General features: G+C 42.1%; 1 protein-coding gene and 1 pseudogene across 2 annotated transcripts; one reads left to right on the forward strand and one right to left on the reverse strand.

Moving 5' to 3' along the window:
* The window catches only part of LOC148018643 (UBP1-associated protein 2C pseudogene), a 5,665-nt pseudogene extending 5,266 nt beyond the window's left edge, over window positions 1-399 (forward strand).
* Window positions 400-35,105: 34,706 nt separating this feature from the next.
* CNX5 (co-factor for nitrate, reductase and xanthine dehydrogenase 5) lies at window positions 35,106-167,951 on the reverse strand. 2 transcript variants are annotated; one of them, XM_087661203.1, is made up of 11 exons: window positions 167,609-167,951; window positions 167,435-167,527; window positions 129,822-129,877; window positions 81,258-81,322; window positions 81,084-81,158; window positions 40,094-40,172; window positions 39,850-39,888; window positions 39,655-39,763; window positions 39,404-39,522; window positions 36,762-36,881; window positions 35,106-36,616 (listed from the first exon to the last, which is right to left on the reverse strand). In XM_087661203.1, the coding sequence occupies exons 1-11, from the start codon at window positions 167,820-167,822 to the stop codon at window positions 36,260-36,262; spliced, it is 1,326 nt and encodes a 441-aa protein (XP_087517329.1). In that variant the 5' UTR covers window positions 167,823-167,951; the 3' UTR covers window positions 35,106-36,259. The 2 variants fall into 2 exon arrangements, with proteins under 2 accessions (XP_087517329.1, XP_087517330.1); XM_087661204.1 differs by having other exon boundaries at window positions 167,435-167,522; window positions 167,609-167,738.
* Window positions 167,952-211,017: the final 43,066 nt, after the last annotated feature.

Here is a 211,017-nt window from a genome sequence, read left to right on the forward strand (position 1 = left end):
CAGTTTGCATCCGCGGGGCCTTCGTCCACTCAATCACAACTTGCACAGGCAGCATCTACCATTGCGCGTAAGATTTATGTGGCGAATGTCCCCCGTGACATGCCAGCTGAGAAGCTCCTGGCCGCGTTCTCCAAGTACGGAGAAATTGAAGAAGGTCCTTTAAGGTTTGATAAGCAGACAGGTAAGTCAAAAGGATATGCTTTGTTTATTTACAAGTCAGCAGAGTCTGTTAAGCATGCTCTAGAAGAGCCTACGAAGACTGTGGAAGGACACCAGATGACTTGTAAGCTTGCAGAAGGGCAAAAGCAAAAAGCTGCTGCTGTAGATAATCAGATGCAGGGTGAGCCCTGCGGGCGTTGGGATTACATCTTCAGCTATGTAAAAACCTTCCAGGGATAGGGACATCCAGATAGCCTAAAGTCAAAGATCTACGATCCAAGTGAGTTGTCATATCAAGGGCTTTGGCCTTATCAGGGTTAGTTAGTGACAACAGAAGCAGTTGGATGCAAGAGTAAATGCAAATACATTATTGAGTTTGGCAGCTGAATTTTTAAAGATTATGTCGGCTATGTCATTTGTATTCAATCCAGGGTATAAGGTGAGCCTGCCATGATGGGAGATGCCATGAGTTCCATCCTATTATTAAATCTCTTAGATTATTTATTCTGGCACCTGAAGTGGTAGTCACATTGGACACTTCAGTTTTTAAGCCGGTTTAGGCATTTTGGGCTGCAACAGGGCCAGTCCCAATAGAGGCAGGAGCCACAACAGTAGATTTTAGTAAGCTACATGATTGAGAGGATTCAGTTAGATGCAGTTAGATTGTTGTAGGTTTAAGTTGATTGGGCATCGGTATTGTATATCATTCTTTAATGATTCTTGTAGATTATTCAGTAAGGTAGCTGAAATGATGGTTTTTTGCACGCAGTTTGTTTTGTATTTTTCACTCTGGACTCATATTGGACCTATGTTCTTGCAAAAACTGTTCTGCTTATTGAGCTATGTTAATATAAGTGAGCTTTTGGTGTGAACTCGATGGAGAAGGTAGGCATCTAGTGGGCAGCATCATATCATGACGTGGGATACATTTTACTTCCATTTTTAATCTCCTTTGGTCATAGGAGAATTTGCATACTATGGACTTGGGTGTACTCTTGTTTGGCATAATGGAGTACCTAGATGGGTTGATTGTTTAGGATTTTTGGATTGCTTTAGTTTTTATGGGTGCTGAGTTGGTGGGTTGGCACAGCATAGTCTAGAAGTGCAAGGACAATAGTTGAGCGCCCAAGCACAAGGGCCACCTAGAAGAACATCCCCAGGCGCAACAAGAGGCCAGGACACTCTAATGTCTGGCAAGCCCTTGGTCAACTCACATTTGGGGATATCCTGAAATACTTGTAAGCTTCTTCAATGCACTACTGTTGCATTTTATGATCCTTGTAGTGCATTATGACAATTTTGAAGAGCCCCTCTCATGCATTTTTCTAGGACACTCTGATGTCTGGCAAGCCCTTGGTCAACTCACATTTGGGGATATCCTGAAATACTTGTAAGCTTCTTCGATGCACTCTAGAACTAGCAACTGGTGATTGGAATAGCAATCTTCATGTATATGATCTATAGTCCGTTTAGATTGTAAACTTCAAGGTAAACAATGGTTGATCAAATGTGTTTATTTTTTCAGTAAGCATCATAGTTGGACTTAAAGGTGCTACGAAGACACTACTTAAAAACATTATTTGACAGGTGGTTGGTGATATTGTACTGGAACTTGTGGTAATACTTGGCATGAAGCCCATGATGCAGGGATTCTTACTCTGAGCTTTGGAGTTGTGGCCCTCATGGGTGCTAACATTAATGCCATTCAAATTCCCCTTTTGGAATTTGGTGGTAGAGATTGTTTTGTACATATATATGATGTTTGCAGCTATTGTGACTTGTACATTCATAGTCTATCACTCCTTTGTTAACATGGTGGTCATTTAATTCACTTTCAAAGTTCATGTTTTGGAGGTAGATATATTTTCTGTCTTATGCTATTGAAGAGTTTGTCTTATAGAGTACTTCTTTGAGCACGCTTGATTTTTGAATTTAGGAACTTTGATGTCATCGAGACATGAGATGATCATTCAGCTTCAATCAGCGCAGCCAAATTTGCTTGTGGTGGTTTCAATTTGCTGAGCCCTAGTGCGGACAAGTATGGCTTCCTCCTAAAGTCATTGTTTTTACTTTGAATTTTTAGATTCTCAAGTCTATTTTGTTTTGGCTCAACTGTAAAACCACTTACCTGTAGATCAGTGGTGTTTTGCAACATAGAGGCAACAACAATGGGCATCAAGAGTACACATTATTATCAAGAAATGGCTTCTCGTGGCATAGTTTATGATATGGATATTGATCCATACAACAAGATAGCAGTAACTGTTGGACAGGTTGGAAGTTCTTTTCATGGAAGGTTACCATAAGTTTTATATTGAAAAATGATTGGCTAATATGTTAAGTTATTTGTCTTGTATGGTTTCAGGATAAGAAGCTGAATATGCTCAATCTTGCTAGTGGGAAGTCTGTAAGATGCTTCAAACCAGAAGGAGAAGTTGGTGAGCCCATAAAAGTATGAACAATGAATTCCTTGTTTTCACCTGCTCAATTTACTGTCAGACGGTGTAAAGAACAGGGCAAAAAAGGTATGTGTGTTTTGATGTTTTACAAATGGTGCATAAGATCAAATTGATGTTGTTTTTACAAGGATTTCTACTCTCTTCAAATAAGAAAGCTCAATATAATAAGGATTGAACCTTGTTCTTCTTAAGGTTGACCACTTGAAGATAATTGGCAAAGCCACATCTCTTTATATCCCACTTTTTCTGTCTGTAGATTTGCTACTTTTGATCTTTAAGACATTGGGTTTGTGTACAATATTTGTCATCATAGTTTCCGATGTCTTTTGCCCCTTTCTGTGGTAGGTTCGCATTGATCCTAGTGGGTCATAAGTAGTTTGATCACATTCTTATAAGAGCATGCACATGTATGACATATCAGATGGAAGCATTTTATCTCTGGGGCAAGGTCATGCTGAAGTAATAACAGGGATAGCTTTCACGCCTGATTGCAAGCGGCTAATATTGATAAGTTTAAGGTGGCCTTTAGAGTTGTATATATGCTGACCTTGGCTTCTTTACTATAACTTTTTCACTTGGTGATGCTAATTTATGGTTTTCAAAGAGTTCAATGGAGAGAGTTGCATATTTGTTTGGAGGCTTCCTAATCTTCTGACTAAGATGATGTGAAAGTGCTGTAGTTCTGACTCAAAAGGGCAACTAAACAGGCCAAGGTTGCAGAGACCATTCTAGAAAATGATGAGGGTGAATTAGAAGATTTAAGTTTTTGTTCTTTTGAATCAATATGGGAGGCCAAAGTTTGTAGTGCAACATGTTTTTGAAATACTGACATCAACATATACGTTAATAGGAATAAATATGGAAACTCCATCTAAATTTTTATGATGCCTTTGGTGCCCAAGAAAACATCTTGCTTCAGTTGGATTTCCATATGATGGTTTAGTTTGCCTCTGGGATTTCAAGTCTGCAGCATTGATAGCCAAAGTGAGAGCAACAACTATATCCATGCCAAAAAGTGGGATTCATGTTGCTTCAGATGGAAGTTTTTTTGTTACAGCAGGTGCTAATCACTTGAAACATTGGACTATCAGGTCAAACGCAGGACATCAATGATCTGGAATAGGCTCAGGTCTTGTCCTAGATGGGGGAAATGTTCATCTTGGTAGTCTGTGTGAAAATTCTTTTGCGGTAGTAACATCTTGAGAAGATTCACGAGATGGAGATGTCCAACCGGTTTATGCCTTGACCTGCACAGGCATGCCCAAGTAGGCTTTAACCAACTTTTTCTATTTGGCACTTTTCTCAATTTTGCTACTAATTTAGTATAATTAGTGAATTGAGGATTGTGATTGACACATATGATGTTCAACAGAATAGTATGCCTTCTACATTGTGAACTTGCATTGAAAAATTGGGTTAATCTTAAGGTATCCTCTGATATGCAAGCAAGGATCTCTCCGTGGTTGCCTATCTGCAAACATAAACAACAGTTTTAGCTACTTGTTGCAGGTTCGACAAGGCCATGGTTTAGCCATTTCAAATTTGCACATTGCTTTTGCATGCAGTGATGGTATTGTGCAGATTTTCATGCTTGAGTCTCTTGCATTTACTGCAACTTTTCCTTGACCAGTGCCATTTGGATTCCATGACTTGACAGATACACACACATGCTCCTGAGTCCTACCTTGCCACACATAATGTAAATGGGATCTCATATCCTGATGCTGTTGCTTGTCAATTTGCAACATCGCACAAGCTTGGTAAGTTTTATTTTGAGATAGCATTAGTGAGTCCTTACATTGAGAAGAAATTTAAAGCTGTTAGGTGTATAGTGCTTCATTTTTTATAATACATTAGTCAGGTTTCTCTTCAATCACTATTTTTACATCAAATATTTTGGTTATTCCAGTTGTTGTATATGTTGATCATAGTTTCTTTGTTTGGGATATTGAGAAATTTTCAAAGGTCAGGACCTCTATTCCAGTATTGTTCAGGCCTATGCTTCTTAGAAGTTGTTAAGTTCTCTATTGAGTGGAAGATTAATGGTATCTGTAGCCTCTTTAACACTGTCTCTTTTGTGACCTTGGGAGGGTTTGTAGTGCTATTAAAGAACTTGTAAGTAACAACTTAAAAATGCTTGGGACATCAGAGGACATATTTGAATGCATTGCATGTATCCTCTTTGTCATAGGTTAGATCTGCATGATACATAGCATGTATCACTTCTCTATTGCTGAAGTATTTTTGAAAAAGGCCATGGTAGTTATGCATCATAGTTCAAAAGAATCATACTCTATCCTCTGATATGGTCATGTGGGGAATCTCCCCTAGCACACTCTACCCCCCTCCCTTGTTGCTTATAAGCACATATCCCACTCATGTGCTGATGAGTCACCTCCTTCCTTGAAGGAAACAGGGAGTGGAAAGGAATCACCTCATATTTAGACCTAGTCCCACCCGCCCGATTGATCAATGCCAAGTTTGGATTAGTTTTGGGTTGCATGAAAGTGTATCTTCCATGTTGGGTTGTTTTTCACCCATTTTGGGTTGTTTGGGGGAAAATCTGAAGGATAACTTAGTTGTGAGTAAGGGATAGGTGCTGAAGCTCTAGGATAGCAGGGCAACTTGATGTTGAGCAGATTCTAGGGCTACAAATGACAGGATGCCCTAAAAACGAGGTTATTGACAAGTGTTGGTGCAGAAATTAGGGTTTTAGATAATAGAACCCTAATAACCAGCAAGTGACCTTATTTTTTATCTTTGAAACAATAGAGGTTGCTGTTACAACACTTTCTTGGTAGCATATTGAATTTCTCTCTCTCCTCTACTATGTTCTGCCTCATCTTAGCAAATCTGAAGATATTCAACATTGTTTTGCTGAAATCAGGCCTTATTACTGCTGTAAGTAGGGTTTTTCTGTTGTCTCAAGAAGTGCACCATTGAATATTGGCCATTCTCAGTTTTGCTCACCTGTTTGAAGGTGGACAACTCTTATATGCTCTTGGAGGTTTGGCAACAATGATGGGTCAGGGGCTTCTTTTGCTTGGCTGGCAAGCATTGGAGAAATATAATCTTCAAGTTGCACTTAGTTTACAGTGGCTCATGGTGCAAAAACAAGTTATAATAAAAGATATAGTCATTGGAAGATTAAGCCTAGATAATGTTAATGTAGTAGAATAGGGACAATTTGGATTTCACATTATAGTTTGCTACTTAATTGGCAAAAATTCTATTATTCACTTTTACTTTATTAAAATCACTTTTTAAATAAAGTATTTTTCTATTATTATTTATATAAAAAATATTAAAATGACATTCTATGAGATTTGATTATGTCATTATATGCCTCCTATATGCTAAGTTTATATGATAAAGTTACTACATAAATGTGATATGTTATAATTTCTTATATGGTAACTTTTTCGATGAAGTTACTATATAGATAATGTCTATTTCTGAAGTTACTATATAGTAATTTTTTTAATAAAGTTACTATATAGATAGTTATGATAATAAACTTCCTATATAGTAAGTTAACCTAAAAAAGCTTTCTATATGGTAAGTTAACTAGAAAAATGTTTCTATATTGGAAACTATGTTTCTAGATTGGCAATCTAGTAAAGTTTGATTTTTCCTATATTAGACTCTTTCTAGTTATGTGGAAATCTAACTAGCAAATTCTCTTTTTTTTCCTATATAGTAAGTGGTTTAGAGTTTCTTGTGAAAGGCCCTACATGCCTTCTCGTGACTTCATTCCAAGCATTTTGGTTGAAGGGAAGTACTAATCCCACGTAGACTGTCGTCGAAGTAAGCATGTTCTTGGCTGATAGGGAATCTGTTGCCAACTTACGACAAATTACAATCGTGTAGTTACTAGGATTCATTTTGTGTATGTGAGAGAGAGAGAGAGAGAGAAAGGGAGGGGGCACGAGCCTTCCCGTTTTAAAGCCCCCCTCCATTTGCCACACACACACGCGTGCGGGCGCGTACACACACACACACACACTCGCTCTCTCTCTCTCTCTCTCTCTCTCTCTCTCTCAAAAGGCAAGGTTGAATTCATCACATAAAAGACTAAAGCCAATTCCAAAAGATGGCTTAGAAGCCAATAGCTAATTACAAGATTTCGAAGTTAGAAAGTATGATAGTTGAGGGGAAAAAGCCCGAAAAAGGAAAATGTTGAAGGTTAACATGCACAAAATGGAGCAAGGGAGAGTTCGATGACCATAGGACAAGATGTGCACAGGAATAGGCCAAGATTCCTTTTGTCCCCAACCAACATGTCAAAGAGCCCCAATCTAAACTCACCAACTTGTTCAGTAGCACAATCACCTTGAAGCCCAACAAAAACTATATTGAAACTTGTGTGATTTGCACTGCTCAAGAGAGGTACTTGTGAAGGACCAAAGTAACCAAATTGGGAGATGGTCAAAGACAACACACTACAGACCGTCCCTTGCAATAATCAATAGGGCTATGGATAATAGGACAAAGTCCGCAATCTTTTAGGTAGAAAAACATGAGGCAAAGCCACAAAAAATAGGATGGGATTTGAAGAACAAGAAGATATTGTCAACAAGGTGCACCAAAAAAGGGTGGCACGCCCCACCCAAACCCCTAGCTTCTCTCCCTCCTCCCCCTTCAACAACAACACACACACACACACATTCTCTCTCTCTCTCTCTCTCTCTCTCTCTCTCTCTCTCTCTCTCTCTCTCTCTCTCTCTCTCTCTCTCTCTCTCTCTCTCTCTCTCTCTCTCTCTCTCTCTCTCTCTCTCTCTCTCTCTCTCTCTCTCTCTCTCTCTCTCTCTGTGTCTGAGAGGAACAGAGTCATCAGACAGGAGATATGGCATATTTATATACAAAGGACATGGGTCAGCCCTGCACAGCCACTGCCATCGAAGATGGCACATTATTATACACAGTTCTTGAGCATATCAGAGCAGGGATTCATAGAGATTCCGAGATATATGCAGATCTATATGCCACATCGATTGAGAGTTCTTATTGGACAGCTCAGGGTATCATCACATCAGCTTATGATTGAGAGTGGCAGAGCCAGTGGCATCCCACGGGAGGAGAGGATATGCCCCCTTTGCAGATCAGAGGTGGAGAGTGAGGAGCATTTTGTTCTCAGATGCCCGGCATACTCAGAGTTGAGATCTAGATACACATTGAGCAGCTCACTTTAGGGATGTATGACTAATATGGATCAGAGATCATTTTGGTCGTTTTCTGGGAGAGGCAGGGCACATCAGAGAGCAGAGCACACAGCGGGTCCCAGTCAGGGAGGGGCCCACCCAGACGACTATTACACAGTTCTTTCAAACAGATAGAGTGAGAGCTACTGTACCAGCCTCTAGCCAGACCTCCGGGCTCACATTACAGCAGGCTGAGGACCAGCGTACCCGACGCCGCACGAGGATCCGTGGGTTTCGGACCCCACAGCCACACCAACAGGAGATCCGGAGGATTCTTGATCTACTTCAACAGCAGACTGAGATCCGACGACACTCGACACACTGGATCTCAGATCTCCAGTTTGCTCTTTCTCCACCGCCGATGTACCACATCCTACATCCAGGAGGGATCACCTGCTATTAGCGACTTCGATGACTGCTACTACATCCCAGGATAGTATATCTTCCTGCATCTGTTACATATACACATCGCACCACTTTATCACAGCCGACAGTTGTTCCCCTATCACAGCCGACATTTGTTCCCCTCTTGTAGCCATTATCTAGAGTACCAGAGCTACATACGCACATACACATACACGACACTTATCACACTCACAGTACCGTATTTTCAGTTTCCAGTTTTTAGCTTTTCATTCAGCACTTTTATTTTGGATAGCTGGACCTCATCAGTTGTATCACAGTTTGTCTCATAGGCCAGTTTTGGTCTTTAGAAGACGTTAATATAACTTTCTTTCTTTCTTTCTCTCTCTCTCTCTCTCTCTCTCTCTCTCTCTCTCTCTCTCTCTCTCTCTCTCTCTCTCTCTCTCTCTCTCTCTCTCTCTCTCTCTCTCTCTCTCTCTCTCTCTCACACACACACACACACACACAATAACGTGTACCAAGTATGTGCGGTTAGCATTATTGTGAAGCTCATGAGGTCATGTCTCATTGACTTCACAGTTTTGTGAGCAAAGGGAAGTAACCATGCTATTGCTTCGTGGTTGCTTCCCTTCACTCACACAAATCGAACTATGTATTTTGTGCACAACAAATGGCCTGCTTCACCCATAACGATGTATGTTTGGCTAATATATGATTTAGCAATTGCCTTGCAAAAAAAGTCTACTTTATTCCTTTCTCATTATGAAGCTCATGCAATGTGCACAATACAATAGAACACAAAAATTGTGGTATACTTGAAAAAACAAAGCACTACATAGTATGCAATACACCTTGCATGATCTATATATTACTATGATATTATACAAGCACTATCTTTTATGAGTTTGGAGTTTCCATGCACTGATGGGTTGATGATAAAATTTAATATACATATAAGCTATGCAATCTAGAGTCTCTCTTCTAGGCTTGGCAAAGTCAGAAAAGCTCACATAATAAGATTGTGATCAAGGGGGCATGAAGAAAGATTTGATATCCAATGACAAATGGCTTAATTCTAGAGGTCATTGCATGGTATTGTGTAGACACAAAGGAGCCTATATCCATAAGCCTCAATCCCTCCCACTTGGGTGTCATTATAAGGTTGCATCCGAGAGTTTTTTCTTGAAGGAAAATACTTAGTCACAGAGAGAGAGAGACAGAGAGACAGAGAGAGAGAGAGAGAGAGAGAGAGAGAGAGAGAGAGAGAGAGAGAGAGAGAGAGAGAGAGAGAGAGGATTTGCCTTACAGCCTTTCTCTAGGAGTCTTGTAGCAAATGTCACCTTATAGGTTCCAAATTAGTAGTAGCTAGGTGCACCTTATAGATTGGCTGCTAACGATTGTTGTGTTGGTCATTTTTAACACTAAGTTATCCATGGTAAGATAACATGTTGTAAATTTAAAACTGGATATATATCATATACATTGTAAACATTGACAAAGATGGTTTATTGATATGGCTTTGTCAATCAAATGTACAAATGGACATGCCACAACCACGCTACGCACAACCATAGATAGGCAATGCTTAAAATGTGGTTAATGTTGTCACTTTAATGGTAGATAAATATGTTACTGATACACTTGCTTTAACAAATAGCCTCTTCTCTCTTGTAGGTTCAATGCAGTAATGACACATAGCCATACAACACTTTTTGCTTGGCCTCCTCTTCCCCTAATTTAATATCCTACCACATCTAACTTCCTTCTCTTAATAAGATGGTGCATCCAAAATCCCCTTTTTTGAGAGAAAATCCCTTGAACATTCCATGAATATCCTTCATTAACATCATCCCACTTTCATTTTCTTCCATAACAAGAACCTCAATGTTTTGGCTTTAACAATGCATGCATATATAGAAAAAGAATCTACAGGATCCTTCTAGCTAGTCATTTTTTCGTTTTTTAAGAAGTTTATATTGCATAAGACCAAATCTCATTCTTGTTAACAACCATGCCCTCTCTTTTTGCATCTCTTTTTATGTCATTTTCAAACTGCAAACCATGAGTGGAAACTTCAACTACAACAAAAGCATACTTGATAGACATATTGTCCATGGGCTTCCTCATACCACCTTTTTTAAAGTTGGTACCCGAGCAATAATCCTATCTCATGCAAGTGAATCTTACCAACTTTGAAGAAAATAAGATCTTTTATTAACATATCCTTATAGGCATCATACTCTTCACGTGCGTGCTTTTACTAGCACATCAAATTCATCTATACATGAACCCTTTAGGGGTCAGAGTTTTAGACCTAGAAGGTCTTGAAAAATCTCTTCTAATTACTTAGTAAATCTCATACGTAAATCCCTCTTTCCTTTCACTGAAATTTCCATCATATCATCTTTATTTGAAGTTGGAGCTATAGTTACAAACGGCTATTTATTTGTTTGCTCTATTTTTTGCAAATTAGAGTAATTCTACAATAGCCACTTTGTATCTATGTCTTTGTGTTTTTACAAGCTTTCAAACTACATCGTATATATCTTTCTAGTCCTTTTTAAGCCCTTATTTTGTATTATCATCCTCTAAAAGCATTTCAAGGCTCTATTATAGTGAAGAAGATCATGCAACCTAACAAAATAATTCTATTTTCTCCATCTCTAAAGTTGATTTTTCTATTCTATCCAAATGTATATATCTATGCTCAAATTCTGAAAACAGGTCTATCTTGCTAATCCTTTGTTGGACTTAGAAAACTAGTCCAAGAAAGTTATTTTAGTCACCTGCTTAGAATCTTCCATGAATCTGACAATGGATAAGAACTCAGATAAGGAGCGCACTAGCTATTTTCACAGTTTAGTGGATATTATAGTAGAATCTCAACCAATCATCTAATACCTTCTCTTTTGACCTAGTTACCCTTCCTCCTGAAGGTGATGTTCCAGTGAGACTAAGGCCTTGCCTCCATTGAGACCAATTCACGTTGGGCAACTATGGAAGCAAAAATGAGATCCCTACATGTTAATCATACTTGGGCACTCTAATATCTTCCTCCAAGGCACAAGACCATCACTTTTAACGGGTTCTTTGGCATAAGTATATTGTTGATGGCTCCATGGCTTGTTAGAAATCTCACTTAGTGGCCCATGGATTCTTTCAAGAGTATGGGATTGACTATATAGAGACCTTCTTCCCTCTTTATCTAGCTATGCTTCACATGTTGCTATTAGCTATTGGCACATAGGTTGATTTAGTGATGCATAAGATGGATGTACAAATTGAATCTCTTAATATATTCCTTGATGAACAAATTTTCATGGAGTAACCATCTTATTTTGCTCATCCCCAGCACCCCACAAAGATATGTTTGCTTACGCTCTTCATCTATGGGCTAAAGCAGTCACCTCACTTTTGGAACTCTTGCTTCAACAAGTTCATTCAATGTTGTGGATTCACTCACTTAATTTTTTATGTGTGTGTTTATGTTGGGGGTAAAGGCGCCTCTACCTACCCGCCCGTGTATTACTACACTGATAGTACCCGCCACTGCACACTATAGGTGGAGGGTTCCCGTCACCGTTGCTTTATTCTTTATTCTTTTAGTGACAATTTGAATAAAGGAAGGCTCGGTCACACATTGACTGTTGGAGTTCCCATTTGTGTCTCTCTCACTTCTTGCTCTTGCTCTCCACCATAGCTCACTTCTAAGAAAGCTTCGATCATTCTCACCTTTCAACTGGTATCAGAGCTTTGGATTAGAGCTTGATCATGGAGCTTGGCCCGGTATTACTTCAGCCCAGATTGAAGACCTAGAGCTTGGAGCTTCAATGCCAGTCATGGCTTCTTCCCCCCAAGGTAAAATTTCATCTCCCGCCTCTCCTTGGCCCTCATAGGCTCTTTGTAGTTCCTTGGCTTCATTGGATACCTTGAATGCCCCCATTTTTTCCCTTATCCTCACCATAACCAGCAGGTCCCACACTCAGCTTACGTTTTTTTTTTTGCATGTTTCAAAATCTGGCTTTAAAATCCCGTTTTTTCTCATATCTCAAGCATCCGGAACTCGATATAGGCAAGATAAGAGTCTAACTTGGGGTTTTGGCATGCTTCAGACATGATAGCGATGTTAGATCTGCCAAATTCTGATCATACCATTTTCTGCAACAGATCTGAGTTGATTTACATCAAGAAAATGTCATGCTCTTAGCTTATGTGATGCTCCCAAGGCTTGGTATTTGATGCCCAGATACATTGGGGATGTTTGCCCAATGTTTTGAGATGCTTTGGGACTTGGTTTGAGCTTCCATAGCTCGATTTATGCAGGGATCTACTGCTATACATTGTTTGGGTAGCAAGGTTTTATCAGGGACGGCTTATGCATAATGCTCTTTCTTGACATTCGTGTATCCTGTTGGATGTATTGATGCTTGGTCATCATGGTTTATGCCCGGATATGCTATTTGAGAGCTATTGAGCCTTGATTTGGATGCGAAAACTTCGTTGTTGGTTGGGATTTATGCTACCTTGGTCAACAGGTTATTTCACCTCCAATTTGGTTATGCCTATTGGTTTCGAGCTATGTCTTTGGGATATGCAATGAAGTATTAACCTTCGAGGTATGACATCGAGCTTACCTTTGGTTCCAGATCTTCATTTGAGCTTGAGCTCGGCTTTGAAATGCATTTTATGCTTTATCTTGGATGTACATATGGCATATATGTTACTTATGTCTGATCGGTCTTGACATGCTTGGCCTATGCCACTACTACATGCTACTTACATTGTTTGGAGCCGATTGCTACTAGTGCCTTGTCTTGGCTTGCATCTGGCTTCCGGAAACTTACTTGGGATATTTCTTAGCTTGCCAGAGTTGTATTTGGGATACAGTTGATGTCTATCAATGCTCTGATTGGAGGCTATAGAGCCTATATGCTCATGATGTCTTATTGGTGTTTGGTCTTGGATCTTTCGTCATTGGTGCTCTCATATGAGCTTCTTGGCTTGATCCATATGGCTTTTGTGCTAGTGGGAGCATCATTGGATGTTTGACAGACATTGACCAGGTGGTTTATGCTATTGAGCTTTGAGTCTTCTGAGACTGGGATCTTCTTCACTTGGATATTGCATGGTTGATATGTTGTGGTCTGCATACATGTACTTAGGCTGATTTGGGCTTCTCACTCCTTGAGCATACACCTCTTTGTGTTAGGTCTTTCCAGTGTTGTATACACTTTTTCTTATTACACAGGGGGTGTGCCAGCTTATTGACGGATTTGTTTGACATGTTTGGGTGTTTGCTCGATGTCCATATGATTGTCATATGCTAATTTATGCCCGCTTGATGCTGGTTATGCTTTGACAGTCCATGATTGACTTGGTGCATTGATTTTTCCTCCAGGTTTTGCTCTCATTATACCTGGCTGTAATTTATTACAACAAGCAATTATGTATGGACTGATGTGGAATTTTTATGTTGAATCATCCTGATTTTATGTTTTTTTAATGGTACTTGGTGGGCAGCATCATTAGTTATCAGTTCTTCGCGGTCATTTTGCCTTGGTTTTGGTATTATTTTTTTATGTTTACAGTAGAAAACAGCAAGCAATTTTGAATTGTTTGCACTGTTTTGGACTGCATTATGGGTTCTTCTTCCACTGACAGTGCTATCTTTAACATCACTAAGCTTGATGGTACGAATTATGCCTATTGGAAGAGCCAAGTTTGGCAGGTATTGGTGAAGAAATCGTAGATAAAGTCACTAAGGATGCATGGTGAGTAGCTTGAAACTATGACTGATGATGAATGGGATGAGCTTGATGAGTTATGCAAGTCCACCCTCATCTTGTCTCTCACTAAACAAGTGTATTACAATGTGGTTGAGGAAGCACAGAGTGCTTGGCAGCTTTGGGATAAAATTAAGAACCTCTATAACAAGAAAAATCCAGCAAGTCATATGTATTGACTGAAGCAGCTTATGGGCCTGCGCATGAAAGAGAATATGACAATGTCTGCTCATTTGAGCCAATTCCATGCTATTCTCAAGGACTTGACTTCACAGAATATTACCTTTAATGATGAGGTTACTCCATTTTTTTGCTTGGGACTCTAAGTGAGTCATGGGATGTGCTCCTGCTACTATTTTGAACTTGCCTGATGTAGAGAGTGCTCTTCTACAGGAAGAGATCAACCGTAAGAACTTGGATTCCTCTCATGTGTCGCATGCTTTGACTGTTAGAGGCAGAGATGGTAATGGCAAGAATGATCATGGGAATGGCTGTGGCAGAGACTCACAAAAGTCTAGGTCTAAGTTGCATGGTAAGTCGCGCAACAAGTCTCGTGGGAGAAATGCTAATGCGACATGTCATCATTGTGACAAAAAGGATCATATACGCCCACAGTGTCATGAGTTGTGCAATGAGAAGTACACAGAGAAGGGGAAAGACAAAGTACAGGAAAAGTCATCTGATCGTAGCATTATACCTACGAAATCTAGTGTGAAAATCGAGGAGATAAATGTCATACAGACTAATGACTCCGATGAGGAGTACGTACTTGCAGCTAGTTCTTGTGATGCTACGTCGTTGACCGATGTTCACTCTATGTATGCGTAGTGCTGCTTTTGGATTCTGGTTCTTCATTTCATGTTACACCATGGCGTGAGCCGTTCCACTCCTACCGCACTATCTCTGGTTCAATTCACTTGGGTGATGACAGGTCACTTGCTATTATTGGCATTGGGGATGTATGGTTGTAGTTCTCTACTGGCAGTATTTTTCTGTTACAGGATGTACGTCCTGTACCTGTGCTTATACGCAGTCTTATGTCTGCAGGGCAGTTTAATGATGTTGGGTTTCATGTTTCATTTGGGGATTCTACCTGGAAGATCACCCGTGGCAAACTTGTGCTTGCTAGAGGTGCCAAAGCTGGCAACCTGTATCCTCTTATAGTTGATGCGTCCTCTGTTGACCATGTTTTGTCACTGGGTTCCATCCCACATGTATATCTTTGGCATGCCTGTTTGGGCCATATGTCCTTATAGGGAATGAAAATGCTTTTTGGTTTGCAATACTTACCGCCCCTTGACTATGCATGTTTTGATTCATGTGAGCATTGTCTTTATGGCAAACAGACTAGGAATACACATAAGAAGTCTTGTAGGACACACATGAATGAGCCCCTGGCATTTGTACATTCGGATGTTTGTGAGCCCATGCCCTATCAGTCTATGGGTGGTGCAAAGTATTTTGTGATGTTCATTGATGATTTTTCACGTAAAGTCTAGGCTTATCCCATTAAGCTTAGGCCTGATGTCTTTGTTGTATTTCAAAGATGGCTTAAATTTGTTGAAAACCAGACTGGGCATAGACTGAAATGCCTTAGGACTGACAATGGGGGATAATATGTGTCACGTGCTTTTGAGCGAGTATGTGATGAGAGGAGTATTAAGCATCAATTGAACCCCCCCCCATACCCCACCCTAGAATTGTTTGGTTGAACAGATGAATAGAACCATCCAGGAGCATGTACACAATATACTTAGCCATGCAGGCTTACCACAGAGCTTTTTAGGTTGAGATAGTCAGTACAGCTGTGCATGTCATAAATAGATCACCTTCTAGTGGTTTGGATTTCCAGGTTGTAGAGGAGATATGGACTGGGAAACCTCCATCTTATGCGTATCTATGTGTCTTTGGATGTGAGGCATTTTGCCATGTGCCCAAAGACAAGTGTACTAAGTTGGATCCTAAGAGTATTAAATGCATTTTCCTTGGCTATGGGGATGCAGGCGAGATGGGTTACTGCCTCTAGGATCCACAAGCAGAGAAAGTCATCCACAACCATGATATAGTCTTCCATGAAGACAATATGCATAGGCAGCCTGAGAAGGTAGTAGAGATACGCAGGATTATATTCCAGGAGGAGCCATGTGCTCCTGCACAGCCAGTTGGACAGCCTGCAGTAGTAGTTGGTACACATGGCCAGGGTGTTGGACTGGACACAGAGCCTACCGTGAGATAGTCTACTAGAGATAGACGTCCACCCGATATATTTGAGTCTTCGATTCATTATGTCTTGGTTACAGATGCAGGAGAGCCTCTCATCTATGATGAGGCTATGCGCATGGGTGACAATCACTGCTGGGAGAGGGCTATGCAATCTGAGATAGACTCCCTGCACAAGAATATGACTTGGGATTTGGTTGCACTGCCTCAGGGCAAGAAGGCTTTGCTATGCAAATGGGTGTACAAGTTGAAAAGTACCCCTAGAAACCCCAAACTGGCTTATAAGTCAAGACTTGTCGCTAGGGGTTTTAAACATGAGCGTGGAGTTGACTTTGATGAAGTCTTTTCTCTTGTGGTGAAGATGACCACCCTACGCTTGGTTTTGTCCTTAGACGCGTAGCTTGACTTGGACTTGTACCAGATGGATGTCAAGACTACATTCTTGCATGGGGATTTGCATGATGAGATATACATGGAGCAGTCCAAGGGCTTTGCAGAACCTGGCAGGGAGCACCTAGTGTGCATGTTGAAGAAAAGTCTTTATGGCTTGAAGCAGGCTCCTAGGGAGTGGTATCATAAGTTTGATGCATTTATGCAGTCACAGGGTTACAGTAGAAGTGCTATGGATCCGTGTCTTTACACGAAGAAAGCCCGTGATGGCTCATTGCTTATTTTGGTACTTTATGTGGATGATATACTAATAGTAGGAAAAGCTCATAATGAGATGGATGCTCTTAAATCTTAGTTGAAGAAGAGCTTTGAGATGAAGGATTTGGGACATGCCTCTCACATTCTTGGTATGCGCATTAAGCGCAACAGGCATCAGGGACTACTCTACCTCTCACAAAAGGAGTACATTCATAAAGTCCTTGAGCGTTTCCACATGCAGGACGTAAAGCCTATTGGCTGTCCATTACCTTCTTATGTGAAGGTTTCACAGGCCGATTGTCCACAGACGGATGAGTAGAGGGCTGAGATGGTCAAGATTCCTTATGCATCAGTCGTGGGCAGTTTGATATATACCATGATAGCCACTCGTTCAAATATTGCCTTTGCAGTTGGTGTTGTGGCATGCTATATGTCGACACCTGGAAAAAAGCATTGGGATGCCATAAAATGTATCATGAGATACTTGAAGGGCATAACAGATATGTGTATTTGTTATGGCAGCCAGGATATAGAAGTCATTGGCTACATAGACTCCGATTATACAGGACATGTAGATAGTAGGAAGTCCACTTTCGGCTATGTCTTTACCTATGCTAGAGGTGTTGTTTCTTGGATGTGCTGGGTTCAGAAGTGTACAGCTCTCTCTATCACTGAGGCCAAGTATGTTGCGGCCACTGAGACTTTCAAGGAGGCCATATGGTTGGGCCGTTTGGTTCATGACCTTGGGATTGATACTATACCTACGCTGCATTCGGATTCTGTGAGTGCTATTTAGCTAGCCAAGAATCTTCCATGTGAAGATGAAACACGTTGAGGTGAGGTATCACTTCATACGTGGGGTTATGGAGGACAAGTCATTGACCTTGTCTAGATCTCCACTGACGAAAATCCTAGAGATTTGCTCATGAAAAGCCTCACTATTGAGGGCTTTGCCTTCCTCAGGAGATTGATGGGCATTGGATGAGATGAGTTTTTTCCTCATCCTGTTGTACATGTGTACATTGTACTGTCTTTTCTTTTTCTTTTCACTCCTCACTGGGGCAGATTTACCTTTAAGTGGGAGGTTTTTGGGGGGTAAAGGTGCCTCTGCCTAGCCACCCGTGTATTACTACACTGACAATACCCACCACTGCACTCTGCAGGTGGTGGATGCCCATCACCATTACTTTATTCTTTATTCTTTTAGTGACAAATTGAATAAAGGAAGGCCTGGTCACACATTGTGACTGTTGGAGTTCCCATTTGTGTCTCGCTCTCTTCTTGCTCTTGCTCTCACCTTTCAGTTTATTACCAGAATGTCAATGAAAATATATTGTTGCTTGCTCTCTATGTTGGTGATATACTCTTATTGGCTTCAATCCCTTAATTAGTTTCAATAAAAAATGGTCTAGGTGTACTGCATTCTACATGACCAATGGGGGGAGTGAGCTATTTGCTCAACATGCAAATATAGCAATGTCATCCATCAAGGACTCTCCATCTTTCTCAACAAAAATATGCCGAAGATGTTTTAGAATGGTACAAGCTCCACACCATTTCTCCTAATTATAAATATATTCAATAGAGAAATTTAAATTTGGCTAAATGGGTTAGATAAGAAGCTTCAATGATGTCATATGTTTGAGAATGCAAGTCATAAAAATACTAATAGATCTCAATTGAAGTGACTCTATAAAAGGTATATGACATTGACCATCAGACAAGATAGGACTCATGAGTGTCTACATACATGCTATAAGATATTACATGTAGAAGATTTGGAGTGTTCAAAGCCTAGGCATAAAATTGAATGCATGAGGGTTAGGAAAGCTGGATCTACACAATTTGTGGCCATTTCATGTGGCTCCAATCTTCCATTTGGGGAGGCATATATGCAATGCAAAGGCTACACATGATTGGATGCTTTCTAGGACATACATGTACTATTTTGAAGGCTAAATCAAGAGATATAGTTTGGAACTAGAAAGGGGAGTTTTGTCGATTGTTATATGCTAAATTTTATTATTTTAAATTGAGAAAAATTGGCTTGAGATAGTCTTATTGCTATCACTAATCTACTTCTATATGTTCATTGTTATTATCTGAAAGGTGGAGCAGGATTGGAAGTATGATTGAAAGCAGAGCTATGTAGGTTCAAGTAAAAGAGAGCAAGATAGTATGTGAGAACTCCAACACTCACAATGTGTGATATGCCTTCTCTTATTCTATTGTCATGTAAAGAATAAAGAATAAATCAATCATAAGGGGGAGATTTGAGGTCTCAAAAATTCCCTGTAAGTGATCATAGAAAGAGAAAATATTTCAAAAAATAAAATAATTTTTATATTTTTAAAAACTTTTACATTTTGATAAGTAAATATATAAAAATTTGTTAATAAGTCATTATCGTGATATTCGCATGGTCACATCAAACCTAGAAATCAAGGCCGCCATAAAGGTGACAAAATCATAATGAAGATCTCACTCATCCTCATTAAAGTGAAAACTAATATTCAATTTGAATTTTTTTCAATGGTTGCTTACTTTCCTCCATTCTCACTCTCTTCTTTCTTTCCCCTCCTTACTAGTTTCTTCTTCGTTTTTCTTATGTTTCTAATTCGCATAGTTTTTCAATCCAATCTTCTAATCACATCCTTAGCTATGGATCACTCATCCAATGATCTCTGTAGCTCTAGTAAAAAACCTCTCTATCATCTTCATATTGAGTTGGATAGTGACTATGAACCAATAAGGAAGAGAAAAAAATCCATTACTATTATAGAGTCTATGAAACATATACTCGGGTTTGAAGGAAAGAAGAATCTTGATCTTTGGTTAGATGACAGGCTATATCCCAAAGATCCTAGCAAAAATAGCACTCTATCTTTCTATAATAGCTCTTCATTGTTGAGGTTCATTGGTGATGGATATAATGGGTTTCTAGGTTGTACAGTTAACTTGGTTGCAGAAAAAAGGATATCCTCAAATTGGAGAACCATCTTTTATCAAAACATAACAATGAGTTACTACAAAAACTAGAGGGCTATCAACAAAAGATTCATTCGTTGAAGAAACACATAAAATCTTATCAACGAAAGCAAACTATTTTAGGCCTTCAAAATCAGCAAAAGGCTCTTAGAAATATTGAGTGTCTCAGATGAGGAGGAGGTGATTGTAGTAAAAGAATCCAAGCAGCAATGTATATTTTTTTCACTTTAAAAATATGAAATAAGACTTATTTTATAATTGAATTGATTTGTGATGTTGATTTTGTTTAGGTCTCTTCTTCAACTGAATGCAAGTGAAAGAGATTCTTTAAAATCATCTTAGTTTTATTATCATCTTCTTCCTTCAGTAGTTTCAAAAGATATTTTGGAGAATAAGAAATTTAAAAAGGCAAAGAAACAATGATTAGAGTCATTTATAATGGATCATTATTTGGATACCGAGTTAGTGCATAAGACACTAGATAATATTTGTATTAGTTAAGATACTTATACACAACTTTTTCAGCTTTTACAATCAAATATGAAGCAAGGACAAGTACGTAATTGCATACTTCCAAGGCCATTTGTGGTTAGAACTATTAGATAGAAAATGAATAACAAAGTGATGGAGATTCTGGGTGAGCCTTTCCATATCAATGCTAGCTTTGAAGAGCAATAAAAAGGAAGTTGTATCCAATGAATTTAACAATATTTTCCTTGACTTTTCCTCCCTACAATGTTTAATGATTAGATTCTATGACTTGTCACTAGAAAAGGCACAAGGAGTGGCTAAATTTGTGGTTAAAATTGATGAAAGTGAGATTCTAAAATGTAAAAAACTGGAGAGGGTATCTATTAACTTGATGAAGAGAACACTTTCATCATATCATTACAATCACTCAATATCATTTAGTGTTCAATCGAAACACAACATATCTGGTGGCTAGGAGCATTCAAAGTAGATACAGAGGATTTTGATATATTGTATTGTGTTTTTCATCAAACACCAATACCTGATGTTATTAAGAGACAACAAGTAGGAGAAGAGCTATTTGTTGAAGGATTTGGAAACTATAAGATTGAGTGGCACATAGCCGGTGACTTAAAGACACTTAAATGTATGTACAATGTATCAAAGGGAGCCAACTCTAGATCTCCTTGCCTATATTGCATGTTCTTAGCCATAGAGTTGAACTCAAGCAATTGGAATAGAGCTCCCTCTAGGCACAACAAGAATCCACAGTTTAAGCTTATCCTAGATATTCCTTTGGTGAATGCCTATATATGTGCACATCATGTGCTTTGTATAATAATTGAAAGACTTGTTCATCTTTATATAGGATTTGCATGGAAGCTGAAGCCATTATCAGGTAGAACAAATGCTATAGTAAAGATTGAAAAAGTCTTATCTACAATTGGTTTGCATGGTGGTAATGTTGTTATTGAACCAGATTTTCAAAAGTCTTAAGGATGGCAATTCTGTCCCCAAAAAGCCATCTATTGGTGGAGTGAAAGCTAGAAGGTTTCTAAACTTTCATGGGAGACTTGATAAGATAAACTCTAGGAATGGTGGCTCAACTATTAGATACAATTAGTGGAAGTACATACATAATGCAATTAAGGATCATATTGATAATGGAAAAGCTTGGAATAGAAAAGAAAATGTTTGGGAAACACTAGACAAAGTATTCTTTTATTGTGATGAAACTGAGTGGAATGATGATGATCTCAAAGACTTAAAAAACCAATTTAACCTTTTTAAAAAGGCAATGACATAAGCTTGGGGTAATCAACACTTCACTCACTAAGCACACTAGTGCACAGAGACATCTTTGTATCACTTCATTTGAAATTAAAGCAATCTCTATTTTTCTCATATTTTCTGTGTGTTCTCTACTCCTTGCTTAAATTCTATATGTTGTGCTATGTAATTTCCACACTTTCTTACATCAAGTCCACAATTGTTGGCAAAGATTACTGGATGGCATACATGGTGGTAAAGCCAACTCTTATGGAACATCTTACCCTCTATTACTCAGAAGACCATGGATGTTTAAAGAACGAGCAATGGATTGGTTTAAAGGAACCCTAACCCTAGGTAGAGGACCCAACAAAGTGAAGTTAAAGCTCTATGGTTCATAGAAAGGAAATAGATCCACCTCCATAGAAGTCTCCTTTGACTCTTCCATTGAGATAGAGGATGGAACATTAGTCGAAAAAGATGTTGCCGAGCAAAGTTTCCAAAAGAAACATGAAACATAGTCTCTAACTGTGGGCACTGAAAGCCAACTCTCGAAAGATGGAAAGTCATTGTGTATAGGTGAATATGTCCTATCGAAACTAGGAATGATTTCAAAAATTATCTGAGACTATGAGATAGAGGCACAAATGTACTACTCTCCCTGTTACATGGCCACAACAGAGTCAGAGATAGAAGCAAAAGTAGAAACAAAGAGCCTATTCTTCTCTTACAGAGCCCCTACAGAGGTAGAGATAGAGTCCAAAGAGGACAATGATGAAAGTGAAGATGTTGATTATGAAAGTGGCGGATACTAACGAGGGGGATGTCCCAAAGGTCACAGAAGTAGAAGATCCCATGCTGTTTGACAAAAAGACTATGGTATCCTTAGGACTTGTAAATGAATCTCATCATATACAAAATATTTTTAAGAAGCGGATTAATAAAAATAAGCCTTCCTTTAGCAGTGGCTCTTGTCACTCTAGAACACCCTTCTCAAGAAAGAATGATGATGATGCACCTTGCCAACAAGCACCAGTCCCATTGCTCAAACAGAACTTAGATGGTTCGTATTATGTGACATTCTTGGATGCATCCTCAGAAGATGAGTTCTTGAGTCACAAAGTTATTAACTCTCAACGAAATCTGAAATGGCCTTGATACCATTTTAGCATTCCAAACAGCCAGATGAGTCCCCACACTGAGGGTGGAAGTTGGCTCTAGTGGAGCATCAAAGGAAGAAGCTACTCCCTTGAAGGAGTTGGACCTATATCCAAAAGTATTCCATGGGATCTTCATTCAAGAAGTGGAAGGCAAAAAAAAAGTGACTTTCATTTATGCAAATGATACGAAAAGAAATCTCAAAGTGAGCAACAGCTTTCCAGAAGGGGATCGATCCCACTTTATGTCAACATCACATCAATCTGGAGCTTGATGCTAAGCCAGTATGACACCATCAAAGGAACATGAATCCCATCTATTCAGTGCTAGTCAAGACAGAGTTGTTGAAGTAGCTCCTAGAAGTTGAATTTATCTACCCACTGGCTAACAGTGGATGGGTTTTGCCCATCGTGGTCGTATCTAGGAAGAACAAAAAGTTGCAGATATGTGTGGACTTCTGAAAGCTAAATTCCAAAACAAAGAACAATAATTTTCCTATCCCCTTCACCGAGCAATCAGTAGACATAGTGGCAAGTCATGAATTCTAGGAAATATAGTTCTACCCCATACTTCACTCGCCTTCTCAAATTTGGTTCGGAACAAGTAACTCGATGTGTCCTCATACTTACCTTGCAAGTATGGTTTCAGGGCTTGATAGTCATGTTTTTTGCCCCATTTACTCCATACATGTTCCCGCACATGTCAAAATAGTTGGAGGCCATTTCTATGCCACCATGGCACGAAAGGATTTGCAATCACTACTTTTTGGTGGCCAATCTTATTCAAGGATGTAGCACAATTTGTGAAAAAATGCAAGAGTGCCAACACATGAAAGTGCCCATAAAAAAGGATAAAATGGAGCTAGTGCCAATTCTAACTTGTCAACCCTTTCAAAAAAGGGGAGATTGACTTTATGGGACCCATTAACCCTACAACATAGTATTCCCAAGTACGATACATCATAGTTGTTACTACCAAATTACATGACCAAATGGGCTGAGGCACGAGCTATGCTAAAGAATGACAAAAGTATGACTATCGAATTCTTGTGGGAATAAGTAAGATCTAGGTAGAGATCTTGAGAAATCAAGAAACATATTGTATAATTGAAGTAGTAGAGCACCTGCTTTCTATGTTCCTAATCATTCATAGAAGCTAGCAGCTTATTCAATGCAAGGGAACAATAGTGTCAACATCCTGACAAAGATAGTCATTTGATTGTGATCACACTATGTGGGATAACAACATAATGACAAGTTTGTGGGCATACTAAAGCGTACAGAGAACAATTGCATGTCAAACCCCTTTCAGATTGACCTAAGACATTGACGCTATTGCGATCATAGAATCTTCAATCCCTAGCCTACACATCATGGCACAAGAAGACTAGGAAGGGAACAAGGCCTAGACCAAGCAACTCATTGAATTAGAATGACCGAGTAAAACTCAACTTTTAGCCACGGTGACCCATGCACTCATTTGTAGAGAAAGCCTACAGAAAAGCTTGGCTTGATAAGCATTTCTAATATATATCATTTGACCACAGAGACATGATTCTCCTCTACATACTCAAGGGACATGAGTAGAAGTTAAAATTCAACTATGATCCTATCATGTTCATTTTATTAGTCGAGCTAGAAATGTAAAGCTAGAAACCCTCAATGGGGAAGGGATTGGCCACCTTAATAGTAGTCACATCAAGAAATATTATCTCTCGGGACATTCAAAAGGCCAACATGAAGCAATAATGCACTCTCAAGTCCTTGCAACACAATCCAACTCATTCTAGGGGCATCTTGCTTCGTGTGTTTCTCATTGCTTACAACTTATCATACCCATCTTAAAGAAGAAATATATGTTGTAGGCTGACTTGAAGGACTATCTTTGTTAATGGACATTGTTACCTATCTTTGTAAGGTTCCTTATTGGCCTTTTAACTTGGACACACTTGTTGAGCTCCCATACAACTTATTTTTTTTTTGGTGCTATCCACTTCTGAATAAAACACGCACCTTATACATATGAAATAAAGCCCACACCTTGTACATATGTAATAAACTCTTATTTTAAAAAAACATACATACTTGAAAACCTAATAATGTAATTCTAAATATGTAATAAACTCTTGTTTAAAACAAACACACACTTGAAAACTTAATACCATAGTTCTATAAGTAGGAAGTTGTCTATTCCATTGAGAGATGGGAACAGGAAAAAACCCAAAAAACCAAAAACAAAAATGTGATACCAAAAAAATCAAATTTGACACCAAAAGAATCAAAATGATAATAATTCATATTGGCATCAAGTGAGTATAATCGAATAAGGAATATATTAAAGTTACATGAGTGTTTTGTATAATTCTCATATGAAGTAATTTTTGTTTTAGCTCCATCCATGAAGATCATTGGCCTTTATTGGAGTAGTCATATCAATTTCATGAGTAGACTCACCAATGTGATTGACATAGCATTGGGACTCTCCATGGAAGCATCACCTATCTTAGGGATCTTTACACTACTAGGAGAAGACACCACTCCACAAGAAATCAAACAAGAATAATCATGCACAAAGAAGACAAGAGAACAAATTAAGGAAAGGGAAAATGAATGAAGGGAAGAGGAAAAGAGAAGCCAATCATCCAACAAAGAGCAATGCAATCTAGGAGAAAAAAAGAGATAGGAAAGAAAGTGAGGAAAGCCCTGACATGATAAAAGCCCAACCCTCTTGTGGTCATATGATGAAGTAAGATGACAAATAGATCAAACTATTCCACAACGAGTAGAGGCCATAATAACAGAGAGAGAGGTGAAGGTAACTCTAGTAAAAGGAAGGAAAATATAATCAAGAGTACATTGACTACGAACCAAGGAATCCTCTAGCAACTAGTGACACAAATACCAAACATCCAAACTTAAATCACTAACTTGGAAAATTTAAAGACTACTAAGAAAGTCACTACTACTTCCCAATGAGACAAATAGTACCCTATTGAGTCACCTCGAGTGCATCAGAGTGCAATTTGATACCAAGTATCTCAAGCAACCTAAATAACCCTAAAAGTGTTGTTTCGAGAACTTTGTTAATATAGGACAAAAGCACTCCAAGAAAATAAAGAGCTCCACGTGTGGTTAGATTATGCCTATGAGACTTATTGGGAAATTCATACTTCTAATAACTGAAAGAAGCTATTGGGACAAGTTTGGTTGAAGTTGTTAGCTTGACAAAAAATGAAGTTAAAAGGCCTTTGGAGAGGTATTAACAAAGCTAACCTTTTGAATTAGCGACCTCACTATATAGAGAGAGTTAGCTTAAGGTAGGTGTTGATATCTACAATTATGTAATCACACAACAACATGAGCTCTATCTAAATGCCATCCAAATAGTTTCCACCTCCACTATTAAGGATATATTTGAATTAAAGATGCAATTGGGCTTGGATTGTAGCATTAAGTAATAAAAAATAAGGCCAAGCATTGACAAGAGAACCTCTCATTTACCATCTGAGGAGCATAGCCTACAGAGATCAATAGTTGAAAGTTGTAGGACTTAGCTAGAATAGTCCACATCTATAGAGCCACCTAAAATCATATGGCACACTATATAGAACCAGTGGAACTTGATGAGCCAAGGGGGAACATAGGTGACGTGCCTCAAGGGTCATAACAAGTAGCAAAAATGGCACCTGAAGTAAGGTAGCATTACAACAAAAGGATGATCCATGCATTGAGAGACCCCAATCAATCTGAGCATCTTCTTGACTTTCGAGGACATGTAGAGTAGTGGGAGGATCTAGAAGAGGCAGTGAGAAGATATCAAGAAAGAAGAGTAGATTTGGCTATAGCTTGTGATTGTAAGATCTCACATTAAGTAAGATTTTGGAAGACTCTACCCTTGAGCATAATACATACGTCAATCAAATTAAGGAGAGTATTAGCAAGAGATATAAGAGCAACATATAGATGCATTGTGGGAAGATTGCTAGCTTCAAGAAGGCAAGCTCATAAATGAACATTAGGCATTGGAGCCCCATGAATTCTAGAAACTTTAGATAGAATGGTGGTATGATGTCCTCAAGTTAGATGAGATTGTGCGATTATCATTCTACTACTCAAAGTCTAGTGGAAGGATTAATGTGCTTTATTGTCCTTATCCTAGGCGACACAAACTCTATGATCCACAGTGCCATGATTGGTATCATTTTTATATGATTCCCAAGGTCAATGCTCCAATAGATGATAAATTGTACATGTTCCAACCATGGGACCTTAGATCCTCTTTTAATACATTCCTTAGGAACTTCATCGACTATCCTTACCACACCTTTATAACTACATGCAACTATCTTTGGATATTGATGATCAAGTTATTGTAGTAAGCATGACTACCATATGAGGAGAGGCTACCACCTTTTTTTTTACATCAATGCTCGAATAGATAGGGTCACTATGGTTCAACTACACCTACGCATTGTCCTATTTTCTTCATATTGTGTGGCATTATTTGAAGATGTGATGGATAGCAAATTCACCTATTGTACCCCCTTTTTAAACCTAGAGCCTCCATTCAGCTACATGAATTAGTAAAAGATTATTTGCTCAACTAAGGCTCCCTCACTCACTTCCTATGTTCATTTCTTGAGGAGTGAGATTTTTTTTTAAAGAAAAGGAGAGGAAAAAAAGAAAATTCAAAGAAATAAAACAAAGGAAATGTCACACTTAGATAGGTACACTAACAATCATGGCACCTAGGGTTCCTCAAGCTAGGTGCATTCTATAACCTTCTTGGCCAGCTCTACTTCTAATCTTATAAACCCTTTCCCCCATGGCACAAGTTAGGGTACATTGAGAGCAGTGATACCTCAAGCTTTCTTGCATGATCCGTCACCTTGAGATTCATACTACACAATAAAACATTATACTAATTGGGACAATATCCCAAACTTGCCTGAATTTCAATCCATCTCCTAACTACTCTTGCATGAGCACCTTGCAGTGTATAGCAAGGTAGACATATTCCCTAAGCAGAATATGTTGATTTGTAGGTTAATTGAAGATTAAAGGAGTATTCAACAACATTAGTAGTCACTCATCTTCTCCAATAAGCTTGCATCCATAAAATCATAATCCACCTCCTCAAGTTACCAGCTCTAGAGCTACAATGACAACCTTCCTACTGTTGACTAGCATTCATTTAGGAGGGGGTAATATTAACCTCATTTTTGGAGAAAAGCTAAACATGAAAAGAAGCGGAAGAATTTTGAGGATAAATTTTGTTGACACACATGAAAGCTCTTCATTGAGTTGAAATAATTGTAAATTTTCCAAGGGATATTATATTTCAATTGTAAAATGTGTGAGATATGCAATGGAAGAAGGATCTTGAACACAAAGGAAGAGAGAGAGACAATCTGCAAGAGAAGAAAATGAACTTGCACTGAGCAAGGAACAAATGTTGAATACAAAAGGTCTAATAAGTGCCTGCACGTAGCCCAAAGTGTCAGAGAGGGCACTAGATCTGGATGATAATGATGGCAACACTGAAGACAGAGGAAGATGACACATACTAACTTTCCTCATGTATCTCTATGGCATCACCACCTTGGACATATGTCAAAGGAATGAAGTTTTGACCTCTTTTGTGGGGCTGTTAATAGCCAAATATCCCAAAAACTAGCCGAGAGAAAATCTAGAGCCACAATATGGCTAACTAACATTTAATGCTAGTGAAATGCCAAAAAATGTTCAAAATTTTCCCGTAAAGGGTGGGGGCAATGCCCTGTAGGTGAGACAAGCTGAAGAATGTAGAAACTACCTAGGAAATGCACATAAAATGGTGACTAGAGAAGAAAATGCACTGAAATGCAATAAATTGAGTGCTTTAGAATGAGCTACCTCCTAAAGTCCTCATTTGACTCAAACTTCATAGGTAGGAGATGACAAGGCATGACAAACATGATTACTAACACCCCCTCTCAGAATCCAGGATGTAGTGGAAGGCCAAGGAAGAAACAGATCCTGGGGTGGCAAGAAAAATGCCAATGTTGATGAAGTTTGTCTCAATGAAGACTACCAATGAAGAAGCTCCTCACAATCCTAGGAAGCCCCCTCTAAAACACTAGGGGCTAAGAAATCCAAAGCCACATCATTCAGATCATCACCCTCTGAAAGGGATGGGGTCTACGAGGGAACCACCGAAGGAGAGAGTGGGGAATGGGAAGAAACCTATGGAAAAGATAGTGCACATGTGAGAACGGGTGTAGCAATAGACAATTGCCTCAGAGGATCTTGTATAAGAGAAGGGGAATGGAGCATGTAAAGCCCGGCTCTCCTGCCAACCTATCACGATAACAGCCCTTGTAGAAAAATCCTCAATCCAAACAGCCTGCTCGTCGGTGAAGATAGCCTGGGTACCAAGCCCTATAAGGCCATAAATTGAGAGTGGAAACCCCAAATTTGGAACATAAAGGGCATATGAAAGGGAGCTCAATGTGCGGTCAAAAAATAAATTGAAAGTGCTAACACCACAAATAGGCACCAAAATAATATCACCAACATTGATGGAACCCTTAGAAGGACATAGATCCTACAATAAATCACCTCGTGGATTCATATGACTAGAAGCTCCACTATCAACCAACCAAGGCCACTCAGAAGATGAGGCAACCACTGAAGAAGGCTCCTCCAAGTCAACAATATGAAAAGGAATACTAACTCATGGGTAAACTGGAGTAGAGATAGAACGCTCGTACATTTTAGCTCCATCCTTCATTCTCAGATGAAGGTGAGGGTACTTCTTCCAACATTTTTCCTCTAGATATGTCCCCTTCCCATAGTATGGGCATTTAGGCTTCTCCAAGTCAAAGTTAGAGCCTAAAGAACTCTCATTCCATTTAGCCTTTGACATCCCTTTCTTCTTGTTTCCCCCTCTCGAACCTACAACAAAAGCTTTGGTGGAGGTGGATCCACTGGCTACCTCTTTGTGATACACTTGTCATGCTCCAAAACAAGCAGGGAAAGCTCCTCCCATAGAAGCTTCTCACAAGTCCTCAATGTAAGAAGGTTGGTATAGAAGACATCATAACAAGGAGATGGCAATTGAGTCAAAAGAATCAAAGCCATATCCTCTGAAGAGATCATCCTACCAAGGGATGCAAGCTCATCCCTCATGTCCTCCAACCTATTGATATGATCCCTCATGAAAGGAGAGTCATCGACAACAAGCATCGGTAACTTCTTCTTGAGACTGATCCGGTGGGCAAATGTCTTCTAATGGTAGAAAGAGACAAGCTTTGTCTAGAGCTTTGTCTACACTTTTCTTGCTTTGTGCAATGTGCACACATGTATTAGGACAAAATCCTATAAGCTCGTAAAGAGGAAACATCGAGCTCTAGAGTTGAGACGATCCCATAAGGCCGCACGATCCATCGATGAATCAACAGTGGGATCCTCCACTGGATGGGGAATGCGATGGGTAATAGACTCCCAAAGATCGAAGATATTAAGGATACACTCCAGTTTACATGACAAAAGCGAGTAGTTGGAACCATCAAACCGGTCTTATTTGGGCAAAGAAGGGAGTACTAGCACCTGTACTGGGGGTGCCATTAATGGCATATGAAGGCTAGCAAAATGGGCATTCTATGAAACATGGAGAGAATGGGGAGGAGAGGGATCTCGTACAAATGGGCTAGGTGACCTCCGTTTGCCACATAAAATCTCTCCACCTCTTAGAGGAAGGAACAAAGGCGTCATTCTCTAAGTCAGCAAACAACTAGTGATAAGGCATCTTTGATATCCTACAAGACATCCACAAGAAATCTACGTTTTGGTGATAGACCGCAATGAAACAAGAGGAAATGGCTACATGATCACAAGAAAGTTGATGTAGAAGTTCTGCATGGTGGAAATAGGGTATCACTTGCACAAGGGCTATGTGCGTTTGCTGAGAAGAGCTATCACCTGACCAAGGAACACTGCATTTGCAATAGAAGACTATCGCTTGACTGAGGAAGCCTGTTGCCTCCAATAAAATGGGTACCTTTCACAACAAAAGAGAACCCCTCCAAGCAGCAAAAAGCTGTGTTTTTAGCAAAACCTTGATGTGGCAAGGTTACTTGGTAGTATGGGGTGGTCTCCTCTGCAAGATGTCAGCTCTATGTCCCTCTTAGGCAATGATACCATGCACTGATACCATGTGAGAGTGCCCAACAAAAGAAGGAACTCAAACATAGAGGAAGAGAGAGAGACAATCTACAAGAGAAGAAGAAAATGAACCTTCATTGAACAAGGAACACATGTTGAATACAAAAGAGGACTAATTAGTCCATGCACGTAGCCCATACCATCAATGAGGCCACCAGATCAGGCTAATGATGATGGTAGCATTGAAGATGGAGGAAGATGATGGAATCGAAGTGTGCACCTATCGGAGACGAAGAAAACTGAATGAGATCATTGAATGCTAGTAAAAATGCCATAAATGCTCAGAAAAATCCCAAAAAGGGTGGACAATGTCCGATAGGTAGGCAAGCTAAAGAATGTAGAAATTGATTGGGAAATGTACATAAAATCACAATTGGAGGAGAAAATGCACTAAAATGTAATAAATTGAGTGCTCCAAAATAAGCTACCTCCTTTGTTAAAACAAGTGATAGATAGGTCAAAGCTCCTAAAGTCCTCGTCTAACTGAGATTGAAGCTCACAGATAGGAGATGACAAGGCACGACAAACATGATTGCAAAAAATATCGAGAGCTCACTTTTGTGCAATTGTATCACTCTTAGTTAGGAGGGGTTCCAAGACTAAGCCTCTTAATGTATATATATACACACTACAAGGACTAATCAAGAGTCCATGAAAGGGGTAGGACACCTACCTTTTTGGAGGAAACCCTAAAATTTGAGTTTGTAAAAAGTTGAAAATTAAATAGAGTAGATTATTCTCGTGTGTATAAACTCTGAGAGCTCTTCTTCTTGCCTCTCTCTTATCCATTGGAGCATCTTTATATATATATATATATATATATATATATGGTGCAACTATAAGTGATACTACTAAGAAGGAAAAGAAAGATATAAATGTTCTTTCCTTAGAAAAGTATCTCTCTCAAGTAAAAATATAGTTATTGGTGGTTGAGGTGCCTCGGGATTTGTGATTTGTGGCACTCAATGATAGTTGTAATGTATCTATGATAAGGGAGTCTGAGTTTCCTTCTCCAGGTGGGCATGACCTCCTCTGTGTGTGTGTGTGTGTGTGTGTGTGTGTGTGTGTGTGTGTGTGTGTGTGTGTGTGTGTGTGTGTGTGTGTGTGTGTGTGTGTGTGTGTGTGTGTGTGTGTGTGTGTGTGTGTGTGTGTGTGTGTGTGTGTGTGTGTGTGTGTGTGTGTGTGTGTGTGTGTGTGTGTGTGTGTGTGTGTGTGTGTGTGTGTGTGTGTGTGTGTGTGTGTGTGTGTGTGTGTGTGTGTGTGTGTGTGTGTGTGAAGGAGAATGAGTGACCATTGGAGAAGCTCTTCCCCATCACTAGTGCTATTTTCTTTTTCTCTTCATTTTCAGTTGCTTTGAACACACATGGAGATCGAGTTGGAGTTATAGAGTAGTTAATCGGGAGGTGCAACACTTGAATCATGGAGCCACTTGTGAGCCCATTGAGAAACAAGGACTACAACATGAAAGGCAAGTAGGTAAGATCTTTTCAGCTCGAATCTAGTCTTGCGTTTATCTTCTTCATGAATCAATGTGAGTGCTTGGAGAATGAGTGTTTGCCACTAAGTAAGAGATAGTGTAACCAACACAATTGAGGCTCTTGAGTCAATAATAGTTCCACCAAATCCTTGCCATTGAGTGAAAGTCCCAACACATTCCAATGTGGGAGATGGTAGGAAATTTTGAAGCCACCAATTATCTCTAATAATAGGACCCCTAAGTGTGGTGGAAGTGCATGTAGATAAACTAAGCTAGAGCATTTACCTTTTTCTTTCCCCCTTTTTTGTTAATTTTAGCTTTTTTTTCATGCCACAAGGAGTAGGCATAAAATCTAAGAGAAACCCATCAGGTGAGAGTAATGGGCGGTGAACTAGCTCTCAACCATGTCTTCCAACAATTAATATATGTTGATAAAAATGTAACATAAATAATGAACCAAGCAATGACATTTTGATCTAGTTTGACATTGATATCAAAGAATAAAGTTGGTTGTCAATCCTCATAATGTTATGGGCTTTTGTTTGAGTAACAAGATGAGCAATCTCTATTTTATAAAGATTGCTGGTTGCCAAAAGTTTAATTTTCTCATCAAGAATTGATATATTCATTGGCTTTAATTTAATGTAGGGGGATTCTTCAACTTGACACAAAAACAATGTTGCATGTAAACTTACATCTTATCTTGACATTCTTCGTACAACAAATCTAGGGTGTTTAGGTTGGGAAGCAGTTTCATCATTCTCTTCCCCATCTCTCTTTTAGGTCATTTGCTCACTCTCTTTCCCATATCTCATTTCTCCCCCTTGTCTACTCTGGTCTTAGCTAGATGATTCACTTCTCTTTCCCTCTTCTCTCAATTATTTTCTCCTTTCCCTAGATTTTTCTCGTCTCCTTTGTGAATGATTATTTTTGTCTTGTTTATCATGAGATGATGACTTTTCCTGGCAATGTAACAATCCCTTGGGCCAGTGGTGCTTCTATGGTCCTAGTGCTATATTGATCACCTAGTAAATGCATTTATAAAACAATTTACATTTGCCTTCAACATAGTGGAGCTTATGGCAAGATCATGACCGAGTCTTTTTGGTGCTAACTATAGACTTGCAAACTCTCTCTATCCATAAGTCATTTAAATTCGTAGTCATTATCTCCTCAATAAGTGTGTTTTTCATGTAACTCTTAATAAATTCCAATCATGGAAGGGATCACCCTGTTGTAAGTGACCATGTGGTAGAAGGCTTGGATTGTTGCACAATTTTTGCTCCACAATGGCAATAACGAAGAGTGCATTTTAGCTTGCATTAAGCTTTTTCTATTTTTGAGAGATAGTAAGTATTCATACACCTCTCTCATAATTTTTCTCTTTTTGTTTGATTGCTAGAGTAAGGTCTATTGATTGTGGTGTAAGTATCATTCTTGAGACCTTTTGTTTCCCCTTGAATAGTCTAATACACTAGGTTTTTAATTAGATTTATAGTCTTGAACGACGTTTAAATATGTGATCAAACAAGTCAATCCATTGCATGTTAAGATCACCTTGTTCTATTAACTTTTTGGCCATGTCAAATATGTTAACTAGCTCCTCAAAAATTTTCAACAATTGAAACTTGCTTCACATATGCCCTAAATGGTAGGTTGTAAGCCATACTCCTTACATTGTTCCATAATAAAGACGATCTTATCTTTATTTCTAAGGTCATCAATTAGAAGACTAACTCTATATTAATGATCATCATTTGTAAAGTTGCAAGTCTTGCCATATGTATATTTACAACAATAAGTTATTACGCAAATTATATAAAAACAAAAAATTAATACACTAACTTGGATAGTAACTTTATTGTGGTTCTTGATCTATACCGCTTACATTACGCCCATATGAATTACTATAGTTCTAATTTTTTAATTCTCTATTGTCAATTTTTATGTTTTGGTTATTCTATCCTCCTCTCTCAATGGCAATGGATAGCTTTCTAGTTCAAGATTAATCTATATTTGTTTAAGAAAAAGTCTAACTATGCATATATAAAATGGGCATTAAAATTTAGGAGCAAATGGTGCGGTGTCTTTGTTGAGTCATCATTTATGAAAATTAGGATCGCATTAGGGCTTGACAAGTGTGTTTAGGTGAAAGGGCGAACTACAAGGAAGCTTGCAAAGGTATTGCTTTAGTTTTGATAGGCATGGTAAGTTTAGTCAAAATTGGACAAAGCAAGATGTCATTATAGTGAGTTGGCTTGTATTGTAGGATCTTGACAATGTACTATCGCTTCATGTTGGTCATAGTTAACTATTTAACACGCAAGGTCAAGGTGGCAATCATGCCAAACTTTGAAGAATGGATATTTGGAACCACATTTTTGCTAAATCCCAATCACTTTAGCAAGATCATTAGCTTTCATGATTGGGATCCAATTGCTAATAAGTGACGCTGCTTTAGTGATCATCTTCAAAAGAATTTTCAAGATGTCCCATTGAATAGCCTTGCTTTTGTAAAAAAATGTAAAAAAGTAATTATAGCCATGAATGTAAAAGTAATGAAGATAAAATCGAGAGTTGAAGATGGGCAACAAACCAAACCTCATTATGCTTAATGAAGAGTGAAGAATGTGTATAGATTAGAGCATAAATTATCTTAAACATGAAATATAATATCCACCCACATACTACATATTTTTTCGTGTTTTATAGTGACAAATAAGCATTTTATGTGTTTTTATTTTTATATGTTTTACTTTTTATTTATGAACAGTATACAGTTTTATTTTATTTATCATCCACCATCAAAGATCCAACATGACAAACAATCAAAGGCATCCAGGAGGGAACAACAAATAACCACGAATATCATGAAGATAGAACGTATGAAATAGGAGAAGGCATTGGTGGTGCTCCAAGAGCCGCTAATATGTCCTCAAACCCACCATCGTCGCTCCACGTACGCTCCTTTTGCATTGCTGCCTCCTCTCTACGCACTCTGGTACATTATGAAAATGGTGCGCAAAATTGCGCACTATGGGACAGGAAGATAGGTAAGAGACAGAAACATGAGAAATTGCAAAGAAATCGTAATGTGTTTGCTCTTCGTAAGGAAAAGATTGATCTGCAGAGGATCATCAACAAAAGCAAGTAGTTGATTCACGAGGGCGCCATCAAGATGCACACCATATTCACGTCTCTGCTGCTTATACACTTGTTCATGTCATGCTCTTCACTCCACATTTCATGCCATTTGTTGATTCTTCATCTCATTTCACTACATTTCATGCCATTTATTGATTCTTCTTCTCATTTCGTGTCATGCTCTTCGTTCCACATTTCATGCCATTTGTTAATTTTCATCTCATTTCATTATATTTGTTAAGTGACCTCCACGCTCCCCACTTTCTAAGGTGTTTTGGACTACAATCTTTTTGGCATCAAATGATGTGATGATTTTCGCCCACTTCGTCTTCTTATGGGCTTCTTCTCCACTGCCCGAGCTTCCGCACTAGAACAATCACTGATGAGACGCTTCCTTTGCACGGGAAAGTGTCGTATCACTAAGCTGGTCTTTGAGTCGTTTGCCTTGAAGAAATGTCGTGGATGCTTCCAAACATGTAAGGGTGTCTTCAAAAGTCTTTAAATTGCCTCCATTCATTTTGATACTCCCCATATTTCATGTTCAACTCCCCTAATCTCTGTGTATGATCCTTTGCATACCATGATGGTGCAGAAGGTGAAAATCATAGCTGATACATGTGAACAAGTAATATCCCAGGCAAATCATCTATATCACCTTTTCCCAGAAGTTCCATGGCGGAAAAGCTCGAAGTAAGCACATGCCATTGAATGGAAGTCAGTAGATGGGGAAATCTCGGTCAACATCTGCAGCCCAAGACTCCAACCCTCCAATAATGTCCACGGCCCCATGGAAACCATTTTTTCGAAGAAGTTCGACAGCCAATTGTGAATCATTGCCCCTTCTGCAAACCACAATAAGTGGCCGTTTTTGAGATGCGACCTCAAGGTGATTCAACTTTTCTTTCAGAACTGCAAGCGGGATGTTCAGAGAGTTTGGAAGGGCACTGATAGAATATTGATGGTGTTCCCTCACATCCAGCAGAAAATGTGGCTTTCCTTCTTTCACACAGTGAGAATAGTCCTTGGCAGTAATCCTCTCCGAGAGAGAAATTACTTTCAGAGGATTAGGAGACTGCATGCCACAACATTCAACAACCAGAGATAAGCTTACAGCGAAACAATTGTCATATGAGAGAGAGAGAGAGAGAGAGAGAGAGAGAGAGTCCTTGCAATGGCCATAGTGTTTGTTCTCCTTGCATTTCTGTAACACGTCATACCTTGTCAGAAAAGGGAGAGCCTGTGAAGCTTTTGTAGTCAAAATGATGTATATCATCCACTTTAACATGCGAAACATCCCCACATACAGTACATTGTGGATTTCTTCCTCGAAGCTTTACCTGTGAACCATCAGAACCGTTTAATTCAACACATGCCAACATAGAAATCTTTGAATTTAAATGCCACAATTTTCATGTGGATAGCCAAGGTAAAACTCCTATAACATAGCACTAACAGTAACAACACACATCAAGGTTAAGAGGACCCTTTTGTAAAACTCAAACTCAAATCCTTTGGTACACATCCCCACCTATACAACATGAATGTGCACCTATTTCTGAAATTCATACTATATTAAGGTCATTCTTACACATGGAATGGTTTGACACTATGGAGTGTGGGTGAGATCCATACAACAAATTGCGAGGATCAACAAGATGGCATGATCATACAAGTTGATCTAATATCCATGGAAGGGCCGATTAGGCTGCTTTGCATGTCAGTTTAGGCATTCACAAATTCCATAGCTGTCAGTTCAGCGTTGTAACCTTTTAAAAAACGAAGTGAACTATAGGCATGAGCTTCAATCTTGCTAGAAGATTCATACTGCTTTTTTTATGTAGGCTTGCTGGAGCTTTATGATGAATTATGACCACAAAACCCATTTCTGAAGGCCCACGGGCAGCAGAACCTAAATAACTGTTTCAGACAAGATAGATATCAATCCACAGATAGGGTCACCAAAAGCACCATTTTGGCTCCGGAATTCTACAAAATTTGAAGATTTACACAGGAGATGCAACATGGGTCATTCAAGAGCCCGTGAAATCTTGAAATGTGGATAGAGATCATCTCTTGTGGATATATGCTGCCACAAACAAGACTCAAAGGGTTCCATTGCTCTGGACTTCTATGCTCTCACAAACAGCAACTGTCTACCTTCCAGATGAGCTTTAATAGCGAGGGGAGAGTCTCTGCTCTGATACCAAAATGGAAACTGAAGCAAAATGAAGTGGGTAGAAAAGGTTGTATGAAAGATGAGATAGACTCAGAAATGCAAAGAAGCAAGACAAAAACCTCTGTCCAGTGGCCCTGCATACATAGGGGAAAGTAGGCCAGGCCAACCATACGGACCATACTTTGCCAGTTGGTCTGACCTAGTCATCCACCAGGTCGTCCCAATCAGCCAGCCCAGAAAAAATGGGCTCCAAATCCTTTGGAGCTGGGCAAAAAAGTTTCTCAACAAGGAACTCTCAAAAAGTTATCTGCAATTACATAAAATACAATCTTTGGTCAGCTTGTAAACAGAAATCAACGTCCCAACAAATAGTACGTCCAAATCTGCCTTTAGGGTATTTAAAGCATGTATGACAATCATTAATCCTTTCTAAGATAGCATTGCTTTAATCTAGAGATAACTGCTTTCAGAAGCTATATATGCCTTCCACATTAACTCTGCACTGATGCAAACCTCACAAGCATCTGCTTAATCACAGACACTGTGAATAGATCTCAAATGACGAGGAAAGGTGTGACTCCTTTGAGCTTCTGAAATACTAAGTTCTCAGCGTTCATCAACCAAAAAGAAGTTTTCTTCTTTGTAACTTCATGCAAAGGTGAGGCCATTTGTAAGCACAATTCAAGAAAACTGTTATATTATGCATCCATCAAAATCCATTTTGATCCCATGACAGGAACATGAAAAGAGCTTTTATTAAATAATTAGAAGCTCTCCCATTACCATTAAAAAGAAGCTTCCAGGCAGTGTCCGGGTGTTAGCAATATTTCATTCATTCACAATGACTAGCAAGATGTCAAGACAGATGTCATGATCAACAGATACACTCCATTGTCCAATTAAAGGTGGCTGACACCTTGTCATTTCAAAGAAACCACCAATACTTAAAAATCAAATTTGTAAATATCTTGTAGTGCTGGCAATTTTATGATACCTGCATTTTGAGCTCCTGCTCAAAATTAGTCTTGTTAAAGACTCAATAGCATTATAAATGTATCTTTAAGGCCTCAGGCTGACAGGAACAAAATTTAAAAACAATCTCTGAAATTTTTATCAAGCTTAACTCACTCTCATCATGTACACTCTAGAATACTCCCTCTACCTCTACCCCGCTTCTAACCCGTCTGTAATCTCAACCACCAATACTGCCATCTGGCTACCTCCTGCTTCTCTCACTTGGCTCCTTACACATTTCTTCTGCGGATTAAAAGCATGCTGTTGCTTTACTGGTCATTCCTCTATTCATTTATATGTGACTTTTCTTTGTGCGAACACCTTCGCGGAAACAAGGCTGCTTTAAGTGACAGCAAGATCCAACAATTACAGAGAAAGCTTAATAAACAACAAAGGTCTTATGATTAGAGCAAGATGTAAGAGACCTTAAACCACCTAGCTTTAGTAAACCAATTTCAATGTGCTCAAACAAGAGAGCTGCAGAAAAAGTAAAGGTTTCATCATTACACATTCGCTTCTCTCTCTAATAGCTGTAGTATTAGGAAATAACAGAGACTAGGACCCTCACCACTAAACAAAATTATGCTTCAATGCTACTTTCAAGCATACAAAACAAATCCAACGCACTGCAGGAACATCATGAGAAAAGAGGGAGATTGCAATACTTACCACACGAATATTTGTTAACAAGCCATCTAAAATAAGCATTCTTCCACTAAGAGGCTCACCAACACCACTTGCTATCTTGACCACTTCCAACGCTTGGAGGGACCCAATTATCCCTGGAACTGGCATAGCAAACACCTTGGACTTCAAACACAATGTTGATGGTCACCTTGGACTTCTAAAAGCGCATGCTACTCACAGTCAAAATTTGCAGCAACTCCGTGGTGCATTAAACAGCTCAATAGAAACATTACCTACTCCCAACACACCACTGTCAGAACACCGCTGGCATGCTCCTTGTGGGGGAGGATCAGGAAAAAGACAGCGATAGCATGGACCTCCCTTGTAATGATAAACAGTCAGCTGTAAAAAGAGAGCATTTTCATGAAGACTTTAACTAAACTCTCCCCTGTTACCTTACAAACTCTACTTATTTTTCACTTAGTCACCTGTCCATCCATGCCTAAGGCTGCTCCAGATACTAATGGCTGAAACAAAACAGAAAGCCACCAAATAAAACTTTTTGGCATTTCATGATACCTAAAGGCTTGTCCAAAAAGTAACAATTTGCAAATATCCTTCATACAAAAGACAGTTAGTAGAGGAGAAAATGTGTTTGTCCACCACATTCATTTGTGTAAAGTGGACCATCGACCTAACGTCTAACAAACAAAAAATGTGTTTATGTGATACCTTAGATAGAGCAACACAAGTGTCATTAATCAAATAACGCGTGGGGACATTGTCAGTGGCATCTACCACTACATCATATCTTTTTTTCCATGTCAAGTTGCTCAAAATAACAAAGTAAAAGTAACGTAACTCCAAGCATTTAGAAGGAATATAAATAAAACATCTAGAAAATATAAACTGTACATGTAAATGATCAGCCAGGCATCAACTGTTAAAATTAGTGTGCTTCAATAGTAGTTATTGTTAACAATGAAGCTTTCTTATGCACTCAAAACACCCTAGGAGCTTGCTAATATCAAAAAGCAGTAGACTACTGTTATTGCCCTGGAGGTGGGAGAGGTAGCCACAGAGTACTACACATCCCTCCTATGGACCAACGGCAAGACATTGTAGGAGAATACCAAAAGGCTTGTTACATCCTTGGACACCCAGATGGACACTCATAGTGTTGGTCACAGTGGTCATGAAGTGACTGAGTGTGAATGTGCTAAGGGCACTTAAGGCTTAGGGCAGTTATGTCCTATTCATAGGACTCAATGCCCTATTGTGCACATCATTGTGTGATCACCACTCTTGGATTCTTGACCTGTAGACCAACACATTTGTACATTGGGATAGTGTGGGCTAGCGGTAATTACATACTTAGACATCTCGATGAGTGCTATTAGCATTGGTCATAGTGTTCTCGAAGTGGCTTAGTGCAAATGCACTAAGAGCACTTCAAGGTTAGGCTACAAAGCAACAATAGATCCTCTTGTCTTGGGCTCAACCCATGGGAGTAGAGTAGAGTAGAGTAGTTTATTGTCGTCCACGGAAGGCCAAATTATGACCCATGGGACCTTTCCAAATATACAACGATTCTCCTTACCCATGGTAGGAAAGGGGTAGCCACCGTGAAAGAACGATCTATGCAACGTGGTTCTTCCGAAAGCGTAACATGCTGGTGATAAGAGCCCCTAACTTCGATATAGGAGTAGTGGTCAAAAATTGGTGAAGTGGCCCCTGTAAAGGGATATCAAAGTCAGCCCGTATGTGTGCATATGTTGGGCATGTCATAATCATGTGCTTCTCTGATTCTATACTCTGTAGTCCACACAGCATACATAACCTCGTCTCTCTTGCCTGTCCACTCCATGCACTTGTCTCGATCAATAAAGAGTGTGCTCGAGTTTGAAGTCATGCAATACTCCGTCTAAATACCATTGAGAGCGGGTTGGCTATGTATGGCTGCGTGTGAGAGAGCTCCATTGCGTGGATTTGCTTCGATCTTGCCGCCGACGAGTTTGTTGCCCGCTACAGGTATATTAAACCCTTCTTCTTAATCCATAATTATGATCTAGAAATGCTCGACAATTATCTTGTCTTGCATCTCTCCGTTCATCCGATTTTTCGTCATTTTGGCAAGAAACGCACCGCATTCGGCCTGTCCGAGTGGCTCGATTTTGGGCCGAGTCCTAGAATCGGCCCTCGACCACTTGTCTTTGGCCTACTCAGCCCCGGCCGACTCGGCCTTACTTAAACACACAGCCACTTGGCCCACCTGGATTCGGCTGAGCTACACATTTGGACACACTAGATACTCGGTCCGCCCAATTCATCCTCGGCCTTCTTGACTCGGCCAATCGTCCACTCGGCCACGTCCATTCGGTCCATCCGAACTCCATATTCGGCCTTGGCCCACTTGTGCCACGGGTCATTCGGACGTCCCAATTCGGCCCAGTTCCACTTGGCCCTCGCCTATTCGGTCCATCCAAATTATACACTCGATCCCTGTGATTTGAACTTCTTGGAACGAATTAGATTTTTCTCAAAATTTTTAAATTCTAGACCCCACCTAGACACTAGTCATGCGAACCTCTGAAGGCCATACAGACACTTACAACACCTTTCTGGCGCAAGGAATAGAAGAATCAGCAAGATGCAAACGTAGGGGTGACACTAGTCCACTATCTAACGATCCAGCCCGTTAGCGGTATCAAACGGAGTCGTAAACCCCCAGACGAATCTTGACAGAGCAGAAGACGCAACGAAAACCCTATAAACCAGTGAGGACAACCAAACATACAAGCCTAGCAAGCCAAACCCATAAACGAGAGTGCAAGAGCCGCTTTGCTACTTTGTTTTCTCACTCACTCTGATTTCCAGCACTCAAAACACACTTAAGAAAAGCTAAAAGCTTGATTGCGCACTATGTACGGAAAAGAGTACACACACACACACACACTGAAGGTAAGTTGAGAACTGTTTAACAAGGAACTCACTCAAACATAAAAACTTGAAAGAACCCACCAATAAGAGAAAATCCCAAGACATAGACACGTGATCGAATCCTTAAGTGTAGGACCAAGCGAAGAACACAACTGAAAAGCCAGACGTAGCAAGGACCGACACTATCATGGAAGTGGATCTACCCGACCTCATCAACTTGATCGACAACTTAGCAGAGGGCAGCTTAGATCGTAAAAGCAATGAAAACCTTGACCTAGGAGACTTTCCTGATACGATCCAGCAATTAGTGAGCAAATATGACGCTCAAACCCAGTTAGAACATCACGGCAGACCTGCAGAGGACATCATAGCGAACCTTGAGGAGAAGAGAAAACTAGCACGCAAAGCTTTGCAAGGCATACTCACTTACAACCAGGATCAGCAAACTAGAACCTTACGCCAAAGCATGAAAATGTGAGAGATCCAGAGAGTGCTAGCTCTAGCAGCGGACAGAGAACGAGAGAGCGCTAGAAAAAGACCTCACGCTGAGCGAGCTTCTGACGAAGCGGCTGTTAGATAACACGGCAGCAAAGCAGAGTGCTGCAGCATTAGCAACATAGCTACTGGCAAGGAGAGAAGCTCTAGGAGTTATGTTGCTCAAGGAGAGAAGCTCTAGGAGCTCGAATCAAGAAGAGTCCAATGCTAGAAATTCCGAGAGAGCTTCAATGCCGAGTGAGAGATCGGGCTCAAGTGCTCAAGATAAAGGGAATGACATTGATTCAAGACAAAAGCTAGCAGAGATGAAGATGGAAATAGCCAAATTACAGGAGATGATGAGAGGACCAACGCACCCACATGTCCGATGCGTGTATTGTGGCAGAAACCACCTACCAGCTAAGTGTTAGGACCCTAGGTTACGACCTTGCCCTAATTGCAGTAGGTTCGAGTGGCCATGATGCCATGCATTGTTGATTACCTCGGAGAATCCCATACTCGCAGCCTTACGGTCAATCCTACCATGTGAATAGGCCGTCGAACTTCTTTGGAAGGGGAGCTCCATTGGCCCTCCCAACACCTAATGACACTAAGCTGGCCATCCCTAGGATAGAGATAAACCCTACGGGTATCTCTAGACCAACGAGACCCTGCGTAACCTATCCACCGAGTAACACTCCAGTTCACTATGTGGAGAAGCCGAACGGCGAACAGCCTTATGTATACCCTTACGTATCGAACGACGAAGAAGGCAATGTAGTCCTTATGGACTACATACCAGTACTCGTGATGGCGTTAGGTAGAGGAAGAGGCAGAGGCAGAGGCCGGGCAGACCCAAGAGCCAATCGTGTGTTGGACTTGCGGCCACCCAAGAAACATTTTCTCGCGCTGCCCCGAAAGAGAGCAAGAAAATAGAAACAAGACTGACCTAAGATGCGCTGAGTGTGGAATCACTCATCTCTTTGTCGATTGCCCTAGACCGAAGCCATCCTCTAGTTCGGCAAACGAGCCATTCGTCATATTGGGATTATTCGGTGTCGAGACACTCAATGGGGAGGCCACACCTATCCCATTGCATGTCATGTCCCGCACACAGACAAAGCAGGCCGGCATATCATTGCCAAGGCCTAGCAATCTCGATGCAACCTCAATCGGAAAGAAGAGTCAGAGACGGAGGAAGAAGAGACTAGATGCTAAGGTTTTTACGCTGAAAACCGAAAGTACCACGACACTGCCTGCTGAAAAGAAAGTCATTGGCGCAGAGGCAAAAACGTTAGCTCCAAAAACGGCTGAAAAGGAAAGTGCTAAGATCGGGGAGTACCCCAACCCAAAGCGCCAACTCGAAGCCATCGAGAAAGTGAAGGAGTGGGTAAAAGAAGCCCAAGAGCACCTAAAAGATGTTGAGTCTATACTAGAAGACGAGATCGATGGTCTCTCAAGCATAAGCATTCTAGTCTCACCCCCACGACCAAAATCCAGGGATGCGACTACACCACAAGCAATGTTGCTTAGACAAAGTCTGAATCCTATGAGCCAGCAAGTTAGTTAAGGCCATTGCCCAAGAACCGTGGAGTTAGAAGAGAGGCAAGCAGCTACCAACCTCCTTAATACATTGGTGACCACCTTTGTGCCTCTAAGCTTAGGAGACCTGCTTAGGCAGCATCCAACGCTATGGCAAAATTGAAACAGTGGGTCGAAGAATCAAATGAGCAAGCTGTCGCCGCAGACTTCCACAAGCATGACACAAAAACGCAGATACCGAGTCTGATGCTATACTCTGTGCCTAAGTCTTTGCACATCAATGCTTTCTGAGAAGGCACAAAGATGCATGCAGTCGTGCCGGTCTTAGCTCTTGGAGATGTCACAATAAAGGGAATCATAGATACGAGAGCGAGAGCTAGTGTGCTAAGCCATGTAGTACTCCAAACATGGGATAACCCACCGATCGAGACTGCTAGGTTTAACGTCACACTGGCTAATGGAATGAAGGTGAAACCATTCTATGCGTTTAAGAATTGGCCAGTGAAGATCGCACGAGTCCTGACTTTATAGTCATTAAGAGAGTAGACTAAGACATCCTGCTAGGCCGACCCTGGATGTGCAACGCAAGAGTCATAGAAGACTGGGACAACAATCTCATCTTCCTAGGCAATCGAACGGAGGATATAAGAGTCGACATGGACCTAGAAGACTACACCGATTGACCTAGATGCCATCTCCACCATACTGAAGGGTGATGGCCAAATTAGGAAATCCTACAAGCCCTTAACCATGTATATCCCGTGTCCTGAGGACGAGCGAGACTAGATATATACTCTTGCTACCATCGACCTGCCATTCTTGAACAATGAGGACTACGAACAAGCCATCAAGATAGTTGGCAAGCCCAAGGACATACCCTCAATACCGGTCTGCATGATGGCTGGAAGCCTACGTGGGAGACCCAACCCTATCACATTCCAAGTTCTGAACATAGACGAGAGCTCCTTAAGATCCTACGATATCTAACTAACAAGTTGGCTAGCAATCCAGCAACGAATCTCAAGTCACTCCAAGATCTCTTGGACGAGCCTAAGTAGCGATGGTTCAAGGTGCATGATTTAAACTTGATGTACAATTGGACCATAGTCCCCGACCAACGAGAAGAGACATATCAAGACTTGGGAGATGATGGGCAGTCGGACAAAGATAGCTCTAACGACAAATATAAAGACTGTTGTTTCTTCAGTGATGAGAGAGAAGGGAAAATAGACACTATTGAATACAACACTGAGGGACGTGTAATCGAACAAATACGAGCTAACTACAAACCACGCAAGCAGAACGCCTTTAGGATAGAGAGAGGAGTCATGCGTATGGATTGCAATCAAACCTGGCTAGACCACATAGGCGCAATTGACTACGAGCATGCAAGCCTAGCCCAACCAAGTGTCACACCATTGCTCTCTTAGGAGAGTATATAGACGTCTTTTCTTGGTCCCTGGAAGAGCTCAAAGAGGTAGACCTAAGTGTAGTGACTCACAATATACCCATGACACTTGATGCAATGCTGATCAAGCAACAGTTGTATTCCATGAATCCAAAACACGCCCACACCGTCAAGGAAGAAATTGACAAGCTAATGAGAGCAGGATTCATCTACGAAATTAAGCACACGGACTGAGTTTCGCTCATAGTCATCGTATTGAAGAAGAATTAAAAGATTAGAGTGTGCGTCAATTACAAGAAGGTAAACGTTACTATGAAAAGAGATAACTATCTATTGTCGTACACCAAGCACATGCTCGAGAGAGTAGCTAGCAAAGAGGCCTACAGTTTTCTAGACGGCTTCTCTGGATACAATTAGGAGCAAGTGCATCCTAATGATAGGCATAAGACCGCATTCGCCACTGAGTGGGGGGGTCTTTGCCTACATAGTCATGACTTTCGGGTTGACTAACGCGCCAACTATCTTTCGACGACTTATATGCACTATATTCAAAGATATGCTTAGGAAGGAGTTAGAGATCTTCGTAGATGACTTGTGTGCTCATTCTACTTGAAGGAAATAGTCTTTGAACGGTGTCAACTATATCGACTCTCATTGAACCCCTTCAAGTGCCAGTTTTGGATAAAGCACGGATGGCATCCTAGGGCACGTAGTGTCAAATAACAGCATTGCCACGGCCTTCTCGAAGATCAGGCTCATTGTCAATCTTCCACCCCCAACTGATTACAAGGGCGTTTAGTGCTTCTTAGGCTATACAAGGTATTATCGACGGTTTGTGTTAAACTATGCATCGATTGCTAGACCTCTATATAAGTTGTTGATCATATTCGAATGGACCAAAAAATAGCAACACGCATATGAGAAACTAAAAAAGGCTTTGACCACTGCATCAATTCTACGAGCCCTAGATTGGACACTCACGTTCCATGTACACATTGACACTTCGAAATTCGCCATAGGAGCTATGTTGTGCCAACCTAGTAAACACAACCTAGATTACCTAGTGAGCTTTGCTAGCAAACAACTCACTGAGACCGAAATGAATTACTCAACAACGGAGAGAGAGGGTTTGCCCATGGTATTTGATGTAAAGAAATTCCAGCATTATCTTTTGGCTATGCCTTTTACCTTATTTGTTGACCATCAAGCCTTGTTATATCTTGTTAATAAACCTTGTGCTACAGGACACATCGCCCAATGGCTACTTTTGCTTTTAAAATTTGACTTCTCCGTGGTCGTACATAAAAGGAAGTAGCACTACATGGCTGACCATATGTCTCGCATCCCTATAGGAGAAGCTGCTTGACAAGACATTGTAGACAAACTAACACTATCCAACGAAAGAGATTTGTTTAGAGCCGATATGACACCGTATTGGGCAGATGACATAGTCCAAAGTGCTTAAGCACGGACTACTTGAATGACCAATAGAAAAGGCCCCCGACTTAGGCAACTCATCCTCAAGATCCAACCCTATCAGTTAATAGCAAGCCAACTCTATAGGTTGGAGCAAGATGGGTTGCTGCACAGATGCATGTGTGAGCATGAAATACATGATGTACTCACAGAGGCACACGGCGAAATTGCAGGACCCTTCAGTGGAGACATAACAACCCGCAAGGTGTTGCAGTCCCAACTGTGGTGGCCCACTCTTTTCGAGATGAGCACGATTCGTAAAGCACTGTGATGAGTACCAATGGACTAAGGTCCCTATTCATAAGGATCACATGGAGTTAACCCCAATCATTACGAAACAACCCTTTGAGAAATGGGGGATTGACTTCATGGAACCCATCAATCCTGCGACACAGTATTCACAAGCTAAGGATATCATTGTCGCCACCAATTATCTTAAAAAATGGGCAAAAGCACGAGCTACGAGAAAAAATGACGCTAGGACCGCTGCCAAGTTCTTATGGGAGCAAGTGATCTCACGATTCGGTTGCCCCATCGACCTTGTTAGTGACCAAGGCACACACTTCATCAACGAAGTCATAGCTCATCTCCTATCCACCTTTCTAATCATTCATCGAAAATCTTCGCCTTATTACCCTCGGGAAAACGGTCAAGCTGAATCCATATCATTGTCGCCACCAATTATCTTAAAAAATGGGCAAAAGCACGAGCTACGAGAAAAAATGACGCTAGGACCGCTGCCAAGTTCTTATGGGAGCAAGTGATCTCACGATTCGGTTGCCCCATCGACCTTGTTAGTGACCAAGGCACACACTTCATCAACGAAGTCATAGCTCATCTCCTATCCACCTTTCTAATCATTCATCGAAAATCTTCGCCTTATTACCCTCGGGAAAACGGTCAAGCTGAATCCACAAATAAAATCTTGGTAAACGTCCTGACCAAGGTAGTCTTTGTTTCGCGCAATGACTGGGATAACAAGTTGATGGTGGCCTTGTGGGCCTACTGCACAGCTGTGGGTCGATCTTCCTTTAGGTTGACCTATGGAATTGGGGCAATTCTACCCTTAGAGTTATTCGTTCCTAGCCTAAGGATAAACCTTCAAGAGGGATTAGATGGGAAGGAGGCATGGATGGAATGCTTAGTTGAGCTTGAACGCTTATCCGAAACTCGGCATCTAGCCACCCATGTGCTAATATGCGAGAAGACACATGCAAAAGCTGGTTTGACAAGCAAAGGGAAAGTCTATTCCTGTACTAAAAACGTTTCAATTCAGCAAGCATGAAGTTTAGCAAGTAACTATTTTGGAAAGCACTAATGGTGAACCATGGTTCATGACAGGAGTTGAAGATGTCACAGCAAGATCGAGCCCATCGCCTTTCCTTCACGGAAGAGAAAAGAGCCAAGTATGGCCTTTTCCTTGGAAACCGGGCCTACAACTAGCTCAAATTCACGAGCATTCACAGCATTAAAGAGGTGGTGGCCAAGGAGGAGGCTGCCAAGAGGATTGTAGAATAGTGCAACCTCGCCAAGTACATCAAAAAGTTCCCGCCGACAACACTAAGTGTGTGGAATTCTTAAGGACATACGACCTTGACAGGGAGTATGGGACGGTAATTGTGGAAAGGGAGCCAACCAAGTGCGAATTCCACTCAATAAGGCCTTGGTAGAGAAGGCGCTAGGATTGGAACCAAAGGTGAATAAGAGGCGGAAGAGAGATGTTTATGCCATACTGAAGTTGTAAAAGGAAAACGTCTTGGCAAGCGATGGTATAAGCATTCAAGACATCCCCGACTCAGAAGTCAAAATGTAGGCTAAGATGATTCACTCCTCCTCTCCAGTCAAAGATACAACTCATTTTTTCACAAGATCAGCATGCCCGTGCTCGAGAGCGTGGCGGCTCACTCACTAAATGAGGTGGGTTGGAATGGCTACGTACGGAAGACCATTGATTAATCCGTTAAAGCACTAGCCCTTGGAAGCAAACTGGCTGGTGGAGAGTCCCCAACATTAAGAGAAACCGAGGGAAAGAAGCCTTCAACCAAAGTCTCGTTCATTGGGTGTGGAGGAACCTTACCGCTCTTATCTACGAAGCGATAAAGAAGGCACAGGATGGAGAGGAAGGAGCAGATAAAACACCTGACAAGTCATCTCCCCATCATGACAGAGAACAATCGAGTGAGGACAGTTAGTGAAGAGGAGGGAGGACGAGAAGCTCAGTCCAACAGAAGGAAATCAAAGAAGTCTAAGAAGAGAACGACACAGGAAAAGCAGGAAGAAAGGAAGAAGAAGAAGAAAGCAGATTTGCAAAAAGCCAAGAAAGAGTCGAAGAAAGAGGCGAAGGAAAGGAAAAAGAAAGAGAGAGGAATCTGAGAGGCTGGAAGCAGAGTCAAAAAGAGCTGAAGAAGAGAGGATAAGAAAGACTGCTGAAAAGGAGTTGAGGAAGAAGGAAGAAAAAGACATCAAGCTAGCCAAATGCAGGTCAATGGAGCAACAAGGTGATAAGATGAGATGGACACTTTGAGCCCGAGGAGAGATGAGGGCCCGAGTTCAAGCACACAAGCTTGAAGGCACACCAACCGCAGTGCAGGAGGGCAAGGGCAAATCCCCCATCAACCCCATTCCACCCCTCATGGTACCTACCCCCACAATAGCAATGCCTACTTAGGGCACCCCGGCCATGGTAGATGCCAATAATCTTATGGCCTAGGTGTAATACTTTGTTAACAAGGAACTGGCTCAAGCAAAGAGTGTGAAAACCCCAACCATAGGGCAAAAGAGACCGGCAAGAGCAGACACCGAGTCAAGGCAGGACCCTAAGTGGCAAAAGGTGGAAACTTGCACAACTCCCATCCCCATAACTGTGACGCCACCTGCTAACTACAACGAGTATGTCGCGGAGCTATTCTCTCACCTAGAGAAAGCCAAGGAGAAAAAGAGAATAGCGGTGGCTGAGTTAGAAGCCAAGAAAGAGCAGTGGTGGCCTTCCAACTGGAAAAAACCTGATAGGTGGCCAGGTACTAAAAGAAAATTAGCAAGCTAAAAGCAAGCTCAGGTACAAGGAAGAAAGGAGGAAACCTGGAGAAAACAGCTCAAAGATGAGAACCAAGAGCTGATTGGACTACAATGTGAATATAAACTCTTAATGATGTAGCATGAGGACCTAGAAGCTCAACTGAAGAGAGTCCAACCGGGCATGGATGAGCTCCCTAGAAGAGAAACAAAAAGAGAGTAGGAAGAGAAAGAGCATCACCGAGAGATCGAAGACACAACAATAAGGGTGATGTTAGAGATAGATGAGCAGGAGAGGTTGAAGAGAGAGATCGAGTACCCGGAAAAGGAGGGGATAACTCAGAAGTGGAAAGAATAGGAATCGGCAATAACAGCCTTAACACAGAGACAGGGGGAGAGCTTCGAGGAGATGACGAAGAAAGCAAAAGAGTGGGCAACCCGCAATAAAAGGAGGGTGAAAACCTTGGCGCGCCGTCTGGCTCAACTGGAGAAGGACAAAGTACTCGCTGAAAGCAGAGAAGAGGCCGCCTAAGTGGGCTTTGAAACTCTGCAACGCGCCTTCCTGAATACCTTACTGGATATCGCACAAGCAGAGGAAGGAGAATCCATAGAAGCTATAAAGAAGAAGCTAGGGATAGCACGCAGGGCCCTGAGAGCAAGCCTGCAGATGCCACCACAACCCGTGGGAGTTGGCCTTAGCCTTGAAGAGCACCACCACTATCTCCTGTTGGCAGGCCTAACCCCGCAAGAAGTTGATGCACTTGGATTCACAGAAGGGGCACAGCAAGAGCCAAGGTAGAAGAAAGAGACTAAAATGAGCTTTGAAATGGGACCGCAGGAGGTAGAGCTTGTTCCACCGCCTCCTTCCCCACGGCCAAATGAGCAGCAACAAGCAGATACCTCCGCAGAAAGAAAGGCGGCACTGAGAGAAAGGGGAAAACAAATGGTGGAGGAAACAAGAAGAATATGGAATACCAGACCACTAATAGCATCACCCGTATCTATCCCACCATGCAAGGACGAACTCCCAGCAAGCTTCCACGCCGACCTTGTGATCTAGGAACGGTAAGAAATGGCCAGAAACCCCTTTGATCTTAATTTCAAATTACCCACCAACCTGCATAGAGTTTTGCCCATCAAGGTGGTGGAGGAGGTGATTAATATCGGAGGCATGCTAGGGGAGAAGGAGAAATGGCTGAAGGAGAGAGAACAAAACCCCACTCTACGGGACACTGAAGATGCTGAATTTTGGCAAAACAAAGTTTTGAAGTACCAAGGTCTATGCCTGGTTATGAATGCCAACCTACATGGAGAAGACAGATCTACAACATCAACATGGACACTTGGATGGCCTTTTGCAACACTCAACCCTTCGAGCGGAACAACCCAATGTTCATGCCATACCCACGAAGGGTAGGAGTGGATTTTTACCCCAATGTCCGTGGCCGGTATGACTTCTCGATAATCTATAATCCGCATTGTACTATATATCAAGATGTCCTTATTTTCACATCAGAAAATTTGTATGATACCATGGTCCACTTCATCAACGAATTCTCTTCGAGCCTTGACCTCGCCTTTATTACCACCTGTAATTACCTTAGATTGCTTAGGATACTCCCTAGGCAAGACCCCACTCCGTAGGAGTGCAGCCTCCCAGCACTCCATTTTGATCCTAATGCTATAGATAGTTGTGCAATGGCTTAACTAATGATGCGAGTTGCACTACTACCTTCATTTTGCTTAGCTCTTCTAGAGGATATGAATGATAGCCGCTTCACCCACTGCAATCATCCATTCCTCTCCACCACCACTCTTCAAGTCCACCTAGACCTCAAGGAGTATCTCCAAAGCCACCAATTCCTTAACAAATCTATTAAGCCTCCTCCTCCGCCTCACTCCAATGATGAACACTAGCTTATGTCATGACTATGTAACTCCAAAAGAAAAAAAGTACAAAAGTACAAAAAAAAAAAAAACAAAGAGAATGGAAATGAAAAGAGAGAATCACACGAAGACACAGCGAGCTGCACATAGACCATAGCCATTGCACCTAGGGGTTCTCAAGTTAGACGCGTCCGGTGGCCTCAGTTGGCCGGCTCTGTGTCTAACCCCTAGCCCTTTTTGATCCCCCGCTACACACGCTTAGGGCACCTCAAGGGCAGGACATACCTAGGGAGGTAACACTCCCCTACGGTTAGACCTGTCTCCCTGAGCTGCAACCACTGCACCTCACTTCAACACGTACGGGGTTCTCAAGTGTGGGACATCACCCAGGCTGCAAACCCAGCTCCACGTTCCACCAACACAAGTACGATGCAGGACATGGTGAGGTAGATAGTCCCCCATGGTAGAGCACACCTCTTTTCAGGTACTCCCGAACGCTACAACTACCAACATTGGAGGCCCCGCCATCCACTCAGCATATCCTCGGTCTCCAACAACGCAATCATTGCAAAGCTTCTCAACCACTACCAATCAACACAAGGCCCCATCATCCACTTAGGCAACCACCCTTCGAAGCACCAAACTCTCAACAATAAAGCCCCATAAGTGCCATGGAACTAGCACTCGTCTAGGAGAGGGGTAATGTTAACCCCGCTTGAGACGAAAGCAAAAGAAGTGAAATGCGGATGTAATGGAAAAAGCACGACGGAGAACAAGCAAAGGCGCAAGGGTGACCTCTAAAATCAAGTTGAAAGCAAAATCATATTTTGAAGTGAAAGGCCCCCTAAAACTTTTGTAAAAGAGTGCCACGCTCCCTCCTGTGCAAATTATAAAAGGGTAGACAGGCATAGGCTAAAGAAATAGGCCAAGTGGAAGGGAATGGAAAAGAGGACCGTGCCACAATGGCTGGTCATGTGAAAAAGTGGATGGGTGCCCAAGGGATTTTAGGACATGTATATAAAGTTCAAAAAGTGAATGAGAGCTCATTCTTTGGTGTGTGGCAACAAGAGACTCGTCTTCTTCTTTTCTCCCCTTCTCTTTGCTTGATTGTGTGTGCTTGAGAGAGAAAGTGTGAGAGTGTGAGGGAGTGAGTGTGTGAGGATGAGGGATCAAGGAGGTGAAGCTCTCCACCATCTCCTCTCTTCTTCTTCTCTTCTCTTCTCTTCTCTTGTGCGCGGCTATGGAAGATGGAGCTTAGAGGTGGAGGCTTAAGGATACTTAAGCTTGCATCAAGAATCGTGAAGCTACCAATGTGCTTGAGGGAGGAGGCAACTCATTCGGGCACCGAGATAAGCTCACTACACCCCGGTAGGATCGAAGGCACATCGGCTAGGTGAGAGAGAGCCATTTCGGGCTGCCTGCCTGCATCACGAAGGACAGGTCCTGGCCACCCGAAGTGCACATGAAATGAGAATGGAGCTCCTGACGAGCTCCTGACTTGCTCTGCACCTGGTCCCATCGGCCGTGGAGGGAGTGGATGATGGAGGTCCAGAGCTTTGCTAAAGTCGTCTGTATTGAAAGTCTCTCCCCACCAAAAACCTCCCGACACCGCACCTTGCAGATGCGCCATCTAGTAAGACACCCTCCGATCTCCCATACCTCGAGTGGTCTGTTGTGGGCTCCAATACCTGACAGATGGGTAGACCCTCCAAACCGACCACTGTGCATGACCCAATCTCAATAATGAATAGCATGTCCTGCATCCCAGCCTCATACAGAAGGTAATGGCCCTGACTGACTATTTGCCAGCAAAAAGCTCTGTATGAGATACATCCAAGGCTGGGTGCTATACAGTGGAGGATGCGGCATCCTCCTCTCCACACAAGCTGCACCACACTCACACAACCAAAGGCAGTACTTTGGAGTTTCCAAAGGCTGCTGAGTGCAATGTTTATAGCCTCTATCCTTTTGCATCTCAACCAACTCCCCACCGCCAGGCCTCCATGTGCCACCAACCATAAGAAATACGATACCCTCCTCGGCCTCCAGCTATCCCATAGGCGACACCAAAAGGTCTGTCGGAAAGCATCCTGTAAACCTCCCCCCATGTCTTGATGGCTCGAGCCGAGCCAACTTCCCACCCAGCCCATTGGATGTTCCGGTTCGAGATCATCGACTGGCAGTCTATCTCCTCTTGGCAGCTTGGGGGACTCTGAATCAGGGCCTTATGGAGGCCCTGCCCCACACGAAGCAAGCTGCGTAGAAAGGGAAATGTAGGGGGGGTGATCTAGGCCGTTATGAAGATCCATCTCAAGGAGGATCTCCGATCACTACCAAGCCTCGGCCTACACTCCTAGAGACCCTCCTGCAATAGGACCTTTCAGGTTTGCCCTCTTGGTGTGAGACCACGAACTACTAGCTTGCCCAAGAGGGCCATACTTTGATACTCTAGGTCTATGATCCCAAGCCCTCCCTCTGACCGATGCCGGATGACGGTCGCCCACGCCATCTTGGCTCGGGAATCCCTGGAACCATCTAACCCGGCCCAGAGGAAGTTCTACACTAGGCAGTGAAGCTGAACTACTCAACGTGAGGAGAAGCACCAACACGAAGCAATATACTAAGCCATCCCTAGGAGGATTTGGTTAACCACTAGAGCTCCACCTACTAGGGAGAGGCAAGCCGTACTCCAATATGTCAACTTCCTTCGAATAGAGTCAAGGAGGACTGGGAGAAATTGTTGGGTGGGAGTGATGTCAAGTCCACCTGGAACCCTAGGTACCGGACGGTCTACCCTCTGCACACCCATCTAAATCCCAAGTGGACACCCAATTCGTGCTAGATTCCGGGTCTGTAAGGAAACCAATCAACTTTCGCCAGTTCATTTTCACTCCTAGTGCAGTACAGAACATCTCTTGAGCCAGTCTTTCTCTCCAGTATCAACTCATCGTCCTCTATGTAAAGTGTTATATCATCTGCATACTCCAAGTCTAACTGCTCCGTATCCTCTCTCACTGGAAGCTGGAGGCCGCGAAACCCGCTCACATGTGACCTAAGGAAGTGAGACATCACCTCTGCAAAGAGTAAGAACAGGTACGATGCTAGGGGACAGCCCTGTCGGACCGATCTCTCCAGTCCAAACTCCTCCCCTTGCTTGCCACCTATGAGAACCCTACTGGTAGCCGATCTGTAAAGTGTGGAAGCCTCGAGGATCCATGCCTGGGGAAAGCCCAACGTCACCAAGGTGCCCTCTGGCAAGTCCCAACCCACCCTATCATAGGCTTTCTCAAAATCCAGGAGTAGCATAACCAATCCATGACCACTATGTTGAGCCCACTCTGTCGCCTCAAAGAAGGTGAAGACATTGTCTAGGATGCTCCTATCCTAGACAAAGTCTGTCTGTGTGTCATAAATGATGTCTCGAAGCACAAGGCGGAGTAGCCTACCGATCATCTTTGCCAATGCCTTATAGGCCACTGACAACAAGGCGATCGGTCTCCACTGGGATAGCTTCAACTGGTCTTCCCCTTTAGGGAGGAGACTGATAAGACCTGCCGATAGACTCCCTGGCATCCGTCCTGAAGTGAAGATCTCCTAGAAGGCCAACAGTAAGGGGTTCTTCACCACCTCCCAGTAGGTAGTGAAGAAGGCCTTAGAGAGCCTGTATTCTCTCGGGCATTTCTGCTCGTCCTGTGTATGCAAAGCCTCCTCTAGTTCCTTCTCTGTGAAGGGGTCTAGGAGAGAGCATCCCATCTCCTCTCTGATGAGGAACGAGATGTGATCCCAGACTTGCTGTCTATATCGATGTCCCCTAGCTAAGGCTGTCTCCTATTGGAAAATGCGTTTGTAGTACTTAGTGGCAATCTCCATCACCTCGTTTGGGCTAGAATGAATCCTCCCATACTAATCTCGAAGGCTACGTATCTACTCTCCTGAAGTGTAGGCTGATGCACCCGGAAAAACTCCCTACACATTGGGATCCCCTAGTGCCTCCTGTACTAATCTCTACGTGGCTACTAGGTCCCGCCGGAGTGCCCTCTCCTCCACCCAACTCTGCTACTTGGCCTGTAGAGCTACCTCCAGGAAGATATTGCTCGACTAGGCTAGGGCCTCTGCCACCACCTGTGCGATCCGGTCCCTCTTGCCCCACTCCCTAATCCGAATCTGCTCGATTTGTCTCTTCACCTCCTCCCTCCTATAGATTGAGTCACGTATACAACAGGATCGTGTGCCTAGGGCAGATGCTGGGGGGTCAAGTGTCAGGACAACTGGGCAGTGATCAAACAAAGTGATGCCAGCCAACTATCCTACCTGGTCCCCGCACCAAAGCATCCCCTATAGTGGAAGCTATTTACATTCTAAGATGCAAGATGTAAACTCGTAGGGAGACCTATGACTGACCGAACAAGCATCTGTTAAGTGTAGAAACTGCTGATGAAGAAGAGGAGCTATGAGGCATGTGGATACGCTTCACTCCCAGCCTAGACGGTGAACTCCATTCCCCCATGGTAGCCCTCGAGCGCGGACCATGGGGGTGATGGATGCGCCTGGTGGTACCACCAAGGCATCTATCAACCAAGTAGAGAGGCGAGACTCTGTACACTGGTAGAAACGGGCCACCTATGCGAGGGACCACTCAATCACATCCATCAGAGCTCTCCACTGCAGAGAGGCTTGAAAAATAATGCTCAGATGTGGAACCTCGACCCCAGCCCACCAGTTAATGTCCATCACACAACTTGGCCACTACTAGGAGAAAAGTATCAGTCCACGTTCTCCCATCCACCCTTTCTCTTCATCTTCTCCTCTATCTATGTCGTCGTTCAGTCTTGTGTGTGTGAGGTATGAAGAAAGAAGGCGTAGTTTGGTTCATCCGGTGGTGCTAGTAAATGGACCTTGTTGCTTCCTGACTTGCGTACCATGAAGATTCCCACCTCCAAGGGTAGTGGGAACTCTCCGCGCTCCGCAACTCTCACGGTAGACCACGGCCCACTGCAAAAAAACTCTTGTGGTAGCAACTACGCCTATCTCAAGAAAGTGCAACGGGCGGCATGGACGGATGAGCTGGTGGCTGTGTGTGTGTGTGTGTGGATTGGGGGGAGAAGTGGTCGACTGTCGGTGAGTGAGGGATCGACTATCGGTGAGTGGAGCATGTCCGCGTATGGGCCTCCTCCCTCCTGTCGGAGGGGTCATCTGTGTTGGGTGGGGACCAAGGGGGATGGTCGGCGGAGGTGACGGGGAGAATCGAGGGCTGGTAATGTGATCGGAGGCACATGGTGGGGGAGGGGGGGGGGGGGGGGGGGGGGGGGGGGGAGGACGGGGCAATAGCTCTAGAGGGGTGAGTTATGGACTAGCATCGAGGGGAAAACTGTGGGGAGGGGGGCGAGGAGGGGGTGGGGGTGGGGGATGTGGGCCCTCGGGTGAGGTGGCCTATGACGCCTCCTTGGGGGGTGGATGCATAGGCCTGTGCTCCTGCCAGGTGAGGCGAGGAGGGGGGGGGCCGCGTGGTGCTCTACCGAGCACGCGACGCTTGCCCTCCTGCTCCCTGTTGCCATGGCTATGTCTGAGGGGCTGACTACGGCTCCCCCTGCCATCTCCCTCTCTGTCGTCTCTAGACCAATGTAAAGCCATCCGCGTCCACATGTGGGCCTGTCAACGAAGCCACCTTGGCTCCAAAGCGCATACAGTCTGCTCCGTGATGCCCAAACTCATGGCAACGTAGGCACTACCCTAGCTGCCCCATCACAATAACCTCGTGCCTGAAGGAGTGTCTGGCTGCCTCAATCTCCAGAAACTGTGATATATTCTTTGTCTCTTTCACTGCCACCCGTACCTTCAAGACTCCTACTGATGTCACTGCGTCCGCAGAGGCAGGAAGGGCAATGTCAAAGAGCTGTCCGAAGTCCTCCACTAACTGGTAATACTCTACCGCTAGTCCAGGGAAGAGTAGCGTGACCAAATGTTTGAGAAACTTGTTGTGGAGAGCAAAAGTCTCCACTATGAAGCCACTGTACCAAGGGACCATCTAGATGATCCCCTTTGTGGAGGCATAGGGTGAACTGGCCACTAGCTCATGGGTTGTGTCTGCCGAGGTGAGTCGTACCATGAAGATCCCTTGCCCCATCAGAACCACCTCCATGATCTGCGTTGGGCCAATGCGCAGCGTGGAGTGAAGCCAATCCCGAAGCTGGGCCTTGGATGGGAAATGTCCTACAACCTGACCAAAGATCGTTGTTTCTTTTAGCTCTAGCTTTGTGGCACGAATGGCTAAGAGCTGTTCCTCAGAGAGGACGATGCGCAAGGTGTTTGACTAAGGGGCACTCACAGAATGCACCCACATCTGACATGAGGTTTCCATTGTGCGTCCCTACTCAAAACCTACCAATCACACTGTTGTATTGCCAGAGGAGGGAGTGTTATTGCAAATGGAGGGAGCGATTGGGGAGGGGGGGATTCTGTTTTCTGACACCGATAGAGATGTCGAGTGCCACGGATGATGGCGTGGGGGGCTTGCAAGTAGATGGCCGTAGGGTGAAGGAGACGGGGGACAATGCGGGTGAGATACCAAGGCAAGGGAGCGGTTGAACGGGACGGGGCAAGTTGGGGGCAAGGGCGGGGGAGGCAACGCGATGGGCCGAGAATCGGCAGGAGGGAGAGGCGCAACGCGCCGCGTGGAGGGGTAGGCGAGAGGAACGGGGGGTCAGCCCGACGGGCGCGATGGCAGGTTGGCGGTGCAACCGGCGAGAGTTGCATACCATTGAAGCATCCTCTACAACTGATTGTGCAGTAGAGAAACTTCCAAAGCCTCGCCTCACATACTATTGGGAATAAAGGGCCACTATGTCTTTTATACATGCTCGAGTGTGTAACACACCCTTCGCATTTGTACTTTACATATAACCATCACAAAAAACTAAAAGAGGTACAACTCTTTTTGTATCCACACATTCTGCATCTCACTCTCTCACTCTCTACTAGTGCTCTCTCTCTCTCTCTCTCTCTCTCTCTCTCTCTCTCTCTCTCTCTCTCTCTCTCTGTGTGTGTGTGTGTGTGTGTGTGTGTGTGTGTGTGTGTGCGCGCGCGCGCCATTGCCATTGCTGAATATTGCACCTCCACTCACCCATCACCATAAAGTGGTATGAGAGCTGAAGTCCATCTCGACCGCGCTTTCGAAGCTTGTCCGAGCTGTGACACAACAGGTCACGGGACTGTCCAACAGGCAGGTGCAGTTGTACTCTGCGCAGGTAGTCAAGAGGCAACAAGTAGGCCACGATAGGAAGGCGATAGGCAGGCCACGTAAATGACGGCAGGTGACAGCACATGTGAAAGGCGACAAGCAAGCAAGCGGCGGAGGTTTAGGCGACAATGTGGGCAGCTCAGATGACAAATCAGCATAGGTCATGTGTAGCTGTCAACCTACACATAATCGTTTTTTTAACTTGGTAATATTCTGTGGGATGTCATGCATATGCAAGCATAGTTAGACAAATCTAAGAGATTGGGCACGCATCTACTCCCACATATTAGGTCTTTCGGCATATACTTCAAATTTTTAGTCAGTTGAGTAAAATTTGTGGAATTTTGCACTCTCTCGAGTCTCAAAAAGTAGGGCTTTTCATGTAATTGCAAAGATTGCAATGGGACAGGTAGAATTTCTTGAAATTTTGACACATTGAACCCCACACAATTTGCAAAATTTGGATCAATTTTGGTCTAGGCATGTACTTGTAGTGAAATTTCAATGCAAATTGAGCATGTTGAGCCCCGGAAAAATTTGGAGCTTTTGCAAAATTTTGGCAAAATTGGCTTGTGCAATCCACTCAAGAGTTACGTTTGATGTAATTTGAGCAGTTTGGGCAGATAAATTTTGGGGCTTTTGATCATGTGAGTCAAATGTGTGCCTGTGGATGCATTTGGAGCAGAAATTGCAGCTAAAATTTGGGGCATTCTCATGAATTTGATGTATTAGCCCATGACCTCGCCGCAATCGCTTGTGGTGTGCTATAGCACACATTTATACCTTTGAAATTGACTTGCAGATCTGAAATTTCTGCAATTACTTGGTTTTTCCATTGCTCATTGATACTTGCTTTGTACCTTGGTCATTTGTGTGAAAGTTGGGCTCACATTTGTTGACTTTTTAGTCACCTTTGAGCTGTAAATCATGGCTGGCAGCAGTGATAACAGCAAACTTTTGCACATTAAAAACCAACAACCATGCATCTAAATGAGTGGGATGATGAGTTAGATGAGCTTGCATGCTCCACCATAGAACTTTTAGTGTCAGACACTTTGCTCTTCAACATAGAGAAATTGAAATCTATCTATGATATGTGCCAATGACTTGAGAAGTTATATGCTCAGAAAAGTGCAGCCAGCAAGGTTTATTGGTGAAAATGTTTGATGGACCTTCATATGAAGATACAGCCATGTCTATACATTTGAATGAGTTGAACTCTATTTTCAGCCAGCTGATTGCTTTGGAATTTCATATTGAGAAGGAATTCAAGGCAAAAATCTTGCTATACACTTTGCTTGAAAGTTGGAACACTTTTAGGACAACAACAAGTAACTCCAATGTCATGCTGTTATATTCAGATGTGGAGAGCTCTTTACTCATGGAAGAGCTCAATAGGCAAAATATTTCAGCAAACAAGTCTCCTAATGTACTGCATACTAAAGGCACATGCTAGCAGAAGGGAAACTCTGACACTAAAGCACACAGCAAGTCTCGTGGAAAAAATGTGGAGTGCCATCATTGTGGCAAGAAAGGGCACTTCAAGCGGGATTGCTTTAAGTGCAAGAAAGAAAAGAGCAAAGGCAAAAGCATTGATGATAACAAAGATGAGAAAAAGGGCAACCAACATGCAAAGAAGAGTAGTGTGAAGATAGAGGAAGTCAATGTAGTCAATCACGAGAGTGACAATGACAATGACATACTCTTTGCTTCTTCTTTTAGTGCACAGACTTTGATTGCAGATTTTGATGACATCCACACCTAGATTCTTGATTCAAGTGCTTCATTTCATGTAACACCACACCGTGAGTGGCTTTCTAACTACAGTGATGGTAGATATGGTGTTATCCACTTGGGGGATAACTATACATGTGACATTGCACGGATTGACAATATGCAATTCGCATTTCAGCATGATTCATTGTTCACTTTGCAAAATGTGAGGCATATACCTCAACTCAAGAAGAGCTTGATAAACACAGGGCAGCTAGATGATGAAGGCTATCACATCACTTTGGGAGATAGCGATAGGAAGATACGTACGAACTCCAGATTGTTGTTAAAGGATCTAAAAGTGTCAATATCCGTTACATATATCGAGTGTGTGTGATCATGTTGTCGCCATAACCAAGCAGTCAAGTGTGTCTTTGAGGCATGGCTGGTTGGGACACATGAGTCAAACTAGAATGAAAGTGCTTTCTCATTTGGGTTATTTGCCGTGTTTGAGGTATGCTGATTTTGACCATTGTGATCATTGTATATTTGGTAAGCATGCTCAAACATCACATAAAAAGTCTCTTTCATTAAAATCTTTAGCCTTAGAGTTAGTACATTTAGATGTATGTGAGATGCTAGGGTTGTCTCTAGGGAAAAATAAAGATTGTATCACATTTGTTGATGTTGCCAGACCCAAAGTATGGGTTTATCCAATCCGTCATAAAGACGAGGCATTGGATAAGCTTTAAAAATTCATGGCACTTTTGCTAAAAATATTACCACCAAGACATTAAAGTGTCTTCGCTCTAACAATGGTGGGAAATATGTGTCCAAAGCCTTTCAGGCCTTTTGTGACAACCAAGGAAAAGGGAGCTCACTACCCCTTATAATCCACCCCAAAATGATATTGAAAAGCATATCAATAGGATATTCAAGAGAAGGTCCGTATAATGCTATCTCATGTTACATTACCTCATGGATTTTGGGTAGAGGCTATTACGATAGCTGTACAGTTGATAAATCGGTCACCGAACAAGTCTTTGAGAGAAAGAGTCCCTCAAGAAGTGTGGTTGGGTAAGCCACCTTTGTATAAACGCTTAAGAGTATTTGGCTACCAGGCATTTATGCACATATGCGAGGAACAACGTAGCAAATTGAAGCCAAAGTCCTGTAAATGCATTTCCTTAGGATATGGTGAGGAGAGAGAAATGGGGTATAAACTAATGCATTTCCCTAGGATATGGTGACGAGAGATAAATGGGATATAAACTATGGGATCCCGAGAAAAGAAAATTTGTCCAATGATTTTATCTTCTGAGAAGATCACATACATAAACAGCTTGAAAAGATAGAGGAGGCTAAAAGGGTTGTGTTCCGAGAAGAAATACATGTAGAATAGCAAAGAATGCCCGTTGTATAGCAACAGATACCTACTATAAATGACCCTATAAATGTAGGGAATGATGCTGAAATAAATAGCAAGAAGTTGCCAATGATATACCACAGTTTCAGTAAGAAAGTGTGTCATTAGAATAGCCAAAACAGGTAGGATATCATGTTGAACCATTTGAAAAGTAAGTTGTTAATGCAAATTTGCAAGTTGAACAGCCAGCAAATACTGATCACTAGGTCCATAAGTCGATCAAAAATACCAAATAGCCAAATAGGTTTGTTTCTCGTGCAAATTATCTTACAAATCATATTATACTGACAGATTGTGGTGAATCTTCATGCTTCAAGTAAGCAATGGACAGAGAGGATAGCAAGAAATGGCATAAAGCTATGCTATCAAAGATGGAATCTCTAAAGAAGAATGGTACTTAAGATTTGGTGCATTTGCCCAAGGGACAGAAACTCCTACCATGCAAATGGTTTACAAGATAAAGGTCACTTCTACTTCCTCACTAAAGTACAAAGCATGACTTGTTACAAAACGGTACAAGCAAAAACATGGGATTGACTTTGGCAAGATCTTTTCTCTTGTAATCAAGATGACTACTTTGCAAGCCATATTGGGCTTGGTTGCATGTAAGGATATGAAACTTATATAGATGGATGTAAAGTCTACTTTCTAACATGGTGATCTGCATGATGACATATATATGCACCAACTCGGAGGTTTTGTGGCCAAGGGGTAGGAAAAGATGATATGTAAACTCAACAAAAGCTTGTATGGGCTGAAATAGGCACCACATGAATGATATCATAAGTTTGATACATTCATGCCATCTCAAGGGTTTAAAAGAAGTCATGTGAATTGCTGCTTATATACCAAGAAGGCAACAAATGACAGCCTCATTATGCTGATTTTGTAAGTGAAAGACATGCTGATTGGTGGTAGGCATGTTCATGCTTTGGACACATTGAAGCAGAACCTACATAGCAGTTTTGACATGAAGGAACTTGGTGAAGCAAATCTCATCCTTGGCATGCATATACTCAGGGACAGATCAAAAGGTCTTCTTTATCTATCATAGCAGCAGTATATATCCAAGGTTTTGTAGTGTTTCAATATGGAGAGGAAAAAAGTAATTGGTATACTATTGCCTCCATATGTAAAACTATTGCCTCCATATGTAAAACTTAGTGCAAAGGACAACCCTACATCTGATGATGAAAAGGCTGAAATGACCAAGATTATGTATGCTTCAGCTCTGGGTAGCTTGATGTATGCTATGGTTGCTATAAGTCATGTCATAGCATTTGCAGTGGGAGTGGTTAGCAGGTATATGGCACATCCTCGTAGAAATAATTGGAAAGTAGTGAAAGATATCATGAGATATCTAAAAGCCACAAAGGATTTGTGCATCTGCTTTGGAAAGCAGAAGGCATCTGTTGTTGGCTTTACGAATGCAAACTATACTGGTCATATTGATTGCAGGAAGTCTACTTCAAAGTATGTATTCACCTTCACAAGGGGAGCAATTTTCTCGATCTTCAGGCTACAAGAGTGTATGTGCCCCTCACACACGCAAGGAGGCTTTATGTCTTTCACGTCTAGTGAGAGAACATGGCATTATTAAGACCCTTGTCCTCCATTACAATAGTGAGAGTGATATCATGCTAGCATGGAATCCCATCTTTCATGCCAAGATGAAGCACATATAGGTGAAGTATCACTTTATTAGGGATATACTTGACAACAAAAGTATTTAGGTTGTCAAGGTACATACAAACGATAATCCTGCAAATCTTCTTACGAAGGGTTTTCCAATAGAGCGGTTTGCTCATTGCCGACAAATGATGGGAGTTGGACAGTATGTATACTTCAGCTTTGTACATAATTAGACTTAGTTGATTCTTTTCTCAACCTTAAGGCACGTTGCCTCTAGGTGGGAGGTTGTTGAAAATAAAGGGCCACCATGCCTTTTATACGTACTTGGGTTTGAACACACCCTTAGCACTTGTACTTTACATATAACCATCACAAAAACCTAAAATATATACAACTCATAGAAACATGAAACGGGGAACGGGAACGGGGAACGAGGACGGGGTCGGAGACAGGAACGCCAAACCTAGGGAACGGAGACGTGGGAACGGGAACGGCATTTAAAAAATCAAAATTCATGAAAAAATTTTAATATTTCACTCATAATCCATGTGGACTCTGGAGTGTTAAAACTTAAAACCAAGGTATATAATCCACAAGGACAAATCATTTTAAGTTTTAACTTTAAGATATCATGCATTATTCTAAAACTACTCATTAGAAATTGAATTGCAACTTACAAGGCTCAAGAGGTAAGCTATTCAATTATAAATAATAAAATCCATAATACATATGCCAAAAATCATAAATGATAAAACAATGAACAATGAACTAAACTTAAAAGTCTAAGCTAAAAGAACATGCCTATGGTACCATTGCCAAAAAACTTAAAAGATTCAAATATGAAATTGAAGTCTAATCTTTGAAAGAATATGCTCATTGCCCCAAAAAAGACTGCAAATATAAAGTCTAATCTTTAGACTAAAGCAAAATGCGGCATGCCAAAATAGCCCAAAGGGCAACTGCAAGACTGCAAGACTCAAGTACAAATATAATATCGGCATGGCACAACTGTCAACAACCCAAGTGTCACAGTGTCATCAATGATCATAATATCATATATAATGTAAATGTGTCATGTATCATGAGACTCGTGATAAGTAAGCTAAATCAAAGATCATGATCATGATCTGAGGCTGCTCTAGCCACTCCTGAAGTGCCAGCCTCATCATCATGTGTACCATGAATTGCTGCATCTCCCTCAACATCAGCATGTGTCTCCTCTTCTTGCTGCATCTCCCACTCTGTGAATGGATCAGGCTTTATTCTCATACTGTTACATAACATCCTCAAATTAGCACTAACTTATACTAGATCGTTTGCCCTCTCCACACCAAGACAGTTCCTCTTCTTTGAAGCAATGTAAGCGTAGGTACTCCACAATTGCTCCAAACAAGAGGAGCTAACTGACTGACTCAAAATACGGATGGCTAGTTACTGCAACTCAGGACCATCCGAACCATAGTCCTCCCACCACAAAGCTGCCCCAATCTTACAGCGATCCTCCTGTGCATCCCCACAACCAAAAGAACCCCGAAAGGTCCTATAACATGAAAGCTGATCTCTGATCTTTCGTCTAGTGCCATGATCAGGCACTAGACGAGACAATTTAAGTCTCCATGCATCCATAATCTCACTGTCATTCTCCTAACCCTTGCCCTAGAACTCAGGATCCATAACAAATGCAGCTGCATGCATGGGTGAAATATAGGAGTTCCACCTCGTGACAACTAAATGGTGTATTTCCTCATACGCCTCATCATTTGGTGCCAACTCTTGCAACTTTTCATTCAGCCTATCCATAGCCTCATATACCTTGCCAATGCAAGATTGCATAGCATCCATAACCCTCAATAAATGTACAATGGGTGATACCATAGCATCTATCTGCTTTACATCATCCCAAAAAGTGGAGTTATTTGCTTTCTCCAAGCATAAGATACCTGTAGGAGTATCTGCCAATGTTGATGAGGTAAACTCATCACTAAGAAATAACTGCCTCAAGACACCACTGCATTCTCTTAACCTGCCTAGCATAAAGAAGTTAAAGGCAAATCTAGTATCAGAGTATTTTAAAAGTGTCTTCTTCGACCGCAAAGAGAAGTGATGGCGAAGAAACCGGTGATTCAAAACAAAGCTAACCATTTGAGCTCCTTGCTCTATGACAGGTGCAATCCATGACAGGTTACCAATATCCTTTAGTAGGTTGTTCAAGCAATGAGCCATACAATATGAAACTGTGATATGTGGATAATATCCCTGAATAATAGCACCTACTGCCCTATTTGCAGGCTCTCCATCTGCAACAAATCCCACAACATGCTCTGGGCCAATAAGCTCAACACCTGTAACCCACTCTGCTGCAAGTACATCTGCTGACTTTCTTGTCCCCGATGCATCATGTAAAGATATAAAATACATTTCCCCACGAGAATAAGCAACCATACCATGAATGGATCGCTTGCGTGTATCACTCCAACCATCAACAATCAAGAAAACTCCATTTTTAGCCCACATGCTCCTTCTAGTCGCTGCTGCTTGCTCAACAAGGCGCTTTTCCTTGTCGAGCAAAGTGGTGCGTAAGGTCTCTGATGATGGAGATACATACGAAGGGCCATACTCACCAATCTTCTTACACATCAATTTAAAATACTCTGACCTGGCTGCACGAAATTAAATGTGGTCATGATAAAAAAAGCGTGCCACTGATGTATCCACCTCTTCCTTCTTCTTGGGATCCCAACTAGCATCAAGTATGCTTTGTCTACGTGCAACGTGTGGCGTTGTTGATGCCATGGCCGATGCAATGCCTGCAGTAGGTGTGGAGGTAGCACTTCCTGATACTGACCCTGCTCTAGATACATCTGATGGGGATGGTGTCACAAAAGTTGCAGGGTCAACTGCAACACGTCATGGTCTAGATGCAAGATAAGCTTGTTGACCTGCTACACGGTCACGAAGCTCCTTTTGCTTCTTCAAGGTCACATTTGGACAAAACTGCACCTCTGAATTTGGCTCATATAGGAGATGAGCTCGGACCTGATTATGCATAAATATTAAAATGGAACAAGTGGCAATTGGTAGTTCATATTCTAATATTTAAGTAACTTTGAAAAATTAAAATCAATAAAAATTTAAAATACAAATGCTCGGCTCAATGGATTACCTTGTTTGCTCCACTAGTTCGCTTGTATGGGCAAAGCTTGCAAGTCCATGGTCGAGATCCTCCACCACTCAAACGGCGGTCAGCATTTACTTCTTCCCACCATGACCAATCATCAGACCTTCTTCCTCGACCACCAACCCGGCGAGTGGGGCGGGAAGATGAAGCTATTTATGATTTCAGGCTGAAAATTGAAGGTCTTAGGTTCAAGAGTCGAGAGAAGGAAAAATTGAAGACTGAAAATTGATTATTGAAGGCTCGAGAGAAGGGAGAAGGCTCAAGAGTCAAGACTCACTCAAGAGTCGAGAGAGAAGGGAAAGGGAGAGAAGGGAGAAGAAGAGGAAGGTTCATGGAAGAAGGAAGAAGAGAAGGGAGAAGTGAAGAAAAGGTAGAAGGAAGAAGAGAAGGAAGAGAAGAAAGAGAAAGAAGAGAAAGAAGAAGAAGGAAGAGAAGGAAGAGGTTGGAGGTGGGAGGAGAAAGAAGAGAAAGAAGAGAAAGAAGAAGAAGGAAGAGAGGGAAGAGAAGAAAGAGAAGAAAGAAGAAGAAGGAAGAGAAAGAAGGTGGCTGGGCCCTAGGGCCTGGGGGCAGGCTGCAAGCGGGTCTCGGGAGCAGGATGCAGGGCCCAGACGGGAGCAGGACATAGGCTAGGACTGGGCTCAAGCCTCAGGCGGAAGCAGGCGGGAGTAGGATGCAGGCGGGAGCAGGACGCAGGAGAACTGGACACAGGTGGAAACAGTTAGCGGGCGGCCCGTAGGTAATTTTTGCCACGTGGCGTTCCCTGTCCCGTTTTGCCCTGTCCCGTTTCAGACAGGGAACGCAGCCCTACTGCGTTCCCTGTCTAAAACGGGACAGTAGGGCTGCGTTCCCTGTCTGAAACGGGACAGGGAACGTTCCATCATTTGGAAACACGGTCCACGACGGATACATTCCAGGAACGGCGATTCCACGTGCCGGGGGGGCATTCCGGCCGTTTCTTGTCACTATGATACAACTCTTTTTGTGCCCACACATCGTCTCTCTCTCGCTCCTGCTGCTCACTTTCTCTCTCTCTTTGCTATTGCCATTGCTGAATATCACACCTCCACTCCACACCTATCATCACAGATAGGTCCCGATGGTTGGTGCATGGCCAGTCCTAGTGCTCGCAACTCGAGCAACAACTCGACAACCCCTACGCATGTATGAGACTCGACGGTCAATCTCCTCCAACTTTATGTGAAGATCCCTGAAGATGGCCTCCTGCTCCTCATTTTCGCTCCTTGTTGACACTCTTCAAGGTAGCACCACTTAACTTAATCTCATCAACATTCTCCTAATCGAAATAAAATGATAATTGGCACATTTAGAATCTAACTCATTATTTAGAATAAGTAATAAGTGCAATACAACTTGTTACTTCCAACTTACTTGTCTAGCCATGGGCATCTCGTGCATAGTTCGAAGTATACACAAGTTAGAGCTACAATAAATTAGCCGTTCTAACTACCATGTGCTCAACTTGTTTTAGATCATGGTATGAATGAGAGAATATGTTGACCAATTTCTCTTACACGCACCAATCGAGTCTTCCTACATTAGGCAAAATTTTGAATTGTTTCAAAATTCAAATTTAATGATCACACAACAATTCAGCTTTAGGTGACAACTTACAAGTGGATACTTACAACTTACCTGTGCAAGCACTCCAAGGAAAATCTTTTGGACATTGGATACTTGATATCCAAAAGATTCCCACCAAAAAATAAGCTTGACCGAAGAGACCCTCTTCCAACATAGAGTGTTGGCAAAAGCGATTCCTCTTTGGTCACTATAATTGATGATTTCTTGTAACAATGTTGCGTGGTGGTCTTTATCCAATGCCTTCAAGAGGTAGGCATCTCTATTGGCTCCCAACTTTTGATCCATAAAAAGGGATGGAGCTTTATTAGCAGGATGCAAGAGGGCAACCAATCCATGGATGTGTCTTCTCATCCACTTCCGTATTTTCTCCACTAAATAAAGAATGTCATCACGCCTTAGCGTGGCATCCACTACATTTTTTTACTAAAAAAAACATTTAATTTAGTCATTCAATTTAAAAATTTTGAAACTCTTTACTTTAAACTTTATTATCTTATGCAAAAAAAAAAGTAGTTACCGTGAGTCCTCTGCATCTAGTACTTTGCTTAAGTACTTGTACATCATTCCAAAATGTCTCTCTCAAGAAAAGCCTCTGAATGGCTTTCCCCTCCAAGCTTGAGAGTGGCTCCTCTTGTAACTATGCCTTGAACTCCTCCGAGACCATGGCTTGTTGAAATTTTTTTTACACGTAAATTCCTCTCTTGCGCTCTTGTTCCATCTGCCATAGCTCTAGCTTCGCTCTTCCTTCTACTTGTGTGCTTCTACTCGCACTCTACCTTTCAACTGGTATCAAAGCCAACCATTCAAGGAACTTATTCATCCTTTACTTCAACTTGGATTCAAAAGATTCAACTCAGCATTTCATAGCAACCATTATTTCCTTCTCTCAAGATATGTATTGAGTCTTTTCTTTTTCCGGCTTGTTCCACCTTGCTCCTACTTGTTGAGGAGCTTTCCAAGGCTTAATTGAGCCTTGTTGAGTGCTTAGTAAGCTGAGGAGCAACCATTTTATCCATTTTGAGTGGATACACAGCATGTTGTAGAAGTCATGGACAACTTTGGCAGTTTGGCAGCATTGTCGTATTTTAGCCATAACTTTTGCATACCGTATCAAATTCAGGCATTCTATGGCTAGAAATAAAGAGTGCGATGAGAGCTACAAATCTAGGCATCAGAAAGTTGATTCTATGCAGTTTTTTATTTTATGTTTCACACAACACAGAACAATTCTGGTTTGGACAACAAACAATAAATTCCATAATGCATCTTTGATTCTTCAGGGATGCTATTTTGGTGTCCATATGGTATGGTTATACTTTTGGGACTGATTTGAGCTTGCATTAGCTCAGATTTCATTGTCATTTCAATGCTGTACTAGCAAGGTAGTAAGCCTTTATCAGTGAAAAGCTTATGCCTAATGCTCATTGATGCTTTACGAGATACTCCATGGATGTATACCTACTTTGGTTGTTATGTATACTTCCTAATATGCTATGGCATCCTTTTGAGTTGAGATTTGGGCTCCATTACATTGATATTTTCTGTGGTTACATGCCTTGGTTACTTCACTAGCTTACGTAATATGAGCTTGAAGAATCTATTGGGTTTTATTTTCCCGGCTTATGCTTCATGTATCTTGGATACTCGGATGTCATATACTTCATGTTTTGAGCTTTCGTTACTCATTTGGCATTCGATTTTGTTCCAATAGACCTATACTACTTCAGATGTTACATAGAGCTTTGGATTTATGCAGTTGAGCTTCAGCTTACTTTCACCAAGACCGTGGGATACTTACTCCATGTACATCCTCTCTTGATATGTATTGAATGCAATTACCCTACAGTGGGCTGATTTGATCACTTACCTTGGACCTGGCACTTATGTCTGTTAGTGTGTTGTTAGTGATATTTATGTGAGGGAGGACAGGATTGAAGCTCAACACAGAAAACCAGTAGATAGTAGAGAGTAAAGAACGACACCCAATGCAATAGACTCAAAGAGTGTAAACTCAAAGTACAAGGTACAACCCTTAAACCTTAGGGTTGTAGGGGGGTATTCACACCCGAACATAGTAAGTGCCCGTAAGTGTGTGTCATAAGCACATACGAAATAATACCATAAGTCTGGGGAAAAAAACCTCCCCTACCGAGAGTAAAAAGTGCCACAGTGTCCTAATAATTACCGACACTCCTATGTGAGCATAGGCATAAGTAAGGTGTGAGTGAAATACCCAACAACCCCCCCTGGAGTGAAGAGTGATCAAGAGTACAAGGATCATCTGCCACCAAAGGAGATCAAATTTACAGCATTGCCAAATGCTTCAAATTTTTCACGAGGAACAGCTTTGGTGAAGATGTCTACCACATTACTGCTCGTAGGACAATAGACAAGGCTGATATCACCTGCATGTAGCCTCTCTCTGACAAAGTGATAATGTATCTCAATCTGTTTCGTGCATGTATGAAACACTGGGTTCCGCGCCAGTGCAATGGCACTATGACTGTCAATGAACAAAGGAGTAGGCTCCGTAACAAATACATCCAGATCAGCAAGCAAGCATATAATCCATACGCATTCAACTGTGGTAGTGAAAGCTCCCTTGTATTCAGCTTCACATGACGATGTGGCAACAGTAGACTATTTCTTGCTAAGCCAAGATATGCAAGATGAGACAAGAAGAAACAATTGCCACTAGTGGAGTGACGTGAATCATAATCACTGTCAGCATGTAACTGCAATGGTCTCCCCTTGGCATAAAGCAATCCAAGAGATCTAGTACCCTGCACGTAACGGAAGACACGCTTAACAACTTGCCAATGTGACATGCGTGGCTGATGCATATATCTGCTTATGGCTGAAACTACAAACTGTATGTCTGGTCTAAGGTTCCATAAGTAAATAAGACATCCAACTGCTGGAGCATATGTGTGTATATCAAACAAATCACCGTCATCATGTAATGATAGTTTAAGTCCAGGTTCCATTGGTACACAAACTGGCTTGCAATCCTATAAGCCAAACTTCTCAAGAAGTTTACCAATGTATCTTGACTATGATAGCCCAATACCTCTAGCATCATGTATGAACTCAATGCCCAAGTAATAATTCAAAGACCCCAAGTCTGACATGTCAAAAGTTTGCTGCAAATTTTGTTTAAATGCTCAAATCTAATCAGTATGTGTCCCTATAAGCAAGAGATCATCAACATAAAGACAACTGATCAACATGGATCCCCCCTCTTTACATACGTAAAGGGTAGACTCAGATGAGCTGTTTATGAACCCTTGGCTAAGCAAGAAAGCATCTATCTTTGCATACCAAGCTCTAAGAGCTTGTTTCAAACCATACAAAGCTCTTTTTAGCTTGCGTACCAAGTGTTCCAAGCCCTCAACTGCAAAACCAATGGACTACTGTACATATACTTTCTCATGAAGTTCCCTATGTAAAAATGTAGTTTTAATATCCAACTGATGCACAGTCCATCCATAATGAGCAGCCAAAGCAACCATAGACCTGATGGTCGTCATACGAGAAGTAGGAGCAAATGTCTCCTCATAGTCAATGGCTTTTTTCTGTGCATAGGCCTTACCTGCAAGCCTTGCCTTGTATTTGTCAATGGATCCATCTGCATTCCATTTCAGCTTGTAGACCCATTTTGTTCCAATGGCTTTCTTCCCAAATGGCAAAGACACCAAATCCCATGTTTGATTCTTAGTGATAGAATCCAATTTAGCTTTCATTGCTGCCATCCAATGCACACTCTATTGTGCATCCTCAAAACATTTAAGCTCCTCTTCATCAAGGGTGCTTGCTGCCATAACAAACTCCATGGTACGTGCAGTATCATGCATACGAGCTTGCCTTCTAGTACGACCAGCCATGGGTGCATCCAGATGACTATCTTTCATAGTCTGTAAATACCATCTAGGCATTTGTCTTGCCTCCTGACTGTGCATAAGCTCTTGCTGAATTTCAGTTTCAGCACTTTGCTGAATATTCAGATCAGCCAATGGCTGATTTTCTGCATTTTCCAAAGGAGTAGCTGGCTGAACATTGAGTTCACTTGCTGAAACTCCAGCTGAATCACCAAATGTAATGGGCAGCAGCCCTTTAAATACATCACGGGCAGCATGATATGTATCTCAACCAGCCAAGGACAATTCTGATTTTTCATCAAATAGTACATCCCTACAAACAAACACCTTTTTAGAACCAGGATCATAGAGTCTGTAGCCTTTGCTCTCACTGCTATATCCCATAAAAATGCATTTAACAGCCTTGTTATCCAACTTTCTCCTGAGTACCTTTGGAATATATGCATATGCAAGGCACCCAAAGGTACGAAAGTGTCCAACAAAAGGTTTCCGACTGTTCCAAGCCTCAAAAGGTGTAATTTTCTTATATGCTTTGGTGGGGCATCTGTTCAAAACATGGCAAGCACACATGACCGCTTCCATCCAAAAACTATGAGGCAAGCTCTTTGCCTTCAGCATATATCTGGCCATCTCCATAAGTGACCGATTTTTTCTCTCTGCAACCCCATTCTGCTGTGGAGTATAAGCAGTAGTATACTGATGGACAATGCCCTTCTACTTCAAAAAAGAATTCAGCATAGAGGACATATATTCCCCCCCTCAGTCCGAACGGAGAGTCTTAATTTTATAACCAGACTGGTTTTCAACAAGTGCAATAAAAGCCAAGAATGCATCATACACTTCTCACTTTTTGACCAAAGAGTAGACCCACCAAAATCGAGTAAAGTCATCAATAAAAGTCACAAAATAGTAACATCCTCCCAATGACTTTATTTGCATAGGTCCACATACATCTGAATGCACTAACTACAATCTGGTTGTTGCTCGAAAAGCAACATCACAGGGAAATGAAAAACTATACATTTTTCCCAAAATACGTCCTTAGCACAAGTGCTCAAGAGGTCTCTCCAATAGAGGTAATCCATCAAGCATCTGCGTACGCTGTAAGAGCATCAAGCTACCAAAGTTCACATGCCCCATCCTAGCATGCCATAACTCTGCATGTATCATAGTAGAAGTAAGAGTGGATGTCAAATACGCTGACTGATCAACTAATAGAGCATCCAACTTGTATAACCCATGACATAAAGTACCTGTCAAGACCAAAGTCATGTGTTCTTTGTCTCTCACCACGCATCGATCATCATCAAATGTGACCTGCAATCCACAACGTGCCACAGAAGAGATAGAGAGCAAATTCTTCTTTATGCATGGCACAAATAAAGCATCCTGTAGGCGGAGAATAGCGCCATCAATGGCTGTGAGCACAATCTCCCCAATACCTCTAACAGGGTATGATGCATTCTTGGCACACTGTACAGACTGCCAACTGGAGTTGCATAAACAGATACAAATAAATCTCTGCGAGATATAATATGTATAAAAGCACCACTATCAAAAAGCCAAGTGTCTGCATCCTCAGTAGAGCTAAATGCTTGATCTGCCCAAGAGGTGTCATAACTGCATGTGTAAAAACAATAGTCCCTGTTTGCAACAAAGGATGCGGACTCAGTAGCAGTGGAAGGAGCATCAGAAACAAACATTCCTAACTCCTTTTTCTTCTCTTTGGCAATGCGCTTTCTGCACTCAGTGATATAGTGGCCTAGTTTCTTGCAATAATGGCATTTTCCCTTTTTGGCTTGCGTGTCCCCTTGTTTTTTGCGTGGGATGTGCCAGAAGTCCCAGAACTCTCAGGAGCATTCTTCCCTTGGCTGCCTTTGCCCTTCTGTCTAGCCATAAAAGCGTGCTCAGAGGCTATATCATCCACACCACTATTCCTCCATCTTTGCTCCTCCTCTAGAAGCAAACTGACTAACTAAAGAAAAGTGATTGGCTGCGCGGCAATCCTCATAGTGAGGGTTTAAGGCCATATGAAAAGCCAAGTACGAAGGAGGTAATGAGTTCAAATTGGTAGATATCATCTGTGCATCCGAATAGTACTCATCAACATTCATGAGTTGCTCTCGCAAGTCCTGAATTTTGTTCAAGTGATCCTGAATAGAATCACCTTCATCCATTTTCAATGTGCCTAGCTCTTTCTTTAAGAAAGAGATGTGAGTCTCATTCTTGCCTGTAAACATCTGCTCCAAAGTTAGCCAAGCTTCTCCTGAAGAAGCTGTTGAACGAATGTGGGGGATGATTGACTACTGAACTGCCAATGCAATCAGCGACAAAGCCTATGCATCCTGTGTATCTCATGCTTTTTGAGCTGCTGGTCTTTGGGGAAGTGACTGAAGTGGAGCAGGCTGAGGTGCCGGTGGTGTACATCCTCCTAGAGGAGGAGTAGCTGGAGCCACAACTCCAGGTCGAGCTTCTTCTCCACTGACATAATCCCAAAGATTTTTTGCCACAAGTACATTCTTCATCATGAAGGACCAAAGTGAATAGTTATTTCCATCCAATTTGTCCTCCTTGGATACATAGGTGAAAACATCTCCTCCCTGATTTGCCATGATTTTCAATTACCAAAAAAATGCAAAAGAGCAATGTCGAAGCAAGACTACATTGGAAATCTGAAAATTTCCAGAAATTGCAGGAAATATTTCTCTGCATTTAGTGTACAGAGGTGCACTCTGTCAAAACTTTCTGTTATGCACACAGTCCAACATACAATCAGTGTTCAGCAACACTGTACCAGCAAAATCCCCAAAATTTCCTTGCCTCGGGTTTGACAAAACAATCTATCAATGAAACTACTACAGTGCGTATGCCAATGTTCCCAGAAAACATAAAAGCCCCAAACTTTTTTATGAATGTGCCTAGAAATTTGCATCAACCGTGTCGTTGACACGTATTTTGAATTTTGTGTCTGTGCAGTGGGAACCCTCTCTTCCAGAAATTAATTCTGGTAGAAAGAAGGTTCAAAAAAATTTTAAACGTTACCTTGGAAACGACGAATCGTCGCTGACGACAGGCGGGTGTGGGAGTGGTCAACGTTGCTGACGTCGCAGGCGAGCTAGCATGGCGGCGCAGGGATCAAACGTCTAAGGCGTCACAGCTGACAAAGCTGCTGTCGGGCGTCGAACAGGAGAGCTGGCAATTGTGGCGACTGAGGCGGACGCGGGCTATCGTGAGGAACGGCACAGGGGCGCAGTCGACGGGCAGCTGTCGGGCGGCACAAAGGAGAGTTGGCGACTGTGGCGGCTGAGGCGTCAGATGGATTCGCTGGTCAGGGGCGTAGCTACAGGAACAAGTAGGCTGGCAGGCTCCCATGCTGGCACACAGGCGCTACAGGCAGCGCTTCTGGCGTTCGTTATTGCTAACGGAGCTACCAGTTAGTTGACGTATAGCAGACTAGCAGGTTGCTCTCTCAAGAACAAGTAGCGTGGAGGAAATTGATGCGTTGTCTGAGGCAGCCTGACGAAGCTGGCTGGACACAGAGAAATAACTTGAGACTCAGCAGAAGCTCCCGGAGGTTGAGCAAAGCTGAGCTGAATCTCACCTGAGCAAAGCAAAGCAGAACCAATGCTCTAATACCAAATGTGAGAGAGGACGGCAGAAGCTCTGGACAGAAACAGTAGACAGTAGAGAGTGAAGCACGACACCCAATGCAATGGTCTAAAAGAGTGTAAACTGAAAGTACAAGGTACAACCCTTAAACCTTAGGGTTGTAGGGGGGTGTTCACACCCGAACACAGTAAGTACCCATAAGTGTGTGTCATAAGCAGATACGAAATAATACCATAAGTTTGGGGAAAAAACCCTCTCCTACCGAGAGTAAAAAGTACCCCAGTGTCCTACCGATCACCGACACTCCTATATGAGCGTAGGCATAAGTGAAACGTGAGTGAAATACCCAACAGTTTCGGTGCCTATTTGTGACATTAGCACTTAGCATTTATTTCCCAACCACGCATCGAGCTCCCTTTCATAGGCTCTTTATGTTCCGAGACTTGAGCTTTCCACTCCTCTCAATTTATGGCCTTACAAGGCTTGGTACCCGGGTTGTCTTCATTGAGCAGACCATCTGTATTGAGGATTCTTCTACAGGGGCTGTTATTGCGACAAGTTGGCGAGAAAGGGCTTCACAGGCTCCATTTGCCTTCTCTTATGCAAGGTGCTCCGAGGCAGTTTTCTATTGCTACACCCATTCTCGCTTCTCCGCCCTCTTTTCCACAGGTTCTTTCCCATCCCCCACCCTCTCCTCCAGTGGTTTCTTTGTATCCTCCCATCCCCTTCAGAGGGGTGGGACGATCTCGGTGATACGGTTGTGGATTTTCTAGCCCCTATTGTTTTAGAGGGGGCTTCCCAGGATTGCGAGGAACTTCTTCATCGGCAATCTTCATCAACGGACTTCATCGGCATTGACATTCCCCTTGCCACCCCAATATCAGTTTCTCCCTTGGCCTTCCGCCACATCCAGGATCTAAGAGGGAGTGTTAGCAGTCATGTTTGTCATGCCTTGTCATCTCCTACATGTGATCCTCAATTTGAGTCAAACGAGGACTTTAGGAGCTCTGGCTTGTCTATCACTTGTTTTGATGGAAGAGGTAGCTCATTCTAGAGCACCTAGTTTATTGCATTTCATTGCATTTTCTCCTCCAATTGGGATTTTATGAGCATTTCCCGGGGTAGTTTCTGCATTCTTCAACCTACCTCACCTGTCGGACATTGTCCACCTTTTTTGGGATTTTTTTGGCATTTTTACCAGCACTAAATGCTGGTCAGCCATATTTTTTGCCCCAAATTTCAGGTCGGTCAATTTTTGGGATTTTTGGCTATTTATAGCCATTTCCCACTTGGCAATCAATTAGATTATTATCTTCCCTTCTTCCGTGGCAAGTGCACACGTCAACTCCGTCATCTTTCTCCGTCTTCGGTGCTGCCATCATCATCAGCCTGATCTGGTGCCCTCACTAACATTGTGGGCTGCGTGCAGGGACTGATCAGTCCTGTATTCAGCATTTGTTCCTTGTTCAGTACAGGTTTCTTTTCCTCTTCTCTTGCAGATTGTCTCTCTCTTCCTCTATGTTTGAGTTCCTTCTTCCATTGCGCACTCTCACATATTTGCCCCCTTCACAGAGAATTAGAGTCCAAGAGAGGATGGATTGGATAAGACCAGGCATATTAAAAGATCATTAACAGAACGCTTATTGCTTGCATTTTGGGACAGGAGGTGATGCAAACTGGAGAGACAATCTGATAGGCTGATTCATTATCTCCAAAGACCGGAAATCACCTTGCTAGGAACTGCCTATAATGTCCTAGCAAAGGTGATCAGCAGTGTCTCAACCATCTCGTGTCCAAGATCTTCCACCCCCCTCAAACCAGCTTTGTCAAGAGAGGAGGATACCAAACAACACCTTTATTTTTTGGGAGGCCAAAACCTTAGCCCAATCTAGAAGGGAGGATCTCATTGTAGTCCTCAACTTTGAGAAGGCCTATGATACAGTCAATAGCAAGTTCCTAGGGGCCACTATGCTTTACGTGGGATAGCCAAGTCCATCGGTCAAGGAAGTCTCAGTCCTCTTTTTGTGAGCTTACAGTTGAGTCTTGATTAGAGGTGATAAAGGGCCCCAGATTCAGTATGCAGATTCAGTGAGAAAAGGTATGCCCATTGGAACCTTTTCTCTTGCTTTTTGTTGTGGAGGCCATAAGCTCCTTTTTTGAGGACAGACAGACCGGTATTACAGGTGTCAGGCTTCTCATTTTGTCTTACTTGGGACCCTCATAGAACTTCAATGAAGTAATTAGGTTGCTGGAAGGGGACTGATATTTCCTCTAAGCCGCAGTTGGCACTCTTGCTTTTCAGCATCAGATAAGATGTAACTGTATGCAAAGCTAGACTCTTTCTTGCAGGAAAACTAGTGGTGGCCAAGCAGGTTTTGCTGGTGACAATGTGGTTACATCCCTTTCTATTGGGGTTTCTCTAGTTTTTCTACTGGTCATGTGGAGCACCTGTTTATTATGAACCTAATTGTTTGGGAGGGGAAGCAGAAAAGGGCCAAAGTTGCATGGGATGTCATCTCCAAGCTAAGATTTAAATGGGGTCCAAGCATTATTGATCCTGACTGCCAGAGCAAATTGGGAGCTAATTATTTGAGGAGTGTTCAAGGGGAGAAGGCTTGCAAGAAGCTTCTTATCTCCAAATTGCAGCACATTACAACACAGTTGGGAAGGCTGTGGGAGGCTAGCACGATATGAACTTATGAATAGATCAGGGCTATTGGTCTCTAGAGGTAGAGCCTTTGAGGACAATTTTATGATGGCCATCATTAGATCCTGAAGAGCAATACCTCCACCCCTATTCCAAATGTTCGCATAGCTTGTTGAAGAGGAGTAAACGACCCCTTTTTTTCAACAATTTAGTCAGAGATATGAATGGCCACATCTTAGCATAGAGACCTTATTTATCTACAAGTAGATTTTGTTTGGAGATCTCACACACTATATGGAAGTGGAAAACCTTCATAGAGTTGCCCCTACGCCTCTGAGCGGGATGCACAGTGACCCAATTAGTGACAGAGGCCATTCCCCCAATTGGTTCCCTCAGGATCAAACTAACAGCCAGTGGAGGAGCTTGCCAAATGTTCTGGACAAAGGATTCAGGTGGTGGTACACAATGATAGTGGTTGCTATATAGACCAGGATCCTAGAGTTATTATTCTACCAGCTTGGAGATATTGTAAAAGGAGACCCCTTCAAAGACGGGTCGAATCCACAAGAGTGAATGTGAAGAACCTGTTCGTGAGGAGCCGCAGCACATTTCCTTTTTTGCTTCCACAACTAAATTAGGAAGGAGGATTCAAGTATGCAGGATTCAGGACCTCCTCACCAACAGCACTACCCCATTGGCAGACTATTTTCAAATAGTGCACAAATGAGATGGAAGGCATTCCTCACCACATGGGACTCACTCACCTTTTCTTATTCATTTCCGCGCATGTCTTGGCATTGTATTCCTCTTGATTGGAGATGTACTATGCCGTTATACAAGGATTTCTACCTTCATAGTGGCCAAGGATGGCATAATGTTTTGAGCTAGACAGCATTAAAAAACACTCTTCCAATGGTTCATGGCCTCTTCCATTATATGGTGATGGGTCCATCAGCAAAAACTTCAAAATTTTGATAATGTAACGTCCATTCATTGAACAGCTAGTCAAAAATGTCCAATGCCTTCCCAGCTATCAGATATTACATCCCATCATACCCACTGGATGGAGTTAGAGGTAGATTACTTATTACTCATCATGATTGTACTCTTCTAGCACGCTGGATAGGGATTAGACATGGGCTGCATTGACTAGATTTAGTTCCTTACATATTTTTGAAGATCTTCTCGAACAAAAAGATGAAACTAGCAGACTTGCAACCAGTGGAGGGACACTTTCTGGGCTGAATCTTACCTTGCAATTTTAAGGTGGCAAACATCATTGCAGATGAGAGTTTCCATATGCTTTGAAGCTTTTTATGCAAACTACAAGTGATATGGCTGAATTACATGCAGTCCTATGCATGATTCATTCTAATTAGTTACATGCCAATATTGACAGCAGGATCCAACCTTTCCCATCCCAGGTGATATTGTTTGTAGATGCACCATGCACAACACTCTGCACTAAAACAATCTTAGGATTTCAAGACAAGTATCACACTTAGGTACAATCAGGAAGCTCATATTTTCAGTAGTCAGTACATCATTGTTTCCTAATTGCAATTCACGCAGACTTATAAGGTGACTCTGGCTGTGACTGGTTCTCATGGATTTGTTATTATTCCCAGGGATGCATGGGTGATCTGGGTTTAGTGGTCCTAGTTTTTATAGGTGGCCCAGCCCTACTTATGGAAGATATCAGGGAGACAAACCCAAATTAATGCATGGTAGGCAACTGCACTACATCTGAACTACAATGTCGGAACTTTGAAATTTCTGAAATATGATGCAAAAGCCCAAACCTCAAAAAAAGGAGTCCATAAAGAACCCTACATGTCATCAGATGTTGAGTGCTGAATGTCAAATTCAAATTCTTAGTTTGCTTGAACAGCATCTTCAAATTCCTAGTTTAATGTCTAAAAATAGGATCTTAGCTGATGATGCCCAAGTCAATTTTCTGGCTATTCTTATTTTGTGTTCTACAACTCCATCTTTCAAATATGTTCGGTGTATCTTTTACATTTAGCACAACCATTCAAACCAAAATGTAAAAAAGGATACTTGCTAATTATGTCTGCAGCATTGGCAGCTGTTAATATCACAGAGTGCTCCAAAACCTGCAATGTTGAGTTGATTCTGCAGAAGGAACAGCATGACTACTAAGTTTTATTTAACTTTCCAGCTTGTATTATTATCATAGTATGTCATGGTTTAGCAGAAAATATGACATCTTACGCATGGCAAGCTGCAGCTGCAGATTCTACCTTCGGGCAACCAATGGAAGCTTCGGTGTGGATTACCTGTAGTGTGACCAAGTTTAATAATTGTAAGCACATGCAATGCACAAAAAGACAAGATGGAACCAGGAAAATCCTAGATGGGCAGGTGACTTAATGATAGAAAGTGCAGTAGCCTTACATGACCAATGCAAAGAAAACAGGCATAGACCTGCACATCCACAGCACAAGACGTAGAAAATCTGTAGCTTGTATAACAGCAAAGCATAATAACTGCATATTTGCCTTAGTTCTCGTTTTCATTCATCTGACTGCAATATATGGGCAGTAGAGGGACTCTTATCAATAGATTATGTAGTAATCTCAATCATAAAATATAGAAAAACTTCTTGTGTACCGTGCTCTCTCTTGATGGAGAAGCCCCTTGTATCCATGATCTCCACGATGATCAGATGTAAGGCCTCAGTTCCACTTGAGATCATTAGAGCCAAGTTAGCAGCCACACTGATTGTACTAGAGGCCCTCACCCGTTCCATCACCTATATACATCAATTACGGGATCTACCCCCACATAGATATGTCAGAGTGACTCTTGAGTCCTATCAGCTTGCAAGAAAGGGTGACACTTCGTATTGGTGTGCACAGATGTCAGCCTGGTTTGAGTTGCATGGCTTCAACATGGACAGACTACACAGAACATGGTGATGATGCATTGAAACATGCTATGAGAAGAATCAATGATACAACGGAGCCAAAGCTCAAAAGATAACTGCACTATCCTGTTTGAATGAGGCGGCAATACCTGTGAGAACTCTGCACAGTGAACGGTGCCAAACGAAATCCTTAGAACGTGGGCTATCAAAGTAATCACTGGAAGGTGAAAGACAGTTATCAAGGGAGCGGCGGACCGCAGTCATCTGATGTTATTGGAGATGTGGAAGATGATCACTAGTTGTGGAGGGAGCGAACCGCAGTCCTTTGATGCTAAGGAGTGACCTAGGCAACAAAACACAAATCCCAAAGTATGCTGTCAAACGCAGGGAGACCAGCCTAGATGTTGATGCCAGGTGGATAATGATGACACCAGATGATGCAAGATGAGCCGGGCTGCAAAAACGGAGGTCCAGCAGCCTTTGTGAGAGACAAGTCATGCCAAGTGATGGAGAAGGAGCCAGGCTACAAAAACACAAGTCCCAACAGCCCCTGTGACATAGATGAGTGACACCAAGTGATGGAGAAGGAGCTAGGCTATAAAAAAACCAAGTCCCAGCAGCCCCTATGATAGACGAGTGATAAAATCAGTGACGCTCGGTGATGTAGACTACCGCCAGAGGCTAGGATACTAATGTCGAGCTAGAGATGATGACGCCAGGCAAGGAGAAGACCTCCAGATTGAAAAACGTAGGTGAAGGTGGAGTCTAATGGAAAAGGGTGCTGATGCCAAGCAGATAATAGTACACATGATTGTAACTCATGGTCTCATAGGTTATTTTCGCCTTTTGTAGACGTTAATATATCATTTCATTTCTCTCTCTCACACACAACCTACATACACTAAATGGCAATCCACCAACCCCAAAAAACCTTCTCTTCCATTGCATGGGCATTTTTGCCAAGTGGCAACATTCTAATGCCATTTTCTAGCAATTTTCAACCAATTAATTAGTTTTCAAAATTAATTACTTCTAAAAATTAATTTAAGACTTTCTGATTCTACCCAAAAATAAAATTGCCCATCCACAATTAGATTGTTGGCTAAGCCAATTGCAACCCTGAGTGGTTCCCAACCTCAATTGATCCTTAGACTGCATTAATTAATTGATTAATGCTAGTCCCTGGTGTCACCATTGATTAATGGCCAAATAATTGTCCTTGGGTCAAAACTGACACCAATTAACAACCAAAGCCTAGCTGGCATAACTTGTCACAACTTTTTCCTTTGACATCCAGTGACTCCTTCAGGTTCTTGGCCTATTCCCATGAAATAACTGCCATGTGCATCACATGTGCCTTATAACCTTGCACATTTCATTATTAAATTAATCAAATGTTGCTAGCAAGATTAAAGCATCTAAAATATTTCACGTCCCCATGATATACCTTCCCCTGTAAATCCCTACAATCATCCTCAATTACACTACATCGTGCCAAAGTAAAAGCATACTACACTGGAAGTTCCATAAGGCATCACAGTCACAACATTGGCCACTGTTGTCTAACAATGCCATATGCCCCAAAAACATTCTGAAAGTTCTCAGCCAGCATAGACATCAGGTAAAACTAAAAGGCAATCCAAAACTGTTGCTAGAAACCCATTGGATGCATCCATAACTCATGCTTCTCAACTATTCTGATGTTACAACCATAGTAAAGCATAAATTCAGTAAAAACCATTGCTAACACTATCACTGGCATTCATTAACATGCTATTGTCCATGGAACCAACTGTAAACCATTGAAAACTGAGCATAATCTCATCATAAACTGATCAGCAAACTGGTCACTAGCTGCTGCAAATGTGACCCCAAGCTGATGACAAACGAAGTGCAAAGACTAATCAGAAATTGATGTACAATTGATACAAAAGGTGACCATAAGCTGATCTGTAACTGATCAAAAACTGACCTGAAACCGATCAGAAATTCATCCCAGAACTGATGCAAAAGCTCATATCAAACTGATGCAAATGTATAGTTATACAGTGCCCGAGTGAAACTCATACTCATTTGTATACATCTCACAATGACTAGGACACTAAGTAGTGACCTCATGAGAGACATAATGCCAGCACAATACCTTGGGTGCAAGCTAAATACATCTGAGATCCACTACATACAAGAGCTATCCATACTAGTAGAGTGGAACTGCTACCTCCCTCTTGGGCATCAAGCACTACTCTGGATCCCCTACTCTGATGAACTTGATTGAGCCTGATACAAACTCGGCTCTAACTCAAAGGCATTTAGGTAAAGCTGCAACAACTAAGGATGGTTTGCCAAGTCATCCACTTTGCATCCATTGGTAAATAGTTCTGAAACTTCATCAAATATCTCTTGAAAACTTTACCTCTAACCTTTCTTTCCTTCTATGCCAAAATCTACTTGGATACCAAGATCTCATCTAGCTCCTCAACCTCACGCCGAATTTCAATAGATACATTCTCTGGCACGTCACCATAAAAAGGCTTCAACAAACTGACATGAAAGGCATTGTGTATCTGACAACAACGAGGTAATTTCAACAGATATGCCACATTATTGATCTTCTCCAACACTTGGAAGGGCCCATAATATCTCATACTTAACCTCGGATGCAATCTAAATCGTAAAAGGTAATTGTATTAATTACGAAAAAAAGTACAAGATGACTTGATTACAAGATACATGACGACAATCTAAGCCATCATGTGAAAAGGTTCCTAAGTACTACAAGTTACAATGTTATGGCAAGGATGCAGATGAAATTGCCATATGCCAGGGACGTAAGTCCTCCCTAGAGAGCAAATCAGAATGCTAGAGAAGATCCAACTGCCAATACAAGAGGCCCTTAAGCCTCGCAATATGCCGCTGAACATTATAGGCGGAGTCAAAAAGAAAGGCATTCCTAATGGTCCAGTTATGCCAACAGCCCTAATATCGAAGAAAATGATACATGAGCTTCATATGTGGTTGTGCAGGAGTGGGGTATTTGGGCTGCCTGAAAACCCAATCAAAGGGGCGCAGGGTGAATCCAACCACTCCATGCCAAACAACCAACAAAAATAACCAGACTTTCTTTGCGATGGGGCAAGAAATAAATCGGTAGCGGGCTGATTCCACAGCAGTGGTGCAAAAGAAACATTTTCCATTGGAGATTCGTCGCTTGGAAAGAGCTGACGCAAGCGGAAGACCACCAATCATCACTCTCCAAAGAAAGACTTTACATTTGAAGGGTGTCTTGTTCAACCAGCCCTCCATCACTGTTGCCCTCCACCATGACCGGGATTTACGTAATCCCCATAAAGCATTCGCTTTGGTAACTAGCCATTGATGATCTTTAATCAGAATATGATAAACTTGGTTAGCAGAAGCTTTGCTTAAAGTCAGCCGGCCTTGTAGGTCCCAATCCTGCCAGGGATGATCTGAAGCAAGGGCAGGAAAGGGTTGTCTGCTCTGGAGCATCCGCAAAAGCTGTTCCCATAAAGGCCTATATCCCCGAGGGATCCTGAAAAGCCTCCGAGCTGTACGAAAAGATATAAGCACATTGCGACTGGCAAGGGTGGCATCCGCAACTGAAGACAAGCCCAAACGGGCCATCCGGTTGAATGTGGTCTAAGCTCATGTTTACCTTCCCATGCAAGTAAACGCGAGACCGCCAGTAATTCCAATTGAAAAGAGTTAGTAGCCAAGCGATCCTCCGCTGGATGCCACTGGGCCTTCTAGAGGACCCGTTTCCAGGAGCACACCAAATGAGTAAGCAGCGACGAAGAAGAACTGGAGAATCTCGAATCAGCATTAAGAACATGCCACCAAGAACTCCTGATTTGGGTATTGCCATGTAGAAGCCCATGGCTCTCAAGGAAATAACGGGCTATATCGACCCATGGATGATGATCCGAGCACATGGCGCGGAAAAGAGACCAACGGAGTGCCTGCATGTGAGTTTGGGCATCCAAAATAGCTCCGCCACCCATGCGTTTGGGGGTGCACGCATGCGACCAAGAGATCCAGGAAATACCTGCATGCAATGAGTCCTTCTTCCATAGCATGAAGCGAATAGACTGAGTAAGAGCATTCAGAGTCGTAGTAGTCCAGGGCAACAATGGCAAGAAATATGTGAGCATTGGCAACATAATTGTCTGGGCCACTTTGAGGCGAATATGGAAGGGCCAGGCTTGAGATTTCCAATACATAAACTTAGCCACCATTTTCTGGGAAATCCACTGCAGAAGCTGCTTTGGTGGAACGTCAACACCCAAAGGGTACCCAAGGTGCCTGACAATGGAGCCACGAGGAACAACCAGACCCTGCCAGTCCAAGGACTGCAAGTCCGACTCCGTGCAGCTGAGAATGGCTGATTTGAGCGCATTGATACGAAGGCCGGACGCCTGACCAAAGATGCCCCAAACATCCAATGCTCGTCGAAGGTTGTCCTTGTTCGCACGCAAAATCATAAAAGTATCATCCGCCAGGGATTGGCTAATGAAGTGCTGTCCTGTAGGAAGCGACAGACCGGCCAACTGAGAAGAGGCTGCCATATGGGATAACATTGAAATAACTGGATGTGTCGCAAGGGCAAAGAATAGAGGGCTCAAAGGGCATCCTTGTCTGACAGAGCGGGCAAGTACAAATGGCTCAGTAACACCTCCGTTCAGCATGACTCGCGAAGACGCTGCAGCGCTGATGGTGTAGATTAGACGCGACATCCGGGGACCAAAGCCCATAGCAGACATAAGTTCAGCCACGAAAGACCAATCCAGATAGTCAAAAGCCTTTTGCAGGTCCAGTTGAATCAGTACTACCTCCTGATTAGAATGCCTTGCATAATCAATAGCCAGTTGAGCATTCAATACATTGTGCAGAATATTGCGGCCCTTGATGAAACCATACTGTAGAGGGTGCACAATGGCCGGGAGATGCTTATGAAGTCGATTCGCCATTACTTTGGAAAAGATTTTGTACATTGAACCCATCAAAGAAATGGGGCGCCACTATGTCAACTTAGATGGTGAAGGAACTTTGGGAAGCAGTTTAATAAGGCCTTCTTTCCATGAGGAAGGCATAATCCCCGTTTGCCACACCTGCTGAAACAACGCCTGCAATGGCTTCGCCAGTTGGGTAGCAAAAGCTTCAAAGAACTCATTGGTGAGACCATCCCAACCCGGACTTTTATCCTTGGGCAAGTGTAACAAGACATCCATCACCTCTGCCTCACAAATATCGGACTCCATAGTAGCTTGCATGTCCTACGGAAGCTGATTGCGGACCAGGTCAAAAAACCCCGAACGGGCTTGAGTGATTTGGGCTGAAGGTGGAGAAGTGGAGCCGAGAAGGTCACGGAAATAATTCCTGCACATATGCACAATAGTCTGCGGATCCAGGATAAGGTGGCCTTCTGCATCCTCTAGTCATTTAGCAGGAGAGGCATGGAGAGCTCGAAAGAACTTATGGGTCTGACATGCACTATCTTGCAGAGTCTCTGTCAGATGTTGCAGTTTGGCCTGCTGATATGATTTCAAGTGGAATTCTTTAATAAGATCAGCCACTCGCATGGCCAGGGCGAGCAGAAATGCATCATCCGGAGTGTCCACCAGCAGAGAACGAACCAAAGCCAGCATATCCTCGGCTGCCTTGCGACGCTGCCGACAAAGAGAGGCATGATAGATCCCATACTGCCGAGCAACCCTCTGCACATTAGAGAGCAACCTTTCAAATGACGCAGTGCCCTAAGAAGAGAAGTCCAAGAGGAATCTGTCAATCAATTGCTGCATATAGCCCTGAAAGATTGCATGCTTCAGGTAGGACGAATTGAAACGCAAAGGGAGTCTCTCCAGAAATTGCTTGAAAGGTGCAACGGGTTATGCAAGCAGCTCAAGCTGCAGAGGGAAATGGTCCGACAAGGCATATTGCTGCAGCACTTTTATTTCGAGCAGCTCGGGAAGAAAATCATCATTCTGCATTATATATATACGGTCCAATCACGACCATGTTGTTGCATACTGGGCAGAATGGAAAGTAAACCCTGTAGAAGACGGGTGTAGCCAGGACCAGAGATCTTGCTTAAGAACAGCAAGAGCCAACGCATGCCACATACGACTTTCCGGCGCATCCATCACCGAATGCTCCGATGTGGACTGGGAAGAATCAACACACATATTGAAATCCCCCATGAAGAAGCCCCGTCTGCCAAGTGACAAGGAGGTCTGCAAAGTCTGCCAAAGCGCCCGACAAGATAAGGAATCATTCGGAGCATAGAGGCCAAGTAGCCATAAGATTTCCCCTTCGAATAAAATTTCAATCACCAAAAAACGGCCATGAACATCATTTTTAATAAGAACCGGCTGATATTTGTTATGGACAATCATGAGCACACCCGAATAATGCATGGCCTGTGTCCCTGCATAAAACAATCGAAAGCCATGGCAATCTACCACTTTTCCGGCTTCACCGTGATTCTTGTGCTCAACAGCGCACAGGACATCCCACTGATTTTCATACAATACAGTCCACATGGCATGTTGCTTGTGTCGAGAACAAATTCCTCGCACATTCCACGTGGCTATTTTCATGTGTATTCAAAACAAAATCAGGTACGAGGCACAGCTTGCCTCGATTTGACTTTGTCAGCAAGAATGTCCAGGACACCCTCGTCCAAGAAATCCGCCAACACTGCAAAAGAGTTCCGAGGACCAGATTTGGAAGTGGACGGCATATCTGCTGGCTTGGGGGTGGAACGGGGATAACGACGATCCCACGGGGTAATGACATTACCTCTGGTATCAAATGCCAGCTTAGCAGGGGGACCCTTTGAACAATCCGAATACATTTTCCTGGCTGGCTGATGAAGGGGGGCAAAGGAAACCATAGCAGGAGCAGAGCGCTCGGAAGACAACATTTCCTTCCTGCGCATATATGTACGCATGGAATCTTGTGAGGTAGTAGGCACAGTGTTCTCCATGCCAGCAACAACCCTGTTGGCTTTTTTTTCACGTACTTCCACCCAATTAGTGGCACTAGAATCCAGACCCGAAACCTGTTGTTTACCTTTGGCCAGAGCTTGGGGCTGATGGGTAGCATCCAGTGACGGGGCATCACACACCATATCTTCCATGGGCGGCGCAACATGGCCAACATCAGAAGTGTGTTGCTGTTCGGGGCATTCGGCCATAAAATGCCCCAACTGTCCACAGGAAAAGCAATGGCCTGCAAAATTGCCCCATTTCAAACGAAAGTGTAACGGGTGCATGCCAGAGCAATTGAGGCGTAACCAGGCACGCCTTTTTCTTGCAGTGTCCCATAGCATACACAAGCGGTTGCGATTCACAGCCCTGAGACTGGGAGGGACCAAAACAGTGCCCACAGCGGCCATAGCATCCTTCAATAGGGGCCAATAAACAGCCGGACAATTTTCCACCTCTACCCACACCGGGCATTCGCGTTGCAGCAGACGCTGAAAATCTCCCATTGGACGCCATGGAACCACATGAACCAACCGGCGTTCAAAAAACAAAGGCAGTTTAGACAAGAGAGCAGCACGGTGCGTCTCCGATTTCAACAGAACCTCAAAAAAGCCCCGGGAGCCAATAAAAATCTCTTCAACACATTCCCCTTGGAGCAGACTGTGCAACCATTGGCGAATACGGGAAAGCAAGGGGATTCGACCAGTGAAGAAGAGTATGACAGCGCGATCATAAAATACCGAAAAGGAGCGTAGGACAGTTTTTGGGTCCACGGTGGCATCCAAAACATCGTCAGGTGCCGATTCAGAAAAGACTTCCTGATTATGTTGAACATAATCTCCAAGCAAAGTGTTTGCAAATTCCAGCAAATGCTCCCAGTCCACTTCCCGCAAGCTAGATGTCAGAACCAGGGGGCATCTCTTCGTTGCACGGAACCATATCCTCAGGTTCCTCAGCATCAGAATCCGGGCCAAGTGCTGCCACTGTTTGATCTATGAAATCCAGATCCAAACCAGCCATCGTATATGATGATTTGAACTCGAAGGAGGACTGGCCCTGTCTCTTGCCGGCTCTCTCGCTCTCCCTCTTTTCTGTACAGAGGCGCTGTCTAGGGGTGTACTCTGCAAGGACAGCGAATGAAAACGGAGCTTTACCTAACACCGTGCAGGGGCAGAAGGGCGAAACAAAGGCCTGGCGGTCTCCACGGCAGGACGAGACAGGCTGGGGTGCCGGGCAGGGATCCATCAGCAGCGTCCGGGGACAGGGCGTCAGTGGCAGGCAACCGTGGACAGGGCGTCAGAGACAGGGCGGCTGGCCGTGGACAGGGTGCCAGGAGCAGGACGCGCTGGTGGCTCCAGGAGCAGGGCGTTTGCTCCTGACGGCTCCAGGAGCAGGGCGGCAGAAAGAGGGCGCTAGGGATTCCGCTGGCGGCGCAGGGAGCAGGCGCGAAGGTCAAAAACCAGGCGGAGATTCAGGCGTCGATGTTGTTGAGAAAATGTGAAGGACAAGCGATCAGAGGCGACGACGGTGCTGAGTCGAACTGGGGGGACGACAGGCAGATCGTCAGACTGCGACGAGGCAGAGCGAGGCGACAGCAGGGCGCGTCAGACCAGGCGAGGGCAGGGCGGCACGAAGCAGGGGCACCATCGTGTCGCGTTCTCTCTCTCTCTCTCTCTCTCTCTCTCTCTCTCTCTCTCTCTCTCTCTCTCTCTCTCTCTCTCTCTCTCTCTCTCTCTCTCTCTCTCTCTCTCTCTCTCTCTCTCTCTCTCTCTCTCCCTCGGATACAATCTCTCTCTTCCTTTTAACTTTTTCGGTCTTGCCTTTTCAAAACACAGTAATACATAATCACCCTCTATAAACTGTAAAGCATGTCTATGGCAATCAACTACCTTCTTTTGCTTTTCTTGTGATTTATTAAGTGCATACTTTATCTTTGCATAGGTTGCATCTAATTTTTCCACATAGCTTTCAAACTCAAAGACCTTAACCTTGGTGTGCAAGATAGGCGATACCTTCTTGCCACCTTTACAACCTCAAATGGAGCTTTGCCAATGGAACTATACAACGTATTGTTGTATGTAAACTCAATCAATGGCAAGTATTGCTCCCACTATGTCTTATGGTCTAAAACATAGCACCTCAAAAGATCCAACACTGTGAAATTAGCCTCTTTAGATTGACTATCTATCTGTGGATGAAAGGATAATGATAAATCAATGTGGTACCCATATTCTCAAACAACTCCTTCCAAAATAAACTGATCATCCAAGAATCTCAATTACTAACGATCGACTCTGGCACACCATGATACTTAAAGATGTGATACAAGAATAAATGTAGCATATGATCAACCTTTATTTTCTTTCTAACCAGAATGATCTTCAAGTCTTTGAGGTGGTAACTTCCTTGGTAATAACTAAGAGAAGCATTCGACATATATTTTCAAAAATCAAATGCAATCCTTTTCTAACTTTGACATGCTTCCAACATTTTCATTATCAACCTTATCCCTAGTAAAAACCAAGTACGCTCAAAGGTGATTTTTCATTACGTTAGAAATAGCAACCAATACAACAGGGACAGATTCCCCTTTCAACTTTACATCGACATTACAACCCTCAAGTGGAGCAATAAAGAACTTCTCGATGTCCACATATCCTTAAATATGCAACCAAAGCTTTCCAATGAGCAGTGTGACATGCTTTGCATAGCCTTTGAATGTCATTCCAACTTACCCCATGGGTCCCATCTCATTCTCTTTGATGCCTAGATGCAGAATTCCATATCTATAGAGATGAAGTTGGCTCATGCGCCATTATCAATGTATGATGATCCTTGATTTTGCCCCATGCTCTACATAACTCAGTAGCATTATCATTGGACTAACCACTAATAACATCCGTCACCAATCCCATTGATAATTTAGGCTTCTTTCCCTTTGAATCTCCTTGATTTTCTGATTTCCCAACTTGTTGTCTATTGGGACTATTCTTTGCAATTTAATCTCCTATTCACAAATGAAACATTTATTTGCAGCCATTAATTGTCTACACTGTGCCAATGATTTCCAACCCTTTCTTTGTTGTTTTGGCCTCTTTTCACGCTGATTTTCAGATTTTTCCCTTTTCTCAACCTTTAGACAAGGTTTTATGTAGCTTCTCCCCACTCTCTTGGAAGCCTGACTACTTCCCACATAGGAAAGTATCGACTGTAACAACAATTTCTATGAGCTGAGACATGCTAGATACAATGAATTCTATACAAAAATCCTTGATTAGTTTAGGCAGCCCACAAACATACTTTTTCACTTTGCTCATGAAGGGGTACCGAACAATAAGAAATGACAAGAAATAATGCATCCCAAAACTTCTTACATTCCTTTGCATCAACCTTATTCCATGTTGTCATAATGTCCGCCTCAAAGATAGTTGCCAACCAATTTCATACAAATATCTACTTTAATTCTATCCATGTTGATGGTGCTCTACCTTGTATCAAGAGCATGGACCACCATTGCAATGCATTCCCCTTCAAGAAAGTGGTTGCCTTTCCAATCTTAGAGGATTTTGTAAAGTTTCCCCTTGAATAGGTTGTATTAAATTGCTAAATGAAAGTCAAAGCTTTCAGCCTATCTTGTGCACCATTGAAGGACTCAAAACTTCCCTCCTTTACCATCCTTATCATAGTCTTTTGCCGACCCTTGGGAGTCAAGTTATCATACATTAGATGCTGAAAAAATGTGCATTTGCTGTACCAAGCCTAAATGAAGCATTTCCATGACCAACACTCATTCCTTGAGCCCCATACGCATTTAGGGTGCAGATACATTACCAAGCATGCCACTTTGCACCCCGGGCATTAAATCAATGCTGCCATACATAGGGTTATGCACATTTCTAGCCATACTGGAATACATTGGACCTTGCACACCATGCATTGGCTACTACATACAATAGGGAGTTGTGCCATACATTCCAATATGTGGTCCTTGTCTAATCTTTTGAATTTGAGGTGCTGATTTCAATGTACAATGCCTTTGACTAATGGCGTGAGTCCCAAGGTGGCTGCTCAAACCTAATTTTAGCAAAAATTTAGGGTTTATGGCAAAATTCTCCCTATTGTCCACCAAATCTGACTGAGAACACCTTCAACTAGCTGAGAAATACTGAGATCTTTTTTAAAAAAAGCTAGAGAAGGTGAGAGAATGCTGAGATGAGAGAGAAATCTAAGGTTCTTCAAGGAAAAGTCCCAAAACTGATTGCTGGCCTGTCAATTCTGCATTTAATGCAGTCACTTGCTGTCCCAAAGCCCAGGAATGTTGTTGCCTGATAAACAATCTTGTCACCAGTCCCTAGTGGGTGTCTCTCTCTCCCCCACAGCCTATATACACTAAATCGCTCTCCACCAGGCCCAAACAGCCTTCTCTTCCATGGCATGGGCATTTTTGCTAAGTGGCAACCTTCTAGTTCCATTTCCAACACTTTCCATCCAATTATTTAATTTTCAAAATTAATTAATTCCGAAAATTAATTTTAACTTTTCAAATCCTACCCAAAAATAAAATTGCCCATCCACAATTAGATTGGATAGGCTGGTGTCATGTGGCTCGCGGACACAATGTCAAAAACCCTAGAGTGCATCATCATCCAACTTTCTTATTGATCTACAGAGTCAATACCATATTAGTCATTAGTGTTAGTGTCCATAGTATGGATAGTTCCAAAAATACGGGATTTTTGGACAAGTTTGAAGTGATGCAAGCTTCTGCTTAAACAACAACTATTTTGATGAATGCTCTGCAAGCAATAGAGTGTGAGATGAAGTTATTTAATGGCAAGAATGTATCTTCATATTTGTATACCTATGCTCAAAAGACGGAGTTCTTTGGAGCAGCTCAACTTCCATGAAGCCAGTATTTTGTATAGGTCACTATACATGAATTGAAAGCCTGAGTTACTAAATTGTACATGTAGGATACTGACTCGATACCTTTCAAGAAGACACTCACAGAATAATTTTACTTTGAAGACAGCACTTTAATTACCCGCAAGACTTTACAAGAGTGGGTTCTAAAGCTCAATAAGGGTCTTGTGGCTTTAGAGTCATTAAGAGAATTTGAAAGTCGGTTTGAGCAATTAGATCTTGCAGAACAGCAAGCTCTTACAAGTCTGAAAATTGAATTGTTTCTACAAGCAACAGATCCTGAGCTTCAAGAGAAACTTGATGATTTGTTAGATGATCAAACTACTAAGACAGGGCTTAAAACAAAGTGGAGGCATGTTAAGGAAGCTATTATTGCACTGGTAAAAAAACATAGGAGAGAAAGATTGTATGTATCTAGCTTGCCCACTATTACAGGAAAAATAGTTGATGTATCTAGTAAGCTACCCACTTCTGTGGCTTACCCTATGGCTGCACCTGTTGTTCCCACTGTTAGGGAAGATATATTAGATGAATTGGTTAAAGACATGTGGAATCCTAAGTTGAAGGTCGCAAAATTGCATGAGAAAAAACAAGAGAAAAGGGGACGAGCAGGAGCCTCTAAACTAAGAAAAAGATGTATGTGCTGTGATAGTTTACAACACGAAAGGAAATATTCTGCTACTTATCAAGAGACCTTGACACGATAGCTCACTTTTGGAAAGATGACAAGATCAATGCACAAGAAACGGGATTGTCTCTTGCTTTGAATTTTGAAAAGAGAGATATGCAAAAGTTGTTAGAAGACTTGGCTATCTAAAATGCTTATGTAGCTATACAAGCTTCTACTTTTGGTCTACAATTGGATAGAATGCCTAGCCAAGTGATGGTTAGTTTAAAGCCTGCAATATGAACACATACTTTGCATGCAATTGAAAGAGGAAAGCTACTGATAGTGAAATGTCTCATACAAGGCAAGACATTCGTGACATAACTAGTTGGAAATCACCGATAGATGCATATTTAGCAAATGTGACAAACACCGATATACTTGTGGAAGAGAAACAAAAGAGAGATAAAGATAATGCAAGGACATCTAAGAGAGTGACATGAAAAATGTGGATCCACCTAAAGTTGCAAATCAGCCACCTCTCAAGCATATTATGGAAGAGGTTAGGCAGGAGCAAAAACAAGATAGCAAACAAGAGGGCAAAAAGAATAGCAAACAGCTGCGATATAAGTTGCAGACTGATATTGGGACAGCCACAGATGCCTTGGAAGATCCTGTAGTGGAAGAGTCAATCCATGCATATGCAGATTTTCTTAATGAATTTGAAAAGCTTTACGAAGCTCATGTTTTACTTGATGCAAGGACTAAAAAGGAGATTGATGACTTGCTGGATGTACATGATTTGCACGATACAGCTATCATTTCTGAGACAATTCATAAGCTCAAGGATATGCCTTTAGAGGATATTAGATGTGATGCTCCACAAATGGAGAATGTTTCGAATGCTTTGTCAGAGGCCTTGATAGGCAATTCAAAGATGCTTCAAGATATAGACAGCTTCACTATTTTCGGTAATGGGCAACATGTGTTGAATGCAAGTGAGGCTCAATTTATGTTTGATGTGATACACAATTGTCAGTACAAACACATTTCCATGCATTGGACTTTGAAAGAGCAAGCATGTTGCTATGTATTTGTTGATGGGTGTATTTTGAGCATATATATGGAGATTCCACAGCCTCTAGTATAAGATGCGCACCCAAGGCCTTATGACCCTAGAGGGGATACTAGGTGTGGCTCAAGAGTTATGCCAATACTAGTCATTTTGATCTATGATCCAAGGGGATGCCTTATTATATACATGATGAGCAACAAGTTGATGCTATGGGTGTTTAGCTCAAGTGGTCCATCGGTTACAAATACCGGAGCATGTGCAAATTCAGAGAGGGTGGATATCATGTCACTACACGGACACTATGTGAAAAACCTTGCAGCGCATCATCATTCGGCTTTCTTATTGATCTACAAAGTCAATGTCATATCAGTCATTAGAGTCAATGTCCATAGTATGAATAGTTCCAAAATATGAGATTTTTCGACAAATTTAGCCTATTTTTGATATTCTCGATATTATTTCTTGTAAATATCCCGATAAGGTGTAGAAATCTTGTAGAATAGACTGACATGCAAAAAGCAAGTAGCTTTTCAACCAATTTTGGAAGATCTCATACAAAAAGAAGGGACTTCCGAATTCGTGTGGCACATAATCACTATTTACAAGTAATAAATAGTACTCTAAACGGGGAGAAAAAGAAGTACTCTAGGAGAATTTTGACCAGGAGTCCCAAACTTTTATCCCCCTTTGAAGCCAATGGAACCATCAAATTTGTGATCTAGGCAGCAAAGAAGAAGCTAGTGCTTTGGTGCACGTTCGTCTACCAGGGAGCTCCAAGAGATCTAATGCTTACAGATTGCTTCTGCGTAGTCCCAGACAAGGATTTCATTTATCTTCTTAGGTTCTATACTCGAATAGTCACAATATGTGATTGGCCTTCCCTTATTCAAATGTCGCTGAAAGAAATAAAGAATGAAATGACAGTGATAGGCGCTTGCCACCTGTAGTGTATAGATATGTATTGTCGGTGTAATGAATACATGGGCGGTTAGACAGAGACGCCTTTACCCCCAACACTCATCTCCTAGCCATAGAGCCAAAGGGAGCTTGGGAGCTATTAGCAAACTGGGCCATGATCACGTCCCAAGAATTGGTATCCCATACCACGAGTCCACACGTCCCAGTGTATTAGGGCTGCATTCCATGCGTGCATGGAACTTTGCGTATGGTATGGTACCATACAAAGGTTTTGTATGGTTCCGTGCAGTGATGTGTGTGTTTTTGCGACATGCAGTGGATCTGATTGTTTCAAAGTTCAAACAACGCTTAAACTCGATTTTCTAACTGTTTTTTGTGGCTGTTATACATGAACATTGGCTGAAGTTTAACTTCTCCTATTTCTAACATCTCCTTTCCTCTCCCTCACCTCAATCCACTATAAATGGTAGCCCCCCCTTCTCACCTCTTACCTACGTCCCAAAAATCAGCCGCCTCCTTCAATCTGGCCCTCTTGAGCTCAAGCTTGAAGCACCTCCAACACCTTCTCCTCCTCTTGAGTCTTGTCCCCCTCTTCTATACCTATCCCAGGTCCCTCTTCCTCTTGCTCTCCCTTTCCCTCACTTTCTCTTCCTCTCCTCTCCCTCTCCTTCTCTTCCACTTCTCCCCCTCTCCTATCCCTATCCCTCTTCCTCTTCCTCTCTCTTTACCTTTCCCAATCCCTTTCCCTCACCTCCTCTTTCTTTCCTCTCCCTCTCTCTTCATTTTATCCATCTTCCTCTCCCTCTCCTTATCCACAATGCCAAAGCCTCTTCACGAAGCTTTTGGTCGCTGCACCATTAATCTTGTGAAGGCCTTGGGCAATGCAAATTGCTACCATCGGACTTGCAAGTTTTATGGGAAGACGATGACTAGTAGCGTGACGAGGCTCATCATCCACTTGACCAAGGTGGCTGGTCAATGTGGCACACGTCCTTTCATCCCTTAATTTATAGCGGATGAGATCATGAAGTACTCTCCCCTCTTTTGTCAAAGTGACTACGACCCGTAGCTAGTGTGAAGATGTATGAATCTGTCCGATAAATCTCTTAAGGTGGTGTGTGCCGGATGGACAAAGTATGGTTGCACCATCTTTCCGATGGGTGGAGCGATTGGTAGAAACAAGGCATCATCAACATCCTTGTCTCTTCACCTCTTGGCACATTCTTCTTGTAGGCCATGGATGTGGAGCAAAGAGGACGAAGTAGTACGGGCGCATTCATATACTCACATATTCGCAAAGCTACCATTGAGGTAATCTTTTTATGGTTTGTGATTCAATGATTTGTTACTCATTTTATGTTTGAACATTCATAAATCATAGTCCATTTTACCTCTTCATAAACCTCTCTCTCTCTTCATTCTCCATCATGATTTATAAATCTCTATCTCCATGATTCATGATTCCATCATAACTTAAACCTATTCTCCCTTTCACTTGTGCCATGTAGGTTGGTGTGACCAACATGGTGCAAGTGGTTATTGGCAATGTCTCCAATTTTCAAAGGATGGGCAGCTTTGTCTTTATCTTGTGTACTTCTTGTCCATTCTTTTTCTTCTCTTCTATCTCCTATTCTCTACTTGCTTCTTTCTCTGATCCCCAATGGAAACGACCTTTCAACTAAAACCCCTCTGACATTGCTTGCAACCCTGAGTGGTTCCCACCTCAATTGACCCTTAGACTGGCATTAATTCATTGATTAATGCTAGTCCCTAGTGTCAACACTGACACTCAATGGCCAAATAACTATCCTAGGGTCAAAATTGACATCAATTGGCAACCAAATCCCAATTGGCATAACTTGTCACAACTTTTTCCTTTGACATCCATTGATCCCTCAGGGTCCTTGGCCTTACCATGAAATAACTACCATATGCATCACATGTGCCTTGTATACAACCTTGTACATTTGTTTATTAAATTAATCAAATGTTACTAGCAAGCATAAAGCATCTCAAAAAGTTCATGTCCCATGAAATGCAATATATTGTAGATCCTTCCTATGTAAAACAACCATTTCTCTCAATCCTTTAGTCCCTCCTCATAACAAACTATGGCCAAGTAGAACAATTTGATCCCCATTTGCAAGTTGTCACCTCTTGTGAGCTGGTACTTGGGCTCTAATGTGTCTTTATGCAGCACAAAATGTCTATAACTCTAAAAGTCTCCTTTAAAAATCCAACAAATGTCAATCTTGCTTCATCGTAGCTCCACATTGTGAATCTCAAATGTGTATCGTAGGCCATGCCTCTGTGAAGGAAACTGCTAGGGTTTGAACTGAGGACACACAGTGTACGACCACAACAGAAATACAAAGAGACAAACACAGACAAAGAGGGAAAAATTCAAACCCTAAATGCAAAACTCAAAACTCAAACACAAACAGAAGAAGGGAGAGAGAGAACACAACTCTAAAGTGAGAACACAACTCTAAAGTGAATGAATGTTGTAAATGAATGTTGTAACAGAAGAAGGGAGAGAGAGAACACAACTCTAAAGTGAATGAATGTTGTAAATGAATGTAAGAGTGTATAGTGTGCTCAAGGGTAGAGCAATGTCGGAGTGTGATGTCCACTGAAGACGGATCCCAAGTCTGTGACCACCAATGGGAGTGTAGGAGTGTTCAATAGTGAATGGCAGCAGGCTGGTCACCAAAACGCAACAGTCTGGAGGCTGGAAACTAGTAAACGCAGCAGTGTACCACCAATCGAAGGCTGGAAACTGTGCACAGTCTGCTGTAAACAGCAAGCTGAAACAGTGTCTGAGAGTGTCAGGACCTACAATGCTGAAAACGCAGGCTGGCTGACCCTAGAGATGATGGACAGCAAGTTGAACAGTAGTCTGGGACAGCCTGGAGCAGTTGCCAACAGCTGAGAGCTGTCGCCTATAGCAATCGACAAGCTGAAGATAATGTGGCTGCAGTCAATGATGGCTGGGCAGCAGATGGAGGCGGGCTGCAGGCTGGAAACTGGGCGCCAATAGCAGCAGAGGGTGTGTGGGCTGGTGTAACCTGCAAACAAGGATGATGGCTGAATGGGGGCAGCCTGTCTATTTATAGATGTGGAAGGGCGCCCCAAAAATTAGGGTTTCCACTGAACTCTCTCGAACTGCTCCCCATTTTAGGGTTTTACTCTAAAAGAGCATCTTTAGTGTGTTTTGGGATTGTTTAAGAGGCTAATCAGCAAGTAATGCATATTTTAGCTCAACAGCCCCATCATGGATGGCTATTCATAATGATGATGATGATGACACGAGAGAGAGATAGAGAGAGAGAAGAAGAAGAAAAAGAAATAAAGAAAGAAATAAAGAAAGTTATATTAACGTCTACAAAAGACCAAATCAGCCTATGAGACCAAAATGTTACATTTGAAAGTTAGGGAATTGTCCCAAGTCCCAAAATAGATGTCATCTAATGCTATGACTAACTAATGGAGAATAAACAATACATAGCTGATGAATACAAAATAATGTCTAAACCAGATACAGTGTGAAACTACTCTTAAGGGTGCTCTCATCCCAACATATCTCTCATGGCTCTATCTAGCATAGTGAGGCTGAAGTAGTGAGCTATGGACAACAGGCTCTACATCTCTCCATGGCTATCTCTAGGGTGACTACTTCAAGTGAATCCACTAGTTGGTCCAGTGGGGGCTCTATGGTAGAGGCAGTGGTCAATGCTCTATAGAACTTTGCGAGTGTATGCTCGTGTGCGCCTTCATGTGCCTACTCCTAAGTCTGTAAGAGATGCTCTAATGTCTATGTAGCTCTAGTAAGGAGCTCGAGAAATCTCTGATTTGGGAAATCCATCACCTTGGATAATGGCCTAAATCCGTCTCTAAATACGCAATGGAAGCATCCTCTGATCTCCTAATACATTAGTATATACATATGTAGTGCTCTTCTGTCTCTAGCTCGAGTTGATAGAGAGAGGCAAATCCTATCCTCATAGAAACATGAAACGGGGAATGGGAACCAAGATGCCAAACCTAGGAAATGGGGACATGGGGACGGAAACGGCATTTTAAAAATTAAAATTCATGAAAAAAACGTTATATTTCACTCATAATCCATGTAGAGTGTTAAAACCAATGTCCCCATTGCCAAAAAACTTAAAAGACTATAAATATAAAGTCTAATTTTTGAAAGAACATGCTCATTGCCCCAAAAGAGACTACAAATATAAAGTCTGATCTCTAGACTGAAGCAAAATGCAACATACCAAAATAGCCCAAAGGGCAACTGCAAGACAAGTAAGTATAAATATAATGTCGGGATGGCACAATGGCCCAAGTGTCACACCGTCATCAATGATCATAATATCATATACAATGTACACGTGTCATGAGACTCATGAGAAGCAAACTAAATCAAAGATCATCATCATGATCTGAGGCTACTCTTGAAGTGTCAGCCTCATCATCATGTGTATCATGAACTGTTGCATCTCCCTCAACATCAACATGTGTCTCCTCTTCTTGTTCCATCTCCCACTTTGTAAATGAATCGGGCTTTGTTGTCATATTGTTACATAACATCCTCAAATTAACACTAATAAATATCACATCATTTGCTCTCTCTACACCAAGATGGTTCCTCTTCTTTAAAGCCATGTGAGTATATGTACTCCACAATTGCTGCAAACGATGGACCTAACTAATTGACTCTAAATACGAATGGCTAGTTGCTGCAACTTAGGACCATCTGAACCATAGTCCTCCCACCACAAACCTGCCCCAATCTTACAGCGATCCTCCTGTGCATCCCCACCACCAAACGAACCCCAAAAGGTCCTATAACATGAAAGCTGGTCTCTGATCTTTCATCGAGTGCCATGATCAAGCACTAGACAAGACAATATAAGTCTCCATGCATCCATAACCTCAGTGTCGTTCTCATGACCCTTGCCCTGAAACTCAAGATCCACAACAAATGCAGCTACATGCATGGGTGAGCTATAGGAGTTCCATCTCATCAGAACTAAATGGTGTATCTCCTCATATGCCTCATCATTTGGTGCCAACTCCTACAGCTTTTCATTCAGCCTATCCATAGCCTCATAAACCTTGCCAATGCAAGGTTGCATAGCATCCATAATCCTCAATAAATGCATAATAGGTGATACCATAGCATCTATCAACTTTACATCATCCCAAAAAGTAGAGTTATTTGCTTTCTCTAAGCATAAGATACATGTAGGAGTATCTGCCAATGCTGATGAGGTGAACTCATCACTAAGAAATAACTGCCTCAAGGCACCACTGCATTCTCTTAATCTGCCTAGCATCAAGAAGTTAAAGGAAAATCTGGTATCAAAGTATTTTAAAAGTGTCTTCTTGGACCGCAAAGAGAACTAATGGCGAAGAAACTGGTGATTTTAAAAAAAGCTAACCATTTGAGCTCCTTACTCTACGGCAAGTGCAATCCATGACAGGTTATCAATATCCTTTAGGAGTTATTCAAGCAATGAGCCATACAATATGAAACTGTGATATGCAGATAATATCCTTGGATAATAGCACTTGCTGCCCAATTTGTGGGCTCTCCATCTGCAACAAATCTCACAGCATGCTCTAGGCCAATAAGCTCAATACCTATAATCCACTCTATTGTTAAGTACATCTGCCAACTTTCCTATCCCCGAGGCATCATGTGAAGATATAAAATACATTTCCCCACGAGAATAAGCAACCATGTCATGAATGGATTGCTTACGTGTATCACTCCAATCATAAGCAATCAACAAAACTCCATCTTTAGTCCACATGCTCTTTCTAGTCACTATTGCTTGCTCAACAAGGCACTTTTCCTTGTCGAGCAAAGTGCTACATAAGGTCTCTGATGACGGAGGTACATACGAAGGGCCACACTCACCAATCTTCTTGTACATCAATTTAAAATACTTTGATTTCGCTACACGAAACTAAATGTGGTCATGATAGAAAAAAACGTGTCACTGATGTATCCACCTATTTCTTCTTCTAGGGATCCCAACTAGTATCAAGTGTGCTCTATCTATGTGCAACATGTGGCGTTATTGATGCCATGTCCAATGCAATGCCTGCAATAGATGTGAAGGTAGCACTTCTTGATATTGATCCTACTCTAGACACATCTCATGGGAATGGTGTCACAAAAGTTGCCGGATTAACTACAACACGTCATGGTCTAAAAGCAAGATAAGCTTCTTGATCTGCTACACAGTCACCAAGCTCCCTTTGCTTCTCCAAGGTCACATAAGGACAAAATTGTACCTCTGAATTTGGCTCATGTAAGAGATGAGCTTGGACCTAATCATGCATAAGACGAAACAAGTGGTTATTGGTATTCCATATTCTAATATTTGAGAAACTTTGAAATTTTAAAATCAATAAAAAATCGAAATAGAAATGCTCGGTTCAACAGATTACCTTGTTTACTCCACTAGTTCACTTGTATGGGCAAAGCTTGCAAGACCATGGCCCAGATCCTCCACAACTCAATGGGAGGTTAGCATATACTTCTTCCCACCATGACCAATCATCAGACCTTCTTCCTCAACCACCGGCATGACGAATGAAGCATGAAGATGAAGCCATTTCACGCTAAAAACTGAAATAAAAATGGCTGAAGAAAAGTCTAAAGAACTAGCTACTGCAAAGAGACTCGAGAGAAGGGAGAAGACTCAAAAGTGAGGGAGAAATTGGAAACTTAGAACTTAGAAGAGAGAAGGAAGAAGAGAAGAGGAGAAAAATGGAGAAGAGAGAGAAGAGGGAAGTAGAGGGAAAAGAAAGCCTGGCAACTGCAAGCAGCAGAAGCAGACCGAGGGACTTGAGAGGCTGGAGCAAACTGGATGGGGGTAGCAAACCAAACACCAGACAGGCTGGAGGTTCGAGTGAAATGCGCAAGTGAGAGCCAAACTAGGCGTAGGGACAGGAGTCGACCGAGTAAGTAGCATGCCACCAGCCATTCCCTGTCCCGTTTCTAACAGGGAATGCATTCCTTGTCCCGAAACAGAACGTTTCACAGTTTGGGGATGCAATTCGGGGAGGATTCGTGCCGGGGACAGCGTTTCAGCGTGCCAGGGGGCCGTTCTGGCCATTTCCTGTTTCTATGCCTATCCTCCAGGGGGAGGGAGTCTGTGCCATATCTATCTGATCTCAATCTATAACTAGCCTGAGAATGTATGGAGTTGTCCAATGCCGCATCATACAACGGAAGGCAAGTATGCATCCATGTATCTGGGATGGATAACAAAGCCATCCAAAGATATATAACATTTGCAAAAAGGCCAAAATAACCAATTTTTCAAATGACTTGTGAGAACATGTCAATGGCACAATACATCATCATGGGTTACAAACTTTTTTTGCAAATAAAATATGGCTGATTATATTACTTCAGAATAAACCCTGAATACAAGTGCTCATGCTCAAGGGTGCCATGTTCTCTGCTGTCCCAACCCCTTCATGGCGGATATCTCAGTTCAAGCTTGCTATTGATCAGCCAAGCTTCTGCTATCGGTCCCCCCTCCAGCTGCTAGCGACAGTTTGTAGCCCTCTATCCTTGTGTTTGTTGATTAGTCTCTAGCTGCTGGCGACTATTTCAGCCTTCACCCACCATTAGACATCCTTCATAGTCTGCATTTGCTGCTGTTTGATCTATTCCGGGCTGCGTTTTCAGCTTCCAGCCAGTCGCCACCATCATTAGGACAGTATAGTGCTGCGTTTACGATTTCGCGCTTGTTGCCTACTTCTTTTTGGCACTGTTTGAGTCCAGTCTAATCCAAAATCTCTAGATCTGCATTTCCTGCTGCCATATAGATTCGAAGGCTTTCTACTGCATTTTGGGATCCATACAAAGTACAACACACTCTCTAGCTCATATACTCTCCCTTGATTCCCTATAGATTCAACAGTTTGAGGTTCAATATTCACCTTGCATACTGTGTGCATTGTATTGAGCATTGTATTAGTTCATTGATCTTCAGCGTTCATTGTCTCTGAGTTACCCTAACCCTATTGAGTTCTTTCATTGGTCTATTCTTTGTTGTATGATTGTGTTTGTATTTTGTATTGACTCTTTGGCCACTAATCATAGAAAATTTTTAAATGAAGTCACCAAAAAGATTAAGCAGTCCCAATTGAGGTATGCAACTCAAGTTAATCAAAAGAAAAAGGCTATTCAATTTCAAGAGAATGATTTAGTCTAATTGAGAATTAAAAAGCAAAAGTTAAAATCAATTGAACAACATCCAAAAATTAAATTAGCACCAAGGTACCATTGCCCATCTCGTATTGTTCACAATATTTAAAAAAATGCATTTACATTGGGCATCCTCCTCACTATTGAAACCATTTAATAAAACACCTCTAGTTACTCCTATTGTTCATGACCCCCATTTGTTAGAGAAAGATATTGAAATTTTAGTTCATCAAGTAATCCTGAACCATGACCAAACTGCCACTAGAACATGAAATCAGTACAACAAAATGACCCAACAAAGCTTACTTGAGCTAGTGACCTAGTCTTGGATGGAATCAAAATAACACAAAATGCCTCTTTGGCTAGGAATAATTTCTCCTCTTTAAGATGGATTTCATAAAAAGACAAAACCTAGAATGTACTTTCCTGATCTAAAGAAGATAGTTCTTCATTACATAATTGTAGAGGAAAAGTAGCTCATGCCTTCGCAACCTTGGATCTTTTTAAAACAACATTGTGAAAAACCATTGCTCTTATGGATGACCACTAACTAGTGCCATAAAAGTGAACAAAAGAATTAGTAATGCTTGGGGTACCCTTGCAAAACTAGAGTTAAGGTCAAAGAAAAAAGCATATATTAAGTTACATGAGCTAAGGATCTAGTCTTAGATAGAGTTAGGAAAACACATAGTGCTTCTCTAGTTGGAAATAGTTTATATTTGAATGCATATTTCATGAGGTTAATAGCATGATTAAGAGAAGAAAAATTTTGCTTCTGGACATTGTTCATGATAGTTTTCATGTAGAGAAAACATAGCTTTACACCATTTGATCACAAAGAAAAGTGCATTCCAAAAAAAGATTCTTCCCATATATGACTACTTATCAATGCTAAAAAGTTGAACAAAAATTAGCAAGGTGGAATTTATGGACATGTATATGTAGTAGGCCCAATAGAATTCACAAGGGCTACAATATCTGTCTCTAGCAAGAACCTTGATCTCTGCAAATCTTCCACCTCTTTCGAAGATAGGTTTGTACCCTTAGCAACAGGCAATACAACAAGAGTTGACATAGCTAGCATACTCACCCAAGTGGTGTCTACACTCTGACAATTTGAAATAATTTAAATAAAATGATAATGGATCTGTTGCAAATACCCCCAAGGGCTCTTATAGATCCGGATAGGTGTGTTGATCCAAAAACAAGATACAGGTATTCTCCATTGTAATAGAGCACATTTTGGTGAATGAATGCACTGCATCACTATTTTGATCCCTCGAGCAAATCAAAACATGTGAATTTTGTTTTAATATGTCCTTCTAATCACCCATAAAGACTTACCAATTACTGTTTTCTCTGACAATCGGCATCAAAATATTAGCCCAACAACTACACTCGTCTTTTTTACTTTGTTCACTATAGTGGTCACATACTCCATTCTAGGACTATCATTATCTAGCACAATAGTAGACAAAGAGAACCCAAAATTTCAAACAACTAGTTGCCTAGATTTTCTCAAAAATACTTAAAATCACCTAGGTTTCTTAGGTAGATGATGTGAATTGAGAAATGACATTCCATGCTGATTAGCCACTTAAACAACCCAAAAACAAGCTTCATTTAATGAAAACCCTAAAACCAAGAGGGGTTCGAGAGAGTTCAGTGAAACCCTAATTTGGGAGGATCCATCCTTATCTATGAATAGACAGGCTACCCCCATTCAGTCCCATCTCTTCCTTGCAGGTTTCTCACCCTTGTGTGCAGATCTCAACCATCAGTCTCCCACCACACAGCGGTACAACCTTTGCGACTGCTGCCATCACCTCATTCTACTCTTGCGTTTTATTGCGGTGTTCTACTGCCACGTTCTATTGTGGCCATAGTTGTCAGGTGCGAAAGGTGCGATATGGTACGGTACGATAAAATACGATACTAATGGGTACCTTATGATTTTATAAGGTACGGTACGATATTAGTACAAAAAAAAATTAAGACGATTTTCTAAATAACAAAAACCATAAATCATTCAATCATAGATCATAGAATACATGTTTAAAGTGAAAATAGCCATTTCATTACAGAATAAGATGAATACATAAGGGTGACCATCCGATCACATGGGCTATGCAAAACATGTTATACAACTACAGTCTACTATATCTGATTTTAAAAAAAAGAGAGACCTATGTCATATGAGTCTATGATGAGGCATCACTATCATCATCATCATCAGAACCATCTGAGTGCTCATCAAGAGAGTCCGAAGATGACTCCTGGGCATCCGATGATGAGACACACTCATACTCATCCTCACTGATGAGGTTACCATCATCATCAAATGATGGCTCCCTAGGTGGCGGCTGAGTAGGCAAGGGGGGGGATGTCATCATGAGGCACAGGATGTGAGCTACTAGAGCCTTGCCTTACATATGTCTGCAAGCCACTCAAACCACCTCTCCTCGATGATGAAGGGCGTCAAATGACCATGCCCCTGCTACCACCTACTCGAACTCCTCGCCCACGAGCACATTGACTACGAGTGTCACGAGTATCTGTTGCTATAAGCTCTCTATAGAGCTTTGAAAAATCATCTCCTCCTCCTTGTCCACCTCCTTATGTATACTCGAAAGAGTGTCACCCGTCAACTTGAATGCATCAACATTCACTTACACAATGCAGTGATGCACGTAAGATTGATCATTGTAAATGTTAAAGTCTAAATTGTAAAGTATAAAGTTTAAACTTCAAAGTTCAAAGTTTAAAAGTTAAAACAACAAATTTTAAATGTTATAGTTAAATGTTTAAACTTTACATGCTTCAGACTACCCATGCTCATCATAGCCCTCATCATGCGTAAGTTAGTACAGCAATAGACTAGCCACTCTAACTGTCATGTGCTAAGCCGATTATGAATCTTTGTGTGAATGAGAGAATAGGCACTCCAGTTTCTCTTACATGCACCCCAAGAGCAATCCTGGGCAAGGACCCTCATGGCTAAGGGCTAAAGTCTCTCCTATGCATATCCAAAGTTTTGCCACCAAAATAAAGGCTTCACAAGTGATTCTCTCCTCCAACAAGTGGGAGAAGCAAAAGCCACATGCCCTCTCTGATCTGCATAGCATCCTAGCTCCTCTACCACTGCATTGTGGTCATCCACAGGGACCACACGAGTCAAATAAGTAACATGGTTTGAACGGAACTCTCTATCATCCATGACCGCTAGTGACTTGTAGGCCGGATATACCAATGTGGCAAAACCATGGATGGGCTTATGCATCCACGCCCATCTCCTCTCTGCTATCTCTAAAACATATGCATGCTGTGTCTTTGTGATCACTATACAAGCACGTGCCTCTACCAATGCCACTTTAAAGAAGTAAACGAGAAGGCCCATGGTGGACCCCTCGCAATCACTCATACGTAACACCCTATAAAAGGAATTCACGACAATGACAACCGCACGAATTTTTTGCCAAAACTGCTCATTAAGGCACAAGCGCTGCATGGCTTTGAGCTCCTCTGTCTCATGCTCATCCCACTCATTCCATAGAGTGGACACCAGTGTCTAGCGCAAGGCGGACCAGACCTCATAAAGATGCTCCAGCAATAACATGTAAGAAAAGCGAATTGTAGATGGCTTCTTGAACTCCAGTGTGCTATGCTCACGCTATATCGCAAGCACATTTACCTTTACCATGAAGAATGTGACAATTGATGTAGCTTTGCGGACCACCCTCTTCACCCACTTGAGCTTCCCAATGTCCTCCATGAGCAAGTCCAAACAATGACTTGCACATGGAGTCCACATAATGGTAGGAAACTCGGCCTCAAGCAAACGGCCCATGTGCCGACAATTCGATGCATTGTCAGTAACAACTTGCACCACATTTGAGGGATCCACCTACAACCACAATTTACAAATTACAAGTTATGTATAAATCAAAATTCAATTATAAATCATAATATTATCATAATGAAAGAAAGTGAAACAAATTTAAGACGCAAATTGCAATGTATACCTCAATGATAGCTTGTCGAATGTGGCGGTAAATGAATGCGCCCGTTGTTTTTCCCCCCCTCTTGCCAATATCTACAGCCCGTAAAAAGTAAGTGCCGAGTGGACATGAAACGAGTATGTTGATAATGCCTCATTTCTTATGATCACTCCATCCGACCATTGATGAGAAGGGAGCAACCATAATTTATCCATACGGCCCGAATAGGATCAAACGCTCTATCAATCCTCTACTTCTCTTCATCAATCTTTCTCATCCTCATGTCGTTGTATGTGACACCGGTCCATCCTTCATATGGACCCACATTGGCAATGGCTTTTACCATCTTCTTCCATTGCTCTTGCTTTAGGACATTGAATGCAAGATTGCACTCAATCATCATGCGTGCAATTTCAATGTCCGCAAGTTGTTGCCTTTCTCTAAGAAAGGCAACCGATCCATGGAAATGACCGGGAGCTTAAGAGAGAGACGATTGTCTCTCAGGCACCACATGAGCCTCCACTCTTTGTCTTTTACCGGAGCTGGATGCGGATGTGGAGCCCCCACCACCAATGGTAGAGGCCTCTCTCACATCGGTTGAAGATATGCCTACATTGGATGCTTCCTCATTAGTAGGCATAGAAGTTGATGCCGATAAGCCACTTCCTCCTCCTCTAGTTGATCCCCCTCTCATCTTGCTGAGAATCTCCTCCGTAATGTTTTGAGAGATCTCCTTGCATGAACCAACTTGCCCCCCCATCTTGGAAAGATGTTGGAAAAGCTGAGTTGCCCCACTTGTATAGCGCTTCCCGCAATACTTGCATGTCCAATGGTAGGAGTTGGACTTCTTTGTGTCCCTCTCCACATGGATCGCATGCAAATCAAAGGCCTCGTACTTCTCACGAGTCATGGTGTCGATGACAGATAAAGAGGCCCGAGAGAGAGAGAGATGCTTGAGTCTCGACTCTTGAAAGTTGAGAGGGAGACTTGAGAGGCCCGAGGATTGAGGTAAAGTTGAAAGAGCAAGTGAGAGAGAGGGGATGGGAGATGAGGATGGCAAATGCTTTGATAGGGTGCGGGATAGAGGGGATGGGAGATGAGATTTGAGAATGGCAAATGCTTCAATAGGGTGTGGGAAAGAGGGGATGGGAGGTGAGATTCGAGAATGACAAATCACAAGTCCATTCAAGAATCAAGATCCAAGAGAGGAAGATAAGAATGGTAAGTTACAAGTGCTTGCTGAATTGGTGTGGAAGCATGGAGGAGAGGAGCACCTTTTGTAGATGAGAGAAGGGTCAAAGTTCAAACAGTCAAAAAGAGGGTCAAACTCGTAACCGAATCACAATGTCAAAAAGACCTTTTTCTCGTGACCCCATGATGTCTTATCAAGCTTCTCCATCATTGGGCCGTGAGGAGGCATTATGGACTCGGCGAGGAAGATGACACTTTATATTCACCCTCACTATCACCCTCTATGTATACACCCATGCCAGATATTCTAGATTTCATTAACCTCACAGAGGAGGAGTTTGAGGAGTACCTATGCAACAAGTATGGACCAAAAGACATCCCTCCTTTCACTTTTGCTACTCCTTCCGCACTGGTTGGTGAGGCCATCCACCTTTCTGATCATAGAGGCAATATGACATTTGGGACGACTGGCGATCCATCTTCATCATCTTTGCCAAGCCCTATTTTCATTAACCTCACAGAGGAGAAGTTTGAGGAGTACCTAATGCAACAAGTATGGACCAAAAGACATCCCTCCTTTCACTTTTGCTACTCCTTCCGGACTGGTTGGTGAGGCCATCCACCTTTCTAATCATAGAGGCAATATGACATTTGGGACGACTGGCGATCCATCTTCATCATCTTTGCCAAGCCCTATTGTAGATTTGTACAACCCTTTTGAGTTGTTTAAATCAAAACCCTCTCTTGTTTTGCCTTTTGGTGTGTAGGATCTAGATGGTCAAATGTATGTAAATCTTAATAGAGGGGGCTCAAGAAATAGACATTCATCATCAAGTATACCTACATCTTCTATTTCATTTGACCAAGTCAATTACTCTTCTTCTCTCCTTTCCATCCCCCTCTTTTCTTGAAGCCATATCACAGTCATTTCGAAATCTCGGCTTACATTCCACATCTGTCTCTACCACACTGGGAGTTGGACCTTTTGTCTCCGCTCCTAGCACATTCTCATTCTCTATTCCATATTCACACCACGATGCCTAGTTAGGGGTCATGCCACCTCTTAACACTGTCACTTGCAGTTTTTCACAAGCCATTTCGCACTATGGGAGTTCGTTATTGACAATGCAGACACTCTCTAGGAAAGCGGTCATTTACTGAATCTTTTGGTAATACGCACATTTTGGGGCTATAATAAAGAGCTAATCAATACATATGCATTTTGTAGCTCAACAAGAGGTATGTCATAGGGAAGGATATTTTTATTGCTTAGCTTTGTCATAATTAGTTGTGCACATGTGAGGTGTATATGTGAAGTGCAAGTTAATTTTGGCATGGTGGCAAGTCCAAAACCTAAGTTATACAATGGAGGACATTGGCAAAAGTTAGTAATGCTAGGCATGTACTTGTGGGTACCTGATGTTAGTTTTGATCTACAACATTAAAGGAGCCTTGAAAATGACTCACAATGTCATTTTGAGCTAGCCATAAATTAAGCATTTAATACTAGGCTAACATAAAATGAAAGCGAGAATAACTTTCAAGTTGAAAGGACTTAGCACATTAAATGTGAATAAACAAAGGCAATTAATAAGCAAAGACGAGGATTTTTAAATTTCCAATCAATTTAATAATTTCTAGAAATAAAGTATAGATATGGAATCTTGCATTAGAAGTTGTGCCACTCGGCAACCAAAGAGAAAGCATGCCTCGCAAATTAGGTACAAGTTGTTGGGGAGCTGGTTGAGGCCTGAGGAGAGTGATGCTACTATTGATGCATGTTGCTAGAAGAAATTCCAACCATCACGAAGGGCATTTGCTAATAGGAACTACAACAGGGGGCCTCCAGACTTAGATAACTTCTGTATCAGCATCAAGGATAGCAGATGACAGCCATCTCAAGGTGAAGATCAGTCGAGGACAGTATTTGTGCTACTAGATATCAGGTGCCAATAGCTTTTAGGCATTGTTTGGCAATAGATCAATAAATTTCCTTTCTTCTCAGTCTTTTCTTGCTTCTCTAACAAATTCCTCATCCATTCTCAACAGTTTCAAGGAGAATAGTAGTACCTTTGCTGTCAAAACCCTAATTTGCAATAGAAATTAGGGTTTCTCAGCTACCTCAAAATTCGTGCCCATTGAATGAAGACCCAATAATCAAAAAAGAACTATGATTCTAAAACTTGCAGCTGATTTGAAGGGGAAGACTCATCCACGTTTGATTTGGCATGTATGCAAGTATTCTCGATTCAATTCATGTCCAAATTGTATCACAAACAAGGGACAAATCGAATCCTGATGCTATTGGTCATTTAATAAACCAAAGTGTTGGAATTTGTAGAGAGATCAAGCTATAGCTTCGTGTACCATGAAATCAAGCAATATAAGCTAAATTTGAGAATGCATCCCTTGCAGTATTTCTTTGACTTGTATTGCTTGAACTTATAGTATATGGAGATATAGACTCGTCTCTCTACAAATTTCGACACTTTCAACTATCACACATAACCAATGGCATCAAGATTTGATTTTGGCCATTGTTTCTTATACAATTTGGGCACAAATTGAAATGAGAACACTTAACAGGCAAGCCAAATCAAACATAGATGAGTCTACCCCTTCAAATTAGCTGCATTTTTTGGAATCACAGCCATTGTTCTGATTATACAAGCCCTTCAATTAATGCATACGAACTCTAAGATAGCTAAGAAACCCTAATTTTTGCTTGAAAATTAGGGTTTTGACAACAAAAGCACTGCTATCCACCTTCAAACTATCGTAAATAGCTTAGCAATTTGTCAAAAAAGTAAGAGATGGATAAGGAAAAAGAGAAATTACTGACGTGTCATGAATAATGCCCCAAAATTGCTACCGCCTAACATCTTGCAGTACAAATGCTCTCGCTAGTGGATCTTCACCTCCAAATGGTTATTGCCTACTGTCACAAGGATGTGAAATTTTGAGATACTTTATTCTTACTGGTAACATTTGATTAAGTTACTAATCAAATGTGCAAGATCGTTTAGCACATGTAATACACATGGCAGTTATTTCATGAAGCCAGTCTTCCTTCTCGAAGAGCGTGGTAATTCTTGATCAAGCACCTAATTACAGCAATCAACAAATAAGCATAAACTAAAATACACACTATCTTAATAATCTTGGACAGTAGACCAGTTGTGAAGAAAATACCCTAACACAGAAACACAAATAACACTGTACGACAAAGCATAGACTAATAAAATAACACAGCTAGGTTTAGGGTAACTCAGAGACAATGAACACAAAGAATGAATGAAGTGATATGACTATTGAATATACAATGCTCATGCAGCAAACACACTATGTAGTGAATAAATACTATACCTCGAACTCTTGTATCTCAAGGATCAAAGCATCGGTAATGAGCTAGAGATTGTATCGTACTCTGAACGGATCCCGAATTGCAGCAAGGGAGTCTCCAGAAGTCGAACACCAACAAACGTAGTCAAGGAAGCTTGTATCTAATACAAATGGCAGTGTAAGAGAGAGAAAGACTAAAAACGTTGGCTGCAGAAGAGAGAAAACAGCAAGTGCAAGTTGCAGGAGAGAGAAAGACTAAAAACGCAAGAAAAACAGTAGTAGCAGTCAGCATGCTGAAATCAGCTCTGTATAGTATATAATAGGCTAGAAACAAGCACAAGATCATTGTAAACAGCAATGGCCAACTTAGACCGCAATATCCTCCGCGTCCAAGGTGTGGGCAGCAAGCTGAAATACCTAGAATATGCAAAAACAAGATTAAGGCTGAATGGAGGGCAGCATACCTATTGACAGAACGTTTGGTTCCTCCCAAGTGGGTTTGTGCTTATGAGATACAGACACTCTCTAGGAATGCACTTTTTTTCAAAAAAACAAGGTTTCTTTCTTAATTAAGCGTGTTTTGGGACTGTCTAAGTGAACCTACTGCATTTTTAGCTCAACACTCCCTCTCAGCCCCAATAACAGTACCACGAGAAGTAGACCAAGCAAGCCCTTTTTTTTTCTTTATCTTTTACCCCAAGGCACCCCACCCCAAAGCAACCAAACCATTGGACAAAGCGTGTGCAGCGGCTACCCAGTGGCCTACTAAGACTACTGAGGCGATGGTTATCTTACCAAGGGAGCCCAAGTGATTACCCCATAGAGGCCAAGGCATCAAACGAAGGGTGCACATGGGCTGCCCAATGGCCTACCAAAATCTACAAAGGCGCATGGAATCAGCTATAGACTTTTTGCCTTTGCTTTTTCTTTTCTTAGAGGGATTTGTAATTTAAATAGATTGAATATTAAATGAGGGTTTCAAATCAATTTTCATCCTATTGAGTATCTGTGTCCCAAACAAGAGAGTGATAAGGGATGGTCACACCCAAGACCTTTACAAAACAAGCATACTATCCCTACCAATACTAGGTGTCAGTGAAAAAGAAAAATGGCTAAGATATGGGTGACACAAATACAGCAAACATACGAAGCAAGCAAGACAAGCAAATCAAGCTACGAAGAACTGCCTTGGAAACTACCATGTGCAATGCCACAAATATGGTGGATCCACAGTCGACCACTCCAAAAGACCGAAAAGGAATAAATGCGCACAGATGCATGTTTACATAAACAGAATGTCAATGCATGGGATAATGCAAAGGGAGATGCAAGATGTCATGCTCATGCAAAATGCAATGCAACGGTGCTACTTCAATAGTGCCCTTACAGGGAAATTGTTCACTTGCCCAAGTGCCTTTTACAATCATGTCATCTTGACAGCATGGATGAAGATATAAATGTTCATAAATACAATACAAAAGAATAAATGAATGTCTAAAAACTATAAATATCATCACTATCACTATCAAGAGAAGTAGTCATCCCCCTCTCAAACTGGAAGGGAAAGCAAAAGAGAAACACCCTCTCCTCGTCCATCTGAAGAAGTAGGGGAGAGTATATGCAAGCTGGTCCTAGGTAAAAAGTACTAAAGAACTCGCCGGTTGATCGCTTTGGTCAAAATGTCTACAAAATTGTTTGATTTCAAAGAAAGAGATTTTTTGTGAGAAGTCTGTGCATGTTTGCCAAAAAATACAATGATCACAGTGCTCAAAATCAGCATAACGAAGACAAGGCAAGTAACCCAAACGAGAAAGCACTTTCATTCCTGTTTAACTCATATGTCCCAACCGGCCATGCCACAAAGAAACACTTGGCTGCTCAGTCATGGCAACAACATGGTCACGCACACTAGATATATAAAGCGGATATAACATATCACTCTTGCAACCTCTAGCAATAACCCTAGATCCCTTACAGATCTTCCATTTTCCATCACCAAAGATGGTATGAAAACCATCATCATCTAGCTGCCCTGTGCTAATCAAGCTCTTCTTGAGCTGAGGTACATGCCGTACATGCTGAAGTGTAAAGACAGAGCCATGCTGAAACTTTAACTGCACACTGCAATACCTGAAATGTCACATGCATAGTTGTCCCCAAGATGGACAACACCATGTCGACCCCCTATATAGGCGGAAAACCACTCACGATGAGGGGTGACATGAAATGAAGCACCTGAATCGAGAATCCAGGTATGCATGTCATCATCTGTATTTGCAAGTAGAGCATGTGCACCAAAATGTGAAGAGACAAAGAGTAAATCACTCCCACTGTCACTGTCATGAGTGACTACATTCACCTCTTCAATTTTTACACTGCTTTTCTTAGGCTGACTGTCCTTCTTCTCTTCCTTGCAATCATCTGTCTTCTTGCCTTTTCTTTCTCTTTCTTCCATTTGTAGCAGTCACGTTTAAAGTGACCCTCCTTGCCACAATGATGACATTCAACATCTTTGCCACGTGATTTACTGCGTTCCTTGCCCCATCATATTTGCCCTTTTGCTGTGATCTATCCCTAGTATGCAAAGCAGTGGAAGACTTGCTGGATGCATTGTCCTGCCGATTCATCTCTTCCATAAGTAGAGCACTCTCTACATCAGCATACAAAAGGATCACATTAGAATTGCTCATGGCAGTCCTGAATGTATTCCAACTCTCTGGTAGAGTGCAAAGCAAGAAAGTAGCCTTAAATTCCTCATCAATCATGAACTTCAAGGCAACCAGCTGGCTGAAAATGGAGTTAAACTCACTCAAGTGAGTAGACATTGTTGTACCTTCTTTCATACGCAAATCCATAAGCTTTTTCAACCAATACACTTTACTTACAGCGCTCTTCTATAAATATAGTTCTTCCAGTCTAGTCCATATAGCATATGCAGAATCCAAACCTTCAATGTTGAAGAGCAAGGCATCAAAAATCGATAGCTCTATGGTTGAGCGTGCAAGCTCATTCAAGTCATCTCAATCGTCCTAATCCATGTCCACTGGCTTTGCCCCTTTAGTTTTGATCGGCTTTGCCTGCTTCTTTTGTAACTGGATATTGTAGCACTGTTTTTGTCACATTGCAAAATTATGTGCACTTTCAAGCTTCTTTATATGCATCAAATTACTGCTGTCATCGCTGCCAGCCATGGTTTTCAGCTCGAAAGTGACCAAAAAACCAGTAAATGGAGGCCCAAATTGTCACCCGAGTGACCAAGGTACAAACAAGTACCAATCAGCAATAAATGACCACGCAGAAGTACAGATTTCAGGTCTGTAATTCAGATTTCAGAAGCACCAAACCAAGTGCTACAGGCTACAGCATTATCCAACTGATTACAGCTGTTCCAAAGGGCATGTGCATTACATTACATGAGAAATTCCAAAATTTCAGCTGCAATTTCTGTTGTACGTGTACCCACGGGCATAAAATTTGACACGAACGGTCAAACGCCCCAAAATTTTGTGCTCAAAAGCATCAAACACACATCTGCATTTCCTCTGTCATGCATAGGGCTGTCCCATTTTGCCAAAATGAAGCAATTTCAGCAAAACCCCAAATTTCACCAAGAGTTGATGTCCAAATTGTGCGGAATTCAATCTGCATGTACATAAAATGAGCAAATGCTGCACAAATTTTGCCCAAATTGCAAAAACCCCGGTTTCGAATGACGGGTCCGTTGATCCGTCAAGCCTCCCCGTCGCGCGTTCGCCCACTGGTTCCGTCACGAATTGCGCGCCGCGCCAGGTCTTCTTGCCCACTAGCTCCGTTACACGTTGCCTGCTGCCCACTATCGCCCGTCAGTTGCAATCGTTTTGGTCCACACCAGACCCTAACTAGTCACAGCCCATCACACTACTGCCCGTGCAGTCGCCTTGGTCCACGCTGGACCCCGACTAGTCACGGCCCGTCACGCTACTGCCCGTTCTATCAAATTGTTGCCCGCTAGCAACCTGCCAGCGATTCCTGCTCGCACTGCCTCTTGCCCGCTCCTCAACAGTCCACAAGACTGTTACACGAGACTCTACGTGTCGCCTGCAACTCTCAACAGCTTGAGTGAGCCATTGGCTCTGATACGAGTTTGAAGGAATCCATCAGGCACGAAGATAAGAGGTAGACAGACCTTACACTCTGAGAGAGAGACAGAGAGAGTGCGAGTAAGCAGAGTAGAGAGTGAACACGTTTTTTGGTACAATGAAGAATGTACCACTTTAGGTTTTAGATAGATATATGTATGGAAGTACAATGTGCTAAGAGTGTGTTCACACCCGTGCACATATAAAAGGCACGATGGCCCTTTATTCCCAACAAATGTACACCGCAATATTAGCAATCTCAACCCAAAGGCACTTAGGGAGCTTTGCTGCGAACAGCATAGAGCATGCCATTTCCATGATTGTCCGGTTCCAACACTCTATGACTCCATTCTGAGAGGCGGAGTTGATAGAGGTGAGCTAGCAAGAGATGCCATGCTGCTGTAGAAACTCGCAAAACTTGTGGGAGATGAACTCACCAACCCTATCACTCCTCATGCAACCAACATGACAACATGTCTGGTTATGAACTAACAGTACCCAAGCAAAGAAATATGTAAAAACATCATACTTATGCTTAAGAAAATACCCACATGTATCTGGAATGATCATCCACTATCATAAAAAAGTACAACGCATTGTTCAAGGCAACAATGGATGTGGGCTGACAAAGATCAACATGAATGCGCCTCAGCTCTATGTGTAGATTGCTAAGGAAATGGGATACAGTGTTGCTTCCCGAGCTAACATGCTCTACAAACATCTCAAGCTAGCTTCAAGCCAGGAAGGCCCTCAACCATCTCACGGCGAGACAACTCATAAAGAGTCATAACTAAGATATCCTAGATGGAAATGCCAAAGATGCTCATTGTCCATAGGCTCCCGAGATGTGGCTAATGCCTGGCAGCTATTAGACACAGAGCCCTCGGCTGTCAGCTCAATAAGAAAATGGATCATGTGGTATAGGCCATTAGGCTGTGCCTCACCGCAAGCAATCACCAAACCAATCTGAGAGCCAAGGACCTCATCTGTAGTCACTGTAAAGAAAACTACTCGCCCCAACCGGCAAAGCTATTGAACAAATAACAAGTTTACTCCAAGCTAAGGAACATGGTATACATTGTCCAGCGAAGCCAGAGCCAAACCCTTGTCAATGGCAAAATTGACGCAACCTTGAGCATATATCTTGACCGAGTTGTTTCATACATGGAGCCACCTCGCTGCAGCGGCTTGGGTACAGAAGATATCCTCTACAGGAGTCATGTGATGTATAGCTTCACTCTCCACAATCCAAACATGTGTTGATATGCTCAGCTCTGATAAATGGGCCTCTGCCGTAACCTCGTCAAGAGGCAACTCATAGATGTGGACGAGACTCACATCGGATGTCTCTATGGAGACGATGTGGGCCTCAGCAGACCAGTCAGACAAGCCCTCTGGAGTTGAGAACGTTGTCGATGAAGATGGCTGACCAGTAATAGTGTGGATCTGCCCTTTCCACTGCCCCTTGCATTACCCTGTCTCCCCTAATGGGCACTGCACAACTGACGGACGAGGGTCTATGACTTGGATTTTGGTACTATGCCTCTTGCCTTTGATCGACACTCATCATTAAAATAACTAGCCTTTTGACAATGTTGACAATATCTATTCTTCTTAGGTACATTCTACCACCCGGGTTTGAGTTGAGACTAGGAGTTTCCTTGTGATTCCCTTGCTTGATTTTGATTTTGATTTGAAGTTTGATTTGGTTTACCCTTCCCTTACTCCCCCTTCTAAGAATGTGCAACAAGAGCCCCCTCTAAGAAATTATTCATATGAAACTGATCGAAAGACACTACATAACGCAATAACTGACATTCAAATTCATAGAATATAGATAAATTCGACAAAGAAACCACTTGTTGAATAAAATATAAGTATTTACAGGGCATGTTGAGAGTGGAAAAAGACTGAATTTTTGACTGATTTTTGTTATTTTCGAGGACTGAATAATTAATTTTTTATGGATTTAGAGCAATGTATGGTTATTAATGGAAATATTTGAGAGCATTTTGGATGATATTGATTATGTTTTGAAAGTTCATGATGATTTTTAGTGGAGATATGAAGCTCTATGATGTTCTGTTGAGCTTCTGATTAGTTTTATATGCCTTTTGTATAGCTTCTGTTTTGTTCTGATTGTCTTCTGTATGAAGCATAGATTGATGATTGATGAAGATTGAGATCTTTTGAAAGCTTATTGAATAGTTTTTGATAGTATGGAATGGTTTGAGTATGAGTTATGAGGTTCTGATGATCTTCTGTAAACCTTCTGTAGAGCCTCTGTCTCTGTACTGTAACTGTACTGTAGCTGCTCTGGTACTGTACTGTAACTGTTCTGTAGACCTTCTGTAAGTGTTCTATAGAATGTATGTGTGACTTTGGGAATGTTTTCTAATCTTTGGAAAGGATGAATCTAAGTTCAAAAGAGCTAAAACAAGTGGAAGAAGCAGCTGCTGAAGACTGAAGAGAAAACTGAGTGACAGTGACAGTAGTGAGCTGTGAAAAGGCATTGTAGTGGCTCTGGTGACTCTTCATATCAGACATACCTCTTGGAAGGTACATCCACGACCTAAGAAAAATTATTGAGAGTTATTATGAGAGTATTGTAGTGAGGAGATGATGTACTATTGATAGAGAAAGAGAGAGAGCCAGAGATAGTCAATCTATCAAAACAGTGTAACTGTATGTGAGAGATTGAGAGAGAGAACTATGAAGACATTGAAGATGAATAATATGTGATTGATTTCAATTCAAAGATGGTGTATTCTTCTATGTTCTTTGTTATATTGATGGATTATATGAAGATGTTGAAGATTATGGTTAATTTTATCAAATCCGTGGGAGAAATCTACTATGATGTTGCGTAAAGATTTGCTGTTTTCTTTGTTTTGATGATCAAAAGAATGAAATAAAAGCTTGTTGATGTTACAAGATAGATTTTCTTGCAAGAGAATACTCTTTTCCTTGGTGTTTCTCTTGGGGCTCCACGAAAACTTGTTAAGGAATAAATTGACCTGATTGTCATAGAACTTAGGAGTCCCTAAAGTGGAGAATTCAGCACAGAGTCACCGATACTCAGCCAACTTGACTTTCAAGTCATCCTGGTTAAAGCTTTTAAGTTTTGAAGCTCATGGTTAAGATTTATTCGACGAGTACTATCCCAAGCAACATAGCAATTAGTCAAGTGTGCCCATCGCTCTAACGCTAAGTCAAAATGCTGAAACTGAGAATAAAACCCAACCAATAAGCCCTGCATCAGCTCGACAATAGCGAAGGCATTCCTAGCCTTCCATGAGTGGACGACCTCATATGGAACAAGTATGGGATCGGGTTGGGATTCCAAGGTTGTGATGCAATGAACTCTGCCAGGATTTTTGGTTCCCCATAGGGTTGATCAATACTTTTCACGTTTACTCCAACCCCTACACAAGATCCCATAGGTTCTGTGAGTCAAGGACATGTCTCGTCAAGTTCGACCGAGTTGTAAAGTTTAACCCATTAAAACGAGTCTTGTCATTGAATGCATGCTGCAGACGATGAGATAGAACCATGAGGTGTCGGGAATGTGAAATAAGATGGATATGGAGGATAAGATGGTCCTGGTGGTAGTGGCGGTAGAGGTGTCTCATAAAAAGAAGGAGCAAGAAGAGGTAGGTAGACATACATAGGCTATGAGTGTCCAATGAGAACCAATTGATATGGAGGCACTAGAATATGAATATTTCCATAGGGTGCCAGTAGAGGTGGAGGCACTGGGACGACACGTAAGCCCTATCCAAATGTCGGTTGAAATACAGAATAATGACCACAGGATCCACTAGATAATGCCATGGAGGCAAAGTATGGCACCAACTGATCCACGTCTGGAGAGACTACAGTGCAATGATCTCGAAAGTGTGTGAGGAAAAGGTGGAACACCACCCAAGTGAGGAAGAGATGAGGTCCTAACGGCTATGCCTAAGTTTGAATAACCTCCCGATATAGTGAATGAAAACACATGTGATCCTACATAAGAGGCAACATGCGATGCACATAATGTAGGCTGAAAGGATGTGGCAATGGAATAGGAGGGTGGGATAGGAGAGAGATTAAATGGATTTGTGATAGATGTACATGTGGAAAATAATGTGGATTCCCTTTGTCCATTAAATCCATTAAATTGAAAAAATGTTGATGAAGATGGATCTACTTCATTTTGACCTTTGAAAACAAAATTGTTTGAAGAAAAAGAAGGGAAAGAAGTACTCACAGTTTTTTGTTTCAACTGCTTACCCAGTCTTGAGTTCATAAAGAAATATATGTCTTTCTCATTACTCATAAATCAGAAATTGTTTTGCATGCATCCTTCATTATGAAAATCATCCATACCAATAGGAGAAGGAGGATCATCATAGAAATTGTTTTGCATACATCCTTCATCATGAAAATCATCCATACCAATAGGAGAAGGAGGATCATCATTAACAGAATCTGAAATGGTAGACATTCCTTGCACTAGAGAGAATAAGTATGAAGGTAATGGAGTATACTCTATGCCAGTTTCCACTTGCGGATGGCCAATCCTAAGTGAAGATTTTGCCCCTCCTGCATGATCAGTAGATTGGTGCACCGAATCTAAAGGGTGAAATTTAGACTTAACTTCTATCTCTTGTTGGGCTCTATGCATCAAAATGAGAACGTACTCAACTGCAGTGATCTCGCAAGGTCATGGAACTCCATGGTAGTCTAACATCTGTCCGAGCCATGTTAGGAGCTTGTGAAGCAAGCTGTGAGGCCCAATCCAACTCATTCCTCAATGGATTTAGCTCGGATGTGAGAAGTGGTGCGGAAGTAGTGTTCGAAGTCATCTGCCCTTCTGTTGTTCTTGCTTCTTGTGTAGAGCTTTCAAATCAAGACCTAGGTTTCTCTCAAAGAACTCGGCTCTAATATCATGTGAAGAAAATACCCTAACACAGAAACACGAATAACACCGTACGACAAAGCATAGACTGATAGAAGCACATAGTTAGGGTTAGGGTAACTATTGTCACCAACTTGCTAATGTAGTCACAACCCTAGATGATAATCCCTTGCTACCGCCTACCAGTTGAGGGCCCCAGATGGATGTCACCTACAGCAATTTGTTGTTTCTTGATCAGAAAATGGACCAGCAACTCCCTCTCTCTCTCTCTCTCCCTCAAGCTGAAAACTAATTTGAATGGCTAACACCAAACCCAAAAAACGTTTTCTCAGTTTGCATGGCTATTTTTGCCAGTGGCAGCCTTCTAAACCCAATTTCCACCCATTTCCAGCATTATCCAACCATAATTACATGTGTTCATCCATAATTAAATTGGCTAGGCCATTTGCAACCTAGAGTGGTCTCCAACCTCTATTGATCCTTAGACTGATATTAATTAATTAATTGTTGCTAGTTCCTATTGAGCTAAAATACGCTTTACAATATATTAGCATCTTTAAACAATCCCATAACGACCTTAATTAATGGAAAACACAAAATTGGTGCATGGTTCGAGAGAATTTCAGTGGTCTCCCAAAACCCTAATTTTCATCATCTGTGAATAGACAAACTGCCCACCATTCAACCTCATTCTTCTGGTGCAAATTTCAACCATCAGTCTTCATCCACATGGTGATCCTACACTTGCAACTACTACCACTCCTTCTATAGCTCCTCTGATGCCTCGCGCCTTCTTTCCATAGTTGTCGCCCACTATTTGGCGCCCTCCCTCCTGCTGCGTTTGGCACTGTCAGCCATGGCTAGCCCTTAGACTGCCCCCTCCTATATGTGTTTGATCCTCATTAGACATGCAACAATTAGCAATGCACCTCCACTCCTTCAGACGACCTTCAAGAGCTTGTGTTTGGCTATCCCTTCTACAAGCGACAGCTGGCTGTGATCTTCCTCCTCCAAGAGGATCCTGAGTTCTCCATTGCTGCATTTGCAGCTCTCTAGTGTCCTCACCCTCCTCAGGCATCATTCTTGCAGTCCCCTTAGTTTCTTGACTCTCTAGTGATCGACGTTTGGTGTTTCCTAGCCTTCCACACTCCAACTAGTGGTCACAGCACTTGGGATTCGTCTCCGCTGGACGTCACTCTCCGACACTCCATTGCTCTACCCTTGGGTATTTTGTACACTCTTACATTCGTTTACAACATTCGTTCACTTCAAAGTTTCTTCTCTCTATGGTTGTCTCTATGTTTGAATTTTGAGTTTTGCATTTGCATTTTGCGTTTAGGGTTTGAGTTTTGCTTGTCACTATTCGAATCTTTGTGTTTCAGTCTTGGTTGTACATGTGTTTTCTCAGTGCAAACCCTAACCTATCTTCACAGTCCCTAGTGTCACTGCTGACATTTATTGATCAAGCAATTGTCCTAGGGTCAAAATTAACACCAACTAACTACCAAAGCCTAGCTCGCATAACTTATCACACTCAAGGCCAAAAGGGCCGAAATTAATTTTCAAAATTATTTAATTTTGAAAAGTATTTTAATTTCACGGCTAGATAATGCTGAAAATTTGGTTTAGAAAATTGCCACTTGGCACAAAAACTCATGCAAATTGAGAAAACATTTTTGGGCTTCGTTTCAACCATCCAGATCAGTTTTCAGCTTGACGAGAGAGAGAGGGAGCTGCTAGTCCATTTTTTATCAAGAAACAGCATATTGTTGCAAGCGACAGCCATCTGGGATCCTCAACAAGCAAGTGATAGCAAGAGGATCGTCATCTAGGGCTGGCAACTGCATCAGCAAGCTAGCAACAGCAGTTTCTAGCTTCCTTGGCAATAGGCGACAGCTCTTGGGGGGGATTAGATAAGCAGCAAGCAAAATTCAGTCATTTCTCGAATGGAAATCAATAAATTCTCTCTCCTCTGGCATTCTCTCAACATCTCCAGCCCATTTTCTAAAGTTCTCCTCTCACCTCAACTATTGAAGTAGATCTCAGTAAGATTTCATGTACAATAGAGGGAATTCAACCCTCAACCCTAAATTTATGCAAAAATTAGGGTTTAGCAGTCACCTTGGGACCCATGCCTTCAGAAAAAGGCATCATACACTAGAATCAGCACCTGGTGGTATTGTCAAGGATTTCAGATGTCAGCCCATTCATGGTGAATTGGGAGCAGCATTTGGCCATTTGGGGTCGAATTAGAGCAAGTCCTGACTGAAATCAAGGGACACATTGCTCAATTTGTTTGTTGATTGTTGGAGCAGTGGAGGGCTTCTGGATCAGCCAAGGAGATTGTGAAATCTCAAATTTACCCAATCCATTAGTCAATAAAGTTCAAGAAATACCACAAGGGGCGCTAGTTTTGGGGCCAACAGGGTGTCTACTATCTAAGATTATTAAGGTAAAGTGTGCATTTCAATTTATGCTTTTTATTGATTGTTGTAATTAAGTGCTTCATTAGGAATTACTACCCTATCCGAGAAGGAGGGCTAGTTTCAACTATTGTCCCTAATCTTGCTATTGCAGTTGCTTGCGGTCTAGAGGCCTCCAAATGTAGTCATCAGCACCAAATGCCCTTCATGATGGCTAAAATTCCTCTTGGTAGCAGGCATCAAGAGCGAAATCACCCTCTTCAGGCCTCAGTCAACCCCCAAACAGACTCTACCAGGTTCATATCTGCATGTTTCCTCTCAAGCTACCAAGTGGCAAAGTTTCTAATGCAAGACTCCACCTCTAGACTTAATTTACAGCAACTAACGGTTGAAAGTTGAAAGTCCTCTTCTCCCTAACCATTAATTGGTCTTTGCCCATCCACATTTAATGTGCTAAGCTCTTTGAAGAACAACAGTTGTTCTAGCTTTCATTTGGCCTTAATCAAAGTAAATTGTTTAATTAGTGGCTAGCCCAAATGACACCACGAGTCATTTTCAAGGCTTGTTTAAGGTTCTGGACCAAAATTGTCACTAGGCACCCACAAGTGCCTGTCTAGCATAACTTGTCACAACTTTTACCCATGTCCTCCATTGCTTAACTTACAATTTGGACCTTCCATGTGTTGATAAACCACATCATTCCATATGATTTACCTTCTTCATTCCCATTTTTTGTTTCCGTTTCCAGCCCCAAAAAGGCTTTCTAAGGCCTTCTGAGAGAGTCAAAGCATCACTTGAGAGACTTCAGTGTGGGCGAGACTTCAGATTATTTGTGCCTATACATTCGGCACCACCCATTCATTCCACCCAACTCACCTCACTCCTTTTCATAAGACCATCATCTCTCTTCATGTTCTACTGCCGCATTTACTGCTACGTTTTGCATCTTGGCTGCTCCCCTTCCATCGCACATCACATCTCTAGCTGGCCTCATCATCATTAAAGGCTGCCAACATTTTCAGTTTCTAACTCATCCTCACCACTTGCCACCACATCTAGCCGCTCATGTCAGCTCATTAGGCCTACATTTGCAGACTCAGAGCCTTCTTTGGCTGTCACCCTGCGCCAAGCACTAGTCTTCATCATTGAGTTTGCAGATTCGGACGCTTCTCTTCAATGGAAGTCTACCTACTCCAGGCAACACTTCATCATCCCTGCATTTGCAGACTCAAAGGCTTCTTCGGCAATCTTCCTGCTCTAGGGCACCTTTTGCGCTATGGCACCCTTGTATCAAATTCACTTCATTATTCAGTTCTTCCTCATCTTATTCATTTAAGTTTTTCTTCTCTTCTCAATGTTTGTCCTACATGCTCTGTGTTTCTCCCTGCAAACCCTATTGTCTCTCTAGTTGCTCAGTCATTTCTTGACATGGTTTTAGAGCCAGAGGCACTCAATGAGCTGCGAAGCTCCTCTGCATCAAAGACAAGTTGCAGGTTCGGCATCAACATCTAATTATTACTCTACTTCCATTGCATTACTAGGAGATATCCTTCTTCTCCATCCCACCGCCCCTTTTATAGATTGGCACACCGGTACCAACAACAAATAGGATGTCTCCTGGATGCTCCTCTTGCAACAAGAACGATCCCACCCCCAAAAAAGATTATCAACATCAACCTTTGCTCCCTATCCCCCCAAAGTAAATGCATCTTCCACCAAGTAGTCCTTGTGCTACCTCTCCTTTTTAGGCCACAGAGATTGTTCTGCATGGGCTCTCAGGTAACTATGCACAAAGCAATAAATAAGACGCATTTAACATGCACTACGTCCTCATGAGCAAACAGAAGCTCTTAGACCTCACGAGGTGATAAGTCCTCTTGGAGACCACTCACATTGCTCATCCGGTCTCGTGACTATCTTCACAAGTCTCCTTTCAGGTGGCATTCTCACATTACAAGGTGGATCTTCTTCTCTTCACCTCACTCCTCTTTTTGCGCTCCTTTTTTGCCCTAAGAGGGGGTGTTGAGAAATCACATCATTCCGTACAGCATTTTGTCTTCATTCCCATTTTTTGTTTTTGTTTCCATCCCCAAAAAGGCTTTCTAGGGCCTTCTGAGAGAGTCAGAGCACCACCCAAGAGACTTTAGTAGGCGAGACTCGGGACTATTTGTGTCTATATATTCGGTACCACCCATTCATTTCACACCACTCACCTCACTTCTTTTCATGAGACCATCATCTCTCTCTCTCCTCTCGATCCACCATCTCCACTTGGTGTTCTATTGCGGCATTCTACTACTGTGTTTTGCATCCTAGCTACTCCCCTTCTATCATGCATCACATCTCCAGCTAGAGTCATCATCATTAGAGGCCGCCCACATTTGCATTTTCAGCTTCTGACTCATCCTCACCACCTGGCATCACATTCCACTGCTAGCATCAACTCATTAGGCCTATGTTTGCAAACTCAAAGGCTTCTTCAATGTCTCCTTGCTCCAAGCACCAATCTTCATCCCTGCATTTGCAGATTCAGAGGCTCCTCTTCGATGGCAATCTCCCTGCTCCAAGCGACACCTCATCATCCCTTCACTTACAAACTCAGAGGCTTCTTCGGCAATCTTCCTACACCACGGCATCTTTCGTGCTACAGCACCCTTAAATCAAATTCAGTTCATTATTCAATTCTTCATCATCTTATTCATTTGAGTTTTTCTTCTCTTCTCAATGTTTTCAATGCACACTCTATGTTTCTCCCTGCAAACCCTATTGTCTCTCTAGTTGCTTAGTCATTTCTTGACACCGTGGTGTCATAATCAACTTGCATTTTACATGTGCACAACTAATTGTGTCAAAGCTAAGCAATAAAACACACGCCTGCGTGACATGAGCACTTAAGCTCAGTTATGTGTGGATTTCTTTTGCTGAATTCATTGTTATGCTGAATTAAGTAATTGCTAAAATGTGGTTTACTACCCTTTGGGTTTTCCAAGGCCATTTTCAAGTGGTATGTCATACAAGTTGGATATATCTCCAACATCAAAGTTCACCCATTACTTCACGTGAGTCATTTGAAAGAACAAGTAGGACAAGGTGAACTTATAGTCCCGATAGAGGAGGTCCTGCAACTTCACGATATTACTTGTTTGATTCCCCTCGAACCATTTACCCCAAGTACTTAGTCAAGTGGAAGAACCGCTTGAGAGCGAAGGCAACCTTGTAGTTGGTACAGTTATTGAAAAGTCGTTTTCCCCAACTCATCCCTACAAATATTGCGAAGGATAGAAATCATTGATATGGAGGGAAGTCTTACATCCTTGAACATCTAAATCGGCACTAGTAGCATTGGTCACAATGCTCATTAAACTGAGCTAGTGAGAATACACTAAGAATACTTTAGGGTTAGGGCAACTAAGTCCTATTTATAGAACTGGAGGCCCTATTGTGCACATCATTGTGTGATCACCACTCTTAAACTCTTCGCTCCTAAACCAACATGCCCATGCACTAGGATGGTGTGCAGGGAGAAACACTCTATGACCATGTCTCAATGTTTTCAATGCCCATGCCAGCTCTTGAGACATGGTCATAACCCGACTTGCTGCTAGCTCCCAAGCTTGGGGATGAGTGTGTTTGGCTCTATGGATGGGAAGCGAGTCCGATGTCTGTTCCCTTTATGTTCTTTGTTGTAGGTACACCTTGTATCATGTCTCATGTGCAGGTTGGATCCTAGAGGGATGTTTCACATTGGGATAAAGTACTCATTGAGGCCATCATCCATGAAAGGAGATAGTGATAGCAATGTTATCCTTGAGTGATGAGTAGTTCCACCCCTCAACCCATTCATCAAAGCATGCCACTAGTGGCGAGTGCCGCCTCCGTTTACTCAAAGTAAACCGAACTAGAGCTAAAGGGTGGAGGGGGCAATTGAGGCAGCTTCCATATCTGGACTAAAGGGAGCACCTGGCTGAAACATGTGCTCGTTGGGTGGGAAAGTAACTGTAGCAGGCAGTTCCAAAGGTGGGTAAGCCACTCTAAGGGGGTGGTTGTTGAGATGGAAGGTGGACTTGGTTGAGGTGGTATTGGCTCAGGTAGCAACGTGAATCAAGGATGTGGCAGCAACATCTAAGTAGGCATGCTAGTGGAGGCATGGTTGGCAGGAGAGCTTGGCAAAGGAATATGCCAGTGCAGGGTAGGGCCCAGGCAGCGTGCATTGGTGCACACTAAGGACTGACACACAAGTGCAGGGAATAGGTGGACAGCTATTAAGGGTCTAAAGGTGGCATTAGGGTTGGTAGAGGCAGGAAGGTGTTTAGCAGGTGGGCATGCAAAAGAAAGGTGGCTGGACAAGGGTGCACGCAAAGATGGCTGTAGTGTAGGCAGAGGCAGCAAAAGCAGTGGGGAATGATGGGGGTTGCAAGTAGAGATGGTGACAGTGAGGATAGGAGTTCAAGGCAGACAAGTAGGGCGGCAGACCAGGTTGAGGAGGCAGCGCTGGCTAGCTCAGTTTGTCAACTTACAATCCTCTAGTTAGGCTTCTCTTCTGCCATCATTCATGCTCAGATTTTGGTCTCAACATGACTTTGGCCTCTAGTATACATCTCAGTTTCACAAGTGTAGAATTTAGTTTATCTTTGTTAATGCACTGTCTAACAATAGCAGAAAAAGCAATATTTACGATCCTTTTGAAAGGGATAACATACAGCATGAGGATAGGTAATTCCTAAACATAAAAAAGGGCCACACAAGAAGGGTGCTTATCACTGCTCTAAGGTGATACAAGTATCAAGATTGAAACAACATGAGGTTGAGTTTGCTGAAAGAGAATCGCAATCACAAAGCAAACAAGGGCCAATATTCTATTACGTGCATATAGCAAAGAATAATTTTGGAAAACTTAAAACAAGTATTTTCAGACAGCAAAGAGAATTAAGGTTCTTGTAACATGTTCTGTTGTAAAGGAAATAGCAACAATGAAAAAGCTTTCCCATCATGGAAGTATTGGTCTCAATGCTTCTATACACCAATCTGCAAGCTCTTGAATGGACACTTAACATGACAAACATTGTGCCATGTTCCATAAGCCCAGTTTTAGGATGTTAAGCACTACTAATAAAACATGATAAAATTCTAAGCTAACAATACAAGGGTATAAAGAATGCAAAGCATACTTGGCGATGGAGATTGTTCAGCTCCACTGCATCATGATCTACAATCCCAAGGCATCCTATAGAAAGTAGTCAAAGGACTTCAATCCTTAAGGTTGGCCATCCATATTTCAAAAATTTAAGTAAAAGAAAACTCTCTCCTACTCACACAATCTTACACTGATGATATTTTCCTACCTCCCTTCCTCCCTCTCTATGCCCATTCTTGTGCGTGCCGTATCCTCTGCATGTTATTGCTTATTGTCATATTATTCAACACATTCTCATCTCTTGCTTTGATTGCCTTTCACATCATCACCTGGTTGACTACCTCTTCCTGTTTGGGTGTCACGTGTTAGTTAAACATGTTATATTGCCCTTTAGTCACACCCCCACCCAAAACCAATCACATCATGTGTCGGTAGTCATTAATACATGCAGTCATTACTACAAGCAACCTGACACATTCAATGTATCTCAGCCACATCATGGGCCTACCCACCAATGATCTACTCTATCCCACGACCCACTAGTGCTCCACCCCCTGCCAGTCTAGCCACCAAACCTGCATCCTCCACTGAGCCAAGATACCAATGACTTTGAATTCCCACTACTAACCCCTGCAAACACGTCCTATTAAGCTACCTAAATTTTCCTCGCAAATCATCATATTTTTCTAGCATTTTTTCTTACTCTTAAATCCACCCCAAAAATCAATTTTGGGCTTTAGACGACACATGAGGGTCAACTAGCTTAGAATGTTCTATAAAAGGGAACTCAATGTGCACAACCAGTTTTATCCCTTCATCTTCACGATTAGTGCCAACATCCATCAAGATCAACTCTTCATTATGGAGATGCACTAGGGTTTGCAAAAGAAAACTAAGTGTATAACCACTACTCAAACACAGTGAACTGAAACACTAACACAACCACAACACAAAACGCAAAAATGTGAAAAACCCAAAATTCAAGATCACAAAATAATGAATTAATAAATGAATCATAAGTAGTAAATAATGAATGAATGTGTATAGAATGCTGAGGGAAGAACTGTCCCAACAATCCATGGCTTGGCAACAGTTGCATGAGGTGCTAAATGGATGGAGATTGGGAAGAACAGGGGTAACCTACAATACAAGGACTAGAAAGAGGGTTTGCCAGCCTTCCATTTATACATGTGGATCCTCCCAAAGTTTGTGTGTTTGCATATGGGACACATAAAGCAATTTTTTTAGTTTTGGGGCTATTTGGCTGAGCTGATTAAGCATTAATGAGAAATGCTTCTTTTATAGTTCAAGATCCCCTCTAAGCCCCAAAACTAGAACCAAAGATGGCATTGCAAGTGTATCTCGCCCCCTGTTTAACATGAGACTCCCACCCCAAATCAGTTAGGGCATCGGTCAATAGGTGCACATCGGTTGCCTAAGAACCTACCAAGACTACAGAGGTGATGGTTATCTTATCTCAACAATCCAAAGGGCCACCCTACAGAGGCCAAGCATCGAACAAAGGGTGCTCATCAATTGCCTAGTCGCCTACTAGGACCCACAAAGGTGATGTTAAGCCACATCGAACTTCTTCTTCTTCTTTTGGATAGAGTAACTATGCCTATGGGAAAGGAATGGTTAGATCCTACGTCACAAATTAGACGACTATCCCAATCACTCATCCAAGGTGTCAACGACAAAGGAAACAGGTGAAGAGATATGAAGGTGTGGTGGTGACAAAACCGCCATAGGAGACACCTCAGGATCCGCTCAAGGGGGCTCTACACAATGAGATGCATAGATGAATGCAACATGATGAGAATGCACATGCAACAAGGTGCCACTTGTTGAGCTAAAATATGCATTACTTGCTGATTAGCCTCTTAAACAGCCCCAAAACACACTAAAAATGCTCTTTTAGAGTAAAACCCTAAAACACGGAACGGTTCGAGAGAGTTCAGTGGAAACCCTAAAACAAGGAGCAGTTCGAGAGAGTTCAATGGAAACCCTAATTTTTGGGGCGCCCTTCCACATCTATAAATAGACAGGCTGCCCCCATTCAGCCATCATCCTTGTTTGCAGATTATACCAGCCCACACACCCTCTGCTACTGTTGGCGCCCATTTTCCAGCTTGCAGCCCGCCTCCATCTAATGTCTAGCCATCATCGACTGCAACCACATTATCTTCAGCCTGTCCATTGCTGTAGGCGACAGCTCTCAACTACTGGTGACTGCTCCAAACTGTCCCCCTAGACTGTTGTTCAGCCTGCTGTCCATCATCTCCACGGTCAGCCAGCCTGCGTTTTCAGCACTCCAAGCCCTGACACTCTCGGACACTGTTTCAGCCTGTTGTTTACAGCAGACTGTGCACAGTTTCCAGCCTCCGATCAGTGGTACACTGCTGCGTTTACCAGTTTTCAGCCTCGAGACTGCTGCATTTTGGTGACCAGCCTGCTGCCATTCACTATTCAGCACTCCTACACTGCGACTGGCGGTCATAAACTTGGGATCCGTCTTTGGTGGACATCACACTCCGACATTGCTCTGCACTTGAGCACACTATACACTCTTACATTCATTTACAGCATTCATTCACTTCAGAGCTGTGTTCTCCCTCTTCCTTCTTCTGTTTGTGTTTGAGTTTTTATGTCTGAGTTTTGAGTTTTGCGTTTAGGGTTTGAGTTTTGCCCTCTGTGTCTGTGTCTGTCTCTTTGTGTTTCAGTCGTAGTCGTACACTGTGTGTGTCCTCAATGCAAACCCTAGCAGTTTCCTTCACACCACTTGGATAGTGCCCCTTATGGGGAAAATTGTTCACTTGCCCAAGCATAACGACAACGATCATGCAATGCAAAGGGTAGGTACAATAGGGAAGGGAGGCCAATGTCAAAGACAATGCCGAAACCTATAAATACAAATGACGGGTAGAAACCCCCTCTCAATCATGGATGTCGATGCCAAAGGAGAAGGATCTAATACCGATCTTTGTGTGGTGCCGAGAACCAATATGAAATGATGTAGTCTAATGATGAAGGTAGACTTGACACCCCTTAGCCAAAAGAGCCAAAGGAGAATCAATCATTTGACTTTGCAAAACATGCCCATACTCAATCTTGGGGAAGGGTTCATGTCCTGACCAAGTGGCCTAGGCAAGCCCGAATCTCAACCTTGGGAGGGGGCTACATGCTAATTGAGAATCGCCAAGATAGTAGTCCACCATGCAAGTGGATCTAATGGATGACAAAGGACTCAACATTCCCAACTTGAAGAGCAAGAGATGAGTCAACCAACAAGGTAGTTGGGACAAGGCCATACACAATCTCATGAGATGGCTCCAATGTTAACCAAGGGTCATTGGCACAACCACCAAAGTAGCAATCCACTTGACATGAAAAAGAAATAAACAAGTGGAGTAGTAAATGACGTCAAATAATAAAAACGCTTCAAGTGAAAGGAAGGAAAGATGGATGCCAAGATAAGGAAAAACGATGCCGAAGAACTATTCTCGAGAGAGAAGACACTCTCTTTGTCTCATGCTTATGGAAGCAGTATATAGCAAGGCAAGTACTGAGAAACAAACCTTCAACCTAGTTAGGACCAATAAATACCTGCAATGTTAGTCCTGAATTTAAAATATAAAACCTAGCATAAAAGGATCAGAAAAGAAACCTACATACCAGATGTTTTATTTTGAGATGATTTGGACACTAAGCTAAGTAAAAGAAAACCTAACTAAGTACAGAATGCTGCGGAGGTAAATGAAAAGGTGACAAAGTGTGTAATAAAAGACTTTAAAATAGTAAAGGTACGGCTAAGCCTAAAGAAAAATGTAGTCTAACTAGTCTAAGGTTCCTAAGGATGACCTAGGACTCCAAAGAAACTAGCCTAGTGGAAGGTAATGACCAATGGCCAGCCATTGATGAACACCATACCAATGTAGTCTGACTAGCCTAAGGTTCCTAAGGATGACCTAGGACTCCAAAGAAACTAGCCTAGTAGAAGGTAATGACCAATGGCCAACCAAAGAAACTAGCCATTGACTGAGGGGGAGATCTAGGATCCACCATACCAATGGCCAGCCATTGATGAACACCGACATCAAGAGGTGGGGAAACTACACTATCTCCTTGGGGAATACTATCAAAGCACTCCAATACGAAAGCGTATGACCAGACTAATCGCAAACATAGAAGATGGAGAGAGAGAGAGAGAGAGAGAGAGAGAGAGAAGAAGAAGAAGAAAGAAGAAAGTTATATTAACGTCTACAAAAGGCCAAGTTGGGCTATGAGACCAAAAGGTTACATACAAAATGTCTGGGAAGTTTTCCAAGTCCCAGTAAAGCTACTATCTAGTGTTATGGTAAACTAGGTAAGTAGGTACAAAATGGTATACAAACTCGATACAATCTAGATGCACTTCAAGTGCAGTGTGGAACTGTTTATGGAGCGTGGTCATCCTAAGATGTCCCCATGGGCCTGTCTAGCATGGAGAGGCTGAAGCAGCGGGGCATGGCTCCCCGGTGGCGCTATAGTATCCGTTATATCTATAGGTGGTCTCCTGCGGGGGCGGGGGCTTGCTAGATGTGGGCGGCGAGCTCACCCTTTCTCTATAGCTCTATCTAAGGGATGCTAAAGAGTAAAGAATACTATGCACAGGCGTAAATATGTACATGGGTTGTGTGAGTACCTACAGCTAGAGAACTCTCACTCTATACAAACCACAAGTGCTGGATACCAGATACAAGCAGGCCTTAAATAGGAGAGAGAAAAAAAGAATGCAATCGATGCAGTCCTACCGTGTGGCTACCTGCCCATACAATGCATTGGTCTAGCAACCCTGCTTGCTGCCCTATCCACTGGCCATGCTGCCATGCGCACTACCTAGCCCTATTTGTTGCTGCCCATCTGAGCCTAGCGCCCATCTTGGGGGTGCCAAAATCTCTAGCATCCCCTCTTAGATCTTGGACGCAGCATGAGGCTCAAGGATCTCAAATGATAATGAAGAAATACATGAGGAAGTGCTTTGGGAAACACGTCTGCCAAATTATCTTTTGTCTTATAATAGTCCATATCAATGGTTCCATCCAAGACCTTCTCATGGATGAAGTGATACTAGACCTTTATATGCTTCATCCTTGCACAAATACTGGCTTTCGCGCCAGCGCTATGCAACGCTCATGGTCATATAAGAGTTCGGTAGCTCAAGGCTCAAGACATCCACGCTCCCCTATGATCAGCTACCATCATCGTCAAGCAATTACATTGCTATCTTTACCAATTCCAACCCCAAAGACTGCTACGTTTTGGTTTCCAGCCTCTACCATTCCACTTTCAGCATCATCTCACCTCCGATTGCTAATTACAACATTCAGGATCTATTTTCAGTGGATGTCACACTCCAACTACTCCCCCAGCCCATGCACATGAGAGACATCAGTTGCGAGACAACTCTCTCCTTCAACATCTTGTACACTCTTTTCGTCATTTATAGTATTCATTCATTCACTTCAGAGTTCTCTTTCTTCTATGTTTGTGTTTTTTGAATTTTGCATTTTTATAGTTTGTGTTTTGCATTTTTGCGTTGCGTTTGAATTCTTTGTGTTTCAGTCGTGGTAATACACTCAATGTTTCCTTTTGCAAATCCTAGCATATCTCCACAATCCACACTAAGTACGAACAACATGTTCGCTCCCGCACTAACGTATGGACATACAAATTTGCATTGGATGTAGACCTCCCATATCCCAACTTCTCTCCATGTGCGAGGAGTCTACTTATGGTCATAGTATAGTGACAAGTTAGGCACGGAGATCTAAACAGACAGTCGTTACGCGCAGTGAGAGACAAAGAGAGTGAGATAGAGCAGAGTCGAGAGTGAGCACGTTTGTAGGTACAATAATGAGAGAGTACCTCTAGGTTTTTAGATAGATAGATATGTGTAGGTACAAGTGCTAAGGGTGTGTTCACACCCAAGCACATTTAAAGGCACGAGTCCTTTATTCCCAACAATCTCCCACCTAAAGGCAATGTGCCTTAAGAGGAGAAAAGAATCAGCTAAGTCTAAGTATGTACAAAGTTGAAATAAAAATATCTATCCAACTCCCATCATCGGTCGGCAATGAGCAAACCGCTCTCCTAGAAGAGCCTTCGTGAGAAGGTCTGCAGGATTATCATCTATATGCACTTTGACAACCTCAATGCTCTTGCTGTCAAGTACATCTCCAATGAAGTGATATTTCACCTGTATGTGCTTTGTCTTTGCATGAAAGACAGGATTCCGTACTAGCATGATAGCACTCTGACAATCACAATGGAGAACAGGTAACTCTGAGATGCCAAGCTCTCCCACCAGACGTGAAAGCCATAAAGCCTCCTTGCATGCCCCAGTGGCAGCCACATACTCTGCCTCTGTAGTAGACAATGCAACACACTTTTGTAGCCTGGAGATCCAAGAGATTGCTCCTCCTGTGAAAGTAAACACATACCCAAAAGTGGACTTCCTACAGTCCGCATGACCTGCATAGTCTGCATCTGTAAAGCCAACAACAGATGCATTCTGCTTTCCAAAGCAAATGCACAACTCCTTTGTGCCTTTGAGGTATCTCATAATACCTTTCACTGCATCCCAATGCTTCTTGCCAGGGGTTGCCATGTATACGCTAACCACTCCCACTGCAAAGGCAATGTCAGGACGTGTAGCAACCATAGCATACATCAAACTGCCAACAACTGAAGCATATGGTATCTTGGCCATTTCAGCCTTCTCATCATTAGATGTAGGATTGTCCTCTGCACTGAGTTTCACATATGAAGGCAATGGAACCCCAATTGTTTTCCCCCCCTCCATATTGAAACGCTGCAAAACTATGGAGATATACTCCTGCTGAGATAGATAGAGTAAGCCTTTCGGTCTATCTCCGAGTATTCACATGCCAAGAATGTGATTTGCATCACCAAGATCCTTCATGTCAAAACTGCCATGAAGACTTTCCTTCAATGAATCCAAGGCATGAGTATCCCTGCCACCAATCAGCATGTCATCAACATACAAAACAAGATAATCAGGCTGCCATCTGTTGCCTCCTTGGTGTACACGCAGTGATCCACTTGACTTCTATGAAAGCCTTGGGACTGCATGAATGTATCAAACTTATGATACCATTCTCTTGTGCTTGTTTCAGCCCATACAAACTCCTTTTGAGTTTACAGACCATTTGTTCTTTCCCTTGTTCAACAAACCCTTCAGGCTGCTGCGTATATAATGTCTTCATGCAGATCACCATGTTAAAATGCAGTCGTTACATCCATCTGTATGAGCTTCATATCCTCAACTGCAACCAAGCCCAAAATGGTTCTCAATGTAGTCATCTTGACTACAGGAGAGAGAACCTCATAAAAGTCAATTCCATGCTCCTGCTTGTACCCCTTTGCAACCAATGCTTTGTACTTTGGTGAGGAACCAGAAGTGACCTTCATCTTGAAAACCCATTTGCATGGAAGGGTTTGCTGCCCATAAGGCAACTGTACCAAGTCCCAAGTGCCATTTTTTTCAAGAGATTCCATCTCTGACAACATGGCTTTATACCATTTCTTGTTGTCCTGTCTGTCCATTGCTTCCTTGAAGCAAGACGGTTCACCACAGTCTGTCAACATGACATAATTAGCCACATTGTTTGCACCGGGAACAAATCTATCAGGTTGTCTAGTAGCCCTAGACGATCTCCTAACACAATGGTCATTGTTTGCTGGTTGTTCCTGCAAATTTCCATTTTCGGCATGCTGTCCTGGCATTTCAGCCTGCAAATCAGCATTAACAGCTTGCTGTCCTGGTTGATCCTGCACATGTAGTGGCTCATTTTCATGGGCAATAGCTGGCTGATCATTTCCAACATCATTTCCTGCATTTACACGTTCATTTACAGCAGGTATTTGCTGCTGTACAGCGGGCACATTTTGCTGTCCAAAAGGTATTTCTTCCCGGATTACAACCCTACGGACCTCCTCAGTCTTTTCGGATTGTTTGTGCATGCGATCTTCCCGAAAGATAACATCATTGTTGTGTATTACTTTTCTTTTCTCGGGATCCCATAATCTATACCCCATTTCAACCTCGCCACAATATCCTAGAAAAATGCATTTAGAGCACTTTGACTCAAGTTTGCTGCGTTTTTCTTTATGAATGTGCACAAAAGCCTCACAGCCAAATACTTTCAGATGAGCATATGAAGGTGGCTTGCCCGACCACGCTTCTTGGGGAACTCCCCCCCCCAAAAGACCTGTTTGGTGACCGGTTAATTAAGTGAACGTCTGTCATAATAGCCTATACCCAAAAACCATGGGGTAATGCATCATGAGACAGCATCGTACAGACCTTATTCTGTATGGTTTGATTCATACGCTCTGCAACTTCATTTTGGGGCGGATTATGAGGAGCAGTAAGCTCCCTCTTTATCCCTTTGCTGTCACAAAATGCCTGAAAGGCCTTGGACACATATTCCCCATCATTATCTGAGCGAAAACACTTAGTGTCTTATCTATCTAATTTTCAGCCAATGCCAAAAAAAATTTTAAACTTGTCAAGCACTTCATCCTTGCTACGAATAGGGTAAACCCATACTTTCCATGTAGCATCATCGACAAAGGTGACAAAATATTTCTTTCCCCCTAAAGATAATCCTGGCATTTGACATACATCCAAATGTACAAACTCTAGAGGAGAAGATTTCAAAGAAAGAGACTTTTTGTGAGACGTCTGTGCATGTTTGCCAAAAATACAATGATCACAATGCTCAAAGTCAGCATAATGAAGACAAGGCAAGTAACCCAAACGAGAAAGCACTTTCATTCATGTTTGACTCATGTGTCCCAACCTGCCATGCCACAAAGAAACGCTTGGTTGCTCAATTATGGCAACAATATGGTTACGCACACTAGATACATGATAAAAAGTATCACTCTTGCAACATCTAGCAATAATCCTAGATCCCTAACAAATCTTCCATTTTCCATCACCAAAGGTGAAATGAAAACCATCATCATCTAGCTGCCCTGTGCTAATCAAGCTCTTCTTGAGCTGAGGTACATGCCGTACATGCTGAAGTGTAAAGACAGAGCCATGCTGAAACTGTAATTGCACACTGCAATACCTGAAATGTCACATGCATAGTTATCCCCAAGATGTACAACACCATGTCGACCTCCTATATCGGCGGAGAGCTACTCACAATGAGAGGTGACATGAAATGAAGCACCTGAATCGAGAATCCAAGAATGCATATCATCATCTATATCTGCAAGTAAAGCATGGTATGTATGTCATCATTTGTATCTCCAAGTAAAGCATGTGCACCAAAATGTGAAGAGACAAAGGTTACATCACTCCCACTATCACTGTCATGAGTGACTACATTCAGCTCTTCAATTTTTACACTGCTCTTCTTAGGCTGATTATCCTTCTTCTCTTCCTTACAATCATCTGTCTTCTTGCCTTTTCCTTTCTCTTTCTTCCATTTGTAGCAATCACGTTTAAAGTGACACTTCTTGCCACAATGATGGCATTCAACATCTTTGCCACGTGATTTACTACGTCCCTTGCTATCATATTTGTCATTTTGCTCTAATCTGCCCTTAGTATGCAAAGCACTGAAAGACTTACTCGACGCATTGTTCTGCCGATTCATCTCTTCCATAAGTAGAGCACTCACTACATCGGCATACAGAAGGATCACATTAGAATTGCTCATAGCAGTCTTGAATGTATCCCAACTCTCTGGTAGAGTGCAAAGCAAGAAAGTAGCCTTAAATTCCTCATCAATCATGAACTTCAAGGCAACCAGCTGGCTAAAAATGGAGTTAAACTCACTCAAGTGAGTCGACATTGCTGTACCCTCTTTCATACGCAAATCCATAAGCTTTTTCAGCCAATACACTTTGCTTGCAGCACGCTTTTGTGCATATAGTTCTTCCAGTCTAGTCCATATAGCATATGCAGAATCCAAACCTTCAATGTTGAACAGCAAGGCATCAGAAATCGATAGCTCTATGGTTGAGTGTACAAGCTCATTTAACTCATCCCAATCTTCCTGTTCCATGTCCGCGGGCTTTGCCCCTTTGGTTTCATCGGCTTTGTCTGCTTCTTTTGCAACAGGATATTGTAGCACTGCTTTTGCCAAATTGTAAAGTTATGTGCGCTTTCAAGCTTCTTTATGTGCATTAGATTACTGCTGTCATTGCTACCAGCCATGATTTTCAACCCAAATAAGACCAAAAAACAGCAAATGCAGGCCCAAAACTATCACCCAAGTGACCAAGGTACAAACAAGTACCAACCAGCAATAAATGACCACGTAGAAGCACAAATTTCAGATCTGATAAATTTTCAGAAGCACCAAACCATGTGCTACAGCATTATCTAACTGATTACAGCTGTTCCAAGGGTATATGCATCACATTACATGAGAATTCCCAAATTTTAGCTGCAATTTCTGTTGTACATGTACCCACGGGCATAGAATTTGACACGAACGGTCAAAAGCCCCAAAATTTTGTGCTCAAACATCAAACACACATCTGCATTTTCTCTGTCATGCATAGAACACGCCAATTTTGCCAAAAGATAGAAATTTCAGCAAAACCCCCAAATTTTACAAAGTGTTGATGTCCAAATTGCGTGGAATTCAACCTGCATGTACATAAATTGACCAAATGTTGCACACATTTTGCCCAAACTGCAAAAGCTCCAAATTACACGGGGTCCAATGTGCATCAAAGTTGAGAAATTGGGTAAAATTCAGCCCAATTTGTGCATGTACATGAAAAGCCCCAAATGTCGGGGACAAAATGTCACAAATTCTCCTGCAATTTCTGAGAAAAATATCACTATTGCATCTTGCTCGCATTAAATCTGGACAAATCCCCAAATTTTCCAAGCCCTGCATGCACTAATTTCAATGAAATTGAAAAAAATTCACTAAAATGTGAAAAGCCCCAAAATTCCTGGGCAAATTTGCACTGACTTTGCAATTTCTGAGTCAAATTGTCCAATTCTGCATTCAGGAAAAGCCCCAAATTTATGGGCTTGAATTGCACGGAAACTTGTGTTGTGCCTCCACGCGTGAACCCTCGATAGGAAAACTATAAAATAAAGAAATTTTGAAGAAGAAAAAATGTTGAACGGCGGGTCAACGGACCCGCTCTGCAGATCGCCGCCTAGTACCCGTGTCGCATCGCGTGTGCAGCTCGCCAACTACTGCCCGATACCTTCCCGTTCGCTGGAGTCGCCGGCTGGAGCCGTTTGTCAGTTGCACTCGCCGTCAGCTGCTACACCACTGCTGCCCACTGGTCCATGCTGGACCAGTCGCCTGGTCATGCCCGTATCACTGGTCACCTAAGACAGTTTCCTTTGCTCACGAGCCTGCCTACCACAACCGACTGCTCAACTGTCCTCACTGCCTGCGACTACCCACGATGCCTGCAGCTCACGACTTTCCCATCTTTCTTGCTCGAACTCGGAGAGGCATGAACACCTCAACTACAGCTCTAATACCAGTTTGTAGTGACGGGTTAGGCACGGAGATCTAGACAAACAGTCGTTACGCGCAATGACAGACAAAGAGAGTGAGATAGAGCAGAGTCTAGAGTGAGCACGTTTGTAGGTACAATAACCAGAGAGTACCTCTAGGTTTTTAGATAGATATATATGTGTAAGTACAAGTGCTAAGGGTGTGTTCACACCTGAGCACATTTAAAGGCACGAGGCCTTTATTCCCAACACATAGAGGGCCTTCTTTAGCTTATATGCCTTACCATTTGAGAATGAGAATCTAGGAGGCCATTCCACATAAACCTCCTCCTTCAAATCACCATTAAAGAAGGTCGCCTAGATATCCAACTGAGTTTCACTTCACCAGAGAGCAGATTGAGCTAGGCACTATTCGCCTCGAGTTTGTACCTTCATCAAACAACTTTGCAAACATAGTGACCAAGACGATCAATCACCCCATGCTTCAGTATTTACTACCCAATATCAGCTTAGATACACCCTCCTCTACTTCCTCAAATTAACAAGGAGAGGCGCTTCTCTCCAGCTTTCCTTCCAATTTGAGAGGGGGCGGCTTTCTTCTCTACATAGTTATAAGGTGTTATTTACAATTTGATTTAGACATTAAATATATTGTACTTCGTATCTTCATTTGCATCATCAAGATGACCATGATTGTAAAAGGGCTCTTGGGAAAGTGAGCAATTCCCCTTCAAAGGCACTATTCAAGTGGCACCGTTGTATTAAATTTTGCATGAGTATGATCACACTTGTTTTGCCTCTTGTATAACTCCAATGCATCGGCATTTTACTCTTGTAAATATGCATCTATGTGCATTTGTCCCTTTTCAGTCTTTGGAGTAGTCAACTCTTGATCCACCATATTTGTGGCATTGCACATGGAAGTCTCCAAGACAGTCTCCCTTGACTGCTTAGCTTGCTTTCCACACTTCTTTTTTGCCTCTCTACGTACCCACCATAGTTGCTCCACACACTTAGCCTCTTTTCTTCGTCATCGATACCACGTAGTGGTCCAAATAGACTTGTTTGTTTTGTGAAGGTCTTGTGAGAGTGTGAAACGGAAAGAGGCAAGTAAACACAAAGAGGAGGGCTGGCTAATCATGAAGGATCAATGATGGATAATGAAAGTGGGAGGACATGATGCCTATATATAAGCAAAAAAGAGAGAGAACCCTAAATGTGGTCAAAGCCCTAAAAAATAGCTAAAAGTACACAAAAAGAAATGCACTAATGTGCCCTCCATCTAAAGTGTCTAAAATACACAAAATGACAAACAAATACAATGTCAAAGCTCCTAATGTCCTTGTCTGCCTCAAGCTGAGACTCACAGGTAGGAGATAACCACACAAGACACACATGAGTGCTAACATCTCCTCTCAGATTCTGTGTGGCAGAAGGCCAAAGGAGATGCAGATTTGAGGGTGGTAAAAAGAGTGCTAATGCTGATAAAGTCCATCAATGAAGAAAGCTAACTAAGTAGCAAAACCCCCTCTCCATAGGAAAATCCAATCAAATGGAAGTCCACCAAAGGGCAATGGAAACAAAGAGGTCCCAAACTGATCACTCCAAAAAACTCAAGCGGGAAACTCAAGCGGAAATAGGTGTGGCAATAGAAAGCTGCCTCGAAGGGCCCTACACAATGGAAGAGGAAGGGAGCGTAGATAGTCCCCTCTCATGTCAACCTGTCACAAAAGGGGCTCCTATCAAAGAATTCTCCACAAAGAGGACGGCTCAGTGTAGACAACACAGGTCTCAAGACTAGGAAGACCATGAACTGAGAGTAGATAAAAGCCCAAGTTAAGAACATGTGTAGGGCCTCAAAAACGGAGCTTGATGGACAGTCAAACAATAGAGACAAGGTATCAACACCACTAGCAGGCACTAAAGAAATGTCTCCAGCAGTGGCGATACCTTCGAATAGACGGACAACCTGTAGCAAATCACCTCAGGGAGTCGTAGGACTTGAGGCACCACTAGAATGAGCCAAGGCTGCTCAAAAGAAGAGAGTCAAAGAAGGCTCCTCCACCTGATAAATGTGTAGAAACACTAAGTGAAAATAGCAGTTGACGAAGTAGAGGTAGATGAAGGCTCCGTTGTAGATCCACCCTTCGCTCCCAGACAAAGGTGAGGGTATATCCTCCAGCACTTTTCCTGGGGATGTGAGATCTTCCCACAATGAGGACACGTGGGATTCTATGATTCTCCACAAAAGTTGTATCAAAGTCGAAAGATGACTCCAACTTCTTCCTCTTCCCTTTCTTTTGCTTGGCTTGTCCTGTAGTTGTAGATAAAAATGCAAAAGCACGGCAATATGCACAGGCTCCACCAGAATCCGCCTCATTGTGACACATCCTACTCAAGCACCAATGGAACTAGCTCCTCCCAAGTGTGAGTCTCCCGACTACAAGAAGTGAGAAGACTAGTGTAGAACACATCATATGTTAATGACAAAAGATGTGAGAGAAGTGTCACAACTAGGTCCTCCGAAGAAATGTCTATAACAATGAATGAAAGCTCATCCCGAATCTCCTCCATCCTATGGAATCTGGATGTAATCCCTCATCGTAGGGAAATCGACGACAAATAGTTGTCAGAGCTTCAACATGAGAGAATCGATGCCCAAATATCTACATCCGAAAGAGAGATGCCAATCTCAACCAAATCTCTGCAGCGATGCTAAGATGTCTAACATGCACGAGCATGGAATCTGTACAACTCAAAAGGAGTGAGCAGTGGGCTCTAGCATCCAACCAATTCCATAAAGCTGTCAAATCCGTGGTTACACCATCATGAGGATCCACGATAGGTCGGGATATAGGGACTGTAACAAAATCCCAAAGGTACAATCATGAGGATCAATGATAGCTCGGGGTATAGAGACTATAAACACAGCCAATTTAGGAGCAAAGCACAGAAAGCAAGTCCTGTAGTAAACGCAAATCTGCCTTGATATTGACCAGTTATGGAGGCCATCCAGCACCAAATAGAAGTCATCCTGGTCAGCAAAGACCAACCAGTATGAAAACGCAGCAAAGAAACTAATCTGTCCACCTGTAAACAGACCGCCCAGTAGAGAAGAGGTGCCACCCAACCTGCAATGTGCCACCTAAGACCAATGACCTGCCTGCACAAAACCCCGAGATACACGAGCTACCTGCACAAAAACGCAGGTAATGCAGGGCCTAGTTTTGCAGCACCTATATCGAGGGCTGCCTGCAGAAAACACAGGTTTTCTTTGATGTTGCCCAGCCGATAGAATGGCCGGCCAGCCTATTTGACACCGCCTAGGTGCAGTAATGGTGCCACCTAGGTGCAATAATGGTGCCGCCCAGCCTGGTAGAGGCCGCCCATGTGCAGATCGAAGCTGCCCAGCCGACCAAAAGCTGGTCGAGGACAAAAACGAAAACTTACCCCAGTAAGCGCAGCAGTAAAGGGTTGGAAACAAGCCGCCCTGCCCTGTTTGGCTCCAAACGCAAGATTTGCAGCACATGTAGAAGGCGCCCAACAAGAGCCGTCGCGGACAATACGCTACTCTTCAAGATCTCTTGCTCCCACGTGTGGCTCTAATACCATGTGAGAGTGCGCAACAGAAACAGGAAAGTGGACATGGAGAGGAGACAAAGAGAACGCGAGAGAGAGAAGAAACAATCTGACTACAATGTGGCTGAAGGTATACAACTGCAACAATCAGCCCCAACACGCAGCTCTACACGTCAATGTGGGCACCAAACGGAAGTAGGAGGATGAGAGAGCAAGGAGGGTTGGCTGATCACAAAGAATCAACGATGGATAATAGATAATGGATAATGAAAGTGCAGGCTACCTATGTATAGGTGAAAAAGAGGGAAAGCCCTAAATGTGGTCAAACCCCTAAAAGAAATGCACTAATGTGCCCTCCAAAAGTGTCCAAAACCTATAAAATGACAAGCAAATACAATGTCAAAGCTCCTAGTCATTACAACTGTTTTTATTGGTTTTTTAGTGGCTTTTCTTGATTGAAAGTGGTTTTTATAAACAATTTTATTTGTTAAATAAACATCCTTAAGCAATGTCGACGAGCTGATTTACTGTGCAAGGAGATTTGATTTCGATCCATATAAACATGGCCTCTATTTCATTTCACAGTGGATAAAGTCCTCAGTGCAGAGTTAGAATTAGAAAGAATAGAGCGGAATAGATATCTTTAAGAGTGGAAGTTCCGAAGGGGTGACCAGCGGTCCATTGTGCTTCCATCCGCCTTTGTACGACTTAGTACGCCATTGGGTAGCTAACATCCTTTGTCCAATGCCCTATCCTCTCTAGGGTGGACACTTGAACTCCTTAACCACACATAAACCTACCAAACATTTCAGAAATCAAATAAGTCGAGTTTCTATCATGTGAAATGTTGTTTTTCTCTGCTTTGGGGTGGGACACCTTGGGGAAAAGAAAAGCACAAGGGCTTGGGCTTGTTTGCAATCCCTTTCTGGTTCTAGTTTTGGGCTTCAAAGGGGATGTTGAGCTAAAAATCATTAGCCTTAATTAAAGAGCCCCAAATCTTAAATAAACTAATGAATTTAAACCCTTTTTTAAACAACCCAATCCTGGAGAGTTTCAATGTCCCATATGTAAACCCTAATTTGGGAAGCCCCAAACTTTCTATAAATAGATAGGCTGCTCTCCCACTAAGTCCAATCTCGTTTTTGCAGTTTGCAAGTTCCAAAGCTTTGCTGTCCACACTCCGTTCACGAAGAACATCTCAACCAAACCTGCCCCACACTATGTACTACCTATTGGCACCTGTTTCCAACCATCTTCTTGCTGATCTCTCCTCTTACAACCATCACCATCTGATCCAGCTCCCCACTCTTGCTGCGTTTGCTGTTGGCAACCAGCCCCATGCTGCATCTGCTACTTTTAAGGCTCCTCTAGCTATTAGCAATAGTCATCAAGGCTACATTTGGTGATTTCCAAGTTGTGTCTACAGATTTTGCTGTGTTTTCACCCCTAGAGCTGTCCATCCTGTTGCCTTCACTCCAAAATTTGCATTTTCACATTTTCTCTCTCCTCCACTTGTCTTCGACACAGATCCAACATCCACATTGATGCTTTGCTATTGTCGGACATCTTTGGAGACTGCCTAGCCACATTTGGGATCTGTCAAAGTATGACACACTCTTCAGCTCATTATCTCTACCTTAGTTGTTGAGGCACGAGAGTTCAAGGTTTAGTATTCATTCATTGGATAATGTGTTTGTTCCATGAGCATTGTATTATTCAGATTCATTCATCCTAAATTATTCACTATGTTCATTGTCTCTGAGTTACCCCAACTATGTTCATTGTCTCTGAGTTACCCCAACCCTAACTACGTTCCGCTATCAATTTGTGCTTTGTTGTGCAATTGTATTTGTCTTTTTGTGTCAGGGCATTTCTTTACATGGCTCCCATTGTTTGGTCCAACCATAAACAAGAGACGATGGTTGTCTCCATACCAAGATGGAGTACAAGGCTCTCTACAATGGCACCACAGAGATTGTCTACTTGAGGAGCTTACTAATGGGACTTTAGTTCCCACGTGGCATTCCAATCACCATCTTCTGAGACAACTAGAGCCCCATAGCACTAGCTGCTAAACCGGTTTAGGTTCACCACTACCACTTCACCAAAGAGTAGGTTCAGCTAGGCACCATTAGCCAAGAGTGTGTGCCTTTATCAAACAATTTTATAGACATATTAACCAAGCTAGTCAATTGCTCAGTTCTTTAGTACTTACTACCCAAGATCGGCACGGGTGCTCAGTCCCCTTCCACTTCAATTTCCACCATCTAGTGGTAAGAAGGGGTGGCTTCTTCTCTTGATGTTTACAAGATTTTGATCACTCTTGCTTCAATGACATTTTTATTGTGCTTTGTATTATTATCCGTATCATCAAGGATGATTATAATTGTAAAAGTGTGCTTGGGCAAGTAAACAATTCTCTTGCAAGGGCACTATTCAAGTGGTTGCGAAGTAATGTGATGCAAGGATTTGCAATGAGAGAACGCAAAATGTATGAACATGACTAAAATACAAGAACTCCAACCAAAAAGCAACAAAAACAAACATGCAAAACACAAGCAAAGAAAAGGGAGAACTCTAAAGTGAATAAATCAATGCTGTAAATAAAACTCAGAACGTACAAAATGCTCAAAGGCAAAGCAATTGCAGAAGTCGGAGAGTGACATCCACCAAAGATGGATCTTGAGGTCTATAGCCACTAGTCATAACTGAATGTGAAGGGGCAACAAGCTGGAAACCAAAACACAACAATCTAGAGGTCTAGAACTGGTAAACAGAGCTGCTGACATCAGATAGTCTAAATGTTGGGCAGCCCATGCAGCAGCCAAATACAAGCTGGAAACTATTGCCTACAGATCTGGACACTAGGGCAACCTGTTGCAACAATAAATGCAGCACCCAAGGGTAGCAACAGGGTAGGTGCTAGCTAAGGGAGACATGGCAGTAGTCATAAGGACTCGACAACCACTAAATGATGTAGATTGATGGATGGAACTTGCAGAAGAGTGATAACTTGCCAAAAAGGGATGACCTGAGTGGCTAGACAACCTCCTATTTACAGATGTGGATCCTTCCAAATTAAGGGTTTTGACTTGTGGTGCCCGGAAACACAGAGGAGCATGTGAAGAAAACTACTAGGGTTTGCACTGAGGACACACAGAGTGTATGACCACGATAGAAATACAAAAAGACAGACACGGACACAGAGGGCAAAACTCAAACCCTAAACGCAAAACTCAAAACTCAAACACAGAAACTCAAACAAAAACAGAAGAATGGAGAGACAAAACACAACTCTAAAGTGAATGAATGCTATAAATGAATGTAAGAGTGTACAGTGTGCTCAAGCGCAGAGCAATGTCAGAGTGTGACATCCACCGGAGATGGATCCCAAGCCTGTGACCACCAGTCGGAGTGTAGGAGTATTGAATAGTGAATGGCAGCACGCTAGTCACTAAAACGCAGCAATCTAGAGGCTGGAAACTGGTAAACCCAACAGTGAACCACTGATCAGAGGCTGGAAATTGTGCACAGTCTGCTGTAAATAGCAGGCTGAAACAGTGTCTGATGTGGCTGGCGATGACTGGATGATCAGATCGCAGCAAATAATGATGTCGCCAGTAGCTGACGTCAACATGGATGAAGGCGCCAGTAGCAGGAGCAAACACAGATGGAGTAGCAACAGTCTCAAGGGCTGGACAACCACGTGACAGGAGGCTGATGGCTGAAATCTACATGTGGATTGAGAAACTTGCATAGACGGAATGAATCTGAATGGGGGCAGCTTGTCTATTTATAGATGTGGAAGGGCGCCCTAAAAATTAGGGTTTCCACTGAACTCTCTCAAACCGCTCACCGTTTTAGGGTTTCCATTGAACTCTCTCGAAACGCTTCCTGTTTTAGGGCTTTTACTCTAAAAGAGCATTTTTTAGTGTGTTTTGGGGCTGTTTAAGAGGCTAATCAACAATTAATGCATGTTTTAGCTCAACAACCCCTCTCAGGCCCAAAACTGAGCCAAAAGGTTAGGCAACCCACTGTGATGTTAATTGACCCCAAGGCGTTCCACCCCAAAGCAGCCAGGGCATCGGACAAAGGGTGCACGTCGGCTGCCCAGTGGAGTACCAAGACTACAAAGGCGATGGTTATCTTACCAAGGGAATCCAAGTAGTCACCCAAGAGAGGACAGGGCATCAGACAAAGGGTGCATGTTGGCTGCCTAGTGGCCTACCAAGCCCTACAAAGGCAGATGGAACCACATGGAGCTTCTTTTTTTTTTAAATAAGTGAGGTAAATTTTATGGGATGTGGCCGATTGAGTAATAGTGACCCAGAAGATGGAAGTAGGGAGGATACACCCAACACATCACAAAACAGAACAAGCTAACCCAACCACTCAAGGTGTCAATAACGAGGAAAAATAAGTGAGGAGTTATCCATGTGATGGAGGATGGTGATGTGGTAACAACAGCCGCCAATGGAAACAGCTTAGGATCCGCTCAAGTGGTACTCTGCACAGTGAGATGCAAAGTATGCTACATGTTGAAGAATGCTCATGCAGCAAGTACCACTTGGACAGTGTCCCTCATGGAAAATTTGTTCACTTGCCCAAGCGCCCTAGTACAAAGATGATGAAATCATGCAATGTAAAGAGGAAGGTACCACAGGGGGAAAAAGCTGATGTCGAAGACAAAGTGCTGGAGCCTGCAGAATACCAAGAAAGGTAGGAATCCCCTCCCAACCTGGAAGTAGATGCCGAAGAAGAAAGAGGAGCCTAATGTCGGTCTTCATATGGTGCCGAGAACCATAAGGAATTAAAGAAGAGGAAGTGGATGAAGTGAAGGAAGCACCCCACTAGAAGACCAAGGTAGAAGTCACCGCCATGATAGCATCAAGAGAGATGCTGCACGATCCACCTCGGGAGGGAAAATCGCCATGCTGGAAGAAGAGCAAGCACTCCTAAGATGATGAAACCATGAAAGTGATGGTGCACATCCCCATGTCTCTAGCCCAGGTAGGACCAAAGCAATCTGCCAGTTAGCCCTACATTGAAAGACAAAACCCTGCAAAAGAGATAAAAATCTGCAAACACAGAGATTAATGGTGAGATGCTCCAAAGCAAAACATAACAAAAAGGAAATCTAACTCAAAATAAATGCAATGAATGTGTATGTGTGTGAGTAAATGCAGCGGAAGTCAAAAGAATGGAAAAGCTAAGGACAAAGAATCCTATGGGCCCGACTCTAAGAGTGCGAAAAATGAATGCTACACCTAACCTAGGGTATCCGAAAGGACCTAGAGACATGCTAGTCTAAGAAGATGGCTACCATCGAGTAAGTCCAGTAGCACGACTTTACCAAGGGAATGCTTGACAAGGTGGGGAGGAAGGTGAGATAGATGCATGAAGTGCAACAGAATCGGAACCTACAGACCAATCAGCCAATCTCTCAGGGGTAATGAAAGAGATAGGCTGTTGAGGCTATACTCGAGCCACATGTCCAGCAACAACGGGTGCTGAAAAAGTAGATAAAGCAGGAGCGGAAGGCATAGCCCCACTAGACTCTAAAGTCACAACGGTCTGCTAAGGCTTTTTAGGTGGAAGACCTTGAGCCTTAGAGCCACACTCCTCATCCACATGGCCTGCTCGCTGGCAGTGTGTGCAAAACTGGTTTTTCTTAGGGAGTTGCTGCCAAATAGGTCTAGATTCTTTGGTTCCATCAGAGAAAGAGAAGTCACCCTTTGATTGCATTGTCGTCGCATCTTGCAAGTTCTTGTTACAAGTGGTTTTCCCTCTCGAAGAAGAGGCAATCAACCCCCTCTGCTCTGAATAAGGCTGTGATTAGGATTTCTTGTGGACCTGATCATGCAACCTTGCGTAACGCAAGAACTAGCACTCAAACTTGTAGAAGGTTGGCAATCGAGGTTGGAAGATGATGAGTTGAATGAAATTGAAGTATTTTTCGGGCAACTTATTCAAGAAGAATATAACCTGATCGTCATCTGACTTTGGAGGATCGGTAGTGGCGAACTCGGATATATTCCGTCAACTTGACTTTCAGATCATCCCCTTCCTTAATAGAGAACTCTTGCAGCTCAAAGTCAAGATTGATGCGCCAAGTACGATCGCGAGCTGCATAGCGGTCAAGAAGGTGACTCCAACGCTTTGATGTAAGCGCGAAGTGTTACAACTGAGAGTGAAACTCAAGAAGCAATCCCTGCATCAACTCAACATTGGCTGTGGCATTGCGGGCTCTCCATTGACGAATGTAATTAGGCTGAGCTAGTCAAGGGTCCAACATTGACTCTAGACCAATGATGAGGTCCCAAAGACCCTGAGACTCAAGCACTTGTTGCATGAAATTAGACCAAGTGGTGAAATTTGACCCATTAAAACGTGTCTTATTCATGAATGCATTCTTAGCCGTTGCAATAGGAGTAGTAGTGCTCGGAGATAGATAGTGAGAAAAAGTGTAGTGGGGGTAGAATAGGGGAGTGGAGTACACTTTGGAATGGGCCCCAAGGTGCCTCCTAGACATGCGTGTAGTGTGCAAGGTGGATCCATAGGTAGGGATGGGATGACTAGGCATGGGCATGGTAGCCACATGAGGAACCCAAGGAGGTGGGATGGGAACACGGGGAGCAAAAGATGGGAATCCCTGCATAGGTGTAACCCAAGGAGAGTGTGAAGACGCACCATAAGCTGAGGATGGAAACCCCTGCGTATGAGTGGTCATGTGAGATGTGAAGCTAGGGATAGTGAGGGGGATGCCCATCACAGTTGGACCCAGGAGTTATGGGTGTGCTCCTTTGCTGAAAGGTGAGAGGCATTGTGTTAAAGAGCGGCATTCCCCCTAACGAAGTACCATGGTGCAAAGAGGTAGAGAATGAAATGGAGAAGGAAAAGGTGCTAGGAGCGGAGATGGAAGATTCAACCCCTAGGGTGTGTGATGAAGATGTGAAGTGTAATCCAAGGTTTTGGAAAGATGATGAGAGATGATTAAGGTGTGATATAGAAGAGGATGCTATGGAAGGGAAGTGAGAAGTGTATGTGATATGCTCAAATGAAATAGAAGCTGTAGACGTACTTGAATTCCGTCTACTTCATGAGCCCCCTCTATTAAAGTTCACAAACACAAAGCCATTCGGATGATGTACCTCAAAAGAAGAAACAAGCGAGGGTTTTGCTTCATGCAACACAAAAGAATTGTAAAACCCTAACATTGGCCCTAGCTGAGATGATGAAGATGAATTGCCAGACGTTTAGAATGTTGTATGTCCTCCATGATCAGAGAGGTGGCCAGCCTCACCAACCGGTCCGAATGTGGTAGCAAAACTGGTAGGAGGGGTGTAAACATCACCATACTTGTTGCGATAGTACTCCTCAAAGTCCTCCTCTGTCATGTTAGTGAAATCTGGTGAAGGTGGAGTGTCATCCTCTTCATCGAGTCCATAATGCCGTCTCAGAGCCTCCAATGATGAAGAAGCCTGATAAGACATCATAGGAACTAGAGAAGAAGGTGTGTGGGACATTGTGATTCGGTTACGAGTCGTATTGTGTGCCTCGCACAAAGACTAGCTCTCCACAATATCCGCAGGATACTCTTTACAAGAGCACCGGCTTTGATACCATGTAAAGAAAACTGCTAGGGACATACAAAGTATACGACCACGACAAAAACACAAAGAGACAGACACAAACACAGAGAGCAAAACTAAACCCTAAACGCAAAACTCAAAACTCAAACACAGAAACTCAAATACAAACAGAAGAAGGGAGAGAGAGAGCACAACTCTGAAGTGAATGAATGCTGTAAATGAATGTAAGAGTGTACAGTGTGCTCAAGTGCAGAGCAATGTCGGAGAGTGACGTCCACCGGAGACAGATCCCAAGTCTGTGACCACCAATTGGAGTGTAGGAGTGCTGAATAGTGAATGGCAGCAAGCTGGTCACCAAAACACAGCAATCTGGAGGTTGGAACCTGGTAAACGCAGCAGTGTACCACTCATCGGAGGCTGGAAACTACGCACAGTCTGCTGTAAACTGCAGGCTGAAACAGTGTCTGATGTGGTTGGCGATGACTGGATGATCAAATCGCAGTAGATGATGATGTCGCCAGCAGCTGACGTCGGCATAGATGAAGGCGCCAACAGCAAGAGCAAACACGCATGGAGTGGCAATAGTCTCGAGGGCTGGACAGCTATGTGGGAGGAGGCTGATGGCTGAATCTGCACGTGGAGAGACGAAACGAATCTAAATGGGGGCAGCCTGTCTATTTATAGACGTAGAAGGGCGCCCCAAAAATTAGGGTTTTCACTAAATTTTTTTAGTGTGTTTTGATGTGTTTAAGAGGCTAATCAGCAAGTAATGCATGTTTTAGCTCAACAGAGGATGAGGATGAAGCACCCACTCGAGAAGCTAGAGAGAAGCTACTATTGTGATAGCATCAAGAGACATCGCAAAATCCACCTCGAGAGGAGAGGCCTCCATGCTAGTAGAAGAGAAAGTCTCCAAGGAAGATAAACCCACAAGGGAATGGTGAGCATCCCATATCTCTAGCCCAAGGACTAGTGCAAACATGCACATTAGTCCTAGACTGCAATACAAAACCTTGTAAAAGAGATTAGAATTTGCACACAACAAAGCAAAAGTAAAGCTAAGATGAAGAAAACAGATGTGTAAATGAGCGAGTGTGTGAATGCAATGGAAAACAAATGAAGAAAATCCTAAAGCCTATATAGTCTAAGGATAGAGTAGCATATGGGCCCAATTCATTAGCAATCCACTCACGAGAGTGTGCGGCCGTCAACACAACATCAAAAGCCCTAGGGATCGATGCCTCAATCACCTCCAAGTGGAGGAAGGTAGTTAATGAGGAAGCAGCACTACTCCTGAATCCTTTGAAGACTTCTCCTTGTCCTTCTTCGCCTTATAGAGGCAATCCTTCTTCCAGTGACTTGTCTTCCCACCCACAGATATGACAAGTGGACGACTCCTCTTTGTCCTCCTCTTTTTGGTCCTTCCCCTTCTTTTGAGAGGACTGACCTATATCCAAAACCATAGAAAACAACTCATTCCCAATCAAGAGTCTCTAACCACCTTGAAGCAATCAAGGTGGAGTAAAATGCACTAAATACGGGTAGTGACTCAGAAAGAAGAGTTATTGCCATATCCTCCAAGGTAATCGCCTTTCCTGCATTCTAGACTTGCATCTGCAATTGCCAAAGCTTATTGACATGCTTCTGCATAGAAGAAAGTCCTCATCTAAACCTCCAGAAACACCAACTTCATGACAGTCATATGATTGTACATCTGATTAAGCTCCAGCCTTATGTCTCAAGCCACGATCAAGTGCTTGATGTGAGCAATGATCGCTTGACTTCAAGAGAGAAAGAGGAAAGAACAAATGCAGGCATTCAGTTTAACCCAATGCACCTATATCTTTATCAACTCAACTTTCTCATCTGAAGAAAGCTTAGAGGCATCACAAGTTGTAGGATGGTCTATAGCCTCGGTCACTAGCTCCACCAAATTATAAGACTCCAAGATGGCAAGCATCATTACATGACATATGCAATAATTCTTCCCATCAAGTTTTTGACCTAAAGGAAGAGCGGGTAACACAAGGACCTTGCAATCCATAATAGCATGAAACTCCACGTGAATTTCGACCGGCATTGTAAATAGAATAACCTACACAAAGACAAGGTCAGCTCCCTTTGACTCCGCACACGGTGCCAATGCCTACTAGGGCTTCCTTTGCTCATCCTCAAAGAATTTCACCCACCGGAGGCAATGAAAACTCAAAATCTGCAGCAATAAGGCTGAAAACACAGACCTTCCTCCTTCATCACAAACAACAAGGACTTGCAAAAAAAAACAACTTAGCTCCTTCTCCGTGCACAACCTGGTCACCGCAGCCTCCAAAGGCTGAAAACTCAAAATTTAATCGCGAAGAACCCTCCCGATCAAGTCTACCCACGATCAATCAGCCCTTCTACACTACTCTAATACCATGTTAGAGTGTAGCAAATGCAAAAGCATATGGACAAGATTAAAAGAAAATGAACATGAGAGAAAGGGAGAGAGAAAAGAAACACAAGAACATAAAAATCTGCAGTCAATGAATGCTGAAATGAAGAGGGTAGATATATAAGGGCTATAGACGTATCTCCTCGAGCCATATCTTTCCCACCAGCACTTGAAAAGCAAGTGACGAGGGCAAGTTGCTAACCGGGCCTAAGTAGGAAGAAATAATGCAATAAAATAATGCAGTCGGCCAGCAAAAAGGCCAACCTAATCAAAAAACTGCTGACTGCAACATAAATGAATAAAACAATCAGCAATCAGTCCTCCATCTACCACGTGGCATCATCGCTTGCTTGATAGATTGCCCGTACACTGTCTCTACTGAAAATGCCCGCTAACTAACTGGAATAATGAATAATGCCCTCCGAGAGTACCTCCAAGAGAACTGACCACAATGGTACTCTAAGAAATGCTAGTCCAAGGGATGACTAATCTCTAACACATCTACCCTCATTGGCCCTAAACTTGTTGTCACCTCCTACCTGCATGTAGACAACCTACAAGGGTTTCACCTACCTCCCATGGCCTCCTTATCAACTAGGAGCAGCTCTTTGATAGAGTTCTAAATGCATTTCTCAACAATTTTCAGGCCAATTAAATTAATTTTCAGAATTATTAATTTAGTTGTTAATTCTTGCTCAAAATTTTTAATTATATCAACCAATAATTAATTTGGCTAGGTCAATTTGTCATCCAATAAATCTTGAGCATTTATCAGCCCCTGAACTTGCACTATTTAAGTAATTAATGCCTAGTTCCTAATGCCACCACTAACATTAATGCCTAATAAAAATTTAAAAATTTATTGGCCAAAATCTAACACTAGGTGTTACCAAGTATGTGATTAATATAGCTTCTTACAACTTTTGCCTTTGACATCCCACTGACATCTTGGGGTCCTTGGTCCATCATTGTGAAATAACTAACTTGTGCATCACATGTGCATCTCACATTTGCACATTTGATTAAGACTTTATCAATGCTAAGTAAAGCATCCAGATTTCACGCCCTTGTGACAAACCTTCCCCTTGAAATCCTTGCAATTCCACTCGATTGCACTGCAATGTGTCAAAATACATCATTTGCCACTATTGGAATACATGCCAGCATCATAGTCAAGCATGTGCACCTATTGCTTTCCCATGATCATGCCCTTTGCATGTCTGAGATCCTAGTCACTTAAACTAGTTCCGATCCATATGCATGAACCATAACCACTGTCAAAACCATAAGAGATGCATCCACATACCAAAACCCAACATTGTTTGACCACCAATACATTGTAATGCATAAAATACCACATGATACTCATATAAAGTATACATCAACTACAAACCACATGTAACTTATGCAATTATACTTCTCTTGAATCACCTGCAGATGTACATTGCATGTCATCTACATATCCTATACATACCTTGCAAATGTATATCACATCTAAATGTACATGCCATGTATTCCATACATATCAACAACCTTGCAAATGTACAGTTATAAAGCCTAGATACAAACCATACACATCTGCATATCAACTCACACTAACTGGTACAATGAATAGTGATCCCAATGGTAGAAATACTATCAACATACAATACCCTACATGCAAACCAAGTACATCTGAGATCCACTACATAACCAAGCTATCCATCACTAGGGGAGTGGAGGTGCAACCTTCCCGTTTAGCATTAGGCAATAGTCTATACCTTCTATGCTTTGCTGAACCTAAAAGAGCTTGATCCGAAAGGCTCTAACCGAGATACATTAAGGTAAAGTTCATCACCGAGAGTGATCTGCCAAGTTGCCCTCCTCCATCCATTTGTATCTACCATAGGTGAAACAATATTGAAACTTCACCAAGAAGCACATGGAAACTTTACCTCTTAACTCTTCATGCCCCCAAGACCTACACTAGGTTCTAGGCCCTTTTCCCTTTGGATCACACAAATCCTTGGATCTTTCATATTGTTGCCAAAACCAGTACACTGGCTACATTTTCCTCATGACCAGCAGCACTGTATGGAGCATTTACATAACCAGCATTTGTGAAGAAAACTACTAGGCTTTGCACTGAGGACACACAGAGTGTACGACCACGACAAAAACACAAAGAGGCAGACACAGATACAAAGGGCAAAACTTAAACCCTAAACGCAAAACTCAAAACTCAAACCCTAAACGCAAAACTCAGAAACTCAAACACAAACAAAAGAAGGGAGAGAGAGAACACAACTCTAAAGTGAATGAAAGCTGTAAATAAATGTAAGAGTCACCAAAATGCAGCAGTCTGGAGGCTGGAAACTGGTAAACACAGCAATGTACCACCGATCAAAGGCTGGAAACTATGCACAGTCTGCAGTAAACAACAGGCTGAAACAGTGTCTGATGTGGCTCGCGATGACTCGATGATCAGATCACAGCAGATGATGATGTTGCCAATAGCTGACATCTTAATGGATGAAGGCACCAGCAGCTGGATAGCCACGTGGGAGGAGGCTGATGGCTGAAATCTGCACATGGAGTGAGAAACCTGCACAGATGAAATAAGGCTGAATGGGGGCAACCTGTCTATTTATAGATGTGGAAGGGCACCCCAAAAATTAGGGTTTCCACTAAACTCTCTCGAACCGCTCCCTATTTTAGGGTTTTTACTCTAAAAGAGAATTTTTTAGTGTGTTTTGGGACTATTTAAGAGGCTAATCAGCAAGTAATGCATGTTTTAGCTCAACAGCATTGACACCATGAGTTCCAAACACGTCAGAATGAAACAAATTCCAAGCATTGTGTTTCCCCCTTCATTAAGTGAATTTTCAAACTAAGAAGCATCATGACTACTTGATTCCATCTCATATCTCAAGACATTCTTGATCTAATGCTTAGCTGAATACAATCTCAACACCAAAGCAATGCTTCAGACTTCCAATCACGTGCCACGGGCCCACCAATTCAAGGGAGTTGATGATATCCCAGTAATGGAACCGTGAAGCTAACCTTCCTTCTCGGATAGGGTCATAAAGAACTTAATTAAGCACTAATTATAGCAAGCATGAAATTCACATAACCTGAAAATGCAAATGTTACCAGTTAATCCGGCACAATGGACAACCTGTTGACCCCAAATTGGCACCCCTTGCAATATTTCTTTATCTTATATTGCAACCTAGATGAAATACACTGAGATTCCTGGAATCCCCTCTCCAATCACCTCTTGCATCAGAAATGACCAACACTCCTTAAAACCAATTTGCCCCTTGATTTGCTTGGGGGAAGGTCCTTGCAAGACAAATTCAGCCCCAAACTTAATATTGCCAACTGGCCTCTTGAAATTCTCTAAAATTCCAAAATTTCAGCTCCTAAATTTCAAGTACTAGGCCCCAATTTCTGAGCACTCTTCCCACAATGGTTTGTAAACCCTAATTTCTGCTGTAAATTAGGGTTGAGCTCCAAAAATTCTTCAATTGCACCCTCTTGGGACTGAATTTGGCTTAGATCTCTTGAGAAAAGCTGTGAATTGGTTGAGAGAATGGAGAAGAAGTTGGGGAGAGAGAAATTTCAGAATTTCATCACCAAATTTGGCAGAAATTTAATGCTTCCCTGTTGTATATGGCTGATTGACTGCAGCCTACCATCAACAGGAGCCCCACATGCAATCACTTGCCCTTGTGGGCCCCAAACTTGTTCACTTGCCGCCTACATGTAGATAACCTACAGGGGCGGTCACCTGTCTCCAAGGGCCTCCTATTCAGCTCTTTAGCAGCCTCCAATGGCTGGGCTAATCACCATTGGCTAGAAAATTGCAACAACGGCTCTCTTTTTAGCCCTCCCAACCTCCACCATATTGGGATGAGGACCCAACAGCCTTTAATAGCCTTTCCCTCACTTGCATGGGTAAGTTTTGTAAAATGGTAGCCTTCTAAATGCATTTTCCAGTAATTTTCAGTCAATTAAAATAATTTTCACAATTACAATTCTAAAATTTATTCAATTGTTAATTCATGCTCATAAAGTAACTATACCAAACAACAACTAAATTCCCAAGGCCAATTTTGTTGTGCTAAGAAATACATTACATGCTGATTAGCCACTTAAACAGCCCCAAAACAAGCTTAATTTAATGAAAACCCTAAAATGGGAAGCGGTTCGAGAGAGTTTAGTGAAACCCTAATTTGGGAGAGTCCATCCTCATCTATAAATAGACAAGTTGCCCCCATTCAATTTCATCTCTTCTATGTAGGTTTCTCACCCTTGAGTGTAGATTTCAATCATCAGTCCACACACGTGGCTGTCCAGTCTTCACAAGTACTGCTATCACCTCGTTTTACTGTTGCGTTCTACTATGGCATTCTACTGATACGTTTTGCTGCTTCACCCACATCATTAGGCATCATCCTTCGCAGTTGCCTCAATCTCCTCATCCTTTGGTGATCAGCGTTTGATATTTCTCTCACTCCATCACCCCGATTGGTGGTCACAACACTTGGGATCCATCTTCAGTGGGGACATCACTCTCCGGCAAACTACTCTACCCCTTGGCACACTATATACTCTTACATTCACTTACAGCATTCATTCACTTCAGAGTTGTAATCTTTCTATCCCTTCTTTTGCTTGTGTTTGAGCTTTGAGGTTTGTGTTTAGGGTTTGAGTTTTGCTCTCTGTCTGTGTTTGTCTCGTTGTGCTTCCATCGTGGTCGTACACTCTGTGTTTCCTCAATGCAAACCGTAGCAGTGCCTCCACACTCTTCTTCACATGGTATCAAAGTTGGTGCTGTTCTAAAGAGTATCATGCAGATATTGTGGAGTACTAGTCTTTGCACGAGGCACACAATACGACCCATAACCGAATCATAATGTCACAGACACCTTCTCGTGACCCCATGATGTCTTATCAGGCTTCTCCATCACTAAAGACCCTCAAGAGGCATTATGGACTCGGCAAGCAAAACAACACTCTATATTCACCCTCACCATCACCCTCTATATTTACAACGATGCTAGATATTCTAGATTTCATTAACCTCACAGAGGAGTTTAAGGAGTATCTACACAACAAATACGAACCTGAAGACATCCCTTCTTCCAATTTTGCTACTCCTTCCAGTCGATTGGTGAGGCTAGCCACCTTTCTAATCATGGAGGCAATATGACATTTGGGACGACTGATGATCCATCTTCATGATCTTGGCTAGGCCCAATGTCAAGTTCGTACAACCCTTTCGAGTCACTCGAATCAAAACCCTCTCCTCTTTTGCCTTTTAGTGTGCAGGATCTGGATGGTCAAACGTATGTAAATCTTAATAGAGGGGGCTAAAGAAGCAGACATTCATCTGTCAGAAGTGGTGCAGCAATGGAAGCGTAAAGAATATGCTGAAATAAATGCTGAAACACAAGACAGAAGAAAGAATGAACACAGTAGACAGATGAGAACTCAGATGTATGCTCGGGAAATGGAATCCATATCGAACACGAGACAGCAGCATACAACGGTGAGTCACTGGCTGCGTGGGCTCCTCAGCACCGGCTCCTCTCTCCCAGAAGGATCTCCACTGATGGCTGAAGTACAAAAGGCTGTGGAGGAGGAGCCCTATAAATAGCCACAAAAGTGGGGAGCATAAAATGCAGGTCGGCCAGCAATAAATGCTAAAAATACATCATAAATGGCCACAAAAATGTGCCATAAAATACTGCATAAAATGCTACATAAAATGCCCAGCCTCTGCACACAGACTCACACCATGAGCTGACTAATATCTGCTAACACCCTCTCTCAGATCATGTGTGATCTGATACAATAAAATAGTACAATGATGGAGAATCATAAACTACACAACAAAGAAACACCAGAAGGACCATGGATGTCCAAGCGGTGAGTGGCCAGCCCACCACCAAGATGCCTCGGAGAGTATCTGATGTCAATGTCGATCGTACCAACAACACCTGAAAATAGAGAAGACTCATAGCAGCTCTCTATGTAATGTCACCTATGTCACTCAGGACATACAAAGCCAATCTGCCAAACATGTCTCTGAACATGTGACCATGGATTCCCCGCCTTTGGCCAAACCACCAAAGTGTCCCCTCATGTGAGCTCCAGACGAAAGCCTCTCGCTCTCTGTCAAGAAGAACAGCTCATCATGAACCCAGAAATCAACACCGGTCTCTAGGATTTCACTGCCAGATACCGTCGATGCGTCAGGGACATCCCTCTCTGGATCCTGTGCATCGATATCAAAATATAGATGAGGCACTGCAGCCCCACCAACACCCGCTCACACTCCCTCTCTGGCATAAGAGAGTCGTGAGGGATGACCGCATCACCACCACTAGAAAGCAGCCGAGGAAGGGGCCACCAAGCCCTTCCCGCGATCCGAAGAAGAGGATCCCTTCCGCGCCTTGGACTTCTCCTTGGTCGGAGGATCGGACTCGGAGTCTAATGAAGGAGAGGACTCATCGGTAAAGTCAACATCCCGCTTCGTCTTCTGCTCCTTCTTCCTGGAAGCCGCTAACTTCTTGCAGTCCTTCCGCAAATGTCCCTTCTTGCCACAGTGGTAACACTGGGCCTTTGACTTCTTCTTCCCGTCACCCCTCTCTGAAGCTACATAAGCCTCACCTCCATAATGTGCCGGAAGCCGCCCCTGTAATCTCAAGGATGCCTCATGCTCAAGAAGCATCGAGGTCATATGTGTAAAACTGACAGGAGTCGATGATGTCTATGCCCGCAAAGCAGTGGCCACTCCATCAAACTCCGGGGGGAGCTTGTAGAGGACCGTCCCAACAAGATGCACCTCGGGAAGAGCAGATTGCATGTGCCGAAGCTGATCCTGTACCTGCGTAACACGAAGAAGAAAAGACTGAATAGTATCTTTCGGCTCAAACTTCATCTGCTGGAGCTGGCCATAAAGTGTGACGGCCCGCATGGTGAAAGGTGCCTCGTACATCTGCCACAACTTCTGCCATACTTCAGGAGATGTCCTACAGGAGGTAACCGCCGGTAAGACCGCTTTAGAAATACACCGAAGCAACGTCGAGTAAGCACGGGCATCGTCCGAGTCCCAAGTGAGCACCGCTTCCTCATGGTTGTCCTCATCAAAGTCTTCAGGAAGAGGAAAAGGACGGAGAGGTCGAGCAAGAGCTCCACAGACGATATACCATAGCCGCTTCTGCACAAACCAAGCTTTCATGACAGCACTCCATGTGAGATAATCAGGTCCATGTAACTTATCTTCACTTGAGGTGCACGGAGGGGCCATCTGGAGGAGGTAGAAAAGAGAAGTAGAAGAAAAGAAGGTCGTTTGGAGAGTGAGCACAGCCAAAACGCAACCAAAAACACCAAAAATAGTGAGTTCACATGCAATATAACCCAAAGGCTGACCAGAATAAGCCAAAAGCTGCTGCACAAAGTGAAAAAATCAGTCAAAAACTGCCAAAAACAGCAAAAACGGCCTGAATAATCAGAAAAACAGGCAAAAATAATGCTGTAAACAGCAAAACGCAAGCTGCAAACTGAATAAACAGGGGCTAAAGACTGTTGCCAGCAGTTTGATGAAGGAAACACGGGCAGCAAAGAGTGGAACAGCAGTAAACGCAAATCTGTCCAGAAAAACGCAAAACGCAAATGCTGAAACACTGTCGCCAGCAGCAAATCAGCAGTCGCCAGCAGGAAGGACAGCTGGCTGATCAGCAAGAAGGGTGTAAATCCTGAAATCAGCAAGAAAACACAGCACAAATAGGTTGCAGCCTGAAATCTGATACCATGTCAGAAGTGGTGCAGCAATGGAAGCGTAAAGAATATGCTGAAATAAATGCTGAAACACAAGACAGAAGAAAGAATGAACACAGTAGACAGATGAGAACTCAGATGTATGCTCGGGAAATGGAATCCATATCGAACACGAGACAGCAGCATACAACGGTGAGTCACTGGCTGCGTGGGCTCCTCAGCACCGGCTCCTCTCTCCCAGAATGATCTCCACTTATGGCTGAAGTACAAAAGACTGTGGAGGAGGAGCCCTATAAATAGCCACAAAAGTGGGGAGCATAAAATGCAGGTCGGCCAGCATTTAATGCTGGTCGGCCAGCAATAAATGCTAAAAATACATCATAAATGGCCACAAAAATGTGCCATAAAATACTGCATAAAATGCTACATAAAATGCCCAGCCTCTGCACACAGACTCACACCATGAGCTGACTAATATCGTTTCAAAACCTCGGCTTACATTCCACGTCCGCCTCTACCACACTGGGAGTTGGGCCTTCTGTCTCCACTCCTAGCACATTCTCATTCTCTATTCCATATTCACAACATGGTACCTCATTAGGGGGCATTCTCTATTCACAACACGGTGCCTCATTAAGGGGCATTCCACCTCCTAACACTGTCACCTATCCTTTTCCCCAAGCCATTCCGCACTATGGGACTTCGTTACAGGGAATTCCACCCTCTAACACAGTTCCCTCTACCTTTCCTTATGTAGGCATCTCTTTCCCTACCGGAATGGTTGTGATGGGCATCCCCCTCACTACCCCAAGCCACATATACCCCATGACCTCTCAAATGCAAGGATTTGCATCCTCTGCTTATGGTGCATCATCACACTTTCCATGGGTCACTCCAATGCAGGGATTTCCATCCTCTACTCCACATGTCCCTATCCCTCCATCGTGGGATACTCATGTGGCGACAATGCCCATGCCTAGTCATCCCATGCAAACATTTGGATCCATCATGCACACTTCTCGTATACCTAGTGGTGGGCATTCTCGGACCCATTCCCAAGTGTACTCCTTTCCACCACAATACCCATCCTATCCACCTTATCCAAGCACTACCACTCTTGTTGCATCGAGCACTACCACTGCTATTGCATCGGCCAAGAATGCCTTCACGAACACGACTCATTTCAACGATTCGAATTTCACTACTTGGTCGAACTATATGCAACAAGTGCTTGAATCTCAAGGTCTTTGGGACCTTGTTGTTGGTCTTGAGCCTATGCCTGATCCTCACCTAGCCCACCCTAATCACATCCATCAATGGAGAGCTCGCAATGCCCAACCAATGTCGAGTTGATGCACTGTTTGCTTCCTGAGTTTCACTCTCAGTTTATAACACTTCCCTCTTGCACTGGAACATTGGAGTCATCTCGTGGACCGCTATGCGGCTAGAGATCGTACTCGGCGTATGAACATTAACTTCAAGCTTCAAGAATTTTCCATTGAGGAAGGGGATCATTTGAAAGTCAAGTTGGCCAAATATTGGCGGTTGCTATAGCAGGGGTTTGCCACTACTAGCTCTCCGAAGTCGGAGGACAATCACCTCACATTCTTCTTGAACAGGTTGCCCAATAAATACTTTTATTGTATCCAGCACAATATCTCACTGCCTAGATTGCCAACCTTCTATGAATTTGAGAGTCAGTTATTGCGTTACACGAGGCTACGTGAACAAGTCTACAAGAAGTCCTCTACTCACATCTACTCAAAGGGGCAAGGGTTGATTGCCTCTTCTTCAAGCACAAAAACCACTAGTGATAAAAACTCACAAGATGCGAAGGCAAGCCAAAACAAGGGTAACACCACTTCCTCTAACGAAAACAAAGAACCTTGACCCCTTTGGCAACAAATTCCTAAGAAAAATAGGTTTTGCACTCACTGGTAAAGGTCGGGCCATGTGGACGAGGAGTGCCGTACCAAGGCCCAAGGTCTTCCTCCTAGAAAACCCTAGCAAACTACTACAACTACATAGTCTAGTGGGACTACTTCAACCCCATCTGCTCCTTCAACCCCCATGGTTGCTGGACATGTGGTACACAGACAATCTCAGTGGCCATCCTACTCTACTCCTAAGGGGTTGACTGATTGGTCTGCTAGTACCAATCCTATTGCACTTTATGCATCCATTCCCACGAACTCCACTGCACCTTCTAGGCCTTCTTCCCCACCTCGTCGTATGCAATGGTGGCCCCACACTTAGCCTTTCATTTTCAATTGTTCCACTACATTTACACACACATACACATTTGCATTATTGCACTCGTTCATTTAGTTCATTTTTCATTTCAACTTTATTTTTCTTTTTAGAGCATCTCACTATTGACCTCCATGATTGCAAATCTTACTCTTTTGTAGACTTTGTTTTCAGTGCAGTGCTAACATACAGGTCTGTCTAGTCCTACCTAGGCTAGAGACATGGGATGCGCACCGTTCCATTCATGGTTTCATCTTTCTACGAGTTTTACTCTTCTACCAGCATGCGTACAACATCTCTCTTGATGCTATCATGGCAGTGACTTCTACCTCACTCTTCCAGTCCAAATGGTTCTTCTCATCATGGTTCTCAGCATCACATGAAGACCCACATTTGGCTCCTCTTCCTCCTTCGGCGTCGCCATTCCAAGTTAAGAGGGGGTTCCTACCCTTCTTGGTATTCTACAGGTTTCCGCCCTTGTCTTCGACATCGGCATTCCCCCCTATTGTACCTTCACCCTTTGCATTGCATGATTTCATCATCTTTGTACTAGGGTTCTTAGCAAGTGAACAATTTCCCCACGAGGAACACTCTCCAAGTGGCACCTGCTGCATAAGCATTTCACAGCATGTAGCATACTCATTGTGCAAGGCACCACTAGATGGATCCTAAGCTATTTTCACCAGTAGTTTGTCCACCACACCACCATTACTTCCTCACCATTCCCTCGTCATCAACATCCTCGAGTGGATGGGTAGCTTGTCTATTTTGTGATGGGTTAGGCCTAGCCATCCCTTCTCATTCTCCGGTCTTCTACTCAATTGACCACAAACCATCTCTCACTTTTTTAAAAAACAAACAAAACAAAACAAAATCAACGTTCATTGTAGTTCCATCCGCCTTTGTAGGGCTTGGTAGGCCACTGGGCAGCCGACATACACCCTTTGTCCAATGCCTTGTCCTCTCTAGGGTGACTACTTAGGCTCCCTTGGTAAGATAACCATCGCCTCTATAGTCTAGGTAGGCCACTCGGCAACTACCATGCACCCTTTGTTCGATGCCCTAGCTCTTTTGGGATGGGACACCTTACGCAAAATGAGTTGGCATTCCTTTCTTAACCTATTTTGGACCTAAGAGAATATGTTGAGCTAAGAAATGCATTCCATACTAATTAGCCACTTAAACAACCCCAAAATAAGCTTAATTTAATGAAAATCCTAAAACATGGAGCAATTCAAGACAATTCAGTGAAACCCTAATTTGGGAGGGTCCATCCTCATCTATAAATAGACAAGCTACCCCCATTTAGTCTCCTCTTCTATGCAGGTTTCTCACCCTTCAATGCAAATTTCAGTCATCAATCCACACACACATGGCTGTCCAGTCTTCGTGACTACTACCATCACCTCATTTTACTATTGCATTCTACTGCGGCATTCTACTGCTACCTTGTGCTGCTTCACCCACATCATCAAGCATCATCCTCTGCAGTCGCCTCAATCTCCTCACACTCTGATGATTAGTGTTTGATATTTCTCTCACTCCATCACTCCAACTGGTGTTCAATTGCCATCTCCCAAGTATGATGTCTTCTACACCAACTTACTTAGCTTCAAGGTTTGGGAGACTCCTCTATGGGAAAAGCTAGCTCCACTTGTTTTGGAGCACGAAGAGTAACTCAAGGAGATTGGTACTAGTGGATCTAGCCTTACTAAGGCTTTTATAACATGTTGGGGGGGGGGGGGAAACAAGGAGGAGAGAAGGTGAAGAAAAAGAAGAAGCAGGCAACAACATTTGGAGTCTTCCTCAAGCTTTGATGTAGATTAAGAGAAGCTTAAATGCCCATATTGTGGAAACGGTATCATCCCAAGGAGAAATGCTGAAAGGAATATTCTCACCTTCATCCGAGAGCAAAGGATAGAGCTAAAATATCTAAGTCTTCCTCTGCTTCTACACCATCCCATGAGTCGGTATTCCTTCACATCCATGAGATGGAGGAGCCTTCTTAATTACCTTTATGAATCAAAACCCGTGTTTCACAAGGTGGAGATCCCAATGCTCAAGAGTTGATGCCACACTACATTGCTGGGTGGGCCATCTACAAGTGATCGATCCCCAATGTCTACATGATAGCTAGCCATACTAGATACGTTCAATTTAAACTTATGGCATAATATTGAGAGAAATGGATGCCTAAAACTTTAGGATTTCAAAAATATTACAAATGTTTCCAAGAGCGCATTTTAGAACCACTGATGCTAGGCCGAAGCTAGCCGAGAGGAGATGATATGCAGGCTACTAAGAAGCTTACAACATCACGTCTTCTACCTCAGTATGCTCAACTGAAATAAAACTCATGACCTCTCCAATATCGCAACCTTCCCAATAAACAAAATGTGTCTACGTTTTGGGGCCATCAATCAAGTTGGTGAATGATGGTCTCTAGTTATCATTTTCCTCCAGAAAGATAGCGTCAGTGTTGCTTGAGCATGGATGCATACCGATTCCAGAAGCAGCCAGGTAAATTGCGGCTGGGGAACCAAGGCCACCGGCTCCTATCACCAAAACCGAAGACTTGGAGAGGTTCATCTGTCCTGATGATTAACATAATCCATATTTCAGTGTCTTAACATTGAAACAAAGCTCCAGGAAAATGCCGGGGATGAGAAACTTGCCCTGTACACCGAATGCTGGCACAAGTAGCTGCCGGCTATATCTACGAATCATGTCAGAGGTTAAGGTGCCACCCGAGATCCAGCCAAGGGAAGGGCAGGGCCCTTTGTCGTCTCCATCTGCAGAACGCACTTCCTGCCGCAGACGAGCATTCTCGAGCCTGAGCTGGCGCAATTCCTCCTCCAACTCAGCTGCAAGTTCGCCCTTGTCTACCATGGTCTTCGTACGGGACTGCTATTTTGTTTTATCACGCCTGCCATTTGGAGTTAAGAAAGCGTTTTCAACTTCATCCCATCGATACGGTATCACTCAACCGGCCTCCATATATCAAACCAATAAACGTTAAATCATAACACATGAAACTATTTTATGAGCTAAATCACTTCTCGGTATGTTAACACGAAACTTTTTTATGAGGAAAGCGAAGTTGTCATGCGTTTCCCTTTCTAAAAACCCCCCCGCCCCCCCCTCTCTCTCTCTTATTTTTTACTTTCCAATCTCCTTACCTCCTCTCTCTCTTCTCTTCACTCTCTATCTCTAAATTTATCTTTCCTCTCTCTCCCATAGACAGAAAACCTCCTCTCTCTCTTCTCTTCACTATCTCTCTCTCTAAATTTATCTTTCCTCTCCCATATTCTTCTGTCTAAAAAAATTTCCTCTCGTTTTTCTCTCCTTCTCTAATTTTTCTCTCTCCTTTTCTCTTTTTCTCTCTCTAAATTACTCTCCAAAAAGTAGAATTGCAAGTTGAAATTGTAGATAATATAGCGAAATTGGATACAACATGGAAATGTTAAGAAAGCACATTAATACATGCATAAGAACCAAAGACAAAGAAATTCCTAAGCTACTCTCAACTAGATGCTTACAAGAAAGGCATAGCAGCATAGAAGGAGAAACTTGATACACAAAAGCCATTGCCAATGGTAGCGGAATTGGAAAAAGAGATGGAGTGCCTTAAGAAGGATATGCACACATGGACTGATATAGTTGAAGGGGCAAGAAAGAAGGTAGAAACAATTAAACATGTCACTAAAGAAAATGCTTAATGCATTGAAGTTGCAAAGAAGAACAAAGGAGGGATACACAAAAGCCATCGCCAATGGTAGCCGAATTGAAAAAAGAGATGGAGTGCCTTTAGAAAGATATGCATACATGGGCCGATATTGTTGAAGGGGCAAGAAAGAAGATAGAAACAATTAAACATGTCACTACAGAAAATACTCAATGCATTGAAGTCACAGATAAGAACAAAGGAGGGCATATAAGCAAAGTGAAAGTGATGAATGCTACCATGGAAGAAGAAGCAAGCTAGAAAATCCAAGCACTTAGAAATCGTGTCATAGGATGGGCTAAAAATACCACCCCACAAGAAGTCATGATAATAGATGAGGTGTCAAATTGTATTAATAGAGAAGCCTAGCTAGAGTGCTAATACTTATGCTATTATATGTCGATGATATTGTACTCATTTCAAACTCACCAAATAGCATACACTGTCACTTGGATGCACTATATACTTTTTGCAAAGATAGAGATATCATGGTGAATCTTGGAAAAACCAAAGTCATGGTATTCAGCACCTAGCAACATGGGTGACTTGATATATGTATCAATTCATATTTGGTGGAGATGTAGTGGAGCATGTAAGAGAATATGTATACCTAGGAGTTGCTTTCTATGGACTCAAATTTTCACTAGGGAAGTAGTCGAGATTTTCACTAAGGGGAGATGTAGTGGAGTATGTGAGAGAATATGAATACATGGAAGTCACTTTCTATGGACTGAGATTTTCACTGAGGGAGATAGTCGAGGCTCGATTGGCACAAGGCTATGTAGCCCTAGGGGCCCTTGAGAGCAAAAGTGTCCATCTAGAGTTTCAAGAACCTCACACTAAACTATGGTTGTTTGACACATTAGTCACACCTACACTTTTGTATGGAGTTGAGGTTTGGGATTACAGTTTATACAACATATGATTGAGCCTACTTACTAACCAGGCTGGCCCAAAGAGAGACCATTATGATGGTTGGGACCACATAGAGAGACCACTGACGATGATGATATCACGCATGATTAGGACTAAGCCCTCCACCCCACTCCCTATCATCGAAGTGGAGTTAAGGGTGGCACCTATGGTTGTGGAGGCATTTTTAGGGTAGTGACTTTCTTACGTAGGATGTGGGAGCTCCCTTACCACAAATATCCCAGATTTGGCACTGACTTCCTCTAGACAGCTGGCAGAGGCAAGTGAGAGGAAAAGTTGGTACTCAAAAGTGGCAACTTCAATGAGCTTGCATAGGCTAGACCTCAACATTCTCCCAATTTTCAATTATAGCTTGGACTATCCTACACTCTCCCTTAGTCTATCTAAGCTAAATTCATTCATTATTACAGTCGATGTCTTGAGAGTTGAGAAAGGGAGGACTTGGATCTACTAGCCACCCCTCCCTCTAAGACCAAAGATGGAGTTTTACCAAAGTCACTTCCTATACCTCTATTGTTAACCTTAATACAAAGAAAGCAAAAAGAAAATTAAAAATATGCAACCCAGCTAAAGAAATTGGCAGGAAAAAGGCCAAAAGCGCAATAACAACCTTAAAAGTTCAGACAAGCACAAAAGAGGAAAGGTGCATTTTAAATATAAAAGCGCACTCTAAATCATAGTGAAAGAGCACTAAGCTTCATTTTGTACAAATTGTAAATGTAGATAGGCATGGATAAAGGTACAATGCAAATAAGAAGGGAATAGAAAAAGAGGACCCAGACTAAAATGGCCAGTCATGTAAAACAAGGATGGGTGCCCAAAAGGGATTTGCGTTTTGTATAAGAGGCAAAAAGTGAATGAAGAAGCTCATTCTTGTGTGTGGCCAAAACTAGCTCTCCTTCTTCTTCTTCTTCTTCTTCTTCTTTGCTTGAGCTTGTGCTTGAGAGACGAAGTGTGAGGGAGTGAGTGTGTGAGACTAAGGGATCGTGGAGAAAAAGCTCTCCATCTTCTCCTCTCTTTTTCTTCTTCTCTCTTTTTCTCTTGTCTCGCGCACGGGAATGAAGCACGAGGCATGGAGCTTGGAGCTTGAGGATCGAGCTTGCTTAAGCTTGCACCTTGGATCATGGAGCTACAGGAGTGCTTGTGGGAGGAGACAACTTGATTGAGCATGAAGGTAAACTCAATACACTTGTAAGTATAAGAGCACGTACAACTATGTGAGAGGTAGCCATTACACAGCTTGAAATTCTTGAAACAATAAGCAATCACTGGGTCTTGCGGTTGAGCGAGAAGCTCCCATCTTTTGGTTCCGTTGTTGGGACAAATGGATTCAAGCTTTGAGTGCTTGTGCATTATGAAACGGGCATTGAAGCAAGGTTTTTGCCTCAAAACAGTATTTGAGATAGGTAGGAAATGACAGAGTTGAAGAGGTATTTGATCTCATTTGCAAGTAAGTTTTTTTGGTTTTTTTGGATTTAGCTAAGTAGATCATATTAATGTAAGTTGTTACTTGTGATTTGTATGCATTTAGGTAAGGAAAACACAATAGGGTTTCTGTTGCAACAACATGCTAAAACAGGGAAAAGAGAGCTTCAAGGCATAAGGACAACAAAGAGAGAGAGAAAGGGGACGTAATAGGGCAAGAGAGAAAGGGTTTCAAAAGCCAAGAGGGCAAAGAGAGAGCTTATTTGTGTGCAATCAATTGAGAGAGAGAGCTTCACACACACACACACACACACACACACACACAGAGTGTGTGTGTGTGTTACAGGGCTGGAAATGATGCCAGGAGGTATATTCCACGGTGGATTCCGTGAGGTTTTACGGTGGATTCCGTAAACTTAGATGACCGGGGCTCATACACAAAGAGGATTCTTTGTGCGAGAAGTTGATGGGGACGCCTGTCCTTTTCGGGCGTTTCATTAATTTAGTGTGTACATGGGTGATTCCATAGCGGGTGATTCCGCAAAATGCATATTAAATTAATAAACGTTTATGAGTTTAGAGTGCGCACTCGTAATAAATCAAGGTTAGGATTTATTTCTAACCAATTGATTTATTTATGTAGCTGAAGACTGCTAGGTATTCACTTTTGTCGGTTTAATTGTATTATTTTACTAACGATTGTGAATGCTTCAGTTGATGTGTAGAGATAGCAGCAGTGGCGGAGGAAAGCATTGGAGTCTAGCGAGTATTTGACCTTTGGATTATATTTTGATAGGCGCCACGCCTAGCGCCACGCCTATATTTTGTTATGTCTATTGAGGCATTGATTATTGATTATTATTTTGTATGCGCCTATGCGCACGGATATGTTATTTCTATTTGGACATTGAGATTGGGCGTGCCAAACTCTATGGGCACCGTCCATTAGCTTTATTTCCTATTTTTGTAGAAAGCAAACTCAAAAGCTAAAAGCTTGTCATATTTTTGTAAATTGGGCTATTATTGAGCATGAAGATGGAAATATACATAAAATACATGCTTTGTGAAGCGCTCACACAAGGCATGGGGGGGGGGGGGGATTGAACCCAATTGGTCTCTTGCTTCTTGTCGTTCATGCTTTTACATTGTTTTTTGTGCAAAAAGGTAGAGTTCATTGTTCTTGGGGACCTTCCGGGATTCACTACGTGAGCATACTGCGTGGGGGTATGATGCCAGGAGGTATATTCCACGGTGGATTCCGTGAGGTTTTACGGTGGATTCCGTAAACTTAGATGACCGGGGCTCATACACAAAGAGGATTCTTTGTGCGAGAAGTTGATGGGGACGCCTGTCCTTTTCGGGCATTTCATTAATTTAGTGTGTACATGGGTGATTCCATAGCGGGTGATTCCGCAAAATGCATATTAAATTAATAAACGTTTATGAGTTTAGAGTGTGCACTCGTAATAAATTAAGGTTAGGATTTATTTCTAACCAGTTGATTTATTTATGTAGCTGAAGACTGCTAAGTATTCACTTTTGTCGGTTTAATTGTATTATTTTACTAACGATTGTGAATGCTTCAGTTGATGTGTAGAGATAGTAGCAGTGGCGGAGGAAAGCATTGGAGTCTAGCGAGTATTCGACCTTTGGATTATATTTTGATAGGCGCCACGCCTATATTTTGTTATGTCTTTTGAGGCATTGATTATTGATTATTATTTTGTATGCGCCTATGCGCACGGATATGTTATTTCTATTTGGACATTGAGATTGGGCGTGCCAGACTCTATGCGCACCGTCCATTAGCTTTATTTCCTATTTTTGTAGAAAGCAAACTCAAAAGCTAAAAGCTTGTCATATTTTTGTAAATTGGGCTATTATTGAGCATGAAGATGGAAATATACATAAAATACATGCTTTGTGAAGCGCTCACACAAGGCATGGGGGGGGATTGAACCCAATTGGTCTCTTGCTTCTTGTCGTTCATGCTTTTACATTGTTTTTTGTGCAAAACGGTAGAGTTCATTGTTCTTGGGGACCTTCCGGGATTCACTACGTGAGCATACTGTGTCCGATCTGCGCACCAGGAAACCATTTCATGCTTAGCAATCTTCAACATTGCACCTTCGAACCCTGCAAGTAAGCTCTCAGTGTGCCTTCATGTTGGATGATTGCTCCCAAGATCATAGATGGAAGGTTGATCTAAGTGCATCGAGATTCAACAAGACTTTCGAAGTTTTGGACCCTTGACCGCCGCACAAGGAGGGATTTCACAGTCATCCAAGTCCTGCTACCACTTGGACAATCCAAGTCATAAGTCCACTTGGACAACCAAAAACTAGAGTGGTCGTTAAATGGACCAAAAAAAAGAGGAAAAGTGTATGTTGCACTATATTGTTGTCATTGGATTCACACACTGCATCAATTGAATACTCGACATGCACTAGAAAAGTTGAAAGCCTGCTTTTGCACAGTGCACTTTGAGGAGCACACCACTATCATTTGAGTGCCTGTAATATTGAGGATTGTTTTAAATAACAAGGAACTCACCTGAGATAACATAAGTTGAATGAATCCATTAGTAGGAGGAGCCCCTGACATTGAATAGTGGCCAAGGATCCTAACCACCCACCATTAAGAGACTTGAATTATCAAGTCACTTAGGGAGCAACAAGAATAGGCATGATTAGGGACATAGGTCTACCCAACCTATCAATCTAACTGATGCCCTAGTTGCTCAAGAAGTCAACAACATGTTACGAACCGGTGCCAACTTGAAAAATGATGAGCTTGACTTGGGAGAATTCCTAGTCGACACCCAGTAAGATGACCCGGTATGGCTTGCAAACCAAACTGGAGTATCATAGTAGACTAATCGAGAACTTCATAGCCAATCTAATCACTACAGATTTTTCACCATCCCTGTAAACATACAAGCTAGTATATGAGGCACATCTTTCGAAGTTTAAGCTTAAAAATAACTTATCTATCCACTGGTACCATGCTCTAGGGGCTTGTTTTAGCCCATACAATACCTTGTTTCGCTTACACGCTTTGTTCTCAGAATGGGGGGCCTCAAACCCTGGTGGCTGAGCCACGTACACCTCCTCCTTGAGCTCACCATTTAAGAATGTTGATTTAGCATCCATTTGGTAAACTAGCCACTACTTGCGGGCGGCCACTGCAAATATTATGCAAATAGTGGTCATTCTGGTAGTTGGGGCAAATAACTCTTGAAAATCAAACCCTTCAACCAATGAAAATCCATGTGCAACCAGTCTAGCTTTGTACTTTTCTAAGATACCATCAGCCTTGTACTTTACCGTCCATATCCACTTAGTGCCAATAACCTTCCGCTTTGCTGGTCGATCCACTAGCTCCCAAGTGTCATTATTCATTATGATGTCATACAGCCATCAAGGCCATATTGACTATGTGAGCAGAAGCCCTCATTTGCTCCTCTGTTCTCTGAGACCTCCTTGGTCCGTCTGCCTTCTCCCCAATAGATGTGGGCATAAGATTATTGTGGTCATAGAGCTGCTTCACCCAATGCGACAATGGCTTTTTCGGTGGGGTGATGTCAGGTTGGTGAACTTTTTCCTCATCGTCAGAAGATGATGCTTAAGGATAGGGATAGCTCTTGAGACAGGTTCATAATGGACTACTTCTTCGCTTGATGATAAAGCAGAAGAACTTGCCTCCTCCTCCACTGTATGTAGCTGCTCCTTAAACATCACATAACGGATTGCGATGATCTTCTCTGCCTCTTAGTCATATAATTTGTAAGCCTTTTGCTCATCAATATAACCGAAGAAGATACATTTTCTACCTTTTGGTTATAACTTGTTCCTCTTCTCATCTAGAATACATATATAACATTCACATCCAAAAATTCTAGAGTGTAAGACAGATGGTTTCTTACCAATGTAAGCTAACCTCACGAGGTGTTTTTTCCTTAAGAGCCTTTATGTAGCTCCGATTTAAAATGCAGATTGCAGTATTAACAGCATCAGCCCAAAAAATGGTTAGGCAATCCCTTGTCCTTTAGCGTGCATCTTGCCATCTGCACAATGATGCGATTCATACATTCCTCAACACTGTTCTGCTGAGCTGTGTTAGGCGTCGTCAATTGACGCTTGATCCCTTTGCTCTTGCAAATGTCTTCAAACTCCCCGTGTAGGCATCTTTCCACACAAGTCAGCATGCACCAACTCCAGAGAAGTATGTGCTCTATTCTTGCTTTCCTGTGGAAATGCCTTTCTCTGTTGCTTGCCCATCATACAAGCTTCACATGGTTCCTTCAATTCAGTCATTGTAGGTAGGTGAGCAACCATACCTTGCTTGTGCATTTCCTTCAACACTACAAATCCAATGTGTCCAAACCTTTCATGCCAAAGCTTACTTGTGCCCACTCCAACGGTGGCAATAAGAGCACTTAGCTCATATAGGTTGTTCCTTCTTTCTCCTTTCCCAACAACTTTGCCATTACTGTCAAGAATTTTTGCACATGTCTTCTTGAACCTTACTTCATGACCAAGATTAATTATGGCAGGATAACAGATTTATCCTAATTTCGGGAACATACAACACATTTGAAAGCTTTTTGACATCACCATTTGCAACAACAAATGAAATAGTACTTGTGCCCACAGCAGGGCATTTTGCATCATTTCCAACCATCACAGTGATGGATTCTTGTAAAGGTTGCATAGAACTGTATAGACCTTTCTTGTTGGTCATGTGACAGGAGGCCCCACTATCCAATACCCATGAGTCAGTGGTAGATTCTTATTGCGTCGAGGAGCACACCTCCTCAATGGTTGCCATGAATAACTCCAACTCTACTTCAGTCGTATTGGCTGTCTCTTTCCCTTTACTTTTAAGAGTACCATTCTTTTCGTCTGCCTTCTTGACACGACAATTTGCGATTGCATGTCCTTTCTTCTTGCAATAGAAGCACTCTCCTTGAAACTTATTCTTACTGCCCTTCTTCTTTTTGTCACCATCATTTTTGGTGGAGGAACCACCTTTGCCTTTTGCATTGGCAAAGAATGCAGCATCTCCATTGTTGCTTCATTCTCGGGCTTTCAACCTCAACTCCTCCTCCAACAATAATGCACAAAACTCCTCAAAACTCAAAGCCTGAGGTCTCACCTGAGTATTAAGGGTAGTTACTAGTCCATAAACTTTTCTGGACAAATCCGAAGACACCTCTGAGCTAGCTCCTTGCTAGTCTTTTGTATCCCAGCACCAACCATCTAGTCACATAGATTCTTAATCCGAGTGATGAATGCTTTAGCTGTCTCTCCTTCAACAAACTTCTTCGCTACTAGTTGATTCTCCAAGTTTTGAATCCTTGTTTGGTTTCACGTATCATACTGACTTCTCAATACATTCCAAGCCTCTGATGCTTTGGTTGTATATTGAATCAAAGTCAGAATACTGTCATAACAGCTTGTAAATAAGGAACACAATGCATCTGCATTCCTTCGTTTACAAGCTTGTAGAAGATCTACATTCGGAGGAATCATCACACTAGGATTTGATGTGTCAGGGGTAGGTTGTGGTTCTACATTAGTCCCCTAGCACAGTCTCCAAAAGCTCATAAGAATCAAGGATAGTTGTAATTTTGAACTTCCACAAGGTATAGTTTGTACCATCTAACTTGCCTTCGCTGAAGATTGGTGGACGAATCCTTAGTGTTTGAATAGTTGGTACAGCAACATCACCTCTTGCACCGCTTCCTGATGCATCAGAACTGCTTCTAAAAAACAACATTGTTCCTCTTTGCTGTTGAATCCTTTGCCTCTTGCACACTCTTCAATCCCTAGAGCCCTCCGAGCTGTGATACCATGTAAAAAATTACACGGTGTATCGAATAGAATCTGAGAAAGAGATAGAAATAGAGAGTACACAACAGATAAGAGGAGAATTAGAAATTTTATTTAGCTCCAAACAACTGATACAAAGATGGCTCTATCCACTCATGCACTTCCACTAGAAAGCTTAGATGGTGATCTAGACAAAAGATAGGTGAAGAGCTTAAGGCTAGTTGGAACAACTCTGACTGGGTGAAAGATAGATGATCAATGACTGTGAAGGGATTTAGCTTTTATAGCCCGCGAAGGTAGTTAGGTCGACCTGACACCGACCTACCATATGAGCCTCCACTAGTCGACCAAGGAATATTCCCTTTACCGTCAGGCGGGGGGCGCTGCCCCCGGACCTTCGCCAGGGGGGCCGTTGCCAGGTATTGCTTCCGCGGCCCTCTGACCCCAAAATAGGGGCCCCTTTTAACTCCCTTACCCCGCAACTTGATGCATTGTGCCTCAAGTTGCTACCAACTTAACTACTCATTCCAACCCAAAGATTAGACCCACAATGGTCACCTTTTTGCCATCCAATCACATAGACCTCATTTGATATACAAGTCAAGACTCAACCGATATATGGGCTCACATTTGGCTTCTCCTCATAATGGGGACCTTACAACTTTGAGCACCTCATGAGGGTGGGGCATTCATCATATCTAACAGGCTCATCTTACGCTAAGTGAGCTTCTCATGAATTGACTCTTACACGACATAGTTGCAGAACAAAGCGAAGCAGCCCTGGCAACTTTGTTGCTACAACAAAACTAGCAATCACCCAGAACTCTAGGAGCCATACCAAAATACCTACGATTGCTAAGTAACTCGATAAGTATCAGCCTAACAATGAGTTGTATAACTTTGTGGAGTAGTTTGAGCAAGTATATGAGGTTAATGGCCTCACAAACCTCGCTCAACATGCACAAGCCTTTGGACTGTGCCTAGGAGAAAAAGGACGGACGTGGTACACTAGTCTAACGCAATGACTTCAATAACCTCAAGAGTCTCTTTATCAAAAGATTCTATGAGGCGAGATACTCTAACAACCTCATTATCAAATTGATGAATGCTAGTCAAAAGGACAAGAAGGACATCTGACTATCTCACCCACATGTGAAGTCTCTTTAAGAGAATCCTAGCCACCACAAAGCGACCTAGTGAAGGAGCGGTTTCCACTATGTTCATAAGCAAAATCCAAAGCAAACAACTTTTACAAGGCCTTGGTGAGCAACTCCACCCTGAAAAGGAATGTGTTAGCTAGGGTCTTTGAAGAAGCCATACGAGTGGATGACCTAGTTAAGGAGAGGAGGTCGAGACCCACAACTTGACATAGTACTGTCTCTAGAACTTCAGAAATGGAGATAACCATCAGTGAAAGATCTAATCATAGCACTCAAGACAAGGGAAAAAATGTTGACTAGAGAGCGAGGGCTTGGCAGACGTGAAGGTAGAGTTGACTAGGCTATAAGAGATTATGAGAAGGCTTGCATGACCTCATGTGCAATGCCTGCATTATAGAGGAAACGACCTTCCAACCAAGTGTATGGACCCTAGATCCATACCTTTTGCCGATTGCGGTAGGTTTGGACATAATGCAATGCATTGCTAGTTATTACGGTGATTGTCACTACACAACCAGCCTTACTACTTAGGGAATAGACCACCACATTACCAAAGGGGAGCTCCACTAGCTCTCCTACATCTAAAGAGCAATCATAACACCTCATCATCCTTATGTTTGTAGACTCAAAGGCTTCTTGGGCAATCTTCCTGCTCTAGGGTACCTTTCATGTTATGGCACCCTTGTATCAAATTCACTTCATTATTCAATTCTTCCTCGTCTTATTCATCTAAGTTTTTATTCTCTTCTCAATGTTTGTCGTACATGCTCTGTGTTTCTCCCTACAAACTCTATTGTCCCTCTGGTTGCTCTATCATTTCTTGACATGGTTTCAGAGCCAGAGGAACTCATTGAGCTGCAAAGATCCTCTACATCAAAGACAAGTTGCAAGTTTGGCATCAACATCTAATTATTACTCTACTTCCATTGCATTACTAGGAGATATCCTTCGTCTCCATCCCACCATCCCTTTTATAGATTGGCATACCGATACCAACAAATGGATCTCCTATGTGCTCCTCTTGCAACAAGAACGATCCCACCCCAAAGATTGTCGACATCAACCTTTGCTCCCTACCCCCTAGAATATATGTGTCTTCCACTAGGTAGTCCTTATGCTACCTCTCCTTTCTAGGCCACAGAGATTGTTCTTCATGGGCTCTCAGCTTACTATGCTCAAGGAAATGAAATGAATTTAACATGCACTAAGTCTTCATGAGAAAATAGAAGCTCTTAGACCTCACGAGGTGATAAGTCCTCTTGGAGACCACTCACATTGCTCATTCAGTCTCATGACTATCTTCACAAGTCTCTTTTCAGGTGGCATTCTCACATTACAAGGTGGATCTTCTTCTCTTCACCTCACTTCTCTTTTTGCACTCCTTTTTTGCCCTAAGAGGGGGTGTTGAGAAATCACATCATTCCGTATAGTTTTTTGTCTTCATTCCCATTTTTTGTTTCTATTTCCATCCCCAAAAAGGCTTTCTAAGGCCTTCTGAGAGAGTCGAAGCACCACCCAAGAGACTTTAGTAGGCGAGACTCGAGACTATTTGTGCCTATATATTTGGTACTGCCCATTCATTTCACACCACTCACCTCATTACTTTTCATGAGACCATCATCTCTCTCTTTCCTCTCCTCCACCATTTCCACTCGGTGTTCTATTGGGGCGTTCTACTGCTGCGTTTTGCATCCTAGCTACTCCCCTTCCATCATGCGTCACATCTCCAACTAGAGTTGTCATCATTAGAGGCTGCCTACATTTGCATTTTCAGCTTCTAACTCATCCTCACCACCTAGTATCACATCCCCCTGCTGGCGTCAACACATTAGGCCTATGTTTGCAAACTCAAATGCTTCTTCAGTGTATCCTTGCTCTAAGCACCACTCTTCATCCCTGCATTTGTAGATTCAGAGGCTCCTCTTCAAAGGCAATCTCCCTGCTCCAAGCGACACCTCATCATCTCTACGTTTACAAACTCAAAGGCTTCTTCAGTAGTCTTCTTGCTCCACTACATCTTTCGTGCTACATCACCCTTATATCAATTTCACTTCATTGTTGAGTTCATCATCTTATTCATTTGGGTTTTTCCTCTCTTCTCAATGTTTTCAATACACACTCTGTGTTTCTCCTTGCAAACCCTAAGGTCTCTTTGGTTGCTTAGTCATTTCTTGATACTGTGGTGTCATAATCAACTTGCATTTTGCATGTGCACAGCTAATTATCTCAAAGCTAAGCAATAAAAACACATGTTTGTGTTACATGAACAGTTAAGCTCTAGTTATGTGTGGATTTCTTTTGCTAAATTTATTGTTATGTTGAATTACGTATTTCTAAAATGTGGTTTACTACCCTTTGGGTTTTCCAAGGCCAAATTCAAATGGTGTGTTATACAAGTTGGATTTACCTACAACATCGGAGTTCACCCAATACTCCATGTGAGTCATTTGAAAGAACAAGTAGGACAAGGTGAACTTATAGTCCCGATAGAGGAGGTCCTACAACTCTAGGATATAACTTCTTAGGTTCCCATCGGAACCATTTACCCCAAGTACTTAGTCGAGGGGAATAACCACTCCAAAGCGAATGCAACCTTGTAGTTGGTACATTTATTGAAAAGTTGTTTTCCCCAGCTCATCCCTACAAATATTGCTAAGGACAACAATCATTTATATGGAGAGAAGTCTTACATTTACCCCCTCCTAGATGAGTGCAAATATAACATGCTATAGTGCAAATTGTAAATGTGGAAAATTGGAACTTGAGTGGTATAGTTTGATGGAGGTCTAATGATTGTCATGATGGACATGTAGCTCATGATGGTGAAGTTTACAAATGCATGTAGGCTGCTTAGGCGGATATTGGTTGGTGTCATGGTGGAAGGTTTTGTTGATGGTGGTGTGCTTAACTGGTGGATCTCTCCATGATGAGTATGTGCGATGCAGTGTATTAGAAGGAGGTGGCCTAGTGTAGAAGAACTATGTGTTAGATGCAGAGATGAAGATTTGACATTCTTCACAAACTTTGGTATCTATAATTTAAAACATTACATGTAGTCACTTCCTAAAAGGGGTGCTAGTCTTCTTTTGCATATGATTTTGGATTTGGAGATGGATCTAATAGTAGGCAAGCCATGACTTCCTAAAATCTCACATTTGAGGACCCAATTCACATATAAGTCATAGTGCAAGCAATATGTGAGTGCATATGCTTACATAGGTTAGCATATAAGTAGAAGACTACTTCTCTAGTCTCTTCTTGTTGAAAACCATTGTAGTAGTAAGGGCGATCTTTATAATGGAGGGATAGGAAAATTTTCATTATTGAGAAAAAGGGTTCACGAAGAAGATCATAAGGAAATAAGAAGTAGGATCGACAAAGTTTGAGTCCAATCCAAGTGTTACTTGAAGAACATGGTCTCCATTCCACTAATCGTCACCAGCTAAAAAAGTAGTTAGTATAAGTCGTACATTTCTCCATCAACTATCTTCTTTGCTTTGCTTTTAGCATGTTTGACCTTCTAGTAGTAGGTTAAATGCAAAAGTGATGGGTTAGAATATTTTGCGATTTGGATTATGGTGGCCCATTGTTTCAAAAGATGCTTACCAGTTTGCCAAGACCTTTATGATTTGTGCCAAGGAAGGGTGGCCTCAACCAAGGGATCGCATGTGAGATCATTTGATTCTACCTTTAGATATTTTTAGAAGTGGAGGATAGACTTTGTGGAAATGCATGACTTGAGATGACAAGTCTAACCATATGCGAGTTGAAACTCCTTGGGTGTGTCCTACCCTTGATGTGCATTTAGTGTATGTGGGGGAAGTTGGAAAGAGGGGTTAGGAGATTAGACATGGAGCTGACTGATAGAGGCCATCGGACATTCCTAACTTGATAACCTCTAATTGATTGCAATGAAAGTGAGTGCCTGTTTTTTTTTTAAATCTTTATATTTGAAAAAACTTGTTTGTTCTCTCTTTTTTGAATGTCATACAATATCACTACATCGAGCTTCTAGCCTTATTTAGTGTTAACTAAGTGCACACAGATGATGTGCATTACATCTTTAGCTTTTCAATAAAATGGCATGCACATGAATGCATATAGGATGTTAAGAATGCAAATTAAGCAGTTCGATGATGAAGGTCTCTTTGCAGCTTATAAGTGAAGATATTTGACCCAATCGGAGAGGCATTGAATGACTTGTTTTGAAGATATTGGATATTGAAAGAGATGGGTTGTTAAGGTGCACTTTTCTTCAAGATGGGTTGGATTGAGTTGATGGATCTTGTTGCCTTTCTCCTTGATCAGCTTGATAATAAAGTGTCATAGTGGATAGGCTTACTCCTCCTACCTTTGATTAGGGAGTAAAGCAATTTGAATAATTTTTCTCCATTCTCCTTTGGAAGTCTTCAAGCCTTGCCTCTTATAACTCGCCACTTGTGCTTGGTATTTGCAATCACTTCACATACAATTGATATCACTTGTAGAGAAGTGGGGGCTACATATGTTGGATCACATGTGGAAGTCTTCCTAGCTCCTCCTTATTTTGTAGTAGTCATTAGATGACATTCAATTTTGGCAATCGAAACTCAAATGGTATATCATTCCTACTCCAATGTGCTTCATCCTTCTAATTTCCATTCCAACTCTTATACCTCCTCCATGCTCCGCTAGGTGTTGTCTGTATGAAAACAATGAGTCAATGTAAAACCTATAGCTATACCTATGTGGGAGCTCCTCCATAGTTAGTGGGTGATGGATGTGGATGTATTCTTACTCAATCCACATCACTAATATTGTTACAAGTTTTCATGCACTCTTCAACCAACACATCGATATCTGCTTCACTAGACAAGCAAGAAAGTGTCATCATCATTTCATCAATTTCTTTGAGGCATGTAGTTATATATTTATTTTCTTTTCATGCCATTGCTTATGTTGTTTTCATGAGAGGTCTCATGATCAACCTAGGTTTTAGGCTTGTTAGGGTGTTTGGTCAAGACAAACACATATTTGTAATTGTTGCATTTGGTTGTATTCTTTGACTTAGGGTTCATATCCATTTTCCTCAAAGCATTGGGAGTTGTTGCTTGGCTAAGTTGATGGGGTTATTCATTGTTTGCAATTGTTTGGACTCCATTCTTGATTTGCAAAGCAATAGCTATCAATTTAGAGGATTTGGTAGTGTTAATAGTCAAAGGATGACTACTTACTTGGATTGTTGCATGAATTAGAAGTAGATGTTTGTATATAAGTCTTGGGTATGGATTTGAGAGTGATATTGTATTACTATTGTTGTGCTTTTGGTGTTTCAATTGCTTTCCCTTTAGGCAATGGTTTCTTACTTTGAGTGGTGTAGGGCTTCTACTATTATTTCTCCTCACACTACATGTTTTTTAGAAATCTTTAATAATTAAGATGGACTTGCAATTGCTGTGGGCACCTGCTCTTCCATATTGGAAAATTCTCTTGTTTTCTAATTGGGATGGGATCAGGGTGTTTCCCATTTTTTGTGCAATCGAGGTGGTTTTTAGACACCTTTATTTTCTCAAGTGGATTGGCATCCATCTTGAATGGTATCTAGACAACTAGATCCAACAGTCTCACTAGCATAATAACCTTGAGCACACAACAAGGCCATTGTTCCCCCTCTTGTTGAGCATTCATAGAGAGCCTCGACTCAAGAGATGCCATCATGGATACATTAATATCCCTCCATAGTAGCCCTATGGTAGATATCTTAGATAATAGGAGAGCTAGGAGCTTTTGTACACACATATAATCCTATCTTCTTGTTTATCTATTTTGTCCATTACAAAACACACCATGAGTTCATTGTAATCACCATTTTATCTAGACATTAATATGGTTTTTCTTTCTTTATTTCTTTATACATACACGCCCCAAACACACATACTTATGTAAGAATATATAAACATGCACAAAGCCAATTGATCAATTTGCTATACTTCTTTGTCCTTGTTGTCATCCTCATCATCATACTCCTCTCTCTCTCTCTCTCTCTCTCTCTCTCTCTCTCTCTCTCTCTCTCTCTCTCTCTCTCTCTCTCTCTGATATAGAGAAAGAACAAACTTTCCCTCACAAAAGGAAAAGCATTGAAGAGAGAAAGTGCCTACTTAGAGGTTGATTGCACATGTACATATAGAAGGGAGCATATTCCATGAATTTTAAGGGAAGTCGGCAAGGAAAATGGGTGTAGACATATTAAAAATCAGTTTTCAGTAGTTGTTTTCAAAACATACGCTAGCATTCTAGTACTTCCTACTTGTGGATAGTAGTATATTGGCTTCGTCTCCTTGTAAACTCTTTTTAGTTTGGTTTTGGAGCTAATTTGTTGTTAATATAGCAACCGGCACTCTGTTTATTTAGTAGACATAATGGCAAGTGCTTCAAATGCTTCCAATGATTGTGCTATCTTCAACATAGAGAAGTTGGATGGCAATAACTTCTAGTATTGGAAGACTCTGATTTGGTAGGTATTGGTGCAAAAGAAGGAAGTCAAGCCATTGAAATTAGAGGGTATAAAGTCAAAACTTAATGATGTAGATGAATGGGAAGAGCTTGATGAGCTATGCAAGTCTACCATCATTTTGTCATTATCAAAGCAAGTATGCTTCAATGTCATTGAGACAAATGGTGGTACTTATGTATTATGAAAAAAGATTTGTCATCTCTACAATAAGCAGAGTCCTACAACTCAGTTGTATTGGAGTAGGAAACTCATGGACCTTTGTAAGGAAGGAATGCTATGTATTCTCATTCAAACGAGTTTCATTTCATTTTTAGTCGACTTACTTTGTGAGGTCTTAAGTTTGAGGAGAATGCCAAGTCTAGGGATTTAAAGTGTTATGGATGTTTCTCCCAAGGGGTTAACTATGGGCAACTTACAGAATCATGTCATTGCAAGGTATCGAGGTTTTTCAAAATAGTATATAAGCATATGCATTCGGGTAGGCCCCCATTAATTTCCCCCTCTAACTATAAAAGTTAGGGAGGGGGTTGGGAGTTTCTAGGGGGGCAGGGGGGTTTGAGGGGTTTCAATACTTTGCTACTAGAATTTTTCTTATACCCCCTAGCCATATAGAATCCATAATCTTGAAATTTATGAATGCATAATCCAAAATCTCAATATGATTAATATGGTATTTTTATCTCATGACTAGCCTTTAATGCAAATACATATATTATATTTTGATACTAGACTTTAAATTATAAAGCACTCATGATATCTTTAGCAAATTTAACTAATAAAAAACAATGCTTAGATTGCTTGAAATCTTGGCCTAAAGTAAATCCCATGTTGTGAAAGTCAAAATATAATCTACTAATATGTAAAGAAGAGCTAAAGGGGAGCTAAAGCTAGTAAGCTTCTTGGGGAAAGAGAGAGTTTTAAAAAATGAAATTTTGTCATCTTATAATAATAATAAGTGGATATTTTCATTAGAAATTGGTAGAAAAAGGACATAAAACATGTTTATGGGATAAGGATAACTCAAAGTTATGATCATGATCTTTCTAGGTCCAATAATCATACCAATTGTTGTGTTAAGATAAGAGCATAACAAGGCCCATAACTATGCAAACCAAGGATGTTTCTTTCTTTACTTGCCTCCTTAGGGAGTTCGCCATTACAATCATTTCCTTAAAGATATTACTTTCGCCTCAAGCTATGTCAGAATTTTTTTTAAATACTAGATTGTTCCATATCAAGTCTTACTTTCACCTTGGTGCTTTACATATATCTTGGTTGAGGGAAAATAAGTCTACCAATCTAGTTGTGAATTTGAGTATAAGGTAGCCTTCATAGATATAGTTGTGTATATCTCAGATGACTTGTTGTGTAATGCTATACTTCACTTGATGTTCACTACATTGTAACAACACCCATGGTGCTTTTGGACTACCAAGTTGGGAGACTCATCATCATAGAGAGAGTCACCAATGATAGTACATGACCTATGAGACTAGCTCTGAGATCTTTGAAATATGGCATTACAACAATTCTATGAGGATAGATATATGGTTATTTATAGAGATTTTTACAATCCATGATCTTATAATTTATATAGAGACCCATTAGAGCCAAGGGAATAGATTCCCAACTAAGTAGGATACAAGTAGGAGTCAACATACTATCCATAATGCAAAACCATGAAAGGATGATGAGGTTCTAGGGGAGTTTCCATTCTACAAAGAGGAGCTATATGGGATGATTCATGTATTCAAACAAGAGGATGAGGTTACATACATATATTAGAGCCAAGAATCATAGACCCAATGATATTTGCATTATAATATGCTACTTTGGACCATTCACCTCTAGATATTCTACCATAATAGACAAGTGGCCATATGTCCCACTCTATATTGACATCATAGAGTTTTCTAAAATGCAAGATACACTTATTGTGAGAGACAAATACACACAGTCATCCCACCAAGCCTCTTTGTTTGACACATCAACATTGATGTATGACCAATTAGATATGGAGTAGGTGGGCCTTACTATGAATTCATAGGGTATGACAAACATTACAACATATGGGAGACATCTTCTTGACATAGTTAGATGACATGATAGCCTTGCCATTTCAATTTTCATAGCACGATGGCCATCATGAACAAGATTTACATGCTTTACATTTAGACATGGTGCCAATCTAGTAGACCATATCATGGACTCTCTCTCCCTACAACCTTTGATATCCATATTCACAAATCAACCTATTGGAGTAGGGTTGGACCATGCCTACCAAGCCCTTGGTTTAGAACTATCACTATAAGAGCTCAAATCTCTTATGGGTGGGGCTCTATATGCATTAAGCACAATAGCCTTTTCACATACAAAGGGAAGATTTAGACCATCGTGCAAGACAAGGTTAAAGGACAATTGCTACAACAAGAAGTATTGCACCGTGTGAGCATGACTCCATAGAGATAGTGAGTTGCACTGCATCTTTTGATGTTTCATTAGACTTTTTTTTTTTCCTCGTTGCATCTTTTGACATCTCATTAGATAGAAGAAGTAGGGCAAGTTTGCTAAGATTTAGAAGGATGCCTATTGGTTGGTTTTTAGATCAAGATTGCAAGGGAGCTAGGAGTAGATTCTAAGAGCATCAACATGCGACCTTCATCAAATCACCAAATGTTTGGTATATGTATGCTTATTCCCTTTATCATGTACCTTATCAACCCCCTTCCCCTTATCCCTAAGAGCCTCATCCTACTACTTCATCGTCACACCATCATTGTTGTGAGTGGAGCTATCGATGACCTATAGAATGGTAGAGACCAAGATTATGATGGATTGGTCGCCAAACATTTTTCACATGCTAAAGATCTATTGGTTCTTTTGCTATCACACATCTTCAATAGAGCCCTTCATAAGGGGTTCCCCTAGCTAGGCCACCAATACCATCGTACCAACCCAAAGCATAGGTGTCCATATAGAGTCCATCAACGATAGGGTCATATTTTGGCCAAAATTTTTGGTTCTACTCTTGACTGTGAGTTGCACATGGGCCGACAGCTATAGACATAGAGCACCTAGCCATACAAGGATATTCCACCCTTGACCATAGTTTTACCTCACACGCCATCATTGAGGATGGTTAGGCATAGAGATAGAGAATATACTAATGGTTTGTGGATTATTGCAAGGCATTTGACATCATTCCAAGAGCCAAAATACTAGATAGACTCTAGAAATCTATGAGTACCATCAAATACAACATGGGGGATCCTAACTTTTTACAAGTTAGTGATAGGCTTTGGGCACCGATTATGATTTTTGACATTGTCCAAAACAAAATTGGGGTGAAGCAATGCTCCCCCTCTCACCCACACTCTTTGATCTATACATTAATGAGATCATTAATTTCATTGATATGATCGGTTAATGAGGAGCACTCTTGTAGTGGTCTTGATCCATGTCTTACTATATGCTAATAACATTGTTTTGATTCCAAGTTCTCTTAAGGGATTACAATACCATATTAAATGGCTTGCATGCTTTGTGCATAGAGGGGCCTATGGATTTAGGAAACAACAAAATGATGATCTTTAATACCCCCTACTAATTGCATCACAACATGAACACATCATTTCACCTATCAAGGTGCTATAGCGTGGACAAAGTATCATTCTATTTGTGCATTGAAACCACCTTCTAGTGACCAAAGTTCTCCATGAGGAGAGTTACAAAAGCTAGATTTAGAGGAGGATTTGTAGCCCTTACTATAAAGAGAGGATGTTCCAACATCTAGTTCCAAGATCCAATGACAAAGCTATGGATTTTGACACATTTGTCAACCACGCCACCTAATGTATGGAGCTACGTTTTTAGGGACATGATGTTCATATTTAATAGCTGAAGATGGAGAGACCATTGGTTGTGATGATTGCTAGGACGATGCACAAAAAACCATCTATTTTACCACATCAAATAATTTGAACTAAGCTAGTTATTGCACCCATAATAGTTAAGGCCTCATCTACCTAAACATTTACTAAGAAGTTTTAAAATATGTCAAATGTCACTCTTCATAGCAACTTTTTGTGGAGGAGACATAGGATACTACTTTTCCTAGAGCAATGTTTTTGGATACTCAGTATCTATCATTGTCAATGGTTGTGAGTGTTGGATACTTGACATACATTGCATCTATGTATCTGACATTCTATATGACAGTTCTTGGTACTTGGTTGCTATTCAGATACTCTTGGTAGTGGGAGCTTACTCCGTTGGTCATTTGCCTATTGATTTATGGTCATTTATTGCAATTTTATGGAAAGAAATGTTGAATATTATCTATGAGCAATTTCTTTGAGCACTGATGGCTTGTTTGAGCACCCTATTGCATACTGTTTGTGGATAGCTACATACACTTTTGTTCCTATTCTTTTGCCCCTTTTGGCTCAATTTTAGGGTTGTTTTGAATTAAGTATAGTAACCCATACTTTTGCACTTTGCAGTCCTTTGCAATCATTATGGTAGGTTTTTCTCATTCATAAGCTGTAATAGTGTTATTTTCAACATCATTGAAAAGCTTGATGTTAACAACTTCCAATATTGTAAGATACAAATATGGCAAGTATTGGTGTAAAAAGAAGTAGGTTAGGCCATTGAAAACAAAGGACATAAAGCCAAAAAGTTGGGATAGAAATGATTGGGATGCGCTTGATGAGTTATGGAAGTCTACTATTATAATATCTCTATTTAAGCAGATGTATTTCAATGTTATCTCTATTGAGGGTGGTGCATACGAGTTATGGAAGAAGATCCTTGATCTTTATAATAAGTAGAGTCTGACATCTTAATTGTATTGGTTAGAGAAGCTTGTGGACCTTAGCATGGAGGGCACCCCTATGTCTACTCATTTAAATGAGTTCCACTCTATTTTCAGGCAATTGATCTCGCAAGACATCAAGTTTGAAGATAAGATAAATTCCTTGTTCTTGCTTGTCACACTACTCGAGTCGTGGGATACATTTTGTATTGCTATGAGTACTAATCCCCCTAAGGGTGGTTTTAAGTGCAGTGATGTAGAGAGTACTCTAGAAATAGAAGAAGTGAATTGGAATAATATTGATATCACTTGCACTTCTCATGCATTGATCATTAGAGGTAGAAATGGTATTAATAACAGTGGTAGAGACTCACAACCCAACAGGGGAAAGTCTTAGTCGTATAGGTAATCTCATAGTAATTCCCGTGATCATAAGTTCTCTTTGACATGCCATTATTGTGGGTAGCAGGGTCACATTAGGCCACGATGCCATAAAATGCACAATGGTAGGCGCAATAATAAAGGCAAACGGAAAGTATATGAAAAGGCAAAGTCCACTGAGATTGTACCTAAGTTCAGTGTGAGGATAGAGGAGATAAATGCATTGGAGTATAGTTCTAATGACTATATTATTGCAGCTTGATCTCTTTATATCACTCAGTTGATCAATAAACTGTTTGCTTACTCTCAATGTTGGCTTCTTGATTCAGGGAATTCCTTCCATGTTACCTCGCATTGCCATTGGTTTTGTGGCTATTGTACTATTACAAGTTTTGTTAGACTTGGGGATGACATATATCATTGGTATAGGTGATGTTGGACCATAGTTTGGTATTGGTGCTCCATTTGTGCTCCATGATATACGTCATGTCTCACGCGTTTGACGAAAAGACATATTTCAACTAGATAGTTTATTGATGATAGATACCATGTATCTTTTGATGAATCTGCATGGAAGATAGCTCATGGTAGTCTTGTTTTTTGCTAGAGGTGCCAGCCTCTACCATCTACTTGCTTTGGGGTTTGTTGACCATGTATTGGTTGTGATTGATTTTTTGCATGTATATTTATGGCATTGTTGCCATGGGCACATGTCTTTCAATGAAATAAAAGTATTTACCCATTTGCAATATCTCTCACCCTTGGATTATTCATAATTTGATTCATGTGATTATTGTCTTTATGGCAAGCATACTTGTAATTTGTGTAAAAAGTTTGTATGCATATAGGTGAGCCTTTGGCTCTTATGGATTCGTATCTTTGTGGCTCCATGCCTTGTCGGTCCGTGGGTGGCATTAATTATTTTGTTACATTTATAGATGATTATTTGCATAAGGTTTGGGTTTATCCTATTAAGTAGAGATCGGATATTTTGCCTACGTTTCAACACTTTCTCACCATGGTTGGGTTGAGAATCAATATAGGTAAAGGCTAAACTACCCATGGTTTGATCATGGGGGTGAATATGTATCTACCACTTTTGAGCAACTATGTGATGAGAAGGGCATTAAGCATCAGTTGATTGCCCATACACCCCACCCCACAATGGTATTGTAAAGCATATGAACAATACTATTTAGGAAAGAGTCCATAGTATGCTTAGTTAGACAGGCTTATCATAACACTTTTGGGCTGAGGAAAATACACTGCCATGTATCTCATTAATATATCCCTATACAGTGCTCTTGGTGGTAGAATTACAGAGGAAGTATGGTCTCGCAAACCTCCCTTATACATGTATACTTGTGAGTCTTTAGATGTGAGGCTTTCTACCATATTCCTAAAGACAACTATAATAAGTTGGATCCAAAGTAATGCATTTTTATTGGATATGGGGATACAAGTGAGGTGAACTATCCTCTATGGGATTCATAAGCTCAGAATGTTATCTGCACAACCATGATGCTATTTTCCATGAGGATAAAATGCACGACACTTGAGCACCTAGGTGATTGAGGTGCACGTGGTGATCTTTTAGGAGGAGCTTCCTGATACCATATAGCGAGTCCTAGTGAGACAAATGGTGCAATTGTTGATGCTGTAGTGGCCCAAATCCACTTGTTGTGCATGATCATGATCTTGGACAAAGAGAATAGGTTGTATAGATTCCACAACTATTTTTGAGACTCTCCACTATAGCTCCACATTCTCTTAATTGCTATGAGTCCTCTATGGATTATGTCACAGTGATAGAATCTATTAAGCCACTTACCTGTGAGGAGGTTATGCACATAGGTGATTCTCATTCTTAGGACATGGCTATGTAGTCTAAGTTTGATTCATTGTGGGGGAACCATATATGGTATTTAGTTTCTTTGCCTGATGGAAAGTGTGCACGAGCACCCTAGTCACCCTAAGCCATCATATAAGGCTAGATTGGGTACTAATGATTTTAAGCAAGAAAAGGGAGTTGACTTTAATGCAATATTCTCCCTTGTGGTCGAGATGACTGCCCTATGCATAGTCTTAGCCTTGGTTTCTCAGTTGGATTTGGATCTTTATTAGATGGTTGTTAAGACATCTTTTTAACATGGAGACATGCATGAGGACATTTATATATAGTAGCCTAAGGATTTTATAAATGAGGCAAGGAACACCTAGTGTGAAAGTTAAAGAATAGTCTTTATGGGCTTAATGAAAAACCTTAGGAGTGATACCATAAGTTTGATGCTTTCATGCATTCACAAGGGTATTCATATAACGATATGGATCCCTACCTATACATAAAGAAGGCCCATGATAGTAATCTTATTGTCTTGGTGGTTTTTGTTGATGATATGCTTATTGCTAGGAGTGCTCATGCTAAGTCGGATGCCTTAAAGATTCAACTTAAGAAGAGCTCTGAGATGGAGGACACGGGACATTCTTCACACATACTTGGTATGTGCATTATGTACAAGCATTGTAAGGGACTTCTTTACTTGTTCCAAAAGGAGTACATGAGCAATTCCATATGAAGGATGGTAAGCCTATTGGCTGTCCTTTACCTTTTCATGTGAAGGTAGTTGGGCCAATTGTCCATAGTTAGATGATGAGGGGACTAAGATAGCCAAGGTTTCATATGCATCCACAGTAGACAGCTTGATTATGCTATGATAACCGCTCATTCTAATATGACATTTGTACTCGGAGTTGTGGCATCCTACATGGCTACACATAGTAGGTGACATTGGAATGCCATGAAGGGTAACACGAGATACATTAAAGGTACCATAGATATATGCATTTGCTATGGTAGCCAAGATACAAGAGTCATGTGTTACTCTAACTTGGATTATGCAAGACATGCACATAGTAGGAAGTCCACCTTTGGTATGTCTTTACCTTTGTTGGAGGTGTTATCTCTTGGATATTTGGGGTATAGAAATATATGACCTTATCTACTACCAAGATCAAGTATATTGTAGCCACTAAGGCTTACAAGGAGGGCCAATGGCTAGGCTGTATGGTTGTAGATCTTAGTATGACTATGACTCCTACAATGCATTCGGATTCAATGAGTGCCATTCCATTAGCCCATAATCTAGTATTTCATGCAAAGACAAAGCACATTGAGGTATGCTATCACTGAAAGGTGAGAAGGATCGAAGCTTGCACTTGAGAGCTATGGCAAGAGAGCAAGAAAGAGAGAGACAAGAAATGGGAACTCCAACAGTCACAATGTGTGACTAGGCCTTCCTTTATTCAAACAGTCACTGAAAGAATAAAGAATAAAGTGATGATGACGGGCGTCCGCCACCTGTAGTGTGCAGTGGCAGTGACTGCCAGTGTAGTAATACACGGGTGGCTAGGCGGAGGCGCCTTTACCCCCAACAACCTCCCACTTAAAGGAGAATTTGCCCTAGTGAGGAGTGAAAAGAAAAAAGAAAAAAAGACAGTATAACATGTACATATGTACAACACGATGAGGAAAGACGTCATCTCATCTTACGCCCATCAACCTCCTAAGGAAGGCAATGCGCTTTATAGAGAGGCTTTTCGTGAGCAGATCTGTAGGATTCTAGTCAGTCGAGATCTTGATAAGGTCAACAGATTTGTCCTCAATGACCCCACATATGAAGTGATACCTCACCTCAATGTGTTTCATCTTCGCATGGAAGACCGGATTCTTGGCTAACTTAATAGCACTCATAGAATCCGAATGCAGTGTAGGGATAGCATCAATACCAAGGTCAGCAACCAAACGACCCAACCAAATGGCCTCCTTGCAAGCCTCAATGGCTGCAACATACTCGGCCTCTGTAGTAGAAAGGACCGTGCATTTCTGCACCCTGGACATCCAAGAAACAGCACCTCTAGCATAGATGAATACATAGCCGAAAGTGGACTTCCTACTATCTGCATGTCCTGCATAATCAAAGTTAGTGTACCCCATGACTCTCGCTGCCATAGCATATGCACATATCTGTAGTGCCCTTCAGGTACCTCATGATACCCTTCACGGCATCCCAATGCTTCGTGCCAGGTGTAGCCATATAGCGTGCCACACTACCAACTACAAAGGCAATATCTGGACGAGTGGCTATCATGGCATACATAAGACTGCCCACTGCGGATGCATAGGGAATCTTGGCCATCTCGTCCCTCTGCTCATCTGTCTGCGAACAATCAGCCAATGATACCTTCACATAAGAAGGCAATGGACAACCAATAGGCTTTACGTCCTGCATGCAGAAGCGCTCAAGGACTTTATGAATGTACTCCCTCTGTGACAAGTAGAGGAGTCACTGATGCCTGTCACGTCTAATACCCATACCAAGTATGTAAGAGGCATGTCCCAGATCTTTCATCTCAAAGCTTTTCTTGAGTTGAGCTTTAAGAGCATCTAGCTCATCATGAGCTTACCCTGTTATCATCATATCATCCACATAAAGTACCAAAATCAATAAAGAACCATCACGGGCTTTCTTCGTGTAAAGACACGAATCCACAGCACTCCTCTGTAGCCCTATGACTGCATAAAGGCATCAAACTTATGATACCACTCCCTAGGTGTCTGCTTCAAGCCATAAAGACTTTTCTTTAATTTGCACACTAGGTGCTCCCTGCCAGGTTCTGCAAAGCACTTAGATTGCTCCATATAAATCTCATCATGCAAGTCCCCATGTAAGAAAGCCGTCTTGACATCCATCTAGTATAAATTCAAGTCAAGTTGAGCAACCAAAGCCAAGACTAAGCGCAGGATGGTCATCTTAACCACTGGAGAAAATACCTCATCAAAGTCCACACCATACTCCTGCTTAAAATCCTTTGCTACCAATCTAGCCTTGTATGCTGGCTTGGGGTGTCCAGGGGTACTTTTCAGCTTGTATATCCACTTGGATGGCAAAGCCTTCTTGCCCTTAGGCAAGGAAACCAAATCCCAAGTCTCATTCTTATGTAAGGAGTCTATCTCAGAGTGCATAGCCCTCTCCCAGGAGTGACTGTTACCCTTGCACATAGCCTCATCATAAGTGAAAGGCTCTCCTGCATCTGTAACCAAGACATAATGCATCGAGAGCTGAAATCTATCACGTGCACGTCTGTCTCTAGCAGACCGTCTCACGGCAAGCTCTGCTGCCTGCCCAGTTGCCTCTGTCCAATACCCTGACCATGACCATCTGCTATAGCTATAGGCTGTCCAACTGGCTGTGCGGGAGCTCTCGGCTCCTCCTGAAATATGACCCTGCCGATCTCAACAACTCTCTCAGGCTGCCTATGCATCTTTTCTTCATGGAAGACTACATCATGACTGCGATTGACTTTCTGCGCCTGCCAATCCCAGAGATGGTAGCCCATCTCACCTGCATCCCCATAACCAAGGAAAATGCATTTAACACTCTTAGGATCCAGCTTACTTCTCTTGTCCCAAGGCACATGGCAAAATGCCTCACATCGAAAGACACGGAGATGCACATAAGAGGGAGGTTTTCCAGTTCATACCTCCTCTGCAACTTGGAAATCCAAACCACTAGAAGGTGATCTATTTATGATATGCACAGCTATACTAACTGCCTCAGCCCAAAAGCTCTGTGGTAGGCCTGTATGGCTAAGCATACTGCATACACGCTCCTGGATGGTTCTATTCATCCGCTCAGCCAAACCATTCTTGGGGGGGTGTAGGGGGCGGTCAACTGATGCTTAATACCCCTCTCATCACATAACTGCTTAAAAGCACGTGAGTCATACTCACCCCCATTATGTGTCCTTAGGCATTTTAGCCTATACCCAGACTGGTTCTTAACCAATGCAAGCCATCTCTGAAACATAGCCAAGACATCAAATTTCAGCTTAATGGGATAAGTCCAAACTTTCTGTGAAAAATCATCTATGAAAGTAACAAAATACTTTGCACCACCCATACATTGATAAGGCATGGGCCCACAAACATCCGAATGTACCAATGCCAGGGCTCACTCATGTGTGGCCTACCAAACTTCTTGTGCGTAGACCTAGTCTGCCTACCATAAAGACAATGCTCATATGAATCAAAACATGCATAATCAAGAGGCGGTAAGTACTACAAACCAGAAAGCATTTCCATTTCCTTCAAAGACATATGGCCCAAACGGGGATGCCAAAAGAGATACATGTGGGATAGAACCCACAGACAAAACATGATCAAGGGAAGAAGCGGATACAATCAAGGAATAGAGGCTGCCAGCCTTGGCACCTCTCGTAATCATAAGTCTGCCACGAGTGATCTTCCATGTAGAGTCTCCAAAAGATACATGATAACCTACGTTATCAAGCTGTCCAGCTGACATGAGACTGCGTGTCAAAGCAAGTACATGATGTACATCCTGCATAACAAAACTGCTGCCAGAGGGAAACTGCAGCCTAACATCACCAATACCCACAATATCAACAGAGTTGTCATCACCCAAGCGCACAGAACCTGAAACAATATGGTATGAATAAAACCAATCTCGGCAAGGTGTCACATGAAAGGACACACCTGAGTCCAAGAGCCAACACTGTGCATACATAGAGTGTATCTCTGTCATCTGCGAAGCACTAGAAGAAGCTGCAAGGATATAATCATCATCAACATCCTCAAGCTGCATAATATTGATCTCTTCAATTGTAACATTGGACTTTGCAGGCACTATGTTGCGATCAGAAGACTTATCCTGCACTTTGTCTTTCCCCTTATCTTTGCGCCTTTCATTGCGCAGTTCATGCCATTGTGGCCTAATATGGCCATTTTTCCCACAATGGTGACAAGTAACATCTGCATTCCTGCCACGGGATGTAAACGCCCCGAACAACGTAGTATGCTTAACAATTATGATATTTGCTTGTTTTCGAGATTTAATAGAAAAGAGAATGAACACTTAAAGCTGAAAATGAAAATTACTCACAAAATTACAGCCATAAAAATGTAAAAGTAATGGAGACAAGATTGAGGGTTGAAGATGGGCAACCCCCCCCCGAAGGAATATATTTCTGCTCAACCCAAGTCCCTTAGGGAAGAGCTCAGTTACAATCAACCTGAGAGTGAGAAGAAGTAATTCTCACTCTCACAAGATCATGCAAAGATGTACAAACACACATGCATTATCTATTATGCAATGATAAGAACTGATTTCTTTACAGTATGAGAGAAGAAAAAGGGGAATTCAGCCTTTCTCCATCGTTGATCAGCAGTACAGGGATAGAGCTTGCTTCTTGTAGCTAAAATGGAAGAAAGAGCTCAAGAAGGAGGTGTTGTGATGAATTTACAAGCTTTCTGTCCTGTAAACAGCAGTGATAGAAGAGGGAATATGGAGGAATTTGATAATGAAGAAGTGGGGGATGATGATGGGGATGGATGGGGCCAGTTTCTGGCTATCTGTGGGTGCTGTACATGAGTTCACAGCAAAGAAAAATGATGATCCATGAAGAAAAACGAGCTCTTATTTATAGGAGAGGGGAGAGCCAGTACAAAAGGGGAAAGTGGAGTAGCACAAGACAAGTGTCCAGCCACATGTCATGAGATGTAACAAGTGGTGGGACACTTGGAAACTTGTGTGACAAGTGTCTTGACACTTGTCTCTTCTTTATGGCCTTCCTTTTTGGGTTGAATACTGTCAAGAATAGAAACAACCAAATTTAGTAAGCACAATCAGAGTACAGAACTTACTATTTTTAGAATGACATCCCTATTTTTTAGGACTAGCATTTTTAGGCTCATTCGAGGCTCCTAAAATTTAGGGACCTCCTAAAATTTAGGGATCTCCTAGAATTTAGGGACCCCCCCAATATGGGTATCATATGAAAGCTTTTTCCGTGTACATCGCAAAAATGGTATCCGAATCTTCATGTGACTTTCCTATGCAAAGAAATGTGCATTTCAAGCTTTCAGCCCACACATGCACATTATACAAGCATTTCATGATCATGCCATCTTGTTGATTGTAACTGTCTGTTCTGGTGGATCTAGCCCACACTTCAAGGCATCAATCCTTTCTGTGTGCGAGTCTAACCCTGATATGCATGAGTTCTAGTCACAGGCACCCAATCGGGTCATATAGGTGGAAGTGTGAACTATCTTTTCTCTAACCCACCGCGTGGGTTCACCATAACCTGTGACCACTCATCAGTGGCCAGCTCCAATGCACTTTTCTTTATATCTAATTAGTGCAAAGTAAATAAATTTAATAAATCATTATATAGACAAATTAATGAAAAAGGATACAAATTCTGTTTCTATAGAGTTGTGACAGCCCTCTGGCTTTTATTCAACTGTCCTCAGCTGAAAAGCTTCTTGATATTGCTGTAGAATATTTGGGTAATCCTTCATGAATTTTTCATCTACCCACTGTGCATCTGTTGTGGGTAGATTCTTGAATTTTAGTAAGAATTTTCGTGTCACAAGGCCACTTCTCGTGGTTCGATCCTTGAGAAACAAAATCTTTTCAGGTTCCAAGAGTTGCTCTGTTTCTTCAACTTCTGGGGGATCTTCAGTAATGGGTTCCTTTGGTTCTGGTCCTATGTAAGGTTTTAGCAAACTTACATGAAAAGCATTGTGTATTTTCCAATGAGTAGGAAGCTCAAGTCGATAAGAAACTTCTTTTATTTTCTCAATCACTTTGAAGGGTCCAAAGTATCTACTGGAGAGCTTTGGAAAAGATGAATTTTGACCAGAACCTTGTTTGAGCCTGCTTTTATCAAACTTTAGCAAGACATATTGACCTTTTTCAAAAGCCAAAGGTCTTCTTCGTTTATCTGCTTGCTTCTTTTGTCGCTCTTGGGCAACTTTGATAGTGGCTTGAACTTGATCCATTGCGGTTTTTAAATCTGAAGCAAACTCATCAGCAGCAAAAATCTTATCTTTAGTGCGAATAATTGGAGAAGGAATCACTTTACCCTGTACTACTTCATTTGGAGCTTTCCCTGTGGATGAGTGCACTGTATTGTTGTAAGCAAACTCCAATAATGGAAGATATTTCTCCCATTGTGACTTATGTTCACTAACATAAGCTTTCAACATATCCAAAAGAGTGAGATTCATCACCTCTGTTTGGCCATCGGTTTGAGGATGAAAAGCTGAGGAGAACTTTAAAGTGGTTCCCAAATTCTCAAATAAAGCACGCCAAAAGTTACTTGTGAATTTGGAGTCTCTATCTGAAATGATCTCAGAAGGCATACCATGTAATCTGAAGATATGTTGAATGAAAAGTCTTGCAGCTCGTGCGGATTTAAATGTTTTATGACATGGAATAAAATGTGATTGTTTGCTGAATCTATCAATTATGACCCAAATCATATCATGACCTTGAGGTGTTCTTGGAATACCTGAGATGAAATCCATTGTGATAGATTCCCATAGATCTTTGGGCACTGGAAGAGGTTGCAACAATCCTGGAATCTTCAGCCTATCATATTTGGATTTTTTGGCATACCAGACAAGCCTCAATGAAGTTATGTGTATCTTTTCGTAATGTTGGCCAATAAAAGTAGCGCTCAATTGCACTTAGAGTGGCTGCCCTCCCTCTATGCCATGCATAAGGGGGTTCATGACTTTCTTTAAGTACCTTTTGTCGAACAGGAAGAGTGACACAAAGGCGATTGTTCATGAGAAGGTAACCATCTTTGATGGAATAATCTGAATGAGAACCTCCTTGCTGTAAATTTGACCAAATTGCTGCAAAATCAGTATCTTCATCATAAGTATTCTTCATCGTTTGAAAATCTTCATGATGAGCCACTGTAATAGTTGCAATGCGAGGCACTCTAGAAAGTGCATCAGCAACTACATTTTGTTTCCCTGGAGTGTACATAATTTGAAAATGAAACATAGACAATAAATTTTCCCATCTTGCATGTTTCTCCTACAAACGCTTTTGAGTCTTGAAATACTTCAAGCTTTGATGATCGGTTTTAATAAGGAATTCATTACCTAAAAGATAATGTTTCCATATCTTTAAAGCATGAACCACTGCTAAGAGCTCATTTTCATAAATGTCATACATTTTCTCCACATCATTTAGGCGGTGGCTTTCAAAGGCTACGGCATGGCCTTCTTGATTTAGCACTGCACCAATACAATCACCGCAAGCATCTACTTCCACCACAAATGGTTTTACCAAATCTGGAATGATAAGAACGGGTCTAGAAGTAAGAGCTGTTTTCAGCCTTGTGAAGGCTGCCTTCTCTTTTTCCTTCCATTGGAAAGAGATCTTCTTCTTTGTAAGGTAATGAAGTGGAGAAGCCATGCCATATGTGCAAAATGCTTGATGAAGCGGCGGTAATAAGAACATAAGCCAAGAAACGATCGCACCTCATGTACATCACGAAGATGAGGCCATTCTTGGATTATCCTGATCTTTTCAGGATCCATCTGAATCCCTTCAGAAGAGATGACATGCCCAAGGTAATTTATTTTATGCATGAAAAATTCACTATTTTTACCATTTACCAAGAGTTGATTTTGTTGTAGTAATTGTAGAACAATTTCCAAGTGTTGATGATGCTCCTCTTCATTCTTGCTAAAGACAACAATATCATCAAAGAAAGTACCGACATATTGTCGATGCTCTCTAAAGATACGCTCCATCATTCGATTAAAGGTGGCTGGTGCATTGGTTAATCCGAAAGGAACCACCAAGAATTCATAAAGACCGTATGAAGTGCGGAAAGTAGTTTTGTGTACATCTTGTGGTATTACCCTAATTTGATGATAACCACTCTTTAGATCAATGCGGCTGAAAACCTTTGAGCCTCCTAGACGATCCAAAATGTCATCAATTCTGGGAATAGGAAACCGATTCTTCACAGTGATTTTGTTGAGGGCTCGATAATCAATGCACATCCTGAATGTGCCATCTTTCTTTTGAACAAGAAGAACCGGTGAACAAAATGGTGAGCTACTTGGCCTAATTAGCCCACGGTTGAGTAGGTCTTCGACTTGCTTTCTGATTTTTTCTTGTTGAGGACGGCTCACACGGTATGGTGCTATATTAGGAGGAGAACTGCCCGGGATAATATCAATATGATGGTCTTTTGGCCTTTCTGGGGGAAGCTGATAAGGAAGATATTCCGAAAAACAATCTTTATACTTTTCCAAGAGCTGAAGTTGCTCTTGGTTTTCAGCATTCATATTATCTTTTACATCAGTGACATAAAGCAAACAACATTGAACACAATCCTTAATTGCTCTAGAGACTTGCATATGGCTTACCATAGGTATGGTGTCTCCAGAAACTCCAGCTTGGATCTCATACTTCTTGCCTTTGTTGGTGAGTTCTACCTTCTTTTTCTAAGAGAAGATGGTTGAATCTACTCTATGATTCCAGGGCATGCCAAGAATCACATCGCAACCATCAAGGTCTCCGATACAGAAGGTATCTTCGTCACTGTAGCCTTGAATTTGAAACTTGAGCTTGCCAATGTAGGGTATCACAGTCTTCACTGTGTCACCTTCATCAGCATTCAAAGCTTGGCGAACTTCTGTCGGAGTGTCCATCTCTTCATTCTTTAATCCAAGCTCTTTAGCTAATTGCAAGGAAATAATATTTTCATTTCCCCAAGATCTATCAAGAATAGTGCTTGCTTACCTTGCAACTGTCCCCAAGCTTTTAATAATTTGCGCGTCTCTGGAGTGTGAGTTGTGTTTGCAACTACATCACTAATAGCATTGATTTTCACTGGCGACTTAGGCTTGTTGTCAAAAACCTTGCTTTGTCCCTTGTTTGGACATTGCTTCGCTATGTGGCATGTTTGTCCACATTTAAAGCACTTCCCTTCTTTCATGAAGCATTGCTTTTCTTCTTCGGAAAGCTGCTTTGCTTGTGGGTATAGATTGGAGCGAAATTGAGGAGCATTAGGAGGTACATAGGGCTTCATCTTCTTTTGATTTGATGGCTGCTTTTGCCACTGTTTTTGTCCTTCATTTGGGGCTGAATACTCCTCATCATTAGCTACTCTCTTCTTATCATTCTTTTGGAATGATTTGTTGCCATTGTGCTCCATTTCCCATGTCTCAGCATGGTCAATGAGTTCCCTGAGACTAGAACAATGATAATGATTAAGAGCAGTACGAAGTTTAAAATGCAAACCTCCTTGAAACTTCCTAAGTTTTTTCGAACTGCTGATATTCTTGAAATGTTGGACCTTCAAAAGTAGCTCCCAAAATCTCTTGGTATAGTCACCAAGTGACTCATTTTTCCTTTGCCAAAGCCGATCCCATTCCATTTTTACATCTCTTTTGAAATGAACAGGAAGAAATTGGCTTTGTATCAGGCGAACAAAGGACCGCTATGATTTTGGGGCAGCATGATCATATTCCAACCCCGTCCACCAAGTATGGGCTAAGTCGGTTAAATGTAAAGCTGCAAACTTAATATTTTCTTTTTCTTTATACTTGTCACGACCATACAAAATTTGAAATTGACGAATAAACTTCAGAAGAAGATCAGGATTTCGGGAACCATCATACATACTGAACTTGATCTTCTTTTCAAGTTGAGATAGTGACTTAGTCTTCTTCTTCTTCTTGTGCCTTCGTCCATGCTCGGATCTTGAGGTTGAAGATGATGAAGTGCTTGATGGGGATGAAGATGGAGACGAGGATGAAGAATGTTGACGCCTTTGACGATGATGAGGTCTTCCACGAGAAGGGTGTGACTCTTCGTTACTAGAAGAGGATCCATCAGAATAGGCGCCAGATGACTTTGAAGAAGAGGACGAGCTTCGACGCGATCTCTTTCTTTGTCTTGAAATAGAATGGGGCTGCCTCTTAGAAGTAGTTGGACTTCTTGATCGGCTCCTTTCATTGGTATGGCTTTGTCTCCTTAAAGTAGATGGGCTTCTTTCCTTGAATTCTTTGGGATTCTCAACTTTTTCTAGTTTGAGAAGTTGCTCACGAATTTGCTGATTCTCCTCTCTAAGACTTTGAATGGCTTGAAGGATAGCACTCGATTGATCCATTGAGACTAAAGAAAAAAAATATGCTCAAGCACTCAATGCAAGGGCTAAAAACAAACAAACTTATAATTGTAAGCACTACCAGTGTTGGGGCGAGGACCGAGCCAAAGCTCTGATACCACTGTAAACGCCCCGAACAACGTAGTATACTTAACAATTATGATATTTGCTTGTTTTCGAGATTTAATAGAAAAGAGAATGAACACTTAAAGCTGAAAATGAAAATTACTCACAAAATTACAGCCATAAAAATGTAAAAGTAATGGAGACAAGATTGAGGGTTGAAGATGGGCAACCCCCCCCGAAGGAATATATTTCTGCTCAACCCAAGTCCCTTAGGGAAGAGCTCAGTTACAATCAACCTGAGAGTGAGAAGAAGTAATTCTCACTCTCACAAGATCATGCAAAGATGTACAAACACACATGCATGATCTATTATGCAATGATAAGAACTGATTTCTTTACAGTATGAGAGAAGAAAAAGGGGAATTCAGCCTTTCTCCATCGTTGATCAGCAGTACAGGGATAGAGCTTGCTTCTTGTAGCTAAAATGGAAGAAAGAGCTCAAGAAGGAGGTGTTGTGATGAATTTACAGGCTTTCTGTCCTATAAACAGCAGTGATAGAAGAGGGAATATGGAGGAATTTGATAATAAAGAAGTGGGGGATGATGATGGGGATGGATGGGGCCAGTTTCTGGCTATCTGTGGGTGCTGTACATGAGTTCACAGCAAAGAAAAATGATGTGGAATGAAGAAAAACGAGCTCTTATTTATAGGAGAGGGGAGAGCTAGTACAAAAGGGGAAAGTGGAGTAGCACAAGACAAGTGTCCGGCCACATGTCATGAGATGTAACAAGTGCTGGGACACTTGGAAACTTGTGTGACAAGTGTCTGGACACTTGTCTTGTGCTACTCCACTTTCCCCTTTTGTACTAGCTCTCCCCTCTCCTATAAATAAGAGCTCGTTTTTCTTCATTCCACATCATTTTTCTTTGCTGTAAACTCATGTACAGCACCCACAGATAGCCAAAAACTGGCCCCATTCAATCCCATCATCATCCCCCACTTCTCCATTATCAAATTCCTCCATATTCCCTCTTCTATCACTGTTGTTTTACAGGACAACAAGCCTGTAAATTCATTGCAACACCTCCTTCTCAAGCTCTTTCTTCCATTTTAGCTACAAGAAGCAAGCCCTATCCATGTACTGCTGATCAACGATGGAGAAAGGCTGAATTTCCCTTTTTCTTCTCTCATACTGTAAAGAAATCAGTTCTTATCATTGCATAATAGATAATGCATGTATGTTTGTACATCTTTGCATGATCTTGTGAGAGTGAGAATTACTTCTTCTCACTCTCAGGTTGATTGTAACTGAGCTCTTCCCTAAGGGACTTGGGTTGAGCAGAAATACATTCCTTCGGGGGGGGGAGGGGGGGTTGCCCATCTTCAACCCTCAATCTTGTCTCCATTACTTTTACATTTTCATGGCTGTAAGTTTGTGAGTAATTTTCATTTTCAGCTTTAAGTGTTCATTCTCTTTTATATTAAAATCTCAAAAACAAGCGAATATCATAATTGTTAAGCATACTACGTTGTTCGGAGCGTTTACACGGGATTTGCTACGTGACTTCCCACGAGACTTGGATTGAGATTTCTTAGAATCCCGTCCACAGTCATTGCCACTGCCATGCTTTCCATATCCATCATTCCTGCCTCTAACTGTCATAGCATGCGAAACACGAGAGGCATCCAAATTCTTACGGTTAACTTCTTCCTACAGAAGAGCACTCTCAATATCAAATAATTTCAAGGTAGCAGTAGAGGCACATAATGCAGTGCGGAATACATTCCATAACTCATCAAGAGTACCAAGCAAGAAAAGAGGAGTGACATTCTCTACAAAAGTGATATCCTGTGAAGTCAAGTTGTTGAGTATAGCATGGAATTGGCTCAAGTGAGCAGACATAGTCACATTGTCCCTCATGCGCAGATCCATAAGCTGCTTCAGCCTATACATCTGACTCGCTGGACTTTTCTTGTCATAGAGATTCTTGATTTTATCCCACAACTGTCATGCACTCTGTTCTTCCTCAAATACATTGTAATGAACCTGTTCTGTGAGAGATAATACAATAGTGGACTTGTATAACTCATCAAGCGAGCGCAAGCCATTCCTCATCTGGCATAATTACAAGTGGATGCCCGCTCAACCTCAATGGTTTGATTTGCGATTTTTGCACCAATACATGCCAAATCTAGCTCTTTCAATAAGAGTAATTCGTACCATCAAGCTTAGTGATGTTGAAAATAGCATGATGAGTGGACGAACTTGCCATAATGCAAGCTGGAAGGCTGCAGACAATTCAAAACTGCTTACTGTTTATTGTAGAAAATGACAAAAAAATCACCAAAATCGAGAGAAAATGGCGAGAAAAGTGTAACCAAAGCTATTATCCACTAAGTACTAGTGAAAGTACATCATTTTAGAATATTTCAGCATGAAAAATCCATGTCAATTCAGAGTTATATGCTTGCTATAATAAATGACAGCACGGTACTGTGAGAGTCAATTGCTAACCAAATCACTGCACCAAGTTAATAAATGACAACCAAGACATGACCAACCATAAACGAGCATAAATCAGCACCAAACAATCATCAAGACCCTGAGCAAACACCCAAACATGTCACCAAAGCATCCGTCAGTGAGTAGGCATATCCCCAAGACAGTAGGGCAAAGTATACATAACACTGGCAAGACCTGACACCAGTAGGTGTATGCTCACAAGAGTGCAAAGCCCAAGCTCATGTCCAAAGCAACTCCAAGATATCAGTGCATGAACCATGCAACATTTAAGTGTAAGAGATCCCAAAGTCTCAAGTGTCTGCAAAATGCTCAAATAGCATAAACCTCCTACTCAATGTCGGTCAAGCATACAAGATGCTTCCACTGGCACAAAATGCGGATAAACGAGCTCAATAGCTCAATCAAACCAAGTCAAAGTACCAAAGACAAGTAACCAAGACAATGCCTCGATAGCATCCCAAGAGCATGACGGCTACAAAGCAACTATAGGTAGCATCCATGAGCAAGACATACATCCCAATAAAGATCATTGACAACCAAAATGACATCCAATACAAAATTCTGGAATAGCAAATGAGAATCCAAGCCAAGTCTTCACAGAGCACTAAAGCTCAACAAGTACATGATACACTGTGCCAAGACAAATGCATCAAGCCGTAGGCGTCGGGTAAGCATGTACCTAAAGAGCATATAACTGTCAAAGCACTCACCACTGTCAAGCATAGACCGATGTCAATAAGTACGGGTTGAAATAAGCTCAAGATTCCATAAGCATCCGGATCCAATGACAAGCTCGAAGTCGTCCCTCTATGATCAATACATCATAGCATAACCCAAGACATACACTCGGAACCCATAGGCATATGTCAAAGCATGAAAGATAGCTTCAGCCCAAGAGTATTCAGCATCCATTTACTGTTATAAACTATGTATTTCCAGCCCCACAATCAGGCCAAAATCATAGCATGACATGTAGCTTCAATCCCCCGATCAATCGGGATGCAATAGGCATCAAACCGGTTATGTAGTCATGCCCAAACAAGCATACGCATAAACTGTGAATGTAGCACTAGCATCAAATGTCAGTAGACTATTTATAGCAGTCCTGAAACACTATTTTTTGCCACCAAACCAATGCCTAATCTCAAAGGATGAACGCCAAGTATCAATACATGTGCAAAAAGCCTAAAATGGAGCCTGAACAAGTGCTTAATGCCAAGCTAGATCTAGAGCTGAAGTGGCTAAATGGTGGCTGTCCAGAATCAAGTGTAGATTTGTATGATGATGCTTTGCTCCTATAGGTCCATGTGGCAAGTCTAGAGAGATTGGAGGGCTCAAACATGAGCCAAAGAGGCCTTGGAACAAGCCGCTAGCAACCCACAACCAGTGGCAAAGAGATATGAAGGTTGGAAGCTTCAATGGTGGCTGCCCTGTTTACCTAGACTTGTGGATTGAGATAAAACTCTGAAATAATGAAGCAATGCCTCAATATCAATGCCCTGATGGTGCCTCAATAGGCCGGGAAGAAGCTCGGGAAGCTGGGGAGTGATGAGAGCTCAAGAGAATGAGCTATGGCTGCTGGGAATGAGACCCAATGCAAGTGGGGAGTCGATGGGAAGCTGAGAATGCCATGAGCCAAGCTCAAGAGTTGGGAAACTTGGCTTTGATACTAGTTGAAAGGTGAGAAGGATTGAAGATTACACTCGAGAGCTATGGCGGGAGAGCAAGTGCAAGAAAGAGAGAGACAAGAAATGGGAACTCCAATAGTCACAATGTGTGACCGGGCCTTCCTTTATTCAAACTGTCACTAAAAGAATAAAGAATAAAGTGACGGTGACAAGCGCCCGTCACCTGTAGTGTGCAGTGGCAGTGACTGTGAGTGTAGTAATACACGGGCGGCTAAGCAGAGGCGCCTTTACCCCCCAACAATCACTTTATCAAAGAGGTGGTAGAGGACAAGTCCATTGAGCTTGTGAGTATCCCAATAGATACGAATCATGCATGTTTGCTCACTAAAAGTCTCCCAATGGAACAATATGTCTTCCTTAGGAAGTTCATGGGTGTAGGATGAGATGACGTCTTTCCTCATCTTGTTATACTCTATGTACATATTGTACTTTTCTCTTTCTTTTCTCTTGCTCCTCACTGAGGCACATTCACCTTTAAGTGGGAGGTTGTTGGGGGTTAAAGGCCGCCAATGCCTAGCCGCCTACATTTACTCATATATAGACTTGCAAACCTGTACACAATAGATGGCAAAGGTGCCCATCACTGTCACTTTATTCTTGATTCTTTCATCAATGACTATTGAATAAGGGAAGGTTGATCACACATTGTGACTATTGGAGTTCCCACACCGGTCTCTCTCTTGTTGCTTGAACCTCCATAGCTCTTGCTCTCTTCTTACTTCCACTCGTGCTTCCACCTTTTGCTTCACCTTCCACAACGTCCCTATCCTTGTATCTATATGTCTCTTGATTGGTGTAGATCCCTAATAGCTCTATTATGACTCTTTATCATGCTTTATCTCATGCACCTACTACCAATAGGGATGCTCTAACTCTTTGAATCTCCAATATGATTCGACCCAAGTACTCTTGATCTAATCATACCAACTGTATATCTAGTTGCCCATGAAACAACGTACGATACTTCTCTTGTATCTAGTATAGGTGCTACATCTACATAGGAAATGCTCTTCTATCTCCACCTCCTCATGGCACAATCAATAGATCCTCTTCTCCATGGGTATCCACAAGACCCTTCTTGTCTTGATCTCTAGTTGGTGTGATGATACTTTGAGCTGGCCTATGGCAACTCACATAGCCTGTAGTGTAAATCCATGTACAAGGGTGTCTAGTAATGTATCCTTTCACTAACAATCCTCTATCTAGGAAAAGATATGGAGGGCTTTGAGGTGTCTTTGAAGGCCCTTTTGCATTTCTAAAATCAAAACAATATCATTAGCATAGAAGAAAATGTGGGTATGAATACCTACAAAGTCGAAACCAACTCCTCCTCCTTTGGTGATTTTGTTCGTGGTCTCATCAATCTATAGCCCAAATAAAGTAGGTGTTATTGGGTAGCCTTACTTCACTCCAATGGTGCTAGCAATCTTTGTAGACATTTCTCTAAGGTAGCTAACTAGTCCCACTACCCACTCATAGTGTGTATATGCCCCATGTCATATTTGATAGCATTTCCAAAGTCGATAGGCATTGCATTAATCAGCCCCTTGGCATTGTATCAAAGGCTTGCAAAAATCCACAAAGCAACAATCTAGTCTCTATCTCCTTATTCAGGCCTACTCAATCGTGAATCGCATGGTGAAATATATGATCCATTATGGAGAAGCCCTATCTAAAACTTGCATATCCTCTTGCTTGCATGGATTTCTGCTTAGCTTAGGCACTCATCTCCATCTCTATCATTGCTCCATATAACTTGACCAATAGATGACCAATCATGATGTTTCAGTAGCTCCATGTATCAAATAGGTCCCCGGCCTCATGGATAGGCACAATGGTGTGCACAATCCACTCGTCAGGAAATCCTTCTATTAGGGCCCTCTTAAACACGAGAGCAATGAATGGCAAAAAGCAATATATGAGATGCTTCCCTTGGGTATTTGTGTGATTGGGCACCTGGCCACATTGTAGCCTCCTAATAGCCCACTCCACCATGCTACTCATGAAGATAGTCGATCATGCGGGGCATGGCTATGTTGGCTATGATATGGGAGGCTGGTGTAGTACATCATATAGGTTCTTTGCATAAGCATACCATGTCCCAAAGTCCTTGAGGGGTGTCTATCACTTGGGCTCTTTAAAGCTTCTCCATGCTACAACTACATCTCTACTCCCAAACATTGTAGGGGAAGGTCCCAATAGCGTGTCTCCTCGTATTCTCAACATTTGCAACAAGTAAAGTAGTGGCAATCTCTCTTGTCCTCCCTCTATGTGATTTTTCGAAATGCAATCTTCATTTGAAATTGTTTGTATTATGCCCTACACTCCTCGTCATATACTACACATTATACCTTAGTAATAAATTTACCTTGAAACACCAAAACACACGTGCCTAGGAGTTCTCTAGGAAGTGTAAATCTTAGTGCATAAAATGTTGACTTTTAGTGTGTGGGCCACAACAACAAAATATAGTGCCTACACATGAAGTATGTTTCACCAACAACACTCTTATTGTACAATGTATGGCTTAATGTGCAGAGCATACTCCATTTTCACAATGTTGTTGTTTGTGTGACCTACAAGTAGAGCACCTAGTTTATCATTAACCCAAAATTTCAATATCATTTTTCAAATTAGCTATATGTTAATATCATGGATTAGACCTATATATTTCCACTCAGTAAAGTGTGATAGAACAATACATGAAATGGTGGAAGGAAATCTAGAATACTTGAATCAATGAAAAAAGTGTTGGCTTGTTAGTAGTCATGAATGCATAACCTACAAAACCTAGAAAAAAAAAAACCCAAAAGAATGCCCCTTGCAGCTCATCTTGCAAAATTAGAGTGCAAAAACTGTCAGAATTGTGGTCAATATAAAAGATGAAGATGACAAAGGAAGAAATGCTATATGTGTTTAGCCATGTTTTCTATGAGAAAGTCTCCTACATGAACAAGGCCACATGGGGAATGCTTGTGCAACTTCAACAAGGCATCATGCATGTCCATGGCCATAGGGGAGGAGGATGAAACCATGCAAAGAATATAAAAGTATAGTAATTTTGAAACTTAATGGGGTTTGAAAGAGACATCCTAGTAAGGTTGTGAATTGCTTGCATTGACTTGTGGAGTAAGGATGAAAATCTTGCCAATTTATTGCATAAGCCATCTTGAGATTGTTGAGCTTTTTGTAGTAGTCAATGCCATATCCAATGTAGACCATGTGCCCTAATGAAATTCTCTAGACATAGGTGTATTGCTTATGCAATGAGGGGACTTCAGGATAGTGTCTCCCTCCACCCCATTTTCTTGGGTAGAGTTAAGATATTCCTCCTTGAAAGCGGAGAGCAATGGGGGCTTGAGTTTATGGTGCCTCCCAAACCCACCTTTTTTTCTAAATGTGAAATATTAATATTGTATTCAATATAACATCTCTAGAGAGAACGAGTCCAACAATACAAGTTTTCATTTGACTAGCCTAGAGGTGTTAGTCTTCTTAGCCAAAATGCCAAAAGTGGGAGCCATATCATCCTCAAGAATAATGAGCACCCTTGCCCCCCCTCCCCCCCAAACAAAAAGCATGGGGGGCCACATCCTTTCAACCTTGTTATGATACAACCAAATAGACCTAATCATCAATGATTGGGGAACAACCCAAATCACAAAGCTACAACTCTGTTTAGGTTTCATCATTCACATTTCCCTTGTTGCCAAAGAGGGCTTGCTTCTAAGTCAATCCATCCTGCAATCTAATGCACTTCATAGTCTTCCCTGGATAGTTCTAGCTTTGCGTGCTCTCTATATAGTCCAACGTAAAGTATTTAACAAGCTCAACACATCTTTTGCAAATGGAACATAGAGCTAAGGAGTGAAGAAAACAAAGTGCTTGGATGGATGGTCAAGTGTTGATTAGTGGAGACACTCCAAAGCATAAGATTAAGCTTAAAGGATGGTGTTGGATCCCCAAGTTCGTTTGGTCTTTTCTTCCAAGTCTGGGAGGAAGCATGTCAATCCTCTCTTTTCTAGTAAGTTT

This window comes from Lygodium microphyllum, chromosome 21, assembly GCF_053477565.2.
Source record: "Lygodium microphyllum isolate KBCC chromosome 21, Lygodium_microphyllum_v1.1.10, whole genome shotgun sequence".
NCBI lineage: Eukaryota > Viridiplantae > Streptophyta > Polypodiopsida > Schizaeales > Lygodiaceae > Lygodium > Lygodium microphyllum.

Coding starts and splice junctions, on each gene's coding strand:
- CNX5 (XM_087661203.1), bottom strand. CDS start 167,822: ATGGTAGACAAGGGCGAACTTGCAGCTGAGTTGGAGGAGGAATTGCGC. Junction 81,323..129,821: donor TGAACAATCTCCATCGCCAA/GTATGCTTTGCA, acceptor GTCACACTACAG/GTAATCCACACCGAAGCTTC. Junction 39,889..40,093: donor CTTGTGTTGCTCTATCTAAG/GTATCACATAAA, acceptor GTTTTGTTTCAG/CCATTAGTATCTGGAGCAGC.